The sequence below is a fragment of the Peromyscus leucopus genome, chromosome 8b (assembly GCF_004664715.2).
Source record: "Peromyscus leucopus breed LL Stock chromosome 8b, UCI_PerLeu_2.1, whole genome shotgun sequence".
In the NCBI taxonomy this organism is placed as follows: domain Eukaryota; kingdom Metazoa; phylum Chordata; class Mammalia; order Rodentia; family Cricetidae; genus Peromyscus; species Peromyscus leucopus.
The window spans coordinates 47,807,557-48,026,412 of NC_051086.1; the positions used below are offsets into that span (position 1 = coordinate 47,807,557).

Sequence of the window (218,856 nt, forward strand, 5' to 3'; positions counted from 1 at the left end):
AACAGAATCTGAATGAAGCTTTGGTATGCGGACTTGAAAGGGGCACATTCACTCTGTATGTGGAGGATACAGAGGATGTGAGCACATTAGTATGGAAAATGAGGAGTGCTGGGATCCAGGGGTCCGAGATGTCCATCATCTTGGTCAGAATACCCTGGGCTCCCCTGTCTGCACAGTGCTTGAAGTCGTCACTTTACTCTGGGATCCTAACCCAGGCACAGGGCACAGGTTTCCCAACTTTGACTATTGTCTGCTGTCCCTCAGCTCCATCTGTCCCAGGGCTTAAAGGGACTCAGTTCTTCTCTGCCTTTCCACCAGAGATGTTTTGTTTGTCTGGCAAATCCTTTCTTCTTCCCAGTTGAGGACTTTGGAACAGAAGCAAAGAAGACTCCAGGACTTTGTTTGCCTTCAGCTCCACCAAACCCCTTCCCCAAGACATTTAAGTAGCCCTGGCTTGCAACTTGGAGTGAAGGAAGGAAGCCAAAGAAGATGCATCATAGGTTACTCTTCTATTTCTGTAATAAAATACCAGACTGACAGCACAAACAGCTGAGAGATCATATCTCATGCAGCAAGTAGGAAATCAAGACAGATAACTGGGAATGGTACATGCTTTGAAACCTCTTAGCCTGCCCCCAGTGACATACTTCCTCCATAAGGCTGAACGTCCTAAAATGCCCAAACAGCCACCAACTTGGGACCAAATCCTTCAAATGCTCAAGACTATAGGGAACATCTCATTCAAATCACCATAGATGATGAAATTTATCTTCAAACTGCACACCTCATGTTATGGAAGATGAACTAAAGTAGGTTGCTGGGTGGAGAGAGAGATGGATAGACAACAGGGGTGTGTGTGTGTGTGTGTGTGTGTGTGTGTGTGTGTGTGTGTGTGTGTGTAGTACGTGCTAGTGGTGTGAGGACTAAGCACTTGGTTGGGTATTTATTGAACAGTTGAAGGTTCTCATTATGCTTTGGTTGAGGGGAGATGGTATGGTTCATATTTGCCAGCCTTTTAAACTATGCCTATGACAGATGAAAATTAGAAGAGTGTCCCCTGTGCCCCGCCAGAGCAAACTGGGCAGGTGACTCCTACTCACCTGTACCAAACCTAGTTTCCAGTTAGGGCAATGGTATCTTTCTGTCCTGCCACTCTGTAGACACTGGAGCCTGTGCAAAAAGCTACCTTGGTGGGTATGGGTAATGGGTGTCCTGAGCACCCCTAAAAACATTGAGCTGGAAGAATCTTACTTGCAGCTTGTGGATAGCTCCTCAACCCTCAATTCTGGAGGATGATCACAATGACTGGCTTGCCCAGAGCACGGGGGTGGTGGTGGTTAGGGTCCAGACATACACAGTAGAGGGTGGAGAGGCAAGGTCAGAGGTGAGGTGAGACTCTAAAACAGGGATAGGGGCATAGCTACCAAGTAGATGGTCAGCCAGGGATAGGTTCAGATAGCCATGTTGGTGTGGGGTGGGGAATAGGTGTGGTATTCAAGAGGGGTTCTGGCCCAAAGAGCTAAGAGAAGGTGAGGCCATAGTATACCAAGAGCCATTTACCTCTCTCCAGGCCACCACTCCTACAGCAACTCCCACTCCTGATACAGAACTAACGTGTGTGTGTGTGTGTGTGTGTGTGTGTGTGTGTGTGTGTGTGTGTGTAAAACTAGATTATAAACTATGTATTTGTGATTTGTACACGTGAAATTATTCCCATATCAGAGTAAATTGGCCACATAATTTTTCTATCTTTGTTGGTGCTCATGGGATAATCAAAGGGCACCAAGAAAGTCTGGCCTCTTCTACTTCAAAGGCTGCTTCACTGTTTAACCTGAATACTTAGTTCTCTGATCACAGGAGTCTGTTTAACTCTTCTTTGATGCTAGGTGAATGCCATCCAAGATTTGCTTTGAGTTCTGGGTTTAATCCTCCAGAAGCACTGTGGTTCTACTCCAACTTCTTGGAAACTGGCTACCATGAAAAGCTCAGCCTGACCACCGAATAAGGACAGTCTGCATGGATGTAGAAGCTACTTAGAGAACAATGGCACCCCAGCCCACAGTCAATACCAAGGCATCCAGCCTGTAAGGCCATGTTGGACATGCCACTCCCCATTGAACACTCTAAAAGAAACCTCAAGTTGCAGAGACAAGCCATCCTTTGAGCACACCCCTACATGAGCTACAAAGGGGTTAAAAGTGATCCCAAGCCACTGGGTTTAAGATAGTTTCTCTATAGGACAGTGAACAACCAAGAGTTTCAAAGTAAAGGGAAGTGATTAGATTATATCAATTCAGAGTTTCATTGGGTTCTGAAAGCCCATGGCCTCAGTTTCCACTTCTCCAGCATCCCTGACAGCCATGCTCTCTTCACTTCCTCCGTTTCCACTTTCCAGCAGCCTCAACAGCCAGGCCCTGCACTTCAACAAGTCAGGAGACAAATTTGTACTTCTGATCCCATCACGTATCCTTTCATAGATGCCAGTGAGTGAGTGAGTTGACTGAGTGATTCTTCATCTTATCAAATTGACAATATTGACCATGATGAGCCATGTTTACAGTCAAAACCCGTGTCTCAGGATGGAGAAACACCGCAGAGAGTAAAGCACTTGCTACTTAAATATGAGGACCTGAGTCCTAAAAGCCATGTGAAGTCTGACACAGTAGCAGGCATGTTATGTGTGGTAGGAAGACTGATCTATGTGGTAGCCATATATTTAGTTTTGAAGGAGTGACTTTATTAAGTACAGCAAGCCAAAGAAAAAGAATAAATAAATGAGAGAGAGAGAGAGAGAGAGAGAGAGAGAGAGAGAGAGAGAGAGAGAGAGAGAGAACAAAAATACAAAACATCCAGCAGAAATCAACTGGGGAAGCTCCCTTTGAAGCAGTCAGCTAGAGTTTTCAACCAAGTGTTCAGGGCCCCAGCTTTACCTGAGTAGAGGTCTCTGACATAAGACTACAACAGCTTGCAGCTGTGAGCTGCAGTTCCTGCTCCTGGTGACAATCCTTCCTATATTTTTAAGTATGTTCAGTTTGGGAATATCTGACAGATGTGTGCCTAGAACACCAATAACAGAGGGCTCCACTTTCTTTTTGTCTAGGGGATTTAGTATGAAGATTCCCCTACATGGATTTTTATTGTACTTCCTAACACATTAAAAAAAAAAAAAAAGAATTGTGCCAGATGTGGTGGTGTTCACCTTTAATCCCACCACTCAGGATGCAGAGGTTAGTGGATCTCTGAATTCAAGGCCAGTTTGAACTAAATAGAGAGTTCCAAGACAGCCAGGGCTACCTAGAGAGACCCTGTCTCAAAAACTAAAAAAAGAACTTGTGATCTTTTTTTTTTTTTTTTAAATATTTGTGGGAGTGGTGTCAAGAAAAAAATTAAAACGGGGTAGCATTGGTTTGGGGACTTTAAAATGGAGTAGTCAGTGTTCTTGAACTCTAAGCATCTATCTAGCCCCAGCATAAAAACAAGCGTGTGTGTGCTCACACCAGAATTGGGAAAGGGTCTCATGTAGTTCAAGGTTCACCATGATTGTCTGGCTTCAGCCTAAGAGCCACCTGACACCACTTCCAGCATCTGGCCATGTTATTGAGTGATGTAATTCTAAATATCTCCCAAAGCTAAGCACTGTTAACTATTCCCTTCTTAAAGTAAGACTCTTTTCTCTCTCTCTCTCTCTCTCTCTCTCTCTCTCTCTCTCTCTCTCTCTCTCTCTCTCTCTCTCTCTCTCTCTCTCTCTCTCTCTCTCTCCTCTCCCTCCCCCCACCCCCTCTCGTGTTTTTCGAGACAGGGTTTCTTCGTGTTGTTTTGGTGCCTGTCCTGGATCTCGCTTTGTAGACCAGTCTGGCCCCGAACTCACAGTGGCTGGCTCTGCCTCCCGAGTGCTGGGATTAAAGGCGTGTGCCACCGCCACCCGGCCAAAGCTTATTCTCTTAAGCCCAATTCTTGTTTTTCTCACCCCCAAACAAAGAATATCATCTGAAATGTGTTCCTATGATTCACAGTGCAAATCAAATTAGCCAGATCTAGCTCCCATGCGATCTTCACGATCATCATAAGCAAGAACAATGCGAAGCTCCGAGTGCTTTTGTCGAAGGACACAGCTCCTAACACCAGAGGATGAACCGAAAAGGCTCGCTCATCTCCCAGTACTGCTTTTCGGTCCATGCACTCCCAGAAGTCCCGCCTCCGGCAAATGACAGTATCCGGAAAAGATCAACCCTGGGAAAGCCAGAAAAGGTCCGGGGCGGAGCCTCCGGCGACTCTCTAGCTTCCCCTTACTCTATGTCCGCCTCGATTGACAGGCTCCGAGTTCCGAGACTCCTTGCAATTGGATGAAGCTCCTTTCGTGGGCGGGCCTCCTGTGGAGCCGCGCGCTGATAGGCCGGTCCCGCCATGTGGGGCGCAGGGGCGGTGCTGGTGGCGGCGCGAGGGGTCTGGCTGACTTGTCAGCCAGGTGTGGATGGGTGCATGTGGGCGCTGCGTTTGCTGCTGCGTCCCATCGGCCTGCGCACCATGTCGCAGGGTTCGGCTCGTCGGCCGCGGCCGCCCAAAGACCCGCTGCGACACCTCCGCACGCGGGAGAAGCGCGGCCCGTCCTGGGGTCCCGGGAGCCCGAACACCGTGTACCTGCAGGTGGTGGCGGCGGGCGGCCGCGACGCGGGCGCCGCTCTCTACGTGTTCTCTGAGTACAACAGGTCAGTGCGGACCCACAGCCCCGCCCGTCTGGCTGCACCGCCACGTGCTCGGGGCCTCGCTCTCGTCCAGCCCTGCAGGTCCCTTACCTCCTTTAGTCCGCATGGTTTTCTGACATCAGTGCAGTACTTCCCATTGCCTGGGCCCGGGGGGTGGCTTTTCGCGTGTCATACCATCAGCATCCCCAAAGCAGGGGCCTCACAGTGAGTGTGTAGGCTAGGCCGGTCTGGTAAGTTGATAGGGAAAGGGGTCTCTTCCCACCAGCCTATACTGAACTCCACTCCTCCAAAGAGGGTTCAAAACATACCAGCCAATAACAGAACACAGTCATCTTGGTTGTAGTTATGTTGTTGTTTTATCTACAATAAAGCATTTTACAGAATAGACTTTTCTGACTCTACACTCCTCCCACAGGTACCTCTTTAACTGCGGAGAAGGCGTCCAGCGACTTATGCAGGAACACAAGTGAGTCAACCTCTGGCTTTTGGGGTGGAGGTGATTTATGGGCTTGAAAGCTGAGGTGAGTGGCAGGTGAGACTTCTCAGCAGAAGTGGTCTTTGGTCAGCCGTGTTTCATCTCACTGAAATGTATGTTTTTTTTTTCTTAGACTGAAGGTCTCTCGCTTGGACAACATATTTCTGACTCGAATGCATTGGTCAAATGTTGGGGGACTGTGTGGTGAGTATGTTTTGGAAGTCAGAGGCTGGTAGGAAGTCTCTGGGAGTTTAACATAGCTTGCAGCTAGCTCCTTTGCTCAACTTTCTCGGTCCAGGGGAGCTCGAAGTCTTGTATACTAGCCTAATCAGCTCGAGTGTGAAAAGCTAGAGCCAGGAAAGCAGGTCTTGACATGGTGGTGGCCTCCAGTGCGGGGCCACACATTTAACTAGAGAGTGGCAGTGGTGATCACAATAGAGCTATTTATCATGAGAACCACCAGCAGCCAGGATGCGGACGCCTCATTATTCCCGGCCAGCAACTGGGAACATCAAGATTGGGTTGCAGCCAGATTTTGAAAGCCTAGTGGTTAGTGGTATGGCTACAGGAAGGAATGAGGTCCTGCAATGCTCCATGCCCTGCCATTTACATAGCTGCTACTACTGGTGTGCTGTACAGGGCATCCCTTCACTTGTACGGTTCAGATGATGGCCACCCTGTTTCATGCCAGTTGCCTCCCTGCCTCCCTCCAGTCACCTGTGTCCATTCTAGAGCCATGTGGGGAAGATTCCTTGTCTCTGCACCTCTGCTAATATTATTTTCTCTTTACGTATTGCATAGTTGCTAATAAGCCAGAGTAGGGACACATGGATAAATAACTGGTTTTTTTTTGGGGGGGGGGCAGAGGGACGGGACGGGGGGAAGACCACCCCTGCTTCCAGGCAGTGCCTGTATGTTGAGAGAGCTAATTTTTTATTTTTTTACATTCTTTTTAGGAATGATTCTAACTTTAAAGGAAACTGGGCTCCCCAAATGTGTTCTTTCTGGACCTCCACAACTGGTGAGTCTCTTCTGAGTCGCCCATCAAAACGACCTCCTTTTAAAAGTGTTAATGACAAGAATCTTCATTTGTGTTAACATAACCCTCTGCCCTCAGGGATAACGGGTAGTGGAGTAAGCACATCTCCTTTCATAGTGCAGATGTACCCACCGGCTTGGCCCTGGGTGAGCTGCTTTGCCTTTCAGCCCCAGCTTCTTAGTTTACAAAGTGGCCAGGATGTTCCATCAGGTTGTTAAGAGTGAAGTGGAGCATAGGTACCACATCACTTTAGATACCTGGTACCAAGGCACTGCTTTTGTTCTTACTTACTAAACTTCAGACATCTAATTCTGTCCCCAACAAAATGTCTCAATATGTTTCTGTCCATCTCCTTGAGCTTTCACCGTCTGTGTACCGGAGGAGCCTTTCATGTCAGTTCCCACTTCTCTGGATTCCCTCCTCTGCACAGCAGCCAGAGCAAGAGTACATGCAGTGTGCCACTTTCCATCCTAGGCTCTCTTGTGTGGTATGCTCCACAGCATGGACTCCAAGTCCCCTAGGCCCAGGCCTCTGTTTACATTTCTGCCTGTGTGGGCAGCTGGAGCCACGAGGGCCAGCACTAACCCACTGTCTTGCTTTCAAGAGTCATCTCCTCTGGAGCTGTACCTGTCCCTCCAGACACACTGGTTTCAACCCCTGGGCCTTTGTTTTTCATTCCTCTCTCGGAGCACCCAGTTGCTACTGGGTTGTTGTTGGTATTATCATTTGTTCATCCCCATCTCTGCTCTAATGAGAGAGCAAGAACTGCGTGTCTCTTAATGTTGCTAAAATGGCAGCCTCTAAGGATAATGGACATCTATACACAATATCTGTATAGATAAAATTTTTAAAAGTACTTGCTAAGTTTTGTGTTGACATAAAGTGAGTCCATATTGTACTTATTTGAATACTGTGTCCTATGTTTAAAACATAACTTCTTGCTTGCTTGTTTTTTAGGAAAAATATCTAGAAGCAATCAAAATATTTTCTGGTCCATTGAAAGGAATAGACCTGGGTATGTTGTTGATTGTGGCTTGTTATCTCATATTTTTTCTTGTATGAGTCCTGATTTTCAATTACCATCCACCAAGAACTGGTTTAAAGCAAACCTTAAAATCACATGCTTTATTCAGCACGCTGTGGTTTTGTTCTTTCTCTTGTTCTTTCTCTAATTCTTTTAAATGATTTATTTATTGTTATTTCATGTGCATTGGTGTTATGCCTGCATGTCTGTCTGTCTGAGGGTGTGACATATCCGTGTCAGATTCACTGTAACAGACAGTTGTGAGCTGCCATGTGGGTTTTGAGAATTGAACCCAGGTCTTCAGGAAGGGCAACTAGTGCTCTTAATTGCTGAATCATCTTTCCAGCTCCAGCCCATCTTGCTCCTGTTTTGAGACAGGGTTTCTCTGTGTAGCTTTGGAGCCTGTCCTGGAACTCGCTCTGTAGACCAGGCTATCCTCAGACTTACAGAGATCTGCTTGCCTCTGCCTCCCAAGTGCTGGGATTAAATCACACGCCACCACTGGCTGGCCACCTCTTACTCCTCTTTTCATGCCTGGAGAATACTGGCCTAGTAGGCAAGAGTGCTGTAACCTGCTACATGCCTACATTTGTTTCTTTGTCTCACAACCTCCACTCGGGCCCCAGGCTCCTTCCCCAGTCCAAGATGGTTCTTGCAGGGGCATTGAATTCCTTGCAGGAGGAAGTGGTATGTAGGGTCTGTGGCCGTCTTCATGCTCGAGCCTCCACTCCAGCTGTGCTTCAAGGAGGTCCATAACCGCTTGATGGGAAGAGGTCAGAATGCAGATGCAGCAGGATTCTGGAGCCAGCGAGCCTCTCTAGCTGTCAGTATCCCACTTTTGTCGTGCACTGACAGTTTCCTTTCAGAATTTTTTTTAGCAGTTCTCGTGGTTGAGATGATAGAGTTCCTGGCTGGTAATCTTGTTAACCCAGGTCTCTTGCATTTGAGCGCAATATTGGTTTAACTTTTTCTTTTTTTTTCTTTTTTTTTTTTTTTTTTTTTTTTGTTTTTTTCATGACAGAGTTTCTTTGTGTAGTTTTGGTGCCTGTCCTGGATCTTACTCTGTAGCCCAGGCTGGCCTTGAACTCACAGAGATCCACCTGGCTCTGCTTCCCACGTGCTGGGATTAAAGGCGTGTGCCACCACCGCCTGGCTGGTTTAACTTTTTCTTACTGGATCTTGTACAGTGCTCATAGCATGACTTCCTTTGACTGTGTTCCATATAACTGGCTGATGAAAGTACAGCTTCCCTTTTTGTTTTTTTTCCCCCCTAAAAATCGTTAAAGAAAACCTGGTTTTATTGTTGTGTTCCCAGTAACACTCTAAGCCGTCAGTGGCTGGGGTTGGAGGTCCTGGCGGTTTGTTTTTCTGCCTTTATTCTACAGCACTTGATTTCTTGACCTGTGTTTTTCCTGCAGCTGTGCGGCCACACTCGGCACCAGAGTACAAGGATGAGACCATGACTGTTTACCAGGTCCCTATCCACAGTGAGTCTGGGAGCCAGATTTCCCCAGAGGAGGTGGCTGTGGGTCCCACCCAAGGGAAATGTGGGTGAGGAGAGACTGTGAGGACTTGGTTTGAGAGGCCTGTTTGTTTTCTGAGCATGATTAGAAGTTTAAGGTTGGATATTGAACGTTGGACCTTAGCCTCTTCTGGACAAACGTAATGATACTGCACTAGGACTGACAAGTTCATTCATTAGTTTGTTGCAGTTAAGTGCTTTTCTTAGAGACTTTTTAATAACTGCAACCTCAAAGAGTGGCATTGAGGGCTGAGAAGCTCCAACCGTGCGTGTGGGGTACCAGGGCTGAAGGATGTAGCTTTGAGTCTAGAGCAGAGATGCTCTGCACATCACTCTGGCAGAAGAGCTGGCGCCAGCTTTTACCTGGCACAAGGTAAAATGTGAGATGCCCTTGACATTGCGAACTGGCATGGTCTTGCCAGTTGCCGAGGGTCGATAGAGCAGACAGAGAAGCAACAGAGGCAGAACTGGGGGAGGAACTGAGGTTTATGCTGGCCGTGGTAAAAGATGGGAGGGAAGGGTGTGCTTCTTGAGCAATGGCCCAAGTACTTAAGGGCAGCAAGGGGATGATGGCCTGAAGGTCTCTCTTCACTTCCCTCACTCCAGGTCAGCTGTCTTCTCCTACCTGACTACCACTGCCACCCCTCCCCACCCCATTGGAAGTCTCTCCCTTCCTCGTTTCTTCCCAGCATCCTTTTCTTCCCTCCAGAGCACGCAGTAGTTTTCTGTCATGTGTGTTCCTATGGTTGACACTTGTGCCTTTCTGCCCAGCAGGCCCTGATTGAGTGACAGGCCTGGAGGAGCAAAGGCAGTTTCTGTTAACACCAGCAGCCCCTCGCCCCCTTGATCTTGATATCTAAATAGCTGCAGAATTCTGCTCCTTTTGGTGATGGGTATCCCGGGGGCCTGTGCGGTTCTACAGCCTCGAACTTTGAGTCAAATGCTATTGAATCCCTTCTGTGGGCAAGGCCCTGAGCCAGGGAGAGGCCAGTGGGCTGGTAGGTGGTTATTTTACTGCAAGGAAAGGAGTGCTGGTTTGATTGACATTAGGGAATTCTTGCATGGGAACACCTGGGCTGAAGTGGTGGGAGGTGTGTCATGTGATGACTTCTTCTGCTGCCCAGGTGAACGGAGGTGTGGCAGGCAACAGCCATTGCAGAGCCCAAAAGGGTCTCCCAACAGGCTCAGTCTAGAACAGTCGTCATCAGGCTCTGCACCAGCTGAAAACGGGCAGCACCTTCCAGATGGCAGCGGTGCAGGTAAACTGAGGGGGTGGGCCTGTGGTTCTTAAGGACCTGCCCTTTTGAAGGGCATCTCTAATTGACGGACCATAATTGTGGACGTTTTGGGGTACGGTGCGTTGTATTGATCTCTGTAGAAAGAATCAAGTTAGTTAACAGACCTGTCATCTCCAAGCTGTGCGCTATGCTAAGCATATTAGAAATGTATTATTTAAGTGACCCTCCGTCCCTCCATGTCTCACTCACCCAGTGCCTCACGCACGCTGGACAAGCTTTGTCCACCGTGCCACCTTCCAACTCTGAGCAGTTTTGAAATGAACAGTACGTTGTTTTCTGTGGTTGGTCCCAGTATAGTGTGGCCGAAACTTTGTACTCCTTTATCAGCTTCCTCTCTGTCCCCACTCTGCCCCCCACTCCCTCCTCCGTCCTTTGGCAACCTCCTTTCTCCTCTTTCTCTGTGAGATGGTTTTATTTGTGTGTCTTTCTGTGCCTCTATCCAGTGTTGTAAATGACAGATCTTTGCTCTTGATGTTCTAGTTGGGATCTTCACTGTAAAACAGTTGTTTGCACAAGTAGATGCTTTTCTTTGTCGTGTAAAGCCCTGGCCTAGGGAGAGAGGTCAAGAAAGGTTGTAAGGAGGGTGATGGTCCTGAGTGTCAGGTTAGTTGGCAGTTGGATAGCCCCAGACACGTGTTCATAGAGGAGCAGGGCCTGGCAAGCTCTTGGGTGTGGGGGGCTTTTGTTTTTTTCATTAATGAAACAACAATACAGAGGCTGGTTGCCATGCTCACACAACAGGCAAGTCAGTGAGAGGGTCGGCCTCTCTTAGAAGACAGCGTCCAAGACTTGCTCTGTCTGTCTGAGGAGTTGAGTACTCAGAGTCTGCTCTTTGGTGTTGGGTACAGCGGGTCAGCTTCTGCTGGTCTCACTGCATCTCTCTGGTGACTAAGAAGGCAAACCTTGACAAGCTTCTCTTACAAGGAAAGCAGAGAGGATCAAAGCCCACATATTTCCTTCAGGCCTCCAGCTCTTGTCTCATTTTTCATGTGTTTGTACTTGTTTATAAAACATTACAATGAGAGCTGGCAGGATGGCTCAATGGGTAGACACTTGCTGCCAAGTCTGAAGACCTGAGTTTGATTCCCAAAGCCCACATGGTAGAAGGAGAGAACTAACTTTGGCAAGTTGTCTTCTGACCTCCACATAAGCACAGTGTCACCCCCCCACACACACACACTTATACCTGCCCTACCCTCATAAACAAACAAATAAGTAAAAATTAAACATTACAATTTATTTTGTCCTACCCCAAATATTACACCAAATGGGACATGGATAAAAAGTTTTACTTGCCATTATGAGTTTTCTGCTGGAGTTTCCTTCCTCGCTTTCTCTTCCTTCCTCTCCCCCCACTGTACTGGAGGTGAGCCCATAACCTTGAGCCTATTAGGCAAGTGTTCTCTCCCTGGACTAGTTTGTGTTTTTTTTTTTTTTTTTTTTTTTTTTTTTTTGTTTTTGGTTTTTTTTTTGAGACAGGGTTTCTCTGTGTAGCTTTGGTGCCTGTCCTGGATCTCGCTCTGTAGGCCAGGCTGACTTCGAACTCACAGAGATCTGCCTGGCTCTGCCTCTCGAGTGCTGGAATTAAAGGCGTGCACCACCATCACCCGGCCCTGGACTGGTTTTTATTTCCTTCTTTTGAGACAGTTGTCTGAGCCGCCTTTGAACTGTTTTTGATCACCCTGCTTCAGCCTCCCAAGTAGCTGTGGTTACAGCCATGCCCCACCAGGTCTGGCTGGAGTTGCACATTTCCTGTTCACTCATTGTTGATGTAAGAAGGATAAAGAGGTGTGTAGTGAATGACAGGGTCGTCCTTCCACTTCAGGATGGGGTCAGTGATGTCCTTTTCATGTACTGAAGGAGAATTAAGGGATAGTAATTTGACAAGCATACGCAGCCTTCACGCTCACCTGGTTAAATGTGCTTTTCCTCAGGTGTCAACGGGAAATCGGGTGGCAGGGACCCTTCCTTGGTGGTAGCTTTTGTCTGCAAGGTAAGTCTTGGCAAAAGTGGGCAGTGAGTGGGCATGTGGCTGGTGACCAGGAGGTGGTGTGTGCTGGGACCTCATCTGCAGCTGGCTCCCGGGTCACCTGTGCTCTGGGCACCTGTGCAGTCATCTGCAGGTGGCTACTGTGCTCGCGTGCATTCTGCAGGTGGCTCCTGGGTCACCTGTGCTCTGGGCACCTGTGCGGTCATCTGCAGCTGGCTCCTGGGTCACCTGTGCCCTGGGCACCTGTGCAGTCATCTGCAGCTGGCTCCTGGGTCACCTGTGCTCTCTGGGCACCTGTGCGGTCATCTGCAGGTGGCTCCTGGGTCACCTGTGCTCTGGGCACCTGTGCGGTCATCTGTCCCGTAAAAGCTGAAGCACTCTACTGTCCAGTATTTGGAGAGGAAGGAAGCCACCACCCACTCTATTGGCATCTTCCAGTGTCACTGCACTGGGTGATGGTGTGCAGCAGTCTGACTGGCCACTGCCCTGTAGACACCCTGATGAGAGACTAAAGAATGAAGCAGCCCAAGCACCCTGCAGTCCCCCTGAGGCCTGTCGTTAACTGGGGCACTTGATTAAGTTCACATAGGGCCATGGTGGGAGTGAGCACTGTGTCGTAGTTCACCGGCTTTAACTCTAGAACCTTTGTAAGTAAACCCATTCACTGCATGTCCCCGAAGGGTGAGGCAGTCAGGAAAAGGAGACGTACTCTGTGAAGACAGCTAGCTGCCTCACCAGTGTCTGAAAGTCTGTCTGCATTCCCTCTGTCACAGCTCCACTTGAGGAAAGGAAACTTCCTGGTGCTTAAAGCGAAGGAGCTGGGCCTTCCTGTGTGAGTGTCAGCTCCTTGGGAACTCATGGTGGGTCCGTGTTAAAAAACAGGTGTCTCAGAGTGCTTGCCTCTTTCAGTGGGACGGCCGCCATTGCCCCCATCATTGCTGCTGTCAAGGATGGGAAGAGTGTCACCTACGGAGGAAGGGAGGTGAGGCTCCTGGTGTCTGGGATTTAGCAGCTGCTGGTGGGGCCTGGAACACTGGGCAGAGCCACTGCCTGCCTTGAGCTTACAGCCATTTTGAAGGATGTGTGGGACAGCTTGGGATTGCCCTCTCTTGGCTGCGCGATGTACCCGGTGATGTCCCCCGCAGTGCTCTGCCAGGCATGCCTGTATCTTGTCTGCTCACCCCTGGTGGGCCTTTGTGTGTGTAAGGGCCTTCCTTTGTGCCTATGTGCGGAGCAGTGCCTGCCTGCAAGGATGGACTTGCTAGCAAGTCTCATAGCAGAACTCAGGAAATGTCTCCATAAACTAGTGTCTATCTGCTGCAGTATGAACCAACAGAGCAGGAAAAGGTGGGTGGCAACTGCCCAGATCGGGCTTGTGCTCTGTATTAAATGTGGGTTGTGTAATGGTAGCATTGCCTTGAAGGACATTTGGTTGTGGCTGAGCTAAGACTCTGGAAGAGCACTCTGCTCCAATCAGTGACCTGTTTAATGCTTTAGATCACTCCTGAAGAGCTTTGCACGCCCCCAGACCCTGGTTCTGCATTTATCGTGGTAGAATGTCCTGATGAAGGATTCATCCAGCCCATCTGTGAGAATGACACCTTTAAAAGGTAATGATGAGGGACTTTGGGAGAAGTGAGAGCCATCACTGTTGAGCACACCTAGCCCAGCACAGACATCCATGTTCCAAAGACGGATCCTGTCCTTGAGATACACTGTGTCTCTGGGAAGGCCTGGACTTCGGGTTCAAGGTGTGTCTTGATCCTATTGTCAAGAGCTGGGCAGTGTTTGTAGTTAGTGGTCTTTGGAATGAAACTTGAGAACAGCTGACAACCACAAGCCATTGAGGACTAGACCAATCAACTACAACTCAGAGAGAGAGAGAGAGAGACAGAGAGACAGAGAATACACAGAAGCAAGAAAGAGACATCTAAATCTAGAATAAATTCCAGAACGAATGTGCAGGCAAATAAATCATTTGACCTATTTCTTCCTATATGAATTTTCTTCCCTCACCTGTGCTGAGACTAATGAGGTAGGACAGAGTGTTGAAGACCCTGTGACCTAGATTGTGTTAGGGACAGTCTCAGCATGGAAACGTCTTTCTGGCCCAAGTGTTATTGTCCAATGGACAGTTCTTGCAGCTTCCACCACCGTGTCTTTCTGGTGCTTTCAGGTGCCCTACCCCTGAGCTTCATCCCAGCCCTTGGTCTTTTTGAGACAAGATAGCACCATGTAGGCTCAGATGGCCCTGGTCATGTGGTCCTGCCTTAGCCTCCTTAGTGCTGAGTATGGTGCATACCACCACCTTAGGTAGAAGCCTTAAGGTGTCTGTTTTCAACTTTCTCCCTCCTCAGTGGCTTGTCTATGTTTCCTTGTCTTTCACATGCTGTTTTATTCTACTTACAGCAGATCCTTTTGGCTCCTGTGCTTTTCCACAGTAGTGTCGGAGTTCTCCACTAGGTCACTTAGTTCTTTGTGGGTTCAGTGCCCTGGACTGTCCTAATCAGATTTTGAGCAACAGAGCCTATGGCAAGTCAGAGGAACTTGAGAGTTTTGTGCCTATGTGAGATTGTGTGTGTGTGTGTGTTTGTGTGTGTGTAGGGGTGATGGTGGTGGTGAAACCAGCCACTGAACTAAAAGGAGGTGTCACCAGGTTAGTAGACCATGCCTGAGCGAGAGGTGATGCCCATGACAGCACTGAGAATTCTGATTCATGTCTGTGCAATCGATTCCCTTTCATGTATGTCCTGAGGTTGTCTCTCTTTCTAAAGGAAACCCCATTCTTCCTTCTGCCCAGGTACCAGGGCGAGGTTGATGCCCCCGTGGCCCTGGTGGTCCATATTGCCCCAGAACCTGTACTCACTGACAGCCGGTACCAGCAGTGGATGGAGAGGTATGGAGACCAGTTCAGGCCACAGAAGGCAATTCTTGTGGGTGGTGTTTGGGTGTATGTTCCACTAAATACTGCTCTGCTCACTGCCTGCTCTCACTTGAGCCTGCCTGAATTGTCTCGGATTCTTGTGAACTCTGAGTGGGTCCCTCTGTAAGAAGGGGCTGTGTTGAATCATCGTCACTAGGTGGCGCAGTGCCCTACTTCCCCCCTGTCCAAGGCTCCCACTCAGTCAGTGCAGAGGAGAGCCTGACAGACTAAAGGAATAGCTCCATCAGCATCTCACTGCACATCTGTGTGTGACTTCAACTGCTCTGGCTTGTTCTTGAACAGGCCTGTGAGGAGAAGGTCTACCATTATGTAATAATCCTGCACTAGTGAATAGCACCAGGAGAAGAGGGTTTGAGTATGGGTATTTGGTGACCTCGAGTGGCTCCTCAGCTGCCCTGCCATCTGCGTCACGACCCATCTCCCTGTCCTCCCTGCCCTGAGCAGTTCTGGGTCTTAAGCTCTGTCTTTCATTCCTTGTGAGTCTGAGTCAGAACCCGAGTTGTCTGTTGTCCTCTTAGGCCATTTTCATACCCTGTACTTGGTCATGTTTTCATGTCCGTACGTGAAGGTCTTAGGCTTTCCGAGTTTTCCCACCGTTCTTCCCTGTATGTTCCAAAGGGAGCCACAGGAGGAACAAAAGCCTGGGCTCTGATACAGAAGCAGCAGGATTATGTCTGTCTGTGTAGTCATTGTTTGGGGCAAATGACATAACTCTGAACATGTCCATCCACATTAATCTGTTTGTCTGCTGTCCTTTCCCTGAGGTCGGTGACTCCCTGACAGGCACTATTAACAATGGGCTGTCTCTTCTCAGGTTCAGGCCTGACACCCAGCACCTGATTCTGAACGAGAACTGCTCATCGGTCCACAACCTTCGCAGCCACAAGATTCAAACCCAGCTCAACCTCATCCACCCTGACATCTTCCCCCAGCTCACCAGCTTCTATAGTAAGGTAGCTAATGTCCCACATCTGTGCTGGCCAGTGGATTCCTCACCTCTGCCTTCTCACCAGGAAGTGTGCTCTTGTCTCTTTCTTCTAGGAGGAAGGCTCTGCCCTCAGCTTGCCCACAGTTCGGGGTGAATGCCTCCTCAAGTATCAGCTGCGCCCCAAGAGAGAGTGGCAGAGGTGTGTGCAGTTCTGAACCCATGGGGACATCTAGGCCAGGGGGTGGGAGGGTTTTCTGAAAATGGTTAGTAGCGGTGTTCTGGAAGCCTTGCCAGCCCTTTGGTTTCTGCCTCAGCTGTCACCTGTGCGGCAGCAGTAGAGCCCAGCTCCAGTGACAGGATGTTTAGTGAGACAAGGTCTCACTTTGTAGCTCTTGCTGTCCCAACTTGCTATGTTGACCAGACTGGCCTCAAATTCAGAGATCTTCTGGCCTCTGCCTCCCAAGGCTGTGATTAGAAATCTGTGCCTGGTACCTGGCCCAGTGAAAAGATCTTTAATGGTATTTCTGATAGTAATGTTTTACTCATCTTGGACATTTTCCCCTTGTTTTAATGCAACTGTAAATCTTGCATATATATGTCTTTTATTGGAACTTGCTTCCTGAAGGTAATTTCTAAATGTGTGGTAATGGGGTCACAGTGTGTGACTTCTTTAGGCACAGTGACTATACACTGCCACCTGGAAAGGCCCTGCATACTCACTCCCAGGCAAGTGAGCAGTGTTTGCTGACTACCTGATGGCTTGTCTTCTTGGTGGGGTATGAATGTGGGGTCTTAATGAACTCCTAGCATCATTGGTAGAGTAGATCATGGTATAGAACGTCACTGTGTGCTGTCGTGGTTGAATAATCATTGCTCTGGTGGTATGCCTTGGGCCACGGGCATTGATTGCTACATACCTTCCTCAGCCCATGTGCCAGTGAAAACATCATTCCGAGGACCCAGACCCACTGAGTTGATCTAGAGAGGTTGACTTGGGGCTGCTTTCTAAGCTGTGGGGGACTTTCCTGCTCAGCTGGCCCAGGGAAGCAGCCCTCCTTGTATTGGTGCTGAGTGGAGGAGACCAGCAATGCCAGCGTTCACTGGGGCTTGCTGAGGGTGTAGGCTCTCTGGCTACACTCCAGAGCTGATACGTTTGGGTTCTGCAGATCAAGGTTCTCAGTTGCTAGCTGTGTGCCTGCTCACTTTAATTTGAGAGGCGCTCGCTGGAACCCTGCTTCTCAGCTCGGGCCCGGTGGTCCTCCTAGAGGACATTGGCTCCTGTGTGGAGACATGTAATTTCACAACCTTGGTTGGGTAGGGGGTGTGGTGCTGCAGGGACAACTCCACCGTAAAGAAGGATTCATCTGCCCAAGCACCAGGGAGGCCTGGTTGTCAGGCTTGAGGCTGGAGAGGTGGCAGAGAGCCGGGGTTGTTCAGGAGTCATTCGCCTTATTTAGTTGAGGAAGGTTCCAGAGACTAGAAGTGCCTAGGTCATTACTGTAGGAGTGTTCTCATCCTGTACTGATCTCTTTTCTGTTGCTGTGATAAAACACCAGGACCAAGATAACTTGGAAAAAAGTTTATTTTGACTTGTGATTCCAAGGGGATAAGAGTTCATCATGGTCAGGGGGTGGGGGGGAGGGGGTGGGAGCAGGGTGGGCAGCAAGTGGAAAGTATAGTGTAGCAGAAGCTTAGAGATCAGAACCCCAGCCACAAACACAGCAAAGAGAGTGAACTGGAAGAGGGTCAAGGCCGTAAACTCCCACAGCTCACCTCCAGAGATGTACTTCTCCAGCAAGGCTGCCATTCCGCATAACCTCCCCCAGCGTCATCCAAGAGCTCGTGTTCTGAAGATCCAAGCCAGCATTTGCCGGGAGGATGTGCAGGGCCCCTTGGGTCACCCAAGTGATTTTCCTCTGCAGGGATACCACACTCACCTGCAATACTGATGAATTCATAGCCGAAGCTTTGGAGCTCCCCAATTTCCAGGAGAGCGTGCAGGAGTATAAGAAGGGCATGCAGGAAAGCCCGGCCCCAGAAGGTGAGCCAAAGCCCTGGGCAGCCTCTCTCCTAAGCATGGCCTGCCTGAAGCTTGCAGTCTTGAGCAGAGTATTATTGCAATCTGATTATTTAATTCAGGGTTCTTTGTATTACAACAGAAGGTTAAGGGAGGTGTTAAGGATCTTAGTACATGTGCCCCAGTAAACTTCATGTTTAGTGGCAGTGTCTGGGCGTTCTTGAGGGTCCACTTGTAGGAAAATGGTTTGGGGAACACCTGTGAGACCTTGTTGATTGTCCCTTGCCATGGTTGGTATTGGTAATCTCCTGGTTGGCTAAGAAGGACTATAGAAGATGCTGGCCTCCTAACCAGTTTTATTGCTCCATCAGGGAAAGCAATTGGAGAATTTTGTGACCTCTGCACTTTCGGGGTTTTCTTAGTTTTCGGTTAATGATAAAGAGGATGCTGGAGTAGAAGGTTTTAATCTAGCCAGGTGGCCTTTGTTCACCCTTGCTTTTCTAAAGTCAGTGCTAGGTCAGCCATCCTTCTTCCCATGTGTGTCTGAGAAGACTGCCTCCTGGGAGTTGCTTTATCCTTTCTGATGAGTTGCTGCCCTGGTGTGTTAGTTCATGGCCACCCAGGTGAGGCTGAGGGCTAGCCCTGGGTTTCTGTGCAGAAGATGTGAGGTGCACACTCGCACGCACATGTGTGTGTGCGCATGCACACACACACACACACATGAATTATGCGGTCTTGGTGCAAGGTGGAAGTGCCCCCTGTATGGAGAAAGTGGTGATTTGGAGTTAAGGAAACCTTCTATGTCATTTAGTGGTTTTTTGTTTGTTTGTTTTTGTTTTGTTTTAAAGAAAGGTCTAAATAATTACTATCATCTAGATGCTTTTCTTCCTTGACAGCCTGCAGGCCTCATATTGAAAAAGAAACACATTTACCCAGCACCCCTCCAGAAAGGTGGATTGAACTAAATTGCTTGCCCACCACATGACAGAATGCTGGCTCAAGTTCATTTGTATTTTCCACAGAGAAAAGAAGTCAGTATCCTGAAGTTGTCTTCCTGGGTACAGGGTCTGCCATCCCAATGAAGATCCGAAATGTCAGTTCCACACTCATCAACTTAAGGTACTGTGTTTGCCTCAGAAGCTGCTATCCACTAGAGCTTTCTGCTAAATCGTCCTCTCCATTCCACTGGCTGATCGTGCTGGAGCAGAAGTGGTAGGCTTTGCTGTGTTTTACTTTGTTTAGAATGTATTGTTGAGATAAGGTCTTGCTATTTGGCCCTGGCTGGCCTGGAACTCTCTGTGTTGACCCAGCTATCTTGAACTCTGACGGCCCTCCTTTATCTGCCTCCTGAGTTGGGCATACTGTATCTACTTACTTACTTCTGGGAAACATGCAGATCCATCCCCTCATGGCTGTGGGAAAAATGCTGAAACCTCTTTATGCGGTACACATTGCTGCAGGGTGTCCCAGTGAGCTTACACAGTAAGCCTGTGAAGGACGGGTGACTAATGACATATTGAGAGAGGTTGCTTCAGTTCTGCAGTCTAAACTGCACGTGCAGGCCTTGAGCTGGTGTCTAAACCAGTACCTGTATTTCCCCCAACTTCTTGCTGGTGCTTTTCAAAGCTTTTGGGGTCTTTCACATTTGTTTATATTCAGCCATTATTGAGTTCTGCTTGTTTTCTGGGTTTGCTTAGGTTCATTTATCTGCAGAGATATGTCAGAGTCACTGTGAGGTGATCATGAGCACTCTGCTCTGCAGACATGTTTGTCAAGGAAGCATCTGGTGAAGTGCTGGGTTAGTTCTTAGAGTTCATTATTATGAGTGCTAGTGGTGAACAAATAACCAAGTAATGCTGCAAGTGTGCACTGCAGTGTCCAGGTGCACCTGAAGTCACACATTACACTGCAATGTACTGGTGCACCTGAGGTCAGACAGTGTGCACTGCAATGCACTGGTGCACCTGAGGTCAGACAGTGTGCACTGCAATGCACTGGTTCACCTGAGGTCAGACAGTGTGTACTGCAATGCACTGGTGCACCTGAGGTCAGACAGTGTGCACTGCAATGCACTGGTTCACCTGAGATCAGACAGTGTGCACTGCAGTGCCCAGGCACACCTGAGGTCAGACAGTGTGCACTGCAGTGCCCAGGCACACCTGAGGTCAGACAGTGTGCACTGCAGTGCCCAGGCACACTGAGGTCAGACAGTGTGCACTGCAGTGCCCAGGCACACCTGAGGTCAGACAGTGTGCACTGCAGTGCCCAGGCACACCTGAGGTCAGACAGTGTGCGCTGCAGTGCCCAGGTACACCTGAGGTCAGACAGTGTGCGCTGCAGTGCCCAGATATACCTGAGGTCAGACAGTGTGCGCTGCAGTGCCCAGGCACACCTGAGGTCAGACAGTGTGCGCTGCAGTGCACAGGTTCACCTGAGGTCAGACAGTGTGCGCTGCAGTGCCCAGATATACCTGAGGTCAGACAGTGTGCGCTGCAGTGCCCAGATATACCTGAGGTCAGACAGTGTGCGCTGCAGTGCCCAGATATACCTGAGGTTAGACAGTGTGCACTGCAGTGCCCAGGCATACCTGAAGTCAAATGTTTTCAAATCTAGGCATGTTTTCTTCATGAGTGAGAAATGTAAGAAAGTGTGTTAGAGTTGCCTGGCCTCTCTTGAAGACTTCTGGTTTCTGATCCCTAAATTCAGACTGGCACCCTTGTTCATATGAACAGGGTCAGCTTTTAATCATTTAGACTCTCCCCTAGAAGTCACTGTCTTTAGAATGAGGTGTCTTTGGATAAGTGTAGCCCTTCCAATCTTGTGGCTTCCTTGAGAGAGGAAGGAGCTGGAGGGGTACCTCCATCTGTCTGTCTACCTGATAGTGGAGCCTCTGCATTGGTGCACTGAGCTCAGACCTGAGACCTGCCCAGCAGCCACCTCCCCAGAGGAGGTTCATGCAGCCCATCCGGTCTCAAGACTGTTTGAGGACATGGGACAAGAAAACCAGGGCCACTTGGACAGGGAACTAGGAGCCATCTTCCATGACTTAGTGCTGTCTCTGGTACTCTGAGCAGAGTGTAGTCCATTCAGGGGAGGCACAGGGGTGCTGTGAGGGATGACTCCTAGGCCTAAGTCTGCTTTTTCTTTTTTCTGTTTTTGCCACAAGCATTGTGTTGATATGGGCCTTAAAGGCTTCAGGGTTCTTTGGATCTTTCTTTCATATAGAGAAGATAGACTGGTCTAGAATGACCTGTGTGGCCTAATTAGTTGACTTTCTTATGAGCCCACAAAGGACAGGGGGATGTGGTTGTGGAAGGCGGGGGTGGGGATGTCGACAGCTGCTGCCTGGTCTGTCTCTGCCATAGCGATGCCATTCTGGAGAATCTAGACTAAGCCTTTCCTGTTGGTGACTGTCTTTCGTAGCCCTGACAAGTCTGTGCTGCTGGACTGTGGAGAAGGCACCTTTGGGCAGCTGTGCCGTCATTACGGACAGCAAATAGACAGAGTCCTGTGCAACCTCGCTGCTGTGTTTGTGTCCCACCTGCATGCGGACCACCACACGGTGAGCGTGGGACCCCAGAGGTCAGCGTGTGGGAGGTGCTGGCTCCTTTAGTCTGGGCTTGGGCTTCGTTCCCTCTAGTACCAAACTTTTGGCTTGTTTTTCTCCCTGGAACATTTCAGTCATTGGTTAGCATGTGCCACCCCGCCTGGGGATGGGCTCAGTGAGCTAGGAAACACTTGTGGGCAGGTCTCTAACCTGTGGATGACAGCCGGGCCTGGCTCATCCCATGTGCTCTCCTCCCCAGGGCTTGCTGAATATTTTGCTGCAGAGAGAGCACGCGCTGGTAAGTGAGGCACCTCACTGACATTGGTAATTGGCGGCTTCATTGTCAGCTGTACCTACCGCTGAGTCCAAACCATTTTTCCTGGGAAGTCCCCTTATTGGCTCTGCACTGGAATCTTCTTTCAGGAGTCTCTGGGAAAACCCTTCCAGCCTTTGCTGGTAGTGGCCCCTACCCAGCTCAGGGCCTGGCTGCAACAATATCACAACCAGTGCCAGGAGATCCTGCACCACATCAGGTGAGCACCCTATATAACGAGTCTCTCTCTGTCTCGCCAGCCAGCTCCCAAATAATGACATGGAGACTTACATTAATTATGAAAGCTTGGCCTTAGCTTAGGCTTGTCCCACTAGCTCTTATAACTTAAACCAACCCATTTATTTTAATCTACGTTCTGTCACGTGGCTCGTTACCTCATCTCTGTACTGCCCATGCTGCTTCCTCTGCATCTGGCTGGCGACTCTGCCTTCTTCTTCCTAGAGTTCTGTCTCTGCTCTGAAGTCCCGCCTAGACCTCCTGGACCTCCTGCCTAGCTATTGGCCGATCAGCTTTTTATTACACCAATCACAGCAATACCTTTCCATAGTCTGTACAAATATCCCCCACAGTCCTGTGCCCCAGACTCCAGGCTGTTGCCTTCCACTACTGCCCGCTTCCAGTGCTCCAGCTGACTGCCCTTCGGAGCATGCTCTCCAAGTATCCCAGTTCTCGCTGCAGCTCTGTACCCCAGAGTCAAGTTCCTGAACTACTGCTAGCACAGAGGTGTCTAAGCCAGGTGGTGCATGGCAGGGATGACCCAGCCCTGCTGCCAGATGCTGCCCACGACCCGCACTACTTATTAAGTTTCTTGCTGTGAACTGCATAGGCTGGGTGTGTGGCTTGGATCAGTTTTCCTTTCTTCATTACTGTGACAGAAGTCATGATTCTCAAAACCACTGAACATTCTGCATCCAAAGAGCGGAAGTGTGATTGCAGGTGTTAAATGGCTTTTTGAGAAAACATTTTCATTATCATTTTTCAAATCTTTGTCTTCTCATAGTATGATTCCTGCCAAATGCCTTCAGAAGGGGGCAGAGGTCTCCAGCCCCCCAGTTGAAAGGCTGATCAGCTTGCTGTTGGAAACATGTGACTTGGAAGAAGTAAGTGGCCCTCGTACAAGCCCCACAGAGGATGGGCAGGGTGGGGAACGGGGCCTGAGCTCTCCACCTCTGCTCCCTCAGTTTCAGACGTGCCTGGTCCGGCACTGCAGACATGCTTTTGGCTGTGCGTTGGTCCACTCGTCTGGCTGGAAAGTGGTCTACTCGGGGGACACCATGCCCTGTGAGGCTCTGGTCCAGATGGGTAAGTGAGGGGAGCAGACCTCACCCAGATTCTTTGAGAGATGCATGGGATGTGGCATGTGCAAGGTGCGCGCAGATGGGTGTGTAGCTGATGCCAACAGACAGTAGACTGGGTCTCATCCAGTTGGTGCCTTGGCTGTTGTCCTGAGGAGCAGACAAGTCATGGGACCAAGGGTGCTGAGTATTTGGTCAGAACACATCTGTGGATGCCAGGGGTATGTGCTACTCATCCAAACTCCTCCTTGATGCCCGCCTTTCTGTTCAGGGAAAGATGCCAACCTCCTGATACACGAAGCCACTCTGGAGGATGGCTTGGAAGAGGAAGCGGTGGAAAAGACACACAGGTAGCAATGCCCTTGAGTCCTCATCACCCTCTTTTGTCAAGGGAAAGCGAAGCAGCCTTCTGCTCATCCCCAGAGAGGTGGTGCCCACAGCCAGGTGGGACTGACTGGCTTTCCTCTAGGAACTTCCTGAACCCACGTTAGCTCCCTTGGGCACTCTGCCTCTATTCTTGCATATACCCCAGGCAGGGTTCTATGGTGAGCCATGGGGTTTGAAGAGAATGAGCCAACTGGAATAAATTGTCACTTCAAGGGAAGGTGGTGTCATGACTGAATACAGGGTGTTTTAAGACTGACCTTCCTAGGTGCCCAGGGGTCTTCTCAGGTGTTATTCTGACAAACTGACAGCCAGCACCCACTGCAAGGCCTTCCTCAGGACGTGTGGGCAGGCTCTGGCTCTCAGGAGCATCTTTGCTGGCTAAACAGCCTTCTGAAGACTCCTCCCAGCACTACTTGGTGCCCTCAGCAGGGACAGGCGGGCTTGTGGACCCCTGCTCCAAGGCTCAGCATCCCTGGCTTTCTTCTTTGCTACAGTACCACCTCCCAAGCTATTCATGTGGGGATGCGGATGAATGCCGACTTCATCATGCTGAACCACTTCAGCCAGCGTTACGCCAAGATCCCCCTCTTCAGCCCTGACTTCAATGAGAAAGTTGGCATCGCCTTTGACCACATGAAGGTCTGTATTCCTTGTGGACCCTGAGGGCTCTGAGGGGCAGGGCCAGGTCGGAGAGTGACGCTCATTCACTTCTCCTTTTATAGACTAGGGCCACCAAAGAAAGCAGCTTTCTCTGTCACTAGCCAGGTGTAACCAAAATCAGACTGAAGACAGGGTCTGCTCCTGATGGGTTTTCCTGCCCTCAGGGTCCCTGGAGATTCCAGAACCTCTCCCAGGCCTGGGCCATTCCCACTGCAGCCTTGGCACCAACCTGTGGGGCAGGGGCTTGTCTCCCAGAGAAGCAGAGCGGGTCTGCCCCTTTCACCTCACCAAATGAAGGAGTGGACATGAGCCGGCTCTGCACGTTCAGAGCTTGATGGAAAAGTCTAGACCACGATGCTTTCTTTCCCTTTGGTCTCTTACTCTCACCCAGGAGTGGGAACTGCCCTTTCTTCTAGTACTTGTTCCCAGATGAATAGCACTCTTGGCCTGACGGTACGCAAGGTGGGAGAGATGGTCTTCCCCCAGCTCCCTTGCTCCTCTCAGTGCCCGTGCCTGTCTGTCCTTCCAGGTCTGCTTTGGAGACTTCCCGACAGTCCCCAAGCTGATTCCGCCACTGAAGGCCTTATTTGCAGACGACATTGAAGAGATGGAAGAGCGTAGGGAGAAGCGGGAACTTCGTCTGGTGCGAGCGGCCCTCCTGGCCCAGCAGGCCGACAGCCCGGAGGACACAGAAGCCCAGCAGAAGCGGGCCCTCACGGAGGAGCCACACAGCCCACAGAGCAAGAAGGTCAGAACCCAGTGAAGGTCCTAGCCATCCTGGACTAAAAGCTGTGTTCCTCGGCCCTGTGTGGAAGCCACATCTTCTGTCATCCTGGCGGGAGCCAGTGCACATGGTCTAGCCAGCAGGCAGCCTGGATCAGAGTGCACAGTCCTCTATGGCCATGGCTGAGGGGTGCCTCCCGTGCCCGGAGAACACAGTGGCAGGACAGGAGGCCGCGCAGTGGAAGACAGCAAGCCAGTCTTGAAAGAAGTCATGGAAATGAGGTGTCTGCCCTCACTCTCTAGCACAGGGGTTCCCTCTGCATGCCAGAGTCAAGCCATGGTACAGGTGAAATTGGTTATGTGTCCCAGGCTCCAAGAATAGTATTTCCAAGGACTCAGACTCAATAAAGCTCCAGTTTGGAATCCTGAGTTCTTTGGCTTCATCGTGGTACTGCTTCAGTGTGGGGGTCTTCTATGGCTGGGGTACCTAGTATGCCCTGCATGCTCCAGTGGCCACAAGGATCCGTGGAGCCTGCAATCACTGTTAAAGTATGAAGAAATGTCACCTTGGCCTAGGTGCCCTGTTGGATCTGAAAAGAGGTTAGTGACTGAAACTCGGAAGGATGTTCCAGGTCGACTCTAACGTTTCTGTATTCTCCCTACCCAGGAGAACGCGGAAAGCACTTTAGACACTCAGGGGTGAGACAGCAAGCACTTGGCCTTCCCTGGTGGCCATCTTCGGACTTCCTCCTGAGGCAGCACAGGATGCTGTAACTGCCCAGACGCCTTTACTGAAACAAGACCACGTGCCAAGCTCAGGGATAATAAATCTATTTTAATAACATTACTCTTGACAACAATTTGTACATGTATTTAAAGATAACCTTCAACCCCCAGGCTCCGTTACAAATTGGGGATTGGACCGCCCTTGCCAGGAAGTGAGCAAAGCTGTAACGTCAAAAGTCTGCAGATCCCACTCTCAGAGAAGGGTGAGTTTACACTGCTGGGAAAAATAACTAAGCCTTTAGAAGTTTTCATTGTACACCTGTACATTGGTTTTGATTGAATGGCTCAAATTAAACAAATATAGATTTCGTATATACAAATATATCATGTATAGGTATATCTATTTTCAAAGGATCAAACTTTAAACTTGGACTTTGCATGCATGGCCCAGATCTGTTTTATTTCCTCAATCCTGAAGTGTGAACAGGCTCCCTGTGCCCCCTGCCCAAGGGCTGGATGGGGCATGGTGAGAAGGATGAGCAGGGTCTGCTGGTGTGCAAAGCAGTCCACAGCGTGGGCCGGGTGGCCAGTATCACCCCCTCTCCCTGCTCTGGGGAACAGAATTATTGCTAGTCAGCTGCACCCCCCAGAAGAGGAGTGCCAGGCCTCACATACCTACTAAGCTGGGTGCCTGGATGGGAAAGTCGCTCTCCGATACCTAACGTGTATGGAGAACATGGAGACCCACAGAGGGTCTGTGTTCAAATCCTCAATTCAGAAATGCCAGTATGGAGTAAAGGGAGCCTTATCAATGTGGGGGAAATAAAGCTGTCAGAAGTAGATGTGTTAAGCTTTTTAATTTGGAGCTGTGATTAAGGGTAGCCTGAAAGGTCTTTCTGGTTGGCCAGGACCCTGGCAGCAGGCAGAGGACAGACAGTGCTCAGGACTTCTCTTGCCCTATGGGAGTCTCTCCACCTGCGCTGCTTCCCCTCTGGCCCTTATGGTAATGCTGGAGGACCTGATGTCCCAGTCAAGGCAGTAACTGGACCCTCTCTTGCACCCTCATCCTGCAAAGGCTATCCTGGCAAGCCCTTGAATGGAGAGGTGGATGCTGCTTGCCATAGAGGCCAAAGATGGATCAAAATAGGCACAAAGTCAAAAGGCAAAGGTCAAACAAAAGGCTGGAATCCTCACCCCAAATGAACAAACATAATCTGCACCACCAACACTCGCCACATGGATGGGAGAGCTCTTTTCCTCTGCCCATCTCCACCCTGGTGTTGGACATGACAGCAAAGGGCTGATGGGAAATCCTTGGCAGGCGAGGGACGCTGCTCTGGGTGGTGTCTGGGGGCCCATGGATGTATGTACATGTGTCGGGGTGGGCCACATCAAAGAGCTGTACTCTCAGACTCCTCTTCCGAGTCTCTCTTGTCAGTCACTGAGTGCCGCCGTGCGTGTTCCAGGGGGCTCAGGCGGAGCGTTGACCCCAGCTCTATGTGGATGGAGGGGACATCAAAGTGGACAAGATCTGCAGAGAGAGGAGGGTGTGACAGGGGACCAATTGCAAACAGCATAGGAAGCAGGGCAGCCTGGCTCTGTTCAGGCTAGCTCATTAGAAGTTGGGCACTGCAGAATCGGGGTGTAGCTGGGTCTGATCTGCTTCCACCTGGGAACCTGCCTAGAGGACAAGGCTCTGTTCCAATCTTTCAGCTTCTGCACTCAGGTCCCTGATAAGCAGGGTGCTCCCAGGCAGGCCTCAGTACCATCTGGGAAATCAGTCTGTAGAGACAGTCACTATCCTCACTTCGAAACTGCTGTGTGTCAGCAGCTCAGAATCTTCTTAGGATGCTGGATCCACTCCACCCCCACCCCGTTCTGACTCACTTTCTTTGTCAAGGAGCACTAGAAGGTCATTCTGGCAAGGGCAGGGAGGATGAATGTACCAGAAGTTACAAGGCTCAGTGTCTGGACATCTGGGAGTCAGCAAAGATAAAACAACCTCATGGGGCTGTCAGCTGGGTACTCAGCCCCTTGGACACCACACTGGGAGTGGTCCTGGCACCTCACCCACTGAGACTCTTCCCTCTAAGTTCTAGCATTCCCGCTGCCCACCTAGTTTTGAACTTGTACTGAGCTGGCAATAGCATTCCAGCTGACAGTCCACGAACCTGTCAGGGGCTCAGCCTGGGCCACTCAGAAGGTGTGCTTTGGTTTTGTTGGTTTTTTTTAAATAAAACACGTTGAGAATAAGTACCATACAGGCATTACACTTGGACACTGTCCTCAAAGACGTTTTACAGACACACAAGCACTGGGCCACCCCTACTCTGCCCATTGTTGCCTGTCTGGTTGCACACTGGTGGAGCAGATCTGGGGTCTGAAGCTTGGCCCAGCCAGCACTAAGTGTCCCCCTGCAGCGTGTGACAGATCCCACGGGATGCTAAAGGCTGACTCTCCTGCACGTGAGGCAGGCTGCTGGCAGCAGGGGTGGGGTCTTTCAGGACCGTACACAGGCTCTCTGGATGCAGATTCATAGACCTGTCTCACAGCAGGACTGTCAGCTCGGAGCATGGGCATTGAGGAGCGTGAACATGAAAGTTCAGACAGTGCCTAGCTAGCACAGGACTATCTCAACCTTACCTTGGTGGTGCCCTCAAAGGAGTCTGAGCAAGCAAGGTCACTCAGCAAGAGGGCAGGGCTTAGGGAAGCCCCCTCAGGGAAGCTTTGACTGTTTTCCCTCAGACCTGTGAGTACCAGCTACCTCGCTGTTAGTCAGCAGGACAAAAATCCTCTCATTCCTCTGGGCTTCATTCCTGCTCTTGCCTGATTTTTGGGTTTGAATATTTATTCTTGATGAAAGGGGATGATAAAATGCCCCCAAAACCTTGTCCAGGGTCGGATGGAGGATCTGGCGGCTGCTGTTAGCACAGAAGTGCTCCCTATGGACCGTCCAGGCTTTGCCTTCGTGCTGACAGTGGCAGTTAGATCAGCTGGTTCAAGCCTGTGGCCCTGTGCCGCACTGCACCCGCTGAGTGTTCTTGGGGACATGTCCCTCAGCAAAGGGGTCAGGGAACCTCAGTGGCCACAAAAACTTGAGAGGATCTAAGAGCAGGCCTGTTCTCTGTGTAAACTGTTAACTTGAGGCAAGGGGATCTGCTAAGAGGGTGACTTGGGTGGACAGAAAGGGCTGGGTCCCTCTGCTGGATGTCTCTCCCAGCTCCTAATGAGAAGAGAGGAAAAACAGGCCAGTGTGCTCAGAAAGCCGCAGGCTCCTAAGCCAAAGGGGCCTCCCTGAGGCTGGGGGAAGCCAGGAAGTGAAGTAGGCATGCTGTTGGTGGGTCTGAGCCACATGCAGTGAGAGGAGGGCCGGTGGGATGGGTGGCAGCCAGGCGGCTGGCTGGCTGGCTGGGCTGGCTAGGAGGCGTAAAGCGAGGTGAGCTGGGGCCAGCTTACCCTGAAAATCCCCCTCACACGTATCCAACACTGCGTCACTCATGTCACACAGCTGCAAGAACATAATGACAGGATTCGGAGAGAGGAACAAACAGGATGAAACACACGTAACAAAAACACTGCCCATGTCACAGTCCCAGAGGCCACACCGACTACAGATACTACTACTTTGTACTGTCAGAGACCTATACATACAGGACACACAATGGTCTGCTGCCCAAAGAACACCAAACCAACAGAGACGTTGGGCAGGGTATTACTTGAGTCAAAAGGTCACAGACATTTAGCCTAGGCTATGGAAAGTGACCTTCTATGTCTCACAAGCTACAAGGCACTGTCCCTCCTTGCCTGCTGATACCCACCTACCACTTAGTCATGCTCTTTCTGCTTTCGTGAGTGACATCGCTATTTATCCCGTGTCTTGCAGAATGGGCTACCCTGTATCCCTGCCTGGGAGTGGTTAGAGTACTGAAGGAGCAGCCCCACGAGCTGCTGCTGGCCAATGCCCACTCTGAGAATAGGTGTGCCTTCCACAAGGGCGCTCACCTGGGTCACGTGCGTGCCCTGCAGCACTCACAGGTTCAGGACGCTTCCTAGGTTTGACTGAGCTACAGAATGGGTGACAGCAGCTGTGTATTCAACATTTTGATCACTTCCAAAAGTACAGAAGCCAGGTTGCCTGGTGGCTCTTCCCATGATGCTGCAACTCCTGACCCACCACAAGCACTTGCTATTGGCTAGCATTTTCACCGACAACCAAGAGCTGGCCCCCACAAACTGTGGCTGTCATCTCATTAGGGAAGAACAGGTCAAGTTCTGTGATGATATGGTGGAGGAAAGCAGCCTCCGAGCAAGGTCCCACTGTACCCAAGTAGGTTGGTGGTCTTTGTATGTATGTGGCACATGATATGTATGGTTTTCTTAATGTGTGTGCTGGGGATAAACTCAGGTAGAGCAAATAGACTGCCACCCAATTATGCCTCAGCATCACGGTATGTGGCTTACACATACATCATGGTATGTGGCAGTGTGTGCATGTCTATGTCATGTGTGATGTGTTTGTGCATGCTATATGTACATGTGTATGTGTGGTATATGTGCTGTGTGTGTATGTAGGTTTGGTGTATGTGTGAATATGACATGTGTGGTCCAAGTATGGCCTATAGATTTGTGTGTGCTGCATGTGCATGTAGTTCATATGTGATGTATGTATGTGGGTGCTAAGTAAACATGCAGGTATGGGGCATCTATGTGTGTGGTATACAGATGTGTATGTGCATATGGGGGTGTGGTGTATTGTAGTGTACTGGCTTGTCAACTTGACATGGCCAGAATCATCTGGGAAGATGACTCAATTGAGAAAATGCCCCTAAGATTAGCCTGTGATGGACTTTTTTAACTGATGATTGACATGAGAGATGGCCCAGCCACTGTGGGTGGTAGAATGTCTGAGATGGTGGTCCTGGGTGAGGTAATGAGCAGGCTGAGCAAGCCATGAGGAGCAAGCCCATAAGCAACACTCTTCCATGGCCTCTATCTACGTCAGCTCCTGCCTCCGGGTTCCTGCCTGGAGTTCCTTTTCCAGTTTCCCTAGATGATGGACTGTAAGTTACGAGATATTTGATTTTACTGTGACACTCCAAGACTGTTAATAAGGTTAACTTTGAATCTGGGTGGAATCAACAACTAGCTGACTGGAATTAGCCAAAGAGATTTTGGAGGATGCAGGATGCGATATGATAGAGAGGCACAGGAAAGAGTAGGGAGGGGCTTAGGAAGATTCCAGACCCCCTTCAATCTGGGAAGCATGGAGAAAGAGGGTCAGCTGGTCATTCCTCTGCCACTTTTTTGATCTATCAGATTTTTGCCCCAATATCTGACTCGCGAGTTTTTATTAATAATAGAACAATTTAGACAAATGCTTCACAGTATGTATATGTATACATCTGAGTATTTGGTATCAACATGCATAGTACATGTGGTATAGTATACATAAATGTATGCTGTGTGCACAGGTGTATATGTATATATTTGTGGTATATGTGTGTGTGCTGTGCATACTTGTGGGTGTGTGTATTTACATGATGAGTGTATATGCAGAGGATATGTGCTTTTAATGTGTGCATGTGGTGTACATGTGTGTGAGCGTATTTGTCGGTATGCAGTGTTGCTTACTGTGTCTCAAGCTGCCTCCCCTTCTGCTATGTGGGACAGTGCTCAACAGTGGTACTCAGGCTCTGTCTGCCCTATGAAATGAGCCAGCTCTATTCAAGGACTCAGCCCAGCACTTTGCTTATCTTCCTAAATAAAGAAAATGATCACAGGACATTAGCAGCCAGCAGAGAGCTGCCCCTGGCTTTATAATTGTATAAGGCAAGTGACTGGGAGACATTTTCAGAACGTCCCATTTCTACCACAGTGAGCTGTATTCACTAACTGTAGTTTCATTTGCTTATACACTTTCCTGGGAAGAAGACAACTCCACCTTTGTTTTGCAATTGTGGGTTTGATTTGCCGCTGGAGGAATTATGGTGAGAGAAGAGGAGGTATGTTCTTCTGAAGGTGACCCATCTCTAATATGTATCTGCAAATATATTTCCCTAGCGAGGCTTATTTTTCTACTCAGGAAAAGCCTCTCTCCTCCAGATAGGTATCTGTACTGTTCACTTGCTGGGCTCTGTCTAGGCGAAGGTGACACCACCTCTGTGCTTTGATGCCAGCCTCTCTGGAGGTCTCATTCCCAAGGACTCAATCCCACCAGCTGAACGGAATCGGATCCCTAGGCTGGAGAAGTCCCAAGAGCTCCCCTGCACATGAGCTGCTCTCCAGGACTGCTTTCTCCAGGGACTTGTGGCCAGAGGTGACTCTGCACTCCTGCCCCTGGCACACTCCCCTAAGCTTCACAGGAGCCCTGCAGACAGCCCACAACCTGCATACCTGTAGACATGCTTTCCCCCGGTGACATGCCATCTAGCATGGGGTTCTCCGTGGACTGTGGACTCGAGGCCGACAGGCTGACACTGGGTGGTTGAGGTGGCGGCAGGGTGGGCCTCTGTCGGGGTTTAGGGGTGGGCCGAGACTTGGCTAAAGTGCTTGTGAAGACAGAGGGAGAGGCTAGGGGAGGGGCTGAGGCAGGAGAAAGCTGGCCAGAGGCCAAGGAGTACCCTGGAGGGTAGCTCAGTCCATAGGGTGATGGAGTGCTCGGTGGAGTAGGAGACAGGCTGACTGGGGATGGCTGGCCAGTGGGCTGGTCGGAAACAGTCCCTGGCTGCACGAAGGGGACCTTGGGAGGAATTGGTGCCAACTTCTTTGAAACTGTAAGAGAAAACACAGGACAAACGGCTATTAGGGAAGCCCATGACTGTTAGTGTTTATCCTCATGGTTCCTGCCTGCCACTGCTTCCTCCTGGGATGCCAAGAGCAGCCAATGAGCTTTTAAAAATGAATAGAGAGCGTGCCGCATTTTCTGAACTTACCACTTCTTTTTCTTCCTCTCCTCACTGAATTGTAAGAGTGAGTCGGTAACATTGGCTCTACTGGAGAAGTTTCCGGTTCAAGGTGTCACCACAGGGCTGCTCAGGGGTACTTCCGAGGGAAGTCAATGGCCTTTGAAGCTGGGCAGTGACCTTGGTCTCCCAGTGATAAACCCTCTGGCTGCAGACACCCCCAGCCCACACTGACTCAGGGCCCCACTTCAAGCTTGTGCACTGGCTGCCCAGGCTTTGGTCTGTAATCTTTGAGTTAACAGAGATGATAGCTTTTGTATAGCGATGGAACGCAATGCATAATGACCAAATTATAGTCATTACCCTTCCCATGTCCCCAAGTGTGATTACTTCTGTGTGCTGGGAACTTGCCAAGACTTCCCTAGTTCTTTGGAAATGGCTAATTAACTACTGTATATGGGGCTACAGTTACCCCACTGTGCAACGGAACACTTGAACTCCGCCCCTCACAATTGTGACTTGGTAGCTGCACACACACACCCTTCCTAGGCTGTGGCCATGGGTCACTTTCTTTTACCCCCTTTCTCTCAAGAATTGGACTCCCAGGGTGCAAGTATGGATGAACCGATTGTAGTTTTCTCTCTTGCCGTGCTGGGGGGTAAGAAAGTGGTCAAGCCCTGAGCTACACCCCACGTGGATGCATTTTTAAAGCACACCACTGCCCCAGCTTCTCTGAAGCACCTCCATGTTCCCCTTTCTGTACTTAATCCTAGAGGATGCCTGCTACCTTGAACTGAAAATGAATGGTATCCACAGTGGAGTTGAGTACCCAGGAGATCCCACCGATAGGTGAACATCCCGAGAACATGAACATGGGTCTTCAGAACTGATGGGTGGCTGCCAGTACATGACTAATGCTAGAAGGAACTTATTTAACTCCCCAGAGAGGCCCAGTGGCCTCTTCCCCACCTTTGCCCCACCCCCCACCCTCCCACCCATTCCCTCCATGAAAGGCAAGCCATCCTGAGGATATCTTATTTCCCAGTCTTCTCTCCCCTGCAGTGCAGATGGAAGAAAGCTAGGCTCTGCCAGCTTGGGATTAGGGTTCTTTCTGTCTTCTGGTTGCTGCTGCATGCCTTGGGGGTGATTATTTTAGCCTCTTCTAAAAAACCAATAGGCCTCTTTTGTATGATGTGAAGAACAGTATTTTCTCCATAGCAGTGTGGGGAATTCACTGGGATCATGTGGTGAAGCATCATAGCATCATGATATATTACAAAATCACATGCTCCCCATCCATCTCACACTGACCCAATGCATGTGTAGTCCATCCCCTGGTGGGGTTGGGGAATTTCTCAAAGCTCTAGTGCTGAGACTAGGAATGATTCCTTAAACAAAAGTTTCCAGAGGCCCTTGCTAATGGGAAGAACATCCATCTCTGGCCTAAGAATGGTCAGAAGAGGGGGCCTACCTTTCCGGAGGGTGTGAGGACTCTGGTCTGCAGGAAGCTGGCTGGGGCTGGCAGCCGGCTGTGGCCCCAGTTGCGTCCCTGGACAGGCTGTCCCCTGGATGGAACCTGGACTTCCTTTCTGCCCAGACCCTGGAGACAGCTCCTTGCTTTTGGACACACTGAAACAAATACACAGGACAAAGGGGCTCTTAAGCACAGTCAGCTCCAGCACCCATCTTGCTCACTGCAGTGCTCAGTGTCTGGTCCCTGCTTAACTATCTGTCCCTGCTCTGTCTCAGTCCCTTCTCAAGGCTTTTGATGGTCTGGGATATGCGATGCGACTGTCCCTTCCTGGATCACTGATGGCCTGGGTTCCACTCTCGGCTTGGTATCCTCTGCCCTCTGCGGACCAGTGAGCAACATGGAGCACACATGTGGCCCCTCTGTGTGCTGTCCTCGACCAAGGAAGACTAAGTCAGTCTGAAACTAAACACTTGGATCTTCTTGTTCTTTCCATCACCATGGGATACCAGAGTCAAGAGGGCTTCCTGGGGTCAGTGTGTCCTGCAAGGACCAATGCCACGACCTCTGTTGCCAAGCCTCTGGCGATGGCTCTCCAGTCAAGGGGGGCATGTCTGACTTTTGCAATAACCTGTACCAATGAGTGATACCCTCCTCAGAAGTGTCCCCGAGAGACACCAATGTACAATAGCCCCGGAATGCCTTCAGAGCCCAGGGGATCCAGGGATACCCTTCAGAGAAGTGCCCCTGAGAGGTACTGATGTACAGTAGCCCTGGAATGCCTTCAGAGCCCAGGGCATCCATCCTCAGGATTATTCCTATGGCACAGATATACCACGCTGCATCTCTTCTGGAAGATGGAAAAACAAGTGATGCAGATGAGTGCTATAAAAGGGACCATCTCAGTCAATCTGGTCACGTGTGCCTTCTCTCTAGACCAGCTTGTCCGGACCACTGTTACCAACCTCCACATCTCCAAGCTCGCACTGCCCTGTCTCAGCTCCCATGGACCCAGAGTCCTGCAGCTACACAGCCAGCATCAAAGCTTCTCTGAGCCTCAGTCAGCAACCACATCCAGCACACCCAGTGTTGGCTGCCCCTCCCAAAATCTATGATGTCTCTTTTTCTCTTTGTCACTTTCATATTTTGAAATGGGATTATGTTCTACTCGTTAAAGCAAGCAAGCAATAAAAAAAAAAAAAATCTGCAATCTAATTTAGGAACAGTCTAAGTCAAAGGCTCGGGCTGCTCTGCACCCGCTCCCCACCATGGTTGGTGAGGGTGTGTGTGTATCCCCAGCATAGCAATAGCTGCCCAAGCAGCCTCTGAGTTCTCTGGTTGCTGCACGAGAAGAGAAACAGACGACTCCATGCTGCTGCTCCCACTTCCAAGTCTTGTCCTCTGCCTGGGCCTCACCAGGTTCGGTATCCGTTCCTTACACTCTGGACCACACTGAGCTCAGTGTTGACATCTCCTGTCATTGGAGCATGGGATGCAGGGCAGAAATCCTACATTACTAGCTGTAGGCAGAGCAAGTTCTGGTAATGTTCGCTGAACTGGTGGTGGAATGGATGTTCTCTTTCTTCTCTGAAAGGCAGTGCCACGAAGGTCACCACGCCCTGAGTGACTGCCACCTTTACACCTCTGGCTAACACTAATTTTAGTAGTGAAAACTGCCCCTGCACACTTAAAGGCAGAAGGAGGTAGAAACGCTGACATCCTAAAGTTCAAACCAGGGAACGTATGCAGGCACGGGAAGAGGGACATGGAGGGAGGGACATCCCCAGCAGGTTCTGGATAAGAGCCACTTTCTTCTATGTCTGCTTGGGGATGCTGTTCTTGGAAAGCCTGTACGTCCCATGGTAATCCAGGGCAGGTGATGCAGATGACTGGGTGCTGGCGGGATGCAGAAAGCCAAACATGAATGCTTAGAGGTGGGGGTGGGGGTGAGCAGATCCAGGAGGCCTGGGGTGGGAGCCAAAGCCCAGGCACCCCGGCATACATGCCAGCCTTCCATGGCGGGGGGCTGGGCTTACCTGGGGCGCTCAGGGGTGGGCTGCAGGCTGGCACCTGATGGAGAGAGTGTAGGAGCTGGAGTGGCGGGGCTGTCTGGGACCTGCTCCGGCAGGGGTGATGGCAGGGGTGCAGCCAGCTCGGAGGGTGGGGCGGGAGGCTGCATGGAAGGCGGGGCGCAGGATGCTTTCCGACCAGCAGAGGAGCCTCTTCGAGCCACCCAAGATGTGTCCATGACCCTCACACCCATGCTGGCGAGGGACACAAAAACATCTGCTTACCTACATGTGACAGGTGACATGTTCCCTCCCCCATGAAGCAGAGACATTCAAGCAATCTGTGTAGGAGAGAGCAGCAGGCTTAGCACCCTCCTGGGCCCTGGGAAGCAGTGCCCACAGTGGAGGGGTATGGCTAGCGACGCTCCAGTGCCTGGGCTGCTGGGGACCAGCCCAGGCCTGGCACGAGCAGCCCGCCCACAGTGGCAAAGCACAACAGGGCACAGCCAACAGCTTGGGAGTCCACAAGCTGTGCTTTTTACCCTCTGCCAAAGCCAGCAGGCCCTGGGATAATGGCCCCCAAAGCATCCTGGGGTGTGGAACTGAAGCTGTCCTCAGAGCAGAATGTGGCCTACCTGGGGGGCAAGGGAAACATTCCTCCCATGTGAGATGAAGGTAGGTGGGACATGGAGAGAAAGCACCAGTCTAGGATGTGAACCAACCAGCAGGAGACTTCTAAATACATCATTTTTTTTATTTTTATTTTTTTTATTTTTTGCTGCAAGGTGGGTTCTAGGCCCAGCTTTGCCGCTGCTGGGTGGGTATCCTCTCAAGGCATGACCTCTGTAGGCCAGAGCTGCTTATCTACATAGCAGGGAAGGAGCTGCTCATGCCTCTGGTCCCTCCAGCTCAGAGTCCATTTTGATGGTGGACACACAGCTCCAAGTAAGTCGGCCAAGCAACCAAACATGGCACATTCACCCTCTTGCCGAGCTCACTACCACACAGCTTGCTTGCTTTAAGAGACTGCCAGTGGCCTCGTAGCTACCAGAGGATACTGTACCTTTGGATTTTCCTAAGGCTGCAGGGACAGAAACATACAGATATTAGTGCCAATGAATCTACACTTTCCTTTGGACACAGAGGTGGTGTGTTCTGCACAGGGTCTCCTGTGAAAAAGGTCAGGGTCCTGATGTAAAGCTCGGGCTGTGTGACAAGATGACTGACTACTGTTTTGTCTCCAAGCCTCTCCCGTGTTGACACAAGCCACAGCCGTGCAGGTGGATAGAGGAGAGCTGTAGTGGGTAGCCATTCCAGCTTTGATCTGGAAGTTCCAAACCCCATTGAGGCTTCGGCAACTGTCACTCCTACAAGGCGGGGCCAAGAGAGGGCCCTGAAGACCCGAGATCCGCCAGCTCTCTTGGTCCCTGGACCCTGGACGCTGGAGGTAGACTGAGCAAGGTTCTCCAGAGAACACCACTGCCGCCAGACTGCACCACGCCTTTCCTAGACCCTGCAACCTACCTATCCCTTCATTTGTAAGTTATGCCACTAAATAAACCTCCCTTTTAACTACGTGGAGTGGCCTTAATAATTTCGCCAATAGGGAGCTGTGGAGTTGCCAGGACTATGGGGCACTGGAATCATCAGAGAGTCAGACATCTGCTCTGTTTTCAAGTTGCATGGACGCAGAAGGCAGTTAGTACCCCATCCTCCACTCCAGGGGGACCTTGGTCCCATGTCCTGAGGGAACAGTTTCATTAAACTCCAATATGGAGGGAGACACGAACTTTAGTACAAGGACAAGCCACACTCCAGCACAGACCCGTCTCGAGTGCCTATGGGCACAGTAGGGTGAAAATAAGAGAACATTCGTGTGTTCCCTCTCTCCTCTTCTCACTCCATGGTCAGAGGCGCTGAGCTAATACACCACGGAGTCCTGCCTCTCTAACATGGTCACATTTATGTGGCAGAGGTGCAGCAAGATCAAAGAGCAGTTCAGATACAGAGATGAGCTGTAGCGGGTGGAATGGACCCTTTTAAGGGCACAGGCCTCAGCACAGACCCTGTGGTGAGGGCTGTGGGGAGGCGCTGCCAAACACACCGAGGCTTCGCCAGCTTCCTGAACCATTCACGCCTAGTGCCATAGCTGGCATCTCCCAGGTCCCCTGATGGCTTCGGGGATGCATCCTGGAATGGAGGACTATCTCTTCCCAGGACTCACTGGCTCTTGTCATCCTGAACGAGCACCTTCATAGATGTTCCAGGAAACCTCGGGAATGTCATCAAACTCAGGGGCAGGGGGCAGTGTGTATCCCCTGGTAGTCACAGCAGGCCAAGGAGGCTCGGCAAACTATGCTTTCTGGTCTCAGAACTTATCAGGACAAAGAGGGAGAAAAGCTTATTCTTGCACAAGGGCATGGAGCTGATAATACTTAGCTGCAAAGGTCAGGGAACACAGCAGACTGGTAGCCACAAGAGTCCGGAAGTCCCACCCCTCTGCTCCTCCTTGCCACATTCTCTTCTGCTTAGAAGGGCCTTCCCTCATCAGGAGGGCAAGCCCAGTCCTTGGAAGCAGTGCTGTGGGAAATGCTTTCTCTTTCCAAGGGCGGCTTCCAATGCTGGGAACCTCAGACCCCAAACTACCCACTGATCTGGTTCAGCCTGGGAAACAGCAGGTTTGGGCACCAGTTAGGTACTAAGCAAGCCCTGGCAATTATGACTGGCAAATGCCAGCAACTGAGAACTACAAGCTGAGTGCACACTGCCTCCTTCACGAGAGGCTGCTGAACTATACCAGTTACCCCTCTGCCTGTCCTGCCTGTTGAAGAGGCTGATGGGTAGAACATCATGGGTCCAGTGAATACACGCACCATGTCCACTGACATTTTCATGTAGTTATTAAAATCTTGGAGTGACTCAATGGCAAAGGTAGGAGCTATGCTCACGAATACCTAAATATTCATTTACACTCAAAAGAGCAAGCTGCTAATTCTGTAAGCCTGAATGTCCAGATAAACTCCGCCCAAGGCAGCTATGACAAAGCTGTCCAAAGGGGGCTGCATACAGACACGGGGATGAAACCGTTAAGTCTGAACCGCCAGTTCCCAAGTCTTTGCTCATTGTTGTCTTAAAGAGAGATCAGAGCAGACTCAAGGTGCTGCTGTGTTGAAGGATAGCAAGCTGACTCCAGCTGGTGTTGCTGACAGAAATCCAAAGCCAACGTGGAGGCCCCAGCACCTCCAGGGCTCCCTCTTAGGAAACTCAAGGGATCAGCCTTAGAGGAAGGGAGCAAACACCAGGTTAGGCGGAGACCCTGAGAAGCTGAGGTTGGGGAATCTCTGGATAGGAGGCACAGAGTGAGCCCCAGGGAGGGCCTCCTGGAGCACTGTGCTCTGCTGGCTCCTCAGGGCCTCTCATGGGGAAGCATGAAAGACTCAAGGTGTGGTGTGTGCAGCCTCTGAGGGTCAGAGGTGAGGTGCTGGGTTCCCCGCTGTTAGGCTAAAGAAACACCAGCCAGAAGACCTGGAGTTCGTCACCACTCCTCACTGGGATTCCTGTGGGTAAGCCAGATGACAAGTCTTCATTCCTCTCTGCCTACCAGAACCTTCCATTTGTTTCTTTTGTGACATAAAGCTGAGGCTGGCCTCCACCTCCCACAGGCTGGCATTACAAGTGTGTGCCATCATGCACAGCCAAGCACCTGTGCATGAGATTTGCTATAAATCACACTTTGGATTTTTTTTTTTAAATGAGCCTTTTAACAGAGAGTAGGTTTTGAGATGACCCATGCCTCCAGTCCCAGGTAGACCAATTACTGACTCGTTGTAACTATTTTCTCATAGACTGAATGGGGCAAATACCTCCTGCCTGCTTCCAGTATCCACGAGGGTAACTTTTGATGACAGACCTGGCATACCTTCATAGCACTGCCTGGGGGCAGAAGCGACAGGATGGGTTGTGCATGCGCAAGAGACGGTGCTGTGGTTTGCAGAGGGCTATAGTGTGTCTTCTGAGAATGTGGTAAAAGATGCTAGGAGCTAGCAGACCCTTGAAGAGCCGGGACCTGGCACTCAAGGTGATAGGTTCACAAGCGACACTATCCTCAGAAGGACTCGAGGAGTTTCTAATGGGAGCCTGCTTCTCACATGCGATGTTATAAAAGGGCAAGCATGATCCTTAAACCTCTCTCTGGCTTCCGGTTTTGCCCTGTCATCTCTTGCTTTCACAGGCACCCCTACAGCCATCTGCCGTGGGATGCAGCCAAGGGGACCTTTGCTATGCTAAGCCAAGGCTGGCACTGTGCCTTGGAGGCTCGGAAACTATGAGTTATGTAAACCTCTTTTCTCTACCCAGTGTGGTGTTTGAAAGAAAATGGAGTAGGGAGTGGCACTATTAGGAGGTGTGGCCTTGATGGAGTAGGTGTGGCCTTATTGGAGGAAGTGTGTCACTCTGGGGCCAGGCTTTGAGGTCTCGTATATGCTCACACTATACCAGGTACACAGACTCCTTCTGCTGCCTGTGGATCAAGACATAGAACTCTCGGCTCCTTCTCCAGCACCATGTCTGCCTGTATGCTGCCATGTCCTGCCATGTCCTGCCATGATGATAATGGACTAAACCTTTGAAACCATAAGCCCCAATTTAATGTTTCCCTTATAAGAGTTGCCAAGGTCATGGTGTCTCTTCACAGTAATAGGACACTGGCTAAGACATCCAGCCCCCACCATTTAGCTATAGCAACAGAAAGTGAACTAATATAAACACAAAGTATGTCTAAGGAGAGGTGTGCCCAGCTACAGAATGGTATTTTATAAAGTGATAAGGTGGAGGTGTAGCAAATGAGAATATATCTTGTAGAAAGGGCCTAGGAACTGGTTTGTATTGCTTCTATGACAGGATGACTACATATACTCTTCTGTTCAAGGCAACAGAGGAGGCTTTGGAGGCAGTACGTTTTGGCATGAATCCCAGACTTGCCAATTGTTAGCTCTATGATACAGATACAGATGAGTAACCTTTGAGTATCCTTTGTAAAGTAGGAGTGGCATACCCTCTCTCCCTTGGGTGTGTTTATAGACTAATAAACATAAGACCCTCAGCCCTAGGAGACCAGGCACAGGCTGAGCACCCTTCATCTGAAAATCTGGCATGCAGAATGCTTCAAATCCCAAGGCTTTGTGAGCTGAGAGGAATGTCAGAAATTCTACCCTTGACCTCAAATGCTGACTTGCACCCAAAGCATAGGAACAGGAAAGATGCTGTGTAAAATGACCTTCGGGATATATATGTGAAACAGATTTCATTTTTATACTTGGGTTGCACCCCCAAGATGTTTCATGTGTTTAAACGTATACTCCAAATTTTGAAATATTTCTGGTCCTAAACTGTTTTAATAAGGGACACACAACCTTGAGGAAGAATCAACAGTGGTAAATGTCCTGTCACTCCAGATGCCAAGCACATAGGACTTTAAAAAGTGTCTAACGCCAGGCGGTGGTGGCGCAAGCCTTTAATCCCAGCACTTGGGAGGCAGAGCCAGGTAGATCTCTGTGAGTTCGAGGCCAGCCTGGGCTACCAAATGAGTTCCAGGACAGGCACCAAAAACTACACAGAGAAACCCTGTCTCAAAAAGCTAAAAAAAAAAAAAAAAAAAAAAAAAAAAAAGTGTGTAAGTGGGTATGACAGCACACACCTTTAATGCCAGCACTCAGGAAGCAGAGGCAGGCCGATCTCTGAGTTCAAGCCTGGTCTGCATAGTGAGTTCCAGGACAGCCAAAGCTACATGATGAGACTTCGTCTAAAACAAAATAAAATGTCTGCTTAATAAAGGAGCGGACTGTGTTTATTAAGGGGTAAACTGGGGACAGACAGCATGAGATGGAGGGAGACACTGGGAAGATGCCACCTGGGTTTAACATCGAACATCAGAGTTCTTCCCTACCCATAAAGCACGGGAGTAGGTTAGCTCAGAGCCCCTCTTCCTTCTGTTGATTGTCCTTTGGGCTCTGGCCTGTTAGACCAGTCGAGATGGGTTTCTGAAGAAGGGAACCTGAGAGCCTAGTAGAAGCCTCTAGGAGTACGGAACTAAAATTAAGGGAGAAGTTCACAAAACCCCTCCTGGCGTGGTTGGGATACGAGTCTTCCAAAGCCAATGTGCTGAAAGCCTGACCTCTGGCCATCTGCGGAGATGATGGACCCTTTAGGAGCTGGCCCCATAGGATGCTAGGTTACCAGCCGCGTGTCTCAGAAGTGGCTCTTTCCTGTGCTTCCTCCACTGTGAATTTCTATGGACACACTGCGACCCTTAAGGCAATGGGGCCAAGCAACAGTTTCAAGCCTAAAGCCATTACCCACAATACACTTCCCTCCTCCTCAGTTGACTATCTCAGGGATTCAGTTATATTAGCCGAGATCCGACTATTGCATCTGTACATTTTAGCGCTCAGCCCTGGATGGTCGAACTGTCATCTCGGCTGAAAGGGTCAGTGGAGAAAAAGCTGACAGAGAACAGGGAACCTGGCTATGAAGGGTCACAACCTTCCTGCCTGAAGAAGGGTTTGTAAGTTAGAGCCCTTGATGGCCGTCAGGTGTCACTGGCCAGTTTGGCCTTTAGTGTATTTTATGTTCGCAGAGTTAGCTCAAACACTTGGCATCGTGTCGATAGACAAAACTATCACGTACTAAGAGGCAAGGAAAAGGCTTGGTCAGGATGCCTCAGTGGCAGAAGAGGGTCCAGGCAGGCCACTACTTTAAAGATTATTTTTTTATATGTATGTGCTTCTGTGTGTGGCACATGTGAGGGTGCCCATGGAGGTGGGAAGAGGGCACTTGAATCCTGTGGACCAGGAGTTCCAGGTGGTTGTATGCTGGGGATTGAACTTCCATCCTTTGGAAGCTCAGCATGTGCTCTTGATTGCTGAGTCCATCTTCCTTCTAGCCCCTGTGTACTGCTTTGCTACCTTAAAGATGTGGGGATGTCACTCAAAAGTTGGGACTTCCTGACAGAGCTGGTAAATTGAGCTGGCTGCTAGCTCACTGCTCCCTTGGGACAGATCCCACTGGGACCTCCACTTACCTCTGAGGGATGCTTGGACTCGGCACCAGCTACATTCCAAGACTGAGTGTCCCCAGAGACATAGGAAGAACCTATAGGGCTAGTCTCAGAAGTTCCACAATACACCTTCTGCCCTCAGCCAGGAACATTACCGTGGCTAGCTCAGATGCCAGTCAAGGTCATTGAAACACCAACACTGAGCAAGGACAATTGGAGTGTCTGCTGCCATCTTTCCTACAATGCTACTTGCTGGCAGCTGCAGTAAATGGTTGTATTAGGCTCCTGGAACTGCAGTGATAGGTACCTCGAAATTGGCAAATGACAGATAGAAACATCCAGTTCTGGAAGCAGATTCCACATTCTCTATCACTATGATCCATTCACCAGCAGCGTGGCTGTGGTCCCTTCAGGGGCTCTAGAGGACATGTAATCTATTTCTGTTCCAGCTTCTGGTGTCAGTCAACCTTTAAATCTCAGCTCAACCTTCACAGCTCTAGTGCAGTGTAGTTCCTGGCCTCCTTCCTGTAAATGATGTCCTAGAGGGACCATTGAGAAGCCAGTTGAACTTCCTACATCAAAATGCTTACTTTAATCATTCCTGCAAAGACTCCCCCTGACCCGTGCCAAATAAAGTAATATATACAGGTTGCAGATTTGGACGCCGTATCTGTGGGTGGCCATCATCCTGTGTGTCATGATGAGAACCACAGATGTGAGCTCTTGAGTCTGACCCATGACTCACTGAAGACATTCTACTTGTGTTATGAGTCAGAAAGGCTTCAAGCCCAGACCCGTGGAGAGCAAGCTGCTTCCATGACATCTAGGATTTAGAAGGCATTTGGCCCAAAAGATGCTCTTGACACTGACAGAAAACTTCCCACTTCTGCCCAATTTTATCCAGTCTATCTGTCAGCTTTTCTGATTTCATTGATACATAGTTTACAATTTCTTTTTATCTTGGGCAAAACCCTTCCACAACATCTATTTAATGTCAACATTTCAATGGGCAATTTAAAAGACTTTAACATTTTGCTCAAGATATATTAAGAGCTCAGAAATGGGGACAGATGTTGGAATTAGTGAATACTGTTGCTACTCAGGGGATTGAGAATGTTCCCCTCTCCATCAAACAGCAATAACTCCTCCTTTCAAAGTTCAGAACTGACCATTGAGCCTAGAAATCTGTCATTGGGCAATTTCATTTTTGTCTGAACATGACAGAATATACTTACAAACTATGCTGGCTATGGCATCATTAGATACATAAATCTCATCTGACAGTCATGTATGTGACTTATCATTGCCCAAATGTCACCATATAGTATATGGCTGCAAATCATGCCCTGTCAGATAGCTCTTTGAGGGTTGGCTTAAACTATGTTTTCCATTTTATTTGCTGTGGAATACAAATTTTAAAACACACACAATACATTTTACTTCATGTATTGCAGTAATACATAGACTGGGAGGGTAGACAATGGAAATAAGACCCTGAGTTTATAAACTTTCAGAGTGTGTGTGTGTGTGTGTGTGTGTGTGTGTGTGTGTGTAAAGGCACATGGCACACGTGTGGAGGTCAGAGGACAACCTGTGAGAATTAATTCTCTCCTTCCATCATGTGGGGCCTGGGGATCAGACTCAGGTCTCCAGGTTTAGCAGAAGTGTCTATACACACCAAGCCTCACACAGGTCCCAACCTTAGATCAGCAGGGCACACAGACTGTACAGTTCATTCCCAGTGTACTGAAGCTGCAGGACCTCACCAGAGAGGTGGCATCAGCTTAAAATGCCACTGGCTAAGCTGTTGTCACATCTGTACACTGCAGGAGGTCAGTAGACTTGGATGAGCCCAGTGGTTCTGTGGTGTTCTCTATGGCTCGGCCAGTACCAGCATCTACCTGTGAGGGCATCCTGATGGCTGGGTGAGGGGTCACATGGGGACTGGGCTGCTGCTTAGAGTGAGCTTTAAAAGAAACGCACACCAATGTGTGTTCCAGTTTTCTGTCTCTCTCCAACTGTAGTTTTGCTACTTTTTTGGTAAAAGATTTCTCTCTTCCATATTTGAATATCTAAGAGTTTCTACTTTCCCTCTCCCTGCTAGGTAGCGAACAACACAAATGCACACATACGCAAATAACCCCATGCACCTCACACATTATCTGTGTTGAGCAAGGTCATAAGCAGGGACAGTAACCCACTGAGGACAACTGCCCCCCAACACACACACACACACACACACACACACACACACACACACACACACACATCACAGGACACAGTCTTGGGGCTCCTTTGCAAATTCCAGCCCCCAGTGCCAACTCCCATGCAGAAAGAGGAGGGACAGTTTGACTCCCACTGTTCCACAGGTCCCCCAAGGACCTTTTTGCATCTGCTTTTGCAACACATCCTGGTGGTTCCTAGGGGAAGGGAGGAGGAGATCTGGCTGCTTTAGTCCCTATCATCTGAGTTTCAGACACTCTGACTTGGTGGTGCTCCATGGTCCCGCCCTGAAGGAGCAGTTGTAGAAGTGATTGCATGTACCTAGTTTTTAAATTCCTAATCACAGTTTACTTAATTGACTGGCTTGGCAAACCACGATAATCCACTCCTGACACCCTTGGCGGCTGGACTCTCATCAGTCCACAGGCTCTGCGGTCCCTGGGTGGCCGCTCACCATGACTCACTGGAGTGGGTTATGTAACCTGCTTAGACCTCTGTTGCTCACTAAGGGGATCACATGGTGTAATTAGGCATTATGTAAACTGGCTTAATGGGCGCATGGAGCGGCTGCTCCTCACACTCACCCACTAAGCTGGGTGAGCTTGAAACTGCATTCATGTAGGCAGACCCTGAGAAACCTACACAAGCTCTATACATGAACCACTCCTGGGTTCCTTTCCTGCCTCACAGAGCAACTTATTCATTAAAGGTGCTGTGCTCAAGACAGCAGGTCAGCAGGCCTGCAGTTAAGGCCAAGCCGAGGAAGAGGTGGGAATGGCCACACATTTATCCTTGTTGGCTCTTTTTGGAAATGCTATACTACTGAGATTTAACTTCGCACAGGCAAAGCATGAATCGTGCCACGGGCCACACTCCCAGCAACACATCTGTGTGTTCTGAGTCAAAATAAAGAGCTTATGGGCTGGGGGTGAGGCTCAGCTGCCCAGAGTGTTTATCCAGCATGCACAAAGCCCTGAGTTCAATCCCCAGCGCTGCAGAGACACATCTAGAATTCCAGCACTTGGGAGGTGGAAACAGGAGGATTAGAAGTTTAAGGTCATGCCTGTGTGTGTGTGTGTGTGTGTGTGTGTGGATGGTATGTGGCTAGCCTGGGCTACATAAGATGATGTCTCAAAGAAAAAGAAAAAGAAAGCTGATGATTTGTAAATTAATTTCCTTCATTGGCCAACATTTCTTTATTTGCTAAGAACTAATCGTACCGATGGCTAGCAGGTCAGCTAAGAAGGCTGTACTTACCTCTGGCCCAAAGAGAGGCAGGCCAATGACACCGGTCCCAGACAGCACAGACAAAAGCATCAGGGATGAGGTCCCAAACGAACTGCTACACGCCACCTCCAGTGCCATTAATAAGTACAGCCTTCCTGTCAATCCTGGTTTTCTTAAATACACCCCCCCCAAAGCAATATTCCCAATGCTGAAAAAGGGACACTAGCTCATACCCATCCTTCTTGTAGAACTCCAGCATCATGTTGTCCGTAGCAACACTGAGGGGCCGGCGGGCCTGCTCTGGCTGGCGCCGGTCAGCGGGGTCCATGTCTGGGGAGGGCATTGAGCTGTAGTTGGCGTTGTGGTTCACGTGGACCGGACTCCCATAACTGCCTGTGATATTGAACTCTATCTCTGCAGGGAGAAAGGATCAGTGTACGTGATCTCTTGTTAATGGCCCACCTTTCCTGGGTGAAAGTCGCTCACGCGCTGCTGCCCTGAGAAACATTCACCTCACAGTCTACACCAGCTAACCTAGTGATATTCATTCCTCAGACTGACCAGCCAGCAAAGAGACTATGTGATTGCCAGAGTGGCCTGTAATAGAAGAAGATAACCAGGTCAGCCGTGACTGCTGAACGATGATGCTGGGATCCCAGCCTTAGTCACATTTTATCCCCACACAAGTTAGTGGCGATAAGCTCACCCTCAACATTTACTACACACAACATACAGGATCAGTGTGTTGTTGTTTAGCAAATATTATTACAACTGCTGTCTCTGTAAAATGATCACCGCAGAGACTTCCGAGGCTCAGAGCATCTTGTAAATTCCCTGGTAGAGAACGGTATCAAGTACCTAATTTTGAACCAGGTACAGGAAAAGTAACTCACTGCCTTGGAGCGCTGTTTCTATGCACTGAGGGGCAGCTCAGAGAACACCATCTGAGTCAGGGGCAGGCAGTGCCCAGGCGATGGATGCCTGAGCCCTAAACTGAAGGGCTTCTCCACCCCCTACCTACTACATGCACGCCTCAGGCTGAGCCACCCTCTGCACTGGGAAAGTGAGGGGTTTGGAGCTAAGGGCCACTCTGCTCTTGACAGCTGCTCACGTTTTATAGATGTGAATAAACCATAGTACAAATGTTAGGTCAGGAGAATCTACGGACCTGTTTAGCGGAGGGCATGGACACCTGGGGCCCAGAATGTCTCCTCTGCAGCGATTAGAGAGGGGAGCACCCCAGACCCTCCTCCAAGGCCTGGTAGGTGTGTTCAGGAGGAGTGAAAACACCAGTCAAAGCCTGGGTGCACACCCCTGGCTTCACAGGCTCCAAGCTCACAGTGGCTTTCCTGTCCCCTCCTCTCCTTCTCTGTCCCCACTATGTGAGTGCTGGCACTGACCCCCAGGGAAGAACCAGTCTGCGTGCTGGATGATGGGCTCGATGATGCCGACAATCTGCAGTGAAACCGTGGTCATCATCTCGGTGATGTTCCTGCAAGCAGAGCAGGGGAGAGACGTTAGCAGCTGGGCAGAGGGACAGCTCCGCTAAGCTCCGCTAAGCTTGAGAAAGGACCCTGGCCTGGAATTCTGCAGGCCCAGATCTGTCAGCTGCTTCCCTGAAGCTTGATGACCATCAACCCTCCTGGTGATGACGCAATATCCATAAATGCTTTCTCAGCAGAGGGGAGCTCGTCTGCTTTTCAACTCAGCTGCATCTTGCAGATAGCCCCCCCCATCCTTTCAGGTCTAGATGCCAGGAGCTAGCCTCTATGCCTCCAGAGGGTCCAAGAGAGCTTGCCTTGCTTGGTGCCATCATGTCCTTGCCCTCCTCTGTCACCCTACACACTGGTTTAGATTCGTCAACGAATACCTTCCTCAGATCCATAGCTCAGAGCCCATCAGCAATAGAGAGCTGCAAAGAATTATCTTCCTTCTCCTGACCCCAAGAAGGAGTAGGCCTCAACAGACCTAGAGCTAACAGGCTGAGATGATCCAGGGCCCAGGCCCCCTGCCCTGCGGCCCATGCCTGGTACCCTAGAGGGCTTCTCCTTCCTGTACTCACCCCTCTGATTGTGGCCATAGGAGGTTGGGTCCCAGGACGATTGCCATGTTACTGGGAGTCATCTTGTTTACATCCTGATATTCAGACAGTTTGGATAAAAATTTGATCAAGTACCTGAAAGGCAATGAGACAAGTTGGGTTTCACTAGAAATCAATACCAGCCAGAGTCCTGCAGGACCTAATAGAAAGGTCTCTTGTGTAGGACGTTCCTGACAAGGAGACTCATACATCCAGCAATATATGAAGAAATATCCCACATCAGGAAGTGGGAATCCTGGATTCTCTTCCCCAAAGCTGACAGACCCAGCAGTCACCCAGTTAGATGCTCACATCCACTCTAGTGAACAACCATTAAAAGGTCCCATCTGTCTTTGTGCCTTAGTACTGGGTGATCAAGGTGTATCCATCAACAAACCCTGTCACCTCCTGTGTGTCACCTCCTGTCATCCTCTCTATGTGACCAGTGTCTGTGATTATCCACAGGCTGGGCTGTTATTACCCTCACCCAGCCTTCCTGGAAAGAGCCAGTGAAGACAGAACATGACCCAGCAATTCCAGTGCTAGGAATACACCCAAGAAAAAGATGCCTGTGTACAAGCTGCCAAAAAGACACCCAGAGAGGCATTATGCGTAGTAGTCATAGAGCTGAGGCCACTCAAACGCCCTTCAAGGAGTGAGTGCATTTATGTAGCATGTTAGGAAGACATAAAAAAGAATGAAGAATTGACATGTTCTGTCACATGGATGAGCCCTGGAAATACGGCAATCCAATGAAGACAGACACAAGAGGCCACACAGTGTAGTTCTACTTCCCTATGTGAAATATCCAGATCGGGCAAGTGCACAGTACAAGAAGGCGGATTAGTGGTTGCTGGGCTGGACTGGGGACTGGGTTTCTTTGTGGAATTGGACACTATCAACAACAGGTGCACAACTCTGCAAGTAGAGCATCAATCCTAAATGTCCCCTTTAGAAAGGCACAGTGGTGTGTGGGTTATATCTCCATAACTTCAGTTTTTAAAAGAGAATGAAGAAGCTATGAACAAGATACCCCCCCCACCCCCACCCCTCCACCCCGCCTCAATGGCTTGGGAATGTCGTACTGAGAATATCCCTGTCCTTCCGAGAGGCCCCAGGGGTGGGTTTCTTCTGTACTCCTAGCTACAAAAGGCTTCTGTCCTAACCCTTGGGTCACAGCAAAGGAATCTCCTTGGAGGATTTCAACTCATCTCCTTACAGGCCAGCAGTCAGTGCACCTGCCTTTGGGAAGCTGGGTGTCCAACCCAGTAGTCAACATCTTCTTCCTGTACTTGCTCTATCCACAGCCACTCCTGCTTAGGTCTCAACCTCTGAGAAGCATCCTAGAACTGGACCAGGATGTGGGGTCTCTGAGAACATTCAACCTGGATCTTTGCCAGTGGCTGAGGGTCGAGGTCACCAACATGTAGTGAGTTGTGCATACATGACTTGGATCAGAATATTTTTAAATGCAAATTTTAATGAAATACATCTACAATTCACTTTATCCATTTGTAGGTGTTGTAGAATATTATTTTAAGGTGTGTTACTTTTGTTTATGTTGCATTTGTTTAACTCTGTGAAGCTGTGTTACTGTGCCTGTATAAAACACCTGATGTTCTCATAAAGAGCTGAATGGCTAATAACAAGACAAGAGAAAGAATAGGTGGGCCTGGCAGGCAGAAAGAATATATAGAAGGAGAAGGAGCCAGAGAAGGAGGAGACCCAGGGCTGACCACCCAGCTACACAGCAAGCCATGGAGTAAGAAACAAAGAAAGGTATCCAGGAATAATAAAGGAAAAATCCAGAGGCAAAAGATAGATGGGATAATTTAAAGTTAAGGAAAGCTGGCAAGAAACAAGCCACGCTAAGGGCAGGCATTTATAATTAAGAATAAGCCTCTGTGTATGATTTATTTGAGAGCTGGGTAGTGGACCCCCGCAAAGAGACAAAAAGTAAGAAAACAATCAACAGCATGTAGGCATACAATGAAGTACTACAAACTACATCTGCATTGCTAGGCAACCATGACAACCATCTATCTACCTTCAGGACCACTTGACCTCAAATGGAGACTGTATGCATTGGACATTAACCCCTGCATTCTCCACTCTGCCCAGCCCTGGTAACCACCTTCAGTACTTGTGACTCCAATTACTCTCAACACCTCCTATATATGGAGCCAAACTTTTTCATCCATGTTACTGTAAGGACCACAATTCCATCGTATGTGCACACATACATTGGATTTATCCATTTATCCACCTAGGGACACTTAGGTTATTTCCACTTTGGCTACTGTGAATCTCACTGCTATGAATGTGGGTGCATCCATATCCAGTCTCCACTTTCAATTCCTTTGGGCATATGCTCTGAGGCAGAGCTGCCACATCATATGGTAATTTGGGGTTTAGCGCTTTGAGGAACAGCCACACCACTGCACAGGGAAACAGGAATTATCAGGCAGATGGAAGCGTTAGTTGAAGCTGAAAATCTGCATCCTAAGAAACAGGGAGGAGAGGAAGCAAGCAAGAGAGAAACAGACATGGGAAGGAAGAGAAGCCAAGGGTGGGGAAGGTCTGCAGCAGAGAGGCGGCGAGAAGCTAAGTGGTTCCGAGAGAAGACAGTCATCACCCCACCTAGGACTAGCTCAAGGTCATACCTGCCTCCTTCGGCTCCAGAGATGTCCATTAACCTCAAATACTGTAAGAGGGTGTGCAATACTCCTTGTTCTTCACAAACCGGAAAAACCTCATAAATTAGCCAATGGCTGTTGGGTAGCCCCTGATGACACGTGGCTTCTGTCCCTTTCCTTAGCAGCAAAATCTTGCCCCTGCCTTACCTCACAGGCTGTTTGAAGCTTAAAATGGACCGTGAATGTTCATGGTACCATGGATGCTATAGGATGACCATGCATGATCGTTTTCATGTTCTCTACCCAGGCAACAGGCCAGCTGGGTTCATACAAGCCCAACCTACTTTCTCCACTCCCCACTTACCGGATGTTGTTATGGTTGGCCTTGGGCAACTTCTCACAAGCATTCCAGAGAGCCTGGAGTCTCTTGTCTTGCTCCTGAATACTGAGAAATGGACAGGAAAAGTCATTAGTTGAACACAATCTGATATAGCACCGATCACCAGTCTCTGTAACCAGTCACTGTTATGGACACTGGAGTCAATGACTGCAAGTTATTATAATTAAATACACATGGCTGTTATCACTTGCCCTCCTATGCTCTCCTTCAGTCCTGCCCTACACTATTTTAACAAAACTTCATCTGCATGGATCACAGGTTTCAGGTGAACGAATAGAACAGGTTAACAGTGAGGTCACGAGGCCAGACGGTCAGTCGTGGAGCACAGGGCTTTGGGGCTGTTGGGAGAACACAGGCCACCAGCTGGGGGACCTTGACCCTGCCGCACACTTCAACCTGCAGACCATCAGCTCAACAGACATTACTCGCTGCGAATCAAATTCCTCCATATCCGGCATAAACTAAATGTTCAACAAATAACATGAGTAGTACACAGACATAAATAAATCCAACCTTTGAAACTTAACTTCTGTGAGTGGACCATTCCCACTAGCTAAAAGGTTTTCCATTTTATATATAACAATTTACTCTATGAGTTTACTATCAACTATCTCAGAATTAAAAACATTATTTATAGGTCTAAGTTTTTAAAAAAAATTTACACCCAGGCCTACGTGATCAGAAAAGTCTGGTGCCAGAACAATCTTTTCTCCAGAAGATCTAAGGAGTGAAAATCAGCAGAGTGAGTCCCACACCTAAGAGACAGCCATCACCTTTACATGTCTCTGCTGGGTGCCCCTAGGGTCCTCCTACTGACCTTGACCAAGGTGAGACCAATTCTTTTTGCCCCTCATTTCTGCCTTGAGATAGAGGCAAGCAACCTCTGCAAGAACCTTCAGCTAAAAGCTCCATCTATGAGCAGGAAGCAACAGGACAGATTTATGCAATGCCTGGTCAGAATGGGCCTTGATCTGGACCCTGTGAGTAGCCCTTCTGCTCCCTGGCCTGGTGGGAGCTGTGACCTCTGTGAGCAACACCTGCCTCACAGAGCTGGTGTGAACTGTCTGAACAAGCATGTGACCCAAGTGCCACCCCCACCCCACCCCAGCCCTGCTGCTGGTGTATGCCAGGTTCTCAATCCACATGAAATAGTGGCACTGCGGCTGCTGCCACCACTGCTGTCCCTCTGTCCCTTATGAAGGCACTTTCTGTGGCAACGACCCCATGTCCTCTTCCAGTCTTCAACTTTTCTAAAGGTGACAGTGTTGTGCTAACAGCTGGCACTGCTCCCCCTGGCAGAGCAGATGAGGCTGGAATGGGGCCACGGTGCTCTAGCCACACAATCAAAAGTGAACGATGAGAAGGGGACCAGTCTCCTAAAACAATAGTCTTGCAGGAACCAGGCCTAGGAAGGCCGGTGCTCCTGAGCCAGTCAGATCACCCTCTCTGCCTCACCCTGTGAGGAGTCCCGTTAAAACAATGACTTTTTGTTGTTTCTGTCTCTTTGGGCTTTTCTGCCTGCAAAGCCAACCCCTCCTCCTTCATTCACTGCAAGAACTCATTCTGCTCCGTGGAATCAAGTGCTGCTCCATTATAAAGTGGAAAAGGAAAGCTGTTAGGTTTTCAGCCGAATTTGTCTTTTGACAAAGGGCAGAGGATACCTGACCTTTCAAGGAATGTAAGTCAACAGACATGTATTAGAATGAGTCCCTCTGTGCCAGGAACAGCTCTATAGGCTGGGAAGAGACCCTCAGAGGAGTTCCTAACCTGTCAGCTATACCAACCACCCTAGACATTCACACTCTCCCTGGCGCAGAAGCAATAAGGCAGTGGGAAGGAGGCTGCCAGGGAAGGCTTCTCTGAGGCGCTGACATTTAAGGTGGGGCAGAAGGTATCCATGAGACAGAGGTCTCGGAGAACAGCCTACCAGAGGAGTCAGCCAGGGCATCTGTCCTGAGGATGGCCTCTCAGCCTAGGAATCCTGCGTCCTCCTCCAGGGCATCTGTCCTGAGGATGGCCTCTCAGCCTAGGAATCCTGCGTCCTCCAGGGCATCTGTCCTGAGGACGGCCTCTCAGCCTAGGAATCCTGCGTCCTCCTCCAGGGCATCTGTCCTAAGGATGGCTTCCTAGCCTAGGAACCCTGCATCTTCCTCCAGGGCATCTGTCCTCAGGATGGTCACTTAGCCTGGGAACCCGGCATCCTCCTCCTCCAGGGCATCTGTCCTGAGGATGGCCTCCTAGCCTCAGAACCCAGCATCCTCCTCCATCTCGGCACACTCTACCATGGAGGTACTTAATTTACCAGGTTCCCAAAGACGCCTCCTCGGTCCCAGTAAGTCTGCATTAGATTGATCAAAACTCTTGTTTCTAAAAATATATTTTATTGATATTTTCACTATTTCACACACATATACAATACATCTTGGTCACATCTATCTCAACACCGCATCCCACTGCCCTGGGACTCCTCCAGCATGTCCCCCTCCCATTGTCATGGCTTTTCCTTTTTATTAGTCTGCAGTCCACTGAGTTCAGTTAGTTCATCCTGCTGGAATGCTGACTATCTTGCTGGCCCAATCTTATGAGGTCTTGTATAGGGAGCCATAACTGCAGTGAGTCTTAAGTCCAAGGGCCACATCCTACCCAGCGGCCAGTGTTCCACAGTGACCCCTCTCTGTCGCCCAGTTCTCACATCCTTTCTTCTCTTTCTTTATTGTCCCCCAAGTTCTGTGGAGCAGGTTTGGTACAGACGTCAGCCCAGCCCTCAACAGGCACTAATTATCATCCCTTGGGCCAGTTGTGAGTCTCTAAATTAACTGTCACCCACTGCAAAGAGAAGCCCATTTGTCACTATTCATGATCTGGAATCCGGCCTCCCCTCTTTCCTGGCCCACCTGCGTCTTGGAGGTCCTAAGCTTCCTCAGATTTGTCTACATACTGCTGTGGCAGCCTGGAGCATTGCATTCTGAGTCCAGCTGAGTGCCGACCTCCCTGAAACCTAGCCTCTTCACAGGGCCAAGGTTATCGTCTCAGCAGACTGGGGAGCATGGAAACCTAGAGTCCTAGGCAGTCCAATCCAGACCTCTAAGAAGCAGGCTCAGATACTGATGTCTTTTGAAAGAATCTGATGCATACAGACAGAGGGGACCATCTCCATTGGGGAAAGTCATTTCCTTAGAGGATGAAACCCTGCAAGGCAGGCACCACCATCAATCTTCGGCATTAGAAATGCTTATCATCCAGGGGCAGAAACAAGTCCTGGTGTGTCCACGGTTCAGTGTCTGGGAGTCATCAGGACCACTCCTTTCTTCTGTCAGTCACCCATCTTTTCAAATGAATTGGGACCAGAGTGTCTCGCCACACTCTCAGCTGTCCTTCCCTCTCTAGATTCTTATCAAGAGCTCTTCTCTATCCAGTGAAAACATGGGGCAGGTTCCATCAAAGGATGTGCTCTCATTTCTCACTAGAATCTCTGTCTCGTTCTGCAAATAAAATGCAGTGGCCGCAGGCATGAGCTCTAGGACAGGACTCCTTTGTTTCAATTCCTCACTCTTGTGTGTCACCTGGCAAGTAACTTGCTGGCCCAGCCCCACGCCACACCTACGGGTCCTCATTTGCAAAGTGAGGGACACAGCTTAGCCCACTTCAGAAAGTTATGAAAATTAGATGGTTCAAAACTGATTATGAGCTTAGAACAATGGCAAGCCTCTAAAAAGCATTCGACAGATGGTACCATTTATGAATAGTACCATGGAACCCGAGACCTCCCTTCATAGTAAAACATATGGCCCATATGTTCACCATGGTATGACTCTATTCTGCTTTGGAAAACAAACAGCACTAGCAAGTTGACTTGAGACAGCCTTCTCCAGCTTGATACTTTTGAGCATGCCTTTGCCCTGAGGTGAACTGGGTATCTTTGAGCTCCCAGTATCTCAAGGAATGGAAGAATAAAGAGCAATGCACTTCCGAGGTAAAGAGTATGCTAATGATGACCCTGGGTTGACCACTGCACCATGTACCTACACACTGACCCATCACATCACACCCTAAAACCTTGTAAATTATGTTAATTAAAATGCATGATAATTTACTTGAAAGAGATGACGATCATTTGATATAGCCTCTAGTGTTCTTTCTGAGAGGTTAAGCTGGATGCTTTGGATGGTCAAGTCCTATGGCCAGAGATTCTTTCCATCCATAGGTATACCCTTTGCTCCCAGACAGCTCTCAGAAAAGCTTCTCCCACCTTTTCTGTGCTACCTGCATGACCTTTACCCTGGTCTCCACCATCCTGGCTCTGGTGCCAATTCCCCTGCCCCCTTATTCTCTACTTCCTCATGACACGTAGTCATTTGTATTTTAAAATAGTTCTTAAACTACAGACAAAGAGAACGCACACCTTTCTGAAGCTCACACAAACAAGGGAAGAAAGTCAGTAATCATAAAGGCAAGCCACACAGAGGAGCCACAGTCTGTGGCTTGCCTTGCCTGTGGGCTGCCCTGGCTGCCGGCCTGCTGCTCCTGCTGAGGCATGGGTTACATCCACTGCTCACATGGTATACCTTAGTGCTATTAATTCATTGTTGCTAAAACATTTCTGTAACAGATATGGGTAAAGACCTCAAGACTACTCTTGGTTCTTTCTGCTAAAAGAAATCACTGCTATTGTCTAGTTGGGCCTTTCCAGAACCTTCTTCAATGCACACAGGGCCACGTCTAAAATTCTATCTATGGAGAGCTAGGGATTTATCTTTCTTTAAAAAATATATGTGGAGGAAGGAAAGGAAGGGGAAAATGATATAATTGCATTAGAATCTGAAATAATTAAAGAAATAATGTACACACACACACACACACACACACACACACACACACACACCCTCATGCGCCCTCATTAACTTGCCTATTTCATAACAGACCTATCTGCCCTAGTAGCCTGAGTGGCCTTATCAGCTTCTTAATTGCCTCAGAAAAGAAGGCAGTGTCTCTGCCCCTCAATGAACCATTAATAACTTCCCAAATAGAGTTGCACTCAGCATTCATACACATGCCTTTTGGGGAATATGCATCAATAGTCCTTCTTGATGGAAAGTAAGAAGGGCAGTTGTTTGATCCCGGATCACAAGCTTTCACACTTCTGCGAACCCATAAACAATGCAGCATAGCAACTACTTACATGTCATTAGGTCTTACAAGTAATCTATGGATGGCTTAAAGTGCATATGAGGTCCTATGAAAACACTATGCTGGCTGCTTTGGATAAGGAACCCAAGCGTCCAATGGTCCACAGATATCAACAGATGATTATAGTCCCCGTAATCACAACACACAGCATATTCCAATTCAAGGTACTCACTTGGAAGCCTGGATCCATTCATCATAGAGTTCAAAGGTCATAAGAGGCTCTGGCAACTCCCGAAGATAAGACTTCAAAGCCCCTGGGCATAAATATAGTAAGCTGTCACAACAGAGCTGGACAAATGGCATCAACCTGCACTGTCCACATGGACATGACTCCTTGACCAGCACAAGATCAAACAGTGGCTTCCCATGTGAACACTTGCCAGACTTGGAGAGTACCTGGGTTGAAAATTACAACCCCTGCCCCTTATTTTTACATTACCTCACCTTCAGCTGTACTCTCAAGGTAGTCTGCCTTCACTGATCAGAACTATCAGGCCTGAAAGGGCCCTAGGTGGAACATCTGAGGCCATTGTTCCTGACATGGAGTCACACACTGTCCATGTTCACCCCTTTCCCATGAACCCACCTGCAATGGCGTGGGGGTCTGCCGAGTACTCCTGCACATCCACCACACAGCAGTCCAGAGCAGCTTTTAGCTTCTTCAGCTTGGAGGCTGAGGGGGCTACCCGGAAGAGGCCCTGCCAACAGGATGGAAGGGTTAGAGTGTGGCCAGCAACTCAGAGGAACAGGAGAAAAACAGAGAGATGAAAAGTCTGCCCGCTCTTCCCTCTGGACCACCCTCCTCCAGCATCCCAAGCAATGCCATACCCTGATGTTGCAGCTGCCTACTTTCTAGGCATCTCCTCCAGACTCGAGCTGTTCTCAGGGGAGCAGCTTATTGCCTGGCGGCTCACTGCACTGATTTCCTATGTTTATTGGTATCTGAGCCTTGGACTCTCAGGTGTCTGATTCTTTTACACTCCAAGTAAATCTTGGAGAATCTACCTGAGAGCTGCCAGACATGAAGGTCTAATGATAACTGGATAAACATATGTCTGTGGCAATGGTTCTCAACCTTCCTAATGCTGTGACCCTTTAATATAGTTGTGGCAATCCCCAACCATAAAATTTTCATTGCTACTTCATAACTGTAATTTTGTTACTGTTATGAATTGTAATGTAAATCTCTATGTTTTCTGATGGTCTTAGGCAACCCCTGTGGAAGGGTCCTATGACCCCAAGAGGGGTCGCAACCCACAGATTGAGAACCGCTGGTCTACAGGATGTGTGCATATGCACATGCATGTGTGTTCCATTAGGAATGCCATCCTGTCTCCTGCTTGAGGATCAAGATGTGAGCTCTCAGCTGTTCCTGCTGCCATACCTTTGCTCCACCATCATGAACTCTAACCCTCTGAAACCATAAGCCCTAAATTAAATGCTTTCTTTTATGTAAAATGCCTTGGATATGGTGTTTTGTCACAGCACTAAAAAAGTAACTAAGACAGAGACAGAAGTAATACCATAAAAAGAGGACTGAGTGAAGAGGACAGAGTGAGCAGTGGTACTCACGTGGGCAGAAGAGGACAGAGTGAGCAGTGGCACTCACGTGGGCAGAAGAGGACAGAGTGAGCAGTGGCACTCACATGGGCAGAAGAGGACAGAGTGAGCAGTGGCACTCATATGGGCAGAAGAGGACAGAGTGAGCAGTGGTATGCACATGGGCAGTGCGTGTTTTTTGGAATCAGGCTTCATAAGAAAACAAAACCAACGAAGTAGGAAAGGAATAGGAGGCTGCCCTGGGCTGCGAGGAGATATTCTTTTCTAGGCTTAAGGAAAATCTAATCATATTTGTGAGCAAAAGAAAGGAAGTGAGGTAGAGTGGGAAAAAGGCAAAATTGGGGGTGGTGGTCTGTCTAGAGGAAGACTGTCCCAGGAAGGGCAGAGACCAGAGAGCTGGGGACCAGACAGGAAACATCAGAGGCCAGTTCACCAATTGATACTGCCTGGGTTCTTGACAATGCTAACAAATGCTATGGCAGAATTAATTTGCTTCTAAATACCCAAGACAAGGATTAGGAGCAGCAAATGGAGGTGGAGATGAATCAAAGTGGCTAGGGGAAAGTCTCATTGTTCTATCTTTATTAAGTTTTTCTATAATTAAAAGAAATAACCAAGGCTATATAGCAAGTTCCATACCAGCTTGGGTATAGGGTGAGACCTTGACTCAAAAAAGAAAGAAAGGGGGGAGAGGGAAGGAGGGAAGGAGGAAGGAAGGAAGAGAAACTGGAAAAGAGTACAGCCGGGGGGTGGCGCAATAGCATCGGAGGCAGAGGAGGGATCCGTGAGTTCGAGGCAGCCTGGCACAAGTGAGTTCCAGAAAGCGCAAAGCTACACAGAGAAACCCTGTCTTGAAAAAAAAAACAAAACAACAACAAAAAAAAGAAAAGCCCAGTTACCTCCTCCATGAGACTCTTGGGGACCAAGGAGACCCTTCTTCATTTTTCCAATGATGACAACTATGAAAACTGTACCAAAGTTTTAACCATATAAAGACACAAACAAAGCCCCTGTATTTATTGGTATGTATGGTTAATGTATGTATATGTGGGCAGGTGTGCACACAGGGGCACCAGAGGAGGGCATTTTCCCTACTGGTCTCTGTCTTAGTCTCTTGAGAAGGGGGTCTCCACTACACCTGGAACTCACAGGTCTGTGGCTAAGAAGGAGTCTAGTAAACCCCAGAAGTCTGTCTCAGCCCCCAACCATCCCAGCACTAGTTACAAGAGTGTACAGCCACACTCATTTCTCCACACACATGCACAGCAGGTACTTAGGGACCGAGCTGTCTCCCCACCTCCATAATTAGGTGTTCTTTTCCCCTTTTAGATTTTATTTTATCTGGAGTTTTCCATGTTTAAGAGACCACCTACTGCTGTGGATATCCCTCTTTATACATAAACTCTGATTGGCCAGTGGCCAGGCAAGAAGTATAGGTCAGACAAGGAGAAAGGAGAATTCTGGGAAGTGAAAGGCTGGAGGGGAAGAGACCTGCCAGCTGCCACCAGGACAAGCAAGATGTAAGGTTCCGGTAAGCCATGAGCCACGTGGAAACTTACAGATTAATAAAAACGGGTTAATTTAAGACAGAAGAACTAGATAGCTAAAAGCCTGAGCTATTAGGCCAAACAGTTTAAATAATATAAGAGTCTGTGTGTTTATTTTATAAGTGGGCTGCGGGACTGGCGGGATTGGCAGGAGCTGGAGAGAAAATTCTCCAGCTACAACCTACCTTTTGGTGATTAAATTAAAAGATATGTACCCATTGATTAGATTGATTATTTATCAATTGATGACAATTTTCAGTCTTAATCCTTAATATTTTATGTTCACACTTGAGATTGTTTAAACTTTCTCATGGAGGAAAAAATAAATAAATAAATCCAGGCAGCAGCTAGAAGTGCAAAATAGTTTCCTTCTGCTGACCCTTGGGCAATTTCTATTAAGTGGATGGAGTGATACAGCAGGGATGGCTGTACCATGGCAATGCATTTTTCCCCTTTGAGAGGGGTCTCACTCTGCAGCCCTGGCTGGCCTACAGCTCACTGTGTAGACCAGCCTCTGTCTCCCGGGATCTGGAATTAAAGGTATGCACCACCGCACCTGGCTGGCCAGTCTGTAAGTTGTGAGTTATGATCTTTGACCCACTGCTCAATCCATTTTGAGATTTGGTGGATATTACCCTCTAGTTCTTTGGTTTATTGCTGGGCAGCTGGTGCACAATTTCTTCTCTGTAAGATGCTATGGCTTCTTCATAAAGAACTTGAAAATCTTATGTGGAATGTTGTCTTGTAGTTTCTTCTCCTTATAACCCCTCGTTTCAAGTCTTTTGCACAATATACCATTATCTGTTCTCCGCACAGACACTATATGAAACCAGTGTTCAGGAAAGGAATCAAAACCATGGTAACCAACAGTAATGCTGCCTTCTCTCATTGGCTTCTCTAACTCATCAGCAACTCTATCTTGGTCTAAAATGGGACAACCATACTCTTCATCATAGTCATCATATAGCTGCCCTTTCCAAGCTAAATCACCCACATTTATGTACTTCAGTTCTGACCTTGACACAAGTTCTTTGCCTAGTGTGGTTTTTTGTAGCCCTTGGTATAGCAGTGATCAGGATGTTCAGAAGTTTCATTGTTGGACTAGCTGGTTTTGTGTCAAATTGACACAAGCTAGACTCAGAAGAAGGCCTCAGTTGAGGAAATGCCTCCATGAGATCCAGCTGTAAGGCATTTTCTCATTTAGTGATCAATGGTAGAGGGCCCAGACCATTGTGGGAGGTGCTATCCATGGGCTGTTGTGAGCAAGCCAGGGGAAGCAAGCTAGTAAGCAGCTCCCCTCCATGGTCTCAGCATCAGCTCCTGCTTCCAGGGTCTTGCCTTGTTTGAGTTCCTGTCCTGACTTCCTTCAGTGATGAACAGCGATATGGAAGTGTAAGCCAAATAAACCCTTTCCTCCTCAACTTGGTTTTTTGTCATGGTGTTTCATTGCAGCAATAGACACCCTAACTAGGACAAATTGGTACCAGCTTAGTGGGGTATTGCTGTGACCGACCTGACCATGTTTTTGAGAGGATTGTGAAAGGACTTTGGAACTTTGGGCTGGAAAAGTCATTGAGTGTCAAGACCTCAGTGGGATGTTCTGTGGGAACTCGGAAGACAAGAATGTTAAGAGCAGTACAGAAAATGGAGGCCTGGCTTACAAAGTTTCAGAGGGAAGTTTAAAGACTCTATCAGGGCCATTTGTTAGTTTGAATTAAGATCCTGCAGTTCTGGTTAACTGGGGCTGAAGAATGAACTGTGATGAACAAGATACCAGTACTACTGCAGTGAAACCTTAATGGTGCTGGGACAATTGATGCTGGTCAGCTGGAGCCAAGAAATTAGCGATGATTAAGAAGAGACCAGCAGCATCCCTGGTGAAATCTTCTGGGAAGTGTTTCCTGAGAGCACAGAGAAACTCTGTTCCAGAGGCGGCCAAGGTTGTACCTTGGCTAGCAGCTGGACTCAGTAATGTGTAAGCATCACTCAAGAGGTACGGGTTTTGAAGGCATGAAGGGGTCATGGAAATCAGATGAGGCTTGGCACTGTGAGAGGTCAGGAGGCCATTGGTGAAGGTGCAGCCCCAAAGCTTGGCACTGTGAGAGGCCAGGAGAGGCCATTGGTGAAGGTGCAGCCTCAGTGGCAGTTGAAGGCCCAGGACTGAAGGGATCATGCGGAGAAGCTGAGGCTTGGCACCATGAGGAGAGCCTATGAGAGGCTATTGATGAAAATGCAGCAGAGACCCCAGCATTTTGGAGGTGCTGGTACCATAGGGTGACCGCCAAGAACAGCAGCAGTGGAGAGGAGCCAGCTGGAGCCTAGAAGACAAGCTGTGTGTGCTGCAGAGGGTAGAGCTGGAGAAGTGACCCAAGCCCTTTGGAGGAGTCCAGATCATGAGTGGACCCCAACCATTGGACAGTTGGAATTTTGTTTTGCTTTGATTTATGACTGTGCCCCGATTTTTTCCCTTTCAAAGTAACGATGTATTTTACTAGAGCCCATGGTTGAGAGACTTTGAATTTTAAAAGACTTTGGAAAATGACTAAGATTTTAATGTGTTTAAATTTGTAAAGATTGTGAGACTTTTTTTTTTTTTGGTTTTTCAAGACAGGGTTTCTCTTGTAGCTTTGCACTTTCCTGGATCTCGCTCTGTAGACGAGGGTTGCCTCGAACTCACAGAGATCCGCCTGGCTCTGACTCCTGAGTGCTGGGATTAAAGGCGTGCGCCACAGCCACCGCTGCCGCCACCACTGCCACCATTGCCCGGCTAAGATTGTGGGACTTTTAAAGATATTTAAGATCCAGCACTCGGGAGGCAGAGGCAGGCCGATCTCTGTGAGTCGAGGCCAGCCTGGGCTACCAAGTGAGTTCCAGGAAAGGCGCAAAGCTACACAGAGAAACTCTGTCTCGAAAAAAAAAAAAGGATATTTAAGATCTTGGGAGGAATAAGGAAGGAAGGGTCGTGACTTACTGGTGATGTGTTCTTGTGTCAGGCTGACAAGGGGTCAGTTGTACTGGCTGAAGTGTAAGCCAAACAAACTCTTTCCCCGCTAGCTTGCTTTTTGGTCTTTGGTCATGGTATTTCTTCACAGCAATAGACACCCTAACTATGACAACAGTCCTCCTTCATAAGCAGCAACTTGGCTCATGTGCCCCTTCAATTTATTTTTAATACCTACTCTGAAGATAGGCCTGGCACACATATACAGCCAACACAGATGTGCATATTGCCGCCTCCCTGCTCTTCCTTAGCCCTTAGGCTGTCCTACCCGGCTTTGCACTCACTTCAAGAATACAGCCTGTCTTAGACTAACCATGTTTACTAGATAGATGCCCTCCAGTAAGTCTATGAGCCCTCATCCCATGTTTGTGTTTTGTTCAGTAACAAATACTGAGCCCACAGCATGCCCTACACCAATACAGAGAGGCTGATCAGACTAAAGGAAGATGGAGTAAAGATGTTAAAAGAGCCTGTAGATGAAACCAGACAAATGACTGACCAGGCAAGGCAAGCAATGATCAACATCAATTCCTCATAGCCCTTCCTTATAGGAGGCTTCTAAAAAAAAAAATTCTAATGTCACAATCAGTCGACTTGTGAGGATCTGTACAGAAGGGCCAGACGTAAGCTAAGAGCGCTATTCTGAAAATCAGAAACTTACTAAGCAAAAGGAAGAGGAGCAGGAGGAGGGAGCAGAGAAAGGACAAGAGGGGAGGGGAGGAGGCAGAGGAAGAGGAGAATTAGGAGGAAAGAGGGAAGGAAGAAGTGGAAAAGGAGGAGGATGGGAGGAGGAGGAAGAAGAAAAGGATTAAGATTACTACTAAGAAAAGCAGTAAGATTAATACTAGCAAAAGCAGCAGCAGATTGTTCAAATCACCAAATTACATCAAATATGAAGAAGAATGTCTAGAATATCTCATATAGTCCTTGTGGGCAGATGTTAGCCTCCAATAATCCTCTATTCTTCCTGTGAATGTGAAGGTTCTCATGAGAATGTGGTGCCTATTAGTATCTTCAGAAGAGACAATAGTGATCATATCACCGAATGCCTGATTTAGGGATCCAGGGTGGGGATGCTACAGGAGAGAAGCTCTTACAGACCCTGACTCTTACAGACCAGCTGGGGGACAGGCATGGCTGCTTTGTGCCTACCTCCTCCTGCATCCCACACTCCAGCAGCATCGTTACACACGCCTCTATAGGGAAGGCAATCTCACGGCCACTGATCATGAGGTGCTCCTCCAGGGGCTTCCCAAAGGAAGGTTTCTCCACCCAGGCCTCTGGGGAGGGGTGAGCAAGAAAGGGGACAGTTAGTAGCTTCCCAAGGCCACCCATGCCAGACTCTTTTTCTCCCCCTGTCCAGATTCTACAGAGAGTACCAGAAGACAGAGCGCCCAGATGAGCATTCATCTTTGTGGCTTAGTGGGAAATGGAAATGCATGGAGAGAACTGTACGGGGCATCACTGGGGTCGCTGCTGCACACCAGCTCAGGGAGGTCTACTGGCTCCTCTAAACACGAGTGTTCCCAGGGGAGCACGGGGGGGGGGGGGTGGAGGTGGGGGGGCTGGTCTCATCCAGGAAGGCAAGCAGGCTCCCCACCCTCTCAGCTCCGAGGGCGGTGTGCACTTACCCTGCTGCGCTTTGATCTGAGGCAACACGGCCTGCAGCAGTGTCAAGGACTTCCTGTGGTACTCAGCTTGCACTTCTATGAGCTGCGAAAACACAAGAACAAACCTTATACTTTGCCAAAGGGAAGCAGGCTTCCATGGTGAGGGGGGGGGGCGGCGCAGGGCTCTGCTCTGTCTGAAGGCACTCACTCATGGAGGAAGCAGGCAGGATCGCCCTCAGTGTCCTCCAGGGACAACAGGCTCCAGCCAGTATGGCAAAGGAGTCACTCCAGGTGGAAATTTGGGAGGCAGAGAATCAGGAAGGAATAGGAGAATCTGCCTGAGCTGGAGCCTGGCTTAGAGAGCTTGCTTTAGGAGATCACCTGATGTCACCTGGCATCCTCAGAGCTAAAGGTGCGACAGTCGGTGAGTGTAAACGGAAAACACATGCTGAGGTCCATTTGCCCGGGAGAGATACACACAAGTTAGAACAGCCTGCGTGCATGTTAGTTTCTGTGATCAGTTGAACAGTCAGTGGTCAGAAAGCAGGTGGCTCAACTCCTTCAGATATACTGGGAAGTGACATGGCTTTGACCATAGTGCCGGGACCTCAGGAACAAGCTCCTTCAAGATGTGCTCCTTGCCATCCTATTCCATTAAAGAAATAACTGCAATGGTGCTTAGGGCCAAGGAAAACCAGTGAGCGGGAGTGACTTCATTTATTTTCTGGCCATCCAACTCTCCAAAACAAAATAAAGGCCTGCCATAGAGTGTAAACAGTGACAGCACTTGTGTGGGAACTCGAGGGCTGAGAACACAGCATGTGTCCCAGCCTGACACAGCCTGGGTGCTGGTGATTTCATTGGCCTCAATGACTCCAGATCAAGAATTTCGTATGTCAGACCAATGGAATGCATCTGAAAACACACTCCTGTGGTGGCTTGAATGAGAAATGGTCCCCATAGTCTCTGGCATTTGAGTACCTGGTCTGCGGACCGTGATGCTGTTCATGGGAGTGGGGTTCAGGTGATGGGTCTTGCATGAGGAACTACGTCACCAGGGGGCAGGCTCAGAGAGTAAAAAGCCTTGCCTGCCTCCAATTTGCTGTCTCTGCTTCCTGTTTGTGTTTGAGGATGTGAGCTCGCAGCTTCCTTCTTGGGCCTCCCTCCATGCCTGCCTGCTGCCAAGCTTGCTCTCCATCATGGACTCTCATCTGTCTAGTCCCATAAGTCCCAAATAAACCCTTCCTTCTCAGAGCTGTTTAGAGGCTTGGTGTTTGACCACAGCAACAGAAAATTAATCAATACAACTACTCAACTACTGCTTTGAACTAGACATTCCGCGCTGGAAGTGATACTTACCAGGTCTTTTGTAGGTGCATGCATTGGTCGTGGGTGGGGGGCTGCAAAAGTCTGTACCCCTAATAAAGCGAGGAAAGTGCCGCAGCCCATAGCTACTCACCCACTGAGCACTTTAAACTTCTCAGACCTGTCTGCCTGCCTGCTACTCTCTCTGACTCACTTCTGTTCTTACCCCATCGTTTCCTTGGTCATGAAATAAAAAGCTCATAGGTTTCAGCTTTATTTTCAACTTTTGGAACAGGTACACTCAATTCTTTTTTCATACTGTAGGATTTCTCTGTCAATACTTTTCTGTTATTTCTTTATTTGGCCTATGTTTACTCTGGCAAGGAGCCAGGGTCCAAATTATCTGGGCGGGATGATTGAAGTCAAGTGACTGACTGGGATCCTGTCTCTAGACTCTCAATCTGCTTTCACTGAGAAGAGGCAGCCACTGGGCCACATCAGTCGCTGCTTATCTCTCTGCCTTGAACTTGGCAAAAATCTTCAATAGAAACATAAATGTCTTTGTAAGGAATTGAATAGTTTCCTATTCTTCTCAAATCCTGTGTTGTCACAAATCTAGGTTTCCCAGCATGGGTCCTCCTGACTTTCTGGGTTGGGCGACTCTGCTGTAGGGAGCTGCCTGTGCATCTGAATAGCTTAGCATTTTCCGCTGTGTCTGCCATTGACACAATGCCACCATCCTCCTGAGCTGGGGCAACCAGAGGCATCTGCCCACTTCCAAAGTCCTCCAAGAAAGGAGGGAAAGTCACTCTTGGTGGAGAATCCCTGCTACAAGTTAACTAAGCTGTGCTAATCCTCAGGGACATGGTTCTGTTTTAAGCTCAGATTTGGGACACATCCACACATGGAGGGCAGAAGTCACCTGGAGACTGAAGCAGTAAAGTGTCTTCTCCCACCCCATACCTCTTCCCATGATGCTTTCATGCAACCAGAAGGCCCTTGTTTTTATGCCCACCTTCCTTTTCTGTCCCCACCATGACACTTACAGACTTTCTGCAGTCTTGCCTTTGTGGACCCTTACCGTTTGAAAGTAGTTTGCATAGTCAATTTCTTTGGCCACAAAACTGTACATGTCAGCAGAGAGCTGGTCCTGTGCAAGGGAAAATATATAAACAAGGTTAAAAAAAAAAGAAGAATGGGAGAGGGTGGCTAACACTTGTCACAGACAGCATGGGAGGAAGAGACTTAAACTCTGCTGCACCTGATTTTCAACAGTATGTGGCCTATCACATACTCTTCCCACGGGGCTTCCAGCCTCCCAACCATGGTTCTAGAAATGAGTGACTCTGAAAGTCTACCACGAGAGTAGTTTGCTCAGAGCTTTAAGTTCTGGGCTAGCAAATCCAAGCTGGTGTGCCAGAGTGGTGTGCAAATGAGCTCTCCTCACCTCTGCAGCTCCCAGCTTCACTGGAAGCAATTCCAAGCACACAGTGGCTGGCCTCCCTCTGCCACGTCTTCCCCAGGGTTGCTTGACCTTCCTGCTTACCTTCATCCTCAAGCTAACTGGATGACCATGAGCATGTGGGGAAGCGACAGAAATGCAGTGATTTTCAAAAAACCTGGACAGACACGTGCACAGTGGCAAAGGAGTACTGATTCAAAACTTAGCCAATTCTGACCTTATCCTGTGCTGCACAAAAATTTAATAGAGTTAAAAGTTCTTAACCATGAGGCTTTCCGTGGACTGCAGTGGCAATCGCCTAATGCTGCCCTGGAATCTGGAACATTTTATTTTGGGAAGAATGGGTTTCAGTACCAGAGAGACAGCCACAGTATGCACAACAAATGTTATTGTTATTGTTGTTATTATTATTATTATTATTATTATTATTTGATCAGCATACACTGTTGCTAACAGCATCTTGAGGCTGTCACTCCTCTGTCCTTGTGTGTGGAAGCCATGTGGTATCCAGAGGCCATGACCCCGAGTGGAGGCACTTACTGAGAAGAGCCTGCACACTGGAGTGAGACAGGCAGAGCAGTAACCCAAAAGCCAACATGGATGCTGAACAAACAGGAGAGAGTAGCCCCACACTTCAGGAAGAGGTGGTCCTGGGAAACCTTAGGCAGCTGGCAGAGCCCTTGGCCTCTCCAGCTGAACTGGCTCTCCTTGAGAACACAAGGAGGGGAGGCATGGTCAGCTCCCTTTCCAGGATCGTTAAGTTCTTGTGCACAAGGCAACAGAACCAAGTCACAGAGATAGAGGAGGAAACCTGTCCTTTGGGGACCTCATTAGGACCTCTCACCTGGGTTTAAACGGATTAGACCAGCCTGAGCTTGGTCCATAAGCAATGAATGAAGAAAGGGGAAAATGAATTAACTTTCATTCATAAATGCATAAATGCCAAGCTTTATGCTATATAGAATTCTCACCAGACTCTTTTAGGTCAATTCCCCCAACCCCTGGAAAATTGTCTGTTGTAGAATATTATTTTAAGATGTATTACATTTGTTTATGCTGTGGAATATTTGTCTAATGATGCAAAGATGTGTTGCATTCCGTTTATGTTTTATTTGTTTAACTCTGTGAAGCTGTGTTATTGTGCCTGTCTAAAACACCTGATTGGTCTAATAAAGAGCTGAAGGGCCAACAGCAGGGCAGGAGAAAGGAGAGGTGAAGCTGCCAGGCAGAAAGAACAAATAGAAGGAGAAAAAGAAAGCAAGAAAGATAGAGTGAGAAGAGAAGGGTCAGCCACCCAGACACACAGCCAGACATGGAATAGGAAGGAAAGAAACGATATATAGAAATAGAGAAAGGCAAAAGCCCAGAGGCAAAAGGTAGATGGGATAATTTAAGAAAAGCTAGCTAAAAACAAGCCAAGCTAAAGCTGGGCGTTCATAAGAAAGAAAGACTCTGTGTGATTCATTTAAGAGCTGGGTGGTGGGCCCCCAAAGAGCTAAGAGCCAAAAGAGTAAAAAACAACTAAATAAAATTCTCCTCAAATCTTCTTTCATCTGAGTTAGGGTAAGTGGATATAGACTGTAGCTTTATAGTGATGCTGGGGATTGAACTCAAGGCCTTACATGTGGTAGGGAAACACTTCACCCCTGAGCTATATCCACAGTTCCTTAGATAAGAACTAAGTTTCTAATTTGGGATCAGCATGTTAAAAAGTCCAAGGACCTTTTCTCTCTGTAGAGCCTTGAATATTAATTGTGAAATGAACAAACAACAACATGAAGTCCCACAGCAGGCAAATTTCCCAAAGGATAAAACAGGCTCAAGATCATTTCTCTCTCTTTCCTCAGAGCAGCCATCTGCAGGCTGCCAAGTGCCAAAAGTTTAAGAGGAGACCTCATCTGGAGTCTACCAGACCTCATCTGGAGTCTACCACAAATGTCATCCCTGCAGCAGCTCTCAGCAGGAGACATCCAGCACAAGTGTGAGAGATGCTTCACAAAGGCAAAGGCCAGAGGGAAATGATCCACGATCTGGCCAACAGCAGAGAGGCAGGCAGCCAAAGGACTGACTGCTGCATCTCATACATCTTCATATTCAATGTCTCAGCTTCTCAGACAACCTCTTTCTCTCTCTCTCTCTCTCTCTCTCTCTCTCTCTCTCTCTCTCTCTCTCTCTCTCTTCACACACACACACACACACACACACACACACACACAAAGAAAAACAACAACAAAACCCCAGGATGTTCTCCCAAGAAGGCAAAAGTATATTTTTTTCTGTTTTTTACATGTATGGTTAGATACCTGTGCCATTAAATCTAGCAATACAGTTTCTGAACATGCTAGACTGTAAATAAGAAAAAAGGTTAAAAACTGTACACCAATGGTCTACTTATCTAAATCATCTACAAAGGGAAAAAAAAAGACTCTCCTCATTCATTAATATAGCTATTGGTTGTGGCTGTCAACTTGACTATATCAGCAATGTCTAAGACTAGTGAATGACATCTGTGTGTCTTGTGGGTGTTTCCATGGAGGACAGACACATGGGAGAGTGACTGAGGAAGACACCCTCAAATTAGGCAGCACCAGCCATGTGGGGGGGACCTGATATAAAAAGTCTAAGGAAAAAACGTGGTGTGAGGCCCCTGCCTAGGCTTCTCCCAGAGCAAACACTTCCACTCCTGCTGCATTTCCCCCCCCCCCATCAGACCACAGCTTCAATGGCATTTCTCAACACCAGTGACTCTTCAGTAATCTTCTAGGCTTCCAGTGCTAGAATGGGACTACCAAGGCACCCAGCTTCTTGGATCGAGCTGGCTGCTGAATGTGTTGTCATCCACGTGGCACTGGCTTTGTGGGATGGCAGGATGCAATAATGAGTGGATCATAGAGGCTTGCATCAAGGTTCCAGAAAGGCACGGAGGTCATGTGATATACACCAGGGTCAGATGCCCTACACGGAACTCCAAATGGAGCCGTGTATGAATCTGTGATGATAAAGTCTCTACATTTCAGTAGAGACTCCTGGATATTAAAGGTGCCGGAAATGTGGGATGTTTGCTATAGGCATCGAGTGCATGTGTCCAAAGGTGGAGGTCACATGTGCCACAGGGAACAGAACTGGAGAAGTGAAAGCTACCTAGACTCCTCGGAGCTCAGACGATGGTACCGTAAGTCCCAGGTGCCCATGGTGGTAGAGAGTATGGCATCTGACCTGCTAGGGTTTGTCCTGGTTTGGTTAGGTCTCCTGTTATGCCCCCTTTCCTCCATTTTGTAATGAGAATGTTTAATCGGTGCCACTGTATACTGGGAGTATGTAACTTGTCCTTTGATTTTCAGGTGTTCACAGTTGAGGGACTACCTTGAATCTCAGGAGACCGCACTTTTGAATGATGTTGGCACTCTACGCCAATGAGGATTTTTGAAGTTGGACTGACTATATTGTGCGTTATGAGATGAGCATGAGCCTGGGACACTAGGGCAGCATGCTCTGTTTTGAATATGAAATGTCCTCATAGACTTTGTGTCTGAATGCTTGATCCCCACCTAATGGCACTGTGTGGGAGATTGTACAGAACCTTTAGGACATGGGGCCTAACTGGGAGTAGTGGGTCACTAAGAGGTGGGATTTGAGGTTTATGGTCTAGTGTCACTTCCAGTATGTTCTGTCCAGACATAAGGAAGGGAACCATGGAACCACCTGACATAATGCATCCCTGTCATGATGGACTGTGTCCCCTTAATGAGTGAAAAGACATCATTCCTCCCTTGAGAGGGTCTGTCAAGCATTCTGTTTAGTGGTGAAAGGAGAAGTAAAATATGACCAATCGAATGTAATGTGTTTGAAAAATTGTGTTTTCTACCTTACAGCACATGGGAGAATATAAAATAAGTAACCAGATTCCAACAGGTGGAGGGTACTGTAAGCACCTAAGTCTGTTTGCCTTGGATCTATTCTATCCACTTCTATCTTTTCATATGGGTGCTTGGCTAAATAAAAAACAAACAAACAAAAACAAAAAACAACAACAAAAAAGCAGGCCCAGACAGCTGTGTAGATCCTAATATACAGATCAGTGATTTCACTGTGGGACAGTGTGTTTCTATTTTCTCACTAGTATAATCTAATAAGTATCTGGACCCATCTCCTGATTATAATGCTCTATGACAAAGTCTTCAGTTGACTTAGTAATTTTCACTTATAAAATTTTACTTATTTATAGTTCATCTTAAAACATCTGAAAGATAATAATGATTCTGAACATCAGAACCTAGCATACTGACTGCCACACTGAAAGGTCAGTCTCCTGCAAGGAATAATTCATAAATGTTTTGTTTCCCATGATCATTTTATTCAATCACCATCAAATATATGAAAGAAATTCAAGTAATATATTATTAGTTTATATTTTTATAGGGGTTAACTTCTAGATTTATTGTGTTTGTCAATTCCATTTATTGCCCACTGTCAGTTCCTCGATATGTGTGATGAAGGGCAATGGTCTGTGGTTCTATGACAAATGTTGGTTTGGTTTATCTTCTTCATTTATTTTTATTTTTGAGTATATGACTCTAAGCTTTGAATTTCACTAGGAATTTTCACGTTTTTATTCCCCTCTCAGGTGTGATGGCTAGGCTTGGGGGATCCTATGGGCTACTTTCTTCTTTCTAAGGTTGATTAGCTCACAAGGTGTGTGTGTGGGGCGGGAGGCTTGCCTCAAAATCATGAGTTCTGGAGTTCAGATGATTAGTGCTCATGTAAATGCCAGGTAGGCCTGAGGCCTGCCTGTAACCCCCAGTGTTCTGGAGGAGGAGATAAAGGATCCCTAGAACAAGCCTGCTAGCTATACAAGATCAATTTGTGAGTGCTGGGTTCAAGTGATAGATGTTGCCTCAGTATATAAGGTAGAGAATGATAAAGGAAGACACCTGACTCCAACCTTTGGCCTCCACATACATGCACACATAAATATGTATGCGGTGCACTCATGCGTACACACACACACACACACACACACATACATTACACACACAAATACACACATACCTTACATATACACAAGAAAAAATAAATAGATTATTTAAATAAATAGATAATTTTCCCTTCAGGGTTCAGAAAGAGTGGGTGTGTATAAGAGAAGTTAATGAGATGGTAATATATTACCTATATGTATGAAATTATTAAAGAATAATTTAAAAAAATTAATTCTCTTCATTTTTGTATAAGGTACATAGGAAACATAAGTGAATTTTAGACTTAAGTATACAGAAACATTTCAGAATCTGAAAAAAAATCCAGTATTAAAAACACTGAGTATTAAGCATTTTTATGCAGATCACTCAATATATACTAAGAGAAAATGAAAGAAAAGTATAAAAGATTTAAAGCAACAATTGATGAGATTTCCCCAAATTATCCAATTACCAAACAATTTCCCCAAATTATCGAATACCAGTCCATACATTCAGGAAAAGCAGAGAACACCATGCTGAACAAAAACACAAAAAAATTACACATGGACACACAATGCTAAAACTGTAGCAGATGAAAAATAAAGACAAAATCTTAGGGAAAAGTGAGATGGGGAAAAGGAATTACAGCTAAATTTAACTCAGAATGCATGCAAGCTAATACATGAGCATGGAATATTTAAAATATTAAGAGAAAAACATTAAAACACCAACCTCGAATCTCATACTCAGAGAAATTATCCTTCAAAAGTAAAGGAGAAATGAAGAGTTGGGCAGACAATGACATACTGAAGGACTGTGTTGCCCCAGACACACCAAGGAAGAAATAAATGTTAGAGAAGATTCTACAGAGAAAGAATGTGACAGAGGTCAGCTGCCCCAAGGCCCCCAAAGGAAGAGCGCTGGAGAAAAAATAACCGAATGAAGGTGTGCCTTCATGCAATGTAGATTATCAGCCTCATGCGATTTTCAATGCCTAGGAGACACACGCTCTGAGGGCATTTCCAGAGAGGTTTAACTCAGGAGGGAAGATGTGTTCTGAACGTGGGTGACACCATCCCTTGGGCTGGGGCTCGTGACTGAATCAAAAGGAAAAGAGAGAAAGTCAAGAGGTGTCACCTCTCTTGAACTCTCCCTGTACCCAAGCGCTACATGAGCAATGGTCCCACGTGCCTGCCATCACGCCTCGACCACCAGGAACAATCATACCCTCCAACTATCGACCACAGGAAACTCCTTTCCTCTAGTTGCTTCTCTCATGAATTTTGTCACCACAGTGAGAGAATTAACTGATACTGAACTTAAAATAAAAACTTCTTTCTTATTAAGTGGTCTCATGGGTGACAGTTCACAGAAACTAATATTAGCAACAATGTATTCACGGTTAGGAGTATTTATTACTAGAGACACTTTGGATACAAACATGAAGACCTGGGTTCTATCTATGGAACCTATTCTATAGATTTTTCCTCTGGTCTCCACCTGTGTGCCATAGTGTGCATGTACACTAGAACTTACATATAATACATACATACATACATACATACATAAATGAAATAAGAGGGCAAAAAATTTGAATTCTAGAGAAGCCACTAAAAAAAGCAAAAATGGGAGGGTATTATTATTTTAAAAGAGAGAATCAAAATCAGATAAAATATTCAATTAAAACTAGAAATGAAATAAAAGAATCATGGAAAAGAAACACAGGAACAAGAGAAACATATAGAAATCAGAAACACATGGTAGATATGAACAGTAATGCTCTACAGCTATCCATTGAAGGACAGAGATTGTGAGAACAGTATCAAAAAGCAAAGCTCAATCAACTATCTTGGGTATGAGAGGCCTCTTTAAATTTTTATATAGATTTATTTTTATTTTATGTGTATGAGTGTTTTGGCTGCCATGCATGCATATGCATGTGGGGTGCCTCAGGAGGTCAGAAGAGGGCATCTGATCACCTGCAACAGGAGTTACAGATGGTGGGGAGCTGCCAATGGGGTGCTAGGAGCCAAACCTGGTTCACTGGCAAGAGTGATAAATGCTCTTAACCACAGAGCCTACCGGTTTTCAAATCCAGAAGAAACCTACTTTAGCAATGCACATCTAGATTAAAGGCAAATGAAAGCCAGGCATGGGGCCACTTGCTTACAATCCTAGCACTTTGGTGGTCGAAGAAAGGAAAGAAGAAGCTGCAGCTACTGAGGGATACAGGATGAGATCTTGCCTCACTCTCCTCCCCACAGAAGAAAAATGATGTCAAAAAGACACACTGTGCCAAGACTAACCAAAAGAAAGAGACAGTTGCTACACCGTCACTGCAGATGAAACTGACTTTAGAGGCAGGAAAGCTATTGGGGTGGAAGGGTAGGCAGGAACTCCATTAGAGGGGAGGCAATCCTCCAGAAGACATAATAATCTTCAGTGTAAACAGAACATGGAAACACATTGATCAACAGCTTAGAGAACTCCAAAGGGAAACTCCGTGACAGCAGAAACTATAGCAGCTTCAGGCAGCAGGTCAGCACAGGAATCACCGGTGGCACAGGTGGGCCACACCCTCAACTCCAGCAAACGCACACCATCCACAGATGCTCCTGCAGTCTGGACCAAGAGGGACCACATTCTGGGCCATCAAACATACTCAGCAAATACAAAAAGACCACAGTGGAATTAAATGAGAAACTGGTATCAGGCAGAACCTAGGCCCAAACACTTGGGGGACTGAATAACACATTTATAATTAATAACCCAATCGAACTCTGGGGCCTTTCCGTGACTGTTCTATGCTGCGTGTAGGCTTCACACCTCTTTTGTGAAGTGGTAGCTGAGAAGAATCTAGTGTAACATGACTTAGAAAGCCTCTGTGAAGCACAGGGCTTACCAGTGAAGCAGGTAAGATTCCTATTTGTCAGGTAGCCAACCAATGAACCAGACACCCACACAGGTGGAAACAGAGGAGATGCAACTGTGTTTCTCTCTCAGGAGACGGTGTGTCTCCTAGAAACAGCACACCACCTGAACTCAGAGCTCATCTTCCACAGAGCAAGGATATAGCCTCGATCTCAAAGCTCTGAGTGTCCCACCACACAATGGCCTCTACAGAAGACATTCTTCTTCCCTCATTCTTTATTGTACATGAAAGTGTGTGCTGAACGTGCACAATCATATCCCTGCCTTCTAAAAACCAAACAGCCAACAGTATGTTTTGATTAATATCAAATGAAGACAGATGGGGAAATACCAGTCCTATGAAAACCCGTGCTTTCTTTGGCTCACAGTTATATTCCCGGAGTTATTTTACCCACACCACTTCCCCAAAACAGCAACATAAAAGTCTGTGTTCAATCGTGGGATTCTAATGTTTCCCATTTATCATTATAGAAACACAGATAACTTTATAACCACTAGTATATAGTTGTATATATATATAACTTTATAACCACTATTACATGTAGGAGAAATTATCATTACCTTCAGAAAAATTACTTAAAAACTAGATATTTTTCCTTTTAATCAAGTGTCTTGATTAGTCATTTTTAATTAAGAATTTAAAATGTGTAAAAGATTTGAATGGGTTTATCAAAAAATTAACATATTTGTCCAAATCCACTCCAAGTGCAACCCAAGAGTGAGCCCTAATGTAAATTGGTGCAGGCTCAGGAGCGGACCCCACTGCTGTCCACAGCTGGCTGACAGTGGAGAGTTATATGCAGGTCGTGGGAATTATCGTCCTACTCTGCTTCATTCTGCCCTGACATTAAAGGTCCTCTCAAAGTAGAATTAAAGTGTTTACTGCTTTAAAACTCATTTCAAAGGCTTAAAAAAGGCAAAAATTTTAATTTCCAACAGATTTGAGACAGAGATATTTGTCGTGCACCAATTTTATCTTTCTAAGCATCCTGACTTGTTTTTCAGAATCTTCCACTATTAACACACAGCTTTTCCACTGCTCACCTTCAACATGTATCATAATTTCTCTAGACTTACCTCTTTGGGTCTTTCCCTAACATTCTGTAAATGATCCTCAAGTATTTTTTTTATAGCACTGACTCAGTTTCTCCCAAGGCAGACTGTTCTTGACCAAGGACAACCCCACACTGGAGTTGTTTCTTCAATTTCTGCAGTCTCACCTTACATCCCTTTCATCTTATGTGGGAATTTTACCCCTCTGTGTGTGTACACGTGATGTGCTGTGTATGGACTGCATATGTGTGCACACAAATATGTAGGCCCGCAGCTAGGGTTTTTCCTTGATTGCTGTCTTATTTTCTTTTGAGACAGTATTTTCTTCTGGAAATGATCTGGCTAGGCTGGCTGGCCAGCTAGCTTCAGAGATCTGTCTCTGTGCTCCACCCCAAAGATGGGTTGTAAGCATTCACTGCTGGACCTAACCTGTCTTGCATTATGGAGATCTAAATTCTGCTCCTTGGGACTGCACAGTAGGCACTTTACCAACAGAGCTATCTCCCCTACCTATTACCTCCCCTTTTATCCACAGGTACATGACATCCTTATTTGTTGAATTTTATTCAAGGCACCAAGATATATCATGCTCACTTCATTGCAACTGCCAGTAAATCTTTTCCCAAGTCCTCTAACCCTTGATACAGCTGGCCCTCCCCACCCATGGATTCTGTACCCTCAGATACAGCTGACCATCAATCTAAAGTATTAGGAAAAAAACTGTACCCCTACTGGGCATGATATAGGCTTTTCTCTTTCATTAACTCCTGACAATAGAGCATACCAGTTATAGGTGCAGCATGCACACTCCATCAGGTATAGCAAGAAACATGGAGTGAGTTGAGGCACCCGGGAAAATACTGCAATGTTTACTATAAAGGACCTGATCTGTGGGGTCTGGTGTTTTCGGGGATAGTGGGAGCATCACTGGTGTTTTCTGACACAGAAAACTCATCAATTTAGATTTCTTTTTCTTTTTTTTTTCTTTTTTCTTTTTGGTTTTTCGAGACAGGGTTTCTCTGTGTAGCTTTGCGCCTTTCCTGGATCTCACTCTGTAGACCAGGCTGGCCTCAAACTCACAGAGATCCGCCTGCCTCTGCCTTCCAAGTGCCACCACCACCCAGATAGATTTTTTTTTTTTAACCTTAAAATGATGGGCACCCTGTCCCTGTACTTTCCTACCCACAGTTGTAGAATCTTCTCAGAATCTAAGCTCTGCTGGCTGTAGGTTCAGGATTCAACAGCCTGTGGGGCTGGACCAGGGCAGCTAGGCCACAGATGTGTGGCAGTTTGCTTCCCTTCTCCATCAGGATGAGAAATACATTGTCTCCGAGTGCAGGGAAACCAGAAACACCCATATTTGCAACATGCTTCAATATGTGGCATGTCTTGCCCAGATCCCTGTGGATAAATCACAGAAGGTCCACACTACTGGAAACTGCCATCAGCCGGCTTCCTGTTAGATGTGGTTGTTCTTATCCTTAGACCTCATGGGCAGACTCTGCTGGCAGAAGAGAATACAAGTATTGTCCATATTCCTCAGCTATTCTGGAACCTTTCGATCTGAAATGATGGTCCTGCCTGGATCTTATGTGCTTGCTTCCTATGACCGACTACTAGTCTTATGCTAAGAGGAATCACAAGTCCAGATTCAACACTGTGTCTTTTTAGTGTGTGTGTGTGTGTGTGTGTGTGTGTGTGTGTGTGTGTGTGTATGTGTGAAGTCAGACTATGGGGAAGGCAATGATGACTATAAACTGCCTTCGATCTGTCGCTCTTGAGACTGAAGCTTCAAACAGCAAAGATTATACACTAGAGAATAAACCAAGAACAGACACAAATTAAAAGAGACTGAGGGAGGACTGAGAAAATGGCCACAAGAGTGGCTGGCGGGCTGGCAATGGATGGGCAGAAGGTAGGGAAGCCAGAAAGGTAGAGGTAGGAAGTGCTGCCTTCCAGGAGCTGCCCAGGATAGCAGTCAGTCTTGAGTACCAGGCACAAATGATATACTGTACCATCAACCATGGAGATTCATTTCCTAATCCATCTCTCCTCCTCTGTTCACTTTCTCTCTCCGCAGTGAACTATCAGCTAATACTCAAGCCTTCTGGGATGTACTGGAACGGGGTTCTTTTATCTGGGGCTCCAGGAAGAAAGAGGAAACAGATAACAGTTGAGAAGAGCAGAACTGGTTTATCCTTGAAATATGGAGGCAAGGCAGGGACAGTATGGGCTCATGGAGGAATGGGCAGGGAGTGTGGCATCTGTGCCCCTGAGGTCTCAGCAGTTCCCATGTAAGCAGCCCACCATGACTGGGTGTTCCAGGTGGCTAAAGTTCTCTGGGCCCCAAATGCCTGAGGAGTTCTGTGTGATCCTGCCTGTGAGAGTCTCTCTCATAAAGAGGACTCTGACTGCTGTTGTCCCAGCATTCAGGCCCCACTCTCTTTCTCTGCTTATTGAGTAGACGACCTAGAGTGTCTGCTGAGGAAATATAAAACCTCCACATCAGGAAAAACCCAGTCAGGGAACTTAGGACAGAGGAAGCCTGGGTCTATTTCAAAGTCAGGAGAAAACTTTAAGAAAACTTGCCGTAGGTGCTCCCAAGATCAGTTGAGCATACATTCGAGACGATGAAGGGCACAGTGGATGATTACCCTCTAAATCTGACCTTCACAAGCTTCATACAACTCAACATGTCACAGACTAGCCAAGGCGACTGTCACAAGGAAGGGAGCTTCTACTGAAGACTCTATGTGTGGCAAAGTCATTTCCACAAAAATTGCACTCCCCTGTCCCAAGAAGGAGGACACAGAGTCCACAAATCTGAGGAATTAAAGAGGATTTAACTCAGGGTGGTGATGGTGATTTAACATTTATATAAAAAGCCCTTTTGAATAAATGCCTAGGGCAGCTGGGTATTGATCCAGGGCCCTCCCGAAGCTATCCTGTGTCTCTGCCTTTCTTATCCTCTCTTTCTATCTTTCAATATTTCTCATCCTCCACTCAAGAACCTGTCAAAAGGTGGGAGGAGGTCGGAGCTGGACTCCAGCAGACCCCCACACCTTCAGAAAGACCTCACTTGTCTACCAGGCCACACAGTAGCTTTCCTAAGGCAAACAACATACATGCACTGTAGCACTGAGATTTTAGTGGCTAAAACCAATGCACACTAAGTAGAAAGACCGGGCTGCTCAGTCAGAGGACCTGCAGCACAACCGATGGGGAAGAGTCAAATATTTCCAGCACATGGGAAACATAGGAATTGCTAATTTAAAAGGCAACAGGCATGTTACCTGACTCATTAGTACAAATAGGCAACTCCCCCAGCAGGGCATGCCTATCAGTAGAAGATCATCTAATAAATAACATTAGGACATATGATCATGACTAATATTAAGGAAAGTTACAAGTTACAATAGCATATATATATATATATATATATATATATAGAGAGAGAGAGAGAGAGAGCGCTTCCAAACTGGCAGGATGGCAGAAACAGAAAAAAAGGAGCAACATAAAATACACGTAGAGATGGAAGGAGGGGCATGTAAATTTTTCATACTGATGATGAAAATGTGAACCGCATTGTCTTTTCAGAACGGGAAAACTGTCAGTCAGTATTTAGTCAAATAACAATATGGGTAGATTTACCCTAAAAATGCCATCTTTGGGTATTTATCCTACAGAAAAAGAATTCACCAGAGTAGAATGATATAGACCCATGGAAGTTTAGTTACCATTTGGGAGAGGAAAAGCAATGCAAAGCTAACAGGTCAGTTCAGTGCAAGCATCTTTGCACAGGAAAATAGCAAAGTTATGGTGTGTGTGTCCTGTGGGTATGCATGCTTGCATGCATGTGGCTGTATATATACCTGATATATTTTAAGTATATACACACATACACATATAATGGTACATATGTGTATCCTCTAGCCCTGGCTTCCTTATCCTTCTCAATTTCATGGCCACTGGGTGTATCATAGGGTGTAGTGTCACACAAACTTTGAGTGAGCATTGGTGGGAGGAGGACTTGGTCACCTCACTTGAGAAAGTGTTTGCTGGTCAGAAGAGGCGATAGTTGGTGTTTTCTCATAACATGTTTCTGTATTCTTCTGCTGCAGGATGGTCTGTATGTCAAATGTGTTCCTCTCATTGGTCAACAAATAAAATGCTGATTGGCCAGTAGCCAAGCAGGAAATATAGGTGGGACCCGGAGAGAAAACTCTCCAGCTACAAATGGCGCCCAAACCATTAGTTATAATGAACATCTATTTCTGTTACAGTGTTTACAGAGGAATATGCTTTTGGCATAACAGCAAATACAGGAAGCTACAGTGTGTACAACATGACTGTTTTCCTTCTGGTGTACCTGGATATTCACCTTCAGAATCCCCTCTTAGCACCTGCTTACCTGGCCTACTGGAAATAATATTTTAAAAAGAAGATTCTGAAGGGGGTGTTTCTAACTAGGGCGGGGGATAAAGATAAATACAGAAGCAGGATAAAATACCAGTAATAATGACTGAAAAAAAAAGGAATTTTACTATTAACTGTTTACCAAAAATACCCCCAACCTACAATACACTTAAGTCTTTATATAAATATGCACATGTACTTTAAATGAAATATTCTCATCTGAGATGACAATGCTTCTTCTAAAGACCACCTAACAAAAACCCCAACACCAGGCATAGAAAGCCCTCTTTTGAGAGTTGTCTCAGAGACTCCCAAAACATTACAAGCTATTGCTATTGTCCTTAGTTGCCCACCGGAGGTGGAAGGGTAAGTCCCTATTGCTGAAGACACCATGCATTTTGGACACAGGATCCAGAGACCCCTAAGCTAGAACTGATCTGAATGCCTCCTCCCTAAGAACTAGCTTTTTTAGTATCAGAAAGCACCATGCAAGCTTCCAAAGGAGAAATAACCAACAGTTCTACCCAGCTATGATGCCTATGAACCACAATGGCTAGTCTGACAATGATAACCCTAAGAGTGCAGTAGTGGTACACATACCTTGGCAGTAACCAATAGCTCTATAGTTGGACTTAAGACCCACTCAACAAGATGGAAATCATCTGTGGTACTGGAAAGCTAGCCAACTACCCAGGCCTAGTGAAGTCATGGATCTGGGGGAGAATCTACAGCGCCTACTTTACAAAGTCAGCATAAACCCCAACTACACCAAATACTTGTCCTTGTACCCACAGATAAGTGCCGTCCTCGCCCCTCATCAAGGAAATTTCTCTTTGAAACAGATGGAGACCACTACAGTAAACCACAACCAATCAAAACGCATGCTAAGTCCAGTGGAAACATCTACAAAACACTCTCACACCTAAGGCTCAGGGAAGATTGGGGAAGAAGAAGAAAGATTTAAAGAGCCAAAGGATCAGGGAGATTGTGTCTTCTAGTAATATCAGAATTACACTCATAGAGTCTCATTAGTGTGATTGTCCAAGTGTGAACTAAATAAGGACAACACCAACAGATATGCCAAAGTAGATGGAGGGAAGCCCATGAGGCCTCAGCCATACACAAAGAACTACATGCAACTAAGGAATCCTGAGACTGGGAGACACAGTCTTCCGAAGGGGGAAAAGCACACCAGTCGGTGATCCAATACTAAATGGTCATTCCTGGAAACACATGTACAAGGAACATGATGCAGACTGAGCAGGTATGTTGATGTATTGGGGAGTATATATGCATATATAAGTATGTTTGTATCTGTATATACATATGTGCAGGTAACAAAAATCAATAAAAAAAGTAGCCATGGATTTGAAAGATAGCAAGGAAGGGTATATGAGAGGGACTGGAGGAAGAAAAGAGAAGGGCTATGATATAATTATAGTCTCAAAAATAAAAGAAAAATATCCAAAAAAGAGAAAAAAGAACTATTCTCATGAATTGAAAAATATATAATTAATATACACTAAACTTAGATTAATTATGTTCATGACATTGACTTTTGGGAGGGATTTTCTAGTTTTTTTTTTAAACCTGTCTTTACAGCATTTGCTAAAAGTCCTAAATAAGTCTGTTATATAATCCCCCCAAAAAGATTATGAACTGAATAAATGGATATACAATAGAAAAGTATAGCTCATGCTCAAATCAGCAGGAGAGAGAACACTTCAGAAATGTCACAGCAGCCACACTAGCCAGAGATTTGCCAGAGACCCAGAAGCACAAGTGGCCAGTCTGCCTAGATCACAATGAATCTGGCATCTGAAGCGTTTAGATTTCTCTGCTTGGTTTCACAGGATAACAGTCTGAGAGACAGAGGATTCTTTGAAAGTCCTTCAATGTTTCTAATCCCAGAGGGAAATTCTGAATGGCATGTGAATGCAAGTTCAAAGCCACCTGCACAGTGTGGCAGTGAAGGTCAATGTACAAGGCAAGAAAGCCACAAAGAACAGATAACCTGTGTGCAAAGGGTCACTTTCTTTCAAACTGCATGGGATGGCTGAGGATAGAGCGCAGTAGCAGATTGCTTGCCTAGCATGATGAAGCCCTTGGTCCGATAGCCAGTGTGCATGCACATGTGCATAACACACACACACACACACACACACACACACACACACACACACACACACCACACAGTTTATGAGCAACTGTGACAACAGGAATACAATATATTTGTAGAAGAAGTGAGGTTTCTAATATTTGGGTTTAAAGATAGTTTATATAGGTTTAGTTTTCCTAGGGACCCAAACTGACACAAAGACATGTAAAGAGATGTAAATACATATATAATACATACATACACACACATATACACACACACATACATATATATATGACAGCACTATGAATGGTGTATGACTCATTATGTCTTACACAGTGCGGGGGTGGCAACAGTCGAAGGGAATGGGAATGTGTGCAGTGAGTGACATCATCCCACAAGTACAGGATCCCCATTCTTAGAATTAGGTATTCTCTCTTTGAAAAAGGGAAATCATTTTTTGTTGTTTTTTTTTATGACCTCCACAGATAACATTTAAAGTGTCTCCCAATAGGTATAGATACAGTGGCCCAGTTAGAAAGTATTAAAAAGCAAAGAAGGAGAAACATTTTACTATCACAGAAGTCGTGGCTCAGTCTAAATTCTCAGCTGACCTAGGGACCTACAATGTATTCTTTGGAATGAAGTTGCCCTAAAGCTCCCCACAAAAATGAAGGTCATGTACTCTTTGCTTACAACATTAGATCAGTGATGGCCTGTGCCTCCCTGTCCTGGTCACCCTCACAGTCCTGAGTCTGAACTCAGCACGGACTCTTTGGACATTTTGATTAACTGGAGCATCACCAGCAGAGTTTTAAGAAAACCCCACTGAACAACACAGACCACCCCTACGGACTCCCCAGTCTGGCCCAGGAGGGAGGAGCAAGGGGAAAAGATACCCGGCAAATCTCCACTCTGTTGGCAGCCTCCTCCATCTCCTCCCTGAGGGCATCGGCTTTGGCACCCGCAGGCTGAAGGCTGCTGGAGAGCCCTGAAGACTTGGAAGTCTGCTGCCACCTGAGGGAAAACAAGAGAGAAGAAGATGTGTGAGACAGGTGGGGCCCTGGGGATAGGACAGAGTGCTGAGGAAATACCTGGCCTCAAGTTGTTAGCCCGGGACCTACACTTCTGCAAGGAAAGAGGTGTGACCAGGAGACCCCAGCGCTACACCAGGCGAGGGGCTCCCCTTGCCACAGTGGAACAGCACACTACAGTTTGCCACTGGGTTCTCTATTACCTCCTAAGCACTAAAGCCAAATGACGCTGTCCTCTTGACAAATCACAACTGTTGACATTTATGGAGTGTGGTGTGACCTGCTAGTATATGAACATGATTAAATCAAACTAATTAACACACCTATCACCTCAGCTTTTGCTAAGAGCTATTTGAATCTTAGTCAAGCTCACAATTGTTAATAGTGATGCATTCCATATTTAACAGTTGCCAATTCTGCCTTTCAATATGGTCTCCGTCATTCCTTTAAGTTCCCCACGGGCTTCTGGGTTTGGAAACACACCTACTCGGCTGAAGCCAACAATGGATGTGAGGTGTAAAGCAAGCACTGACAGGATTCAAAACCCATCTGAAGGCTAAAATCTGTACCGCTAACTACGGAATAGCATCCTCTCAACCTTTAGTTACCACATTTGTATTTCCGTAAAAACTCATCTCTCGCAGGGAGAACCCTGGCCTCTTGAGGAAAACACTCAGACAGGGAGAAGTGCCAATACTTCTTTCTGGTTGCTGGAGTCACTATTAGGGGACAAGAGAAGGACCAGAATGTCCCTGCAAGAAGAAAGGGCTCAGCAGGGTTCCTCTTCTGGTAAGTCTGAGACCTCATGGGCTCATCAGGACCAGCAGGTAGGAGAAAGAGCCACAACAGTCCATCATCTTAACTCGTCCACTGGATCTTTTATCTCCAAGAGACAGAGCTATTTCTAGCCTGTGAGGAGCACAGCAGGGCAGTTGGGATGACAAATGGCAGCCAAGCCTGACTTCGGTCTTGGGAAATCAGGAAGATGAAGGATTGGGGAAATGGCGGGGGTGGGGGCGGGGAAGCTGCCCTGCCTAAGAGGGACTGATGGAGCTCAGGTAGGAATGTGGTCAGAGGTTGCCAGGCGTTTCAAGAGAACTGAGAACTCTGCCTGGGAACTCTTCTGATGAATTGTGTGCCAAGATGAAACAGTTTCTTTTAAATACAAACTAAACAAGGACCTTCCCCCAGCCCTGAGACCATGTCTGCAGCTGGCCAATCCAGGGGTACAACATCCTAAGTCCCAAGTCAAGAATCTAAACAACAGCTAGCTAACTGGTAGTTCTCTCTCTTGTTATCTGCAGGAAAACCCTTAGAATGTGGGGCTATGGGCTCCAAGGGGGCTTTTATAGCAGAAAGTAGCAAAGTGCAGGGTTCTCACTCAGCCTCTTAGGATGCAACCTGCAAAACCATTATAGGAAGGCTCTCAGACACTGAGCTGGTTAGAGGCTACCAGGAAGACACATGCCCTGGGAGCCATTCTGATTCTCAGATAAGAGTTCAGAGAAATTTGAAAAGTGATCATTTTGAACAAGTTCCCAAAGCTGAAACAGTAAAAAAACAGTTCAGCAGGAATCCCTGAATGACCCTTCCCATAGAGACATGCTTTACACAAATGACCCAGTTCTGATCATTGGAACTGTCCAGAGCCACCTCTTTAAATAAAACTTGAAAGTAATGAGGGATTTGGGCCATACACATTATTCAACATCATAGCTGTAATTCATATGAGACAGCAAAGACACCTCCACGTTCATTACAGGATCAAGATGCAGCTACCCTCTGTCCAGGCTACCTAAGAAGAACCAACTAATAGATGCTTTAAAATGTGTGGGGGCTGGAGAGATGGCTCAGCAGGTCAGAGGGCTTTACTGCTCTTTCAGAGGGCTGCAGTTCAGAGCTCAATGCTCACATCACTCTCAGCATATTTAGGTCGATTTCATTGACTTGAAGCCGACAGGGCAGAATCACTTAAATGGTGACAAATGTATGTGCTTGATTCAACCCTCATTAAACCCTGCATAAATAAGATGGCTCTGACAGATTCGCTGGAGTCGTGCTGAAATTCAAAGATCCAGTCATGGAAGTATCGATCAAGCCGTGCCGAGCGAGGATAGAGAAAAATGACTTTGGAGGGGCTCATATGGAAGCACCGAATCCAGTTCACGGGCCGATGCAGGTCATCACCAGCAAAAAGGACCTACCAAGTGCAGCTGAATGGAGAATTTGTGCGGGGGCAGGGGGGACACGGAGAACCAGCTGCCCCCAGGAGAGTAGCTTGCGATTCCTGCTATTCAGTGTCACTCTGGAATTCAGTGTGAATGCCACGGCTGTATCCTGACAGCTGCTCCTCGCTGACTAAGTGTGCAGCTCTAAGGGAAATGGCAGGAAGCACGGGCTGGCTGACTGCGTGATATGGCTTTCGGCAAAGTCCTACAAGGCAGCTAAGGCCCCAGCTGGCTATAGCCAATCAGAACCAGGGGATACAGAGCAAGAACCGTCGCTGAGGACGTTACATCGCCTGAACTGACTGGAGAGCCGGTAACTTGAAGGTTTGGGTCAGCCTTCTCGTCAGTTACTGAAGCAGAGTCATGACGGGAAGCCAGCTGAGATGGTGAGGGGCCTGAGCTACCGACAATATCTGCCAAGCAACCCTCTCTCACCGAATTCACGACACAAAGTAGGCGACAGAAAAGCCTGGACTGCACTGACCTAAGGATGATCGCAAAGGGCCTTTGGTTTGGTTTTGCTTTTTTTTTTTTTTTCCCCTAAAATACCAAGGTTTCAAAGACTTTGTCTGCTGTGGTTTAAAAGTGAAAAGTCCTCTGCAGACTCCTGCGTTTGTACAATTGGTCACCAGCTGGTGGGGAGCTGTTTTGGGAGGTTGTGGAACCCTCCGGACATGGGGCCAGGCTGGCAGACATGTGACGGCAAAGGCAGGGGTAAAAACTTAGAGTCTGGCCTTTCTTCCAGCCAAGCTCTGCTTCCTGGCTAGCACAATGCCCAGTCACCTCCAACTCCTACTGCCTTAGCTGCCAACTGTTCCAGCCACACCATCCCCACCAGGATGGACTGACTGCATTTCCAAATTAGGAGGCAAAATAGATCTCCCCCCCACCACTTAACACCTTTCTGTCAGGTGTCCCCCTGACAGTGGATGACAGCTTCTACAAGGGGTGGGGTGGGGGGCGCATCCAAGCTGAAATCTGTAAGCACAGAAATTGGAAAAGGGGAGTGACAGATTTCCTTAGCAGATCCGAATACATTACAGACGAGCTGAGGTATGGAAACTGTGCTAATCATGGATGACAGGCCCTGCAGACCCTTCCTTGGGCTTTCAGAAAGTATACATTGCTTAATGTCGCTCAAGACTAGCCATGGCCACCTCTCAGGGGTTACCTCCTTTCTCATAAAAAGACCAAACAAAATCATGTGGGATGACAGCGACATGCTCCCACACTAACCTTCTGTCCTCCAGCCAGAAACTCTGGGCAGGAAATCTGCCTTTTCCTTATAGAAGCAAAGAAGACCTCAGGGTGAAGAGCCAGGCCCAGAGACATGGTGTCCAACTCATGACAACAAAGAGCGGTCGGCACGACTCCAATCAACTGCCATGACTCTAATCTGACATCCGAATGTGGGGTCATGGGATGCCCATGTATGCAGTACAGAGGCACTGTGAGCATGGCAAACCCAAATTCTTCATGCATCCGGCTCCTTCCTGAGAGCACAGCATGGGGATGCTCCTAGAGTCCTATCTGGGTTATGTCAAATGCCCCTTTTGGTTGCTGTGACAAAATGCCATCATCAACAGTGACTTATGGAAGAAAGCGTTCATTCTGGCTTCCAGTTCCCGAGGGAGAGAGTCCATAATGGCAGGGGAGGCGTGGTACTGGGCAGGAAGCTGAGAAACCACATCCCCTCCAGCCACAGGCAGGAGGCAGAAAGAGCAAGAAGTGGGAAGAGGCTATGAACTCTAAGCCCATCCTGGGTGATGTACTTCCTACAGCAAAGCTCCGTCTCCCAAAGTTTCCATTACCTCTCCAAACAGTGCCACCAACTGAGGATCGAGTATTCAAATACCCGACTCTATGGGAGATGCTTTTCATTCTAACCACCACAGCCTCCCTTGAAGACACTGATTTTGCTCCCAGCCATTTAATTTTAAGCTCATCTGATTATCTGTAGCAAAAGGCATTAGCTTATTATTTCTTTCTAAAATGTATTATGGAAATGTCATTCAGGGGACTGTAGAGTCCCCCACCCCACCCCCGCAGTGTAATAACCTTTCATAGCATGTGCTTACTGTTGACAAGCACCTGGGAAGTGCAGGGCCACACAGTACCTTACTTGATGCTCCTAATACCTCTGCAGATGACAACGGCTGTTACTCCCTGTGCACAGGTGAGGAAATACATTCTAAGAAGTGATTCAGCCAAGGCCACTGAGAGGTCTACCAAAGAACAGATCTGGATCTTGTTTCCTGACTTCTGAACCCTATTGTAGGGCTCTTAATCCTAAATCTCTCTGCCCAGGAGCTTCCTGGTTTTGTTCATTTCATGAAAGGAAAATGAGATGAGGTGATTAAGACTGAATTACAAGGGACTTAAGGTAAAACAGTTCCTTCCACATCAGTGTGTGTGTGAACTTTTATTCTTTCAACTTACATGTGTGCGTGCACATATATACACACACATGTACACGCACACACAGAGCACTGTAAAGATAAAAGGCAAATATGTACCATGCCCATATGTAATGGTCTCTGTCATTGGCCTGCTGAAACAGGAAGTGTGCAGTCTCTGAGTAGCACATGGGGATCAGCCTAGTAGGATCTTCACAGAAGGCTACAACAGGGAGCCTCTACACCATCCCCTTCAGGAGCTGACACGCATCATATCCAGAGTTAGAAATACTCTCCTTGCTGCACCCATGACATATCTCTGTCCTGCCTCCTGGTCCTCATGCCCACTCTCCTCCAAGTCACGCCCCTTCTTCCTGTACCTCAAATGCAGCACCCGAGGGCCTATGCACTGTGTCCCTCTGCTTAGACAGTTTGCCCCACATCTTTGCATCATTACCTCTTTCTGGTTGTATGAGACACAAACCAAGTAACACCTACTCAAAAAAGCACTCTTCTGCTTTTCCCCCATCTGATGGTAATGCCGTTTTCTCCATCTTTTTTTTCCCCAAAATTACCCAGTGTGATTTCTCTTCAATGTATGACTGCCAAAAATTGTCCTCTTGCCCAGGGTCTGTCTTCAAACTCAAGGCAGGGAACCCATGAAGGTTCCACAAGGGCAAGGAACTTGTTTCTGGTCATTGCTGTTACCTCCAGTGCCTGCTACACAGAGGGTATTAAGAAAAACTAATGAAGGCTGGCAGGCAGTGGCACAAGCCTTTAATCCCAACACTTGGGAGGCAGAGGCAGGCAGATCTCTGAGTTCAAAGCCAGCCTGATCTACAGAGTGAGTTTCAGGACAGCCAGGGCCATATATCAGCAAATCCTGTCTTAAAATACCAAAAAAAAAAAAGAAAGAAAGAAAGAGAAAAACTTAATGAATGAGAACTCCTCCACACACACGAAAGCCTACCCTCACCACCCAAATCTCACGGTCTTACCAGAGAAGCTGTGAAGGAAGTGGAGAAACTCTACCTGGTCCGTGAAGAATCCATGTCCAGCACCAGCTTTGCTAAATGTTTCCTTTGCTTTTGAATATTTGGAATTTCCACCTGTGGTTCCAGAAGAGGAGAGACACAGTCAGCTCCAAGGTCAAGATGAATACTTGAAGAGCTAGGCTCTCAAAGAATGCTTGAAGAATCACTACTGACAGTCACCTGAGAGTTTGCGACAGGTTTCCTGGCCCTTGTTTTCAGAGCAAAACATTTGTCCCTTTGTCACTGTCTTGGGGCTAGTCATCAACAAATAGGAATTATGCTTTATGTGTTCAACTTGATGTCAACTACTGAACTTATCGTGTGTAGCTACTGTCTTCTTCCTCCCCAGACCGTGTGTGTGTGTGTGTGTGTGTGTGTGTGTGTGTGTGTGTGTGTGTGTGTGTGAAAATCCACTAGAGATTCACTGTCACTCGGATTTCAAGGCTGTAACACAGTGCGGTCACCCCCTCCTGCCCACTGCATTTCTAAAATGTACTTATCTTGCACACATGGACCTTTGTGCCCTGGACCAGCAGCAGATGAGATGCTCAATTCCTTCCCTGAGCTGCACCTCTTCTCTCTTCCCCAGACACCCAGCAAGCCCCTCATCACCTAGGACCACCTCTGGGTTCTGTGTATTCCTGCTTCCCTGGGGGTAGCTACACACCTGCCCTTAGCCAAACCAGAAGCAAACAAACAAGGCAAAAAAAAAAAAAAAAAAAAAAAACCAGACCCAATCATTTCCATGTCTGCTTTCACAAGAGCCAAATGCAGGAGGAAGGAGGGACATCCCACCATTTAGACACCTAAACTCAAAGGGACCAAACTCAAACGGAGAGCTGAGCACAGAGAAGCCCTGCCTTAGCAGACCTGAGATGCTAAGGGATACCACTAAGACATACAGTTTATATTTATAGAAACAAAGGAGGCATGTTAGCATATTTATAGAGATAAAGTAAGATTTCCCACAGTCAGCAGTGAGTAACTCGGCCTCCACGGAGTTCTCCGCAAGGACTTCTTCCATATTGGTTGTATGTAGATGCTCTTTTTAAATTTTCCTTTCTAAAAATGACTTCCTTGAAGATTCCAGTGCAGGATTTTGGTTCCAGGCCCAGCAAAAGTAGGGCAGGATGTGAGAATTAAAAAGGAAAATTGGCTATGAATTGAACTAAAATCATCTTGGGACTGTGTGGTTTTTTTTTTTTTTAAACACTAGGGGAAAATGTGAGGAAAACCTGGTGCTCTGTGAAGCACTTTCCACCCACTCAGCTAAGCTGGGCTGAAGGATGTGCTGAGTGCATGGACTCCAACAACAAGAAGCATCATCAGAATCTGCAGAGCCCAGGGCAGGGCTGGGGAAGCAGAGCACTACTCAGGTCTCAGCAAGGGGGCTGGGCTTTGCTGCTGAGTCCCCCTAACTTCTGGGGTTGTTTCAGGCTTTGGCCAAAGCCCTATCCCCCTTCAGAGCACTAGGTGCCTCTTGTGAGTGTTCCTGCCTAGGGTGGCATAGGAATGAGGACAATGGTCAATAGATTCCATCCACAGTGTGTGTGATCAAGGGTCCTCCAGCTGCTCTCTGCTGACATGTCAAAGCACCACATCAATTTGCTCTCTGATCACCTTTATAGGTATTTAAGTAATTACTTATCCAGACGACCACTGACTCAGAAAGAATACAGACAAGAACACACTGAAGGCAATCTAGAGATGAAACCGGACATGGACTGAGCAACAAGCCTCTGAAACTTCTAGTCATGGGGGATGACATAACTTTAACTTTAAATGAGCAAAAGTTAACTAGAATTAACTCTGAGTCCCTCCAGTAGCACAAATAACCACATTCCATGTTGGTCATGCCTACTGCTGCTCAGGTACAGAAAGTTCCATTGTTGCTGGGATCTCCCACGTGGAGCAACTGTTGGGTTTTGTATGGCCGGTGAAAAATAACTAAAGGATCCCTAGTGAGAGGCCCATAAATATCCCAGCCACTTCTTGTCTCCCTTGATAAAATCGCACGAGGTGGGAACTAGGAAAACTGTCTGACAGACGTTTAGACTGCCTTTTAATAAAATAGTTGAATTTAGTATCTTGTAAAATCCAGAAAAGGACATCAACCACAGGGGCCTTATGGAGGCTCATGCGCCAGTTTCCCAGACTCCTCAGGAGGGAGCTGCCATCCATGCTACTATTACTGAAGACTGGAGATGGGCAGGGGAGGGGATGTTGGGAAGGGACAGGGTGATGGAAGTTGGGACTTGGGTTATGGAGGTGATGTTGCTGGCTTTGTATGTTTAATCCATCGGGAAGGTGAACGGAGAAGTCGGTGAACTGAGAAGAAAGCAGCAAGCAGCTGAAAGCTCCACCATATGTGGAAATCCTGATCATGGTATGTGATCATGGTATGATGTTTCCTGATGGAATGCAAGGTTGGATAGCAGGAAGAGAGAAGGAAAGAGCAGAAGGCTGGACGGAGAAGGTATCTTTCTGTCCCAGACCCAGCCTCACTCAGCGTCTCACCTCCGCCAGCAGGAACAGGGGCTCAATCACATCCCTCTCCACTTGCAGCTCAAAGTGGATCAGTTCCTGAGCTAACTTGTCCTCTGTCTCTCCACAGAGCTTCAGCATCTTCCTGCAAGCAAGGGAGAAAGGCAACCTGAATATCCTGGACCACCACACTGTGCGGAGTCACACTCTGTCAACTCCTGGCTTGATAAACATCCCCAAGTCTGTGTCAACTCGCTGGTTGGTTTCTATGGCTACCAGTGGCCAAGCTGTTCCCATTGTCTCTATGTCTGAAGTTATCACCTATTTCAAATGGTGCTGGGTGCCAGGAGCAACAGAGATACATGGGAGGTATGAGAAATGTGGAGAAAATAGTCTCACACAAGCCAAATCCACCAGCATATGGATTCAATTGCTTCTCTCTCTCCTCTGGGATTCCTGAAAAGACCATCTAAGATGGATCCACTAACACACCACACCTTCAAATAAATACCGAATCTCAATTCTGATGGGAGCTCACTGGGAGAAAATACTTACTCTTAAGCCATGAAAAGTTACTTAGTACATGACAAGTACTTAGGTGATTGTCCCATGGAAAAAGTCAGCCCACAAGTTGCTCAATACTGACCAAATAACAGAGGACATAATAAAAAGAAAGTTAATCCATTTTCTGAGAAAAGAGATTGTTTCAAAGATGTTAGTTTTCCCTAAATGGCTGTTTTCCTTACACAGTACCATGTTAAAACTCAAGTTTTAAATGTCAATGAAAGTTTAAGCAGACACAATTTATCCTCAGCTGATAGAATAATCTCTCTATTCTAATATGCTCATATATAACATGATGCTACTACCACTTGGTTAAAAATGTTTCCACCGCTGGTTTTATATTCAACTTACTTTGTGCAAATTGCTTGTCCCCTTAGTGTAGGGGTTCACCCCAGGGACGTAGACATGCCCAGCAAGAACGCTACTACGGAGCTTCCTCGGGTCTACTGACTTTTCACATGTAGCTATTTTTAGCCCTCATCCATGTCTGCTTGTGCAAAATCCATCATCTTGTTATGTATAGTTTCTTTTTTTAATGAACACATCTCCCTCCATGTAGTAAGCTTTTCCATGGTCGAAAGTTTTTAGGGAGCACATAAGCACTGCTGTGGTCGATGCAAATATAATACATGCTCATACATGCATATGCATGTGCAGCCTTTTTTTTTTGCATATTTGGGAGTTTCCACTACTTTATGCCCCTGGTAACTCTCAGCAAGAAAGTCTTGATTCCTGTCACACTGGTGAGTCTGCATGGCATCTCTCTCAGGCCCTCTAAAACACCTGGTCCATGAAGTATTCCTCACATTCTTGGCTACTTCTGAGTTGGGATTTAGTTATTTGAATTTATTTACAATTCTTCATATAGTCACAAATCTTGGAACACGGGTTCTAATTCACCTCCTGTCACCTACTATAAATGCCAACTCCCACCTTGTGGCTTAGTCTTTGCACCTTTCTGATGGTGTGTTAACTAAGCTTTCTGATACTGTCCTTCATAGTCCTTATGCTAGTTCTTGATTTTTAAAACATTAAGCATTAGCTGTTAACTCCTAACTATGGAAAATGATCATTTAACTTGTGCTTACATTTCCTCACTCTCTGTTTATTTAAATTAGTAGATGTTCAGTATTTACATTTTGACTATATATTACAGGCATTCCTGTACATTCCTATCCAAAAATCCAAACTTTAATTTTATTTATGTCTGAGTATTTTTCCCTACTCTGTTCATGACATATGTGCAGTGCCTGTGGAGGCCAGAAGAGGGCATCAGATTCCCAGGAAATAGAGTTACCGGCAGTTGTGAGCTGCCATATAGATGCTGGGAATTAGGCCCAGATCCTCTGCAGAGCAGCTAATCCTGTAAGTCATCTCTACAATCCTGCCAAATCCAAACTTTTCAAAGTTTGAGTTTTTGAAACATTTCAGATTTAATATTTTTGTGTTAAAGACACTTACCTGGTAATGGCTATTTAACTATTCCAAACTGAGCAAACTTGTCTCAAGCATTTGAGGGAGGGGCTACTGGAGTTAAGCTGGACCGTTAGTGGGTTGTCAGGACTGAGTTCTGCACTCATTTAGTTTCCCTAAAGTGAACCACAGTTCAGATTGCTTGCTTTCTGTGTGTCTGACTGAGCCCCAAATACCAATCACTTTTCCAATTGGCTCAGGGCACTAAACACTTGATATGTATGAGCTGTGCCTTCTTGAACTCATCTCCCTAGACACGTGCCAGCCTGGAGTGGCTTCTTTTTGTCCCTAGGACATAGCTGTCTTCCGGGAATCTTCCTCCAGTATTTCTGGGGTTGGCCATGGCTCTGCCCTCTGTCTTCCATCCTGTATCCACCTCTGTTTTGTTCCCCCTCCTGGGGAAGCAAAGTCCTGTTTTAAAGTCAGGGTCCTCACATCCCTCTCCATGCTCCCACAGACTGGGCTTTGGGTAGAGCACTGAGCAGTGTCTTTTTCCAGTTTGGAAGCTTGTTTTTAACTCGCTAGGTTCCTTTGTTGCTTTTGGTGGGTCTGGGGGCGTCACAAGTCACAATTCTGGTTCTTTGCAGTAGCAGAGTGTTTGTTTCCAGAAGCTTGTGCAGTCTTCTGGCACCGCTGTTCCTGATCCCAAACCTCAGGCTCAGATGAATGTTTTTTCCACTGCTCTAGGAGCTCAGCAGGCCCTTTCAGTTAGGAACTCAAGCCCTTCCATCTGGAAAATGCTTTCAGATTATTCCTTTTTATTATTATTATAATTCCTTCCTCTCTTTCTTAACACACACCCCCCCCCACCCCCGCTGTTTAAGCATGACTTCTGGAATCGTTCCTCTAATTTTCCAAGTTTGTCTATCTGCCATGGCTTTGTCTTCATGCTTGATTTTCTGGATGATTTCCCCCAAATCATCTTCGACTGAGAATTTTGCATCTGCAGCCATTTGTTTTTTACTTCTTCCAATTTGCTTTTGATTTCAGAATGTTCCTGCCTGATAAACATCCCGTACCAAACCAACATCCTTTTGATTTCATAGCTGCACTGCCTTCTCCTCTACCAGTCAAAAATATACCCAGCACTTCATCTAAAACCTTTCCTCCTCACCCCATCTCTAGTTCTTTCAAATCGTATTTCTCTCATGGACTGATGGAGGTTAGACTCCCCCCCCCCCCTCAGATGCTTGGGGAAATCTGGTGCCCACTTCTGTTTAAGGGCAGGGATGCCAAGGGCAGCATCCTCACAGGCTTAGGTCCTTCCTTGGGGCCCCTCAGGTTCTCCAGGAAAGATACTTCTACTTTCTTCACAGGAGGAATAAAGCTCGGGGCCACGAGGCTGAGGAGTGTCACGTCTGTTATACCTTGGTACTGTTATACCCTGCTGTGCCCAGACTTCAGTATTTTAAAAGTGTTTCTGTGTCTCCCCTGTGGAAAGCTGTGCTGGGGTGGACAGGAAGGGAAATCTCCTGCAGGTGTGGACTGTGCAAGCTTTGGATTCCCTGCATACCTGAAAGACTTGCAATGCCCATTCATTATTTTAATAACCCATTCATCCTCAAAGACCCATGACTGCAGTCATGGTGCCATCATTCCTGAGCATGAGAGAATTCCTTGCTGTATATCATGCCAGACCTTGGTGGACTAACTGCTGGTGTGAGGGTTATTGTATTGGGATGCGCCGATAAGGTCCTTGGCTGTCACCGTGTCTTTATAGTGCTGTGAGGTCTCAAGCCAGAGACTTCATGTATGGTAAGCAAGTGGACCACACTGAGCCTCATCCAGTCTGCTCTTGGTTATCCCTATGCCTAAAAGCTTACAAAATTATGGCACTGGTATCTTTTTCTTCTTTTCACTAACATTGTGGGCTTAGGTCTTTAAGAAAAACAAAAATGCCTGTGTTCTAGCTTTAGTAGATTCTAGAAGGGAGCAAGATCAATGACTTCCTGTGGAGTCACTGCATTTCTCTCGGTGTGCAGAGTGTGTTCACGTGCCTACGATGTTCTCTATTTTCAAAAGTTTGCTTTATTCCACTTCCATCTGTGATGACAGGGGATACATGCAGTAAATGCCATCACCATCTCTATTAGTTATAACACCAGACATGAGGCAACTTAACGGAAGAAGGATTTCTTCTGACTCGGGGTTTCGAGAGATACAGTCCATCTGGGTGGGAAGGCAGGCAGCAGACAGCTCTCTGGTAGAAACAGCACAAGGAACTACTTGCTCATCTCTCAGTACAACCAGGAGAGAGATCAGACAAGAGCAGTGTGGGCTATAATCCTCCAGGCCCGCCCAGGAGAGCACCTCATTGTTTAGCTAGGCCCTACCTCCTAAAGGTTCACAAACCGGCAGCCACCAGCTGGGGACCAAAGGTACATACAGGAGCCTGCATGGGACATTTTCCATTCAAACCACAGCACCTTCACCCACTGTTTCCTAGCCACGCTACTTCCTCTGTGGACAGTTCTCGCTTCCAGTCCCTTGCTTGTTGTTCCTTCCATTCATTCTTCTCTTTCTACTAGTTTGGACTCTTTCTACTAGTTTGGAAGATATACATGACACGTTCTATTCTTGTCCACATGTGCATTGGTAGTTCTTTCCAAGGCTGTCCCCTTGAAGACATCACAGATCCCTTTTATATGTATACAGAGGGTCTCACACTGTGGCCCAGGCCACTCTGGAACTCACTAGGTAGCTCAGACTGTCCCCAACTTGTATCAATCCTCCTGCCTCGGTCTCCTGAGTGCAGAGATCACGGGTGTAAGCCCCCATACCAGGCTTCCTATTCTCTTTGCTTGTCTAACACATATACATTGTCTATCAATTTAAAGGGAATACACCCTACTTTCTCCACAAATGACATAAGATCTGAAACCAGTGTTCCCTCCCCAATGTCTCCTGTTGTTACTGCCTGATGTTTGAGTTTTACCAGGCTCTTACCCACCAAATCCACCATTCTTATACTGTTGCTTTTTTAACTCAATGCTTGTATTTTGTTTACAATGAAAGAGAGCAGAATAAGCCACTCAAATCACACCACTTTGGCATAAGGATTATTTTGAGGTGAGGGCAAATAAAAAGAAAGTCAAAAGTGGGATCTTTCTCCCCCTCCACCCACCTAAATGCAAGAAATGGATTTACACACACGCTCCTCCTCCTCCCTTCTACCTGGAAGAGCAGAACTTAATCACCAGACACCTCCAGACCCCAAGACAGCTACAGGAACCCACGTTGCAATCTCTGCCAACTGGTCCTGCCTTTCATTAGCTCCCGTGTCTTTCCCTTCCCACAATCTGCCGCCCCAGAAACTCCTCTCGCTTTGTCTTGTCATTGCTTCTCAAACCGTTACTCTTTTGTCAAGATGCCGCACAAGCCCACGTTCTACCTCTGGGTTACTCATCACTGAACGACCCCATGTGCATGCCTTACACATGCTGGGAAGAAGTGTCTGCTCTCCTCCTGGGAAAGCTGTTAATCTTGTTTGCAGGGCTCTGGCCCAGGCGCCCACCAAGAAAGGCTAGAGGGAAAATAAACCTTGTCCTCCCTTACAACACAGTAACCTCAAGTTCTTCCATGCTGTGCACACCTCACCACTTTCAGTCTATTCAATATGTCAACTGCACCTTCATGGTGACTCCACAAATGCTAACTCTCTGCCTGAAAACCCTTGACTTCCCCTTTATTCTTAGAGAATGACTCCACTTAGCATAAAATTCTAGTTTTCTTGAATTCTCACTCGGTACCTGAACACATCCTCTCCCATCCCCTGGTGTTTATTTGACTCACCAATGGTCTGCTATCAGTTTAACACCCTGTTAGAGGTGATCATCTTTTTCCTCTGGCTGGCTTTAAATCACAAATACCCTTCTCTAGATCGTCTTCATTTTAGACATATTTGTCTTCCCAGCTACAGCTGAAAAATCATCGACTACAAACTTCCCTTCTCTGCTTTCTTCTTGGGGAATCCCCTTGAGATAGATGGCGTGGGTGTGCAGTGCCCATCGCCTCACAGTGTGATGGCTCACAGCTTTGGCTTGTATGGCATTGTGTTGTTTCCAAGTTCATTCGCTCTCCATTGGTGTATAACCTCTACTTTAACTCAATTAAGTTTTGACTGGCAGCGTACTTTCAGTTTTAAAGAGTTCTGTTTGCTTTGTTTTATTCAATTCTGCCCATGTGATTCAGTGTCCTTCATCAAGGACTTGGTCTTTGGTTCGTTATCGTTTAGTTTAGGAACGTTCCACTTTAGTTACTATTTCCTACTCTCTTCCATGTTGTCTTGTTATTCTTCCTCCTTATACGAGTGCTGAGCTGGCAGCTGAGAAAAGACATTCTGATGATTTCAGCACCAAATTACCTTGGCGTGTCCTGCTGGGAACCTCATAAGTTCTGACACCTGGTGGAGGTCACCATTAGCTCCACTTGAGCCTGGAGATCTTGCTGACCTTCGCCAAACTTAAGTTCCCTTGCCCACAGACGCTTGCCTGACGTCACAGACAGCAGCACTTTGCCTAAGGGTTTTGATTTTCCTGGTAACATCTTCTCCTTTCACACCTAGAACTCAGATGACGCTGTTCATGAGGAGTCTTAGTGCCTGAATTCCACACAGAGACGTAACTAGATTTTGCACACATACACACACACACACACACACACACACACACACACACACACACACACACAGTGTCACCTTACCCAAGAAGTGTATCATCTCCCAGGATCGCAGACCCCTCCATCAAGCACTGAGCCAGTGTCGTCAAAGGCAACTTTTTCTGGAAAGGAAACAAATGCTGTACTGAAAACTTCTCATCCATGTCTTCTGAAAGGACAAAGTAAAATGCCTGAAGGGATGTTATATTAAAATAACTGTGAAACATCTGACTTCGAAACATGTGTAATCCCAAAGTGCTCATATGTGTCAGACTTAAGAGATGAAAAAAAAAAAATGTGGGAAATTAAAAGTAATCAATATGCTACTTTGGAAAATGAGCCTAACATCTACATTTTAAAGGTGAAGTGATAACAAGAAGGAAAAAACAGACTATTTCATAATCATGTTCACAAAGGTTTGAGCAATGCATTCACTTCCCCTGAACACTATTTAGTTGAAAAGTCTACCCACCCTATTTTAGAAACAAGACAGTGCATACTCTACAGAGAAGTGTTCACATAAGATAGTGGTATGCAGAAAAGGCCAGCAAGCTCATAAAAAGGCAACCCAGCTCATTAGTGACTAAGGAAACCCAATCAGTCATCCAAACAAGGAGCTGTCACTCATACACACCCACATGGATGACTCTATTCAACATTCATTTAAATAGAAAATAAACATTGGCTTAGCATTTGAAGAAGGGCATTCTCATATTTTTGGTTGTGAGCCTAGCCTTTAACTGCTGAGCCATTTCTCCAGCCCTAGAAGCACACTCTTATTGGAAATTTAAAACGGTCCTTCACAGTTGCAAAGTTCAGTACTAGTTTAAAGGCTCACCAAAGCTACCTTTCCACTCCAGGGTACATGCCCCTAAAGGTGCAAACAAGTATCTGAACAAGTATAGTCCATCAGTGTGAATAGCAGCCTCCGTATGGCAACCGGAAGAATTAGAAACAATTTAAGCATCTATGGCATAAGAGAATATCCCTGTGAAGGGACATCCCTCAGTCTTCACCAGATGCCATGATGGTGCCAAGTTTCTTGTGCACCCTTCTACTCAAATTCTAAGCATGCCTTACCTTGCTCTTGCACATATGTGTTCATTTTTACCATATTCCTCTAAACATTAGCATATGCTATGGTTAATTGTAAAATGTTCCCTACAGGTTCATGCATGTGAACAGTTGGTCCCAGCTGGTGGTGACCTTTTCATCATGGGATGGTGGATGTAACGATGGTCACATTCCACCAGGGATGCACATTTGATAGTTACAGGTCAGCCCCACTTCCAGCCCGAGCTCTCTGCATCCTGATCCTCTGACACGTGAGCAAGTCACAGCACAAGCCCTGCTGCCAGCCACGGCTTCTCCCATGATGGACCAAGGTCCCCTGAAATGACGAGCCAACACAATCCTCTTCCCTCAGGTAGCGTCTGTCAGACACTTTGTCACAGGGACAGGGCTGGTAAGCAAGGCATCATCCTTCACCCCGATCTTGCCTTCCTGCTTGCATCACAATGTCTTTCATATCCTTTACTATTATTTCATCTAGAGCTGACTCCTTGGCTTTTAATAACTTGTTGAACCACTGAGTGGATAACAATGTATTTACACAAGTCCTTGACTGATGGTTTAACCATCCTTCCAGGATAGAGATGGAGGTGAATCTCAGGGCTTGGATTCCCAAGTCAGAAAGACAAGAGGGGGGATAGTAATAAAAACAACTGGTGTTTTTATTCAGGTCTATGTTCTAGGAATCAAGAAATCAGAAATAAGTCATCAGGGGCACGGAAAGAAGTAAACGAGGTGATGCCTTCCTGTCAAGGGGGGTGGGGCAGCACATCCTCAAGGCAGCAGGTGGGATGGATGCTAGGGGGCTGTAACCCCAGTAGACTACAGTTGACTTCTATTTCTAAGGCAATTCCCTGAGGCGAGGGCAGACCCTCCACATAAATAGGTTCTGCAGCCACCTCATATCTACCAACCATCCATCATCCAGGTCTTAGCTGCTTCCTCTCACCCTCTGCCCACCCCCATTTCATACATACGGGTCCCCAGCTGCTAAACTTGTTTCCCTCCATCACCAAGGATCCACACTGGTCCTGATCCTTGGTGAACGAATGCATTCTGCAGCAGACTTCAAGCCAGCCAGTGGTTTTCAGGCACCAAGACAAGCTATTAAAGTGAACTTGTCCCTAGCTCTGGAGTTCGGGTAAGAACTTAAGAATAAGACAAGAAAAGACAGAATGTCCCCAGGTTTAGATGTACCAATCTGTCATGTCTGAAATGACTGTTCTTTCTAAAATCACCCTGGGCTTAAGAGGCAGGGTCTGTAAGATGACTCAGGTACACTGTCTCCCCCTTATAAACTTCTGTTTCCCACATGTATCTGTATTAGTATTCTCTCATGTTACTCAGAAAACTGCTTCCCACTATCCTCCAATTCTCTGTCCTACAAAGCAGCTTGTGTGGTTTAATCCCCTAAAGGCCAAGGCGTCTCCCTCAGACCACAGTAGCATTAAGCACACTACAGTCATTTACAAGTACTACCTCATTAAACTCACAAGCAACTCCACAGAGTAAGAAATCATTGCTACCACCACTTTCCAAATGAAGGAGCGAAGGCTCATGAAGTCATTCACTCACTCAAGGTCAGGCAAAATGAAGAAGCAGCTTCACTTCGCCGGAGACTCCAGGCTTGACCTCAGAGCCCTCTCACTAAATTGCCTGTTATTTTAAATTGGTGGGCTAGTGTGTCAGGCAGATCCTGTGCCTCAAATACTCCTGGACTGTCTGTTCCTGACATTGGTCTATTTTTATCTCCGCCTACCATGTGGCAGGCCCTGTTTTAGGCACTGAGAACACAGCTGGTGGAGACCAGACCCCTGTTCCCATGGAGCTTGGTTATCAGTGACAGAGACCAGTGATCAGAGTGCTTCTAATAACGCACTGTGAAGGAAATCAGGCAGGCTGATGGGCTGCGGGAGAGGAAGAAGCCCGTGCCCCGGGTAACTGGTTGGGGTCTCTTTGATGATAAGATGGAGTTGGAGAAGAGCAAAGAATAAAAGTCACTGGCCTGAAATGCTGGGAAAGAATAGCACACAGAGACCAGAGCGAGTTCAAAGGCTCTGTCGGGGATGCAGCTGTCAGAAATACCTCAGTGCAGCTGGAGAAGGGTTATAGCGAGATGGGAGCGAGAGCTGAGCTCAGAAAAAATGGACAGAAGCCTCGTTAAGGAGTCCAGACTCTGCTCCACAGTGGATGGGAGCCCTTTGGTGGGACTCAGCAGGGACAGCGGCCTCATCTGATGCTCCCGTTAACTACCTGCCTGGGAGGTAGTAGAAGATAAAATATGAAGAGAGAAGAGAGTGATGAGAACTGTCATCAAATGACAACCCCAGGGGACCAGGGTGGTGCACGCCAAAGAGAAGTAGAAATTCACAGAGTCAGCAGGGTTTCCGGGAAGCCTGACTGAGGGCCTGGAAAGGGAAGAATAAGGGATCCCATGTGGGATCGAGGCTGAGCCAGTGGGTAGATCTTTGCTAGGCTCTCCTATGAGGGCTTCCAAAACTGCAGGTCCTGGGTTCCTAACTCAAAGGCCATTAGTCTTCTCTGCTCATGTTTCCCTCTGGGTGATCTCAGCTCTAAGAGTAAGTGGCCACTCAGGTCCCTCTTTTCTGGTGCTCCTTGTCCATTCGAAGCAGAGTCGGAATACCCTGCTAGCAGTATCTTTTAGATGTGCCGGCCTTTCCAGTTCCCATGTTCTCTGTAGTCTCATCTAGGTCATGCCCATATGTGTCTATTGGGCTTCCCTTCTACCACGCCCACTGTGGTGAGCAAATGGGATGCCACAAAACCTTTAAGAATGAGGTCCAAGTCTAGGTTAGCCCTGACCTGTCAGGAGTAACCGGAACCCCTGCAGCCCTGGCTTACGCCACCTCCCTCCTCTTTCTCTGAAGTCTACTTGCTCCCAAGCCACTTCTGTTTCTAAGGGATGTCTCACTCCTCCCTGGCCCTGCATCCTTCCGGGTTGATGGTCTTGTGTGTGTCCATCACAAGCCCACTTCCCACCATGGAATTCCTAGTGATGTGCTCTGTAGCACTAAGACACACTCCATGTAATCGATGCCCATCCTAGAACCTGCTTGCTTCTAACCTGAACCTTCCAGGACAGAGGTCCAGCTGAATGTGCTTCTTAACACATACACTACCCTATATGATAGACATGGGCTCCCTAATATTTGCCCCCTTTTTTTCTAATATTTGTTAAACAAAGGGGAGAGCATACAACATTTACTTGTTGTATGTGATTTTCTTATAAGATAGGTAGAGCTCAGAACCTTATCAACTATCAACTAACAAGTTACTGGCCTGGACGAAAGAATGCAAAATGGAAACGTGATACACATCCTTGCCCTTCTGCATCCTTCACTGGGAATCCAGAACAGCTCAGCAACCATGAGATGATGATGCTCTTCTCACCACCAAAGCAGCAGAAACTGCCCATCCCCATGGACAAGAAGGCATAGCTTTCATGACCAATTGTTAAAGGAAACGAGAAACAACATTTAAGGCCTGATTTGTAGTTTTTTGTTTGTTTGTTTTTGTCTTTTTACTCTTTACTCTTTGGGGGGGGGCCCTCCACCCAGCTTTAAATAATCATATGGAGACTTTTTACTACTTGTGAATGCCCAGCCTTAGCCAGGCTTATTTCTAGCTAACTTTTCTTAAATTATCACATCTTCCTTTTTGCCTCTGGGCTTTTATCTTTCTCTATTCTATATACCTTTCTTCACTTCTTACTCCGTGGCTTGCTGTGCATCTGGGTGGCTGGCCCCTGGTGTCCTCTCTCCTTCTTTCCTGGTTCCCTGGTCTTTTTTTTTTTTCTCATTCTATTGATTCTCTCTGCATGCCAGCCCCACCTATTCCTCTCATACCTCAAGGGCTCTAGGAATTAGCCAGCGTCTGCTAACTGGACAGCATTGGAAGAACTCCCAACCCAGCTAAAACTTCACACATTAGGTAATTCTGTCTTAGCCCAGGAAATTGTTAGTGTCGCTTCACTGCCAACCTCCAAGGCTGGCTTCAAGCCTCTGGTGGTAACACTGAAATGAAACTCTTTCATTTTGTTTTGTTTGTCAACAGGGTCTCCCATAACCCAGCCAGATCTCAAGCTCACTACGGAGCTAAGGCCAGCCTGGAGCTCATGATCCTTCTTCTACCTCCAGAGTGTGGGGGTTACAGGTGTGTGTCACCACGTTTGGCTCTCTCAAATGAGACTCTTGACGGAAAAACATACTACACTTGGAATCAGCTATACTGCAGCAAAAGAGAAGATGTGGGTCAAAGGTCACCTGAGCTCCAGGCCCCTATCTGGAACAGCAACCCAAGTACCACATTAGACCAAAGTTGGTCAAAGGAGTTCATATCCAAAGGCATTCTGCAAGCTCTCTTTTGGTCTACTCAGGGCCACCCTACTGAAATTCCTGACACATGTATGTCTATAGGTATTTTCCAAAGCTAAGGAGGTTTTATTTATATCGTGCACAAGGGATTCCTATTGAAAATAGTTTGAGCATCCCCAGTCCAATTTGGGGATCTAAAATCCCCAAATCCAAAAGTGCTCCAAAATCTGAAACATTCCAAGCACTGACCAGAAGCCACCAATGAAAATTCCATACCTGGCCACATGTGACAGTTTGCAGTGGATGCACCAAAATATTAAATAACATCATCTTCAGATTGTATGCAAAAGATGACATGAAACAAACGAATTTCATGTTTAGACTTATGTCTGAGCCCCAAGATACCTCACTGTGGGCTCACAGATATTCTAAACTTCCAAATATTTGAAATCCCAAACACTAAGTGTTTGGGACAAGAGAGAAAGAAAGTGGGGGCCAGAGCAATCGTGGCTGGTGTTGGCATTTGTGCAGGAGGGAGAAGAAAGCCTGGGGCACACATTCATTCATCCCAGGGCACATTCATTCATTCTATGAATCTCAATATCCAAGGCTAACATAAGCAGGGGCTCAGGGAGACCACTGCAAACAGAACCCAACAGAACTCCAAGTGGAAAGCTAATCCAACAGACACCAAACCCGGATGCAAATTCAAGGCAGGAGGAATGGGAGAGAGGCCATCTGTCTTAGTGACTGCTTCTACTGCGGTGATAAACTACTCTGACGAATGCAGCTTAAGGGAGGAAGGGTTTATTTTGGCCCTCAGTTCCAGGCCATTTATAGTCCATCACTGCAGGAGAGTCAACATCAGAAGCTTGCAGGAGCTGGTCACATGGCATCCACAGGCAGGCATAAGCAGCAATGAACGCTGCTGCTGCATTTACAGCCCATGAGCTCAACCAGGGGATGGTGCCTCCCATAGTGGGCAGGTCTTCCCACCTAGGTAGAATTAAGATAATCCCCACAAGCATGCCCAGGTCTATCTCCCAGATCATTCGAGATGTTGTCAAGTTGACAATTAATTCTAATTAATAGCATCCTAGATTGCAAAATACTTATGATAAAAACAGCATAGCTCAGAAAGTAAGTGCTTGCCTTGCAAACACAAAGTCCTGAGTTCAATTCCCAGAACTTTTTGTTGTTGTTGTTTCAAATAAAAGCTAGGTGTGGTGGTGCACACTTAGAATCCCAGTGCTGGGGAGGCAGAGACAGGCAAATCCTTAGGGCTCGATGGCCAGTCAGCCTAGCCTACTTGGTAAAGACTCTTGGAGACAGAAAGAGAGAGAGAGAGAGAGAGAGAGAGAGAGAGAGAGAGAGAGAGAGAGAGAGAGAGAGAGAAGAGAGAGAATTCTAAGGAACAATACCTAAAGTACACATACACTACTCCCAATGTGAACTCCCCCCAAACACACACACACACACACACACACACACTTCTAAAACTATCTTTTGTTCTTTTGTGGAGCTGAAGGAGGGGTAAAGAGGAAAGACAAAATAGGCTGCTTACACCACTTACTGCTGAGTACTAGAACATTCACAATGCTTGTTGTTACTGAAATCAGTTCAAAAAAAAAAAAAAAAAAAAGACATCAAAGTAGCTTTACCTAGCAGGCATTCTCTGTTACCTCATTATAGTGGAAACAACGTCCAAGGATCTTTCTAGGTCCCTGGAAACCTCAGAACTCCCGGTGCACTGTTTTCTGTGGACCAACGATACTACTAAGGTAAATATAATCTATGATAGAGCTGAATCAATGAAAAGTGTCCATGGAAGGTAAAACTCCCTCAGAGGTAGGACTTGAAGTACTTAAGCATGGCCCTGACATCCTGGGTTGCCTGTCCCAGGAAGCGGGCTTCCCCATGGTTGGGGAGGGCGATGCTTCAAGCAGGAGTAAAGAGCAAAACCTCCATCACAGCAGAAATAAGCACCAAGGCTTGCTTGGTTGACTTGTAGACACATGGGTAGCCTTAGCAAGTGACTGCCCTGGGGGCGGGATGCTGGGTGCCAGGACACAGATTTTAAGCTGCCTGGGCTCACAGTGGGCACTTACTGAGCGCTTGTCGGCCTCTGCTCCTTGCTGGCCCTGCAGACACGCGGTGAGCTTCTTGTGTGTGCTGTGGGACACTTGTTTCACCAGTTCCAGGCGTTTCTCCACCTGCACAGGCAGTGGTGTGGAAGGCACAGTGAGACAGAAGGTCAGGAGTACACAACAGTAACCTGTTACCATAGAGGCAATTACTTTTGGGCAGAAAATGCCCAGTGTTGGAGAGCTGGAAGGGGGGTGACCACAGCCTGGTGGCTCCCCTGGTACTCTTTGAATCTTTCTCCCAAGAATCTTATCTAAGTTATTATCTTAGGGAGATCAGCTCCAGGATACCTTCAAATACCAAGCCCTGCACATGCTTAAATAAATGGATTTGCATATGACCCACATACATCCCCTGGCATATCTGAAATCGACTCTGGGTTACTCATTGTGTTTCATACAATGTGAACCTCGTGACAACAGCTATAACACTGCCTTATTTAGGGAATGGCAGGGAGGAAAGTCTGCACATGCTCAGTATAGAAGCATTTCACCCAAGTGTTTTTAATATGTGCTTGGTTAAAACCATGGACGTGGGCTTGCCCCTCTGGGGAGCCAAAATGGAAAGCACAGTCAGGAACAACAGAGCTTCACCCCCTAGTAGTTTGTATGGGAGCAGCAGAGGTGTGGAAACCAAACAGAGAATGGCTACATTTCAGAGGAAAACATGGTTGAGGTCTAGCAGGCAAGGTAAGTGACAACCCACCTGGAGAAGGTCTTCGCTCAGAACCTCAGTCTTTTCTGCCCTAGAGGGAAAATGGAGAAAACGGTCAGCAAATACATGCATACATTTAAACATACACACATACATATACAAATGTTAACACATATACACATTTATATATACATGTGTTTATACATACATACATACATACATACATACCTATATACATACTTAGGTAAGAACACAGTCTAATGACAAATTCCACTTTTCTCTAATAGCAACTCCAAAGAAGCAGACAAGAATAGTAGAAACTCTTAATAGGAGAGGCTAAAGACAATTCTAGAATCTTCCAGAAACACTAACTAGCATGCCAGCAAAGCACAATGTTCAAGGTGCTCTGGAGTGTCCCGCCACAGATTTGGACCTGCATTGAGGACAACAATGGGACTTCTATTTTTTTCTTGAGAAGACTCCCACACCCACACACTCAGTCTTGCCTATAAGAGCAAACAAAAAATAGCAGGATCCGAAGGTGCAATTTATAAACAGCAAACACAAAGCCAGCACCAAATCCTAGCAATGAGTATAGAGACTCTTGCCATGGCTTGGCTATCAAGTGTTAGGTTCCTAGTTTCAGCTGACATGAGCCATGCAGAAAATGATAAGAAAACGAGATGCTTCCCCTTCAAAAAGTCAGCAAGTCAGGCATGGTGGCACTTGCCTTTAATCCCAGCACTCAGGAGGCAGAAGCAAGTGGATCTCTGAGTTTGATGCCGGCCTGATCTAGACAGAGTTCTAGGCCAGCGAAGGCTACAAGTGAGACCCTGCCCAAATAAATAAATAAATAAATAAATAAATAAATAAACCCATAAAAACAACCAAATAAACAAACAAACCTATAAAACCAAAAACCAACCAAACAAAATCTCAGGAAGACTACATTAAGTAAGATAAATATACAAAAATAAACTCTCTCCACATACTATTAACAGACCCTTGAAAATATTCTTAGCAATGGTTTCAAAAGATTAAGTTCTTAGGTGTCAGTCTGTCAAAATATAAAAAGAGCCTGCATGCTAGATGTGGTGATTTGAAGAAGAATGTTCTTCAAATCAAGTCCAGATGTTTAAATACTTGATCGCCATTGGTGGTACTGTGTGGGTAGGTTTAGGGGCTGTGCCCTTGCCAGAGGAAGCATGTCCCTGGAGGTAGGCTTTGAGAGTTTAAAGAAGGCATGTGACATTTCACTCTCCGCGCTTCATGCTTGCAGTTGAAAATGTGAACCCTTCTCCTACCCTTCTCCTACCTCCATGTCTTCATTCCACCACCACGGACTCTAACCCTCTGGAACCATAAGCCCAGATAAAACTTTCTATACGTTGTTTTGGTCATGATTTTTATCACAGCAACAGAAATATAACTAATATACCAAGGAACTACACTGTGGTTATGAAGGAATTCACAGAATATCTAAATTAAGTGGGGAGACAGAATGTCTGTGAACTAGAGAACTCAGCAGAGTGAAGTTCTTCCCTAACCTGACCACAGATGGAATGTGACCCCAGAGCTGCAGCAGAACTGACTGTAGACATACACAAACCAACTCCAACATGGACAATAACATGCAGAAAAAGGCAAAGAACTAAAGCAACTCTAGGAAGAAAAATTAAGTTATGGCACTCCCATGATTGGATTTTAAAGTTAAATCATCAGGAGGACGGCACTGGCAAAAGGATGGAATGTACCAGACAGAAATAGATCCAGACTCATGACCCAGTCATCTTGAAAAAGGAACAAAGACTATCCGAGGAGAAGAAAGACTCTAGCAAACGGTCATGGAACACAATATGCAAAGGTGTGGATCCTGGCCCTGTATCCTCTATCCAGAGTAATCACAGATAGAGCACAGGTTTCAATAGAACATAAGAATATGGAATTTTCAAGCACAGGAAGAAATATCTGTGACCTTCATTAGAGCCCTGGGTTCTAAGTGATAACATTAAAAGCATTCTGCATAAAAGAAAAAGAACTGATACATGACACTTCTGGTAAAATGAAAAGCTTTTGCTCTATGAAAATCCTATTAAGAGATAAAAGAAAACCCATGGAGGGAAAATATCTGCACATCACATGATAAAGGAATGATATGGAAATTATATACAGAATTGTGCAAGTTAGTAATAAGAAAAAAATTCTACTAAAATAAGCACAGAGTCAGGGCTATAGTTCAATAGTATGGCATTGGCCTGACATGCACATAGCCTTGGGTTCTATCCCTGCTACTGAAAAAAAAAGAAACAAAAATAATGAACAGAATATTACCAAGGAAGACATACAGATAGATAGCAGACAGACAACACACACACACACACACACACACACACACACACACACACACACACACACAAGTCACATCAAGCTCTAAAGAATCTGGCATTGAAAAGCTCACGAGTTGCTGGGGGATAGGAAGGACAGACGTTTAAGCCAGGGAAGATTCAGTGGCAGTTTCTTATAAACTTAAATATACACTTGCCACATGACCCAGCAATGTTGCTTCAGAGCAACGAACTTCACATATCCCATACTCATAAACACACCTATGAACGCTCAAGATCCAGGAACAATCTTTATGTCCTCCAGCAGGTAAATGGAACATTTCTAATGAAGAATGCTACCCAGCCACAGGGGTGGAAAGTCGACACCTGCCATCACTCAACCCAAGGTCAAAGCATACGCTCTATGCTCAAAGAACAATCACAAAGGGTTATACAATGACTCTACTCCCAGAGCATTCTGGGAAAAACTCAACGACAAGACTGGAAACAAGAGCTTTGGTGGTCCCTCCTAGGATGGGGCTGGGGCAGATCTGTCTATGATAGGGCAGCATGGGAAAGGTTTTTGGTTTTTTGTTTGTTTTGTTTTGTTTGAGACAGAGTCCCTTTCTAGTCCCGACTGGCCTGAAACTTGCTATGGAGACCAGGCTGACCTTGGACTCACCAAGATCCGCCTGCCTCTGCCTCTATGCTCAGCTATGAGAGAAGGTTGTGGAATTTTGTTGGCAGTGATCGCTGCATAGACCAGCATGTGCATTGAGACTCAGATACTACCAAGGCAGCATACTTAAAGTGAGTTTTCAGAGTACATCAGAAATCTCTTTAAACATAAAACTGTGATACAGACAATATCCCAGAATCCAGGAGGGGAAGTAACTAGGAAAACGTCCTGAGTTCCTGGCATCATCCTTGAGCAAGGCTGAAGTGATCACCATGATTCTCTTAATTACATTGAGTATCCCTGATAGGGAAAAAGTAGGGTATGGATCTACTAGAGGCTAAGTAATTGAAAAAATAACTAAAGCAAAGCTTAAGCATTTGAACAAATAGTGATCAGTGAAGCAAAATAGAAAAAAAAATTAAAAAGCTAGATATTATTCATGAGATCAAATATATCAGAAAATACACTCAGAAAAACATTCTAGTTGAAATCCAAAGACGGCATTTTTTTTTTTTTTTTTTTTAATATTCTGTTGCTGTCCTGTGTCATGGAGATCTTGCTGTTTTGGATCTGTAGGTTTGTCTCCTTCACATGCTCCAACAGTTCATTGATGGGGTGGATGCTGGGGTGGGCCAACACATAGCCCTGGTTCTGGACCTGGGTGGTAGCTGGGTTGGTCAGCCCCCTAGCTTTCCCTCATCATCACTACCCAGAAGAGCTCTCCAGCGCTACCTAGGCTAGCTCAACCAATGAGGCTGCAGCAAGGAGCAGAGCCAGTTCTCCTGCTCTAAGGACCCTCAGATCTGGGTCCCCCTCACTCTTATTGCCAGGGCTAGCTCTCCTGCTTCGTCCAGGCAAGATGCAGTGCCCTCTCTCCCGATTGCTATAGGGGGCATATGAGGGTGGGGGAATGGGGTCGGCTCTCCTGCTCTCCTGCCCTCAGAGCTGGCTCATCTGTGCCCCCAACAATAGTCAGCTCTAGTGTGCTGCCCAGGTGGGGTGCAGGGCCCTGTCTCCTGTGTGCTGTAGCTGGTGTACGCCAGGGCTAGTTCTCTCACTCTCGTGACCCTGGGGCTAGCACTCTCACCTGTCACAGGTAGCAAAGGGTGGGTGGTGGTGGGTGGGTGGTGGTGGTAGGGAATCCAAAGATGATGTACAGCCTAGATAGTTCAATGCTAATCAGAAAAGCTCTAACAGGAGGAAGAAACTTGAAGAGAAAAAGAAAACAAAACAACAACAAACCCACAAAGCTATTTCTAAAACACCAGACTTGGGAGGGAAATGACAAGCAAATCTTATAAAATAAACAAGTCAATGCTGACAACACTTTGAGAAGATACTATACATGTTGAGATAGCAGCAGGCATCGCTTTCTATGGAGGCAGTAAAGATACAGGGGACCTGAAACCATAAAACAATAGGATGTATCTGATAGGCATACATAAACTCCAGGTCTAGTGTTAAAGAGAATGAACTCTGCTCATGAACACAATAATGTGTTTCCAGACACCACAGGTGACGAGCCTGCGAAACACTTCTCAACAAATGTGAAAGGACGGGCAGTGTTCTCTACCCCAATACCTTATATTGCAATCAAGAACAAGGTGAAATGAGAAAGCCAAATACATTGGCTTGGGCTGTAGCTCAGCTGGTAGAGTGTTTGGCTAGCATGCACAAAGCTCTGGGTTCCATCCTGGACACTGGGAGTGGTGGTGCACACCTGTAATCCCAGCACTGAGTGAGATAGAAGCAGGAAGATTATAACTCCAAGGGTATCCTCAGCTCCCAAGGAAGTGTGAAGCCAGCCTGTGATACAAGAAACCCTGTCCATCCTGCTTCCCCCTGAATTGCAATTTTGGAAACACTTCTAAATAGCACACAGGCCTAAATGAATTTGTATTTTAAAAAAATTAAAATATTTAGAGTTCAGAAACAAAATACATTCATCTTATCAGCAAAGTGGCACTAAAAGTAACAGTCTCAGCTGTTTATTTTATGAGACACAACATTACTTGAAAAGTATAAACAGAATAAACAACAATAAAGAAGAAGAAATTAAATTGGAAAAACTCAAGTAAGTTAACTCTTCAAAGAGGCTAACAAAAAAGCAAATCTTTACAAGATTCACTTGGGAAACAAAATTGAGAGCAAAGACAGAAAAGGATGCAGAACACACACAGGTGTTGCAGAGATCGAAAGATAAATGAGACTATAGAATGACTGTAGCTGAAGTTTTCCTGGTCCTGCGGCCACTTGGACCCAAGCAAACACACAGAGGCTTATATTAATTAAACTGCTCGGCCATTAGCTCAGGCCTACCACTGACTAGCTCTTACATTTAAACTAACCCATAATTCTTATTTGTTTAGCCACGTGGCTTGGTACCTTTTCTCAGTTCTGACTTCACATCTTGCTTCTCTGTGTTTGGCTGGCGACTCCTGACTCAGCCTTCCTCTTCCCAGAATTCTCCTCTCTCTTTATCCTGCCTATACTTCCTGCCTGGCTACTGGCCAATCAGCACTTTATTTATTAACCAATCAGAGCAACACATTCATAGCATATAGAGTGATACCCACAGCAAACGACAGGACTCACAAATTGGATAAACTGGACCAAAGGTTTAGAAAAACAAAAGCAAGCTAAAACTGACCCAAGAGTAAATAGAAAGCATGGGCAGTCCTAACAACACAGAAGACATTCAGACAGCAATTACATATCTTTCCCAAAGGAAAACAGAAGGCCAAGAGGTCTTCTGGGTACATTTTCAAAAATGTCTCTCCAAATGTTCACAAACTACATTAATAATAATAGAAAAATAACCAAATAAGTATGAGTTGATTCCTATATTAGTTACTGCTACAATATCCTGACTGCTTGACAAGGAAGGCATGGAGCCAGGAGTGTGAGGCAGCTGCTCATGGCATCTGTAGTAAGACAGGAGATGGGAGCCTGGCTGTAAGACCTGAAGGGCTGTCCCTAGTGAGCTCTCTCCTTCAGCCAGACCCACCTCCTAAATGTTCCGCACCCTTCCAAAATAGCATCACTAAGTTGGGGAACAAGTGTTCAGACACGTGAGCTGGTGGGGGACACTTCAAATTTAAATAATAATCCCCAAACTAGAAAAGGGCAGTACAAAGAAAAATATGGATTTTTATCTCAGCAATGATGCTGTAACATAAACTGGCACATAACTAATTTGATTAGCTGCTAGAACGCACACATGGCCCTAACCTCCAAAATCTCTCAGTGTAATTAATCATAGTGCTTAATTAAACATCAAAACCAAGACAATCTCATAAATGAGAAATGTTTAATATAGTCTAATGCATGTTCATGAAAAATACAAAAAGGAAAATCCTTGGTTTTTAAAAAGTAGCTATATGCCTCATTCCTAATGGGGATATGTTAAAAATGTTATTGTGTAGTTGAGAGTCAGCCAGATTCCTTTATCCAATGGTGCACAATGAAAACAGTAGATTAATATGTTTGTTTATTTGTTTGTTTTGAGACACACCCTCCATGTGGCTGAGGAGGATGACCTTGGGTTCGGATGCTCCTGTTTTACTTTTATTAGGATTATAGGCATGTCTGCTCTTAAAATAGATTTTTAAATTTGAAATGGAAAAAATCTGAACAGACATATTTTGAAGTTAAATTGATCTTAAAGTAAATTCAAAACACCATAAAGAAATGATTATATAATCCATCTGGAAAAGGTAGGTTAGATATAAAATCAATACAATGAAACTAATGTAATTAGGAAATTCTCAGAAAACCCAATTTTAAAATTCATTTAATGCAGCAAAGAAATTAAGCCTAAAAGACAGCCAATGCATTCATGGATAAACACCAGAGATAAGGCAAAGGCTTAAGTAAATAGTATCCATGGGTTAGCTCTGTAAAACTATCCTTTTGACCAAAAATCTCAATGAGGGGGAAGATGATAATAGAATACATGTGATTACTGGGAATGGAAAGGTTTAAGGGGAACAGTGTGAAGGGGATGAGAGTGAGAAGGAAGGAGGAAGAGACTGGGGATAGAAATGATTCAAGGCAATGGAGGCAAGGAATGGGGGGGGTGGTAACCAAAACTAAGAATTTTTGAAAAGCTATATGAAAGTCCACTACTTTATGTGCTAATTAAAATATATGAGCATGGGTGGATCGTGCTGTTTCCAAAAGCTATGGTTTACTAAACAAGAATTCTACTGCCAAATCCTGAGAGCTGTTGGTCAACAAGGCTGTGGTGGTTGGAATGAGAATGGCCCTATAGGCTCCTATGCTTAAATACTTGGTTCCTCAGGTAGTGGAACTGTTTGGGAAGGATTAGGAAGTGTGGTCTGGCCTTGGTAGAGAAGGTGTGGCACTAGGGGTCAGCTTTCAGGTTTCAAAAGCCCACACCAGACCCAGTCTTGTTCTCTCTGCCTATTGCCTGCAGATCAGGATGTAAAGCCCTCTGCTACTGCTCCAGCACCATGCCTGTCTGCTTCCTGCCATGATGATCTTGTATTAACCCCCCAAATTGTAAGCAAACCTCCAGCTAAATGTTTTCTTTTATAAGAGTTGCCTTAATCAAGGTGTCAGTTCAGCAACAAAACAGTAACTAAAACCGAGGCTCCGGGAGCCTCCTAAACAATACAGGATATTGCAGTTTCTCTTGGTTGCAATGACATAAAGAGATGGCAACACTGTATTTCTAAAGACATCACACACCTCGGTTGTGAGACACAGAAAAGTCAAACTGGAACTGACCTGGAAAATTTCTCCCTGGTAGCTAGCTTTCATGGCCAAAATAAGCTATGTAAGCTACTTCAGGATAAAAGTCTTCAATGGTCTTACCCAGCAGTGGACCTTTCATGCTACAATAATGATCTGGTGTAACAGTGGTATGAATGTTCTGGAAGGTGTGACAGCTCTAATAATCCTGGTTGTCAACTTGACTGGATCTGGAATTAGCTGACACACCAGCTACTGGATACTCTTGTAAGGGACTTTGTTGAGCATGTTATTTAACGTGGGAAGACCCACCCTAAACATGGATAGCATCTTTTGAGGGCAGGCCAGATAAAAGGACATGGAAGAAGACAATTTGCTCTTTGCCTGCTTGCCCTCACTCTCACTAGCAACTCCATCCATCCTGCTGCTGTACTATTCCTTTGATGGTTTCAGAACCAGCTTTTTTCGGGCTGCTGATGTAGGTGGAAGACCAGCAGCTCTCCAGGAATTTTCCAGGTCTTCAGCACCAGGTTGGGAATGCTGATACATCTGGCCTCTTGGAATGGACCTGATTCTTGGCCTTTCCAGCATGGTTGAATATCCCAGACCACATCTTGTAAGCCAATCTATATGTTCATTCTCTCAGCCATTCCTTTAGAGGATCCTTACTAAGAAGGAAGTAACACCTCTTCCTATTAAACTGCCTTCTAAATATTTTTATTTATACCCATGGCTTAGTGCTGCTCTCAACCTTGGACAGAGGAGCTCCTTTTTTCAGTGGGGAGTGATTATTGTAGAGACTCACCATTGTTCAAAGCACTGAGAATAAGTGACTGCGGGCTGCCAGTCCCAAGTGAAAGATCCGTATCCCACCCACTCACGCTGACTTCTGGACATGCCATAGCCACTACACTCATGAACTCATGGCAACCATGGCGACCTGCAGAAGATGCACATCAACATTCCCACCTGACTCAGGGAGACCCACATACAACCACCCAAACCTAGCTGAGCAGGCAGTTCATGGTTTCTGCTACAAAGGGGTCCTTTTCTTCGGGGGTATAGCCATGGGTTAAGTCACCCGCCATCCAATAAACTGTACAACCATTCACATGAAAGCAACCCTAACCAAACTCAATATGGCATAAGGGGTAAAGGACAGATGGGGGTGGGAGGGGTTCCAGAGTAAATAGGAGGGTGAGAAAGGTGAATGGAGGGTTAATATAATCAAAATGCATTATAAATATGTAGGAAATTCTCAAGGATTTTTTTTTAATTTCAAAAATAAAATCTCTTAAAGAGGGGCCCAAGAAGATGGCTCTGTGGGTAATACTTTCTACACAGGCGTGAGGACCTGAGTTCAGATCCCAGCAACTGTAATAAAAAGCTACCATGGCTGCATGCTCATGTAACCCTGGTGCTGTGAGGAACTGAAATAGGGTGATCACTGCCTCTTGCAGAGCACCAGGGTAGCTATAGGTTCAGTGACTTTGTCTCAAAGGAATAAAGAAGAGCATGACCGAGCAGGAAACCCCACACCCACCACTGCACAGGTGCACACACATGTGAATACACCACACTCATACATATACACACAAAATATTTTTTTTTTACTCTTAATGAGGATTTCTAAAAATAATTTCACAGATCTCCATGATCTACCTTTTGGTCCCTGTCTCCAGCAGGTCCCTCATACTTTCATCACCAATTCTGTACACCCTCAATGAGGCATGCCTAAGAACTGGGTGTCCTGGGCCCATACTCTCAAGTTCCTCCAGGTAGGGACCCTAGACTTATGTTGCCAACTCCACTCAGCCTCATGACACACCTCTGCCCACATCCCAGGTAAGGATCCTAGATTTACATGGCCAACTCCACCCATCAATGCAACCCCCCTCCAGGACCCCATTTCCAGATAAAGTCCCCAAGTGCCCAACTCTACCCATACCCACTGTCTAGACTCCATCCTGACTCCAGGTAGAAACCCTAGACACATACAATCAATTCCTTAGCCCTGTAGTCCAGCTTCCATACCCTTCCACATGAGGACCCTAGACTTGGATCACACATTCCACCCATCCCTGCAGCAGCCCCCCAGGACCCCTTCTACAGGTAGGAACCTGAGACTCACACTGTGAACTCTATCCATGCCTTCAGGTAATCCTCCAAACCCTATGTCCAGGTAGGGACACTAGACTCCTGCTTTAATTCCACCTATTCTAGCCCCACAGATCCGTGAAAGCCAAATGCCCTAAACTTGCCTTCCAGCCCTCCTGGGACTCCTCTCACCAGGTAGGGGGACTTGAGTGACATTACAACTCCACCCATTTCCACTGCATACCCTCTGACATGCCCTTTCTAGTTAAGGCCGTAGACTCACACAACTAACTCCACCAGCCCCTACACACTAAATGAGAACTAAGTGTCTGTGGCGGCTTGAAAGAAAATGCCCCCCCTGCCCCCCCCCACAAGGGAATGGCACTGTTAGGAGGTGTGACTATATTGGAGGAGGTGTGACCTTGTTGGAAGATGCATGTCACTGTGGAGGTGGGCTCTGAGATCTCGTATATGCTCAAGCCACGCCCAGTGAGACAGTTCACTTTCTGTTGCCTGCAAGTCAAGATATAGGAGACTCAGCTACTTCTCCAGCACCATGTCTGCCTGCATGCCACCATGCCATGCCATGATGATAATGGACTAAATCTCTGAAAATGTAGGCCACCCTAATTAAATGTTTTCCTTTATAAGAGATGTCATGGTCATAGTGTTTCTTCACAGCAATAGAAACCCTAAATAAGAAAGTGCCCATCACCTGGTGACCATTCCTCTCCACATAGGGACCTCAGACATGTGCCACCAGTTCCATCCATACCTTCCACTTGCTCACTGGCAGGTCCAACATTCCCATCCTAAGATTATAGTTGCCATTCCAGCCACACCTGCTGTCTGAAGTAAAATCCAGAGCACTCCCCCAGACTCTCAGAGATTGCCTGTGAGAATCTTCTGACTCTTTAGAAGCTCTGGTCCTCAGATTAGAAATGTCACCAAACCTTACTCTGATACCCTATATTTAAACATCAACCCTGAATTGCCCCAAGATTGAACCCTAAGCCCTATGGTCTTAGTGTTACATACACCTGTCTACAGCCTGACAAGTAAGAATAACCAGGAAACAGGGGTCCAAACTCAAACACTGGGAGACAAAACCTTCATACAAAGAAACACTGCCAGCAACCTAACTCTGGATTACAAGGCGCCATTGCAAAAACACAAACACCATAACGACAAAGAAATGGGTTTCCACTAAAAGTGAGTACTCCCTGAGAAAAGCAACTTAGATGATGACTTCAAAATAGTGGTCGTTAATATGTTCAAGGAATTCAAGAAAGATAAGAATAAATGCTGAAATGAATACCAGAAAAACACAGTTGAAGCGGGTGGCGGTGGCACACTCCTTTAATACCACCACTCGGGGAGCAGAGCAGGTGGATCTCTGTGAGTTCAAGGCCAGCCTGGTCTATAGAGTGAGTTCCAGGAGAGCTTGGGCTTTTACACAGAGAAACCCTGTCTCAAAAAACCAAAACAAAACCAAAGAAACCCCCAAAACAAACAAACAAACCCCAAACAGTTGAATGAAATAAAAAACAATTCAATATATATATATATAAACAGAATTTAGCAAAAAGATAGGATTTCTAAAGAAACCCCAAACCCCAAAATTAAATAAAACATGAAATGAAGAATTCAGGAGTAAAAAACAAACGAAGACTCAGAGGAAAAGTATCAGCAATAGATTGAACCAAGTAGAGGAGAGAATATCAGTTTAAAGAAGGAGAAAAAGCATGAGAAGTATCAGGTCTTAAAGACAAGGCAGAGAAAAAAGGCCATTTCATCAAAGAAAATGTTAATTAAAAACAAACACACACACACACATATGGGGGGGGCATACAGAAACTCTAGGACACTATAAAAAGACCTAAACAGAATAGTAGGTATAGAGAAAGAGGAAACCTTGGATTAATAGAAGAACGAATCCATAATCTAAGGAAATAGATGTTGGTTACTATTCCAGAAGTGTATAGCACACCAAACAGAACCAAAAAAGAAACTTTCCACGTCATGTAATAGTCAAAACACTAAATGTACAGAACAAAGAAAGAATACTGGCCCGCTACAAGAGGAAAAGATCAAGTCACATGTAAATGCAGGCCCGTCAGAATAACAGATGATCTTTCAGCAAAGACTATGAAAGCCAGGGTCATCTGGAAAACAATATACGATAAACAGAGCAACTCGCAGCTTAAACGACATAATAACTCAAATGACTTCACAGACAACTACATGGCATTCTACTCAAACACTGGAGGACACACATTCTTCTCAGCAGCTGATGGGAATCCCTCCCAAACTGATCACAGACGCATTAGGAGGCAAAGCAAGCCTCAACAAATAAAAGTGAAATCACATCCTGTGTGAGACCACGGATGAGTAAGCTGGATTTCAATAGCAACAGAGAACATAGAAAGTGCATAAGTGCATGGACACTAGGTTAGCCTTTTGCTGTGTTCCAGAATTTAGTTTGCAAGTATTTTTTTTTTTTTTTGAGAATTCTGCAGCCCTGTTCAACAGAGATATTGATGGATCAGATTGATGTGGACACTGACCCCTGGACCACAAGATACCGCCTGGGAAGGGACTCACTCTGATTGGATGGCAGATGCACTGTCATCTAAGATCGGCAAGGAGGGAAGGGGAGGAAAGGAGTTGTTTAATAAATAGTGTGTTACTCACTCCCACCTGACTAACGGCATCAGCCAAGCCATGGTCAAACTGGCAGCTCTACACACACTGAGCATGCCCGGAGGAAGTGACCTGACTTTCACAGCTGCTTGCTGCTAGGGAAAAATTCTCATTCCCAAAGGCCTTAGCACAGCCACAGGATTTAAAACATCTTGGGCTGGACTTTTTTTAATTTTTTTAATCACCAGTCTCAGCTGTGTCTAGACGATTATTCTTTTAATCATGTCCACGTCCAGAGTAGTAGCAGTTCCCCTAGCTGCCAGCAGAGGGCCTGTTGTGATTGGCCTGAACATACCACGAAGGGGTATTCTGATTAGCAAACATCCTTCTTTAGGTGATGGATGCAGGCAGGCTGTTGCCCCTGCACAGCTGGCCCCTGGCGCTGCAGCATTAGGACCAATCACAGGATATGCTAAGATGTCTTTTCTTCCCCAGTTTTGGCCTCCATCTTTAGGCGAAGGCTGAGCTGGGGGCACAGAGAACAAAGCTGTGGCCTCATTAAACCACTATTGTGGCAGATGTGGAAGCAAGCACAGCAGCATTATCAAGGAGACACAGCTGGAGGCTTCTGGAGAGTGGCTGGATCCCAAAGGCCAGGAGCTGGAAGGCCAGCCATGGCAGGGAATGCCAACCTTTGGTGCCAAGAGCTCTAGGCTCTGCAGTCAGCACACTGAGCACTAGAGGGACACTACATACAGAAGCAAAGGGTCACAGGAGTTACCCAGGACCTATGGTGGCAGAGCCTCACCTTGCCCACCCACAGTCCCTGCCCAGGCCGAGCAACATGGCCAGGGCCAGCTTGCTGGTGGCGCCAGCAGCTACCTACGGTAATGACTCTAGCTAGCATCAGGCAGACAAGTGTAAAGCATGGGGACCACCAAGCCCTGGAGCTGTGCAGCTAGAGCAGTGTGGTAAGCTCTCCCCTTTACCAAAGACACTTTGCTCAAGTCTGTTCCTAGAAGCTGGGGTGGAGACGCTAATTTGAAGGTCAGATGGGGTTTTAAGAATCGTGGAGCACGCCTGAGTGCTTGAGGAAAAGGATCATGGGAACTGGAGGAGACAAAAGTGGCCAGGTAGTCAAGGGGAGTGCTGCTGTGCCCCAGGCTCCAGTGAACAACAGGAGGCACTGGCCTCTGCCGAGGCCCGGCACCAGGCTGTGAAGCCGGGCCTCAGCCTCAACTTCCTACATGCTAGCCAGCCCAAGCCCTCTCCACCATGTGGAAGAGATGAGTCACTGTGGTGACAGGCGCCGTATAGGTGATGCTGGGTACGTGTCATGACTTTGTGATTTTTTTTCTTTGAATTTCACACTCGACACACTAAAATCAAAACGGGGACAAATGGCACCACCCACAGAAAGCTTGATTGTCACAGTGTCATACATATTTGGAAGTGGTTGGTCACAATGATTGTCCAAAAAGAACAGCTCCCCAAGACATCATGGGGGGAAAAGATTCCGTGGAGAAATGAGTTAGGGAAAGACTGGATGCGAAGGTACCCATTTAACAGAGTGGTACTGAATCATCCAAGGTACCGAGAAGTCCTGCAACATCTACCATGGTTGAATCTTAGCTATCCTGCATTACAGAATGAACCAGAAGCCTGCTACACACGGAGATGGTGGGTAACATTTACACGGCACCATTGGCTTGTTCTTATAGACAGCGTCTTGCTGTGTAACCAGGCTGACCTTGAACGTAAGACCCTCCAGCCTCAGCCTCCCAAGTACTGGAATTACAGGCACATTCCAGCACACCCAGTTCCAACTGACTTAAGACTATAAGAATGAACCTATGAATGATATATAGAAGACATAATCATGACTATTCCAGGATAGAATGAATAGCAACCATCTGTTTTTATAAAGTGTATAATTTTTTTTTTTAAAAAAAAAAAGGAGAGGAGGAAGGGAAGGGGAAGAAATGAGGAGAGAGGGAGAGCAGGAAGGAAACAGCTGAACAAAGAAAAAGGTAGTGAGAACACGGGGCTGGATGGAAGGACTCCCCGTCATCATGCCTCACTAAATACTGTCAAGAGAAATTGGGCCATTCTGGGCAGGTTTAAACGGGATTTTAAAAAATCACACATTGTTAAGCAATGAGTGTAAAAGGATCGATGGGTGGTATAAGAGAATCGCTGGTAGGAAACAAACTGTGTTAAAGTGTGTGTGTGTGTGTGTGTGTGTGTTTATGAATGTGTGTGCACATGCATGTGTGCTCATGTTCACGTGTGTGTACATGTGCCTGCTTGTGTGTGTGTGTGTTTGTGTGTGTGTTTGTTAATGTGTGTGCACATGCATGTGTGCTCATGTCCACGTGTGTGTACATGTGCCTGCTTGTGTGTGTGTGTGTGTGTGTGTGTGTGTGTGTGTGTGTGTGTGATATGTATGTGCAAGCCAGCAGCAGGATAAGCATGTCATTTGAGGTATGGAGAGGAACTAAGTCCAATGGGAAGGTCTGGGGACAAAGGTCTATTTATTTAAAGACCCTAAAGTGGACAGCTTAAATGCATGAACTTCTATTCTAGTTAAGTGGTAAGATTCAGCATCATTGATCACACACATAAAGCTGTGGGAAACATTTTAATACGGAAGGTATTATACACCAGCATATATATAAAAAGGTAGAGGGGCTGGAGAGATGGCTCAGCAGTTAAGACCACTTGCTGCTCTCTCAGAAGATCAGGGTCTGGTTCTGGGCTGGCTGGTTTTATGCCAACTTGATACAAGCAAAAGTCATCTGAGAGGAGGGAACCTCAATTAAGACAATGCCTCTCTAAGATTGGGCTACACGCAATCCTGTATGATATTTTTTTAATTAGTGGTTGATGTGGGAGCATCCAGCACATTGTGGGTTTTATAAGAAAGCAGGCTGAGCAAACCATGAGGATGGAGTTGGTAAGCAGCATCCCTCCATGGCCTCTGCATCAGCTCCTGCCTCCTTGAGTTTCTGCCCAGACTTCCTTTGATAACGAACCATGCTGTGGAAATGTAAGCTGAATAAACCCTTTCCTCCCCAAGTTGTTTTGGTCATGGTGTTTCATCACAGCAATAGTAACCCTGACTAAGACACACTTCCCAGCACCCACAAGATGGCTCACAACCATCTGTAACTTCAGTTCCAAGGGAGCTGGTACCTTCTGCTCTCTGCAGATAGCAGATTTGCTAGTGGTCCATATACAGACCAGCAGGCAAACCATTCAAATACAGAAAATAGAAATAAATACATCTCTTTTTAAAAGGAGGCGCACATATGCATATGCAAAAAAGGCAGATTAAGGTATGCGTCCACAGTCACCGCCAGGCCTCTGCTGCTTTACAATTCCCGATTCCTCCACAATGAACAGTGTGTGTATTGTACCATGACTGGCAGGGGTGGCCAGGAGCCAGGAACACGGGCAGGTCCCATGGTTACAGAGTGTCAATCCCAAGGTGAAGCAAACAGTGGCCCGATAGGTGGAGGAACGGGAGTGCAAGGAAGAGAATGTCCCCAACAGTACCCATGCACATGAGGAACAGCAAAGATGGCCACTGCCAAGGCGGGGGAGGGGGGGTGCCACAGTTGAACAAACAAGCAGGCAGAAAAATAATGCAGAAAGAAAAGCTTACACACTGGGTGTGATAAGTTAACAAACAAACTAACTTACAAACAACACACCTTCACATCACTAGTGTTAACCAAAGGGCTAAAGTTATAAAAGGAAGGACTGTAGCTTTTCCCCAAAACAACCTAGTCCTGAAATGAGAATTTTCATGTAGTTGTCTAAAATATCTGAACATTTACTTTAAATCTCTAATCTAGATCCTACCAGCGCCTCATTGTTCTCTGAGAGCTTCAGACAGCAGGAACCCTTCTTGGAGGTGTTTTCTAGTCCTGGATTAATATCTCCTTCACAGAGGGAAGATGTCTAAGCCTCAAATAGCCTGACATTTGCTATACTAAATTATTAGGTACATATTTCTTTCATCCTCTAAATAAGTATGTTCTTTTTTTTTTTTTTTAGTGCGGAGCTGAGGTTGAAGCCAGGGCCTTGTTTATACACAGCAATCACACACTTTACCACTAAGCTCCATCACTAACCTTGCGTTATTTTCTCATGTGTGCATATGTTTTGTATGTCGCATCGCCATGCACACAGGTGTTGGAGATGCTGTGAATGTGTCGCTCTGATGGATTGATAAATAAAATGCTGATTGGCCAGTAGCCAGGCAGGAAGCATAGTATAGGCAGGATAAGGAGAAAGGAGGATTCTGGGAGGTGAAAGGCTGAGGCAGGGAGACACTGCCAGCCGCCGCTGCCACAAGGAGAAGCATGATGTAAGGCACCAGTAAACCACGAGCCTCATGGCAAGGTATAGATTTATAGAAATGGGTTAATTCAAAATATAAGAACAGATAGCAAGCAGCCTGCCATGGCCATACAGTTTATAAGTAATATAAGTCTCTGTGTGTTTACTCGGGGGATGTAAGTGGGAGAGATTTGTCCTGATTGCCTGCAGGCTGGGACACAGGAAAACTTCAGCTATACACAGGTCTGTGCATATGTGTGCGCATTTGTTTATTTGCACATGTGTACATGGGTGCGTGTGTACATGTGTGCATGCATGTAGAAGGCAAAGGTCAACACCAGATGTACTCGCCTATTGCTCCCCCCTTTATTTTTTAAGATAGTGTCTCTCACTGACTCTACAACACCTGATGGCCAGCAAGCCCCAGAGACCCTCCAGCATGCCTCCCTAGCACTGGGATTATCGGCGTGTGTTGCTTTTCCTTTTCCACATGGGTGCTGAGAATGCAAACTTAGGTCCTCCTGTTCACGTGGCCAGCATTTTATCAACTAAGCCTTCTCCCAGCCCTCACGTGGGTCTAAGATGTCTCTCAGACTGTTTCTGCTCTCTCAGTTCACAATACTGGAGAGGGTTGGGAAGAAAGTTCTTTCTCTCCGATGGCTGTGCATACACTGTTGATACTACCTAACTGCTGTCACTCAGGGTTAAGCCATATCCCACAACTTAACTGTCCCTCAGAACACAATCGTATTAGGAGGGAGGATCTTTAAAGGGGTGATGGAGAGCGGGGTTAGGGTGCAGCTTGATCCACTAAGACTGGAGTCCCTACCGGAAGAGGAGACAGGGGCAGACAGGCACAGAGGAAGACCACACTGGAGCCTGAGAAGACTCCATCCACAAGCTGGGCCATAGAGGGAACAGCCTAGCTGACATCTTGATCTTGGGTTCCCAGCCCAGGAAATGAGAGAAAAAATCATGTGTGGTTCTACAAACTGTGACTATGGAGCCGGAGACTCACTGCAGGACCAAGGACCAGCTAGGATAGCCCATCCAGGGCATCTTTGTGTTCTTTCTCAAAACTGCTACTTCAGTGGTCTGAGGGTTTAGGGCTGAATGGTCTGAACACGGCTAATCACCACCACAGAGCCACAGAATGGAGTTCAAAGTGCTCCATTCCTGGCCACTTTATCCCTCGGCTCAAGGTCTCATGGTGAAAGCCACAGTGCCATCCCAGCTAGTGACTGACAGGGCAGATCAGCATCTTCCGTGATTCCTGAAGAACAGTACCCTGGGTGGGGCTGAGGCACCTCTGTCATGTGTGAGGATGGACTCAATGACTTGCCAAGGTCTTTTTCTGGCCCATGGCTCTGGGCACAGCTGTAAAAATAAACTTATTTGGTTAAGACCAATGGAAAGAGACTCATAAATACAGGTCTTCAGGATGTAACTCTGTGACACCGAAGACAACAAATAGCCAGTGCATATTTGTGTGGCTTGCAGATTTTCCTTGGGAAAGCCTGTTCTGGGATCCTGCAAACAGGAATGTGGGAAGAATTTAGTCAAGGGAGATTAACGCCACAGCCCAGACGTGAGCTTCCTTTTCCTGTGCCCTTGACATTTTGATCAGAGACCAACATAGCGTCACTCATTCCTCAAGGCCCATGGGGCCTGGATCCAGGGAGGCTCTCCACATCGTGCAGATACACAAGGCCCTCACAGAAAATAGTGTAGTGTCTGCACAGAACATCCACACAGCCTTGTGGTACCTGTTTCATCACTGCTCGGCTGCTTAGGATCTGCCACACAACTGCTGTGCTATTGCTTACGGAACAGCAACCAAACAGGAAACAAGCACCACCCCGAGCGCGCTGAGGCGAGATGGGATATTTGTCAAGTTTCTGATCAGTGCTGGTTGAATCTGCTGATGTAGAGGATGGAGTAGGTAGGCTGCCATTTGCTAAGAGGATGCAGTTCCTCTTTACCTACACGAGACAGAAGGGTTCATGCCCAGACAGAATGTGCTGCTGGCACTCTAAAGCTTTTCTTTTACTGTCCTTTCCTCTCTGCCAGACCTCCTCAGAGCCTGTGATGTCTTACTGTGACCTGTCACATCGCCTTATGGATGAGCAGTAAACACTGATGACCTCTCACCTCCCTATCAATAAATCTATCTTCTTTCTCAAGTGTGGATCAGTTTACAAACCATACTGCTGGAGGGATAAAGACATGCCACCCCAAAGTAAGCATGCTACCCCCAAATCTGCCAGGGTTGCACGTGGATTACTTTGCACAAAGCAAAGAAGCGGCAGGTGCAGGATGCAGCCTTCCCCAAGCTTCACCTGCCTGACTGCGAGCAGAGACTCCTTCAGACTAAAAGTGACCCTGCTTTTGCCGTAGCCACGAATGCTTCGTCATGGGAAAGTAACATTCCACTCCTGGGAAGCCCTTCTTTTCATCTGGACTCAGGCTTTCTTCCATTTGGTGAAGCCCACTTTCAGGACTCCTCGGGACTCCCAGACAGGTGCACCTCAGCCTCTGCCCAGGCCTGGCCAGCAGTGCCAAGTGGAATGGATCAAAGAAAATAGGGTTAAAGCAGTCAGGTGAGGCACTGAGAGGACCCTGCATCTACACACGTACCCTTCCCTACTCATAAAGACAAACCCAGAACTCTCCTCAGACCTCTGAATCCAGCAGGAGCAAGAAACCCTTAACTACACACAGGACTTCCCTTGAGTCTCCAGGAAGGCACCATTCTCCTCACAGGAGCAGACAAAGTAATTCCAAACCCAACAGAAAAACTGAGCCCCTCCCTCATTTCCCCATGTTCTGGACTGAATCCTCATCTCAGACTCAACTGCCCTGGTAGAACGTTAGTCCCCGGCAGGGAAGCTGGCTTTCATCCCCTTGAGCCTCAGAAGGACTCAGACTCCTTCAGGAAACAGCATCAGCCTAACATCTCAGCCTCTATGTTGTGAGGAAGTCAATCCCAAGTAGAGTGGCCACATGAGGGGGTTCAACCCCCCAATACCTCCTAAGCCCTCCATGGAGAGCCGATACTGATGAAGGGGTGGGGTGTGGGCAAGCCTTCATTCACATGACAGCCTCAGCATGTAAACTGTTAACAGCCCTGGGTGGCTGCAACAAGGCGGTGCCGTTCCAAGTGTTGACCAAATAGATTCAGGAGGAAAACACGTGCTGAAACAGTTACCATGCAAAAGCTTACAATCTCCAGAGAAGAACACAGGCACTTCACTCACACCAGCTTCTCCCCAGAATCTTCCACGGTTTGATTTATACCTCGATGCAGAATTTTCCTGTTTCTCAAGAATCAGTTTAAGCCCCAGGTCTGTCCAAGTGTCTTAGTGGTATCTCTGAGAGGATTCTGGAGCTAACTACTTCCTTGGCATTAAAATGAGTGTCAAGAGGTAAAAAAAATGGGGAGAGACTGACATAATGTGATAATTTTATTTCATAAAATACATTTAGCGGAAGAAGACAGGCTAAACATTATGTCACTTCTCTTGTGCAAATTCAAAATATCTTGAGTTATCTCAGGGAATGGCACTAGATTCTGCAAATTTAGGGGAACACCCTTATGTGGATTGAGCAAACTAGGTCAAGGAATTTTCAGAAATGCCATGCCGTGCAGTGGGATTAGCAGTCAGGCGTCCTTGCTTCTCCTGGGCTGTTTCCAAGTGGAAGCGCTTAGCTGCTCAGAGGCCCAGTTCCCACGTATGTTGAGTAAGGAAACTGGGCACAATGATATTTAAAAGGATCCTTCCAGCTTAATGAATATTCATGTGTGGAAACCAAGCACACACTGGGCACCAAACCCAACCTTCCCAGAGAAAAGCGAAGGGAACCCGAGAGGTCAGCAGACAGGCAGAGGTCAGGACCCACAAGGGAGAAGCAACATTTCCAGGCCTGGAAAAACCTGCCACCATAAACCACTCCCCATGCAGCTGTTTTCCAAGTCCAGCTGTTCCCTGGGCTCCAAAGAGCAAGGACATGGAGTCATTAGTGTCCCATCAGCCACATCACCAACCTGGGAAGGAGGAGAAGGTGACCATGGCAGCTGTGAACTGGCTAACTCTGGTACTGAACAGTCTGAGGGTAGAATTGGGCTCAGAAGCCCACCGGAGGGGTCATGACCTTGCTCTCCTCATCTAGCAGGGGGTCCACATTCTTTGAGAGATAGCAGCTTGGCGTAGAAGCCCACATGCTCAACAATCCAAGCAGAAGGGGAATTTTCTTTCCAACAACACCATCTACAGCCCCAGAGCAGAGCATCACCAGCTATGGGAGGGGAAGGGAAGCAAAGTCCTTCCAAACATTTCTCCACCCTAGTCCCCAGAACCTGGGATTGTGATGCCTTCTGTGGGAAAACCATGTCACAGATAGGCTGAAGAACTTGAGATGATGTCAGATTCATAGATTATTCAGAAGAGTCCACAGTCACACAGAGACCTAGAGTGTGAGAGGAGGGCTCCAGCAGCTAGTAGGGACCCCACAGGGGTCTGAGTGGATGTCAGCAGGAGCTGGATGGGGGTCTGAGTGGATGTCAACAGGGGCTGGATGGGGGTCTGAGTGGATGTCAGCAGGAGCTGGATGGGGGTCTGAGGATGTCAGCAGGAGCTGGATGGGGGTCTGAGTGGATGTCAACAGGGGCTGGATGGGGTGTCTGAGGATGTCAGCAGGAGCTGGATGGGGGTCTGAGGATGTCAGCAGGGGCTGGATGGGGGTCTGAGGATGTCAGCAGGAGCTGGATGGGGGTCTGAGGATGTCAGCAGGAGCTGGATGGGGGTCTGAGGATGTCAGCAGGAGCTGGGTGGTACTGACTGTGAAGGTGGAGGAATGGGGTTTGAGGCAAGGACAAACGCTCTCTGGAGGAAAGTCCAAGAGAAATACTTCTCTCCAGAAACCCCAGAAAGGAACACTTCACCAACATCTTGACGTTATTTCATGAGACTGATGGCCAAGTTCCAGCCTGGGAACTGTAAACCGACACAACTGCACTACTTCAGCTGTTACTAAGCCTGTGGCAATTTGTTAGAGCAGCAGCAGAAAATGTAACTCCCTGGCTGGCACAATTTGGCTAGCCTGCTCTGGTTAAACCAGTGACACACGGAAATCCAAATCCTGTCCCTGTGGATGTCTTTGGCAACTTTATCAAGAGAGCTGATGTCATGTGGTCACAGCGAGAGCAAAGGTGCCTGTGAATTAGCTTGGGAGGTTCTGGTGAACCCTGGGGCTTTGGCCTGAGGTGGAGTGCCAGAGTGGAAACACATGGAGGAGCCAACCCACCCACCTCATGACCAGGAGGCAAAGAGAGAAAAAGGCAGGACCAGGTCCCGACCACCTCCTTCAGGGCCTTGGTCTCGGTGACCACAGGGTCTCTCACTAGACCCCACTTCCTCCGGGTTCCCCTTCAGACAGCACCAGTCTAGGGACCATGCCTTGAAACCAGGAGGCGTCGGAGGCTCTTCCACAGCCAAACCACAGCACCAACAGCCATCCCTCCAGCTAGGGTGGGGCCGATCTCACTCACACTAAACAACAAGAGTGGCATGAAGTAGCTTACTGAAGAAAGGCAGGAGACTGTCTTGGAGGCTGGAAAATGGAAAACAGGCAAACATAAAATGTTCAGGTTCTCTGAGGACAAATAAAATGACCAGGAGAAACCCTGACTGTAGTGCTAGAATACCAGAAGCTAAAAACAAAAACAAAAACAACAACAACAACAACAAAAAACACAAGTATAGGCCTGTGGACAGCATTGCAGCTCTGCTTTCTTAAGGTCAACTCTTAAGAAAAAGGGACAGCCGGGCGGTGGTGGCGCACGCCTTTAATCCCAGCACTCGGGAGGCAGAGCCAGGCGGATCTCTGTGAGTTCGAGGCCAGCCTGGGCTACCAAGTGAGTTCCAGGAAAAGGCGCAAAGCTACACAGAGAAACCCTGTCTCGAAAAACCAAAAAAAAAAAATTTAAAAAAAATAAAAGAAAAAGAAAAAGGGACATGGAAAAGGGTGTGCATGGACATATGGTATCAAATAACAAGACTGGATTTTCTAGACAGTCTTCTGAAAGGAGTCAGTGTAGGGGGCAGGGGGGCGGAGCTAGCTAGAAAACACATCAGTCAGGAGCTGGGTAGGCATGACTAGAAAATCTACAGAGTCTAAACTAGGAGAGGAGAGGTGTAGACAGACAAACACGTAAATATAATAAATAAATAAATAAATAAATAAATAAATAAATAATAGGATGACATATGAACTCATTTATTATTTTCTATAATCTTCATGCTCTATATTTGGGGCCTTCCAGACCTAGAAAGGCTCCTCCCAAAGCTGTTAATTCTCAGAGGTAAAAAACAACCACCTCCCAGCATAGCTCTGATATGCAAATCAACCAATTCATATCCAGATCCTCCACCATATTCCCTGTAGACTGCTCTACCTGGATGCCAGACCTCTAGGGACCATCCTTTCCATTCAAACACTGATGAAGCTGCCCAGATTGCGGCTACAAGTCTTCCTGGCATCTCCCACTCCTTCAAGCTTGCACTTCAATAAAGACACACCCTCAACCCAACCTCCTCTGCCAGCTCATCTCTCTTCCATGTGGCCCTGCTGTGTGAGGTGCCCTGCCCGTGATGTATTGTTCCCACTGAGTCTGAACTGAATGTGATAGAACACCTTCTTCCTTAGTGGTAATCATCTTCCTATCTGTGCACCGTGTCCTCTCAGAACAAACCCTGAATGCATCTGCAGACAGAAAAGATAGCCATTATGACTCAACAAAAGAAAAAAGAAAAGAAAAATGAGGATGGGCCATGTCAGGAAGTACTCAGGGAAAAGCGCATAGAAGAGCTGGGCACCCTTCCAGGCTCTGGTGTTGGCCCAGAGCATGAATGTTACAGCAACGTGAAGACACTGAGTGATAACAGTATGGCGTTTTGGGCTGACCTGATGGGACGATGGCCTCACTCTAGAAAGAGGAAGTAAGACCTACCGAGGGACTAATGAAGAACCCCTGTATTGTGCACAAGGGTGCACAGACTAGGAGGACTGTTGCCTCTTGGTCTGAGATCAAGCCTAGTTCTTCTGAAGCCTCCAAGAGAGAAGCTGTCCAGGTCTACACTCTAGCCTGGGATGGCCCAAGGGTTTCTTGGCTTGTGGACCTTGGTGTCATTTACCTCTACTTCAGTGTGTCATGAGGGGTTAAGGCTCAGCCTAATGACTTCATTGGAACTCCACCATCTGCAAAAAACAGATTTCAAAATCAGGTCGAATGTGCATGTACTAGAATTAGATTACAGCAGCCAAGGAGACATCACTCAACGCAAGGTGGCTCCCTGTCCTTTGGTGTTCTTTTTTCTTTCAAAAAAAAAAAAAAAAAAGTACCACCTGGAAGCTATGGAATTAAGCTACAGGAAAGGGTCTAGATGGCTGTGGATCAAAGGGAATCACACTGCAACAAAGCCGAAATCACAGCCAGAAACCCGGAAGACTTTCCTAGTCTTTCCTCCTGGGGACCTGGAAAGATGGGGGCCAGGGCAGTGAGGGGACTGTCTGGGGAGGAAGGGATTCTAGAGTTTGATCACAATGTACAGAGGGTAGACCAGGTGAAGGAAGGCAGTGATATGCAGCCAGTGTGCACAAGATTCCCACATATGGCTGACCTGGATGTTTCTAAAAGTACAAACCCGATTGGTCCTTTCCAATCCTGGGATTTCTGTGCCCACACACCGTGGGCTAGTACATAGCCAAAGGCTTACTACAACTTGGCATAAAGCTCCTCTCCTTCCTTCCAAGCTCGAGTAAATGCTGGCATCTCAAAATATACCTAAGGGAGACCTGACCCAGTCCTTGCATGAGGAATCTCAGTGGAAAACAAGTGAGAGGTATGAATGGCAGCCAAGCCACGGAGAGCAGCCTGCATGCACCTTGCTCGTTAGCAGCCGTACCCCACTAAAAGCAGATACGCTTCAAATCAGACATAATCTTTAGGAACAGCTGCTGATATCTGCTGGATAAATCTACACGTCCCCCCCCCCCCCCGTGAAGAGGGCAAGACACAAAGGAACAAATAACACAAGCAGCTAAAACAATCCACGTGCTGGCAGGCAGGGCATCCTGCTGTAGGAAACACGGTCACGAATCATTTCCTTCAAAAGTCTGCTAGCTTCAACCCATTACAGAATGTTCTTCCCAGAAAGGCTATACTGGAAGGCCTCTTTTTCTCCCTAGGCATATAAATCTAGAGAAACAAAACACTCGGAGAGGATCTCTTCAACAGCAGATGTCCATGGCTACCAAGAGGGATGGTACTATAGTGAGAGTCCACTGTATCCTATTCGGGCCATGGCCAATGCCACTGGCACCTGATCCTTTGTATTTACACAAGCCTATGGATCAGGCATTATCCAGACTGGTGGAGAGAGACACAGCCCTGAGCACAGGCTGGAAGGAACATCACAGGCTAGGCATCCAATTTATGGCATATATCTAGCTTTTTCAAGAAAAACTTACTTCATTGTTTTCTAATTTAAATATAATTATCCCTAACTACCTCTGGGATGAGTTCCAGGACCTCCTCAGATACCAATCTCAGGATGTGCAAGCCCCTAAAATAAAGTTCTTGTGTGTGAGCCATGTACGTCATCCAATAAACCCCATCCTCTCTAGACTGCATAGAGCACCTAATACACTGTAAACACTAGGGAAATGTCACTATACTGTATAGTCCAGGGAATATTGCCAACAAAGAAAAGTCTGGGTTGATGATGTGCCTCGGTGGTAGAACGTTTGCCTGGCATGCACAAGGCCCTGGTTTTGATTCTGAGTAGGAGGGAGGGGGAAGGGAGAAGGTCAAGTCTGCACATGCTTAGGGCTGATGTTTTGTTTCTCTCAAACATTTCTGATATATGGTTGGTTGAATATATGGATGCTAAGCCCATGGATAAGGAGGGCCAATTGTATTCAGTATTTTGATTCAGGTTGAGTTGTAGGATCTCAAATCTTCTCCAATGAACAGTTACTGAACCTGAGGAGTCTATGTAAGATCTAATCAATGCAGAATACAGCAAAGGCTACTTCTTCCTTTCCTTGGGAAGGTAGATTCACATGGCATTAAGCTCCTGCATCCCAGTGAGAGGCATCTGGTTATTTCAAGTGTTTGTTCCTTGGCCACCCCCAAAATACCACAATTCAACATTCTTTTCTTCAGCAACTTAGGACTCCATTGTCCGTAAGAGTTTATCACACAGTCAGGCCTAACCAGGATACCTTAACCAGGTGACCAAGCTTGCCAGAGGAGCCCCAAGCTGGGGACTGGGGAAGCAAAGTCTGTTTTAGAACAGGAGATTAGTAATATATGGCATTGGAGTTCAAAGAAGCAAGACAAATAGTTTTAATAAAATGTAGCAAGAAGTGAAGGAAAGATTTGGCTTGAAAAAAAGGATGCATTATTTGGGGGATTACAAACAACAGAAAGTAAAACTCAGCCTTTGGGGTAAGCACAGGGCTATGGAGTTCCCAGGCAGCATTTCTACAGGCCATATGCTTCTCCTATGCTTCTGAGGCTGAGGGCATTAACAATGTAATTTAATTGAGAGGGAAACTAAGGCTTTATAGCAAGCTCACTTAGCTTGACCAAGGCTGGAGAAGCCATTAAGAACCACTTGATTTAGCTGGGCAGTGCTGGCGCACAGCTTTAATCCCAGCACCCCAGAGGCAAAGGCAGGTGGATCTCTGAGTTCTAGGCCAGCCTGATCTACGACAGTGTAGCCAGAAGATTTCCTGTGTCCCAGCCTGCCGGTGGTCAGGACACATCTCTCCCACTCGCCCTCCCCAGCCCCCAAGTAAACACACAGTGGCTTATATTAATTATAAGTGCATGGCCATGGCTCAAGCTCTTTGCTAGCTAGCCCTTATATCTTAAATTAGCCCATAACTATTAATGTATGTATCGCCACATGTTCCCGTGGCTTTACCTGCATACCATTACATGTTGCTCCTTGGGTGGCTGACTGGGGTCTCCCTCACCTTCTTCCTGTCTCTCTTTGAATTTCCTGCCTGCCTCTAAGCTATTTTGCCATAGGCCAAAGGGCTTTATTAATCAACCAATCAGAGCAACACAAATTCGCAGTGTACAGAAAGACATTACCGCATCACTACAGAGTAAGTTCCAGGACAGCCAGGGCTATGGAGAAAAACCCTGTCTCAAAAAAAAACCAACCAACCAATCAAACAAACAAACAAAAAGAGCCACCTGACCTGACAGGCTGGCTACACCCACTACTTCTATACCCAAGCTTCTTCAACTGGGTGTCATGACACTATATGGAGGTCATATAAGCTAATGTTGGGGTTCCTCCAAAATATGGCAACAACAAAAGCGGTTTGGAATGTGCAGTGAATAGTCTAAGATTGATTCAAAATCAAGCATGCAATGGGTCTAAACTGAATTTCTGGCAGCATTTGTGACTTCATTGCATCCTTGGTCCAGAACACAGAGTGTGCACATTTTGCACTGTGCAGCCCATTCCAACACAAGACACTGGAGCACTGTCTGAAACCCCTTGACTCTGACTGGAGACCACTGTATGTGATGAGTTTACTGCATATAACAAGTTTCCTCTGATAGAGAACGTAATAACTGGATTATAGAAAACAAAGAATTTTAATATTTTCCTACCAACATTCCTCTGCATGTATATAACAAATTGGTGTGTTTTTTAATAGCTTTAGACAAACATGAACACCCACCTCATTAGTATGCAGATCTGATTTCCTCTTTAGGAAATGGTAGAATTCTATGCATACTAAAGAACTGGTGGGTACTAAGTTTATGATTTATTATCAATAATGTTTGTTTACATATGCCAGGCAGCTATGTACCAAGGGCTGAGTAAAAATTTCTGAGTTGAAAAGGGGTTAAGTAATGGAAGCTCAAGAACCCTTGCGCACAATAGATAACGACTTTGCTGAAGCTCAGCATGCCAGTGACTCTCTAAAGTGCCTTCTCAGAGGAACTTTCTATTACAGAAGATAGTGAAGGATGGGTACGCAGAAATAAACTCACCTACTTCCTAATGGCCTGAGGCCAGCTTTCAATATTTTCTAGAGTCATCCTAGTTCTTAAAAAAGAAGATGAATAGCTTGAGGAGTTACTGTAGGGAAGCAGAGGGAAGGGCAGTTACCTGCCAAGCCTGACAGACTGAGTTCCATCTGCCTCCATGTCTCCAGGTGCAGCCCCCCCCCCATTGTGGGCAACTCCCATCCCTGGACAGAGGACGATGTGCGGGTCACTAAATTGTCTGGGGATTTTAAACAAGAGAAGACAGTTGCTTGGAGGTGAGCCTGTAAGATCGGTGGCTTCAACAGCCAAGTGCAGAGGAATCTGCAAGGTGGCAAGGACAGGTAGATAAGTTACATGACTGCTTCTTGCCATGAGGCTTCCCCCTTGCAGGGACTACTGGTTGCTGTTCAGCATGCCTAGCCCAGTCTCTACAAGGAGCTCACCTTTTCTTTTCTTTTTCTTTCTTTCTTTTTTTTTTAAAATGCTGAACCTTCTCTCCAGCCCCTCAAATCAGCTTTTTAAAAAAACTTTATTTACTTATATTTTATATAGGAGTGCTCTGCATGTATACCTACATGCCAGAAGGGGGCATCAGATCCCTCTGTACATGGTTGTGAATCACCATGTGGAGCCTGGGAGTTGAACTCAGGTCCTCTGGAAGAACAGCCAGTGCTCTTAACCACTGAGCCATCTCTTCAGCCCTCCTCACCTTTTCTTAAAACACCTTAGGGCTTGTGTCTTGTTTTGTCTTTTTCAACTCAAGGCCTTGCCAAAGCTCTACAACAACTAGGGCATTTTGATGGTACACACCCTGCTTGCCCCAGGCATTATGTCCCCAGTTTGCTGTTTATGCTTCTGTGGGACAATAGCAGCTTTCATTTGGTGCCAGGATGCCTCCAGACACTTCATCACGCAAGGGTTTTTCAAAGCCCAACCTCAATAGATCACTTAATTGGGCTACTATAAACAAAGAGACACCCCCCTCCCAAAGCTAGGCAAATCTTAATAAACATTCCAAGGATGTGTGGGGTCTTAGAATGCACAAAACTGGATCCACTGATTGCTGGATAAATGGTGTCGGGAAAACTGGATATCTACTTGGACACATTCCATTGCTCAGATCTCATAGAAAAACAAATATCAAAGTGGGTTTAATAATTAGTTGCAAGATAATAAGACGCTAAAGGGAAAAAAAAATCAAGGGAAACACAGCTCGTATGTGAAGGGATGGTGAGAAAAGGCCTTCCCAGGCAGGAGTCCCCATTCAGAAATCACAATGAAGAAAGAAAAGGTCTTAAACTGCCACAGAGGGGGAAAGACAGAAAAATAATGAACAAATGACAGACTGGGAGAACACACTTGACAATCTTTGCAAGGATAGGTGGAATGTGGCAGGCAGGGCCACGCTGGCAGCAAAAGGTCCCCTAGAACAACTTCCCTAGTCTCTCATCCTGTTCTGTGTGATGTCTATATATATACAGGCACAGGCATGCAGGTCATACACGTGCATTTTCTTTTCTCCATAATCCTCATATTCTGCAACCTGGCCTTCTCCCCACAGTGAGCTTCAGAGACCTTTCTGTACATCTACCTCCCTTTACCCTACCTTAGCAAAGTCAGCTGTATATCAACACCCGTGATATTCTCTGCAATTCACAGACTTTGTGAGTCAGCTTTCCACTGTTATATCTGAGATAAAGTGAGTTGAAAAGAAAAAAAAAAAAAAAGAGTCCTGTGGGTTCAGTTCAGGAGTCCCAGTCCATGTTAAGTCAGCCCCATCCATTGCTTTCAGGCCTATGACAAGGCAGAATACCATGGCAATAACACGTGGTGAAGAAGATGATTGCCAAACACAGAGGAAGGCACTGGTGTCCCAACAGCACTGCCCTGTTCCAGTCTTCTCCCCTCACTCCACTACTTGAGGGCTCCACCACACCAGCAGCACCCGAGGCTTGTGATCAAGCCTGACATGTGATCCTTTGGGAGACACACAGCAGATAGGTAAGTACTTCCCAGAATTCCAGCATGGTGAGTCATCTGGCCATCAACATTCTGTGTATTTGTCTTGTTGGGTTTGTGTCAATATTGCCAATGAAAAATTACAAAGCCTTCCCATACAAACTACCCTAACTTGGTTTTTAAAAAGCAATTAAACACATACACACATACACACACACACACACACACACACACACACACACACACACACACGTACATATGCACAGGAAAAAGAAACCTTAAGAACATTCTTGATGGTATGATGTGTTTTCTTTTGATTCATCTAGGTTTGCCCAGTGTTTCCACAATGAACAGGATAATTAATCCTCAGGGGGGAGATGTGGATTTTACAACGAGTTAAATCCTTCACTAGGGAGACATGAACTAATTCTTCAACCCAGTAGGGAACCACTGGCCTACCAACGTACTGATACTACAAAAGTCTGTCTTGGTGAACCAGTGAGTCCATTCGCCTAACTTACAGAACGTGAAGGGCACTAACAAGATCATGCTTGACCCCATGGCAGCCACGTCACCCCAAAGTGCTTAAAAAAAAAAAAAAAAAAAAGCAGCACCACTCAGACTGTAAGGGAGTGTGAGGACTCTGACACCTTTTCTTCCTTGGCTGCTGGTTTCTCAGCAGGGATCTCAGGGAATGAAGCCACTGAAAGTGGGAGTTACCGGATCCTGCAGCCTCCTGCCCTGTAGGAGTGCTTCTCTTACCACAGGTAGTCAAAGCAGAGGGAAGTTGGTTGCTCAGACATCAAGCTAGAGCCTGGAGGTGGAGCTGTTGTGGTCACCAGGCAGTCAGCTGCCAAAGCTGAAGGACATGGAAGACCAGAACAGAAGCAGAGAAATAAGCCAGCAGTGCTTAGAGCATCTTGAAATCCATCTCCATGGAAGCAGCCTTCCCTGGTCCCCAGGGAAGAGGAGATCAGCAGGAAGCAGCCCCGTTAGGCTAAGGTTGTAGTGGTCACCAGGTGTGGTGGCACATGCCTGTAATCCCAGCCCTTGAGAGATGAACAGGAGGACTGCTGTGCGTTCCAAGCCGGTCTAGACTACAGTGTGATAGACTGTCTCCAACAAAAGATGGAGGTGGCCTTCAGTGTCATCATTTGGGCATAAGGAAGTGGATGTGGCAGCAGGCTGGTGGCTATACACCTTTTATGCCAGCATATTGTTTAATTATTGTTGCCTTCTAACACTGACCCTTCACCTCCAACTGGGTAACTCCCAGGATCGTACCCTACTCTTCTGTCCATGCCTAGTCCCTTGGTCCCTCCTAGGCTTTGCTTACAGCCTGGGCCAGCAGCTGCTACCACGTGGTTGCCTGCATGCAATGATGCCTAACCATCACTAAAGCAATAGTGTTTGCTGTATGGTAAGAAGTGGTACTTGCATACGGATGGTGACGGGCTGATGTGGCTTGTGGACAGCTTGTGAAGGGCACTGTGCTGGAGTGTCATGCCATTGAGAACACAGAGGCTGGGAAGGTTGGGGCTGTAGCTTTCTCGGGGCCTGCACTTGGATGAGAAGACTAGGATTTCTGAGTTCTGAGAAGCTGAGCTTGGCAAGTGTTCTTCTGTGGCACCCCACAGTGGGTTCCACCAACTACGACTCCCTCCTGCCAAGCACGCCTCACAGGCCTCCAAAGCTCTACCTCTCAAGAATTTGTTCCCCCAATACCCACCACTATGTGCACAGGCTTGCTTTCCTCCCGGGTCTGTTCCTAAGTGGCTAACACTGCTCCACTTCCATGGATGCTATGGCTGCAAAAGCTGAGAACTCTGTCTGTTCTCTGCCCTCCTTTCTGCACTGAAGCTACCTGGGAAGGGCTTCTATTAGCCTGCTCACCATCACCATGGCCCTTTAGCACCAAGTCCCAAGTCATCCTACCCCTTCTGGTTCTTTCTCCCTGTTCCCCCAAGAGCTGCCATTACAGGCTGTTGGGAGGTGCAGGGGAACCAGGCAGGCTGCTTTAGAAGAAGTCAGTCAGTAGGGATGGGACTAGCTGGCCAGGACCCAGGGAAACAGAGCATGGAAACAGGAGGCAGGTTAAGAGCCAGGCAGGGAAGGAGGAGGGAGCCACTCAAACAAGAGCAGGCTGTAGGATGTTCAGGCAGCCAAGGCAGGAATCACAAAGAGGCAGGGAGTGAGCGTGGAAAGATGGGTGTGCAGGAGAGGTTTGCAGTCTACATAAAGGTCACTCTGATAACAGGGAGCCAGGCTGACCTCTCTATGGGCATGTATACACAGTGGATCTGAGTAACTGACAGCCTCTGACCACAAAAAGGATGAAGGTCATGGACAAGAAGACCATCGGACATAACACCTTCTCCTACCCTGCTGGGCCCATCTACCTCCATCTCATTCACAGCTCTAGCCACTATTACCGGCACATCCACGGCTGTGCTCCAGAAGGTTCATCCTGCTGCTCTAGGTATCTGTGTTTTACCCTCCCCTCCCCTCACAAGCCCTGGCCGGGACTCTTACATGTTGTGGGCCTTTTGAGGCTACATGATGCCAGGAGCAGAGGCAAGTGCTTCAAAGTATTCTGAAGGGGATACACTCCTTAAACAAAAATCTCTCCAAGTATAATACATAGCTAACACTCATTTCTCTTTTAAAAGGAAAAAAAAAAGTAAATAAAACACAGACTATGGAAACCAAATAGCCTCCAATTTAAAAAAGCATTTCTTTATAAGTATGAAAGAATAAAGATAAGCAAGAGCAACAGAGGTAATTGACCAGATCTAATGAAGTTCTTAGAAGCCAGGGTGGAGCTGGCCCACACACACACTCAGGGGGCACAAACATGGGCACCAGCGGAAACTCTTACATTTCCAGCAGTGCCAACTACGCAAACTGACTACAAGTGGGGGCTGGAGAGATGACTCAGCCATTAGGAGCACTGGCTGCTCTTCCAGAGGACCTGGGTTCAATTCCCAGCACCCACACGGCAGCTCACACCTGTCTGTAACTCCAGTTCCAGGGGATCTGTCACCTCACACAGACATACCTGAAAGGCAGAACACCAATGCACATAAAATAAATAAATTATTTAAGAAAAAAATAAAAACCCTTCAAAAGTGAAGGTTCAGTGGTAAGGTAATTTAATTAGAATATACAATTTACTATATAATATCAGTCCTCTCAAGGTAAAGCAAAACAACTCACCAGGTTGAAATGAGAGTAAAGACAGGCTCATACCTTCTACTTAACTTATAGCCAAACAAGGGCTGATGAGGGCACACACTCTGGAAAGTGTAGTGCTGAGACATTTCATCATTGCATCCACATCAAAGATCATGGCCATGGAAGCCTACATGATGTGTGTATGTGTGCATGTGTATGTGCATGTATGTGTGTGCACACACTTGTGTACAGGTGTGTAGATATGTGTGTGCATGTATATTGTGTGTGTATGTGTACAAGTGCAAGTGTATATGTGTGTGTACATGTATATATGTGAATATAGTTCTTTGTGTGTTTGTGTGTGTACATCTATGTATGAATGTGTGCACATGTGTACAAGTATATGTGCATGCATGCAAATGTTTGTGCATGCATGTGTACGTGTTCATGTGGAATGTCTATGTGCACATACATGTGATTATGTGTGCGTGTGTGTGGTGTGTGTATACATGTCTGTGTGTACATATGTGTACATGCATGTGTGCAAATGTGTGTATGTATGTGTGTGTGCACGCGTGTGCTTGTGACAGCTGAGTAGTTGTCTAGCCATGAACAAAACAAAAGGGGATAAAGATCACAAACAAAAGAAAGTGAAGAGCCTTGGGAAGAAAGCATGAGACCCTGAGGCTGCCATGGCATCTCCAGCAAGCAGGTTTGTGGCAAACATTTTTTCTGTGACTAAGTACTCTACAGTAACAACAGAAGCACAGCAAACACATCGACAGGTCGCAGTCATTCACTGTCACCAAGCATCATGCACTGTGCTCAGCTATATCTGCTCTGCCTTTATATGACCAGTCAGGCAGGTTTCTTCATACCTGCACCACCACAAGCACACAGGCCATGCCCTGCACCATGAAGTCATTGATGGCCATGACCAATGGGCAGTGGAATGTTCTAGCACCGTGGTAATCTGTGGGACCCCATATATGAAATCTGCCATTTACCAAACATCCTACACAGAGCCTGCCTATGCTTACTACATACCTGCTTTGTGCCAGAAAAGAGCCCTTGCCAAGGTCGAGGACCCAAGGAGGAAGGAATCACCCCTACTGCCTCCAAGCACACACTGGCACACAAGAGGATGCAAGGCTGGTGTCACTGAGGGTGAAGAAGGGGGTGGTGAGACCCTTTATGGAGCTCATGGGGGCCACCCTGATACCCACGGATGTGGAGGCCAGAAGATGGGTGAACTTTTCCAGGGCATAGGGCAGCCTCTGCCATTCCCCTGACCTCTGCCCACGGTCTCAGAGACTCCCGACTCATTCTTCCGCACATAGGAACGCAAAGGACACTGGCCTTCCACACCGAGTAGGCAATTAACTTCTCAGCTACACACTCTCTCCTTGTCATTCTGCTGACTTAGGTGAGTGAGGTCCTTTGATGTTTACGTAAAGGCAGGGGAAGCAACTGATGACACCGTGTCTAACTATGAGAGCCCCACTCAGTCGGTCCAGGGCTGGATCTTAGGAGGTTCCCTTCATGTGTCTATACCTTGCATCCTGTCTGCAAACACAAAGCGAGGTGAAGGATGCTCTCTGTCTGAGGTTTGGAGCTCTGAAGTTTAATACATTTCTTTACACGTGTTCTTAGGTTATGTTCAACAAGTCTGTCTACGTCATAGACATTCAACCACGGCCAGGCTTACTAACCTCTCTAGCAGCCAGGCACAAACCTGGTGCACCTGAACTGAAGTAGGAGGAACATCGGAACACTCTTTTCTGGGCTACTGTTTGCATCCTGAATCACAGGAACACTGCTCTGGACAGCAGGCTGGATCCTCACAGCCGGCACCTCCAGTGCTTCCTAGGTGTATGTGCTGGCTGATTTACATCAACTCGACACAAGCTACGGTCATCTGAAAGGAGGGAATCTCAACTGAGAAAAGGCCTCCATATGGTCCAGCTGCAGGGCACATTCTTAATTAGTGATGGATAGGGAGAGCCCAGCTCACTGTGGGTGGGGACACTCCTGAGCTGGTGGTCCTGGGGTCGATAAGAAAGCAGGCTAACAAGCCATGGAGAACAAGCCAGTAAGCAGCACCCCTCCACGGCCTCTGCATCAGCTCCTGCCTCCAGGTTCCCACCCTGCTTGAGTTCCTGTCCTGACTTCCTTCAGTGATGAACAGGGATGTGGAAGTGTAAACCTCCCCTAATTTGCTCTTTTGCACATGGCCTTTGGTTGCAGCAAGAGAAACCCTAACTGAGACCGTAGGTCACCATCTCCTTCGTCCGTCACCACAGTCAGGGGAAAACGATAAGAAAGAAATGCCTCCTGCCTTTACACATCGTGTCACTACACGGCACATCCCAGAGGAATCATTATTTCAGAGTCAATGATTCACGACCCTTTCGAAGCCTCATTATCAGAATCTGTCAGCCTGTGTTTGTACCATTCTCACTGAGCAGCCACGACGAGCAGGATGCATCGGGGTCAGACATCGGTGGAGACACTCCCGCTGAACAACAACAAAAGGCCAGAGAGAAGAAAAAGACACTTGAATAACGTCAGCAGCAAGAATATCCAGTTGCAGAGAAACAGAAAATCAGGCCCGGGTGAACACAACCAGCCAAGGTCACGAGCATCCGGAGAGTCCCCGAAAGCATCGGGGCAGCCGTGGAAGCTGGTTCCCATTGGCCAAGGGCAGACAACGAGAGGCACAGAAGGAACTGTAGAGCAGGCTAAAGGGCAGCTTCACCATCAGCTTCTGTTCGGTATTTCTTTATAAAAAAAAATGTAAGCATTATCATTGTGTGTATTACATGTGTGTGTGTGTGGAGGGGGTATGTGCTATGCCACAGCACGAACAGAGGTCAGAGGACAACTTTGTGGAGTGACTCTTTTCTTCCACCTTCCTGTGAGTGAGCTCCAGAAATCGAACTGGAATTGTCAGGCTTGAGCAGCAAGCGGACTGGCTATGTCGCCCAGGCTGGCCTCCAACTCATGACAACCATCCTTCTTCAGCCTCCATGGGCTGGCATGACAGTGAGTGCCACCATACTGGGCTACCTGCTTTTGAACAGGCTCTGGAAAGCCTGTTTAAAGGCCCTTGTACATTCTAGCCAAAGTCTATAGACACTCGGAGAAGACCTCTAATGAATGAACTCTAGCTGGGACTCATTGGAGACAGAACAGACGCATCTTGAATGGTCTCCGCACTTGGAATCTGAATGCTTTTATGGGCAAGAATCTGAAGACTGGAATCCAGTCAACCTTTGTTTTGATAAACATGTGTTCTGTGCTCCTCCTAAGAACACAGATACTGCCCAATAAGAAAATATGACAGCTAACCATTGCCTAGTTCTGCCCAAACTTCAAGAAAAATCCAGACAAGCAATTTCAGAAGTCTGCTCAGACATTAACAAATTCAGACACGGGTATGAGGCACAGGACAAATAGACTCACAGGGAACAGACTTGACCTTGACAAAAAGTGAAACGCATGGGTAGACAGGGACAATATGATTGAAGTGGCATGTGGCATTTCCATGCAGAAATAATGAGCCACTTCGAACCTGGAAATCTACACTCCCAGAGGCCCGAAAGGAGATCCTGTGACGTCAGCACTAACACTGTATGTAACACAGAAACCCCTATGGCATGCTTCATCACAATGCAGGCTCCCCTCCATCTGCAGGGAAATCAGCAAGATGCAAGAAGCAGGCTGGTGCTTGTCTTTGGCCAGGAGCATGTTCTAACTGACATTCCTCTGGTTACTTGATCCCTGTGGCATTATTTACAGCTAAAGAACATGTATGTTTCAGACACGGTGCCATATACACTCTCCTAAAACACTACACATTATATGAGTGCACACTAAAAATACTACAGCTCCTAAGAGAGACTGGCTGAGTTCAGCTAGCTGCCCTGCGCTGACACTAGACCATCTGCAGAGGCATTAACGATTTCAGGAACAATACTGGCTCAGTTGCAAAGCCGGATTAAGCTGAAATTATTTGAAAAATGCAAGTAAACTGAGACTGGACTGTTAAATTTCTGTTTGTTTTGAAGACAGCAGTAGCTTCATGGAAAGCATAGGGGATGAAATAGCAAAATGCAGGAAGACCAAGAGTGCTGGCATCTCTTGCAGGCCTCTCAATCACCTCCAAGACAGAGCAGCAGGATGCAGGGCAGACTGCTCCTCCAGACCTCAGGAGCTCCATTTCCAGGGACATAACTAGCTATGTGAATATACCCTGTCCAATCAGCCCATGCAGTCCTCCTCAATTACTATCCTAAGGAAGTTCACCAAGTTATGTTATGCTGGGCTGAGGACAGGTAAGAAGCATAAAATTGACAGGGGTCAGAAGGCAGTCAGGTAGTGTGCCAATTCACAGGTTAACCCTGGACAGCCTAAGGATGCCTTGCTAAAGAACTCTCAGCTCCACCCCAGCACCACGGAAGTTTCTCTTTGTAGGGGAAGATTTCTCCTAAGTTGGCTCTGTAGTACTAGCCAACTTCTTGACAGATACGTATTTGAAATGAAACTCAACTGCCTGAGCAGAGAAACTGAGCACACAGCAAATGAGTTCTCATCAACCCTGTCTTTTTACTAATACACTCCATGAATGATGTCATGACAGGTCCCAGGGCCTTAGGAGAGGTTTTCAATCTTCAAGATAATTAGCAACACTACAAAACTACTTTCACTAGTAATTCCTCCTTGATAGCGATTTATGCTTTGGAATATGACATTTCCAACACTAAGTGCTCCTTGTTAGGAGGCTGGTTAAATACACTGTAATATAATGAAATAGTACACAGTTGTAAACCATAACACATCTATTTGTGCTGATTAATATATGTGATGAAGGGCAGAAGTGTAAGTAGACACAAAACACATGCATGGTTTACAAAAAGAGGGTAGATGGGTGAGTGTGCACACAGGTGTGTAAACACCTGAGTGTCCATTGTAACTGTTGTGTGGCTGCCTCTTCAAGGGAAAGCCTGAAGAGATCTAGTGTTGAGAAAATGTCTTATTTCGTGTACACTTCTTTTGACTACGTCTCTTGTTCTAAAACACCCAATCAAAGTGAGAGTTCTAATTCTTCACTAGGCACTGATCCCTATCCAGACAGAACTAAGTCTAAAACAACCTAGGAAAAAAGCCCCAAATGTCCATGGACTCACCCATTCATTTGCCAGCTGACTGTATCTCAGGGAACAACCCTACTGTATGCTACAATTGTGAAGAAGAAAAAAAAAAAAAGCCAAGTTTAAAAGCAAGGACAAAGCTTCTCACTTGCCTACTTTCAGGTATGTCTTCTTAAGCTGACTTTTAAAACCTTGGGCGACGAGTCTCATACTCATTGCCAACCTCCCTCCAGGCCTCTAAACTTAGACACCATGAGAAGGTAAGTTTCGAAGCTGCACAGAGGCAGCTGAACTTCCCTGAGAATTACCATGGAGCAATACAGTGGTATCCCATATGCGCATGAACATGTGTATATGTGTATGCATATACGTGCACATGTGGGTGAATAGGTGCATGCTTATAAAAGAGAGAGAGAAAGAGAGTGTGTGTTCTGGGAGGTGAAGGGGGGTCTAACTACATGATAATGGCAATTATTAATAAAAGTTAACTGTAGGCAAACCTGATCTAGGTAATTTCTCAAAGCTTATTTCCTAGATAACTCTAGGCTGTGTCAAGTTGACAATTAAAGCTAATCACCACAGGCAGTCATTACAGCCAGGTTCAAAGACATAAAAGGAAACAGTGCATATAATGAATGAACAGAGAGCAAAATCAACAGACAGCAAGGGCTACAGTGGACGCCATATGTCTGGCCAGAAAAGTGGTGAAGTTGGGGAGATTATTTAAGGTGCCAACATCCAAATAATTACCTGAGATCTGGGAAAGACAGGTGCATCCTAGCAGACCAGAGGAGACAAGAAAAAGGGTGGGAAGTTGGATGAAGATGGGAGACCTGAACACAAGGCAAGCCTTGACATCATTGCCCTTAAACAGCAGCAATGATAGACGAAAGTAGATAATCAGATGCTCTGACACAGCAAGGTGTTTATTCATGCAAACCTGATTTGGGGCTCAAAGAGGAGAACTGTACACATGGGGTAAAAGGGTTTCCATTCCCAAACACAGCAGAAGAGCCAGTGCTGTGGCACATGGTGAGTACATACCTGTAATCCCAGTACTCAAGAGAGGCAGAGGCAAGAGGATGTCTACAAGTGTGAGGAAAGTTTGGTCTACATGGTGAGTTCTAGGCTAGCCTGGGCTACTCAGGGAGATTGTTTCACACAAATACCGAATGTCTGGAGTTGGGAGAACATATCCATTCTGTGTCTACAGCGACTGACGTAATCAGAAGCCTGCAGCTTGAGAGGTGACATATGCTACTTGGAAGGTTAAACTACACTATAACATTTTAAAGGTTTAATATATATTAATCTGCACATCATCCTACACTGGGGATAATGATTTCTCCAAACCTTCTCTGAGACCTTGCTTGTTCTTCTGTCCCTGAAAGACCATGAGCCAAAGAAAGAGGCTGAGTCTCTGGTAGCTCCATTTTCTAGTTCTCTCCCTCACTGCTGAGGTGAATTTCCTCTGTACTGTATTTCCAAGGCTGCTGTCAGGGCAGGCCATGCCTTTCTGTGAACTGAAAAGGGTTACTTGTGGCTAATTCTACAAGACAATCCTTCCAGGCTTGGAGGGCAGCAGCCCTGGATGCAGTCTGTTCTAATCTACTGGAACATTCCTCAGGTGCTGGAAAAACACATACACCACCTTCTATGTCTCTGTCTCTGACACTGTCTCTGTCTCTGACTCAAGGGCACAGTGGGAGTCCTGCAGGCCCAGGACAAGATCTCAGTATTCTTTCTAGTCAGTCTGGCAGACTGCCCATTCCATAGGTGCCAGTGGGCTTTATGTGGACAGGATTTCTATGACTCGACCAGAAGCCCAATATTTTCTTATCCACATTCACTGCTTCTATGATGTGAATCACATCCTCTTATCTATGGCATTTTAAGAAAGTAAAACCCACATGTCCCCCACAATGATTTAGACTAGGACTCCTAATCTGCTGCCTGGGGCATGAGGCCTCATCCCAGTATCCTTCACTGGCCCACCTGGCTCTCCCAGGCCATACACTGCATGTTCCTATTCTCATGGAGGAGCCAGTAGGTGGGCCCTTGGTTATAAAAACAATTCCTCTTTCTGTGAAAAACTGAGGACAGAGGACTGGAGAGATGGCTCAGTGGTTAAGAGCACTTGCTGCTCTTGCAGAGGGCCGAAGATTGGTTCTTAGCACCCATGTCAGCCACATCATGCAGCTCACAACTGCCTGCAATTCCAATTCCAGGGAATCGGATGCCCTCTTCTGGCCTCTGCACACACTGCACTCATGTGCACCACTAGCACCACCACCAGACAGACACACACACACACACACACACACACACACACACACACACACACACAGTTAAAAAACAAAACAAAATCTGAGGTCAGAATGAAGCTGAGGCATGTTTGAGACATTATTACAAAGCTAAAAACAGAGCCCAAAGCCTTCTGGCCATAAGAATCTGTCAATTTAGCTTAACCTGATGTGTTCCCTGAGGCTGAGGCAGTGAGTGGCATCTGAACCACACTGCACAAGGAGTCTAGTCAACAAAACAGATCCAAGTAGAATAGTGGAGATGCAAAACAATGATGTTTATCACTAAAGGACACTAGCCCACAGAACAGGTGGCTCTGGCAGGCCTTGCCCTTCTCTCCCATTCCCTCTGCCTTGTTAAAGACTGTTAGATTACTCCAAATGCTAGCCACCAAGGTCTGTCTCCTTATATGGCCACGTCTTCCTCCTGAGGCCAACTACCAAGGTCCAGCTACTGAAGTCCAGCAACCAAAAGCCCCCTTTGGCTCACCCAATTAACATGCCCAATTAAAATTAAACACCTCATCCTAATACAAGGTTTCCCTTTTACCTTTGTAAACCGCCATTTTCCTATGTGCCATGTCTGTCTCCTCTCTATCCAGAGACAGTGCTTTGTCCCCCTGGAACAAATATCCCTGTCCTTCTCCCTTGTTCCCTTCCCCTTCTCCCTCATCCCCTTTACCAGGGCATCCTAGCCCCTCCAAAGACAGACTTTCCCTCCTCCTCTTCTTAAAAACTGCACCTGCAAGGTCATTTGCCAGAGTCAGAAAGCAGCCACTTTTTAACTTTTCTTCTCTGCTTAATAAAGAATCTCTCTGTGAAAACAGTTGGTGTTTGGGTGGGGTTTGTGGCTAATCTGGGTCTTGGAGGGAGCCCCTGCTGTGCGTGAGTCCCCTTCAATCACTAAACTTTCTAATGACAAAAAACCTTCAATACTTAATAGCCAAGTCATACAAGATTAATTGAGAAACTAGGTTTTATTAATCCGTCTGCAGCCAAGCGGGAAGAAGGTGAGGTGCACAAGGAAGCTTCACTAACAGACAGGCTGTCATGTCTGGAGAATTCTCGAGAACTGGAGTGTCTAAGATTTTATAAATGAAAAATTAAAGATCTGGGCGTGAATGGTAGCTGGATTTTTTGTTTTGTTTTGTTTTGTTTTGTCTTGTCTTTGTTCCCCATTTCCATCACAGTCTCTACATCCTACAGCAACTGACATTAGCAACCTGTGACCATCTCCATTTCATTTCTGGGTTAATCTTTTCACCCTACTGGAAATCAAGACAATCTGCATGAAATGAATCATTTTGAAAAAGAAGAGGGGCCAAGAGGGAAGTGAGGAAAAAAATAACATCCACACAATTGAAAATGTAAAACAATAAAACCACTCAAAATGTAGAGTCTGTCAATGGTGGAAAAATCCCCACTAGCTTTTTACAGGTTCCTACTCAGCCAGAACGAAAGACTCTGAAGTGCAATATGAAGGCAAGTTCAGACATGGAAATCACAAGGTATCTGAGACCAGGTCTCATCCAGGTAAATGAAAACCTGCAGAGAACAACTGCACTTTCTTTGGTTAACAATGGGTTGTTTGTGGTGACTGAAGGGGTGTGTGTGTGTAGTGTTAAGCAGTCTGGTTCTCCTGTGGCTAATGCAGCCCCCAGGAGTGGTAGGTGTACCCCAGGGGTCACCAAAGGAAAGCAAAGCAGCTGGAGGATGCTCTACTTGCAAGAGCAATGGACGCTGGAGACAAACATGGCAATGGAGCCTGCAAGTCCTCAGCTCTGAGACAGAAAGGGCAGCAGTGTCTTTATAAAGGTAAGCCACTGGGGAAAGAATGCTCTCTGGGATTAGACAAACAGCCAGGGAGGAGCCATCCAAAGGTTCTACCCTTTCTGCTGCCACTCCACTGTGCAAAATCCTCACGGAGCACAGTCCTACAAGGTTTAGGAGCATACAGTAAGGGAACCATCTTAGTCTATTCTCTATAGCTACAATAGAATACTACAGACTAGGTAAGTTATAAGCAAGGATTTTTTTGTTGGTTTTGTTGTTTTGTTTTGTTTTGTTTGATTCACAGTTCTAGATGCTGTAAAATCCAAGAGTAGCAGGCCAGCACCTGTCTGCATCTGGGGCTTCCTACTGGATCTGCAGTGAGAAAGCAAGTGTGCTCTCTTGGATCTTATCCAGCCATAAGTTCTGTCCTGTGGAGCCCTGCCTTCATCACCTCCTCAAATCCTGATCACCTCCAACCCCAAAGAGCAGTAGCACGCAACTCTGCAGACCACATTTTCAACCTGAGCTCCAATAGAGTACACAATTAAACCACGGTGGTAAGCCGTGGAAGCAAAGTTACGTTTTAAAGTTGACCACTTGGTGGAGGAGGGTGACATATTAAAAAGTCTTTCTTAATTTTCAGATGTATTTTCTTTTTATTCTCATTTTTAATTCTCTGAGGATTTCATACAATGTGTTTTGATAACATGCATCCCTCCCCCAACTCCTCCCAGATCTATCACCCTTTTTCCTACACACCAACTTTGTATCTTTTTAATTTCTCCCCCTATGGAGTCCAGTTTGGGCTGTCCATGTATTCTTGGATGTGTAGACCCTCCACTGTAGTGCTGTTGCTTAACTATGGGCTACATTCTTAAAGAAAACCGACTCTTTTCCCTAGCAGTTCTTAACAGCCAATGAATGACTCCTAAGCTAGGGATGGAACTTCATACCTCCCTCCCCTCTCCACACTGGGGCTTTGCACAGGTCTTAAACATGCTGCCACAGATGTCATGAGTTCATATGTGTAGTTGTCTTGTATTGTTGTTTGTTTTTGCTTTGGAGGGGGGCTGCCACCCAACTCCCAAATAAATTATACACAGAGGCTTAATCCTAATTATGAATGTCCGCCTTAGCTTGGCTTGTTTCTTGCCAGCTGTTCTTAACTTTAAATTATCCCATCTATCTTTTCTCTCTGGGCTTTTACCTTTTCTTACTTCTGTATATCTTACTTTAACTATTACTCCGTGGCTTGCTGTATAGCTGGGTGGCTGGCTCCTGGGGTCCTCCTCCTTCTCCAGCTATTTCTTTTTTCCTCCCAGATTTCTCCTTCTATATACTCTCTCTGCCTGCCAGCCCCACCTATCCTTTCTCCTGCCTTGCTATTGGCCATTCAGTTCTTTATTAGACCATCAGGCACAGTAACACAGCTTCACAGAGTTAAACAAATGCAACATAAACAAAAGTAACAACCTTAAAATAATATTCTGCAACAGTCTTGTGTGTCCAAAAACCACTGCTTCATTACAGTCATCCACTGCCTCTGCTCTTACACTCTCTCTCCCCACTCTTCAGCAACCATCCCTGAACCGTGGGAGGAATCCCAACAGCTGCTTTCCAAGGATGATCACTACCTCCTGGTCCTCTTTCCTCCCTTTGGAAACTCATCAGATCCCAGCCTGCTCCCTACCAGGGACCCACAGGCCATCCCACACAGTATGAGACCCAGGTAGGCTACCCACACTCCCCTTCCCAGTACCTTCCTGTTGTGTTAGCCCAAAACCCCATAGTCGCTGGTCAGGGTCTAACTACCACATTCTGCTAGCCCCTTGCGGGAACTTGACAGTGTCAGGGACTCTTCAGCTACTACATGCGGCTGGGAAACCTCCACTGAGGACTCAGGAAAGTCCTGACAGCTGACTGATTGGGATCCTCCAGTTCTTTCTAGCCTTGAAAACCAGGACTAGTCTATATAGCCTGAGGAAACTTGTTCCAAACTCCTTAACCAAGCCACTGAAGGGACAAGTCTGTCATTGACAAGGAGAAGAGCTAGAATAGAGGCTGTACCCCCAAATGTCAGATAAACAGAATAATCAATATCCCAATCCTGCAAAGAATTAGCCCCCTCCTGCTGAAAGAAGAAAGGAAACAAAAAGGAAAGAAAAACTCAGCCAACTAACTAATTCCAGATGTGCAAATCCCAATACAGAAATAAAAACAATAAGAAAAACCAAAATAACACGGCTCCTCTAAAAAATACAAATCCCACAGTAATAGCCTCTATTGAAAATGACCTGGAAGAACTCCCAGACAAAGAAATCAAAAGAAGGATTATAAATATGGTCAAACTACTCAAAGACAAATAGATGAACAAAATGAAGGAGTCAATCCAAAGTATGTGTATGGGTTGGTTTTTGTCAGCTTGACACAAAAACCTAGACATCTAGGAAGAGGAAACCTCAGTTGACAAAATGCCTCCATAAGACTTACCTCTAGGCAAGACTGTGGGGTGTTTTCTTGATCATGACTGATGTGGGAGGGCAGAGCCCATTGTGAGTGATGCCACCCCTTGGGCAGGTGATCCTCAGGTGTATAAGAAAGCAGACTGAGCAAGTCATGGGGAGTAAGCCAGTAAGCAGTGTTCCTCCATGGTTTCTGATTCAGTTTCTGCCCTGGCTTCCTTCAGTGAGGGAATGTGACCTGAGATTTGTAAGATGAAATAAACCCGTGTCTCTCCAAGGTCATGATGTTTTATCACAGGAATAGAAATCCTAAGATAGTATAAAAACAGAGTTTAAATTCTTAAAGAAAATCCAAACTGAAGCGATGCTGGAGTTGAAAAACTCAGTAAAAGCCAAATATAATCCTCATCAGATGACCTCAGCAACAGATTGATCATGTTGAAAACAGTGTCAGGGATGGGAGATGAAGCAGATGTGTTTTCTTCCAGACATTTTATAAAGCCTCTTTAGAAAAACCATAAGCATAGACACACAAACAGAAATATATATCCCACCTTCACACCATGTAGTACTTCCCAGGGAAATTCTGTAAGCACACAACTTTTAATAATGGCAAAAATTTTAGGTATTACATTTAAATAATATTCATGAAAGGATCAAATAGATTTTTAAAAGATGCTACTTAAATATTTGTTATGACATGAAGATGTATAATTAAATAACCTACTTGTTTGCCTACTATTTTTACTGAGGAAACCATAAGGTCTCCTTTTGGGGCTCCTAATTATCAATAAAAGAAATTAAAAACAAATCCAGAAGGAAGCTCAAGGACAATTTTATTAGAGATTGAGAGAAAAACACCAGAGCAGATAAGCTGTGAGTCTTGGCAGCTTCCTAGATAAAGACAAGGAAGAGAGGAACCATGGCTTCTGCAATGGAGGTCAGCATGTTGCTGCATAATGGTAGGTGAGTGGGGCTCCAGAGACTGAGTGAGAAAGGCCAGAGTGTCAGGGAAAACATGCTCAAACCTTTGGTGAGTGTCGGAACAAAGGAAAACAAAATCAGGAAAAGGAAAAGTTACGTTTTTCTGACTTAAGAGGGTGGGCTCTGTCTGTGATCTGCTTCATGGAAGCAGTGCAAGTGTTGCCCTAAAGGAGAAGCTTCTGGAAGAATACATACATTGTCTCCATAAGGGGATGATTAGTCCTCCCTTCCCCTTAGCAAGTCTTCAAGTGAACTTGCATCTCTGGGGATGGACTCCTAGTTAAGTGATCAACAGGCCCAGCTAGATTAAGAGAAGGAGACTATAGTGAGTAGGGTTTTAGATAGCTTAGAACGTCAAGTCTCCAACCACAGCCGGAGACAGAACTTAGATTTTCCTTTCCTCTCTCTCTTTTCTTTCCTTGCTTTTCTTTCTTTTGTTGTGTGATATTTTGTTTGTGCTCTGCCCAAATAAAGCTTGCCTACAGATCAGAGGGCAGAGTTAGCCACTAGTTAACCATAGAAGCCAAACAGTGGTGGCTCATACCTTTAATCCCAATACTCAAGAAGCAGGAAGATTAGGAGTTCAAGGCCACCCTGGGCTACATAAGATTGAACCAGTCTAAAAGAAAAACAGAGATGGGCACTAGTAGTGTCTGCCTTTAATTCCAGCACTAGAGAGGTGGAGACAGGAATATAAGGTGGGTGGAGACAGGATCTCGGTGCATTTGTAGAGGTCTGAGCATTTGTAGAGGTAAGAAGTTTCTAGTGGCTGTTGCTCTGCTTCTCTGATCTTTCAGCTTTCACCCTTGATATCTGACTCTGGGTTTTTATTGTTAAGACTCATTAAAATCCTGCTTTATTCTTTTTCCTTCCTTTCCAGGGGGAAGTAGCTTTTTCCTAATGGGCCTCAACAAAGTCCAGCTACTTCTCCCTCTGCATTTGGTAATTTCCATCTCAAAGTGTTGTGGAATATCAATTTGAGAGGTGTTATATTCATGTATGCTGTGGAACATTTGTTTAATGATTCAAAGTTGTGTTACATTCTTTTATGTTGCATGTATTTAACTCTGTGAAGCTGTGTTACTTTGCCTGCCTAAAACACCTGATTGGTCTAATAAGAAGTTGAATGGTCAATAGCGAGGCAGGGGAGAGAAATAGGCAAGGCTGGCAGGCAAAGAGGATAAATAAAGGAGAAAAAGAGAAGAGGGAGAAAAGGAGAGGAGAGCAACGCTGAGGGTCAGCCACCCAGCAAACCCAGCAAGACATGGAATAAGAAGAAAAGAACAGATATACAGAAAGGTAAAAGCCCAGAGGCAAAAGGTAGACAGGATAATTTTAGAAAAGCTGACTAGAAATAAGTCAAGCTAAAGCCGAGCATTCATAAGAAAGAATAAGTCTCTGTGTGAATATTTGGGAGCTGGGTGGTGACCCTCAAAGAGAAAGAGAAAAAAAAACTGCATGAAAGAGGGGACCTCTCTCTAGTGTTACAAGAAAAAGAGGAAGAGGGAGGCTCCAAAGGGGACATCGGGAAGGGTCCGTCCTCAAAGGCCTCCAAGGCTGTTATTCTCTCCAATACCATCAAAGAGAGATGGAAATGGAGGAACTAGCTTAAGGGAATCCAAGGTAGTTGTGAAGTCACAGAGTGGATGCTGATATGGGAAACCAAACCCAGGGCCTTGCATGCCCCTAAGGCTTGCTCTACCCAGCTCCAAAGGAAAGGTTCTGGGTTCTCAGTGAAGCACAACTATCGTCCTCAGGTAGACTAGAAACCAGAGCACCTCCTTGGAGCACTGCAGAGTGGGTGAGGGACACCCTCTTCATCAGCAGCCTTTGGCTTGATCTCAGAAGTCAATTAGGACAAAAGCTAATTAACAAGAGAAGAGTATAAGTTGTGTTAAATTTACATAAGTAGACATTTGTAAAGGTGAAGTGCACAGAAATGCCAAACATGCTTTTATACATTTTAATAAAAAGAAAGGAATGGCAATGCCATGACCTGACAGAAATGAAGATATTCTAAAGAGACACCTACATCTGTCTCTAAATCTGACTATCAGATTCCTGAAACAATGGGTGCCAATGAAATGGGAACTTCCCCAGGATCTAATGTTGGGAGAATCTCCAGAAAAGATTTACAACTTCTCAGACCACATTAGAGGATCCCAAATAATGATGGATGAGTGGTGGGTACACCTTGGCTGGACTGCTTAGATCCTTTGCCTTCCATTTAATCCTTACCCTTGTTTCAGGACCCTAAAGATGGACTCGGGAAGTGAGCCGCTGGATCTCTGTCCCTCTTCCCAATATGACCACACTGAATTAAGCTCCTTTTTCTGTTTTTCACTATTAACTTGCCTCTTTTAATTGGCTTTCTGAAGACCAGTAGCTGAACTTTGTGGGACACAAGCTGTACCCTCCCCCCCAGGTTTAGGACAATTGGATCAGGACGACAGAAGCAGCTTGTGGGGTGCTGGTTCCAGTTTGGCAGAACTGAGAGGAGACAGAGGTTCTAAGAGGTCCTGGGGGAGGTCATCAGAGGCATGCCTTCAAGGAGAAGGGTGAAGCCACTTCTTCCTCTTTTCCCCTTGTTCTCAGCCATGAGGTGCACAGTGTGCAGCCACAAATGCCCTGTAGTGATGTGCTCGATACTAGGGGCCCAAAGCAGTGCTGTCAATCAGTCACAAACGACGGACGGGCTCCGAGACAACAGGCCAAGACAGACCCTTCCTCTTTACATGACAATCTCAGGTGTTCTGTTGTGGAATATGGAAAACTGACTAACACAATGACCAAAAATATTGTGTAAACACACACACACACACACACACACACACACACACACACATTTTTCTTATTCTTGCCACTGATAGCAAACCTCTGCTCCACTGAATTTTAGGTTTCCAATTAAAATTCATACTGGCACCATTCTGTTGTTTGTATCTTAGCTGAAAAGCTTTTTCTCCGGGTTAGATATGCCCTTTCTAAATTAAGCTTTGTAGGAAGATGAGCCCCTGAAGCCACAGGGTTTCAAGGGATGCTCTCTCTTTCCATTATATAAGATGTACTGGAATGAAGGGGAAAAATGTTTTGTTTTTCAGACCCTTTTAGCCTTTTAACAAGCTTGCTTCTTAATCTCCTTAGCAACCACAACTTCCAAATAATTAAAATCAATTAAGCTTCAAATGATTAAAATAAATTATACCTAATGGGCTAAATACGAGTATAAAATAAAACAGAACTATCATATATTTATATGATTACAAATAAAGAGAAACATTGTAAAAGAAAACTTTAAAAAATGTTTAAAGCTTCTCCACATTAATTGCTTCCCATTGATTTCTTCACATTATTCTAATACCCAAACACGGTACCTCTTGAGAAAAATCACTTTTACTAGAAAATAAGTTACACAGGGAAGGAAGGAATCATCTCGAATGCCCAATGCCAACTGAATGCAGAAGACACAGCGAACACCTACTTACTGATGGCATAAATGAATCTTGTCACCTAACACAGGCTTACGATTTAATTGGGCTGGTTCCCTAATGTTGAACAGCCCCTATAACAGGTATGTTCCTCACACAGAGGATACACAGCAGCCCTCACCTTCAATCTGTGAATTCACTTTTCAGAGTTTCAGTTACCTATAATCAACTGCCACCCAAAATAAATAAGTGGAAAATAAATAATTCATAAGTTTTCAATTCTGGGTCATTCTGAGTAGTATGATGAAATCTCGCAGCATCTCACTACAGAAGATGATTCAGCCTTTCTCCAGTGTGTCCACACTGTATACAGTACCTACCCATGAGTTAATCTGTACCCATCTTTTTTTTTTTTTTTTTTTTTTTTTTTTTTGGTTTTTCGAGACAGGGTTTCTCTGTGTAGCTTTGCGCCTTTCCTGGAACTCACTTGGTAGCCCAGGCTGGCCTCGAACTCACAGAGATCCTCCTGTCTCTGCCTCCCGAGTGCTGGGATTAAAGGCGTGCGCCACCACCGCCCAGCCAATCTGTACCCATCTTAATCACAAAATTGACTGACACCTAGTACATTGCTTTGGTTCAAGTCATCTTCCTGTAGTAGTCTTGTTACCAATCAGAAGGCTGGTGGGATCTGCAGCAGCCCCCTCTAGCGTTACAGTTCTCAGGAAGCCCTCAGGCACAGGGACCCTAACCAAGTCCTTGGCATTGGACAGGGAATGTCGCAGCTCTTGGTCCAAAAGATGAGCTACTCTATGGAACTCTTGTGCAGATCTTCCCTGCTGACTCACAGCCCTTTATCCTTCTTTGGTCAGTCCGTTTATCTCTCACTCTCTTTCAGCCACGCCCCCTCTTCTTTCTGCTTTGGTCTCTCTTCAACAGCACAGCTGTCTGTCATAGAGCTGGCAGCTGAACTCCTCCCACAACTTGGCCACTACCCACAACTACTCGGGGTGCCCACCTCCACCTCCATCAGGGTGCCCCGTGAGGCGCGAGAGCCAGGCATCTGGCACCTGCTGCTGATAGAGCCAGAATCACTCAGGCGAGCAATGTCAGCCATCACCAGATTTGCTCCTAAGATCACCACCACCACTAACTCCTTCAGCTGCCAAGGCTGCCTGCATACTTTCGGTGTGGCTTTGCCAGCCTGTCCGGCCATGTGGCTATTTTCTGCACGGCTGCTGTCACTCTGGGCTGTCTCTGCCACTTCTTTCATCGCGTTACCAGCTCTGCCTGCTCTTCTGATGACAGGCAGAGAAGAAGCACTGGGGGAAGCCTTTTATCGGACCCCAGGCTGCAAGCAGCGCCAGCCAGAGCAATAAGAAAGGGTGTCTCCCAGCTGGCAGAGTGAGCCTGAGCAGCCTTCCATAGCCTGAGAGTGAGTGCTTGAGCCAATCACAGCTGTTTATTCTAGACCAATCACAGTGATGCAGTTGGACCAATCATAGCCTTGTCTCTTAGCACTGGTCCTAGCAGTCTCTCTGCTAGGTCACCCAGGAAGTTTCCCCTCTAGATAAGGTGGGGACTGTTGCAGCCATCCACTGCTCACCCAAGCAAACTGGTTCATACAGCCCTTTGTGGGGCTGTGCCATCAGGGCCAAGGTGATCAACTATGACCTCGGCGTAGATGTCTCAGGGCATCTGGAAGAATGTTCTGGAAGGCAGCTGCTTACCCAAGGTTAGTCCCTCTGTCTGTCAGAGTAATAGCCCTTTGGCTCAAGGCAGCCAGGCCAATGAGGGAGAGGCCCAGCAACTGCTAATGAGGGTCTGATGTGGCTCCATCTTCAACATCTTTGCTAACATCAAAGGAAAGAGACTATCGGAAGCAGAGCTTACAATGGAAACTAAGACGTTATCATGAACAATAATAGTGTCTTTGCAAAATAGATTTGAACAGTGATTAACGCCTGCCCCATGCCCCATGGTGAAGCTGGTGCCCTTGGCCCAGCTCAGTGAATACCTACTTCTCTCATCTTTTAGGCACCGTATCTATCACTTTACAGCACCACAAAGAAAAAGGTGACTACAGTTCAATACAGTATTTTAAGAAAGACCACATAACATCCTCACTAACTTGTCACAGGATATTAAAACCATTCCCTTACTAGTTGTTAGCCTCCTATGTAATTTCTAAATTTAAAATGTATCAGTGATATTTGTGTTTAGGGAAAATACGATTTTCCCCACGTGGCTGTATCCTATGGTTAAGGGGTGGCTGTTTGAGCCATGCCCTGAAGCACCATCCCTAGTGAGGTAGCAGGTAGCTGTTACACCTGCCTATGACCTTGAAGTACATGACCCTGGGACAAAGCCACTGAGGGACACTTAAGACCTGGGATGCACATACACTCCCTCTCTTCTCTACCTGTGGTTTGGGATGCTGAGATCTTGAACCAGGCAAGTCAACTTGGGACATAGCTCAACTTTCCCGGACCCTACGATAAATCTCCCATGGTTGTGAGTTAACCCCCAAATAAATTCCTTTGCGCATTAAATAGACTCCATGGATTAATCCCATTAGGTACCTGCTGTGAACCTAAACCTTTAGCATAGGAAGAAGTCCGAGTTGGGTACATGGCAGAGGTTGTAAGGAGAGATCAACCCAAGACTCCATAGTAGGAGCAAGAAGAGCAGGCAGAGGGATGGGGACAGAAGAGGAGATCCTGACATCTAGTAACAGAGGGTTCTGACAAAGATGACGATTCAGAGAATAATCAGGACCAGGTGGTGACCCAAGGGGACCAGTAGGTATCACAGAAATATCAAATGCAAAGCATCCAGGCTGACCAGGACTGTGCAGGGCAACACCCACAATGTAGGAAACACAAAACCAAACATAAAGGCACTGACAGGCTGAGGCAGGAAGGCTGATGTGAGTTTGGGAATGGATACAAGGCTCAATGCTCGCAGCCAGGAAAGCGACTTAAGGACCGTGGCCCTGCACAGACTGTAGAACTCTCCAGGGCATTCTGCACCATCCTTTCTGCTTCCCTTCTTCCCTGGCCCATGTCCCGTGCAGCTGCTGTGTCTGGGAGGGAAGCTTGCCAGGACTGGGCGGTAGCCTGGGCCTGCGATAGGGAGCTAGACAGCCCCATACAAAACTAGGCGCAAGCATGGGAAGCACAGGACTTAGCACATTGTCAGGGAGGGAACTGGTCAGCTCACAGCTGAGCAAGGAAACCTGTGGTTTTCATGACTTACAATCAGTTTATTTAAGATGCCAACTATGAGTAATCAGGGATGATGCTCACAGACTTCAGCTTTACAAACAAGAGGGGTGGCTCTAGCTAGACTCCTCTGAGCTCTCCTCAGGATCCCCTCAACCCCAATCTCGTGGCCTCTTAAGAACCACAGCCAAACCTCTTCCTCCCTATTCGTTGGATGCAAAAAAAAAAAAACATGAGCATGGGGAGGCGACTCTGCCCCACCCCCAGTGCTGCCTGAGAAAGGTCAAGTCTACTGAAGAATGAACTGTCCCTTTAGCCCCATTGGACAAGGTCCGGGGCCACGAACATAGGCTTGTAGCTGTGACGCCTCTCCTCTCTGTCCTTCTGATGGATCTGTATCTTCTATAGCTCAGGAGCATTGTTTCCAAGGACCTGACAAGCCATCTCTGAGTATCACCCTCAGGAAGAAGAAAGCCTCCATCTGACCCTGTCGGAGGCAGAGACTTAACTTCTCCCACTGCCAGCTGCAGAGGCTCCTGGCCTCATCACCAACCAGCCCTCTGTAGCAGGAATCTTAGAAAGTCTTATTAATAAAATCAAACCTGAGCCAGGTATTGGGGTGAACACTAGAAGATCAGAGAGACAGAACAAGCCACAGCTAACCTCACCTGGCCAACTTCTCAGCTGGTCTTGTTTCCTCAGACTGGAAGCCTCTGTGTCCTCATATCCGAATGGCTCTCAGCTGAACTGTGCTCGAAAGCCTGAAAGCTTAACCAGCCAAATGCTTAACCAGCCAAATACTTCTAGTTCCTGGTCTTCACACCTTATATACCTTTCTGCTATCTGCCATCACTCCCTGGGATTAAAGGCGTGAGTCACCATGCTTGGCCGTATCCTTGAACAGATGGATTTCTGTCTCTGGAATGCTAGGATTAAAGGTGTGTGCTACCACTGCCTATCCTAAGTATCTAGTGGCTTTTCTGTTCTCTGACCCCAGATAAGTTTATTAGGATACACAATATTTTGGGGAACACAATACCACCAAAGCTGTCTGTGAGTTTCCACTTTCCTAGGCCCCTGCCTGACCACTCCAAACTCCTTATCTCCCTTAGAAAAGCCCAGTCACCTCCTACAGGATTAAGCAGGTTCCTGCCACAGGAGACCTTGTTCTCCCCACTGATTGGATTAGATGCTGCCCTTACCTTTAACTAGCATCAATTTTTTTTTTTTTTTAATTTATGCTGGTGATGTCATGGGTTAAACTCAGAGTCTTGTTCACAGTACAAGTGATCTACCATTGGGCCACTTCTGGTAGCCTTCAGCTCATTACTTCCAGTAGTCCACAGCTCCATCTCTCTTGGATGAAATGGAAGGGACTGTGCACAGCACAGACTCTGGATTCTGGCTGCCCAGGGTCTGAAGACCAGACTGCCACTGACCAGCTCTGTGGCTACAAGGCATTTTCTGAAAAAGAGGCACCCCCTTAGGAAACACTGCTAACCTCCTGATGTTAGGCACATGCATGAATTTGCAGTTTGTATATCTGTGAGTTTTCTTTGTTTTGTTCCTGGGATAGAGTCCAAGTATGCGGCTGGAACATACAAAGAGGACCTTAAACACACAGTCCTTCTGATATGCTGGGATTACAGGTAGGCACAACCGTGTGACTGTAAGAACCGCATGAAGTTAGACCACATCCTGGAACACACTTAGCATTCAATACATACTTTCTCAAGAAACTATCCTTCCAACCATTTATTGACTCTCATATAAAAACCATGCAGCTCGGGAAAACCTAGGGACTGGACAAGGAAGGAACGCTGTATCCTCTATGGTTGTAAAACCAAAGCATCAGGAGAATGTAAGGATCATTCCAGTTGTCCATGGTTGAAGTCTTGAATGACTTTGGTTCCAAGTTAAAAAAAAAAAAAATCACAGATCACATGTCCCATTGGAAACCAGATCGTGCAAGGCTGACCTTTTCCTCTAAAAGTGAAATACATTTATATGGAAAATTTCTTTAAATTCAGAAGGTGATGCATACCCCAGATGAGGCCAACCTTGTCTGCATAGCGTTATTCCATGATTTGGGTGTATGTATGTGTGTGTGTGTGTGTCTGTCTGTGTGTCTGTCTGTCTCTGCCTCTCTTTCTCTGCTTTTTGTTCTGTGTTGTTTTTGTTTTGTGATAAGAGTCTCACATAACCCACACTGACCTTAAACCCAATATGTAGCTGAGGCTAGCCTTGAATTCCTGATCCTCATTCTTTTCCTCCAGAGTACTAGGATAACAGGCAAGCATCACCATGCCCAATTTAGGACAATGTCTCTTTAAACCATCCAACTGACTACTTTCTGAAAGCAGGCAGTTGCTAAGTGTTGCCAAGGGATACAGGCTAAGCTTGTGTGTAAATTAATCATTGTGTGTAAATTAAGCAAAACACCAGATGAGAGCTGTCTGGAATAGCTCCCTATCAAAAGAAAAGCAATAATAGCATATTTCAGGGAATTTTGTTTTCAGTGCTAGCAAGAGAGTCTTCCATGGCTCCCGACCTCACCCTCTCCTTGTAAAGTGAGCGACTTAAGCCTCCAGGGATAAAATGACTCACCCGAGGTCCCATGCCGTGGAGCCTAGAAGCTCATCTGGCCACACCTGCCTGAGTCATCACGTCAACAGTGTAAAGGAAAGTCAACACAGCCCTGGAGCCGTGTCCAATGATGACACAAACCCTGAGTCATGAGACCATGCATTTAAATCGGTGTGAAAAGTGGGGATGTGGAAATCTGATCAATCGATCCTCTCTCTCTACCCTCTTACTGTAAATGGGATAGGGCTGAAGACAAAATCTCAAGAACTCTGAAGAATGCAGGAAGACAGGCATGTGCCCCTCTTGGCTTGAGCCTCATCGATCACCATTACTAAGGTTTTCTCTGTAGAACACTGAAAGAGAGAAAACAGATTCCCTGGGCCAGGAGAATTTAGCAGTCGGAGGAAGAGATGCATACCTCCTTTCTAGCAGAGAAAAGGATCTGGATAAACAAGGTTTGGAAAGATAGCAAGCCCAGCCCTTCAGGACCTAGGGAGCGAGAGTAACTACACTGCCACACAGTGGTAAGAAGCCTAAATTGCAAGACAAGGAAGGCTGTTTTGGTTTATTCATAATAAAATATTTACACAAAATAGTGACTTCCATTATGACGCTTTCAGACATGTATGCAAAAGACTACAATAATATTCATCCACCCCCTCTCTCCCTCTCTCTTTCAAATACCCACCCCTTCTACTTTCATTTTTTAATCAGTGTACAAAATAAGGGATTTCACTATGACATTTTAAAGCACATATCATTGTGCTTTGCTCATATCCATGCCTCCTCACTACTCTTCCCATCCTTCTCCCCACCTCTTGCTGGTCCATTCTTCTGCATCTCTCTCTCTCTCTCTCTCTCTCTCTCTCTCTCTCTCTCTCTTCTCTCTCTCTCTCTGTGTGTGTGTGTGTCTGTCTGTCTGTCTGTCTCTGTGTATGTATGAGCTGTGAAAACATCTTCCCAGCCCATTTTTCTCTCTTGTCCCCACCCACCTCTTCACATGAGGTCCCTTCTTCCTCCCTCATTGTCCCACTTCTGTGTTCGTGTAATATAAGCACATGTATTTAAATCTAGATTCTGCATATGAGAGCAAATGTGATGATTTGTCTTTTTTGAAACTGGCTTATTTCACTTAACATGGAAACCTCCAGTTACATTCATTTTCCTGCAAATGACCCAATTTTCTTCTTCTTCATAGCTGAATAAAACTCCATTGTCTACACACTACATTTTCTTTATCCATTCATCTGTCAGTAACTCAATAAACATGGATAGTCAAGTACCTCGGTGTACTGATTTAGAATCCTTTCGATATATACCTAGGAGCAATGCTTGGATCATATGGTAGTTTTTTTTAGTTTTCTGAGAAACCTCCACACTGATTTTCACAGCAGCTACAGCAGTTTAAATCCAACACCAGCAACAAGGGTTCCTTTTTATCCACATCCTCACAAGCATTTATTATAATTTGTTTTCTTAATGACAGCCATTCTGATGAAGTGGAGACAGAATCTTAATGTTTTGATTTGCATTTTCTTGACAGCTGAGAATGTTAAATGTACTTTTCACATATTGATTAGCTTTTGCACATTTTCCTGAAAAGTGCCTATTCAGCTCGTTTGTCCATTTACTCAACAGATTAGTCAGACTTTGGGCGTCTGACTTTTAAGTTCTCTCTTCGGTCTGCCCAATATTTCCTTTGCAGTGTAGAAGCTTTTGAACTTCATGCAGTCCCGTTTGTTGACATCCCAAGCTACTGGACTCCTGTTCAGAACATCCTTGCCTGTGCCTGCAGCTTCAAGTTTTGCTTTTTGCTGTTGTCCTGTTGCAGGTCCTACATCAAGGTCACCATGGGAGACCAGGATATGGGATCAACCTTTGACGTGCAACTATCCAGATTTCTTAGTACTATTTTCTCCAATGAACACCGGACACCTTTGTCAAAAATTAAATGGCAGTATGAATTCGCTTCTTGATCCTCTCCTGTTCTGTTGCTTCTAAGCCTGCACCATGCTGGTTTTGTTCCTATGGCTCTGAAGTACAGTTTTAAATCAGTTATGGTAACAGTGCCAACACTGCACTCTCTCCGATCAGGATTGCTTTTGCCATTTGGGTCTTCGGTGCTTCCATATAAATTTTATTTATTCTAGTTCTGTGATGATGCCATTGTAGTTTCGATGACATTGTACTGAATCTGTATCTCTTAGGCAACACAGCCATTTTCACATTAATTCTGCCAGTCAGTGAGCATGGGAGGTCTTTCTACCTTTAGTGTCTTCTTCCATTTCTTTCCTTGGCCTTTGAAAGTTTCCATCACAGAAATTGTGGTGGTTTGAAAGAAAATGCCCCCCAAGAGTGGCACTATTAGGAGATGTGGCCTTATTGGAGAGAGTGTGTCACTGGGGGTGGGCTTTGAGGTCTCTTGTGCTCAAGCTTCCCTCAGTGTTACTTTCAGTTGACTTCCTGTTGCCTGCAAGATGTAGGATTCAGCTCTCCCAGCACCATGGCTGCCTACATGCCACCATGCTCCCGGCATAATGATAATGGACTGAACCTCTGAAACTGTAAGGGAGCCACCCCAGTGAAATATTCTCTTTATAAGAGTTGCAGTGGTCATGGTGTCTCTTCACAGCAATGAAAACCCTAAGACAGGGGTCCTTGAGCTCTTCCATTACACTTATGCCTAGTTTTTATTTGTTTGCTTTGTTTCTTAAAGTTACAGTACATAGAAGGATTTTGTCGTTGTTTTTCCTGACTTCTATCTTGGCAAGTTCATTATTGTGACATGGGAAAGTAGCTGAATACTTTGTAACAAGACAAATCTTTTTTTGTTGTTATTTTGATTTTTTTTTTTTGTTTTGTTTGTTTGTTTGTTTTTTTCAGGACAGGGTTTCTCTGTGTAGTCTTGGCTGTCCTGGAACTCACTCTGTAGACCAGGCTGACCTCAAACTCAGAGATCCGTCTGCCTCTGCTTCCAAGGGCTAGGATTTAAGGTGTGCACCACCACTGCCCAGCACAAGACAAGTTCTTAATGGAAGCCCTGCATGTTTGATTTTTATTGATTTATACTAATATTTATTGAGTACGGACAATGTATTCATTTTGGCACCCAAAAAACATCAGTGAGCAAAACAAGCAAAAATCTCCACCTCTGAAAATGTCACACTATAGTGAAGTGGAAAAGAAAATAAGCTTCATCTATCTGTTGAGTCAGGAATACCGAGCAGCATGTGAATAAGGCAGAGCATGGGATTGCATCCTGGGCCTGAGGCAGTGAGACAAGTTCAAATACGCCAGTTAAAGGGAGCCACATGGAGAAAGAAAGAGATCCCAGAGTTATTACAGAGAAGGAAGTAAAAACAAAAAAGATAAATAGAAAGTATGATGCCAAAGAACGTTCCAAGACAAGAGAATCAATGGTACAGATACCACGAGGTGGGCATGGGTGTGGTTCTTTACAAAATTCTGAAAGGCCATGGACCAAGCAGGCGTGTGATATAATCAGTTGACAACTATCAGCTAGTGTGTGTCAGAGAAGCTGGGATCTACAGATGAGCCCTGCATCTCAGGTGGAAGAGGAGAATGGACTCTTGAATGTGGAGGAGTAAGAACCATGTGATGTAACTTGTGCTAAGGGTCTAAGAAGTTAAACTGACAATGAATAGCACAGGAAACCAAGAGCAGAGCAGGAGCAGGAGACTAGAGCATCAGAAAGTGTTGGCAGAGATGTTCCGGGTGCTCCATGGGCTGTAAAGAGAATGCTTAGAAAAGCAGAGGAATGGGAGTCGCTGTATGAGGATCAAGAGGAAGTACTCTGGAAGAGGAATAGAAAGATGGGTAGCTTGATGAGAGAAGAGTAAAAATCTGACAGGGATGCAGTCGAGCTGGATGGATAGGGAATCTGACCTATAGGGCCCAGCGGTCTCCAGCCAAGTCCTGCATTGCAACAGAACAAATAATAATGCCTATATACCATTAAAAAAAAAAAAAAAAAAAAAGACCTTTCTCGCTGCCTGGCCATCTTGGCGGCTGGTCTTGGTTGGGGGCCGTCCCGCACCTAAGGCAGGAAGATGGTGGTTGCAAAAAAGACGAAAAAGTCTCTGGAGTCGATCCATTCTAGGCTCCAGCTTGTTATGAAAAGTGGAAAGTACGTGCTGGGGTACAAACAGACTCTGAAGATGATCAGACAGGGCAAAGCGAAATTGGTTATCCTCGCCAAAAACTGTCCAGGTTTGAGGAAATCTGAAATAGAATACTATGCCATGTTGGCTAAAACTGGTGTTCATCAATACAGTGGCAATAACATTGAATTGGGCACAGCATGTGGAAAATACTACAGAGTATGTACACTGGCTATCATTGACCCAGGTGATTCTGATATTATTAGAAGCATGCCAGAACAGACTGGCGAAAAGTAAACCAGGAAAGTTTTTCTTTAATAAAACGTTACCAGAGCTCCTTTAAAAAAAAAAAAAGAAAAGAAAAAGGAAAAGAAAAGAAATTAAAGCTGCCCTAATATTTAATGACACTAAACTTTGTAAAATTAATTCCTAACCCACATAAGGATGATAAAATAAAGCTATAGGCCAACATCATTATGAATATAAGAAAATAAAGTTGCATATGAAATGGAAGTACAAAATAAAAAAAAAAATAAACAGAAAGCCAAAGTAACCTAGACAAACCCAAGTGTAAATCTTTAAATATAGGATAATTATGTTTATACCAGTGATGAGTGGATGATTCAACATGGAAACAACCTACTAATTTCAGCTATTTCATTGACAAAAAAAGAGAAAGAAAATCTATACAATTATCTCAATGGATACAGAAAAGCACTTAATACAATTCTATATCTATTCTAAGTAGGAAAAAAAAGAGAAAATATCTCAATGTAAATTGAGGTAAATTTCTTTCTTTCTTTCTTTCTTTCTTTTCTTTTCTTTTCTTTCTTTCTTTCTTTTTTTTTTTACAGCACAGTCTCAGTATTTTATTTGGCAATTTCAACCTGACACGGAGGGCAGTTTTCTGCTCCCTTCGCCAATATCCCAAGCAATCCCACCTTCCTATCCCCTTGGCACAGCTCTGGCGCCCCACCCACAGAAGTGCAGAGCTGCATCGCCCACAGCCCAGCTCAGGTCAGAGTCCCAGCTTGCAGCGGCAGAACCTGGCGCCCATCCTGGTGACTGCTCAGTCACCCTGGGGCAGCCTTTCCAGGAACCTCAGTCAATGAGTTGAAGAGCCCAGCTGGTGGACTGTGTCCCCACCAGTCCTGGAACCCTCCTTCTCTTGCCAGATACGTGAGGTGAATTTCTTAAGCTTTACAAATTATTCCTGCATGAATCAAAACCCTAACACGAATAGTACAGCTAACGGTAAAATTGCAGGTACTTACTGCGAGGGTTTAAAAAAAAAAAAACATGTTCTGGACATTCTAGCCAATCTATAGAGTGAAAAAATAAAGACTATAAGAGAAGAGAAAAAAGTATCAACATTTGCAGACATCTATTAGGTAGAACTATCTCAAATTAAAATTTTTGTAGGGAAAAAAAAGGCCAAATATCAAGAATGCTATATGGGTCCATATATTATTTTTAAAAATTAACAAATTTATGAAAACTGGTAAGAAACTTCACCAAGGTTACTGATAATATATATATATATATATATATATATATATTATATATATATATATATTCCCATAACAGCTGCACAAAATTATAGATACAGCATAACAATATAGCATCTATGAAAGCATAACCATAAAAACATACAACTGTGATAAACACAGATAATAGCATGAATTAACACAGAAAGAGCAACCAGAAACCCTGAACCACGTGTTACCATTGTATTATGGATAGAGAGACCTGAAAAGTGGTGGGATATATAAAAGATATCCACAGGCAAAAGGCAAAAGCAAACACATTCCCACTTTCTACTGAAAAAAAGGGGGAAAGAAAATTAAATAAATAAGAAAAAAAATGTATTAGAAAGACTCAAAGTAATTGCATTCCTTATAAAGGAAATTTAGGCCTCTGTACTGAAAGCACAGGAAGAAGGAAATCCACTCTGGATGTGAACCTAGTGTGCAGAGAAGCCCCAAGGTCCAAGGTGTGAGAGTCAAGAAGAAGGGACTGGAGAGAGTACATGAAGAGCCGTCCAGGATTGTTGACCACAGTTGGGATGGGACAGGTCAGGGGTACTGATAATTGGTCTGTTATTGTGGTGTGAGCCTTGTGGAGTGTGCTGGAAGAAATGAAGGAGTGAGAGGATCGACTGAAGGACTGTAAGGAAGACCCGGGAGCATCTTGAAATCACAAGGCAACAGGAAGAGCGCGGGTGGGAAAGCCAAGCCTGGCTCCCAGCATTCTTGCCTTGGTGTCTGGCACCAATGACAGAAATAGAACACTCTGGAGACAGGGCCAGGATGAAAAGTTTGATTTCAGAGGGAGAAAATTAACACACTAAGATGCTGTAGCCAAAATGGCCAGGGAAACTTAGTACTGGGGAATAAAAATTCAATCATCTCCTTACGTAAAGTCATGTTTCCAATCCCATGTTGGCTCTAGTGCTACACCCAAGAAAACACCAATGGAGAAAACTGAGAGGAAGAGCAGAGAAGAGTAAATCAGGCAAACCAAGAGGATGAGAGGCTTTTGTATGGGATACACTGAGTCCAGTGGCCTCCCTAGACCAAACATGCATAAAAAGTAAAATATCAAAAATTAGAGATGTCTCTTCAATCATGAAGATATTTATTTACAGGGTATTTTGGATAAACACAAACAACTATTCCAAAGAACACTGTCTGTAGCAATGGAAAACATTACCCAGATTGTTGCTAACAGTGGCTGGAAATCAGAGATATGACATTCACAAGCCCATATCAAGTGTCTACTGAGTACCTTCCACATGCCATGTGCTGGGTGGGCACCAGAGATGCAGGAACCATGGCAGCTGTGACAATTCCTTGTACTGGCTGGTTTTGTGAGTCAACTTGACACAAGCTAGAGTCACCAGAGAGGAGGGAGCATCAGTTGAGGAAATGCTTCCATGAGATCCAGCTGTAGGGCATTTTCTCAATTAGTGATCAATGGGGAAGGACCCAGCCCATGGTAGGTGGTACTATCCCTGGACTGGTGGTCCTGGGGTTCTGTAAGAAAGCAAGCTGAGCAAGCTATGGGAAGCAAGCTAGTAAGCAGCATCACTCCATCAGCTCCTACTTCTGGGATCCTGCCCTGTTTGAGTTCCTGTCCTGACTTCCTTCTATAACGAACAGCAATATGGACGTGTAAGCCAAATAAACCCTTTCCTTCCCAACTTGCTTTTTGGTCATGGTGTTTCACCACAGCAACAGAAACCTTAACTAAGACCCCCTAGAATCCAGTTTGGGGTTACCACCAATCTAGATCCTGCTACAAACTGTTTGTTTTAGATGTGATAAATATTTAAATCAGTGGATTTTAATAAATCAGATTACCATTCAGGATGTGGTTAGCCCTCATCCACTCAATAAAGATCTCAAAAACTGGCTGTCCTTGAAAGTAAACCTTCTGACACAATACTGCAACAGCAACATCCCGAGTCTGCAGCTCAGCACCAGCCCTGCAAATGCCAAACTCATCAACTGCACCATCATCCCACGAGTGACTACTCATAGCCAATCACCCCAGACACACACACACACACACACACACACACACACACACACACACACACACACAGAGAGAGAGAGAGAGAGAGAGAGAGAGAGAGAGAGAGAGAGAGAGTGTGTTTCCTTGTTGAATCCTCATACAGTCCCTTCAAGCCATCACAAAATAAATCAGGGGCTGGAGAGATGGCTCAGTTTGCAAAAGTACCTCTTGAGTCAGAACCCTATGAACCCACTCAGAAGCCAGGCACACCAGCGTGCTTCCGTAACCATGGTGCTGGGATTGGGTGTGACAGGTGGGATCCAGCCTAGCCAATCAGTAAGTTCTATGTTCAATGACAGATACTGGCTGCCAAAAAAAAAAAAAAAAAAAAAGATGAAAAGCAATTGTTGGAAGATGTTTGTTTTGTGCTTCTGGCTTCCATGCTCACATGCACAAAAATACATGCATACTCTTATGAACACATACATATACCTCCACATACGTACACAAATACAAATAGTCCTGCAAATGAGTAGACATTTGGATTCTCTCAAGCTCCCAAGAAACCCTTATTTTACATAATGGGAGTCCAAAGTACAAGAATAGAAAGGCTGGTGATTTAGGTTCACAAAGGATAAGCTGTAAAGAGCTGTCTTTAGTAAACAGTGAAAATACCTTACATTGCTCTAATTGTTCTATTTATTATAACAATAAAAGCTAGTCGCAATTATTTCTAATTTATAAATCAAGCTTTATCGTGGGTATATATGTACATTTAAAACATATGTAGGGTTCAGCACTATTAGTGGCATAAGGAAGTCATTGACAGTTTGGGATGCACCCCCACATACAAAGGGACTCCTACATTAAGATATTTCAGGGCTGGGGATGTAGCTCAGTTGGTAGAGTACCTACCTATCATGCAAGAAACCCTGGTTCCATCCCCACTGCAGGAGATGGTTATAGTGATGAGTGTCTATAACCTTAGCACGAGGAAGGCAGAGGCAGAAGGATAGGAAGTTCAAAGGCATTCTCAGCTATACAGCTAGTTTGAGGATATCCTGGGCTACATTAAGAGGAGGACAAGAGAAGGAAGAGAAGGGGCAGGAGGAGGAGGAGGAGGAAGAAGAATCAGCAACAGAGACAATGGAATTCATTGGGCATGTCCTCAGGTTTACATTCTGAAGGCAACCTGGGCTGGCTATTATGCTAGAAGCAGAGAGGAACAGAGCCAGTGTGTATTATGGCCAACTATAAGGGGTAAAAAGTGGCATCAAGAACTGGGACTCATCCAACCAGATCTCTGGTGATGGCAAACACAGGATGAGGAAGTCTTGGCAGAAGACCATGAACTAGGTATCTAGTTGAACATGTATCTAGAGACATAGTGGGCACTGGCTAAGTTCCAGTGGCTCTGCAAAGCCTGGCAGCATCCTCACAGGTGCCTTGGTTCACCCTCCCTCCTTTCTGCCGTTGATTTGGCACACAGCAGAAAATGCCAGCACAACCAGATTTGCTCCTTGGCTCAAAATGCAAACTCTTCTCTCTGTTTGCCCAGCCCATCTGCAGCTCTGACGGGGCTGAGGAGCAGCAAGTGTGTGAGTCACCTGCATAGAACCGTTACTGATGCCAAGGGCAAGAAGGAAAGTACCCAGGGAGTGGTTCCAGAATAATCCAGGAGGCCCATCCTTTCCTGTGAAGGACATGGCTATGAAAGAGACAGGAAAAGCCTCCGAAGACTATATAGTATCGCTCGATCCACAACCCCCGGTGCTGTTGAATCGTGAACGAGGAATGATGCAAAGGTGTGTGCTGTGCTCAGCAGTGTGCCATCTGGTGCCTTTTGTACTTACCGAGCATGGGGAAGGCGGTACAGATGCAACCATATGGCTAGAAGCCAGACGGGGCAGGGCAGTGAGTGTGAGGTAAAGAAATGGAAACAGTGAGCCCAGACAAATCTCCAGTGTTTGGCTAGAAAAGGCAGGGAATGGAATGCAAGTGGCAGAAGGTGAAGAGCTTATGTTGGTATGCTAGGAAAGAGCAAACAGTTCCAAAGGTTGGTGAATTAACTCACTTGAGAGAAGAGCTGGATGTGAAAGTGAGAGAGGGGTACTTGGATAAGGTTCAAGAAGAGCAGCGGACATGGGACATCAGAAGAGAGAATACAGATGCCTTCTCCGTCAAAACAGGTGGTGGCTGTAGCTATCAGATCATTTTGGCTTTGCACCTGAACAGCAAGGTAAACACATCAGTATCAGCACTTGCTAAGGGACGAAATCAATAGTGAAGGAAGGATGGTGGGAGCAGATTCATTAAGATTTATTGGAATAACTGGTGCATAGAACTTTGGGGGCTGTGATGGTATCAACTGTCAACTTTACAAAAACCTAAGACCACCTGGGAGACAGGCCTCTGAGCATGTCTGGGGGAGTTTCTCTTGACTGCATTCATTGAAGTGGGAAGAACCACCCACAGTGGGCAGCACTATTCCTTAGGAAGGAGATTCTAGGCTGCATAAGGTAGAGAAATTGAGCCACAGACTAGCACGCATGCAGTCTCTGCTCTCTGTGGACGTAATATAGTCAGCTGGTTCAAGCTCCTGCTATCTTGGCTGCCCTACGATGATGACTATAACCTTGGAACTGTAAGCTAAAGAAAATCCTCCTTACTTTAAGTTGTTTTTCTCAGAGTATTTTATCACAGTAACAGAAGAGAAACTAAGACAGGGGCTAAGTTCCCCCAACAGCCATTTGCAAACTGGAGAACCAAGGACGCCAGGCAAGCACAAATCTAAAATCTCACAACCAAGGAATCCAGTGCATGACTCTCTGAGGATGAAGTCTTGAAGACTCCAGGGCAGAGAGCTTCCAGTGAAATTCATAGGGTCCAGAGGGAAGAGAAATCTAGGGTCTGGGTCTGAAGGTAGGAGGGAAAAGATGGCCCCATTCAAGAAAAGAGTTTACATTTCCTCTGTCTTACATTTCCTCTGTCTTCTCCATGCAGGTCCTCAGACTTCTGGATGGTACCCACCCACACTAAATGAAGGCACATCTTCCTTACTTGGTTCACTAACTCAAATGCTAATTCCTTCCAGAAACATTCTCAGAGACACAGAAATACGATGCTTACAAACTACCTAGGTCTAGTCAAGTTGATGTCTCAAATTAACCATCACATCCGACAAAGCTACAATTTTCTTGTAAGTAGAGGCATCTATGAAAGAAAGGGTTGAGGACAGAGAAGTCTTTAGAAAGTAGAAAAGAAAAAAATACTCTTGTTTGGGGAAATGAATGAATAAATTCTTCTGACAAAAGGAGTGTATGGAAGTAGCCATCGGGGCCTGTGTGAGTTGGATGGTAAAGAATTCACAGGGGAGTGTGGGCTAACCTACACACTGCTGAGGGGAATAGAAAGTAGGCAGCCACTAGGAAAATCAGCACAAAGGTTAAAACAACTAGAAATAGAATTAGCACACACCCCAGCCCTACCACTTCAGGATATATACTCCCAGGAATCTAAGTCAGCAGAACACAGAGATACGTGCACCTCCACGCTTCTTACACCAGCGCTATTCATGACCATCAGGTTATGGAACCAGCCTAGGTGCCCGTCAACAGATGAATGGCCAAAGAAAGTACATTATGTATACAAAGCAGAGGTTTTAAAAGCTATAAAAAAGAATAAACAGCAGGGCAGTGGTGGTGGCCTACACCTTTAATCCCAGCACTCAGGAGGTAGAGGCAGAGCTCTGTAAGTTTGAAGCCAGCCTGGTCTACAGAGTGAGTTCCAGCATAGCCAAGGCTCTTACATAGTGAAACCCTGTCCTTTGGTATGTGGAGTCAGATATTCAGATATCTGCCCAGAGAAATGGAGGACAGTAGATAAAGCAGTCTGAGGAACCATCACTGCTCTGAGCAATGGGTCCTCTCCCAGGCTCTGCCCTCCACACAACTGCCTAAGTTCAGCCCTTACTACCCCACAGCCTAAGTCTATTAGATGGTTCCATCCTGGTTTTTGCAAATGGCTCATACCCTACATGGGTTTCTTCCCCTGAATAATTAACAGCAATGGTTTATTAAACAGCACAGCCCTATTCATAGGTAGACCTTCACGGACCTCTTGGTATTGACTTCCCTAGGCACTAGTTTTAACCCAGGTAGACAGCAGGGGTAGAACCACACTATCCTATCCCAAGGGCAATCAATGATGTTGTATAGCAAACTGACTGGTAGACTGTGGGCAAATACATCTATTCATCTGGTTGTGTATGCTCTACACACTGAAAGTAATTTTTGTATTGAAAGAATATTTTGTAATATGTATAAATTGAAACTGGAATTTGAATATGGCTGTCAAATTAGCCTTACCGTGTTATATTAATACTGTCATTTATTCAGTGTGTGTGTGTGTGTGTGTTTTTATACTATAACAACAAAGTTAAGTATGATCCCTCAAAGCCTAAAAGATTCTCTATCTGGCCTTGTACCCTTGTGTTTTAGTTAGGATTTCTATTGCTAAAATAAACACCATGAGCAAAAGCAACTTGGGGACTAGAGAGTTTATTTCAGATTACAGATTAGAATCTATCATCAAGGGAAGTCAGGGCAGAAACTCAGGGCCGGAACTGATATAGAGAGCATGTTTCAACCATACTCTACTTACTGACTTGGAACCTGAATTCTTACATAACCCAGGACCACTTGCCTAGGGATGGCACTGCCCTCCTTCACCCTATCTCCACCCCTGTGGGCTGGGCCCTCCCAGATCAATCATTAAAGACTTGTTCATAGGCGATTTAATGGAGGCATTTTCTCAATTGATGTTCCTCTTCCTAAATACCCTAGCTTCTATAAGGTTGACCAAAAAACCACCCAACTAGGGCATCACAATTTGCTCCATTATTGTAGCTATCTTTCACCAAACTCAAGTGCAGATTCTCAACACCAGTGCCCCAGCAAAAACTCAAATTGTTACCTATGATGAAATCCCAGCACCAGGACCATAGGACTTTATTGCTGATAAGGTTTATAAACCTTCTGCCATTGTCAAAATGATCCTGGAAGATGTCACAACAACAAAAAAAACAAAAAAGAAAAGATGGAAGAGAAAGAGAGAGAGAAAAAAGAAAAGAAAAACTCCACTGCCACAACCTATCACTAGACCTCTAATACAGGGTTGAGGGTATTTGATTTGAGTTGCTTTTTACATATGCAGCACTGTAAAAGTGAACCAAAAGGCAATGGTTTATACTACTCAGAAAAGAAAGATAAATGCTCTGCTCCTTGTCGCTCTTCTGTTCTTCTAGTTAGTGTTTAGGGATCAAAGCCCTGGTTAGACAGTCATTGTGATGGCCCTGTGTAGCTGAGGTTCAGGGAAAGCTACTGGCCCCATCTTCACACAGCATGGAGAATGGTCTAACTGTGGTCTATTATCCAATGCAATGGATTTAATTTTCCTTGGGAATGTAAAGGCTGACATGTGAATGTGTGTGACCGTGCAGATTCCTGGGATCAGTACGCACTGAGTACATTTTCTACAAGCAACCTTTTGACGAGTTTGTGAACAAAAACCAAGCATGCAAAATAATCTAGTCTCGGAACTCCAGTTACACATGAACACTGACCTCTCTCAGTGATATTCTGGGAGTGGAAACATCTGGAGACACCACAGTCCTTACTCATGAGTGTACTCCCATAATTGTGTCTTACTCCTTATCACGTTGCACAATTCTCCTGTTGATTTAAGACCAATTCAGCCAGAACTTTCAGCTGCCCAGTGCTGCCTCTTCTAAACCAGCTGTTTGGTCACACAGATCCTAAGTCCTCCAAATTGGTGAGACTGTCACGAGGGCCAAATATCTTCCCAAGTACAAACTAATATCTAATGGGCGTGCTTGGAAATAGTGGGATTAGAGCAATGAACCACAGTTAACCAACCCCCTGACTTCTTCCATGCAGCCAAGAAGCATGTATCCCTTCCCACGGGTCTTAGGACTTTGGAGATGCTGGCTGCGAACAAGCAGAGGAAGCAAAAATGCGTGCAGACTCAGCTCTCCTGGAATGATCCCAGTTGTATGATCCAAAATTTTCCTACCCCTCTTCTTTGCCAAGCTCTGCCTTTAATGCTAACTGCTTCACTAGCCATTTGGAAAGCCTGCCATCGCCGGACTCCCCACACTGTACAATGCCTCAGCAAAGACACTGTGGAGTTGGGAGAACACACCATAAACAGAATCTCCCTCTTGCTATCCTCTCTCTTCTGCACCACGGCCCCTAAAGTGCATACATGCTCCTCAAGGACAAGGAGCATCTTACTTATTTATATAATAATACCAAACAGTGACTTGACAAGGGTTTGCCAAATCCATTTCCCAGGTTATAACCGTGAAATAAAATTGAATCTCAACTCACATAAACATGTAGATGCCTTCTCTACCAACCATAAGAAGTGATCTCTTTCAATTTTAGTTGACATTTCAAAAACTACATTAGGAAATGTTGAATAGTTGCACATGAAAGCTTAAAGGATTTTTAAATGAATACAGTGGTCATTCTTTTCAGGCTGTACATATTGTCATTCATCTTCCTTTTAGGACTTCCTAGGACCTCCAACACAAGATAAGGCAGAGGTGAAAGAGAACATCCCCACCCTTTCCATTAAGTGAAATGGACAGAGTAGCACAATATCAGCTCTGAGATGCCTTTTATCAAAGTCCTTAATACTTCCAGTTTGATATTTTATCATGAATGGATTTTGAACTTTATGAGATGTGTTTCCTATACTAGTTGATATGAGCATATGATATTTCCTCCTCAGCTAATTTATCATGGAAAATGACATTGATTCTTTTGTGAATGGTAGACCAAGCCCACATTCCCGGGGTAAACTTCCCTTGGTTATGGTATTATTCTTTGATATGTTGCTATACTTGATTGGTTGTTTTTAGGAATGGCTACGTCCACACCCTTGCAGCTATTGCCTACATGTTCTTGTAATGACTTTGTCTTGCCTTATCAGCAGAGTCAATGCCGGCCTCAGCAAGAAGTGGGAAGTATCCTGCTTCCTGAAACAGTCCAGTAGAATGGATGTTATTTCTTTAAATGCTTGGCTGACGTTGCCAGGGAGGTGGTCTAGATCTGGAGTTTTCCCCCATTTCATCATGGAAACAAGACAATTCAAGGTTTCATATCCTTGAGGGTGACTTTGGAAATTTATGGGTTTCTACAAACTGTGATATTTTACCTGGCTTGTCCAATTTATATTCAGAGTAGTTTAGGGTATCTTTAAAAGCCCTTAAGTGACTCGTTAAGTGTAATGACAGCCCTCTTTGATTGATATCATATTTTGTGCCTTCTCTCTTCCCATAGTTGGTCTGACCAGATCAGATGTATTGATCTTCTCAGAATATTAGCTTATGGTTTTGTTTTTTCCTTTCCACTGGTTTTCTGGGTTCTATTCTAACAAAGATTTCCACTCACTTCTAGTACTTATTTTCTTCTGCTTTCTGATTTTAACTTATTTTGTAATTTTTATATTTTTAAGATGAAAACTGAGATTACTAATTTTCTATAAAAACAACTAATGCTATGAAGTTCCAAGTTTTTGCTAAATCTCACAAATTTGGTATCTTTACTTTATTTCAAATATTTTTATATGTCCTATGAAAAGTCCCATCTGATCTATGGATTATGTATAAGTATGTATACTGTTTAACATTTGGGTTTTCTTCATCAGTTCTTTGTTGATTTCCGCCTGAATTCCACTGTGGTCAGAGAACATACTTTGTATGATTTCAAGTTTTAAAATCTGTCATGGTTGATTTTAATTGAAAATATGGTCAACTCTGTATTTCCCAAACATGTGAGGTAACTATGCACTTCTTGTTGGAGATTTTCTAAATGTCAACTGGACCCAGATTACTTAGAGTATGGTTCAGTTCTTCCATAGCCTTCTTGAGCTTCTCTGCAGCTAGGAATTCTAGAATAACCGAAAGGAGTGTTGAACTCCAGACCTCAGTGATCTCTGCTTCTTCTCCAGCTCTGCCCAAGTTTGTATCTCAAAATTCCGTTCTCACACGATGCACAGGAGAGATTACCATGTTAGTCCGGTGAATGGAACCTGCCATTTTGTGACGCTTCCTGTTATCCTGTATCAGTCATTGGTCTTGCCTGGTGTGTACAGCCACTCTGTCTTTCAACTGTGCAAACTTGATAAACTTCTAGTAATTCTAATTGTTTGCAGCAGAGATAATTGGACTTCCAACATAGAAAACCGTATCTGAAAGTAGTGATAGTTTAGAGTTTCTTTCTACTTCTTATATCTCCTTATCATGTTCCAGGACTGCACATGGTATACTCTCTGAAGACAGGGATGGATATGCAGTATTCTTATCCTAATATAATCCATCACCACAACCTACTCAAACTCACTGCAGCTTAAGAAAAGCATAAAGCACTCCTAACAGGGGGCCACATGGCTACCTTCAGATGTTCTTAATTGAGGAAGGCCATCGTCACCGTGAAAGCTCACAGCTTTACAACAGATGAAAGAGGGAAAGGAAGGGAGGAAGAAAATCATTCCTGGAATTCAAACACTACACATTCAGAGGCTCAATGGAGCCAGCCTTCCTCTTGACATTCTCTTAGCTGGTTTCCTTCTCCTTGGCTCCCCTTCTCAGCTACACTACATTCTAAACCAATCAGGGCTATAATCCCACGCACTTCTCAACTGCCCTCAGTTCCTCCCACAACCTAACAGGCCCCATGGCAGTGTATGCCCAGCCTTCCCAGTGTGGGGCTATCAGCTTCATAATACTCATTTTCTCCTACATATTCCGTCTGCTCCATAAAGCTCCTATCCACCTCTCAGAATGTTGCTCTCTTCCTATGGACTGCCTGCTTGTCTCCTTATTTAACTGGACTGTTCTTAATTGTTCACTTTTACTTTTCTTGTCTTCCATGAAGTCTCCCAAATAAGAAAAAGAGAGCATAGGTTTTTTTTTTTTTTTTTTTTTTTTTTTTTGTAATATTTACTTCATTTACCAATGACTAGTTCAGAACCTGGGCAGAATCTGGATCTAAGTGGATACTAGTCTGCCATTCATGTGCTTTGATTTGGAGCCATTTTTTTTTTCAACCTTTTCTTGGCTGGCCCACCTCTAAATTGGAGGTACAGAGGCTCTACCTGCTTTATAGTTTGCACTGCCCTGTGACACTTAGTGATGGGGACACACCCGAGAAAATTCATCCTTACGTAATTTTTTGTATTTGTACAAACCCATGGGATATGCTTATAAAAACCCAGGCAGCTGAAAGGCTACGACACCATCAGGTCATAAAACCAGGGATTCTCAGCATACAGCCAAGTCTGTTATTTCCTGGAATGTTACTAAGCAGCATGTGACTGCATACCTACCTACTGTGGGTCCCACTGATCACTGCAGGCTCTGCCTCCAGTCCTTCTTACCCTTCAGGCATCGCCTCTTCATGGGCCACAATGTCTTGTTCACTATTCCAGCCTCCTCTGGTCACCCCACCCCAAAGACTATTTCTGTATTTCCATTTCTCCCAGTACTGAACACAATAAGCCTTCACTGCCTGGGGGTGGGGGTGGGAGTGGGGGTGGAGGTTGCTTATTCCCCTTCGTGAATGAGTATAAGGAGAGTGTGTTTGCAAAGAAACGCACAAGGCACCTATGTATAGCCCTCCACACCATAACCACTCACAGCATAACCACTGGGGAACCTCCTCCGCATCCCTCCTCTGTTATAGTCTACAGGATCCCGGGAGTCAGAGAGAATCAGGGAAGGGAAGGCAGGGATCTTTTGAAAAGTCAGAAGACCTGCCAGCATCTGAGCCCTTCTGCCCTTGCTTCTCTGGAAAGCCAAGAGTGAGGTGTAGTCAGGACAGGCAGAAGAGGCTGCTCTGGATACTGAAGCAGGTCTTCCCAAGCAGGAGGGTATGGGCACCAGATGTGGGAAAGTCAGGTGGTTTCCTCACGGCAACCTGACCCTAACAGCTAAGGATTTTAGAAAAACTTCCCATTCAAAAACTACCGTAAAGCAGGTAGTTTGAAGTTTAAAAAGTAGGGAGAACAAATGAAAGGAGAGAGCTGGAGCTAGAGTTAAAAAGGATTGGGGGAAACTGACACAGATCCTCAGGGGAGGACTGTGCCGGGTGTGTACAAGGACAAGGAGGGATGCGAGGTTTGGCAGCATGCCAAAGGAAGGCTTAGGAGAATCTCCAAGACCCCATCTGGAGGGACACATGCATTTCAGCCTTGTCAGGAAGGCACCTGACGAAGAAAGCCTGGCAAAGGCTGCTGGGATGAAGACTGCACACCACAGGACCCTTTGAACACAGGGTCATCATTGAACACAGGACAGACACAACTCAAGGGAAGGAAGGTTTACATCACTCCTGGTTTCAGAGGCTTTAGTATGTCGTGGTGGAGAAGGTACAGCACAGTAGAGCAGTTTATGCCATGGCCGCCAGGAGGCAGTAAAGAGAATTATAGGGCAGGACAAAGGCCCAAGGACTCATCCCCCCAGTGACCACCTTCTCTAGTTTCCACACCTCCTACTCCTCACCACTTCTCAACAATACCACCATGTTAGAATCCCATCAAAATCTAAGGGTGAAGTTATGCCCTTCAGAATCCAACCACTTCTCAAATGCTCAAGTCCTCAATGCAAGAGGCTCTAGAAGACATTTATATTCAAACTCTAATACCTTGAGAGAGAAGGAAGCACTGCTCTTACATGTGTTGGGAGCAGTTCCCAATATCTGAAACCCAGGGCATGAGGCTAACACAGCAGGGAGCCTCAAGGAGAGCTGGCTGCAGCTCGGTGGTCCAGGAGAAGTGGCAGCCTTCCTGTGTCACTCTGAGGCTAGTGTGTTCAGTCACAGTTTTTGACAGCTTAACACAACCCTAGACATACCTGGGAAGAGGAGATCTCAGTTGTGGAACCACCTCCATCAGAATGGCCATTGGGCCTTTTCCTAATTGTTGACTGGTATGGGATGGTCCAGCCCTCTGTGGGGCAGAGCAGGTGAGCCAGAACTGTAGAGGAAAGGTAGCTGAGCAAGCCAGTAAGCAGTGTTCCTCCATGGTGCCTGCCTCGATTCCTGCCTCCAGATTCCTATTTGAGTTCCTGTCTTGGCTTCCCTCATTGATAGACTGTAACTTGTAAGCCAAATAAGCCCTTTCCTTCCCAAGTTGGTTTTGGCCAGTGTTTTATGATACCAACAGAGAGCAAACTAGAATATTCACCTATGAGTCTTGCCAGTAGGATCTAAGTCTTCCTATGCCCATATACTTGTGTGTGCTGAGCCAAGAACAATGGTACACATGGCTCCCATGCATACACAGCATTCTTATAACAAGTGGTACAGCATGGATAGAATGGTACAGGGCAACTCCAAGGAGACCCACCTATTGCAACCAATCCTGACAGTAAGACGTCCAGGAAAACCAGGACCCAGTCACCAAGCGTCCTGACCTGCCTGCATGTAACCTGCCACTGTCTAATGAGTGCACTAAAAAAAAAAACAAAAAAAACACAGCACTCTGGATAAGGAAGGACTTTTCTAAACCTAGCAAGTAATTTTCCAGGTCTACTGCTTTTGATAAGAAAAACGAGGTATTTCAAAATGCCAAAAGGCTATACAGAATACTACAATGGTTTTTGTTTGTTTTCTTTTTTTCCCCCAAGAGTTAAACTAGCCCATGTATGCAGTCAAAAATGGAGGCTCCCTTCCCTGTTCCCAGTTATCCAAAGGCACTGTGAGCAGTCTTTCCATTCTCCCAGAGATGCTCCATGCATTTAAAAACATGTTAACCACTCATGTTTAGGAAGCCATTTGCTCCAATGTGCTTTTTATAGAAACCAGGTCAGACACAACATAGACTGTCTTTCATCTTGCTCTCCCATTTGTCAGCCTGTCCCTGAGATAACTGGCTATTAATGCATTTAGATCTGGTCCTGATAGCATGCTGCCTACAGACATCTCAGTCTACCTAATGAGTTAAGGAATAAATTCTACACACATCCAGCTATATATCTTAGGGGTGTGTGTGTGTGTGTGTGTGTGTGTGTGTGTGTGTGTGTGTGTGTGTCTCCTTTGTTACTGTACATTTTGCTAACCTACATTTTCATTGTACTTCTCCTTCATCTTTATCTGTCAAGATCACATGTGCTCATCAAAGCCCAGTTTCAATAGCCTTCTGTTCCCAGGTGGATTCCTTTTTAAAAGACGTAGTGATGCTTCCATTCTCCCAAACAATCTAATATTTCAAGCTATCATGGGGCATCATCAAAACACAAAAACCAACCCAAGTGTCTGCAGTGTGTTTGTGTCTCAGGTTCCCTACTGGAACACAAATTCCTTGAGGACAAGACCCTTTGCTACTCCTCTGGGTAATCCTCAAGACCTCATCATCAGACCTACCACAAAATAGGCAGAGCAGATATTATCAGTTAACATGTCCTTCCTCAAAGGGGAACGGACCAGTGCAAAGGTACAAAGGCTCTCCCTGCCCTCTCTCCTCAATGCAGGATGACTTTGAACTTATTCCAGCTCTGGAAGTTAGCATAGAATCCAATGAGGCCATCATGAAAAATGCACCACCATGCAAATGCCTTGGCCCAGTCCTTTCCTGCCCTTCCATGCATGCAGAGAGATGCTAAGAGTGCTTCTTAACAAGCATTCTATATGTTCTTCTCAGGATCTGCTTTCCAGGGACTCAAGCTGTGGCCCTAGGTTGCAAATACAGAGCCATTTAATGGCACCTTCTCTCTGTGAACAAACATGCCTTCCACTGTCCCTGGCCCCCTGTGACGGGACTATTTGAGGATCATGCTTTAGAGTTAAAGACAAATTATCTCTCAAGGCTCTAAAGCTATGTCCGATTGTCTTCTAGCACAGAACACTTTTTACTCTCATGAAGGCATGGTTAGCTACATATTTAGCATGGGAAACTTCAATTAAGAAATGCATTCTCTGGTTTGGTTTTTCCCCAGGGAGGCAGGAGCAGAAGGATTTCCATGAGGCAAGGCCAGCCTAGTCAGTATAGTGAGCTCTAAGCCAGCCAGCCAAGCCTATAGAGTGAGGCCCTGACTCAAACAATCATCAAAAATGGTGATTTTTAAAAATCCACCTTTGAGGGGCTGGAGAGAAGGCTCAGAGGGTAAAGAGCACTTGCTGGTTTTACAGAGGATCCACTTCCATTCCCAGCACCTATATGGTGGCCAGCAACCATCTGTAACCCCAGTTACAGGGGATCCAACAGGCATACAAGGGGTTAACATTCATGCACACAAAGTAAAATACATTTAAACAACTTTTTATCTGCCTTGAGTCTTTCAGAACAACCCAGAGGGTCTCATCACCACACTCTTGAAAAGGATCCACAAAGCATGATGGATGACCCTAAGCCCCTATCCATGCCAGCATGCACAGCTTCCACCCTAGTGAAGAAGTAACAGCAACTAGAAATCAAAATGGGATGGGGGGGGTCACATGAGAGAATGAGCAGAGTACTGGGATAGATGAAGAGCACCCATGGGGGCGGGGGGGGGGGGGGAGGCTGGGAGGGCTGCACTCTGAGAATAAATGTGACCAACCATTTCTGAGCCCTTACCAATTCTATGCTGTGGACACTGTGCTGAGGATGCAAATACACATGAAACACAGCCAGAAGCAGACCCACCCGTGTGAAACAGTGTTCTGGAAGAGAAGGAACTGCTCTGAGAGAGAAGAGGCAATGCTTGGTCAAAAGTGAAACCACCCGAAGAGGGACACTTACTTGGCCTTCCCTAGCTGATGTTCCCCGGGACTCAGTCCACAAATCACTAGGTTAAACAAGTCACAGAGCACAGGATGATCTCACCTTCCTTTCTGATTCTTTGTGTTATTTGGTTTGGTTGTCTTTGTTTTTTGAGATGAGTCTCACTCTTCAGTGCTAGCTAACCTAGAAATCATTATCTAGACTACCCTAATACTTGCTGTGATCCTACCTCTACTTCCTAAGTACTGGGATTACAAGCATGTGCCACTACCTCCAGCTGTCTCTTTCTCTTTCTCTTTGGGTGTGTGTTGGGGGGTATAGATGTGGCATTATTTGTCAGTGAGGATGTGCATGCATGCACACATGTGTGCAGGCAACTGTGGATGATCTGGAGTTCCCCATAGTTATTTTTTGAGACAGAGATTCTCACTGAGCCTGCAGCTCAGCCATTCAGCCAGACTGGCTAGCCAATGAGCTTCAAGGGTCCTCTTGTCTCCATCCCACCCCTTCCAGTGCTGGGGTTCCAGGAACACACTGCCACCCTGTTTCTTGTTTTGTTTTTTGAACATGGGTTCTGTGCTAGGGGATGTCTTTCTGTAAGCTGTGAATATATGTTGTTCCTATTGGTTAATAAATAAGCTGCTTTGGCCTACAGCAAGGCAGCTTAGAGGCAGGTAGGAAATTCAAGGAGAAAGAAAGGAAGGAGAAAGGTGGAATCTGGAGAGACGCCAGCACTGCCAGGAGAAGCAAGATGTGAAAGTACAGGTAAGTCATACACATGGCAAAACATAGATTAATAGAAATGGGTTAATTTAAGATATAAGAGCTAGCTAACAAGAGGCCTGCCATAGACCATACAGTTTGTAAATAATATTAAGCCTCCGGGTGATTATTTTATAAGTGGCTGTGGGACCTTGGGGCTGGGTGGGACTGGAGAAACCTTACGACTACATGAAAACCTTCTGACTATAGTTTTAGGTAGTCAAACTTGTGCTGGTAGGGCAGGCACTAGACAGATGAGCCACCATTTCTGCCTCTGGTCTTCCTCTCTAATGAGCTCTGATTTCACCGAGGCACCCATCCCTCTACCAGAGTCTCTTGACTCAGAGGAAGCCATCTCTCTCCAGTTCTGAAGGGGTCTGATAGATCTATGCCTACCTTCCCTGACAGTCAGTAGTAGATCAAAGACACAGGCTTGAGGCTCATCAAGTCACCACATTCCTTCCCCCGACCCCATGTGAAAGGTCAAGCGCAAATATGTGAAATACATTGGCTTAAACTAGAGGAAAGGACTCTTATCTCATGAGCAGAGCCTTCCAGAATGCACCTTTCTCTGTCTCTGTGATTTATGAATGTGGAAGTAAATCACTTTTGTTTTGCAAGCAACCTTAGTTTTTATTAAAGTTTTTGTTGGCACGCTAGGAAAGGGTTTCATTGTGGCATTTTCGCACATTTATATCATTATTCTTTGTCTATATTCACCCACACACCGTACCCTCTTCTACCCCTCCCAGCCAATAATCCCCCCACTGACTTCCTGTCCTATTCTACTACCCTCTCTTGTTATTGCCTCCCCACTCATTTGGGCGCCTTCCTCCCCTCTCAGAGCACAGCCTATCTACTTTTGTGTCTTACATAACATGTATATACACACAGCGCAATGCACAGATTCTGCATAGGAGAGAAAGCGGGATACTTGTGTTTCTGAGCCTGGCAAAGCACCATTAGGACTCAGATTTGTAAGCCTCGACCTGCACAAGCATGCACAGTCACCAGCCCCTTGAGGGACCACAATGATCTAGAAGAAGACTATTTCCAGGCCATACACTTTGCTGCAAATGTCACGTCATTCTTCTTTACAGCAAACAACTGTATTGTGACCATGAAAAAAAAAAAAAAAAAAAAAAAAGCCCAAGAAAGGCAAAATACTCATGAAGACAAAGCAAAGAAAAACGGAGGAGAACAGGAGTCCCCAGAATTACAAAGGTACCTGGACATGGCCCACCTCTAGATGTCCTGTCATTTGGAATCACATTCCTTTGCAGCTATCTGCACATTATGCAACCATGCAGTGGACTGAAACATCACACAGTTCCCAATGAATACTATGGTTTCAATCAATTAAAATAAATTTTTACAAAGGCAAGTCAAGGTTTCTATACCATGTAAGCTATACTGAATGATAGTGGTCATGACTATAACCAAAGCATTCCTAGAGATACACAACACCAGCCTTTCATAATTGTAGAACCTGTCAGAGCCTTAACAGGTTGTCAATGTCTATCTCAGTGTGCTTCCTATTGCTGTGATAAAACACCATGACCAAAAGCAAACTGGGGAGGAAACAATTTACTTCAACTCACAACTCTCAGGTCACACTCTATCATGGGGGAAGTCGGGCAAGAGCTGAAGCAGAAGCCATGGAGGAATGCTGCTGACTGGCTGGCTCTCCATTGCTTGCTCAGCCTGCTATCTTATACAAGCCACCCAAGGGTGGCCCTGCTCACAGTGAGCTGCGCCCTCCCACATCAATTATCAGTCAAGAAAATGTCCGAGATCTGCCTACGGGCAAATCTGATGGGGGCAGTTGCTCAACTGAGGTGCCCTCTTCCCAAATGAACCTAGCTTGTATCAAGATTTTAAAAAAAGAAGAAAAATTTAAAAAAAGAGACAACTTAACCAGAACAATTTCTAAGATAAATTAGTGGTATACAGAATTTTCTACAGTCCTAGGAAATCACCCATGAAATACTTAATAGAGGGAAAGAAGTTACATTCTTCAATATCATATTCAAGAGTACCGTGTAAGGTCAGGAAGCATCACCTCGGGGCAAGATTAGATATTAGGGGTCACTGCAATCATCCAGGCTACAGACATGAACTATAGTAATGACAAAAATAAATGAGTAAGTGCAGATAAGCTGAGTGGAATGGCACTTGTGTAATCCCAACACTCCTTAGGCTGAAGTGGGAGAGTCTCATGTTCAAGTCTAGCCTGGGCTACCCCCAAGACTTTATCTCAAAGGAGGAAGAGATTACTTCAGGGACAGAGTCACAGAAATTAACCAGAAATGTAAACATAAAAATAACTTCCTTAGGAGCCAAGAGCCACTGGCAAGCTGGTCAAGGTGGGTGGGGACAATTTCATTGCCTATAGAGCTCAGCCAACATCCAGGCTTGCTGAATGGCACCATTCCTTCCAATGATGTGACCCAAGCTTGACCAATCAGACTCTGGTCTGTGCAGCTTGAATGACCCAGTGACAACACATAATGGAAAGCCCCGTTGTGATCAGGCTTTCAGTAGCTATTCCCGTGATGCACTGTCCAACTTTTCCTTTGGTTTGGAGAGCAGCCCCCTCCTGTCCCCAAACAGACCCGTGTCTACTGCTGTTACAACCAGAGAAGCCTGGCTGCCTATGGAGAAGCCCTGGTCCAGACCACATTCCAACATGTTGTCTTTCAAACTAGAGGTAACTGAGGCTGGAGGGGTGGCTCAGTGGTTAGGAGCAGAGGACAGGAGTTCTGTTCCCAGCATCCACCCCGGCAGCTCACAACCATCTGTAACTCCAGTTCCAGGGCCATGCAACCCCTCTGGGCTCCTAAGGTACTTGTTCTCATTCTCTCTCTCTCTCTCTCTCTCTCTCTCTCTCTCTCTCTCTCTCTCTCTCTCTCTCTCTCTCTCTCGGCTCCTAAGGTACTTGTTCTCATTCTCTCTCTCTCTCTCTCTCTCTCTCTCTCTCTCTCTCTCTGTCTCTCCCTCTTTCCTAAGGTACTTGTTCTCATTCTCTCTCTCTCTCTCTCTCTCTCTCTCTCTCTCTCTCTCTCTCTCTCTCTCTCACACACACACACACACACACACACACACTTAAAAATCTAAAAACTAGACACACAAACTAATTCCTCTGGCATTCTCCACAAGAGTTCTGACAAATAATAATGGAGTGTGCATATCAATAAAGCTACAGAGTCCTGAAGATGATCAGCATCATCAGGGGAGGTTGGTCTCCTTATCCAGATGTATCAAAACATCACATGACACCCTGAAAATATGTATCACGTTTATATATGAGATTAAAAGATGTTGGTACGTGAGGTGAAAATGCTAATTATCTTGATTTCAACATTATATACTCTATATTTATCAGTGCCCATCATAAATATGCATAATTATATAGTTTCTTATATATATGTATATATGTATATATATAAGAGAGAAGCAGTGCAGTACAATGGCCCAGTGGGTAAAGGCACTTGCTGCCTTGCTGACCCCCATACTTGACCCCCTGGGACCCATATGATAGAGAGAGAACCAGCATTTATAAGTGGCCCTCTGACCTCCACACACGTGCTGTGCACATGTACTCCCCCCCCCGTATGGTACATAAATGTGACAAGTTTTTAAGACAGATTAAAAAGAAAAAAGGAAATGATAAAAAAATCACCGTCAAACCCTCAAAAACATGGTTAGCTTCATTGATCTAAAAGTCCAGGGCCATATCACTTCCCAATAGCAGTCTAGTCTGTGCTACAAAATGAGGTCTGCCATCATGTCCAGAGCACTAAAGATGATCAGTGTCCCCGTGTAAAACCAGGGCTCAAAAGAATGGCAACCATGTTGCATTCAAATCCCAAAAAGATAAAAATATTATTACAAGAAACTATGACTACAGCAGTTCCTGCTGAGTCCTGGGAGGGCTATCTTTTTTGTTGTTCGTTTATTAATGAAATGTGTGTTTATTTGAAAGAATCCAGATGCAAATATACAAGCAGCAGGAATCAGAAATCTCTCCTCTTCCGGCAGGCTTAACCTCCCCGCTCTCCGGACTTCCTTCCCATCTTTCCTATGCAGTTTGCTTAGCGGTGGGCCATCACCTCTGCGTGCGTGCATTTCTGGGTCCCTTGTCCTCATCTGACATTCTTCTTCTCTCCATCCTCACATTTTCTCAGTGTTAGGAAAATACTAAAATAGTTGCAACTATGTCAACACAGAACTTACTTCCTGACTCTGTTCACGCCAGGCATTCTCTTCTGTTTACCTTCTGCAGTCTTTAAAGAACAGCAGCTGGGGGCATGGTGCTCCTGGTGTCTTCCCTCGCTCGCCTGCCCACCCACCCGCCTGCCTGCTGTGCAAGCAGCAGCCACAGGACACTGCCCTGCCCTAGGTAGAAAGTGTGGGCAATAGCAGAATGGAGGCTGGTCAAGGAAACACACAAGTCTACACTTAAACAGACAACGCTTGCATCAACAGCGGGAATGCATTACACACTGTTGGGGGGGACGGGGGGGGTGGGGACGGGACACGACAGTGAGGCCAGAGCGAGGTCTACTTGACTTGGCCCTGTGGCACAGTTGTCAGGTTGCTGTTTCGTCCTGAGCTGGGGAAGACGTTGCAAGGCTTCTGCAGATACACAGTCTGCCTTCCCCACAGTAGACAAAACCTTCAAAGGGTGCTCCCCCCCCTTTTGTGCTGAAGCTGCAGAAAGGAAACACAGGGAAGAATATTCTATTGACAAAATTTCATTTATGCGCTTTGTGGTTAAGGCTACATACAAGATACTCCATTATCTTAAAGGAAATGGGACAGTTTTATTTTTATTTAAGTCAGGAGCAGTTAATTAGCTCTTCTAAAACCACCTAGAGCAGTGGTTCTCAAATTTCCTAACGCTGCAACCTTTTAATACAGTTCCTCATGTTCTGGTGACCCCCAACCATAAAATTATCTTGTTCTTACTTCATAACTGTAATTTTGCTACTGTTATGAATCATAAGGTAAATATCTGACATGCAGATGATCTTAGGTGACCCTGGAAAAGGATCATTCAGTTGAGAACCACTGGCCTAGACTACAGGGGCATGGGACGCTGTGGCCGCAAAGAAGGGGTACTAGGGAGAGAGCAGGAGGCCTCCATCCATGCTCACCCCACTCAAGAGGCATCTCAAGTCTGCCTTGCTGTTTTCCATCTCCATTTCCCCATCTGCAAAGTGGGTCTTTGGACAGCACTTGATTCATAAGGAAGCTACCATGAAAACAGTCTTCACAAAGTCTCTCGGCCAGGCTCCTCCAACAGGTCCTACAGGCTGCTTCCTGGTCTCCCCTTCCATCCCTGCAGCAAGACTGGCTTTCAGGGCTGTATTTGGAGTGCAGTGTGGTCAGCTAACTTGCTCTGACCAATGAAAGGGCAGAAGTGGCACATGTTGCTTCCAAAAGAAAACTTGGAAGCCAGAGTGTGACACCACTGCCTTGTGTCCTCTCCTTCACCACAGAGGCAGGTGTGGAATGGAAGCCAGGATAGCGTGGGGCGAGGAGAGCTGTTCTCACTCCATAGGCCAGTGCTAGGAGCCACTAAGATCTGGCACACTCTGACTTTTTTTTTTCCTCTGATTTTTTGAGACAGGGTTTCTTGTGTAGTTTTGGTACCTGTCCTGGATCTTGCTCTGTAGAACAGGCTGCCTCCAACTCACAGAGATCCACCTGGCTCTGCCTCCCAAGTGCTGGGATGAAAGGCGTGCGCCACCGCTGCGCAGCTCACTTTGACTAGTCTATTACTGCCATTGCTTATAGTACAAATCATGTTCTTGGCTAAACACAGAGAAACTGGGTTTGATCCAAAGCGAAGACAAATGGTCATCAATTTCAAGCTGTAAGTTTCAAGTTCTCAGGAACACAGGTAAAGGAGACCTGTGTGTCATACTCTGTGTCCAAGAGACTCTCAGCACAGCAAGGGATCCTGTAATAACTAAAATCTATTAAGTGCTTTTTCTAATCAGAAGTTCCACTAAGGACATTATGTTTACTGTCTCATTTAACCCCAGCAATAATCCTATAAAGTGTCATGTCACAGGGGCAGGATGAGACTTTCAGTTTCCTTCATTATTCTCCCCATTGTAGGAAAGGCATTTAAAAGATACAGTTGTTCAAACTAATCTTGAAGCTGGGCACAGCAGTAAATGCCTGTAACTACAGCCCAGAGGCCATGAGGAACAGCAAGAGAGAGATTGTTTTCCTGACGTTGGCCCCTAGGGAGGCACTGACCAGCTCCTTCAGAGGGCTAGGAGAATCTCAGAGCCACGTTCTGTGATATTCTGTTGCATTGTCAAATACACCCAAGGAAGACAGTGAGAGACTGGGAGACAGATGTGCAGAAAGAATGAAACCCCTGGTGATTCAACAGGGTCCCGTCACATCCAAGGGAACTTTGTGACTAGCTCCGGCCAACGAGATGTTAGCTGAGCATCCTTTGTGAATTCTAAGTCAAAGACTGAAGAGACAGAATGCCAAGAAATGTCATTTCCTGATTCTCTCTTCACCTTTAGCAGTGCCAAAGAAAGAACGGAGGAAGTCAGATTAGATTCCCAGACCCCTCACAGAACATCAGTGGCCCTAGGAGTGCTCTCCTCCATCTCAGCTCATTTTTCATGAGCCTTTCAAAATGTAAGATTGTGATATTATGCTACTTGAGTGTTCCCATAGCAGAGTCTGATCTATCCTCACATACAGCATGGGAAATTGACTACTCAGAGCAGGACCAAAAAAACCTAAGGAAATCACAAGAGAATTCAAATGAGAGCAAGGGCCTAAATGCTGGTCTGAGGGTGGGGAGATCGGGCAAAGCTAGTCAGAGGAAAAAGAGAAATTCACATTAGACCGCACTGGAAGTCCAAGTCACATGCAGAATCTATTATACGTCTTTTAAACATCAAAATCATAATAAAAATGAATATTTTAAGAATGTGTTACTTGAAGTGATTGGGGGTGGGGGGAGGAAAACATGACTAGTCTAATGGGCAGTGAAGAAAATGGAAATCTGCCAAAGAACCGTATCCAGAGTGTCCTTGGAAAACCGCTCATGAGCTTCAAGGAACGAGCAAGCCCTGGTTTCACCATTCCTTAGAAAAGGAATACTGCAGAATTCATTTTTACACTGTTACTGAAATGTGAGAGACAGAGCAAAGATACCCAATCCCATACAAACAATAAATTCAATCTAACCATATAGAAACAGTCAACAAACCACAGTCTGCAGAAAAGCAGAGTTCAATATTGGAGACTCTACTGAGGATCAGACACACACACACATACAAAAGGGCAGGTAAGATGGATCAGCAGTAAAGACCCTTGCCACTAACCCTGATCACCTGAGTTTGATGCCCAGAATCCAAATGCTGCATGCTACATGCTGGAAGAGGAGAATTGATTGCTACAAGTTGTCCACACATACATGCACACATACACAGATAAATAAATGTATGTTAAAAAGAAAAAAAACCTCTCAAACCAACCATTATGCATTTATACTAAAGTCAATAACATAGGCACTTAAATACAACCACAATATTAGTGCTTCTAAGTGTTAGACAATGCAATTAGACAAGAAAATAAAGTAAGTACAACCACCACGATGAAGACACAAAATTATTATTCGCAAAAGATACAGTGATCTGCTAGAGAATCCTATAACCCAAGTTCTAAATCATTTAAAAGCAATGGAATAAATAAGAGTAAGAAGGAAAAAAAAAAAGATTCTAATTCCCAAAGCTACAGCAACAAGTCCAAGTCATCTAAAAAGGAAAGCATGATCCAGGGGGATTGAAATCATAACCAATTGCACGAGGGGATCACAGACAGGCCTAAATAAACTGATGCTGCTCCCTTCAGAAACATCCTCAGGGCACCCAATGTTGCAAGGACAGCAACATCTCATGACACCCAATGTTGCAAAGACGGCAACATCTCCATCTTACTATCCACATGTAAGAAAATGTGGGTAAGCAATAAACACTTTTCTTCCACAAGCAGAAATCTAGGCTGGACAGAAACGTCTCCAGCCAAAGGCTCAGAGTTCTGATGACTGGGCCATGGAGCAGCCCTAACAGAAGCTGGGGTGCAGGGGCCAGCCTGGCTCTGCTGCCCCCGCAACACTGAAGCCTTATGATCACTGCTCACAGCTGAGCCCACCTCAACTTTCTACTGGCATTGAGAAGGCAGGCCAAGGAAACAAATCAGAAACCCTCTAGCCTATGACAAGTGGTCCTTCAGGACCCAGTAGTGGTACTTCAATATTGTACATATGAATTACACCATCTATTTAATAATAGAGTAACTAACTTAAAAACAAGAAGGATCTGGAAAGTGAAACATGACTTCTAACACATGTCACACACCAGAACAGATGGCTGCTGAGTTCCAGATTAGGAGGTAAAATGAAGGCCTCCCAGACACTGCTAAAGATGCTTGAGTGTTTCTATATTCTGGGTCTGAGAAAGGGTTAATAAGCATAAACCATAAATTAACAAATCCCAAACCGCAAATATTAGATTTCCTTATGAAGAGAGAAAACAGAACAAAATGGAAGAACCTAAACCAAATCTGAAAGAAATCAGGCCAGGCCGTGGTGGTGCACGCCTTTCATCCCAGCACCCGGGAGGCAGAGCCAGGTGGATCTCTGTGAATTCGAGACCAGCCTGGGCTACCAAGTGAGTACCAGGAAAGGCACAAAGCTACATGGAGAAACCCTGTCTTGAAAAACCAAAAAAGAAAAGAAAAGAAAAAAGCAAAATCTGTGTACTTGGACCTTACTGCTACAGAGATGTCTATTGCAAGGAAAAACTCTAGCACAGAAAGTCAGGAAATGTGTAGAGCAGTTGAAGCAGGTACATACTCAGATATTAGAAATTACTTTGGAATCAAGCAAAGTTATGAATGTGAATTTGGAAAAATAAGCCAAAAACAAATGCAGGCAATTCAGAAAGAGCAATAAATGTCCAGGATTAAAAAAAAAAAAAGCTCAACTTAACTAAAAACCAAATTTTCTGCCCACACTAAAAAGCATTGTATTAGTTGCTGATAGAGTTGGGGAAAGAGACAATTCTACCAAGGAGCGCTCTCTCTCTCTCTCTCTCTCTCTCTCTCTCTCTCTCTCTCTCTCTCTCTCTCTCTCTCTGTGTGTGTGTGTGTGAAATACACATAATCACATAGTATTAAAAACTCACATGCTCTCTGATCCCTACATTCCCACTACTGAAAGGCCATCTTAGAGGCATAAACAGGTAGGATGACCAACAAAAAAAAAGTTAGCTATGGTGGACTATCAGATACCCTGGAACACCATGTTATTGATGATGTGCACATATGTATTTACTGGCACGAGATCATATTCAAGACATCACATGAAGGGGGTTAAGAAGGTTACAAGAGTACACATAATATGGTCACTATTCTTTTTTAGAGTATACAGTAATGTACCCAAGACGATGTCTGGATTAACAATAGGCTGCAGATACAATGATGTCCCTACAGAGTGGTACCACCAATAGCAACAGAGCAATCTTAGTTTGCTCAAGCACACTCCAGGAAGTTCACACAACCAGGAGATCACCTCCCTAAGTGATTATAGACACCCACTAACAGACTGCATCTAAGTATTTACTGTGGCTCCATGTAGAGACTCGCTAAACACCCCCTTTTCGCAACCATCTATAAGTCTATCGTTTCTCTATGATAGACATTACTTATGCAACTAAAAATAATGGTTAAAAAAATAAATTGAATTCTGTGGGAAAATAAACATTTTTTTTTCTAAAAATAACCTCTAAAGTTAGAAAATGAAAGCTACATCTGCTCTCTGGACAGAAAGGAGAGTTTCAAACTGCTAAATACTACACAGTCTCTCCAAGGCAGCAAGGGGTCAGAGGTCCCTGAACTCGAGGGGAGCCAGACCCTCTTGCTCTCTCCACTGAACCTGTTCTCTGAGCTCCGAAATCCTCAGCTCTGAGCCAAAGCATAATTTCACTGTTTACCGTCATTGCGGAAAAAGCATTTGAAATAATCTGCTCTTGACTACTAATAAAAGGGATGATTACAGATCCCTCTAAAACAAATAACCACAAATTACTGTTTTATTCACGTGGCTACTAATTTACTTTTTAAAAGAGTCACAAAAAAAAAAAAAACAATGCCTCTTATCACCCATGATTAAAAAATTACCAATCAGTGTTGATGAATTCCTCCAATGGAGGAAAATGGGAGGGGAGGGGATGGTGTTAATTGCCACTCAAGATTAAAAAAAAAAAAAAAAAAAAAAAGGCTCCCTCACAGTGACTTGCAGGTCTGGGCTGAGAGAATTCTGCAAGAAACCCAGGCAGCCTCCTGCTGACTGCAGAAACCAGGCCAGCAAAGGGTGAACAGGGCAGGCCTGCAGAGTACAGGGCTTAAAGGACCAAGGGCAAAGGTCCTTCTCTGCCTCTGCTGCCTGCCATCAGTGGCCCAGTACATTCTGTTATCGCATAGCCACACCTCGCAGAAAGTCGAGCCTGGGCCCCCAGGACTCTACTGGAGAATTCTAGGGCAAGGTCTCTGGTCTGGAGAGCCTTGCTGCACTCACAGAAAGTGGCTGCAGAAGCCTGCATTGGTCTGAGAGGTCCAAATCACGGCCAGCAAAATGCAGGTTGATGACTAATGCAGACTTGTTCTGACTTTCCGCTCTGGTCCTATTGATTGGCTGATGGCTTTCAGAGGCCTGCTGAAGGACAAGCAGTGGCTTCAAGGAAAGGGTCCTCAGTGGCTTTGGCCAGAGCATAAATGCAGGCCATGCCAGAGCTCCTGGAAGCTTCACACCCAGCGGGGGACCACTGGCCAGTGCCTAGATTGCCTGCAGTTCAACTGTGCAGCCTGCGCTGCGGCGGTGAGGCTTGGCAAGGCTGCAAGAAGAACCAAGCCCTCTCAGCTCTGTCTTGCATGCTAGCAAGCAGTCGAGGAATAGAAAGCAGAGCTCTGGAGACAAAATTTGTTCTCCCAACTTAGCAGCTCTAAACCCACACAATCCAGGGCAACCCAAACAGCCTTGCTCCCACCTACAAGCCCACTGCTACTTGCCCACTCTTGAACTTTACTCACGATCCTACAAGAGCAGGTCCCAGGCAGAGAGTCACTGGGCAGCTACTATTGGAATCCGTTTCCAAGACTGTATATGGAGAAGGCTAATGTTTTGTGATGACTGAAGCGGGGAGCTTTATAGGAAAATGACCAGAACCTGAAGATCCATCTGGTGAGCTCTTCATCAGGCCAGGCATCCTTCAACCTCAATCATGGCCCTTTAAGATAGAAGCTTGCTGTGCTCCCAACATGCAGACTGGAAAAGAAAAATCCTCCGCAGGGGCTGATTTTGCTTCTCGAACCTTCTCTTTCACCCCATGGGTCTCTTGGGTTTCAGCTCAGCACTTTGTTTCTCCCAACACAAACCAGACATCACCTCCAAGAAGGACGCTGTCTCTCTCAGGATGGGCGACACCCCAGAGGACACTAGACCATACTGAAGATTTTAACCAAAGAAGCCAACAGCAGTGCCACACATGCAGCATAAACTAAGCCCTCCGTCAAGGTTCCCAGCACAGCAGCAGCTGCCCTCACTCACTCCTCCAGGTATCCACCCTCATCACAAAAAATCAAAGAAGCAGCAGCAGGTGCTCTCCCCCATCTCTGAACTACTTTTCAAGACTGACTCCTCTACTTGCAATGCATGAAATCTTCTGATCCAGTTGCCAAGGGATTTCAGAGAACCCTCTACATGCCAAATTGTATCTGCCTTCCAGGGAGCTCAAAATCAAGTCAGGAAAATGATGGACAAGCTAAAGATGACACTCCAAAGGAACAGCACAGCATACCCATAGAATTCAGGCTCCAGTAAGCAGGATTTCTGTGTGCCTGGCACTATAATATTCCTAGAACAAAGCAATGTGTGGCTGGTAGGAGACAGTCAATCGTCCTATAGCAAGTGGCTGAGCACAAGCATGCTATCTAAAAAGAGTTAGAATGATAGCCCAAAGATCCTGGAGATACTCTCCATTAAACTGAGCACTGCTTTGGACATTTTTCTGTGGTAACTTCATCATCATCATTACAATTTCTGAATCTCCACAGGGCAACCTTCACTATTCCCATTTTGCCAATAAGAAAACTAATGTGCGAGAGCCAATGTCAAGATCGCTAAGCACCCAAGCAAATATGTCCCACTTGATAATGAGTGTCCCTAGCCAGTAGGTAAAGGATGGCCAGGGAGAGCTTTCCAGAGTATGGGTAAAAAGTGAAGGGACACACACAGGAAAATCAAGGCAGAAGCATGTGCACTAACTGGAGAATATGACCAAGACAGGGTCTCATGTATCCCAGGTTGGCTTTGAACTTACTATGTAGCCAAAGATGACCTTGAACTTCTGATCTTCCTGCTGCTACCTCCAAGTGGATTACAGGTATGTGTCAACATGTGGTACTGAGATTGAACCCTGAGCTTCATACATGCTAGACTAACACTCTACCAAATGAGCACTTATCATCTCTTTCCATGGTTGCTGATGTCTACTTAGAGATGCCCAATTCAAGGCACAGTACTAAGAACCCGAGTATACTGAAGGAGGGCAACCCTTGCACTGTTCAAGGGACATGAGCCAATCCCTAGAAGTTTTTCATTTGGAATAATCCCAGAATCTGTGAGTTACAGAAAGTGAGCTAGGTGGGGAGCCATAGAGAAGGGGGGCTCTCAAGCCCACCTCTCCCCCAGAAAGAGGGAAGTCACTACTTCCAAAACCATGGGAGTAAGGATTGAGTGTCTACTAAAACTACTCTATAAAGCACTTTATGACACTACATCCACCATCCAAACTGCCAATCCTGTGGTGGTCTGAAAGAAAATGGCCCCCGTAGGGAGTGGCACTATTAAGAGGTGTGGTTTTGTTGGAGTAGGTGTGGCCTGTTGGAAAAAATGAGTCACTTATCGGGGTGGGCTCTGAGGTCTCTATGCTCAAGCTATGCTCAGTGTAGAACACAGTTCACTTCCTGTTGTCTGGAGATGAAGATGTAGAACCCTCAGCATCATATCCGTCTGCACACTACCATGTCATGCCATGATGATAATGGACTAAACCTCTGAAGCTGTAAGCTAGCCCCAGTTAAATGTTTCCCTTTATAAAAGTTGCCATAGTCATGGTGTCTCTTCACAGCAATAGAAACCCTAACACACAAACCCTATGAGTTGCCAGTGAATGAAGACATTAAGAAGCAAATCCTGTCCCTTTCCCTCATGCATTGGGTTATGCTTCGAAACATTCTCAATACGAAGAAGAACCCCACCCCACCACCCCCTAATTCCCCTCATGGGCCAGGAGTAAACCATTTTCATCTTGGCAATAACTATCGACTGAGCACCAATTGTCTACAAGGTACTGCTGTACGGCCTTGGCATGCAAAGGCGATCAATACATTCTATGGGAGACAGATGGGCAAAAATCAAAAAAAAAAAAGTACAAGCTTTCAAATAGTGGTGAGTACTGTATAAAAATGAAAAAGATGATGGGCAAGAGTGGGGGGTGGGGAGCTTACCTGAGCCTGTGAGCCAAGTCCTGATGGATGAGAAAGCTATTTGAGAAGACCACATCCTCAACCAGGCAGTAAAAATGGGTAGTCAGCAAGAAAAAAAAAGCCCTAAAGTGGAGCTGGGCTTGACATACCTGAAGCACAGAAGAGTAAGTGGGAAGAGGCAGGGTCAAGGAGAAGGGAAGACAAACTGAGCATGTTGAGACAAAGGGGTCCATCCAGTCGGATGTGGTCCTGTAGGCTACTGGAATACTGGGAATAATGTGTGGAATGAGACAGCATTGGGAGTGTTGAAGCAGTAGAGTATTATGAACTCATTTTTGCTTTAAGGGTTCCTTCTGGACTTCATCAAAACAGATACAAGTAGGGCCTCAGTTTGTACAGGTTGGTCATCCATACCAGGGCTCCAGCAGCCCTGGCAGATAAGCAGGGTACAGCCCTGGTATTTGGACTTCTAAGAATGTTCTTTCAATAAGGAAGACCACTTAGAAAAATCCAATTTGTCTTGGCCTTTTTTCATTTCCCCCATGAATGAAGGTCAAAAATAAGCTTCCTATGTCCATGACTCAAAAATCTCACAACTTAAAAAACAAGCCCTGAAGGAAGATCTAAGACACAGGTTTCATAAAGGCAACATGAATGCCTTCCCCCATGACATTTAGATCCTAGCACCAAACGAACACTCCAAAACCATGAGAGACAGCAACCCCTGGTCAGAATGAGGGGCCTACTGACCTCTGAGATGTCTAATGTCATCACATACGCCAGATCCCAGAGAGTAATCCAGAAGCCAAAACAGTAAAGAGTGGTCAGCTTGACAGCCAACCCTTACATCCCTGGTACCAGGAAAACACTATCTCAGCATCCAACATACCAAAGACAGTCCACGTGAGGCTATATTTGTGGCAATACCATGCCAAAAATCTGGGCTAATCTGACTCTGCTATTCATAAATTCCCCCTCATGTTAAAGCACATGTGTTTGGGAAGGAAAAATGAATCCAAGTCTAGTTTAGACGCTGTTACTTGGAAACCATCTGGAGTCCCTGAAAGCGTGAGAAGCCACCACATCCCCTGCCCTCAAATGCCCACTGTAACTAGGGCAGTATGCTTCCATGGAGTTGAGACGTCCTCTACTCTCCAGGGAAGTCCACCACCCCCACCCTACCAGGTGCCAGCTCAAGCTCCACTTCCCACCCAAGAAAGGTATTTGGTTTCTCAACAAACCTGGCGGAGAGCACTCCATGTGTGGAGCTTGCACTTGAATTGCACCCAAGGCTGGGCTCTTTGCTCTCTGATTGCTTTAAACTGCACACCTGAATTCCTTTGACAACCACACAGAAATCCTTCCCCAGGCACAAGGTTTCCATGAAAAAAATCCCCTCTACCTAACATGCCCGTGCTTCGAGAATGGCTTTGGAAGAGACCCACCAGAATCCTTATGTAACCTTAATAGATGTTGGCACCCCGCAGATCCGCTCCTGGAGACACTGGCCCAGATCTAGTCCATGTTCACCAAGATGAGAACAGTCTGGGTCCTGCAGATTCCTGGAGCCAAGCTGTTCTGGACTGGGAATGGTGAGGGAGACTGTCCCCATCCCCTCTACCTGGCTGCGAGCCTCTGAACGTCTCATCTTCCAAAGGAGCTGGACCTCGCTTTCTGCAGCCTCCCTCCCTCCACTAAAATCAGTCTTGGGACCAAGCCCACAACAGCGCCATGCCACCAGCACCTTCCCCCTCCCCGCCATCCTCTCCCCACCCCCAAACGCTGAAGAAAAGCGGCCAGGAAAGTGATCCAGCATCTCATACAGTCACAGTCCCTGAAAACAAACACGTCGCGGGAGGGGGGAGGGTGTAGACCAGGCACAACACTACCCTAAGACCATAAGCAGCCCTGAACTGGGCATAGGGAGGAAGGAGGAATCTCCGGAGGCAGCCAGCGACTCAGCAGCCACCAGCTCCATCAGAGCAAACACCTGTTTCCAGGAAGAATCGCGGCCAGAGGGAGAGGGAGTCCCCGGGAAAGGCAGGGAGGGCGAGGTGAAGGGGCAGCTGGGGACGCAGGTGAAGGATGCGTCACTCCCTGAGCTGGGCAACCCAAGCCTAGACCGGCCGGCGGGAAGCGAGCAAGAGTCGAGGTCGCGAGAGGGGAGGTCGCGCCTGCCGGCCCGCGAGGACCCAGGAGGAACGCAGGAGCTCCAGGCGGGGCAGCTCCATCACCTGCGCCCGGTAGATGCAGTCCCGCGGGTGTGCCGGCCCCAGGCAGCCAGCGGGTGACCTACCTGCCCACCGTCTGGTTGGCCAGCTGGCGCATGCGGTTAAACTGCTTCTTCATCGTGGCCCCGCTGCCGCGCTAGCCCGGGAGCTGGGGAAGGACAGAGCTGCCCGGAGCCCGCCGCAGGGTTACATGGCTCCCGCGCCCAGCCTCCTGGGCGACAGCAGCGGCGGCGGCACTGCGGAGCCTGGGGAGCCGCCTGGCCCGCTCCCAGCCTCCCGAGAGCACCTCCGCCTACTCCGCCAGCTGCATCATTCTCTGCGACACGCCCGGGGACGCCCTCGGCGCCCGCCGGTCCGCCCGGGCTGCAGCCCCTAGCCCCAGCCGGGCGAGCTAACCGGGGAGTCTCCGCAGGCTGGCTGGCCAGCTGGCCGGGTGGTCCCCTTGCGCCTGTGCGGAATGCGCCGTGCATGCTGGGACTTGTAGTTTCCTGCTCCCACCTTTCCTCTGTCCAAAGTTTGCAAGGACAGCTTTAGAGCTGAAGCGAGAGAAGGCAGTGTTGTGAAGACGTTTAGGCTTTAGCTTGCTAGTACAGGAAATATTTTCGTGCTTGCAAGGTGAAACCAAGGACACAATAGCAAACAGAGTGAGCGTCTGGTTCCTATTGCATCTCAAATGAATGTGAGGCGTTTCAGGGCTGAATTCACAGGAAGACATGCTAGGGGGATGTGCTCATTAAATTGAATAAGGTCACCTTATTGGTGTTCAGTTACAGGGTTAAGCTTGGCGCAAAGGGGTTTTGAACTCGGCATAGCATGCATCCCAAAATGCCATCCTTAATCTTCTGCAAACCTAGTAGGTAACCAAAAGCTAATATAAGATTGAATCAGTGACATCTTGTCTACTGGCCCAACCCGAGACGGCTTTCTTCGTTTTTGTTGTTGTTGTTTTGTTTTTCAAGACAGGGCTTCTCTGTGTAACAACCCTGGCTGCCCTGGAACTCACTTTGTAGACCAGGCCAGTCTCAAACTCCTCCTGAGTGCTGTGATCAAAGATGTGCACCACCATGACGGGCTCCGAGACAGCTTTTCCTGTATGACTTAGATTCTAGCTGTGCCCATATCCTTTCCACTTTCCACTGCCAGACTATGAATGGGCACTGGCTGGGCAGCCCACTGGTGCTCACCAGCTTGTTGAATGGAGTTGTGGTGCCAGACTGAGAAAGTGGCGGGTGAGGGGAACGACAAGATGCTGTGGGATGGTCTGTATGTCAAATTGCTCTGATTGGTCAATAAATAAAACACTGGTTGGCCAGTGGCCAGGCAGGAAGTAGGTGGGACAAGGAGAGAGGAGAATTCTAGGAAGCGGAAGGCTGAGGCAGAGAGACACTGCCAGCTGCCGCCATGACCAGCAGTATGTGAAGACGCCGGTAAGCCACCAGCTACGTGGCAAGGTATAGATTTATGGAAATGGATTAATTTAAGCTATAAGAACAGTTAGCAAGAAGCCTGCCACGGCCATACAGTTTATAAGTGATATAAGCATCTGACTGATTATTTTATAAGTGGATTGTGGGACTGCGGGGCTTGGGGAACCTGGAGAGAAGCCCTCCAGCAACAACAAGATGACTCAACAGGTAAGGGTGCTTGTCACTAAGCCTGATGACCTGCGTTCAATCTCCAGAGCCTACGTGGTGGAAGAAAAGTGACTCCTGTGAGTTGTCTTATACACACACACACACACACACACACACACACACACACACACACACAAATAAATAAATGTAAAAAAAAATTAAAAAGAAAGAAAATGGCAAGTGGTCCCGATTAGTTACCATCCTTATGTATCAAGTAAAGTCAGAGTTGTTGGGCAGTAGGGACTTTGGGTCAAACCTATGTGAGTTCCCATTAGAATTCCACATATTCATAAATAACTTTAGGGAAGCTGCCGGACATCTTTCATCTCCAGACTCCCCATCTCTGATATCACTGCTCTCTGATAGATGGAAATGAAAGAGTGCTGTTTTTCAAATCCATTTACATACAAACCTCCATGTAGTCCATTGTGACAGATGCAGTGAAACAGCATAATGGGAAAATCCAGGGTAATTCCTATTCTGAAAAAAGTGGAAGAGCATCTATGACCCGAGATATTTTGCATGTGTTGATTACAGTAGAAAGCTGTCCTAAATATGGATCTAAGTATCTCACTGGACAGCTGAACAAAAGATGGTTTGAGGCATGTTTTGGCTGAATGAACATGAAATCTTTAATTAATTGTGAATTCAGCCTCTGCTTATTAGGTCAAGAGTTCTAGCCAATTAACGAGTGAAGGCATCATTTGCTTTTAACTGACTGGATATGGCTATAATATCAACATCATATTTATATAAGCAAATTATTTTTACTTTATGAAAAATAAACATGACCAAGGTGGCTAATAATGACCATCAATTTGACAGGATCTGGATTCACCAGAGAGGAGAGCTTACGGGCATGACTGTGAGAAAGTGTTTAGGTTAACCGAGTTAGGAAGACATCTTAAATGTGTGTAGCACCATTCTATGGGCTGGGGCCCCAGACTGTATAAAAAGGAGGGAGTGAGGTGAGCATTATCATTATCTCTTCCTCCTGAGAGCTGATGCAGTGGGACCAGCTGCCTTTGAGGTCCCGCTGTCATGACGTCCCTGCCATGATGGACAGCACCCTCAAGGTGGGAGCCCAGGTGAACTCTTTGAAGTTACTTTTGTCAGAGGGTTTCTTCACAGCAACAGGAAAAGTCACCAATACCCTAATAAGCATGGCCTCGTGTCCATAAGTAACAGTGAGACATTAAGAGCACTACATGACTTTAAGCAGCACTGGTTTGGTTTGGTTTTGTTTCTGGTCACATGTACAACTGTGTTATTCAGTACAGTAGCCCCTGGATACGTGTGGTTGTTGAAATTTCAATTAAATGAAAAAGAGTTTACTGTCGCAATCACCCCAGCCATACTTGAAATGCATCTTCTGCTTCCTGACCTAGACAAAAGATAACACAGAAGAAAAGAGAAAACGATATTGAGTCTGTGCTTCCGAGCTTCCAAACCAGATTCCAGAAACATGTGTAAGAAAGTGAAGTTTTCACGTGGCCCAGCATGGCCGCCTCCATGGCCCGTGGTGTGAATGCCGGGGTCCTGTTGCGAAGCCGCCGGGGGTTCTTGGGTTACCAGGGCTGGCCTGCTGGCATCGACGTCCAGAACTCTCGGGATGACAGGAGACAGGCGCGCAGGCAAGGACGAAGCAGACGACCTGGAGCTGCCCCGGGACGCGGTCAACGTGGTCTTCGTGGACCGCTCTGGTCATCGGATCCCCGTGAGGGGTAGAGTCTGGGACAATGTTCTTCACCTGGTCCAGCGCCATGGGTGGACCTGGAAGGGGTCTGCGAAGCCTCCCTGGCATGTTCCACCTGCCATGTGTATGTGAGTGAGGCCCACCTGGATCTCCTGCCTCGTCCTGAGGAGAAGGAGGATGACATGTTGGACATGGCCCCGCTGCTCCAGGAGAACTCGAGACTGGGCTGCCAGATTGTGCAGACCCCTGAGCTGGAAGGAGTGGAGTTTGCTCTTCCCAAGGTCACCAGGAACTTCTACGTGGATGGCCACATCCCCAAGCCTCACTGAGATGAGGCCACTGGACCAACCAGGGCCACTGAACTGAAAAGCCATGCTTCCGGCCCCAGAGCACGGACTGGCAGGGAAAGAGAAGTTGGAAGCACAGTGTGAGACCAGAGCCGCTGCAGGGGATAACCATTGTCTGGGCCCTGAGGGGAAATGGGTCTCCATCTTGTGTGTGACAGTCCACCAGGGAGAATCGAACTATAAATTAAGGATGGACTCAAATCAGAGCTGCAATAAAAAGTCACACACACACACACACACACACACACACAAGTGAAGTTTTTTTTTTTTTTTTTTTTTTTTTGGTTTTTCAAGACAGGGTTTCTCTGTGTAGCTTTGCGCCTTTCCTGGAACTCACTTGGTAGCCCAGGCTGGCCTCGAACTCACAGAGATCCGCCTGGCTCTGCCTCCCGAGTGCTGGGATTAAAGGCGTGCGCCACCACCGCCCGGCACAAGTGAAGTTTTTAAAGGAAAGAGTTTGAATTTTGAGAACTGGTGCCATCGTGTAGCTTGTGGAGACTACAATATCATGTCGCCTAAAGAACTGGAATTCGCATGCTACGGGGGTTAGGGGGTGAGGGTGGGGTGGGGGTTGGGTGGGGGAGGTGACTGAAGATGAGGACTCAGGAGATGAAGCCAAGAAAGAGAAAAGAGAAGTAGATGATATGCATATACACTCTATTGTTATCCAAAACTAAATGTATTAAATGCTACCTATCCCTCCAGGAGAGGTTATGATTTATAAAGGTCAGGTGATTTTTTTTTTTTTTGTGGACAAGAAATATATACAGAATATTCCCTCCTCCTTTTCACTATATCATAAACCCAACCATGAATTAGTTATGGGTTCTGTGGAGCACAGAGACAGTCATCCAGCAGGAGTAAGAAGGGCACCTTGGTTATTTTACGCCAGAGGTTTGGGTTTGTTATTATCTCATTCCTGGGTCTCTGGGGGTATGTCTGGGAAAGAGGCCTGTGCCATGTTCCTTCCATGGCCCATGCTTGGCAGCAGGAGTAGTGAAGCTGCCTAGCAGAAGGACAGGAAGTGCTCCATCACAGGGTCTCACAGCCGCAGAAGTCCCTGAACATAAGTCATATGTAGGGGAGGAGGCAGTTCCATGAGGGGCCACCAAAGTCCCATCTCTTCAGTTCCGACGTAAGTTGAAAGAGCTGGATGTGAAGCAGGTGGGCTCTCACCAATGAGCAGACAGCCTTGCAGCTATGGCGTGGGATTGCCTGCAACGTAATTTCTGCACCTAGAAGAAATATGCTTAAAAGTGAAATTCATTTGCAAAAGAGATGAGGAAGAAAAACAGCAAGGTGGGGAGAACACTCTATTTCTTGTATTCTTGATTTTGATCTATGGGAGGAGTGCACTTCCCTGTAGCTGTCAGCTTTTGGCTTGGTCAGAGTATTGATCTGGCTTAAAAAAAAATGTGGATCTACTTTCCTCAAAATTTTATTTATGTGAAATAAATTTCTCAAAATTTTATTTATATGAAATAAATTTCCCTAGGAATATGGTCCCAAATTCACAGCCAGTTGTTGAGTTAGAATGGCTTTGGCATCAAATTAAATAGCCTTGCCCTGCGCCTCCCCCCTTTTCTGTTCTCTTCTCTTCTCTCTCTCTCTCTCTCTCTCTCTCTCTCTCTCTCTCTCTCTCTCTCCTCTCTCTCTCTCTCCTTCCTGTGGGGGGATGAAAATGTGTTCATCCAGCCATCCAGCTGCCTGCCCCTGCTCCTGTGTCTTCCATGTCTTACCTACAATGATAGATGCTATTCTACAAGAAGTGTAAGCCCAAGTAAACTCTTTTCTACTCTAAGTTGCTCTTGGTCATTGTATTTTATCACAGCAACTATAGCAAAGCAACTATAATATACATGACGTGACTTCTGGCTACAGTATAAGGTGGGGCAAAATGGACCATGTCCATTCCTACAAAAAAAAAAAAAAGTCCATCACTAAAGAAAACTCCACTGAGCAAGGCTTGTCTGGATAATCAGATTGAAGAAGAGGACACAAGCTCAGGTAACTACCAATCATTTTTACTAGGACTCTCTACAAAACCCTTCATCACTCTTCAGATGGGAATTTGTAGTTTCAAATCTCTACAATGTCAGTTCTTAATCAACCAGTTCAGCAAGCCATTTGGAATTTGTATAACTGAAGAACTTACGTGATTTCCTGAGAGTCTAATCACCTTTATAACCACAGGTACCAATATTGTACTACTAAAGCAACCCTGTAGGTCCCACAATACTGGGGAGGAGTTGGGTTTTGTTTCTTTGCTTGTTTTAATTTTATAAACTTTATTATCAAAATAACCTTGAAAATAAATAAAAACATTACACACCCAAATTAACCAGACCCAAAGTGTACACAAGTCTTCTGTGCCATGAGGATAGATGTTTATAATGGAAGATATGGGCTTCATATTACATTTTCAGTAAGGAATATATTGTATGCACTTATCCACCACCAAAATCAGAAAAACTCCATGACAGAATTAGAGCTGGAAAAACAATTATCTTTATGTCCTCTGTCATAACTCGTGTCTATCACCTGTGTTCAGTCCTTCTCATCCCCTTATATTCAGCCATTCTTATTCTCTTTTGTTCATGTTATACTATATTTGCTTACATATTCACATATATACATCTAAGTAGTTCATCCATTTCCTGCAAATTTTAACTTCATTTTTCTTTAGAGCTGAATAGCATTCGTGTGTGTGTGTGTGTGTGTGTGTGTGTGTGTGTGTGTGTGTGTGTATTTCCATAGTCTGCTCATCTGTTGATAGACAATGAAGTTTATTCCAGTTCTTTTCTGTTAATAAAGCTGGGTGTGGTGGTATTGTGTTCCCCAAAATAATGTGCACCCTAATAAAGTTATCTAGGGTCAGAGACAGAACAGCCACAATATTAAACATAGAGGATAGGCAGTGGTAGCACACGCCTTTAGTCCTAGCATTCCAGAGGCAGAAATCCATCTGTTCAAGGATACAGCCAAGCATGGTGACTCACGCCTTTAATTCCAGAAAGCGAGCCTTTAACCCCAGGGAGTGATGGTAGAAAGCAGAAAGGTATATAAGGCATGAGAACCAGAAACTAGAAGTGTTTGGCTGGTTAAGCTTTTAGGCTTTGGAGCAGCAGTTCAGCTGAGATTCATTTGGATGAGGACACAGAGGCTTCCAGTCTGAGGAAACAGGATCAGCTGAGGAACTGGCGAGGTGAGGTAGCTGTGGCTTGCTCTGCTTCTTTGATCTTCCAGCATTCACCCCAATAACTGGCCTCAGGTTTGATTTTATTAATAAGAACTCTGAAGATTCGTGCTACAGCTGGGTGTGCAGATATCTCCATGGTAGAGTATGGAGTTCTCTGTGTATGTGCCCAAGAGTGAAATAGTTGGGTCATATTGTAGTTCTATTTTTAATTTTTGAGAACTCTTCAAACTGATTTCCACAATGTCTGCATTAATTTGTAGCCCCAACAATGAATAAGGGTTCCTTTCTCTCCTCATGCTCTCCACATTTGTTGTCAAATTTGTTAATAATTGTTCTGACTGGGATGAGGAGATATCTCAAAGGAGTTTTCATTTACATTTCCCTGATGGATAGGGAAACTGAGCATTTTCTAAAACAGTATTTCTTTTTTTAATCTTTTTTTATTTAATTTTTTTTTATTTTAAATACCAACCACAATTCCCCCTCCCTCCCCTTCTCCTGCTCCCCCTCCCAACCCACCCCCTATCCTCTCCTCATAGTGGGTAAGTCCTCCCTTGGGGTGTCAACACAGGCTGGCATACCAAGTTGAGGCAGGACCAAGCCCCTCCCCCCTGCATCAAGGCTGAGCAAGGTGTCCCACCATAGGGAATGGGCTCCAAAAAGCCAGTTCATGCACCCGGGATACGTTCTGGTCCAATGGCCAGGGGCCCTGCAAACAGATCAAGCCACACAACTGTCATCCACATTCAGTCCCATGCAAGTTCCCCAGCTGTCAGTCCAGAGTTTGTGAGCTCCCATTTCTTAAATGTTGATTGGCAATTTTATTTCCTTGGTACTTAATTTCTTCAGTTCTTTGTAACTTCTGGATATGTGTCCCTTGCCCAAGTGCAGCTGGTCAAGATTTTCTCCCATTCTGTGCGTTGCCTGTTAACTCTGCTGATTGTTTTCATTGCCGTACGGGAACTTTTTGTTTTCATATAGTTCTGTCCCATCTGTTGGGTGCTGGGAACCAAGCCTAGAGCCTCTGCAAAAACAATAGGCACTCTTAACCACTGAGCCATCTCCCTGGTCCCTTCCAGGTAGCTTTTGGGTATCATGCATGTGTGTCCCCTCCTCTTGGCATGACAGGTTGTATTACCAACTTCAGTGTTTCTTTCTGTTCTTGTTAGTGTGTGTGTGTGTGTGTGTGTGTGTGTGTGTGTGTGTGTGTGTGTGTGTGTATCAGGGTCTCACTATGTAGTGTTGACTGGCCTGGAACTTGCTAATGTAGACCAAGCTGGCCTTGAACTCCCAGTGACCTGCCTGCCTCTGCCTCCCGAATGCTGGGACTAAAGGTGTGTTCTACCAAGCTCAGCTTTTCAATACCAGTTTTTCCAACATCCTTGGATCTGTAGCTTTGCCAAAGTCTAGTCATAGGCAGGGCTACCAGAAGACTGGTGTAGCCCATGGAAAATGGGTGGAAGTGGCCTGTACTGCTTTTCATGAAACCTTCAGAGATTACACACATTTTTTTTTCCATGTCTGTTCTTCCAAGTCTGCCATCACCCTAAGAACCTAAAGATGAGCTGTGTGTTTCTCATCTTTATTTCCCCAAGTTTCAAAAAAGGGCTTTATTTGTTGATCTCGCACAAAAGAAACTTCAGAAAATGGTAGTCCACTGCCAGGCAGTTCAGTACTGAGACCTCTCTTCATGCAATGTGCTCATAGGCACAAATCATCAGAAGACTGAGATGAGAATGCTGTGAGGTACCTGCAGAGTCTGACTCACACTTTTGGGTCCCTCTCCTTCTGGGATGCTCTCATTCAATAGAAAATTATCACATAACAAAATCCTTAAAGAACTCCCTCTTACTGCTCCCACTTTGGATATCAACTTTCAAAGAACAACAGAAAAATTTACAGAGTATGGAAGAGTGTATGTGTTACTCTAGATTCCCAGGAGCTTCCGATTTAGATGCTTCAGAGTTCAATTTCAAGACCTATTGCTCTCCCAAATGGGTAACAGAAGAGCAGATCAATTAGGGACAACTGCAAAAAGTGGTGATCACTCTACAACAAAGCAAAACAAGTTTCTTAAAACTGCCAACTTGCAGATCACAAACCTGCAGGGACCCAAAAAGGTCTGAGTCTCAAACACAGAATGTATTTCAAAGAGAGCGGCCAGCAGAGTCCTGAGAGATTTGACAAGGTAGAATGCTGGTGAAGGCACTGAGTAAAGAATCCTAAGAAAAGGCAGGTGGGATCTCTATGAGTTCAAGGCCAGCCTGCTCTACAGAACGAGATCCAGGACAGGCACCATAACTACACAGAGAAAACCTGCCTTGAAAAGACAAGAAAAGCTTTCCGGCTTCCTCTTCAGGGGTGATTGGAAGGACCATCACACTATTGCCATCCTTCCAGTCATCTGAGATGGCTACCCTGTTTTCTGTTCTTAGCTGAAGAGAAGGAATTATCTGAGAATCTCATCAAAGGTCTGGACAATGGTGGAAGGTAGACAGACATGAATCACCTCTTTGCTGGGTCTAACACACCCAGCAGGATGGCAAGGTTTCTGTTCTCACTAACAATGGAAGAAGGTAAGTTTTCTGTGGGCTCACCACCCCTGTAAGCTCTGATATTTTTTGCTCCAGGAAAGATGACCCTCGACACTGTTAGTTAAAAGAGCAGCCAGCTTTACATTCCCCTGGGAAAACTCCAGTGCCAGCTTTGTACCCCTTCTGAGCTTCAGGGGTGACACCGGAGTAAGGTCCCATGAGCGAGAGAAGTGATGTCCCACGAGTCTCTCAGAAAGGTGTGGAAGCTCATGTACCCAATTGTGCTGCTGCCCCTGGACCAGGGAACTCTAGAAGAAGGAGAACTCTGGACATGGCAGCCCCAGTGATGCAGAAGACGATGAGGCACAGCCCCAGGGATACAGGAGATGATGAGGCACAGCCCCATGGATGCAGGAGATGATGAGGCACAGCCCCAGGGATGCAGGAGATGATGAGGCACAGCCCCAGGGATGCAGGAGATGATGAAGCACAGCTCCAGTAGCTGTCTCTCACTTTTTGGTCCAGCATGGGTACCTGTAGAGCAGACCTGATACAGATCATAAGGGATTTTAGAGAATTAATTATTAACTTGATTTCAGGAATGGTCAGTTTTTAAAGATGGGAGAAAGTGAATACATCTTATAAAAAAAAAAAAGACAAAAAGGAAAATTGAAACAGAGCCTTAGAAAGGTAAAAAGGACTTAATCACAGGTACAAAATAATTTAAATTTACAAAAGAGTGCCCTTGCATCGTTGTGTTTCATCATTTTAAAATAAGCTTGCTGTTCACTAGGGAAATCTGACTTGTTACAGGTGTTTTAAAAATAGGAAGCATGAAGAAAGCAAGAAAAACTGAAGAAACAGACAAACTGTCAAAGAACGACTCTCTCCGAAGCAGACAGGCCCAGATGGCTTTATGGGGAGTGCTGATCTAAAGAAGATTCAGATATTTTCAAGCCTGTTCTCTCAAAGCTTCAAGGAACAGAAAATTCCTCTGCTATTTAAAGAATTCGCAGACACTGAGATAAAATGAAAAGCATCCTGATGTTGACAATGCCAAGCATCCCTGCTGCTGGTATTGACCTCATCACATTCCCACATCTGGGGAAGATGACAGAACCCCCCAAGCCATAAACAATTATCAGTCAAAAAACCAGATTAATAATATTATTAATAAAATGTTAGTAAATGAGATCTAACAGATTAAGCATTTAAATATAAATGTGCATTTGCATTAATGATAATATCTCTCTCTCTCTCTCTCTCTCTCTCTCTCTCTCTCTCTCTCTCTCTCTCTCTCTCTCTCTCTCTCCCCACATTCACCCATGCTATTAAAAGGATAGACCAAGTTAGTCATTTTAACAATCTTCGCTAGTAGGAACTTGACAAAAGTTCCCAAATATAATAAGGCAATTTTTCTCTCCCTCATGGAAATTAGAGAACGATCCCTTTCACGGGCTTGCCTAATCATGCAGGTGGCTTGTAGTTGGAATTCTCCTTGGACCACCAACCAACTCCCAAATAGAGACAGGGAGACTGGAGACTTATTATTAATTATGAATGCTTAGCCTTAGCTTAGGCTTGTCTGGTTAGCTCTTTTAATTTAATTTAACATGTTTCTATTCATCTATGCTTTGTCTCAGGATTTTTTACCTTTCCTTCATTCTGTATGTTCTACTTTCCTGCTTCCTCTATGTCTGACTGGCTGGCCCCTGGCATCTCCCTGTCGTCTCCTTTCCTTTCTTCTGGGGGCCTAAATTCCTCCTCCTACTTACTCTCCCTGCCTGGAAGTCCCACCTATACCTCCTTTTTATTATGCCAATCAAGGGTCTTAGGCAGGCAAGGTAGAGCATCAACACATCTTTAAACAAAGAAACACAACACATTTTTGCATAATTAAATATTCCACAACAGTGCCTTCTGAGTGACAGGAGGACTGGTAAGATTTTTACCTTGTGTTGCCTTACTTGGGGTAAGTTAAACTGAGATCCACACGTTCTCTGACAAAGGACCTCCTTCAGTGTCTCAGCCACCAACGCAGACTAACCAGACTTCAGTACAGAAAAATACTCAGTTCCATGTAAGTGTTGAAGATTGATGATGGAGCTAATGACGACAGTGGTAGAGGTGATAATAAACTATGCAGCCAAGTACAAGCATCTTAATCCTTAGATTAAGGATTCTTGCATAAATCCTTAAAGGAATCGATAAAGTATGTGAGGGCTGTGTCGTATCTATCACATAATCAAGCACTCAGAGGTATTTGGTGAATAGTTATTCACGTATCATCAAGTGGATACAAAACTAGTCTTCTCTGTCTCAAATGCCTATAGTTCTGTATGGTGTCTACATACATTTGGCATCATATACTGCCCTATTAATATGTACAATTTTATGCTTTTATATATCTGCTAAAATTAATCTAACATTTGAAAATCTCCATTTGTATGTATACACATGTTCACACATACAAGTGCAAAGTTACTTATTATCTATGCATATATAAATGCCTATGCCTTTCTTCTAGGTCCTCACTTCATCAAATAGGGACACAGATCTAGGGAAGACAGTCTCTTGTGAAAGCTGTACGGGAAATGGGGAAAATACAGCTTTTCATTCTCATGTGTATTCTTGATGGGAACCAAGAGAACACTGATTTAACATCACAGGCTTGGATTGCCATGAAAAAGAGACCCACTAAACAGGACAGCGGTCTCAGGTATGAAACACATGACTTCTGAGTTAAAGAAACCATAAAGAGATGGAAATCATGGATTTGACACTGTGGATATGATGCATTAGAAGACAAGCTGGGAGGACTTCACGAAATGTAAAGGGGACAGAGCAGGCAAAGCAATGAGAAGATGAGGAAAAGGAAGAAACATGTGGAATCTTTTTCTGGAACATTAAAAGACATGGGATGGAATTTCCGGACCAGGCGATGAAGAAATGTAAAAATGCTAGAAAACCAGAAAGGCCCAGGCCAAAGTTAAAAACAACTCACTAAGTTCCAATATATCACTGTGTGGAGCATGTATAATTAGGGGCATCTTTATTAAACTTCTGATTGATATCCATCAACAAACAAGAACAAATACACACACACACACACACACACATACACACACACACACACACACACACATTTCCCTTATTCCTACATAGCTGAAAGACATCAACGAAAGTAAAGGAAGGTACTTCTAGACATATAATGGCTGGAGATTGTTTCCAACCACCCATTTTTCCTTGAAAAATATTATAGTCAAAAAACCTATATTTTCCTCAAATAAATAAAGAATTTAAAAACCAGTAGGAAATACTACTTCACGCTCCTGTAGTAGAAATTGTTTTCTTAAACGTGACACCAAAAACTTTTAACTTCAAAGGAAATGTTAGTAAACTAGATAACTTGACAGCTAAGAACTCCAGGGCTTCACAAATCCCCGTTAAGAGGGTGTAAAGGCAATCCTCAGTGTGCGAGAAGTGGCAGTACATACAACTGCCAACGAAATCAGCCTTAGAATATGACATGTAAAGAATCACACAATCAATAGAAAAATGGGGCATTCCCCCAAAAGAAGAATGGACGGGCAATTTAAGCAGGCACTTTCCTACAATTCACCCAAATGAACCAAAGAACATATGAAAAAGTGTTTATTTGCATTAGTAATCTGGTATATGCCAATTGAATTCACAGTGAGGTGACCCACAGAATGGTCAGAATTGAAAGACACTAGATCAAGGTCTAGTGAAAATGGAGAGAGCCCAGGACTTCCACAGAGTTTGGTTGGGATGTGATCAGCGCAAGTGCTGCAAACAGCACATTTTCGCTACCTTTGCAGGCTAGGCAACTTGCAGATCTTGTGACAAAGCCATGTTTTATGTGCTCAACAGAAATGAATATTTATTTCAGCAAAAGGCACGTGTTAGAATGTTTATGCCGGCAGTGTTTATAATACTAGAAAGGTGGAAACAATTGACGTGTCTATTGGCAATAAAATGGCTAGGTAAATGGTGGTGTATCCATGCAATGGGATACTGTACAGAAAAAAGGTGAACCCTCACCTATAATTGATGAAAGCTTCGGTGAATCTCATAAATGAGATCAAGGATTAAAATGAGATCCCAAAGAGCCCACATTACATGATTTCATTTATACGAACGTTTAAAGCTGATGTAGTAAATTAACATCTGTGGTTCTGGTGATGGAAATGACCTACATCTTAATCTAAGTGGTGACTATCCTGAGTATATTCATTTTGTGAAAATTCATGAATCTCTACCATTACAATCTGTGTGTTTTTCTTTTTATTTACTACTATCAGGGGGTGTGCGTGTGGAAGCCAGAGGACACCCTGAGGGAGTTGGTTCTCTCTTCCCATCATGTGGGTGCTGGGGATCAAACTCAGGTTCCCAGGTTTGTGCATCAGGCATATTTACCCATTGAGTCATAGAAGCCTATTACATTTTAAAAAATTTGTTTGCATGTATAAATTAATAAATAGAGGCTTGAGCATTTGGAAACTGTAGCCCAGTCTTCTAAGTTATTCTATAGATTAAAGATTAAATAAACACTATAACTAGTGAATATTCATAAAGTGATTTATTTGTGAACACTGTGTAAATCTCAGTCTTTAAAAAAGATGTATTATTTATTTATGTGTACATGTATGTGTATGTGAGTACCTGTAGAAGCCAGAAGGGGGCATGAAATGTCCTTGAATTTTGCTACAGGTGGTTGGGAGCCACTTGAAGTGGGTGCTAGGACCTGAACTAGGATCTTCTGGACAAACTATTTGAGTTATCTTTCCCGTGCCCCAAATCTCAGTGTTTAAATATCATAACTGATCTCAGGAGGAATTTTGTATATCTAAATATTTTCAGTATCATCAGAATTTTTTTAAAAAGGAGGAATGAGGCTTTGATTTAAGTTCAAAATGGGCAAAACTGCCAAATACATGACAAGAAATGTGAAAGAATAAATTTAGGTAACAGGCATATGGATAAGAAGTAAAAAGAGTGAGTCCTAACACATGTAAAAAGTGCTGTTGCTACTGAGGGAACAAGTACACTGTGAGTCCAAGGGGTCACACAGACACCAAATGCCAGGAGTGGGATAGATTTGGCAGTGCCATTTTCAACCCACAATCTCCAGTGTGGGTTTTATGACCGGACTCTATGTCTTGAGGGTTGTTCTAGGGGATGGCAGAAACATAAGAGCAAGCATTAGAGATGCCCTTCCTAGGGTGGGACACAGTTTTCTCAGAGGTGAGGGTCAGCCAGATAGGACACCATGAATGAATGGAGTGTGACAAAGAGTGTCATACTTCTTTGCCACCATCTGCTCAGAAGGATGTCCATCTATTTAACTTCCGGGTATTGGTCTGTGTTTCCACATAACTGATTCAGCCTTTCTGCAGCCAAACAATACAACACAGATCCTGGTAGAATCTCAATGTCTGAGTTTAGAGACATACACAAAAGCTCGTATGTAGCGAACTTGCTTGATACTAGGCATGTTACACAGCACATATTAAAACAAAGACTAGCTGCTATAGGAGTTGCCTTATGGTAGGGTATCTATCACAGTGTGTTCTGTTTCAGAGAATACTTTTGCTGAGAATAATTTCTCACCTTATTGATACCCTTGATTATGTAGAGGTATGTCACTCAAAATGTCGCCCAGGTCCATGTAGGCTGAGTCTCCAAGTACCTCCTGTTACAGAACATGTTGAAGAAGGATGGGTTGATCTATGTGTGCATTGCTGAGATGCTGAGCACAGAACAAACCAAGATGATAAAGTTCTGGAATAATATTTATAAATAAATTTTGTGGGGCTGGGGGCTTGGATTTAAAGGATACCTGGTGCTGCATGCCTGTAATCCCAACACTCAGGAGGCTGAAGCAAGAGGATTCGGGGCAGCCTGAATAATATAGTGGCACTCTCTGTCTCAAAAAGAAGGGAGGAGGGGGAGGAAACCTGATGTCAGGTGGGCACGGACCAAACTCCTCGTTGATATTACTTCCTCACACCAGAAAGACCTTCATTTCTGTGTGTTCACTGGATACTGAGGGTATACGAATGCAGGCGTGGGTTCTAGGTTCTTCAAGGTGGCTTGTATGTTGGGTGACCTGATTTTGCCTTGGACATTCATGGATGTGCCTGTTGTCCTGGCTTCGTGTTGGATTTAGTATTTAATCTCAGACCACAAGGTGTGCTCCAGGTGATGAATTATGTAATTGCCCCAATTGGACATTGTCCTTGGCAGACCCTGGGGAAAATGACAAGTAGGAACCTTCACCAGCTTGCTATTCTATAGAAGCTTAGAGTGTTTGATCCCTTCCCTGGGCTTGGCAGAGTATCTAGAAAACTTGGGTTTAGATTTGGCCTTAAAGACCATGCTCTCCAAATCCAACATCCATCTTTGCTTCATATTACTTTTGAAGGGTCATCATTGCCTGAGCAGGAGGGAGCCCATAGCTTTTAAAGATCTCCCATTGTGGCCAGCAGTAGCCAGAAGGTTATTAGACTCCTCTTTTCCAAGCTGAGACATCATTACTTAACTTGGATACTGAGAGGGTCTTTACAGAGGGAATTTAACACAAATAAAGTCCTTAGAGGCAACTCTAAGTCAATATGGCTATGTTTTTATAAACAGGGGAATCTGAGTACAGGAACATACAGAAGGAAGGTAGTTCAAAGATACAGAGATATGATCACACAAACCCATGAAGACAGCCATTAAGAAAGGACCAGCGAAGTGGCTCAGCGGGAAAAGGTGCTTCCTGCCAAATGTGACAACCTGAGTTCAATACCCAGGAAGGAGACAACCAACTCTTAAAGTTTTCCTTTGACTCCTACAAGTGTGCACAGGTGCACACTTGTATACACACACACACACACACACACACACACACACACACATAAATAAACAAATGCAATAAAAAAAAATAAGCCACGGTGAGAGGCTTGGAGTAGATCCCTCTCAACTCTTCAAGTAACCAACTTTACTGACATTTTGAGTTCAAACTTCCATAACCAAAAAAATCTCTGCTGCTTTAACTACCCAGCCTTTTTATGACCATTCTAACAAACGAATCAAGCTCCTAACTTTCTTCTCATCTCCTTCACATTTCTATCACCAGCAGCCCATCCCCTAGCTATAATGCAATGAGCATGTCTTTTGTCCTTTGACTATGGTCCCTTCCTTTGTTTTGAAGCCTTTGCATAGGCTGGACCTTCTGCTCACAATATTTTCTACCCATTTGCTTCCTGCCTCTTCTGTAATTCATACCTTGGTCAAATGCTCTTCTCTGGAGCCTTCTTGTGCACCTTTCATTTCCACCAAGACTTTATTAAATGCCCTTCTGGTAGCCTATACTATGTACTTAGCAGATTATATACCATCCTGTATCTATTTGTCTCTGTACTCTAGACAAAGGCAAAGTTTGTCTAGAGCAGGGTGTAGTGGTTTGAATGAGATAGTCTCCAAATAGTCTCTCTAGATCCCTACTTGGTGTCTGTTTGGGGAGGATTCGGGTATGTGGCATGGCTAGAGAAAGTAGGTATGTCCCTGGAGTGGATGTTGAGATTTCAAAATCCACATGCTAAGACCAGTTTGTTCTCTGGGCATCCTACTCATCATAGAGCACTTGGGTCTCAGCAGCTGCTCTAGCTGCTTGCCCCTGTTACTTACTACCTCTGCCCCACTGGACACTAGTGGACTAGTATTCTTCTACGACTATAAGCCAAATGAACCCTTTCTTCTGTAAGTTGCCTTGGTCATGCTATTTTATTATAGCCATAGAAAAGTAACTAAGACACAGGGGTTATGTAGTGAAGCTGTCTCGGGCTTTTCAGGTTGCATCACCCCTTGGAGTAATAGCATTCCAATTTTCCCTTATAAAATCCCACCATCCCCTCTGTTATCAATGAGATTTAAATGGTCCACTCTTTAACTTGGGGATCTAGGCCATGAAAATGAACTTGTGCCTGATTCTCTCCAGGCTACAGAGACTCATGTGAAACTCGGATGCTGACAGTCAACAGTGAAACTTCTGCTGAAACCCTTAGGAATGAGTTCTCTTGTGCTGGAATTTTTACACTTTGTTGATATTAACCATGATCTTGTAATTATGCATGAGTTGTGCAACAACCCCAGTGTTAGGGAAGAACAGGTGAGAGAAGAACAAGGGTGACCCTACAGAGAATGAACAGTTCTCATCTGAACCAGGTTTGCAGAGCTGTCTCTGAGCCAAAGGTCATTCATGGCATCAGAGCTCCTCCATGGGATCACATAGTCTCCAATGAGAAAACAACAGATGGGAACAAACTCAAGTGAGAAAAGCAGATACGAAAGTCTACACACAGGGGTGGTATGTATATCCAACAGGCTGCCTTGGTCCCCAATTGACTCTATGCATTCTTTAGCTTGCACTGTTGCTGAACTAACGAAAGCATCGGCTTGATTAGGATGCATACATGTGTGCACACGCGTGCATCTCAGTAGCAATGCTAATGCAGCGTGTGGGTCTGTGCCCATTCATTGTGTTTGTTAGCGTGGCCAGTGGTGAGCACAGGCAGGGGCTTTGGAGGTGGGTGAGTCAAAGTCTGGCTCTGGGCTCTGCTAATTTATTAGTTATAGCACCCTAGACAATTTACATAGCCTCTCTGAGTCTCAGTTTCTTCACCTGCAAGATGGGAATCACAGTAGTACCGCTTCTCCAGCTGCTGAACAGAGAACAGACAGTACTCACACAAAGAACATCATACCCATATTATCTGGTCAAAGAAAAAAAATGTTTACATTTCGTTAAAATAAACATTTTATTTAAAAATATACGCATTTTCTTAAAAAAGGACACATGCCAACTTTGGTATTTTAGCCATTGCTTCTTCGCTCTCCCAGTGAGCCACATTTCTCTCATACTACACAGAGCAAAGGAGACCAACGTGAAAACATGACCACACTGGGGCCAAGAAAACCATGCTTGCTTCCTTGTTCTTTCCCAAACACCGCTTTGTGTTCCACTGAGGGTTGGTTTTTCACATCCTAGCTATCCTTTGCCCTTGGTCCTTTTGACAAGGTCATTGGAACTGAGCCCTGGGAACAAGCAGCATGGTTCTTGCTCCTTTGGAAAACAAAGAGCTTCCTGGATCGCCTTGCTGTGCCCCTTTGCACCTTAGGACATCTAAACCATCTAGAGGGAGCACAGCCTCCCAAAGCCCATCGTCATGGGAACCTGGACTTAGAATGAGCACCAGAGCCCTGCATGGGTTCGCTTGTGGGAGTATCATGGATTCCTAGGATCAGAAGGGACCTTACTCATGCTTGCTGAATCCAGTGGGTGCTTGTACAATATCCCTGGCAGATGGCCACCAAGTTCTTCCCAAATCTCTTCCTGTCTTTAAACCATTTCCTTACAGATTGTCCTCTCCTATCAACTGCTTCTAGACACAACTGACCGGCTCTCGGCACTATGGAAACATCTTGTTCCAGGACCCCGACTCTCCATGTCTGTTGATGTCATCTGTCTAGGAAGTCTTAGAAGTTTCTGCCTCTACACTTCCCTGCTGTTTTATGTTAGACTAATCAGGACTCCTGGTTTCTTTACATCTGACAGCAAACTGTGCCCCAGCAGCCATGGGCTTCTTCCTGTGGGGCATGCAGCGAGGAGCTGAGGCAGAGCAGCAGGGAC

General features: G+C 45.9%; 3 protein-coding genes and 2 pseudogenes across 6 annotated transcripts; 3 read left to right on the forward strand and 2 right to left on the reverse strand.

Moving 5' to 3' along the window:
• Positions 1-4,393: 4,393 nt before the first annotated feature.
• Positions 4,394-25,730, forward strand: Elac2 (elaC ribonuclease Z 2). The gene is made up of 24 exons (XM_028869343.2): positions 4,394-4,706; positions 5,119-5,169; positions 5,312-5,382; positions 6,135-6,199; positions 7,175-7,232; positions 8,660-8,728; positions 9,888-10,022; positions 11,996-12,054; positions 12,825-12,883; positions 12,961-13,033; positions 13,549-13,661; positions 14,852-14,947; positions 15,810-15,948; positions 16,037-16,122; positions 17,846-17,964; positions 18,963-19,059; positions 21,364-21,502; positions 21,747-21,785; positions 21,911-22,020; positions 22,822-22,921; positions 23,003-23,123; positions 23,388-23,466; positions 23,998-24,142; positions 24,693-25,730. The coding sequence occupies exons 1-24, from the start codon at positions 4,405-4,407 to the stop codon at positions 24,924-24,926; spliced, it is 2,559 nt and encodes an 852-aa protein (XP_028725176.1). The 5' UTR covers positions 4,394-4,404; the 3' UTR covers positions 24,927-25,730.
• Arhgap44 (Rho GTPase activating protein 44) lies at positions 25,702-200,160 on the reverse strand. Of its 4 annotated transcripts, XM_028869346.2 has the most exons (22): positions 199,812-200,160; positions 106,864-106,903; positions 106,122-106,226; positions 98,654-98,730; positions 91,949-92,060; positions 89,430-89,506; positions 83,639-83,756; positions 66,906-66,974; positions 64,541-64,622; positions 64,062-64,189; positions 57,388-57,499; positions 56,974-57,055; positions 51,579-51,659; positions 48,561-48,674; positions 47,899-47,990; positions 46,732-46,912; positions 37,058-37,075; positions 36,022-36,249; positions 33,986-34,143; positions 32,006-32,383; positions 29,069-29,120; positions 27,056-27,143 (listed from the first exon to the last, which is right to left on the reverse strand). In XM_028869346.2, the coding sequence occupies exons 1-21, from the start codon at positions 199,862-199,864 to the stop codon at positions 29,113-29,115; spliced, it is 2,313 nt and encodes a 770-aa protein (XP_028725179.1). In that variant the 5' UTR covers positions 199,865-200,160; the 3' UTR covers positions 27,056-27,143; positions 29,069-29,112. The 4 variants fall into 4 exon arrangements, with proteins under 4 accessions (XP_028725177.1, XP_028725178.1, XP_028725180.1 ...); XM_028869344.2 differs by lacking the exon at positions 29,069-29,120 and having other exon boundaries at positions 25,702-27,143; XM_028869345.2 differs by lacking the exons at positions 29,069-29,120; positions 37,058-37,075 and having other exon boundaries at positions 25,702-27,143.
• LOC114693115 lies at positions 60,147-61,074 on the reverse strand (annotated as a pseudogene).
• Positions 165,745-166,204, forward strand: LOC114693116 (60S ribosomal protein L30-like). The gene has a single exon (XM_028869348.2). It carries the CDS (start codon positions 165,809-165,811, stop codon positions 166,154-166,156), a length of 348 nt encoding a protein of 115 aa, XP_028725181.1. The 5' UTR covers positions 165,745-165,808; the 3' UTR covers positions 166,157-166,204.
• A 2,720-nt stretch (positions 200,161-202,880) lies between the features above and the next one.
• Positions 202,881-203,459, forward strand: LOC114693226 (annotated as a pseudogene).
• Positions 203,460-218,856: the final 15,397 nt, after the last annotated feature.

Excerpts from the sequence above, each read along its gene's own strand:
- Elac2 (XM_028869343.2), top strand. The coding sequence starts at position 4,405 with ATGTGGGGCGCAGGGGCGGTGCTGGTGGCGGCGCGAGGGGTCTGGCTG. Across the intron at positions 4,707-5,118 it reads GTGTTCTCTGAGTACAACAG|GTACCTCTTTAACTGCGGAG; the intron begins GTCAGTGCGGAC and ends CTCCTCCCACAG. Across the intron at positions 13,034-13,548 it reads TCACCTACGGAGGAAGGGAG|ATCACTCCTGAAGAGCTTTG; the intron begins GTGAGGCTCCTG and ends TTAATGCTTTAG.
- LOC114693116 (XM_028869348.2), top strand. The coding sequence starts at position 165,809 with ATGGTGGTTGCAAAAAAGACGAAAAAGTCTCTGGAGTCGATCCATTCT.
- Arhgap44 (XM_028869344.2), bottom strand. The coding sequence starts at position 199,864 with ATGAAGAAGCAGTTTAACCGCATGCGCCAGCTGGCCAACCAGACGGTG. Across the intron at positions 57,056-57,387 it reads AGACCCCCACGCCATTGCAG|GGGCTTTGAAGTCTTATCTT; the intron begins GTGGGTTCATGG and ends ATTTATGCCCAG. Across the intron at positions 34,144-36,021 it reads CCCACCCCTGAGCGCCCCAG|TGTGTCCAAAAGCAAGGAGC; the intron begins GTAAGCCCAGCC and ends TATTTGTTTCAG.